Below are 287,568 nucleotides of genomic sequence, written 5' to 3'. Positions count from 1 at the left end.
AAGAAATCCGCAGGCTTCACTGGGGGTGCGCCGTGCCGCTGCCGGCCAGCGGTGTGTGCCAGGCAGCCGCCTGCTTCCGCTGGCTTGTCACGCTCACTAATTAGGGAGCGGCGCCTGATTCACCTTGTTAATTAGAGGGACCTGCGCTCGGAGCCTGCGGGCGGTGTGCGCGCGTGAGCCTCGCACCAGTGCCCCGAGAACGACGCGTCTGTGAAGTCATTCTTCTCATCTACCTTCTATTTTTCATTTGAAATGAATAAATCATTGAGATTTTTCCTTGTGGAGTGAGAATGCAAGAATTCACATCTTTGTAAGATGTAAATTACATGTGATCAATAGGGAGGGATGACTCGTGGATTGTACTTACATGATTTCCTAATTTACTTCGTGTCAGTGTCTGAGAAGTGGCCTGAAATGTGGGTGTCCTCCCCGGGAATCCGTGTCCTTCACCTGGCGAGAGAGGGTGTGGAGTGGGAGACACCCCGCTTCACCTGAGCCGTGGGAGTCTGGGCTGCTGGTTGGTTGTGCCTGGCCCGAGGGAGGGAGACCTGTGACACCCGGGCCTCAGGGGAGCTCCGTCTCCCCAGCCCCCCAACCCCCTCTCAGGGAGAAACAGGGTGCAGGGAATTTTGATTGAGACATTCTTTTGTAACAGAGACCCCCGCTTGCCGAGGTTGAGATGTATCGCGTGCCTTTGAAAAAAATCAAAACACGAAATGTATCTGGAGTTGATCAGCCTGGACCCGCCCCAGAGGCAGCACTGCCTTCAAGCAGCGTGTCGCCCCCGCCCCACCTGCGTGGGACTCTCTGGAAATGCGTTTCGGTGGCTTCCGCTCCAACCACTTAGTAAAAATTACATATTGTAGTTAAACAAGAATAAGGAAAGGCAGCGAAGTCTCACTGGTTGAAAGGAGGGTGGTCAAGGTGTAGCTTTCCCATAAAGAAAGAGGGATGGGGCTCCAACGGGGGAAATCGGGGTGTCGCTGCTGAGGAGCCTGATTCAAGAACTCCATCACCAGCCTGTGGTTAATGAATATCTTAAACAAGGTAAACCGTGCTGCTCGCCCACAGCATTTGCAATAACTATCTATACATGCTCACTTGCAGAGACTTAGGCAAAAGATTTAAAAGTGCTTCTTGAGAAAAAGGGAAGAATTTAATAACTTCTCTTCCTGGGAACAGCATGGAGCAGGGTAGCTGTCTTCTAGAATGCTCTTGCCACCATTCTGAACATCTGATTCTGTGCCCACAGGCACCCACTGAGCACTTGCTGCATGCAGAACCCTGCCCCAGCCCAGCCCTGTCCTGGGGACGCTGTGCGGATGGAGGAAAGAACCAAGAAAGCAAATCACTGGCACGCAGAGTGGCGTGTGCCCCGGAGCCTGCACAGACGAGGGGAGTCGGGACTGAGGTCACAGAGGAGGGACATGTGTGAGGGCTGCTGGGGAAAGAGCCGAGCTTGCCAGGAGGAGAAGGCCTTGCAGGCAGGAAGCACAACACACACACACACTTCCACGGAAGGCCAGAGCATGGGGGAGAGGAGAGCCAGCAGAGGCAGGTACCGTCACTCCACCTTGGACGTTACCTGGGCCCGTCTCACTGCCGTATTGCTGCCAGGAGCCTCCTGCCGGTGGAAGAGCAGAGGGGTCAATGCATAGTTGCCCCCTCCACCCCCCGGGGGGGGGGGGTCTGACTCAGCGGGAGCCTCTGCAGAACTCTACATTCGACACGCGTGCCCTCTACACAGAGGGGGAGTTATGGCAGTAGAGGGGCAGGTGATGTGGGTACTGGCCTGCCAGGAATCTCACGGGCAAAGGAAGCTGCCTCTTAAGAGCCTCCGCCTCTTTGACTGGAGACTTTTACTGAAGACCCAGCCAGGTGGCAGCCCGGGCCCCCTTGCAGGACTTCCCAAACACCTAGTTTCCGTTCTTCAATGGGACTTGAACGCCTGCCCTTGGCTGTGATCATTGCAAAAAAGCAAGAACACAGAGATGAAAAAGACAGCACCTCTTGCCTTTAAGAAGCTCACAGGGACAGGCCGATGGGATGCATGTTTGCAGAGGCGGAGAATGCGCTGTCCAGTATCAAAGCAGCAGCCGGGAGAGGGAGGCGTCACCGGGGAGGAGGTGACACTGGCACTGAGCTTTGCAGGATGAACAGGACTCGTTAGACTGAAGTGGTGGGAAGAGCTTTCTAGTCGGGGGGGCGGCCAGTGCAGAGCAGAGCAAGGAGATGTGAGTGGGCACGGCGTGTCCAGGAGCTGCAAGGATTCACTCGGTTCTCCTGCCGGGAGATGAGCCTGGAGGGTGAGCAGTGAGGGCCCAGGGGAGGAGGGTGGAAGGATTTGGGGCAGAGTGGAAACAGGGTCAGCGTTGCGTTTCTAAAGGAGGCTTTTGCCAGCCCTCCTCCTCCACCCAGTTGTGCAACACCAGGGCCGCTGTGCCATGTTGCCTAAGGTATTGTGCTAGGCGACGGCACAGGCGCTCTTACCGTCCAGGCCAGGAGGACTGAGAGGAGACCCTGAGGTCGAACGATCAGGGCTTGGGTGATGGGAGCGTGAGGGCCATCCGGGCCGAGGCCGCCAGCCTCGGGGGAATGGTGAGCTAACAGCCTTCCCTCTTTCAGAGAACCGTCTTCTTCCCGCTTCACAGCCTAGGGCTTTGCAGCCATGAAATGGAAAATGCAGCCAACATTCCCACCCACCGTCCCAGTGGTGTTAGGTATGAGGAGGAATTCACCACCACAACACACCGCTGCTTCCAAACAGCTTGTAAAATGACCGTTGCGAGCAGTAACATCCCTGCCATCTTTAATGATGTGCTCCTCTTTTTTTTTAAAAAAAAAATATATTTATTTTATTGGTTTTTTACAGAGAGGAAGGGAGAGGGATAGAGAGTTAGAAACATTGATGAGAGAGAAACATCGACCAGCTGCCTCCTGCACACCCCCCACTGGGGATGTGCCCGCAACCAAGGTACATGCCCTTGACCGGAATCGAACGGGGGACCCTTGAGTCCGCAGGCTGATGCTCTGTCCACTGAGCCAAACCGGTCAGGGCCTCTTTTTTTTTTTTTTTTAAACCAAGTCCCCCTTCCCTGTGGTGAGTGGCCAGGCACACACCAGGCAGGAGGAAGAGCCAGGGGACCCAGAGCCGGACCCCTCCTACCGCAGGAATCCCTGGGACCCTCCTCACCTCCGTGGGGTGCCGCCGCCTTCTTCTCAGACCAGCGCTGCCTGTGGAGGAGCTTTCCAGGTGGCGGAGGAGGGGCACAGCGACGTCCAAACCCTGCCGGAGCGTCCAGGGCGCCGCGCTGCTGAGCGCCTCTCCCTGCGGGAGGGCCTCCCAGGCTGCTCAGGGCGCTCACAGCTGCACCCGGCGTTGCCATCTTCAGGGTTAGGGAGACGCTAGGAGTCAGCGGGCATCAGGGATGGGTGCGAGGCCCTCGAAGACCAGTGCGCGGGGAGGAGCTTCTCAGGAAGGGCCACGGCCGGCCGGCCGGGCTCCCTCCCCAGGGCGTCGGCGCCAGGGCGAGCCGCTCCCTGCACCTACAGACCGGCTCCTGCAGCGAGTCCTTGGCTTCAGGGACACGAGTTGCAAAACAAGGAAGAGGTGGGAACACAGACACACAGGGAAACGGAGGCCGTATTAAAACAGCAACAGGAAGCCCCAGAAGGTTTCCTCCTGGGACAGGAGGTCCTCCCGAACCCCACCACCACAGGCCTCACCCTCAGGGCTGCCCACCACCCCGCCATCCGCTGGCTGCCTCCAGGCCAGCACCTCCTGCTGATGCTCTAGCTTCCCGAGTCTGCGACAAGTCCCCGGGGGGGGGGGGGGGTGGGGGGGCAAAGTACGGGCCACCTCTGCCCCCAGAGGCTCCTGGGAGCTCTGCGAACTGATGAGCAGTTTCTCCACACACTTCAACATGCCGTCCTTTGCTTGACCCTAAAGGTAATGCATGTTGACGGCCGACAGCTGGGAAAGTGCAGAGCTGCTGAACTCTGTTTCAGGAGCAACTGTTTGGCCTTAAGTCCAATGTACACCCCTACCCCCCCCCACCCCGAAACACCCCCCCACACCATGTTCTGACTGATTTTACACTTTAATTTCGGAATAGTAGCTTCCTTACTTGGCATTGGTCATTGTTAATCCTTTTAATGGACTTTTGGGGGGTGAAGGAAGCACCCTAAACTTTGTGGTACTCCTTTGCAGCAATAATTAATACAACTCCCAGCAGCTTGATTTCACTGAAGTGGTGACACCTGCCTCCTTCCTAGTAAGGGGTTGGGACGCTACAGCGCCAGGTAAGGTCACGTTGGTGTCCACACGGCAGAGGGACGTCTCCCGCACCCATAGGAATGACAGCACAGCCCGCCGTCGGGCTGGTGGGGGATACAGGGCCTGCGGGCTGTGAGGTGGAGGCAGGATCCCCGCTGCGGGAGGAGGTCGGCCTGCAACTACGAACCGACGGCTACTCCGTCTGCCTGTAACACGCAGCAGCTTCTACTTTTCCTTTGCTGGAGGGGACCAGACGATCCTTAAGTCTGAATTCTAGGACTCATTCTGGAACAACTTTAGGCCATATTTATATTTCCAAATTTGGGGATTTTGTGGCTACGTTCTGAAAATGTTTGTTTTCTTAAGGGTGAGACATAGGCCTAATTCTACAAATATCTGCTCAGCACCCCTGTGTGCCGGGTTCTCTAACAGACACCAGGGGGTTCCCTCTCATCCTTGGGGTGCTCCCTGCTGGAGGGAGCCCGATCTGCGGGCAGGCACCATCCCAGCAGGGGGGTGAGCTGGGACAGGAGGCCCATCAGAAGCAGGACCTGAGAACACAGGAGAGCTGGGGTCAGTCAGGCCAGGAGCCGGGGGGGAAGGCGGGTGGCCAGGGGCTCATCCAGCGCCCCCTCCCCTCCGGCACCCCTCCACGCCCTGCATGGGGTGAGAGCAGGCTCCGGCCTCAGGGAGCAGCCTGGCAGCTGCGGGGCAGGAGGTGGCAAAGGGCAGCTCGAAGACCGCTCTGTGTGGCCTGTGCTGTGTTACATTTTCTTCATGAATTGGCTGCCAACATTTAAATTCTGAGAGGTTTCACAGTCAGAACCAAACTAAACCAAACCTTGGATGTTGGGTTTTCTGAAAAGTATGGTATCCGCATTACCACCTGACAGCAGTCAGCTGGAGCCGCCCTCCTGCGCACGAACAGGGCTAGGAACCTTCCTGGTCCCCAAGGCATCTAAGCCTGGAGCTGCAGCGGGAGTTAGTGCTGAGGCCTCGGGTAGGCGGCGGGGGGGGGGGGGGGGGGGGGGCGGGGGCTGGGTCCTACAGAAGCAGAAAGCCATCCACGCACTGTGGGCGTGAGCTGCCTGAGCAGGTTTGCCTTTCCGAAAGGCATCTCTGGTGATAGCCTGGAGAGCGGATTTGAGGGGCCCAGACAGGAGGCCCTTCCCAATAGTTCATGGGAGGGGTGATGAGACTTGTGGTGGCTGAATAATGACCCCCCCCACCTCCCCGCCCAGATACCCGATTTTAATCCTTGGAACTTGTGAACATTACTATATGGGGGGCGGGGGGAAGGATTTTGCAGACATGATTAAGTTAATGATTTTGAGATGGGGAGATTATCCTTGCTTAATCCAGGTGATCCCTAAATGCGACCACGTATCCTTATGAGGGAGATGGTGGAGATTTGACACAGACAGAGAGGAGAAAGCAATGTGAGTGAGGACACAAAGATAGGAGTGATGCAGCCACAAGCCAAGCACTGCTGGCAGCCCCAGAAACTGGAGGAGGCACGGACAGGTTCTTCCCTGGAGCCTCTGGAAGGAGGTGGCCCTGCCGGATGCTCGGGGACACTGATTTCTAACTTCTGGCTCCAGAACTGTCAGTGAATATATTTCCGTTGTTTTAAGCCATCAAGTTTGTGGTCATTTGCTATGGCAGCCACAGGAAACCAATACAGACGGTGTCAGAGACTTTGAGGTAGAGTCCACCCGACTGGGAACCGAGTGGGTGTGTGCCGGGGCTGACCGGCAGACCCTGAGTGATGGGTGAATGACTCTGACACACGTTTCTGTGAAAGAGAAGGCTTTTATTGTAACAACAGCTTGAACTAAAATGAACTATTAGATACTATCAGCAGGGTAAGCATCCTTGAGAAGACACGGGTGTGCAGTCTCCTTTAGGCAAGGACGTCTAAAGACCAAGCATAAAGATTTCAATAAACACCCGGGGGCTCAGGCTTGTTTGGAAAAGTCAAGGTGGAGGTTGCCGCCTTCGGCCAGCTCCCCTTCGAGGCTCCCAAGTCCCGTGCTTCCCCACAGGTGGGTTCTTGGGGGGGAGTAGGAGGCATCTAGAATTCCCCAGGTTGGATCCTGCTGACAGCCAGCCTGAGCCTCAGCTATGGGTGCAGGCGTGGGCACAGGAAGCAGAGGGGAGGGCAGATGCCTGCGAAGGTGCATGGCTGAGCTGGCGATGGCACTGGACAGAGGAACCATGTGGACTGCTCTTCTGAATTGTCCCCAGAAGGACAGGGAGCTAGGCATTCCCACCGGCTCCCATCTCCCAGTGGTTGATGGTAGCCGGCACTAGCTAGGGTTCTCCAGAGAAACAGAACCGTTAGGAGATCTGTGTGTGTATGGATGTATGTATGTGTGAATTTTTTATAAGGAATTGACTCACATGGTTTTGGAGGCTAACAAGTCCCAAGATCTGCAGCCAGCAAGCTGGAGACTGAGGGTGAGCCAAATTCCAGTTCAAGTCCCAGCTCCAGGCAGCCAGGCAGGAGGAGTTTCCTCTCGCTCAGCCTTTTGGTTCTATTCCGATCTCCAACTGATTGGATGAGGCCCACCCATTGGGAGAGAAATCTGCTTTATGTAGTCTCCCAATTCCAATGTCATTCTCACCCAAAACACCCTCACAGAAACACGCAGACTAATTTTTGACCAAATATCTGGGCATTCCATGACCCAGTCAAGTTGACACGGAATTAGGTCACATTGGCCCAGTGGCTTTATCCCTCCGCCCCCTGCTCAGTGGCTGCTGGAAAGTCTGAGGGATGCTGAGGTGTGCTTTGAGGTGGCACCCAGGCTGTGTGCACAGGGCTGTTCCCAGTGCCATGCCGAAACCAGCTGTGCCAGGGACGCAGCTAGGACAGACCGCATCGGCCCAGGCTCCCGGGTGTCCAGCTCGGGCAAGTGCTGGAGTGGGGAACCAGGAAGAGGAGCAGGGGTGGAGGGCAGCACTGAGTCTCGTCACCAGTGGGGTGAGCGTACCCGGCTGTCAGGCAGGTTGGCCTGGGGCATGGCCGAGGCTCTGGAGGGCCCTGGAGTGGGTGAGGTGGCACTCGTGGCCTTGGTGGCAACAGCTGTAGCGGAACAAAGGGGCAGAGGCGACCTGGTGGTGGCGTAGATGTGGCGTGGGGAAGTGAAGCTGGTAAGCAAGGACGCGCCTTTAAGGAGGAAAACTGCAGGGCAGAGGCTGAGGGAGACCTGGAGTAAAAGGAGGACTTTTTTTTTTTTAAGATTATTCCCTCAGTCAGTCAACAAACATTGTTGAGTGTCTAATCTGTGATAGTGCCTGGGGATACAGCAGTAATCCATACACAAACCTTCTGTTGTTGGAGGGTGAACATGTGATATGAAAGAAATGATTTCATATGGTGATAGTAAGCGTCAGTACACAAATCAGGGCACTGTGGGTGAGGGACAAGGCTCCTTCAGCTGGGCCAGTTAGGGGCGGCCTCTCTGAGGAGGTGACAGCTGCCCTGACTCATGGGTGATGAGCAGAGACCTGGGGGAGGGTGTGCCAGTGCAAAGGTCCTGGGGTGAGTGCTCAGGAGGGGAGGAAGCCGTGTGTCTGGGGCCGTGGGTGAGAGGGCGGGTGGAGGAGGAGCCAGGAGGCGGCCGGGTCTCATCCCGAAGGGCATGTAAGCCATGCAGAGGTTGGAAGAGGCTAGTCGCCACGAAAAGCTGTCGAAGCAGAGGGTGACGTTACCTGCTTTCCATTTTACAAGGTCTCTGTGGCTCTCGGGGATCGATGACTTGAAGAAGTCCAGAGCGAAGGCAGGAGGTGAGGGAAGAGGCCCTGTGGTCGTCCGAGCCGGGGTGCGAGGAGATCTGAGCAAGGCCAGGCGTCGCAGGCACCGGACTCTGGAGTATCATCACTCTAGAAGGGTACACAGGAGGACAAAACACCACGTCCAAGGTTATCCTACCACAGCAGCGAGGTAGGGTGTGGCATTAGAGTGGAAACCTGATCATCGCCTAGCAACACTTCACAGGTAATGGGTTTTATCAGGTGTGTGTGGTTAACAGGTATTACAGTTGTTTAAGAGGAACCATCAGATAATGAGCTGCGGTGCCTGGGTGGTGGAAATGTACCTTGAGTAGAGGCAGATTTCTCGTAAATCCACCAGGACAGGAACGGGCTTCCAGCATGAACGCTTCCCTGGGCTGGGAGAAGACCTGTTCCTGGGACCAGTTCGTCCTGCTGCCCCGACCTCACCAAGTCCCTCCTGAGACTGACTTGAAGGGAGGAAGTAAGGTGGCTCCCCCGGGCTGCACTGAAGCTGTCAGCCTCGGGGTGCTGCAGGGAGAGGGCGGAATGTGGGGAGGGCAGTGAGCCGGTGGGTGGGCAACGGAGTTTGCTCACCTTATGCCCACGGGTGGGAGAAGGGTGGGAGGGCCGGGTGCCAGAGCAGAGCCGGGGGAAGGGGTGGGCTGGGGGCCAGCCACCTAGTGACCTCAGCAAAGCTTTTGGGGGAACGCACCATTTATTCACTGGATTTGGGGGGGGGGGTGCGTGCATAGGTGTGAGGAGGCCAGACCACAGCTCCTCACCTGAGGGGCCCACTGTCGGCAGGTCTCCCGCCGTGGGGGATGGACTCAGAGTCAAGCCCTGGAAAAACCCCTGCTCCGCCTCACGAGCCCCCGTTTCTTCGGTTGTTAAACAGGAACAACCCCGCCCGCCCTGAGTCAATGACGACTAAGTAAAGGTAAGGGCAGGGTGGCTGTGCCAACTTGGATGAACCTTGAAGATGTGATACCAAGTGAAATAAACCAGGCACGAAAGGACAAATATTGTACGATTCCACTTCTATGAAGTTCCTGGAATCGGCAAACCCATAGAGACAGAGAGTAGAATGTGACCGAGGGTGGGAGGGAGAAATGGGGAATTACTGTTTTAATGGGTACAGGGTTTCTGGTTGGGGATGATAAAAAAAGTTCTGGAAAGGAACAGTAGCAATGTTTGTACAACAATGTGGCTGTGCTAATGCCACTGAATTGTACTCTTAAAAATGGTTCCCCCGGCTGGTGTGGCTCAGTGATGGAGCATCGACCCATGAACCAGGAGGTCACGGTTCATTTCCCGTCGGGCATCCCCAATGTGGGGTGTGCAGGAGGCAGCCGATCAATGATTCTCATCATTGATGTTTCCCTCTCTCTCTCTCTCTCTCTCTCTCTCTCTCTCTCTCTTCCTCTCTCTGAAGTAAATTTTTTTAAGAAGTTTTTTTTTTTTTAAAAAGAAGTGGTTCAAACGGTACATTTTATGTTATATACATTTTACCACAGTGAAAAAAAAAAAGAATAGCACCTTCTGATGAACTGGAGTTCCTGAGGCTGCTGGGGGCATGGCTGGCCCCTGGCCCAGGCCTGGCCCCTGTCACCACCCTAAACTCACTAGAGACCAGAAGGAAGGATGATCACTAACTGGACAATTTTGAAAAGAGCCAAAGTACAGGAAAGCAGAACCACACCTGTAATCCTCATAGTAACCTCCACATTTTGTCTTTATAAAAATTTCTTTATAAAATTTTATACCTTAGTTTTTGTTGTGGTTGTTTAGACTTTCTTTAATAAACATTTCCCTATCATTAGAAACTCTTTATATGAAACACTGTAATGGCCATTCATATTCTACCCAATGCCATAGTTGACCTGACCAATCCTAAATGTTGGATATTTTTCTCCACATTTTTTTCACATAATGAACAGCACTGTGATCAACAGCTTTGGGCATCAACCTCTAGCTACACGCTGGTCATTTCCTGGGAGAGGCGTAGCATACTTGGGTGTAACCTTGAGCCCTGTGAGAGCATCCTCGTCTGGCTGACGGGTGTGCCCTGCCCTCAGTGCCCAGCGCTGCTGATTCCATAGAGAAGAGTATCTTGATTTAATGTGCACCACTCTTTTATTATTATTATTATTATTGATTTCAGAGAGGAAGGGAGAGGGAGAGAGAGATCGAAACATCAGTGATGAGGGAGAATCATTGATCGGTTGCCTCCTGCACGCCCAATCCTGGGGATCAAGCCCACAAAAAATACTGGGAATCAAACTGTGACCTCCTGGTTCACAGGTCAACTCTCAACCACTGAGCCACGCCGGCCTGGCTAATGAGCATCACACTTGAGAGAGGTGCTGCCAATTCTACTGGGACTGCCATGGAGCTCCTGGGACCCTGAGCCACCGTACGTGTCCACCTGGGCTGTGGGTTGCCGAGTTGGAGCGGATGTTAGAGGTCACCCCGAGCAGGGCTGCCAGATAGCCTCGGCCCAGAGGCGGCAGAAGGCCTCCAGCCCCTGGAGAACGTCTGCTGTCCAGCAAGACTCATCTCTGCCTAGTGCCTTGAAGGCGCCTAAGGAAGCAAAGGGAGAAAGCGATTCTTCGGAGTGTGGGAGGGGCGAGGCAGAGCTGCACGGCGGCACAGCCGGCCCTGCCCTGGGTGCAGCGTGAGGCACCGACACGTGGGTCTCCTCCTCCAGCCGGCTCTGGGCCCCGCCCTGCCATTCACCCCTCTGTGACCTCGGCCACATGTCTGAACCTCACTGTGCCTCCGTTTCCCCATTGGAAAGCGGGGACTACTAATACTGGCTGTGGTGAGGATTCAGGTTATGGATATCAAAGTGCCAGGCCCAGCCGCACAGAACGTGCCGGCCACCCGCCAGCCCGCTGCCGCCCACAGGACAAGCAGGCCTTCCTCCTCCCGGCCTGTTTCACCCCGACACCAGCTGTGTGGCCTCCAGGTGGGGTTCGAAGTGTCCATGGAAGACGCCTTGGCCATGAGGGTGGAAGCCCCGCCTCCTCTCACTTCCCCGTCACTCAGCTCGGGTTCCCTGGAACCCACCACCTCCAAATGTCAGTTCTGCAGAGTCCCCACTGCGCTTGAGGCCTTTGCTTTCTTGCTGACCACTTTTAGCAAGCAGACCCCCCCCCTCCACATATTCAGCAGACATCTGAGCATTGTGATAACCCTGATGGGTGGCGAGCAGGGCGAATTAGCTAAAAGATGATTGATTTCTTTAATGCACAATTTTATCTTCAACCTTTCCTAGCAACTTGCTCTACCAGGGTAATAATTTCTCCTCCCAGGTGTTTGCCAGGATCGGGATTGCACATCTATTTATGGTTGCCTGGAAGCCTCATAATTACAATACAGTCCAAGTGCCCATTTTCTTTCCCTGACTACAAATAGGGATCAATCGAATTTTAAATGACCGCTCCAGGGCTCGCTCCCGATCGTGACCTTTGTAAATGATTAGAGCGCACGCCGTTGCTGTCTGCCCAGAAAGAGCGAGCGGGTAGAGCTTTCTAACTGGCATTTCATCTGGACGTGGGCCAAAGATATTCCAGGTGGAAACCGGCCATGACCTGCCTGTGGAGAAGGAGCTGGTGGACTTGCTCTCCGCCGCCTGTCCTTTGTCTGAGTGCTGGCTTCTATGGATGTCTGTTGACAGAGCTGCCCTCGGCATCCTTCTGGGCTGAATACAGAACACATCTGGAAGTTTAAGCCTTGCAGATAGAAATTGTGGGTGTTTTCTGTTGTTTTTTTTCCAGAGATAAGTTTCTTTCTTCTTCTTTTTTTTTTTAATTACTGGATTTGACCCACAATGCTGGGCTTTATTTTTATTCTTTAAAATATATTTTTATTGATTCCAGAGAGGAAGGGAGAGGGAGAGAGAGATAGAAACATCAGCGATGAGAGAGACTCATTGACCATGCCCCGAAATGGGGACCAAGCCCGCAACCCAGGCATGTGCTCTGATGGGGAATCGAACCGTGACCTCTGGGTTCATAGGTCAGCGCTCACCATGCCTGCTGGGCCCAAATGCTAAGCTTTGGATTGTGAAGTCTGAGAGAGCTGCAGGGTGAAGCGTTCTTACTGAGGAGGTGGGGACCAGGCCAGCTTGGAGCCCCATTTGACGCCCACGTGGTCCTCAGAGCTGCCTCCGATTGAGCTGGAGCCAGGCAGAGCACTCAGCATCCGAGGCCTTGGCGCTGCTCGAGGGCAGACCCCGGCTGCTCGAGGGCAGACCCCGGCAGCGCAGCCGCAGAGTCCCCGGGACACCAGCCGTCAGCCTTTCAGGGGAGAAGCGTGGGGCAGGCTGCTTCCCACCGCCCACCCCCTCCCGGGGGGCAGTGAAGGGTCCCGGGAGGCGAGAAGCATCCTGTACCCGGCTGCAGCCCCACCTTAGTTCCCTGAACCGCTGCTCTTAGGATCCAGTCTGCTGCCTTCGTCTGTGGTCGGGGGGTGGATTGTGTCACTGAAATGCACTGTTGTGGGCCCTGCCTTCCCAGTTTTCCATGCAATAGCAACATGCTTCCTTCCGGGCCGTGGTCTTTGGGCTGTCTGCTGCCAACACTGGGGTTTCCTTGAGAATCCCTAAGGCCAAGCCTGGTGCCCACTGGTTCTCTCTCCCCTCCCCTCCCCTCTCCGGCCAGGCCCATCTCCCTGGGACTGGCCCTCCTAGGCTCCACAGAGCATGCCCAGAACACCCACCCTCACCCCCACACTCCCCCTTGCTCGCTGCCGCACCTCAGTGCCCTGAGGACTCTGACAGTGGGATGGCCCCTGCTTGGGACCCAGGCGGCAGCTGTCCCCGTCCCCATGCCCAGTGCCCGCTATGTCTTCCTAGACACGCGGCTCCTGGTGGTGCCACTCCCCAAGGAGGTCTGTCTCCCTCCCACTCGCCAGAGTTCTTTGGCTCCTGGACTCCCGAGGTCCCAGGAAGCGTGGAGGAAGCCTGGGGAGGGGACGGTGGAGGTGTTGTGCAAGCAAGGCAGGCCTGATCTGGGCTTGGCCTGCCCGGGCCTCTCTGGGGCGCAGCGGCTAACAGAACCCTTAGGAAAGCACCGCTGTGGCCCAGAAGTGGAGCCGTCATCAGGAGTCTAAGACCTACAATCCCGGGCGTCTCTAGCACCCGCTGCTTGGGCCTGCGGTGGGAGTCTGGAGGTGTGGGCCCCGCATCAGAGAGGATTCGGAGGACACGCTCTCTCCGCCGCAGGAGCAGGAGCAGGGGCAGGGGCAGGGGCAGGGGCAGGGGCAGGGGCAGGAGCAGGGGCAGGAGCAGGAGCAGGGGCAGGGGCAGGGGCAGGGGCAGGAGCAGGGGCAGGAGCAGGAGCAGGAGCAGGAGCAGGGGCAGGGGAAGCGCTGGCTGGGCCGAGGCAGAGGCCGAGCAGCAGCAGCATCGGGGCGATGGTCCAGCCCAGGACAACCAGGCGCTCAGCCCACCAAGCTCCTTTCTCCAGCGGCGGGTGTGCGCCCCGTGTGCACCTGCGCGGTTTCCGGTGTGGCCTTTGAAATGCAGCAAAACCACGTGCCCTTGCGTGTCCTTGTCCACCCCTGTGACCTGCAGCTCAAGAGAGGCCCTCTCCCGGGTGCGGCGGAAGTCCACGGGCCTTTCCGGCGGCCATGGCTGGGTGTGAGGATGAATTCCGGCGGGCCCCCGCGGGCGAGCACGGCGCGATTCCAGGTATTTCTGTTGCGGTGCCTTCAAGGATGGCAGTTCGAGGCAGTTGGTCAGTCTGGAGGCGGGAGATGCGTTTTGTGTCCTGGGGCTCCGCAGCAGAGCGCGCCTGGAGCCGGAATCCCCCGGGCGAGGCCCCTGCCCCTGGGTTTGCACTGCCCTTTGGTCACCCCCTAAGGAGCAGCGGCTCCGCTGACGGCGCCGGGGCTATTTCCCCAGGGTTCATGTGCACGCGGAGGCGTTCCGAAGGTGCTGGCGTCGGTGCGGGTTGTGCAGATGCCGGGGCGCAGCGGGGTCCGGGGAGCACCGCCGCGCGGCCCCCGGGGCTCCGGGTCCCGAAGGAAGAGCGTGGCGGCGAGGTGTGCCCGTCCCTCCCACCCAGGCGCCGGCGGGGTGCACCTCCTCGGGTCCACCGTCATCTGGGCGCACACAGCATTCGTAACGACCCCGATCGGAGTGACGGCCCGCCTTTTCAAGTGCGCGATGTGCACTTCAAGTCGCTGTTGAACCTGATCCTCCACGCGTGGGCGGACTCCGGAGAAACGGGGGTCAGAGCAGGCTAGCCCGGCTTCTGACCCCTCCCGGGCTCCGGCATCTGTGTCTGTAAATGCTGAATGTTTGTTGTTGTTTTTGGTGGGGGGGGGGGTCATTTCGTTTTCTAACCAATTCTCTTCTGAATCTTATGTTAAGAAAGGAAAAAGCGGTGCTTGAGTGCCCCAGGACTCTGGAATAACTGGCCTGTGTAGTCAAGTAAATACAGTGGGTCCCCGAATAACCTCATTTTATCCCAATGATAAGACAAGCCTGATCTGTCCTGAGATTCACATCCAGGCAAGGCGGGATAATGAAGCAATAAACACACACACACACACACACACACACACACACACACACAAAACAACGTCAGAGAACAATGGCTGCTTTATTTTATTTTAATATGTTTTATTGATTTTTTACAGAGAGGAAGGGAGAGGGATAGAGAGTTAGAAACATCGATGAGAGAGAAACATCGATCAGCTGCCTCCTGCACACCCCCCTACTGGGGACGTGCCCACAACCAAGGTACATGCCCTTGACCGGAATGGAACCTGGGACCTTTCAGTCCGCAGGCCAACGCTCTGTCCACTGAGTCAAACCGGTCAGGGCTATAATGGCTGCTTTAAAGAAAATAATAAATGTTAATAGTATGAAAAGTGGCGGGGGGGTGGGGGCGGGGAAGGGATAGAGTTGGTGGTCAGGAAAAGCACCTCTCACAAGGTGGTTTTGAGTTATGATCCAAATGTCGAGGAGAAGACAGACATGAACATCAGAGGGAAGAAGTTTCCAGGCAGAAAAACATCACGTGCAAAGGCCCTGAGGCAAAAAGGGCTCGAGGAGTTCCGAAGACGGGAAGAGGGCGGCGTGTCACCACCCACAGGGGCTGCAGTTATGTTGCTTTTGTACCTCAAGGCACCTGAGACCCCAAGACAAGGACCCCTGCTGAAGCTGAGGCCACAGTAATAAAGTACAAACCCCCCACGAAGGAGAATCCGCTGCCACAAACAGAACTGACAGCCCAAGAACTGGAGATAGAACAACCTGAAAGAGACTCTAAAATATGCTTGAACTACTGAGAGATAACTGAGTCTATATGGGTCACTTTACTGTTATATATGTTTGAAACCAATTAGAAAATTTTAAAAAGAGAATCAAAGGAGGACATTCAACAGATTAAATGAAAAAGTGACAGGAATTTAAATTAGGAATTAGAACATACACCTGCTAACACCCACTCCTTTCCTTCTGTCCTCCTTTCTTCTGGGTAATCCATGCTACACAAACCAGTTTGCAACCCAGGTCAGCAATCAGAGTGGCTTGTTATCATCTTTATTCAAAACTCCTGAAACAATTTGGCAGCTGTCCTATCAAACAAAAATACAAGGTTTATTTCTCATGCATGTATGGGGCAGGTATGGATTTCTGTCCTCAGTCGGAGGAACAAAATGGATATGCATGACTTCACCTTCACTTCTGCTCTCTAGCAGCTAGACCCTTAATTTCCCTGGGATGCTATCCATAAACAGAAGTTGCTTGTTGCCATGGATTTCTGCTCTCAAGTGTTGTTGTTGTTTTTTTTTTTTTTTCCTCGCCTTTTCCAAGACTTGAGCAAAAGCATTCTAGCTGAGAAATAAGTGAGTTATTTTCAGATCTTAGAATGGTTTTTCCTGAACTCTCTCCTTCCGTTGGCCCAAGGCCCACTAGACCATCAAAGGGATTTTAGTAATAAGGGTGGAAAAGGAGAGGGGTCTTTGCTGGGCTTACTCATCTCCATGCTTGCCCCTTACCAGCTAAAATCCTGGGCACCTCCAGGAAAACGGAAGCCCTTGCTCTCATTTATTGGGTCCTTAAAAGAAACACATTCCGTTCCAGATGTCCCAAAGATACTTTAGACTTGACACATTTCAACAGAGATCTGGATTCTCTTCCCCTTTGGAATGGGCTGCCCAATCCAGGAGCCCCACAGTCCTCCCTGACTCCTCCCCTCTTTCATCCTCTCCCCCCCCCCCCTCCCCCCGCCCCAGGTGCTCACCCAACTTTTCAGCTCTGCTTCTCAGTATATTCCAAATGGAGGGTGATTTTTCCCTGAGTAGGATTGGGGCTGATGTGGAAACCGGAAGACCCAGCCCCAGCCCAGGAGGTCTTGGCTCAAGCCCTACGTACTTTGCTTACGAAGCCCCAGTCTCTGTGGCCAGCCCCCGCAGCATCCCGTGCCTGGGCCCCGCCTCTGAGCAACACCGTGGTGCAGTGCCACAGCAGCGTGACCTGTATGCAGACCCCCCCTTGGAATCAGATGCAAAGAAACAACAGTGCAGCAGGAAAAATTTAACCAAAAGGTAGTACTCCCAGAATCTTGCTCACCCTCTCTGTTTCCCGAGCAGCAGGACGGATTTCCCTTCTCTTCTGTGGGGATGGGACTGACACTGAGGAGGGGGCAGAAGTGACCCTCGGCTCGCAGCAGGAATATTTCTGCCCCAGTTCTCTTCTCAATAAGAGTAAGCCCCTCGTGGCTGGAAAGGAATCTGGGAACATGGAGGAGACGTAGCATATCCTTAGGGGTATCCAAACTATTTACGCTTTTAAATCAGCAATATGAAAATAACCCCATTTAAAAAATGGATAAAAGACCTTAACAGACACATCACCAAAAAATAGCAAAGAATGATATCAAAACATGTTCACCAGGGAAATGCAAATTAAACCAACAATGTTAGCCATTCTACACACCTGTTAGAATGGCTAAAATCTAAAACACTAACAATGCCAAATGCTAGTGAGGATGTAGAGCAAGCATATCAAACTCAAAGGCTAACACGGGCAAACCCGGGTTAAGTTTTTGTGGGCCACAAAAAAACAAAAGCTTCAATTTTCATAGAACCATAGGTTTATTTCAATAGAGACATGCTGAATCCAAAGGGCTGAAGTAAATGAGTCATCATTAACATGAAATAATAGAACATTTTAATAAAAATGAATATTTTTCTTGGACATTAACTTACCAGACACTGAATAACTGCACAAATTAATAAGTGTAACGCAAATAAACCTATTTTTCTTGTTCTCCGAAAGTGAAATATTTCCTGTTGCGCACACCAAACAAGTCAGTCCAAGATTAATGACATGGCAATCCAATCGGCTGCTAAAATATTCGCTGCTAGTATTAGTGGAGAGAAATGGTGCACCTGCACGTAAGGCGTGTAAGGGAAATGAATACAACACGATTATAATAATCAGTCATTAGCGAATGTTGTAGTTTGTTATCAGTAATTATGTATTTCAGGATATTGTAAAAAGTAAGTTACAAAACTTTTATTAAAACATTTATTACATACCATTATATTGGCTGGGCCGCAAAAATATTGGTTGTCGGCTGCATGTGGCCCGTGGGCCGTGAGTTTGACATGCTTGATGTAGAGCAACAGGAGCTCTGGTGGGAATGAAAAATAGTATATCCACTTTGGAAGACAATTTGGCAGTTTCTTACAAAATAAAATAAACTTTTATATACCATATGAAGCAATTATGCTCCTTGGTATTTATCCAAATGAGTTGAAAACTTATGGCTACACAATAACTTCCACATGAATGTTTACAGCAGCTTTATTTATAATTGCCAAGGCTTGGAAGCAACCAACCTGTACTTTAGTAGGTGAATGGATAAACTGTGGTACATCTAGACAATGGAATATTACTCAACACTAAAAAGAAATAAGCTGTTGAGCCATGAGAAGACATGGAGGAATCTTAAATGCATATTTTTTAGGGAAAGAAGATAACCTAAAAAGGTTACATGTTGTATGACTCCAATTATATGACATTTTGAAAAAGGTAAAACTTTGGAGAGAGTAAAAAGATCAGCCATTTTCAGGACGAGAGGGATGAGGAGGTGGAACACAGGAGTTTTTAGGGGAGTGGAACTATTCTATATTATACTGTAACTAGAGGCCCAGTGCACGAAATTCATTCATGGGGGGTGGTCCCCTCAGCTCAGCCTGCACCCTCTTCAATCTGGGACCCTTCGGGGGACATCCGACAGTCAGACATCCCTCTCACAATCCTGGACCACTGGCTCCTAATTGCTCACCTGCCTGCCTGCCTGGTCACCCCCAACTGCCCCCTCCCTGCCAGCCTGGTCGTTCCTAACTGCCCGCCCCCCCCCCCTGCCAGCCTGGTCACCCCTAACTGCCCCCCCCCCCGCCAGCCTGGTCACCTCTTACTGCCTCCCTTGCCAGCCTGGTTGCCCCCTCTGCCGGCTGGTCACCCCTAACTGCCCCCCGCTGCCAGCCTTGTCTCCCCCAACTGCCCCCCCTGCTGGCCTGGTAGCCCCATGCAGCCTGCTGTTCAGTCATTTGGTCGTCCCTCACTAACCCCCGTGCTGGCCTGGTTGTAGGCAGCCATCTTGTGAGGGCGTGACAGTCATTTTGCATATTATCTCTTTATTATATAGGATGGTGGTTACATGTAAAAACATAGAATGTACAACACAAAGAGTGAACCTTAATGTAAATTATGTAACTATTAGTTAATAATGTATCAGTATTGGCTCATAAATTGTAACAAATGTACCACAGTGATGCAAGATGTTTAAATAAGGGGAATTGAGTGGGAGTAAAAAGTATATGAGACCTTTATACTTTCTACTCAATTTTTCGGTAAACCAAAAATTGCTCTAAGAAATGAAATTTGTTAATTAAAAAAAGAGAAAGATTCTTAAAGGCCAAGCACCTCTCAGAGTTTGCCTTATTGTAGCTGAGGTCCAAGGCAATTTTGGAACATTTCAAATGGACTCTTAGCATCAACCAAAAACAAGAGTGTATTAGCTGTTCTGGGCTGCTTGCCAAAACAACTTTAAACTCTAGTGATAAAAAGTATAAATTATCTACCATTCCACCTATCTGGAGGCTCACTTGACCAGTCTAAAAACCCGGACAGGAGAGAGCGTCACCTGTCGTGAATGCTGTCTGTAGTGTCTAACCTGAAGCCCGGGTGGATGCAGCTCACCCTGCCCTGACCTCAGACAGCAATGATCTCGAGGCCTGGGTGTCTTTGCTAGATGGCTCCTCTCAAGCCGATGCAGCATCACAGAGATGTCCAATGCAGAGCTCCTGCCCCTCTGACCCTGGGGAAGTTGTCTGCTCTCTGGAACTCAGCCTGCTCCTCTGTAAAGAGAGAGTGACATCAGCCATGGCCACCTCCCAGGAGTGCTGCTGTGAGAGTAAGGTGACTTTTCTGAGTGAACCTGAAACCACTGCAAACTTCCTACTACAACCGAGAGGCGGCCTTCCGCTGTCTGAGCGGCTGCACTGCCGAGCTTTTGGCTCGCTTCGCTGGTCTCCATTAGATTACCAACCTTCTACAGAAGGCCAGAGGACAGGAGCCGTTGCTTTTTCTTTTGTTGTTTTGACCAGTGACAATCCATAGTACCCAAGCCATGCTGGGACTGGGCAGGAGACAGGGATGGGTGTCGTAGTGTCTGCCTTGCTCAGGATTTCATCAGAACATAAACTGGCCACTTACTCCATTAAAAAAACAATTCAGAGATTATTTTATTACTTTGAAAGTCAATGGCATTGCTCCATTGTCCTAATTTGTAGATCCAAGGAGGATGACATTTTCAGAGATAACTGTGTAAAGCAGCAAGCACGTGCAAAGTGTGGGAGCGCCACTCATCCAGGCCAGCTGAGCGGCACGCCCACTGTGGGAGTGCGTGACCACCAGGGGGCAGCTCCTGCATTAGCATCTGCCCCCTGGTGGTCAGTGCGCGTCATAGTGACTAGTTGTTCTGCTGTTTGGTCACTGGGCCTTTGTTTTTTATTTATTTATTTTTATTTTTTTAAATATATTTTATTGTGTTTTTTTTTTACAGAGAGGAAAGGAGAGGGATAGAGAGTTAGAAACATCGATGAGAGAGAAACATTGATTCAGCTGCCTCTTGCACACTCCCTACTGGGGATGTGCCCGTAACCAAGGTTCATGCCCTTGACCAGAATCGAACTTGGGACCCTTGAGTCCGCAGGCTGACGCTCTATCCACTGAGCCAAACCGGTTAGGGCATGGGCTTTTATATATACTAGTATAGACTAGACGCTCGGTGCACGAATTTGTGCATGGGTGGGGGTCCCTCGGCCGGCAATTGAGGCCTATTGGGGGGCCAGCCAGGGGAAGGTACCCCAGAAGGTTGGCCAGCTGGTTGGGGGGCCGGCTGGCTGGGAGGAGAGGCTGCAGGAGGTTGGCTGGCCAAGGGGAGGGGCCATGGGAGGTTGGCTGTGGGAGCTCACTGACCATCAGGGGGCAGCTCCTGCATTGAGTGTCTGCTCCCTGGTGGTCAGTGGACGTCATAGCAACTGGTCGACCAGTTGGTCGGTCTTAACAGTCACTTAGGCTTTTATATATATAGATACTTTATTCAGGTTTCCTTATTTTTTCTGTCATAGGATCCCATTCCGGGCACCGCATTGCATTTAGTTGTCGTCTCCTTTGGCTTCCCCTGCCTGTGACAGTTTCTCTGAGGTCCCTTGTTTCTGGTGACCTTAACAGATTTGAGGTCAGGTATTCTGCGGAATGGCCCTCTGTTGGAATTTTTCTGATGTTTTTCTCCTGGTTAGATGTGGGTTGTGGGTTTTGGAGAGGGAGCCCACAGAGGTGAAGTGCCTTCTCAGTGCATCCTGTTAAGGGCACATGCTGTTCCTCTGAGCTTGGTCACCTGGCTGAGGCAGCATCTGTCAGGTTTCCCCAGGGTAAGCTTACCGCCCCCTCCATACTGCACTTTTTGGAAGGAAGTTAAGATGCTAAAGGAGTGGGCAGCTGTGCTCCACCTCAATTGGGGCAGAGTGCAGGCATGAATTATTTGGAATTCTGCATGGTATTTAATCAATAATTTACTTATATTAGTATGGACTCCTGGATATTTATATTATACTTCCAGATATAATCCAAGACTATGTTATTTATTTTGTTGATTCAATTGTTCCAGCTCTGCCATTGGGAGCTTCTGCAGTTGGTTCCTTGTCCCTTTGACACGCCTCCGTAGCTGTGCCTCTATGGACCACTCCCTGATCTACCACCATAAAGAGGCTCCAGGTGCACCTTGTATATCCCAGTCCCTGAGTCAGCCATTTCTCCAAGAAGCCCTGGTTTCTCTTCATTGGAAAATGATTTTAGAAACCAAGATCTGGGCAATAGGTGCATTCATCGCTACTGGGGTCTCATTGCTTCTAGGCCCTCTCAACTGACAGAGCAAGAAAATATGCGTGTGTACACATATCTATGAATATTTCTATATGCAGCCAGATTTATCTCTATTAAGCTAACATGAGTTCATACTGATGCCCCCAATTCTAATCTGTTACCACATCGAGTATTCTAGTCTCCCCTTGCTTATCTGTAAACTACCATTCTAATGGTGAGAGACCCAGCTCCCACCAACCACCATATATATATATATATATATATATATATATATATATATATATATATATATATGGGTTTACAATTGTTAACCCTTTTCCCGTGGGAAATACTTTATTAACTAGAATTCAGGACTTATGTACAGCTCATTTTGCCTTTTTTCTAAGTCTCCACTCGTTTGCCAAGTTCCTTAGGTCAGCACTGTTCCCTCCACCCCTTCAGTGAGGTCATTTAATACATTTGTAATACAGTTAAGTTATGTTGTCAGCGTCTGCATACCATCCTGGGATCCTCCAATCTCCTAAATAATTTTTTAAATTTACACAAATTCATTCTTTGTGCTGTAAAGTTCTATGGGTTTGATAAGTGCATAGTGTCATGTACTCCCCATTACAACACCACACGGAACAGTTTCACCGCCTTAAAAACAATTTCCTGTGCTTTGACTATTTAAGTCTCCCCCTCCGCAAAAAAACAAAAACAAAAACAAAAAAACAAAACAAAAATTCCTGGCAACCACTATATGTTTACTGTCTTTATAGTTTTGCCTTTTCTAAAATATCATACAAATGGAATCATAGAGTCTGTAGCCTTTCAGGCGGGTTTCTTTCACTTAGTAATATGTATTTAATATTCACCCATGTTTTTGCATGGCTAAATCCTTTAATCACTAACTAGTATTCCATTGAGTGAATCTATCACTGATTATCCTTTCACTTATTGATGAATATCTTGGTTGCTTCTAGGTTGTGGTGATTATGAGAAACTTATACGTAAATATTCATGTACAGATTTTTGTGGGGACATAAGTATTCAAATCAGTGAGGAGTGTGATTTCTGGGTTGTATGGTAAGATTATGTTTAGTTTTGTAAGAAATTGTCTTCCAAAGGGATTGGGCCATTTTGCATTCCCACCAGCAATATGCGTTCCTGTTCCTCCACATCCTCACCAGCGATTGGTATTGTAATTTTTTTTTAGCCATTATAATATGTGTGTGCTGGTATTGTATCTTTTTAAATTTTTAAAAATATACTTTTATTGATGTCTGAGAGGAAGGGAGAAGGGGAGAGAGAGAGAAACATCAATGATGAGAGAGAATCACTGATTGGCTGCCTCCTGCACGCCCCCTACTGGGGATCGAGCCTGCAATCTGGGCATGTGCCCCTGATCGGAATTGAACCCAGGACCCTTCAGTCCTCAGGCTGATGCTCTATCCACTGAGCCAAACGGGCTAGAGCTTGTATTATTGTTTTAATTTGCATTTCCCGAATGACAAATGATATTCAACATCTTGTCATTTGCTTACTTGCCATCTGTGTATCTTCTAAAGATATATATATATTTTTTATTTTTAAATAATGTTGAACCTACAGAAAGGTGGCCAGTACAGTACCAAGCACTTCATTATTCTTGAGCAGTATGAGAATAAGTTGCTGGCTTGATACCCTGTTACTTCCTAAAACTTGAATGTGTATTTCTTACAAACAAGTGCATTCTCCTAACTCACCACGATACATAGCTAACATTGGGAAATTGACATTGATGCATTACTGACATCTACTTGGGCCTCATTCAAGTTCACCAGTTGTTTCAATCGCATCCTTTGTAACAGAAGGATTGAGTCCAGAATCACGTGATGCATTTAATTGTCAAGTCTCCTAATCTGCAATCTGGAGCTGTTCCTCAGTCTTTGCTTGACTTTCATAATGTCGATACTTTCGCGTCCAGTTATTCTGACTGTCCCTCGGTTGGGTTGAATGATGATGTGTCCTCATGATTAGATTTAGGCTTTGGATTTTTGGCAGGAATATCACAGAAACAATGCTGTGCTTTTCTAGTTGCATTTTGTCAGTTGGTACCTGATTTCAATTTGACCCATTACCAATGCTGTTAATTTGATCAAGGGGTATCTGCCAAGCTTCTTTACTGCAAAACTACTCCTTTCACCTTCATAATTAATAAACAATTTGTGGGAAGACACTTTGCAACTAAATAAATATCTTGTTCCTCATCAAACCTCCACCCACTAGTTCTAGCATTCACTGGTAGTTCCTGGGTGAATTAATTACTGTCATGGTTGTGAGATGATTTCCTCACTCTAATTCCTTATGTACCTGGCATTGTACTATAGGGAAGTGTTCTACTGTTCTCCCCATTTACTTATTTATATCAGAATAGACACATGGGTTTCTGGGGTTTTAAAAAAAGTTTTATTGATTGATTTTAGACAGAGAGGAAAGGAGCGAGAGAAACACTGATTTGTTGTTCCACTCATTTATGCATTCATTGGTTGATTCTTATATGTGCCCTGATTGGGAATTGAACTGGCAACCTTTGCATATCAGGACGATGCTCTAACCAACTGAGCTACCCAGACAAGGTCATGGATTTCTGTTTTACTCAATGGATTATAACTGCCCCAGATTTGGCCAGTGGGAACTCCTCTGTGTCCTTTTGACATGTCCCTATCATTCTTTGAGCACACTTCTTTATTTTCTGGCACCAGATGTGCCAGGCTCATCTTATACTTCCCTGCCCAGCCTGTGTGTGTGTGTGTGTCTGTGTGTGTGTGTGTGTGTGTGTGTGTGTGTGTGTGTGTGTGTAGAATGATATTTAGAAAGCAAGGTCTGGACAGCAGGGGAGCTCATGGCTTTCAGGGTGTCACTGCTCTCAGGGATTCTCAATGAAGAGATAGGAAGTCCATGAGTGCATATGCATAAGGCAAAGATACACACACATTTACATCTACATTTATTATTATGTCTATCTTTATGTATATCGACAACCATGAATTTGCACTGGTAATTCTAATTTTCATCTAATCCTAAAGGGTTCTATATTGCTTTGCTAGGACTGCCATAACAAAATAACACAGCTGCGGTTTTAAACAACAGAAAGTTCATTTCTCACAGTTCTGGAGCTGGAAGTCCAAGGTCAAGGTGCCAGCAGGGACGGTTTCCTCCAAGGCTTTTCTCCTGGTAAAAAGACATCCATTCCCACCATGGCTGGTGTGCTCAGGGGTTAGAATGCCGGCCCAACTACTGAAGAGTCTTGGGTTTGATTCCCAGTCAAGGGCATGTACCTGGGTTGTAGGTTCAATGGCATGCGGGAGGCAACCAATCGATGTGTCTCTCTCACATCAATGTTTCTCTCTCTCTCTCTCTCTCTCTCTCTCTCTCTCTCTCTCTCTCTCTCTCTCTCATCAATGTTTCTCTCTCTCTCTCTCTCTCTCCCCCCGCCCCATCCCTTCCACAAAATCAATGAAAAAAAAAATCCTTCAGTGAGGATTAACACACAAACAACAACAAAAAAGAAATCCACTCCTGTGGAAATGTCACCTGAATTCATGGCTACAGTAATCCCAGGAGCAGAAAAATACACCCTTCTCCTGCTGAGGATACCTGGCATCACCTGGTCCTTATAGGCCCTGGGCCCCCATCAATGTCCCACCATGCACAGGTGACTGACTCTCAGATGCCTACTTGCCATTCTGATTAGTAAGACCCAAGGCATTTTAAGGTGTTCAGAAATTCTTTCAGCATTTTGTATTTGCTAAATCACCACACACTAGAAATACAACAGCTCTATTGGAGGTCAGCAATATTTTGTGCACTAAAAAGGGAATAGGGATATTACAATTTACTATAAAATTATAGTAGTCAAGGCAGCGTGGTACTGGCAAAAGGATAAAAAAATAGATCAATGATGAAAATGGATAACCCAGAAGCAGATACTCATGAATACAGTCACTTGATTTTTGACCAAGATGCTAAAGCAATCTGATGGGGGAAAGGACAGTTTTAACAAATGGTGCTGTGACAACTGGGTATCCATATGGGAAGAGACAAGGTGAACCTCAACTTCTGTAGCAGGCAGGGTTTGATCAGAGCAGGGCCACTGTGAGTGACACAGAAAGGGTTTTATTATAGGAATTCATTATTTATTACAGGTTTTTATTATTACCAATTATGAGAGCTTGTTAGACAGTCTGTGTCAAGCTGCTGTTTTGCTTAAGTGTTGGGTCTAAAAGAAGCAGGTAGGCAGGAAGAAAAGATAGATATGAGGCGAGGGACAGCCAGGGCACACTGGAACCCGCACCTGTCTCTCACCACCACCAGCTGTAATGACATGGGAACCCTACAGAAGAAGCTGGTGCCTTCCCCGTGGAGTGGCACTCCCTAGCCCAGCACTCAGGGGGTGGAAGGAGGCATTCTGGCGCAGCTGGAGGAGCTGTGTGCCTGGCTGCTGCCCGGCGTCAACGAGGTGATCCGGCAGCTAAGTGACAATGTGTCTGTCCTGTGCGGGTCATTGGAGCTTAAAGATGGTGCCTTCTTTACTTCCACCTCCCCTGTAGGATACAAATTTCTCTTGTGCTCACCCCTAACCTAGAACTATACAAGGGAAGGGCAATGAAGTTCCAGCTTAGCTAAGTGAATACTGGAAAAACCTTCCCCAACCCTTGCCTCAAACCACACTAAAAATGTAATTAAACATGGCTAATACATGTTTAGACCTAAAAAAAAAATGCTAAAACTATAAAGGTTCTAAAGAAGATATTCTAGAAGAATATCTTCCCAACTGTGAGTAGGTGGATATCTAATATATGACATAGGGAGCAATAACCATGAAGGGAAAAATTGATAAGGCAGAGTTCATCAAAATTAAAACCCTCTGCTCATCAAAAGATGCCAGTGAAAAATGAAAAGATAAGTCAAAGGTTGGGAGAAAACGTCCATAAAGCATATAATCCTTACTAACTCAATAACAAAAGTCCAAAAAATGGGCAATAGATTTGAAAAGACACTTCCCAAAGGAAGATACATTCAACAAGCATATTAAAAAGTAGTCAACATGCCCGGCCAGGAGGTCACAGTTCAATTCCGGGTCAGGGCATATGCCCGGATTGTGGGCTCAATCCCCACTGTGAGGCATGCAAGAGGTAGCCGATCAATGATTCTCTCTCATCATTGATGTTTCTATATCTCCCTCCCTCTCCGTTCTTCTCTGAAATCAATAATATATATATACTAGTGGCCCGGTGCATGAAATTCATGCATGGGGGTGAGGTATGTCCCTCAGCTTGGCCTGACCCTCTCCAATCTGGAACCCCTTGGGAGTTGTCCGACTGCTGGTTTAAACCGGCAGTCGGACATCCCTCTTGCAATCCGGGACTGCTGGCTCCTAACTGCTCACCTGCCTGCCAGCCTGATCGCTCCTAACCACTCTGCCTGCCAGCCTTCTTGCCCCCAACTGCCCCCCTGCCAGCCTGCTCGCCTCCAACTGCCCTCCCCACCTGGCTTGATCGCCCCTAACCGCCTCCTCTGCCTCTGCCCCACCACCATAGCTTTGTCCAGAAGGTTTCCTGGAAGGCCTCCTGGTCTAATTACCATATTACCCTTTTATTAGTATATATATATATACACACACACACACACACACACACACACACACACACACACACACACACACTAGAGGCCTGATGCACGAAATTCATGCAAGAGTAGGCCTTCCTTACCCTGGCTGTCGGCACCGGCTTCCCTCTGGCACCTGGGACCCGGGCTTCCCTCTAGCCGCCAGCAGGCATCCGGGGCTCAAGCTTTCCTTGTAGCCCCAGCTTCATCTGGAAGACATCCTGTCTAATTATCATATTATGCTTTTATTATTATAATTTAGAGGCCCGATGCACGAAATTTGTGCAAGGGGCTTGGCCCTCACAATCCCGGCCCTGTGGCCCCGCCCCCCACCCACTGGTCATTCCAGAAGGTCGTTCTGGAAGGTCATTCCGCCATCCGGTCTAATTAGCACATTAGCTCTTTATCATATAGGAATTTTTCAAAAGTAGTCAACATCATTAGTTAGAAATGCAAATCAATACCACAATGAGATACCACTACACACAAACCAGAATAATGAAAATATAAATGATGGGTGGTTCCAAATGTTGGTAAGGATTTGGGGCAATCTCACACATTTTGGGTGTAGGAATGTAATGGTGTCTGTAACTTATTTTTAAATGTATTGAACTATAGATAGTGAGGCAGATTGTACTTAACAGCAACATCTCCTTCCCCACCTGCTCTTGTAGAACAATAGCAACAGAGGGCGACTGTGCCACTCTCCTTTCTAGACATGAGAGTCTAATCTCCTTCTCCTTAAATCTGGTGTGCTTGTCACTGCTTCCACCAACAGAGCTCAGTGTAAATGATACTGTCTGAGTTACAAGGCTGGGTCAGAAAAGTTCAGGACACTTTCACCCTGTTCACGGGAACACTTGTGCTTAGAGCCCTGAGCCATCAGTAAGAAGTTCAACTCTCTGAGGCCACCAGGCTGTAATGAAACCAACTCAACTGAAAGGCCACATGCAGTCACTTCATCTAGTTGTTTCAGTCTTCAAGTCATCCCAGCCCAGACATGTGAATGAAAGAGCCTCCACCTATTTGCAGCAACTAGGCATCAAGTCACCCCCTCCCCCACCCTCCACCCCCCCACCCCTCGCCTAAGGAGATTTCCAAGGAGAACATTGAAAAGTATCACCTGGCTTCCTGTGGCTGTGTATCATAAAGAATAAGAGAGAGAGAGAGATGAACTAAAGAAGGAAAAGAATCAGTATCAAGAATTAAATTTAGAGGAATTTACAAGTCAGGAGTAGTTGGATTCAAAAACTATTTCTCATTCCAAATTAGAAAGAGCTCCAGGGCAAAGATAAAATCGAAGGCACTACCAGGAAAATATCGCAGGATAAAGGTGAAGGCAAGTGCCCAACATTCAAACTCTTCTAAGACATCCGGGAATTTTTAGGTGATCTCTTGTAGACCCTTTCAACCAAACAGAAAGCCTTTTAAGGATATTGACAAGCATGCCTTGTAGACCCTCTGCATTAAAAAATAGAATTTCTAATGATTTTAAAGGCCTTGTTCCACAATAACCTCATGGAGAGCCCCAAGTAGAAGAGGGCTTATTTTGAAGAGATTTGTGAGTGTGGCTTTTGTTTAATGGAAGGGGATTGCAACTGATACAGAAGAAATCCACAAAAGTTTTAAAGGAATTGAATGAGATTGGGATAAAAGTGAAAGAGGCGATTCAAAATGAAAAGAGGCCTTTGACTTTTATGGGTAGGAAGCAGGTTCAGAAAGCTACTTAGTTGCAAATGCAGGTCATTTCTTATGGGAAAGAAAGGATGACTCAGAGGGCAGGGTCAAGATCCCAAAGGGTAGAACTAAGACCCATGGAAAACAACTCCCAATGAATTGGCAACTTGTACCCAGCTAGATTTCAGAATTGTTATGGTCTAGTGCCTCCAGTTTTCTCCCTTTCTGAATAGGAGTACCTTTTGTGGTTATCTTATTTCTGTCCTGTTCTTTTATGTAAGGGGATGAGGGAGAGGGGCAGATAATGTGTCTATTTAGTTCATGGGTTTTCAAATAGAGTGCCTAAGGAACTCTATCTAAGGGACCTTATTCACACCTGGACCTGATTCATATGAAGAAATCTTGGACATTGGGCTTGAGCCTGATGCTTTAATGGAAAGAGATTTGGGGGAGCTCTTAGAGTGGACATTTTGCCAAATGGTTATGCCAAAGAAGCAAATGTGGTCCTCTCCAAAGGTGGCCACAACAAGAGCTCCTGTCCCATATTATCCTAATATATAAAAAGTCAGGGGCTGTCACGACCGAAACAACCAGACTGATGACTGAACAGCAGGCTGCGTGGGGCAACCTGGCCGGCGAGGGGGGCAGTTGGGGGCGACCAGGCTGGTGCGGGGCTGTTGGGGGTGACCAGGCCAGCAGGGGGTGCAGTAAGGGGCGACCAGGCTGGCAGGGGGGCAGTTGGGGGCGATCAGGCAGGTAGGCAGGTGAGCAGTTAGGAGCCAACAGTCCCAGATTGTGAGGGATTAGGCCTAAACCGGCAGTCTGACATCCCTTAACCTTTTGCACTTGGATGTCAAGTGTGACTCGACACGGTTAGCATTAGAATAAAGGAATCGAGAAAAAAGCAAGCGAGTGCAAAGGGTTAAGTGGTCCCAGATTGGAGAGGATGCAGGCTTGGCTGAGGGGACCCCCCCCCCCCCCCCCGCCACCCGTGCATGAATTATTTCATGCACTGGGCCTCTAGTCTATAATAATAAAAGCGTGATATGCTAATTAGACCGGACGAAGCCTCAGCAGCTAGGGGCTGAGGCAGAGGAGGCAGAGGTGGCAGAAGCTGAGCCCCTTGCACAAATTTCGTGCATCGGGCCTCTAGTCTTCTATAAAGTGACCTTGCCACTTCACTGTCAAGAAGTGGAGTCTAATTCTCCTGAAAATCTATGACTGCATCCACCAATAGGAAGTGACGTTATGTAACTTCCAAAATTGGGTTATACAGGCAATGCCCTAAGCTGTCATGTAAGAAGTTTGACTATATTAAGTCTACCATCCTGGGATTCCAGCCCCCAGCCAACAAACAGGTCTTCCCAGCTGAGGCCCCAGACATCATAGAGCAATAACAAGCCAACTCCACTATGCCCTGTCTGAATTCCTAGCTCACAGAATCCATGAGCATAACAAAATGATGGTTAAGTTTTTTTGGGGGGAGGGGGTATTATTACAATAGTAACCAGAACAGATGGGTTGCTAGATGGATAGATGAATAGGTATGTGATAAAGCAAGTATAGTAAAATGTTTGTTGTAGAATGTAGGTGGAACAAGCCTGGGTGTTCACTGTACCATTCTTTCCATTTTTCTATATATTTAAAACATTTTACAATAGAATGTTGGTAAGGGAGGAAAGAAGAGGAACCATCGTGAATAACAGAAAAGCACTAGCTAGCGTTTACTCTGTATTACAATGTGTTGGGCCCCATGCCAAGCACTTTATAGTCATTATCTCATTTCATCTTCTCAACCGGCCCATAGTTGGTGCTATTATTTTCTCCATTTTGCGGATGAAAACACTGAGGCTCAGGGAGGCTAAATCACTTATCTAAGGTGACGATGTTTTACATAGTACAGGCAGGACTCTAATTCAGGTATGTGATTCCACAATCGATGCTCTTAAGTCCCTCGGGTCTAGAGCGCCCAGCATTCCTGTCTACCCTCATCCATTTCTTTGATAGGAAAGAGAAAATTAAAACCCAATGAATGGCTTCTAAGGACTCCTTAATTTTTACATTTCCCCAGTATTGGGTTGTATTTCTATAGAAGGAAAAATAAAGTTCTTGTTGAAGTTCTCTTCCTTTGGGGATGGGAGTGTCTCCTTCCCAGCAATCCCGGCAGTTGCGCGTTCTTTACCAGGTGCTAAGAAAACTTGCCTCCTGTATGGGCTTCCCCAGGTGGCCACCAGTCGTCACGTCTCCTTTTGTTCTTCCTGCATTCTGTTCTCTTTTCAGGAATGAGAACACTGGGAGTTTCAGAGACATAAATTGACCAAGGCAGATTTCCAATTCACACTCTTGCCTGGTCTCCAGGCTGGTTTCCGACTACACCAGGCCTGGCCGGGAAGCTGCACTTGCTCAGATGCCCTTGGTTTCTGTGCGTACTTTCCAGACAGTCATACTTCCTGATCAGCGTTCCTCGCCGGGCACATCCTGGAGTTTTTGAAAGGATGAGCTGAGAGTTGAGCCAGTGGTGGACATGTCCTCTTGGCCACCTGCAAGCCGTTACAAAAAGGGCTGTTTTCATCTAGGATTCCGTTTTCACACCTTACTATCCCATCCTGTGCTTCACTGCGCCCTTAGGGAGGGGCGGAGACCTGGTGACGTAAAAACATTCAAACCTGTAAAGAATTTTTGTGAGTTTACTTGAGCCAAACTGTCAACAAATGCCAGGACGCAAAATCTCAGCGTATTGGGATAATGCTCCAGAAAATGACAGGTTTTTGTTTTTGTTGTTTTTTTTTTTTTACCTATTTTTATACAGTACAATCGAAGGAGGAGACGTAGATGGGTTACATGAAATCCATTGGTGATAGATTACAGAGATGGGAGAAAGCAAGAATGATAGACACATACTTCTTTTACTTAGGCGGGTGCAGGCTAGTTAACAGTCAACAATTAACATGATAACAATAACAATGAAGGAATTTGAGTATCTGTCCTGGCGCCCAGGGCATTTGGTTGTGCCCTGAGGGGTCAGGGGGGGAAAAAGGGAAGTTACAAGTTACCCTGACATTTCAAGGATATGTTATCCTAGATGTAAGGACAATAAGCTCAGTTAAGGTGAAGGTTGACCTCGTCAGGCAAGATACCGGCCTACGAGGTGACCACCCACCATAACTGCTTTTAGTTCAGGTTTACCTGCAGACCATCCTTTGTGGTTACGTTAGGTCTCTGAGTGTGCAAGCCCGCCTGCAGGCCTTCCCCGAGCTTGTCAGGTTAGCGTGTGGCCCCTTTCGCCCACAGACTTCATGGTGCCCATCTTCCCCAGCAGGAACGGTCCCCTGTTCTGCAGAGAGGAGGCCCCTGGAGAAGGCAGTGCCTTGGGGCAGGAGCGGGCCTCCCTCGTGCCCAGGACCGGAGATGCTGCCCGAGCCGCTGAGCCAACGGCCTGAGGCGAAACCGCAGCGACTCGGGTGGGCTCTTGCAGCCCCCAGACCCGCCCGGACCCCCGGGTCTGAGTTGGCCGCCCCGGCTCGCCTATGGGCTCAGGGCCAGGCCTGGGTCCCACCGCCCAGCAGCTAAGCAAGGCGCCCCGACGGGAGGCTGCAGCCCACCGCGGAGCGGCGCCTGGGCGGAGGCTGCTGGCGCAGGCAGCCCGGGGCCCCGCGGGGAGCGCAGCGGGGTGGCCGGCTGGCTTGCCCGTGGGCTTTCCCCATCGGAGCCGCGGGCCAGGTCCCTGTTGGCGCCGGGTGGCCTGAGCCCGGCAGCGCCCGAAGGCTTCTCTGGACGACAAGGGGGAGGGGGGCGGGGAGGCAGCTGCCCTGCGGTGCTTTGGGCCGGAGCCCGAGCCGGGATTCTCGGCACCGGATCCCGGGCTCCGGTCCGGCCTCCCTCCCCGAAGAGGCTCTGCGCCTGGAGGGCGACCTGTGGGCGGGGTGACCCCGAGCTGCCGCCGCCGCCGCCCAGGAGGACGCTTCCCCGACCCCCGTGGGGCTGCGTGGGGGTGGGGGGCCCGGAAGGACCCGAGAGGGGCGACAAGCCTGTTTCCGCCCGGCCTCCCCGGCTCCGGCTGGAACGAGTCTTTCAGGTGGGGCTGCCCCGCCGGGTGCGCCCCGCCCCGCCCCGCCCCGCCCCGCCCCGCGGAGCCCGCCCGGAGCCCGCCCCGCCGCCCGGGCCGCGGGCCAGCTGGAGAGGCGGACGCGCGTCCCGGCCCGGGCTCCCCCGGGGCTGCCAGCTTCCCGGGCCTTTTCCCGCCGCCCCCACCCCGGCCGGCTGGGTCCCCAAGGCCACCCGGACGGAGGGTGTTGGGACAAGCTTCCTGGTTGATTCAGCAAATCAAGGCCCCGGTCCAACTGGATCGCTGTCCAGCTGGGGACACTGAGGCACGAACACTGTCCCGAGGCCGCCCCGTGAGTGAGCACCGCGGGGCGCCCAGGGAAAGCCTGGGAGGAGCTGCCCGACAGAAGCCAGGATTTCTCTGGGGTCCGAGTCCGGGGGTCTGGGGTAGCCCCGAGAGTCCCCGGCCTCAAGAAATGAATGAGGAAGACAGAGATTCCATTTAACCTCTGCAGACAGTGAGACCCGGACCACGCTCCCTCCCAGCCCGGCGCCAGCCTGCACCCCTGGACATGTTAACAGGAACCAGGAGTTAGGGGCGAAGCCTCAGCGGTGGAAGTGAGGTTGCTGATGGCCAGGGTCTGGTTTTTCTACATCTAGGCATGTAAGACCCTGGGGGAGGGGGGGGGGGGTGCCCTCCCTGGAGGATTTTTGATCTGCTCAGCCTTGAGTCGGACTTGCCATCAGCCTTTGCTCAAGAAACTTGGTCCGTTTCTCAAAATGCAAAATCAATCACCGATTTTACTTCTTTACTTGGCATTTCCTTGGGATATTTTCGGTGCTGGGAATGAAAGATTATAAACTATTGTCTTAAATTTTGCCCTAATTAGCATCCTTCCTCAATTCCAGATTTCCCTGGGGCCAGATCTTTGCAGCTTCAGGATTTTTTATGAAATATATATATATATATAAATTTTGACGAGTTTTTATCTCTTCCCCAAATTAGAAACTCCCTTAATTACAGGAGAAAATGTTTTCAAAGAGAAAGGGTAGGCCTTTAGAGCAAGGCCTGGAACAATGCTTCTTAAGGAAATCCCCGGGCAAGCAGGTCCTCTGTGGATGGTGGGGAAAGAACCAAGCAAGATCTCTGCAGCCTTCAGGCCCGCCATCCTCAGTTAATTCTTGGCTAGAAAATAAAGAATAGATGAAGGTTCTAAAGTTGTTCATCCTCCTGCAGAGGTTTCTAACTTGAGAGAAAGCAAGATTAAATGGGTTTTATATGGCAGATGAGGGGAAATTTCTCCTTATAAAAGTACTAGAGGCCCAGTGCATGATTGAATCATGCACGTGTAGGGTCCCCTACTCGCTTTCGCTTTTCGCTGGGGAGCTGGGTGCCTGTCCGCTGGTTCACCAGGCCTTTCAGAAGCCTCCGGCTCGGGGGAGGCTTCTGAAAGGCCTGGTGCCGGAGCAGACAGGCACCCAGCTCCCCCACTTTTGATGGTCCGCGGCCGCTGAGGGGGGCTACCCTGCTGTTGAGAGGCGCAGGGGGTGGGAGTCCCGCCCCCTGCACCTCTCAACGGCCACTGAGGGGGGCTGCCGCAGACACCTGGCTACCCTGCCCTTGAGAGGCGCAGCTGGGTGTCCGCGGCAGGCCCCCTCAGCGGCCGCGGATTTGTGCCTCTCAATGGCCGGATAGGCCACCCCAAGTCCCGCCCCCCAGCCTCCCGCCGCCCAATCATGGGCGTAGCGGAGTGATGGTAATTTACATGTTACTCTATTATTAGATAGGATTCCCAGCTAATAAATGAAGAGTGATGGATAAAAAAATATTATCATTTTGCATCCCTAATGAATTAATGGATCTAGTCATGATCAGCAATGGCTACTAACACCACGAAAAGAGAACTGACATGATGTGCCTTCTAATGGAAAAACTCAGCACCAACTATGAAGTAGTTTTGACACTTCTCATGCCCCTGCCCCTGCACACAAATCAAACCTGACTCTGATCCAGCCTCATCGAGATCAATTATCACCTTTCAGGAAATACAAAGTGTAGGAGAACATGTTAAACAGCACTATGGGGACATAATCAAAACTATCCATCCCTGGCCAGCGTGGCTCATTAGGGCTGTTATAACAAAACTAGAGGCCCGATGCACGAAATTTGTGCACGGGAGGGGGTGTGGAGGGGATATCCCTGAGCCCAGCCTGCACCCTCTCCAATCTAGGACCCCTCCAGGGATGTCCAACCAAACGGGCAGTCAGACATCCCTCTCACAATCCAGGTCCAGGACTGCTGGCTTCCAACTGCTTGCCCCCAACTGCTTGCCTTCCTGCCTTCCTGATTGCCCTTAACCACTTCTGCCTGCCAGCCTGATTGATGCCTAACTGCTCCCCTGCCAGCCTGTTTGCCCCTAACTGCCCTCCTCTGCAGGCCTGGGTCCCTCCTCAACTGCCCTTCCCTGCAGGCCCGGTTGCCCCCAACTTCCCTCCTCTTCTGGCCTGGTCACCTCTAACTGCCCTCCCCTGCAGGCTTGATCACCCCTAACTGCCCTCCCTTGCAGGCTTGGTCCCTCCCAACTGCCCTCCCCTGCTGGCCATCTTGTGGCGGCCATCTTGTGTCCACATGAGGGCAGCCATCTTTGACATATGGGGGCAGCCATCTTGTGTGTTGGAGTGATGGTCAATCTGCATATTACTCTTTTATTAGATAGGATAGATGCCTGGTGCACAGGTGGGGGCCTGCTGGTTTGCCCTGAAGGATGTCCCGGATCAGGGTGGGGGTTCCCTTGGGGCATGGGGCGGCCTGGGTGAGGGGCCTGTGGTGGTTTGCAGACCGGCCACACACCCCGGCGACCCAAGCGGAGGCCCTGACATCTGGGGTTTATTTATCTTCTACAATTGAAACTTTGAAGCCTGGAGCAGAGCCAAGCCTTCTGCTTGCTCTGTGGCAGCAGCCATTTTTGTTGGGATTTATGTATCTTCTATAATTGAAACTTTGTAGCCTTAAGCCGAGGCCTGGGCCAGCCAGGGTGTGCAGAAAGCTTGGCTTCCTCCATCGCTGGAGGCAACCCTAGCCTCCTGCTCTTTCCAGCTCTGTGGCTGCCACCATTTCTGTTTGGATTTTTGTATGTTCTATCATTGAAACTTTGTAGCCTTGAGTGGAGGCCTAGGCCAGCAAGGGCAGGCGGAAAGCTTGGCTTCCTCCATTGCCGGGGAAACTCAAGCCTCCCTCCTGCTCTCTGTGGCCATAGCCATCTTGGCTGGGTTTATTTGCATATTCGCCCCTGATTGGCTGGTGGGCATGGCTTGTGGGTGTATCGGAGTGATGGATAATTTACATATTACTCTTTTATTAGATAGGATACTTAGACTGGGAGGCTTAAACAACAGACATTTATTTCTCACGGTTCTGGAGGCTGGAATTCTGAAATCAAGGTGTTGGCAGAGCTGGTTCTTGGTGAGAGCTCTCTCCCTGACTGGCAGATAGCCGCCTTTTCTCTGTGTTCTTACATGACACAGAGAGGAAACTTTGGTATCACTTCCTCTTCTTATAATAGCACTAATACCAGCATGAAAGCTCCACCCTCATGACCCATCTAAACTGAATTACCTCCCAAAGGCTTTATTTCCTTATACCATCATATTAGGGGGTACAGGCTTCAACATATGAATTTGGGAACACACAAACATTTCATCCATAACAGTATTATTATGGCATTTACTTCTAAGAACAGTGACTTAAAGGCTAAGAAGCTGGGCAAAGCTTTGGCAATATCAGAGAGGTCCTGGTATTATCCTAGGTTTTTGGTTAGGACCTGTGAAAGGTCACACTATCAGTAAGGGCAAATCAAAAAAAGGATCAACTGTCTCAGTGATACAACTTTGACCCAAACCAGATTAAGATGAACTGCCTCTATACTAACTGCTTTACAAAAGCAAAATATAATATCTACAAAAAACATAGCATCATCCATAGTATCACATCGGTTCCACAATTTTTCATATACAACATGTACCATTTAATCAAAATTTACTAGGCAAACCAAGAGACAAGACCAAATGACCCAAACCAAGAGAAGAAATAGATAATAGAAACTGACCCACAGGAAATCCAGTTATTCAGAATAACTTCTGATTGATACATTCAAGGAGATAAAAGACAAAGTGGAAAATTCCACAAAGAATAGAAATATATATTTTTTAAAACAATGGAAACACAGTTTAAAAATGGAAAAAGTATAATAATTAAAATTAAGAACATATTAGATGAGCTCAAAGTAGATTAGATATAGATGAAGAGAGGATTAGTGAATTGATGGACACATCAGAAGAAAATATTTGGACTGAGGCACAAGGAGACAAAAGAATACAGAAAGAATATTTTGGATATAGGGAAAGGTTTAGCACAATTGTAATTGAAGTCCCAGGAGAAGGGAGAGAGAAAGAGGGAAAAAGAGAGAGAATGGAACAGAAGCAATATTTGAATAGATAATGGCCAGGATTTTCCAAAATTGATGAAAGACATCAATTCACATATTCAAGAAGCCCTGTAGAACCCTAAATAGAAATATAAAGAAACACATCATAGTAAAACTACTGAAAACCAAAGAATAAAAGATAATCTTAAAAGTAGCCAAGTAAAATGACAGATTACCTTCACTGGAGCTACCATAGGACTTACAGCTAACTCTTTTTTAAAAATATATATACTAGTATTTTTATTGATTTTAGAGAGGGAGAGGGAAAGAGAGATAGAAACATCAGTGATGAGAGAGCATCATTGATTGGCTGCTTCCTGCACACCCCCTACTGGGGATCAAGCCAGCAACCCTGGCACGTGCCCTGACCGGGAATTGAATCATGACCTTCTGGTTCATAGGTCGATGCTTAACCACTGAGCCATACCAGCTGGGCTACAGCTAACTCTTCAACCAAAATCAAGGAAGTCAGAAATGAAATAACATCTTTACAACATTGAAAAGCCAAGCTAGAGTTCTAATAAATAAAAATACTCACCAATAATGAAGGTTTTAAAATATACAAAGAATGAGAGCATTTGTCATTAGCAAATATGCACTAAAAGAAAAACTAAAGGAAATTCAGACAGAAGGAAAATTATCACAGATAGAACTTTAGAAATGCAGAAATGAGTGAATGTAGAAATAGAGAGAGTAAATAGGTAAACCTAAGTGAATATTGACAAAAATAATGTATTGTAGGGTTTTAAATACATATAGAAAAGATTTTTTTAGAAATATGTAAGAACTAAAATGTATAACAATAATAGAAAAAAAGCGGGAGGGGGATGAATAGAGTTAAGATATGTTAAGGTCCTTGCATTGTTCTAGAATTAGTAAAATTACTCATTTATTTTAGATTTTAATAAGTTAAAATGCATGTTATAATCTATATTAGTCTACCATAACAAAATAATATAGACTTGATTCCTGCTCAGGATACATGCCCAGGGTTGCTTAAACAACAGAAATTTATTTTCTCATACTTCTGGAGGCTGGAAGTCTGAGATCAGGGTCTCAGCATGGTTGGGTTCTAGAGAAAGCTCTCTTCCTGACCTTCAGAAAGCCATTTCAAATTGGGTCCTCAGATGTCAGAGACAAAGAGAGACAGAGACAGAGGGGGGGAGGGGGAGAGAGAGAGAGAGAGAGAGAGAGAGAGAGAGAGAGAGAGAGAGAGAGAGAGAGAGAACTCTCTGGTGTCCCTTATATGGACACTAACCCTATTGAATCATTGCTCTAGCCTTATGACCTCATTTAACTTTAATTACTTCAATAAAGGCCCTATCTCCAAATACAGTAACATTGCAGGGATAGGGCTTCAACATATGAATTTGGTGGGGGAACATAATTCAACCTATAACATAATATTTAGGGTATAACCACTAAAGAAATAGAAAAAAAAATTAGCTAACGAGCTAATAAAAGAGGGGGAAATAATTATTCCAAAAGAAGGCAAAGGAGAGGCAAATAGAAAAAGAAGTAGAAACACTAATATATAAGTAATTAAATGTAAATGAATTAAACACTGCCATCAAACTACAAATATTGTCAGAGAGAATAAATAAGTGAAACCCAACTACATGTTGAGACACACCTTGGGCATAAAGATAAAAAAGGTAGAACCTGCAAAAATGGAAAAAGATATACCATGCAAACAATGATTAGAGAGATAGTTGGGAAGTAAAAAGAGAAATATTTCTAATGTGACCATACAAATTTGCCATTATCAATAGCAATAACTGGAAAATGTGTTTTTCTGACTTTTATTTCATTCAATATCTGTTCCCCCATGCCTTTGAGGCCAATCATTTTCTTAAAGCAGAGTCATCCTCTGTCTTACCCTCTATGCCATCCATACTCAAATGGTCAGACCTTCCTTCCAGCCTGGAAAATTATGCTATTGAGTGTGGCAATCCGAGGTTAGGGAGGCAACTACAAGTTTTCTTTCCATTCACCCATGTTGGCTGAGCCTTGCCAGGAGTCAGGTTCAGTGTTGGGCAGAGCCTGCCCTAGTGGAATTCACAGCTCCAGAGAGAGACAGACATGCACAGAGAGAACCCCAAACCTCTGAGCGTGCATTATAGCAAAGGCACAGGAGCCCGGCCAGAGAGTGACCCACTCTCCCCTGACAGTTCACTTGTTCCTTTCTTTCCTCAAATATTTATTGAGCATATACTATGTGCTAGGCTAGTCGATATATATATTTCTGACCTCAGACCAATGCTCTTTCTAAAATACTTTGATATCCTTAAAAAAAGAAAAAGAAAATGGGAAAGATTTTTTTTTTCTCTCCAGTTAGTGAACTTTGTGAATTACCTATAAAATTGAGAGCAAATGGGCAGCGACAGAGGCCGAGGTACGAGAAAAGAATAACAACCTTTATAAAGCTCCACTACTTGTTATCTCATTGACCCTTATAATAACCTAACACAGGAGGTATTGATACACTTTAAAAATGGAAAACTAAGGCCCGGCCAGTGTGGCTCCATGATTGAGTGTCAACCCATGAACCAAGAAGTCACTGGTTTGATTCCTGCTCAGGGTACATGCCCAGGTTTTGGACTCGATCCCCAGTAGGGGACATGCAGGAGACAGCCAATTGATGTTTCTCTCTATCCCTCTCCCTCCTTCTCTAAAAATCAATAAAAAAATTTTATTTTTTTTTAAGAAAAATTAAGGCACATAGAGGTTATGTAACTTGGCCCGAGGCCCCAGCTTACAAATTGAGGGGCTGATCTATAGATGCCAAGTCTTTTGACTCTTGATCAAGTGTTCTTCCTGGCATTTCAGGCAGCTGAGGAGTAGGTGTCCTGAAGACACATTTCCATAGTCATGGAGCCCCTGGACTTGGGGGTGGCATTTGCGAAGCAACGTGAGGGGCCCTGGGGAACACATTCAGGCTCTGTGTCTGCTATACTGATGGGTTGAGATGCCCAGATGGGGTTGGAAGTTGGTGTCTCCTCCACCCCCTGCTCGCCCCTTAGGCTCCATCTTTGGGACTTGGCATCAGCACTGGCAGGTGATACGGTTGCACTTAGGAATGTGGGTGAAGGCCTTGGTCCTTGTGGGTGATCCTCTGGTCTCAGGGTCCTAGCATTTCCTTAGCAATTTCCAGAAGGTTCCATACTCGTTAAGAACTGGTCTGTGAGATGGCTCTAGTGCAAGGGACTCACCTAGTCACTGTCACCTTGGTCAACAGTGTGGCTTCAGGACCAGGCAGGAGAAGAGAAGCCCATTTGTTGGTGTCTTAGTCAGCTCTCGCTGCCATAATAAAGTAACACAGATTGGAGGGCTTAGACAACAGAAATTTATCCTTTCAAAGCTCTGGGTGCCGGGTGCCCGCACAGCTGGGTTCTGGCAAGAGCGCTCTTCCTGGCTCGCACAAGGCCACCTCCTTGCTGTGTCCTCACAGGGCAGAGGGAACAAACTCAGGTGTCTCTTCTGATTTGGGCGTTAATCCCATTATGAGAACTCCACCCTCCTGACTTCATCTAACCCTAATTACCATCCCCCCCCCCCCCCCCCCCGCATCACATTAGGGGTTAGGGTTTCAACAGGTGAGTTGTGGGGGGGGGGGGGGCACAATTCAGTCCATAGTGGTTGGTTTTATACCTTCGGGCAAATGCCTTAATTTCTTACTAGGATAGTGAACATATTATGATTCCAAGGGGGTAGCAACTAAGCCCTGCCCTGCTGTTTGTTCTTTTTTTCCCCTCTGTCTTCTCAGAGGCAACTTTGGTGGGTTCACAGCTACAGACCAGGAGGGGCTAGTGTAAGGTGACCAGACGTCCCGCTTTTGGCGGGACAGTCCCGATTTTTAACAATTTGTCCCGCGTCCCGCGGCGTTTTAAAAAAAGTCCTGATTTTTGGAAAGAATGCATGACAAGCTGGGGAACGGCGGGAGAACGGGAAGGGAATATACGATTTTCAGCGGCCATGTGGCTATTTAGCCAGGATATGAGTTTTATATTATTTTTGTTAATTTTATAATGTTAAACTTTAATAATAACAAATAATTGTTGAGAACTGATTATCGAGAACTGCTTATCAAAGTTCGCATTGTTGATCAGTTGTTAGAATTCGACCACCATTGTTTGGACTCAATGAACAATGGCATTTTTTGGGATTGGCAACGACGAAAACATTTTGTAACTGTCTCTCAGACGATACACATCGTACTGCGTGCTAGTAAGCTAGTTAAACAAGTGATGTCATTACAAATCAGCTATTCAGATAATTTAGGTAAGTAATTTATTTATTTCATAAATACATAAATTTTCTTGAATTTAGCAGACAGTACTCGTATTATTTATATTTTATAGTGGCGGCAAAAAGTCTAGCGCTGGCCTTGAAAGTGACACTTACGACTTACATTACGGCAAATTCATGACCTTTTAAACAACGACAGCAATCTACTAAAAAAAATTCACTCAAATGAGAAATATGCCAAAGAATAAAATAATACTATACATAATTTCTTATTTATTATATTTGTAAATTGTACTTATGTTGAAATTTTAAAAAAATATATTACAATACTATTTTTGCGTTCTATGAAAATTTTTGTTGCTCCATATAGACCAAATTTTTAATCAAGAAACCCCCTCCCCTACCCCCCCCTCCCACCCCCGGTCAATGGTGTCCCGCTTTACCAATGTTAAAATCTGGTCACCGCCGAAACCGGTTTGGCTCAGTGGATAGAGCGTTGGCCTGCAGACTGAAAGGTCCCAGGTTCGATTCCGGTCAAGGGCATGTACCTTGGTTGCGGGCTCATCCCCAGTAGGGGTTGTGCAAGAGGCAGCTGATCGATGTTCCTCTATCATCGATGTTTCTAACTCTCTATCCCTCCCTCTTCCTCTCTGTAAAAAAATCAATAAAATATATTTTTTTAAAAAATCTGGTCACCTTAGGCTAGTGTCCCCACTGAGAAACATGACCCCAAATAGGCTGTGTCTTCTCCCTTGACTGAACCCCAGTCCTGGTTTCTGATTGGTGATGCCACCCCCCCCCCCATGTCCTTGTGCCCTTGAACCACTGCTGACTCTTCATGGCTTCCCAGGCCACGGCCCTGCACACACTCACCCCACTCCCTGGGTCTTCCTGGGACCTGCGTCCTCCATCCCCGCCCTGGGGAGGTGCGCCTGTGACCACACCAGCCGGGTGGCTTGTGAGGGGGCCGGGGAAGCTCGCAGGGAGAGCAGACCAGGTGGGGCAGAGCTGTGGGGTGTGGAATGCTCTCCTGTGGCCTAGAAACAAGGTTTGACACAACTGACCTGTAGTGCACACTCCCCCCGGCTCTGAGCTTCGGGGTGGGATGATGGATTCACCCATAAGTCAGAGACGAAAACCAGCACTTCCAGTTTTGAGTGCTCAGCTTTGACAAAGCAGCACCAAGGCAGCCGGGTCAAGCTGCCCCGGTCAGGGGGCTCTGGGGCGAAAACGGGGACTCTCAGTGTGCTCTTCTTGAACTTTCACAGCACCGCGGGGCACACAGTGCTGTCTCTGAAAACTGAGGCTCAGAGAGGTTGAGTAACTTGGCCACAGTACACGGCACATCGATGACAGAGTAGACTTCAAAACCAGACCTGCTGAGGCCAGGGCGTGAGGGCATCAGGCTGGCATGTGCCCTAGCCTATTGATCCACACTGGGCAGGCTCAGGGTTTGGGCGGGAACTGACATTTACAAAGATGGCTAGTCCTTTCTTCTCTGAAAAGCTGTCTCACTCAGCAGCTCTTTAAGTATGGCTGTGTTCCCAACATTGCAGAATGCACGGGACAAAGGGCGCGGGTGGGAGTGCCTGGGAGGTTAACAAACCAGCAAGCAGAGAGGGTGCTCCTCACGCTGCCTCAAAGCCTGGAGCTGCCCTGACCTCAACCCCCAGATGCCCAGTAGGGCTGTGCACCCGGGGGACTGGGTAACTGGCAAATAAACCTCCGTCTGCACCACAGTGACCATGTAACCCAAGGGAAACATTTGCTCTAAATAGCACCTTCTGAGACTCAGTGCCCCACCCTGAAGGGACTACTCCCAGTTTCAGAGAATCCGGAGGAGGGCCTGCCCCTCCGGGGACAGAGCAGAACTGTCCACTCTGCAGCCTCTGGACCTGACTCCCTCCTCCCTCCTTGACTACTCAATGGCCTTCCCTTCCCCCTACCCTACCCCCCCGCACCAGAAATGGCCCCCAATCCCAGGGCCTCTGGCTTCTGGCAGCCACATCTACACAGCCACCACTCCCAGCTTGCCGGCTGCCCCGCATCAGGCTCCCTGACAGCGGCCAGCCTGACGAGGCAGAGAGGCCTGGGGATGGCCGCCCGGGCTGATTGAAGTCCCCGGTCCCTTGTACAAAGGCAGCATAATTAATCAGGCAGTAACGAATGCAGGTACCACCGACTTGTCACCTTGAGAGAGGCTATCTGAGGGCTGGAATTCAAAAGAGGGAATCAGGTCGCTATTAGTATTTTTCCGTATTGAATGTTAATATTAAGTGGAAGGTTTATTGGAATTTGACTACAATTTGATCTGTTGACCTTCAGGAACACTCCCTCTCACTCTCTCTTTGTCTCACTTTCTCTGTCTCTTTCTGTCTCTCCCCCTTACCCCTCCCCCCACCCCAGTGGGCTCTTGGAGCAGGGGCACTGGTGGGTGACCTTCTGGCTGACTCTGGACCCCCACTGAGGCCTTCTCAGCTCAGGATGGCTCTCCCAGGTGCACCTGTTACTCAGCATCCTCTGAGGTGGGGGAAGGCGAGGGTTCTCCTCACTGAGAGTTTGCGCTCCCCAGGACTCTGCCCCCCGTGGCTCAGGTGTTGGTTGGACCTGGGTGCTTCTGCTGTGGAGAGGACACTGGGTGGGGGTCCTAGCTCTGTGACCAGCTCAGGAGTGCAACCTGAGCATGGGAGGTCAGCAGAGCATGGCTGCTGCAGGCAGGCTGATGTGAATTCAAATCCCAGTCTCCCCCTCCCAGGAGGTTTGGAGCAAGTGTGGAACTTGGTGTTGCCACCTGTCTGACAGGGGGGCTACACAAAAGGTGTGATGTGTGCCACTTTGGTTAGGACTTGTGCACAGCAGGCACTCAGCTGGGGAAGGCTCCTGCAGGGGGAGCCCACAGAACCCCAAACCTTGGGCTGAGGCCAGGGCTAGGAAGAGCTCACCAGTGCTGCACAGCTCCAGTGGGCAAAGCCCCCGCTGGATGCAAAAAGCCCATTAGGGCAGAGCTGTGGGGCCTGAGATGCAGCATGTCCTGGGGTCCCCTCCCCTGACTTCAAGGGGATCCTGGTCAATGCTAGCTCGCGGCATTGCCAGTTTTGGGATCAGCGATCCCCAAAGGCCCTGAGGACACTGAGAAAGCTTCACAGAAGAAGTGATATTTGATCGCTTTTAAAGGAATATGTCAGAGCCCAAAGCTGCTGTGTCCACCTACTAAATGAACCGGTGGCTTGAGGTCCCATGCGTCTCTGCTCCTGCTGTGTGCTCAAGCAGGGAAGCAAATGATGATGTAAAAGTGCAAACTACTCTTTTTAAATGTTATTTATTTATTTAATGGACAAAGAACATGAACAGGAAATTCACAAAGGAGGCCGGGAAACTGGGTTGTAATTTTATTATATTTTTAAAAAGATGATCAATCCTCTCAAATCTTAAGAGAAATGAAAATTAAGTGAGGTACCATTTGTCACCCATCAAATGGGCAAAAGTGTACAAGTCTGGAAGTAGCAGGTACCAGTGAGGCCACCAGTAGCAGGTACTAGTGAGGCCACCGGTAGCTGCTTGTGGATGCGGTTAGACCATGTATTGGGGTCAAGTAGAACTAGAAATGGGCATGCCCTGCAGCCCAGCAATGATCCCTCTGCTTCTCCTGCCCCGGAAACACCCATGTGCACAGAGGACCAGCGCAGCGCCTCTGTGATAGCAGAACTGACTGCCCATCGAGGGAATGCCTGAACAGGTTGCGGTATTGTTGTGGAGCAGATGCGAGTGAACGACCACTGGAGCCCAGACCAAATTAAAATTTAGGGAGCCTTTATTAGCTGGGCGGCCGGACGACCCGGCGACTGCTCTGCCATTCTCCACGCAGGGAGACCAGAGAGCAGCAGCGACCCTTTGTGTAGGACCGCTTTTAAGCACATTAACCACATCCAGTTTTTGCAGAACAAGTAACCCAAGACAAAACAGTTTTTCCCAAGCAACGTCAGGATCATACCAATGATGACCATGTTATTCACAGGGTCATCCTGTTCTCCAGAAAGCTGACAGTGTTCTATGAAAGAAGGCTACGTGCTGGGAAGGGGCCATGAGACCGTATCTCAAGGCCTGGCCTGGTGTCAGCACTGACATCTCTATCTGGGGCATAGTCCACGGCCTCAGTAGTGCTCAAAAATTCCCACTCTCCAACAGTATCTTCCCAGCGCAGTTTCTACAGCAATTTTTAAAAACTGTGTTGGACCTATATGTATGCAAATAGATCTCTAAGATGTATTGTTGAGTAAAAAAAAAAACACCAATCTACAGAACAGTATATGTATAATTCATATTTAAAAAGCCAACAAGAGAGAAACCAAGATGGCAGCATAGGTAAACACCTACACTGCTGCCTTGCACAACAATATCAAAACTACAACTAAAAGACAAAATGGACACCATCCAGAACCACAGGAAAGCTGGCTGAGTGGAAATTCTACAACTAGAAGAAAAGAAGAAAGCACATTGAGACTCAGAGGAGCTGCAAAAGGCTGAGGTATGGAGATGCGCACGCGGAGAGGACAGGTGGCTGTGTGCATGGGTGGCTGAGTGCACGTCTGGCTTTCTAAAGCAGGAGGGAGAAGGAAGCTCCCGACTGCACTGAACTCCAGTCCCGGGTGCAACACTGGGAAACCAGACTCATTTGGGGGGAATCTGGACTGTCAGGAAAAGAGAAAGCACATTGAGACTCATGGGAGCAGCGGAAGGCAGAGGCCCGGAGGCGCACGTGCACAGAGAGGACTGACTGCTGAGTGCATGGGCGGCTGAGTGTGCAGCTGACTTTCTAAAGTGGGAGGGAGATGGAAGCTCCCAACTGCACTGAACTCCAGTTCTGGGCGAGTTTCCGGGAACCCCGACTCATTCGGGGAGAAACTGGACTGTCTGGCAGCGGGCGAACCTTGAGGGCGGCTTTCTCTCAGAGGTGCCTGTAGCGATTAAGGAGGGACACTGAGACCCAGGGGCCTCATAGGGCAGGGCTGATGGGAAGCCAAGGCTGTCTGATCCGCCCTGAGACTCCACCCCATTCAAGCTAAGCACAGAGGCTTCTGCAATTTTGAAAGTCTTGTCTCATAAGAGTGTCTCCAGCACAGAAGTTCTCCCAGCATAGACACAGCTGATCCTCACAGCCAATTGGCCTGGAGGTCAATTCCTCCCAGTGATACCAACAACAATCAAGACATAACTACAACAAGGCTGAGCACACAGCCCACAAAGGGGTGCACCAAGAGTGTCCACCTCAGGTAACTGGAGAGGCTGAGCCACTGGGCCATATAAGAAACCTAGCACACAAAGCTACCCTACCAACTCAGGGAAGCAGTGAATATGTGGAGACAAAGAAACAGATCACAAATGAAAGAAATGGAGAAAAACAAACGACTGGATATAGAGTTCAAAACCACGGTTATAAGGTTTTTCAAGAATTTTCTAGAAAAGGCCAATAAATTTAGCGAGACCCTCGAGGATATGAAAAAGGACCAACTAGAAATTAAACATACACTGACTGAAATAAAAAATATCATACAGAGACCTAACAGCAGACTAGAGGACCGCAAGAATCAAGTCAAAGATTTGAAATACAAAGAAGCAAAAAACACCTAACCGGAAAAGCAAAAAGAAAAAAGAATCCCAAAATTTGAAGATAGTGTAAGGAGCCTCTGGGACAATCTCAAGCGTACCAACATCCAAATTATGGGGGTGCCAGAACAAGAGAGAGAGCAAGATATTGAAAACCTATTTGAAGAAATAATGACCGAAAACTTCCCCCACCTGGTGAAAGAAATAGACTTACAAGTCCAGGAAGCGCACAGAACCCCAAACAAAAGGAATCCAAAGAGGACCACACCAAGACACATCATAATTAAAATGCCAAGGCAAAAGACAAAGAGAGAATATTAAAAGCAGCAAGAGAAAAACCGTTGATTACCTACAAGGGAGTAACCATATGATTGTCAGCTGATTTTTTAACAGAAACTATGCAGGCCAGACGGGAGTGGCAAGAAATATTCAAAGTGATGAATAGCAAGAACCTACAACCAAGATTACTCTACCCAGCAAAGCTATCATTCAGAATTGAAGGTCAGATAAAGAGCTTCAGAGATAAGAAAGAAAAAGCTAAAGGAGTTCATCACCACCAAACCAGTATTATATGAAATGCTGAAAGGTATTGTTTAAGAAGAGGAAGAAGAAGAAAAAGGTAAAGATAAAAATTATGAACAACAAATACATGTCTATCAACAAGTGAATCTAAAAATCAAATGAATAAAAAATCTGAAGAACAGAATAAACTGGTGAATATAATAGAATCAGGGTGGAGAAGAGCTATGGGGGGGGGGAGAGGAACAATTGTAATAATCTGAACAATAAAGATTTTATTAAATTAAAAAAACATCAACAACAAACGCCAACAAAACATCAATAACAACTAATACTACATCGTTTTAATGGAGTCCCATGTACGTTGCAAAAGCATTGAAAAAGGTCAGAAAGAGTGTAGACAGATTCAGAGGTTACCTTTAGGAATGTTGAGGAGTAGCCATGGATCCCAGGAGTCCAGTGGGATTTGAGATTTCTATGTAACGCTCAAGGTTTTTGGGGAAGCAATGGGTTAATGTGCCCCATTAGAGGTTAATGTACCCCATTATAGAGATGAACTTTTTTAAAAGGTTTGGCTGGGGAAAGAGTGCAACTAGGGACCCTTGGCATAATACAAAGTGAAAAGTGAGACAATGGCTGAGAAGCACGGAGGTGAGCAACTCTGTGCAAACACCCCCTGGGGCTTGCCAAGGGGAGAAAAGGGAGGAGGAGAGAGACACAGCCAGGAAGCCTGGACACACAGAAGGCACCACCAGGGAAGGAGGGTGAAGGGCCAGGGGTGGTGATTGCCTTGTCCTTGGCCTGGCTGGGAACATGACACCCAGAGACTTTTCCTGATGCTTAAGTTTCCAGCTGTGGCAACCAAGATTCTTCCCCACGCCCGTCCTTCCCTCCTCTTCAACTGGAGCTCTGTGTATCCTGCTGTTCCGACAGGAAGTCTTCATAATTTTGCATACGGACCCAGAATTAAAAAATCAGTGCTCTTGCTGCTGACCCCTCTGAAGGCATCGTCCAGAGGAAATGGACTCTGGTCCCGGGCACACCTGTGCTGTCCAGGACCGCGCCTGCCTCTTCCCACGGCCATGTGGATGGGCTACCTGCCTCTGCCGGGTCACATCGGAGGCCCCCAGCTGCGGGTCCTGCAGCTTATGGGAGGTGGTGGAGGTGGTGGGAAGTCATGATTGCAGCTGCCAGACCACCCTTCAGCCCTGGGCTCGGCGTCCCTGCACAGAGGTAGGCCAGCTAAATGTGCAAAACATTGTCAAACCACACCTATCTCCACGGCTCCATGGCAGGCCGGTGTGAGAGTCCAATCTGACTTTATATCCTACCTTAGCCCCATGGCTGTGCAGCCTCAGATTGCTGTCAGGGTTGCTGTAACTAAGCAAACTAAAATGTGTAGAGCCCTGTTAGGGGCAAGCTCCTCAGCCAGGGACTTGGCCCTTCTGGGTGCAGGAAATTGGAAAAACACATGGGTACAAACAGGGAAGTGGGACATGCTTTATTACAAACAAAGCAGCCAACAACTGGCTGGTCAGTGGCAACGTATATTCAAGCTCAAACAAAAGAGGCTTCTTGCCAAATAGTGACATCAATATTTGGGTTATAGAAAAGTATGCCAGCGCAGTGCATACAGTAATATCACCGTGTCCTTGCTTTTGCACCTGTGTATGGCAAATTGGCCTTGAACATCTGGTGTACTCTGGACAGAGCCCCCACAAACCCTTAGCTCCATGAATGGCATCCAGCAAGTGATGGTGGTGGCTGGTAAATATGATGCTAATCACACATCTCCTCCTGTCTTTTCAAGACCTTCATCAGAACAGCAAACCTTTACTTACTATGAACGTGGTTTCTGATGGTACTTAGAATACTTTGTTCTGGTCACTAGCCTCCACTGAGGCCTTCTCACTTGGACACAGTGATGTACAAGAAAAGCTCTATTTTAATTCCGTAACTCTTTCCCAGTTTGGGTTTCTTCAAGTTGGCGTTTTATTGATTCAGAAATCTTTGTGAAGGGATGAAGCTTAAGAAGAGAGACTCCAATGAGCTTGCATTGAAAAGGGTCAGTAGAGAAATTGCCTCAGGGCCTCGCAGGGAGGGGTGCTGGGAGAATAGCTGCTGCTCTGCCATGCTGCTGATCCAGGCAGGAGCCCGCTCGGCTAGTGCACCATGCATTTCCCCACGGAAAGTCCAGGACCGCCCAGACGTGAGTGAGGCACTTCCTTAGGGGCAAAACTTACGGAGGAGCCAAAAAACTTAGTAATCAAGATGAATACTATTTGAATGCAATATTTAAAAAAATAAGAATTAATGCAAAAAAAGATCTGTGATGAACAAAACGTCATGCTTTACACCCTCGCTCCCAGCCCCACCTCACTGACCCGGTCAGCAGCTCCGTCCTTGGGCAGGTGTAGGTCTGCCCGGGTCCAGGGGAAGGAAACATCCCCGAGGTGGGCCTGCGGATTTGCCTTCCACCGCACGGAGAGGTGCAGAAAACCTTTCCAGACAATATGTGGTTATTTTTAAACTTTTATTTATTTTTTTGTGATTTGTTGAGAAAATAAGAAATTTAAACAAAACATGAAAACAAGAGATGGGAACATGAGAGTTTACGGTAGAAAAGTAGATTTGAAAACTGTTTGGAGAAAGACTTCCACTTTCTATTGTCTGATCTTTCAGAAAACACCCAAGGGTTTGCAAAACCAAGAACAATTTTTCAGTTTTAAGTGCCTTCACTTTTCCTCAACAATACTACTGTCATAAATACAGGTTCAAGTGTATGTCACGTCTGCCCCTCCAGGATCTGAGCGCGTTCCGTATACCTGGCTTGAAAGCTCAGCTGACTTGGTCTCAGGAACACCCACCTCAGTGCCCCCACCCCTGGCTGATGGGGCTGGATGCCCAGTCAGGGGGATACTCCCACCCAGGGGGAGAGAGGAAAACGACCAGAAGATGTTGGTTTGATGCGGCAACCCATTAGTTGGTTGAACACCCTCCTAAAAGATATGGAATTAGGGGGGAAAAAACAAACTATTTCTGGAAATTGGAAGTCATGTGACTAAAACTATTTTTGTTGCAATAAAATATATTGAAACTAGAGGCCCGGTGCATGAAATTTGGGGGAGGGGTGTGTGTGTGTGTGTCCCTCAGCCCAGCCTGCACCCTCTCTAATCTGGGATCCCTCTCACAATCCAGGACTGTTGGCTCCCAACTGCTTGCCTGCTTGCCTTCCTGATTGCCCCTAACCGCTTCTGCCTGCCAGCCTGATCACTCCCTAACCACTCCCCTGACAGCCTGATTGATGCCTAAATGCTCCCTGCCAGCCTGATTGCCCCTAACTGCCCTCCCTTGAAGGCCTGCTCACCCCTAACTGTCCTCCCCTGCAGGCCTGGTCCACCCAACTCCTCTCCCCTGCAGGCCTGGGTCCCCCCCAACTGCCCTTCCCTGCAGGCCCTGTCGCCCCCAACTTCCCTCCTCTGCCAGCCTGGTAACCCCTAATTGCCCTCCCCTGCAGGCTTGATCACCCCCAACTGCCCTCCCTTGCAGGCCTGGCTCCCCCACAACTGCCCTCCCCTGCTGGCCATCTTGTGGTGGCCATCTTGTGTCCACATGAGGGCAGCCATCTTTGACAACATGGGGGAAGCCATCTTGTGTGTTGGAGTGATGGGCAATTTGCATATTACTCTTTTATTAGATAGGATAAAACTAAGTGACTGATAATATAGTCATATGCACTTATTCTGCCATTCTACATATTTTTAAAAAATTAATCTGAGAATATTTGAAATAAGGTAGGCTGTTTATGCCCATTTTTGTGTGGTGTGTGTATCTAAACACACTCCTGAGGGTCCCCAGTTCTATCGAGGAGGGCAGTGGGGGGATGGGCCCAGGAGGGGTGGAGGAAAGGACCCTCTTCCAATAGAAATCTAGTGGTGCCTGGCAGATGGGTTTTGTTTCAATTTTTCAGACAAACATGGCCTTTTAAAAAAAAAATATATATATATATATATATATATATATATATATATATATATTGATTTCAGGGAGGAATGGAGACACAGAGAGAGATAGAAACATCAATGATGAGAGAGAATCATGGATTGGCTGCCTCCTGCACGCCCCCTACTAGAGATTGAGCCTGCAACCCAGGCATGTGCCCTTGACTGGAATCGAACCCGGGACACTTCAATCTGCAGGCCGATGCTCTATCCACAGAGCTAAAGCAGCCAGGGAAAACATGGCCTTTTTAAAAAAAAATCATCACCCAAGGCTATGTTTTTATTGATGTTGAGAGAGAAAGAAAGGGGAGGGATTGGGAGGGCGGGTGGTCCAGAGAGAGAGAAACACTGGTTGGTTGCCTCCCATATGGGCTCAAACCGGGTATCAAACCTGCAACCTGGGCGTGTGCCGTGACTGGGAATCCAACAGGCAACATTTTGGTTTATGGGACGATGCTCCAACCAACTGAGCCACTCGGCCAGGGTGACAAATATGGCTTTTGAAAAATGGATACTAGAATTTCTTATATTAATGATATTCTTTGAATCACTACTAAACATGCCTCACAAGTGAACATTAAGGAAGAATCCTGTTTGTCCTTCCCTTTATGTGTGGACTTCATTTTAGAATCACTATTTTCAGCACCTTGGTTTTTGTTGTTTTGCCAGAAAGTAACTTTTCTGTTCAACAGCACATTAATGCAGACTAGAAATAAAGATGCTTTAAAAAATTCTTTCAAGCACAAAAGAAGATGGTTTTCAACAGATAATTTTACATATTTACATATTTTACCTTAAGCATTTTGTAGTCTCTGCCTGGTGGTGAATGGATCAGATTTTTACACTCTTTCAAAATGAACCAGTTTGGCTTCTAAGCCACTGCAAAGGACGGAAATGAATTCTAACTTTTTTTCCACCTCATTTTCGCATCTTCGCGTTTCCTTATTTCACATGGTTTAAAATAAAAAGCCTCCGGCATTATTTTTCCTTTCTCAAGAGCAAAGTGAATGTGACTTTTCCGAGGGGTCACAGGGTGCCCGGGAGGCCCGTGGGTGTTGTTGGACCGCTGCCTGCTTTCAGCTTGACTGAAGGGCTTGTCAGACTCTTCATCTCCTAAGAAACGCGCCCCCGGCGCTGGCCAGAAGCAGGAGGAGGCAGCCGTATGAATCCCACGCTGGATCTCTCCCACTGACATCAAATCCTGAGGTTTTTAAAATTAATCCCACACAAAGATAGCCCCTTCATTGTGGTGCCTGTTTTAAATTAGACTAGCAATCATGACCTTTCTAAGATGTCTCGTTGTTACGACAGCCCCCTTCAGTTGAAACTGAAAGGCTGCCGGAGGGGACGGGGAGCCCGGGTGGGTGAGACGCCCCAGCAGCCTGGTCAAGGTGACGGCCTGGCCTGGCCAGGGGCGCAGCCCGGCAGTAGGAAGTGGTCGCTGGCCCAGATGGCCAGGCTACCTCCGGCCCCTGCAACCTGGAGCCATGTGGTTTCCCAGGGCTTGAGCTGCTTACTGTCCCCAGCTGAGAAACGCTCTTCACCTCCAGGTCAGACTCCTTGAGTTCTAACCAGTGTTTTTGTTAAAGGGAAACTGGAGACATAAAGGGACTAAAACTGAATGTTAAGAAAGAAAGCAGGCATCCCTCCCAGGACCGGAGAGGCACAGAACGGGAACCGGGCCTCCCGGGCAGAGCCCCGCAGGCCCCTGCTCGTCTGGCTCACTGTGTGGAGTTCTGCTCCCCACGCACCGGCTTCCACAGCAGACTGTCTTCCCCAGAACGTGGCCGAGTCAGGGGCAGCCGACGGGGCCAGTCCGGGCTCGGGCAGCGGACTCTGCCCTCGCCGCCGCCTCCCCTCCGGGCACTGGGCACTCATCCACAGCCTCGGCGGCACCTGTGGGCTCTCCGCGGGGCGACTAAGAAAACACTTTTCAGGGAGGACAAACACTACCAGCCCCGTCTCCGCACAGTAACAGTGACCGGGCAGTACTTAGAGCTTCTGTGATTGGAATGTGACCTTCTGACCGGGCCGGACCGGAATAACAATCTAGTTATTCTCGAGAACGGCCGTGCTTCTAGGTAATTAGATACTGCAATCCCGTCCATCGGTGACTGCATTGGAAGTCCTGCTTTAGTTAAAACGGTCATTGTGTCACCGGGGGCCTGCATGTGGCTCTTGGTCTTTAGAAACAGGAAGTGCATGGGAAGCATCTATTTCTTTGGTGTCACAAAACCCGCAAAAACGACTGCTGTGTTTTCCTGGAGTTCGCATTTGGAGAAGGATTCTGTGGCGTGGGGTTTTGAGTTCCAAGTACAATGCCCTCCGCAAAGGTGCTATCTCATTCGAGTTGCTTCTTTTAACCCTGGGCCGTGGTTCTGAAGGGAAGAGGCTGTTTGCATATTTTGTAAAGGACCAAAGCCGATTCCTCAAAAGAGCACTGATTATGGCAGAGCGGTCCCTAGTCAGAGTCCTTTCTGTGTTCTGGCGGCTGGAGAATGTGCTGGGCCTGGTCTTTGCATTTGGAAAGTGAGAAGGACGCCTCCTTCTCTGTTTTCATGTATTTCACCTCTCTGAGGCAGACTGATCAGAAGCTCACAAGGAAAACCGATGCCCTTTCCCCGCAGCGAAATTAACCAGAATCACGTGGAAAACAATCCCAGCCTTGTAGGAAAGGGGAGCCATTAAAATGTGCCCTGAGCGGTGGGCTGCACCCAGTCCTGCAGCCGGGCTCGCTTGGTGGCAGCAGACAGGAGGCCGCTCCCGGCTCGGAGGGAGCCTGGCTGTAGTGCCACAATTAAAATCAGCTCCTCTGCCAAAAAATAAAAGGGCGGAGGGAAGAAGGAGAACATCAAAGACAGATTGAAATGTGTAGTTAGTAATAAGAGTGGTCTCCTCTTGAACCAAAGCCTGCAGCGATTCACGGCCCCCTTGTTAATGAGAAATTTTGACCTCTGGTTTGTAAGTTAAACTTGTAATCCCAGCTAATGAAGTAAATCACTTCCAACTTGAGTCTGTTGTTCCCCATCTGCTCTGCACACTGGGTCTGGGAGTGAGGATCCAGGTCCACACACACACACACACACACGAATCGAGGGGAAATATAATTATTCGGTGCCCATCTCGTTTCTCGCATGTGGAAGATATGCTTGTGGCAATGCTGCAGGTATCGTGGACCGATGCACTATTTTGCTAACCCGTGTTGATGAGAGAGAGAGAAAGCCGTTACACTCTGAGTTGAATGGCAGGATTGAATGACTGGGAGGTGAGCCGGGGACCCTACACACTGCATTTCTTCATTTCTCTAGCAAATAGAAGCTCGCCTTACTCGGCTGCATGCTAAGGACTGAGCACCCAGTTCAGTGCTTGCGGTGGTGAAAGGAGATGCGTATTTTCTGAAGAAATGCTGCTGATGGAAGGAAAGACCATTTGGGTGATTTGGGGGCTTGGAGGGAAGAAAGCGTGGCTAAGGAATGTGAGTCCAAGAAAGACAGCACTGAGGAGTCAGAGGACTGGTGGGAAAAGAAAAGCCATTGTGTGAAGCTGGACACAGCTGGGACGCTAAGGGCTTTTCTTCTTATAGTGACAGCTTATAGCTGAGAGACACGGGCTAAAAAATCACCCTATTTTAATTGCGCAAGGGCCAAAATACGAGGCTATTGCTTTGTCGAAAATGAACTTCATGGAGATAGCTGCTGCCATCCCGTTGAACACTCCGAGGGCCCTGGTTTTATTCCGTTCGATGACAGATCACGTTCTGTGTCTCTCAGTTAAGTCTGAAATTTTCTCAAGATTTTTCCAGATTATTTTGTAAATCATCTCAGCGTCTGATTGGGTGATAATATTGATTTTCTGCCACGAGACAACTCAGCCACACAGCGAGGTGCCAGCGTTGGGGCAGTTACCTTTGGGGCATGAGCTGTTTAGGGGTGAACCTCATCCCTCCTCACAGTGGAGGATGCCTTTTCTGGGGCTCAGGCACCCACCACCCTCCATCGAGGCTGGCTTTTCTGTGGTGGGGAGGCGACAGCCCCTTGAACCTGCTGGGACTGCAAGGAACCAGTGGGAGTCCCAAGGGGCAGGGATGGTTGCGGCCCACCCTCTCTGCAGTCAGGATCTTTCCGATGAAACCCCACAACAGAAAAATGGTTCTTGTTCAGAAAATGTGGGGAAGCTAGCCCTTCCCCCCCCCCCCCCCTCTTATTTGGACATCTGTGTCCCTCTCAGATCCCTTGGCAGGAATCGGCCTAAAAGGTATCCGGAACGTTCAAGCTCTATGGGCATGAGGAGGGAGTTTGTGAGGGCGGATGTTTTCAAACCACCGACCTCTGTTATTTCCGTTGAAGGGCACTCCGACGTGTCTCTCTGGGTTTTCATTAGACAAAGCAAAGCATTTGGACACTTGTCCTGCTTCTATGACCTGCAGAGAGCTCTGGGGTGACTCCGGGCGGGAGGAGTCACTGGCCGGTGTTTGAAATCTGAGGACGCTGGCGGCCTGAGGCTGGACATTTAGGTCTACTACAGGCAACAGCGTATTAGACGCAAAGTGATTTGAATAATCCCATTTTTCCTCTAAATTTGAGCATGTATAAATTGTTAATTTTGTCAACAAGTGGAGAAAACGCCACAGTGAATCTGTTCTCAGACAGTATTCCTGGAACGCGGAGAAGCCTGTCGAGAGGGGGGCGTGGATATAACCGTGGTTTGTTAGCGGCACAGGCTTTCCCCTTTGTTTCTATTCATTTAATTCAAAGTGAAACAACTCAGCATGCAAAACTGAAATTAGCTGGGAAAAAGGTGTAAGTGAATAAACAGGCAGATCCATTAGAGTCGATGGGGCTATCGGATCCCTTGCCACTCCTCAGACAGCGGCCTATTAAAAGTGGTAATGTTCGCTGTGGGCAATGCCCCTGGCAAAGAACGAAGGCCAAGGCAGGCCTATTTCACATGCATCAGACACAAGAATTAAATAGACCAATGTTCCCTAAAAGACTGAAGTACATCTCTTTCTGACGTTCATCTCAGGCAAAAATTCATTGATCTCAGTATGTCCCTTGGCAATTATAAAATATTAAATCCAAGTCACACTTTTCTGGTTGGCTTAATTTTTTCTCTTTTCACAGCTTTCTATTTGATCAATTTTAACAAGTTAGGAATAGCATCTAATAATAAAAAGTGCAGAATATAAAAGTTTGTTCTTTTGACATTTTTTCCTTTTCATTTTGTTTTGGGTTTGCATTAACTTTGTGTTACAGAAAAAGATGAATGCTATTTTAACAAACAGAAAGAACATGGAAAGAACCAGAAGGTTCTTTATTGAGAATGATATTCATTAGTAGGCATCCAATGATAAGGACAGTCTGATTTAAAGATTTTTTTAAATCACATTCCCAAACAGCCTCCTTATTGTCTCGTAGTCATTAATGCTCCCCTATTCCAAAATCATTGTGTGGTTTGAGCTGGGAGTATCTAGTAGGTTTGAGTATGTTCCACTGAGATTTACATAAGATGCATATTCCTTTCCCCACTTTTATGCATATGTAATTTTTTAGTGTTTGATATTTGTTAATTCAGAATATAGCATAAATGCTAGCAAAGACACATGATAAAAATGTAGAATTTTGGGAACCCATTTTCATTAGAATACCAATATGGGAATTATTTGGGGGCAAATGTTACAAAATAGTAACATTACTCTCCAATTCTCCTTGTCATAAACTATGAAAACGCTCCTCCAAGTTTATATATTTATTTTTATAATATATAGAATCATTTTATGTGAAAGAAATTTTTATGAAACAAATCTTAGTGATTTTTCCTTACATTTAGGTTTTAGTATGAGAAAAGTTGCTTATTAGTTGTTTAATATGTACCAATCCCTTTATTAAATGCTTTATCTTTATTACTTCATTTGATTCTTACCACAAATCCAAAGAAGTCATGGTATAATCCCCACTTTTCAGATAAACGGGCCTAAGAGGCCCATGATCATCCAGCAACTTCTCTCTCTGGCCAGCCAGGCCAGTCCTCTGGGGGTTTTATATAGCAGAATCAGAAAGAAAGGGAGAAGGAGAGAAGGGCAGGTTCAAGAGAGTAAGTCGTGAATCCATAAAAATCCTAGAAGAGGACGTAGGCAGTAATCTCAGACATCTCTCATAGCAATATTTTTGTCAGTATATCTCCTCAGTCAAGGAAACAAAGGAAAAATAAACAAATGGGACTACATCAAACTAAAAAGCTTCTGCACTGCAAAAGAAACCACCAACAAAATGAAAAGTGAACCCACTGTATGGGAGAATATAGTTGCCAATGATAAATCTGATAAGGGGTTGATTTCCGAAATATATAAAGAACTTGCACAACTCAACACCAGGAAGACAAATAATGCAATTAAAAAACGAGCAAAGGCCTGGCCAGTGTGGCTCAATGGTTGAGAGGTGGCCCATGAACCAGGAGGTCACAGTTGGATTCCTGGCCCAGGTTGTAGGCTCGATCCCAAGTAGGGGGCATGCAGGAGGTAGCCGATCAATGAGTCTCTCTCATCACTGATGTTTCCTCTCTCCCTTCCTTCTCTTTCTGAAATCAATAAAATAAAATAAAATAAAATAAAATAAAATAAAATAAATAATAAAAATGGGCAAAGAACCTGAATAGACACTGCTCCAAAGAGGACATACAAATGGCCAATAAACATATGGAAAAATGTTCAGTGTCACTAATCATCATAGAGATGCAAATTAAAACCACAATGAGATATCACCTCACACCTGCCAGAATGGCTATCATCCTATATCCTATATAATAAAAGGCTAATATGCAAATCGACTGAACAGTGGAATGACTGGTCGCTATGACACACACTGACCACTAGGGGGCAGATGCCAAACGCAGGAGCTGCTCCCTGGTGGTCAGTGAGCTCCCACAGGGGGAGCACCACGAAGCCAGAAGCTGAGCTCATGGCTGGCGAGCCCAGTAGCGGTGGCGGGAGCCTCTCTCACCTCACCTCCATGGCAGCCCTAAGGACTCCTTGGGGGATGTCCATGGGGAGTGGGCCTAAGCCGGCAGTAGGACATCCCCCGAGGAGTCCCGGACTGCGAGAGGGCGAAGGCTGGGTTGAGTCCTCCCTCCCCGCCGACTGAGCTGTTCCCCCCCCCCCCCCCCCCCCATCTCATGCGCTGGGCCTCTAGTAAAAACACAAACAAACAACAAGTACTGGCGAGGCTGTGGAGAAAAGAGAACCCTGGTGCACTGTTGGTGGGAATGCAGACTGGTATAAACAGTATGGAGTTACTTCAAAAAATTAAAAATGACCCAGCAATACCGCTTCTGGGAATATATCCTAAGAATACCAAAACACCAATCAGAAGGAACATATGCATGCCTATGTTCATAGCGGTATTATGTATAATAGCTAAGATATGGAAGAAGCGCAAGTGCTGAGTGGATTAAAAAAGCTGTGGTATATTTACACAATGGAATAGTACATGGGCATAAAAAGGAAGGAACTCTTGCCTTTTGTGATAGCATGGATGGACCTAGAGATTATACTACTAAGTGAAATAAGTCAGGAAGAGAAAGATAAATACCATATGATCTCACTTATATATGGAATCTAATGAATAAAATAAACTGAAGAACAAAGTAGGACCAGAGTCATGGATACATGGTACAGACTGACAGATGTCAGGGGGCAAGTGTGTGTGTTGCGGGGGCAGAGGGGATGAAAGAAGGTGAAGAGAATAGCCAAAGAACATGCATGCATAGTCCATGGACACAGACAACAGTGTGGTTACAGCCAGAGGGAGGGGAGGGCGGGGTCTGGGTGGATGGGGACATTCGGGGCATATGGGGGCCATCTGTAATAATGTCAACAATAAAATAAAATTTTAAAGAGACAGAGAGAGACCTAGCTGGTTTGGCTCAGTGGACAGAGCATCAACCTGTGGAATGAAGGGTCCCGGGTTTGATTCCTGTCAAGGGCGCATGCCTGGGTTGTGAGTTCGATCCCCAGTGGGGGAGGGGGAGCGTGCAGGAGGCAGCTGATCAATGATTCTCACCATTGATGTTTCTATCTCTCTGTCCCTCTCCCTTCTACTCTGAAATCAATAAAAATATATTTTAAATATAGATATAGAGACAGAAGGAGTGTGGAAAAGATGGGGCAGCTGCAGTACGCCAGGGGAGAAGCAGGAGAGAAGGGATGGGTTTCAGTGCTGCGATCTATGTGTCGTCTTCAGACTGTCGGAGAAATGTCAGGATTGAACTTGGCTTACTTTGAAATCACATTTCAGTTACTTCATTGTGTTTCTTTGTCTAAGACCCTGTCCTGAGACTGAACCACACGGGTGATGGCTTTATAAGCACTGCGGTCGTTTTGAATGGCCAGTTACGCACAATGTTTCAAAGGGAATTCGAAATAGAGTTGGGGCATGGGGACAAGCCTCGTGGCTTCCGGGCTCCTCATAGGTCTTAGCCTGGTCTCTACAGGGGCCGCAGATGCAGAATTTTCTGCACAGTCTCTCTGTGGCTCCATTCTCCTCCTATTCTCGTTTTTTCTTTTATGTCCACCTCCTGTTCTCTCTCACCATGCAATGATCATGAATTGCATTTTCCTACCTGAGGGGGCAAGGATTTGACTTCCTGAGGAGATTACTAATGCCCGAGGGGCCCAAGCCATGCTGTGAGCCATCGCTCATCGTGGTCCAAGCAATGCAGGGCCTGCTTGTGGGACCCTGAGGCCAGGGCCAACCAAGTGTACAGCTGTGGTGGCTCCCCCACCTCTGGGTCTCCCCTCTCTGACCCACCAGCCCCTTTCAAGGTCTGTTCCTTCCTGTGCATGCTGGGGCCTCTTTTATCGCTCCAGCACCTAGAAGGTAGCTTGACACAGAATAGGTGTCCGGAAGGATCTGTTGAAGAGAAGGACGATGGATGGATAGATGGATGGATGGACGGATGGACGGACAGATGGACAGACAGACTGGAGGGTCGTTGAAGAGTATCTCATAAACTCATATTAGGAACTGAATATGCTGTCCCACCAAGGAGCCTGGTGTTTTTCAAAGACCTAGGAAGGTTGCTGCACACAAAGAAATGTGACCCCCAAATCAGGGTTTCTCAGGTGTGTGTCTCTGACCATCTGTTATGAGACTCACCTGAGAAGGCTGTTCCTGCGGGGGCCTGGGCCCCGCTTCAGACCTACTTAATCAGAAATGCGTCTTTTCCGTAGGCGTGCCTGCGTTTGAGAGCCCCTGCTTTTCTAATGGTAGGATTTCAGGGGTCAGGATGCTGATCTGCTGGAGGTGGAGTGGAATGCTTACCTGCTCTTACCAGCTGGAACCTCTCTGCACCACCTGCGGCTGGTGGGGCCGAGGCAGCTCTAGGATCCAGTCCGGCCTCCTGGACGCGAGGTGCGCTCCCGCCCGGCCACGGGGCAGAGGCAATGCTCCCACTGCCCCCGCCCCTCTCCCTCAGCAGCAAGCGTCCTCCTCAGGCCCTGGCTGAGGCTCAGCGTGGACCTCTTTGCAGCTTTGCCCTGATCCCCATGCTGCCCACATCAAGCTCCTTGGGCCCCAGGGACCTTGTGTGATGAGAGGCGCCTCTGGGACTGTGGATCATGCATCAGAGTTAGCTACAGGTTGTTCAGATCCCCCAAAGGAGGGCATCTAGACCTTCTTTCTCCTGGGATTTCACCCCCTCGGAGAGAGGTCCTTGAAATACAGCAGCTGTTGGTGTGGGCCAAAACAGTTGTTTCTTCATAGATGGAGCCTCAATTATATCATCTGTAAAATGGGGATGCAAATAACACCTTCCTTGCCTCATTCAGAGGGCAGCTGGGTTGCTCCAGGCACCTCATGAATGTGAAGGCCCTTTGCAAATCTTAAATATGCAAAGTCTGTGCGCACACGTGCACATTTTAGCTTTGAATCCTGAAGTACATCTGGGATGACTTCCTTCCTCCATCGCTGGGTCTGGGGCGAACCTCTGCTCCTCCCCAGATCTGAACCCTGTGTGCCTGGAGGGAAAACTGCCTCTTGGAGATGAGTGCGCAGTGAAATTTTGCACAAGCTCTGAGTTGCAGTTTAAATATGTGAGCCTCTTGTTATACTAGAAATGTGCTGTGGTTTGTGATCATTGCACCCACTCCTGTAAAATACAGCAGTGGCCTGTGTGTCTAGGAACTGGCTGGTTTTGTTGTGCATGTGCATGTGTACATGCGTGTGCACACATGTGCATGCGTGTGCGCACATGTGGGTGTGGGTGTTTAATGTGTATTTGAGGTAGGCAAAACAGTCTACATATTCCCAGCCCGTGTTAACATGATGTTCTTTACATAACATGTTTCTCAAAATTCCCAAATCCTTCCCTCTGAAACTCAACACCACTGTTATTAAAATGATTCTGTTTAAAGAACACTTTGGTGAACTTTATTTCCTTTTAATGACAGAGTCATTTGAAAGGTCATGGTGTTGAGTGGCAGGAGCAGTGACCTAAGAATAACCTTTCTCTGCTACCTGCACTTATGATCCGTGGTGTTAGCATTTGGAAATGCTCTTCCCTTTCGAGTTTCAGCAGCTAAATAAGTTGCAGCCCCTTCAGCTATACTCATAAAAATTTGCTTCCAGACAACATGGTCCGTTTATTGTGTAATAATCGAAATGGCACTAAATTGCACTGATTGCCGAACACTTAGGAATTGTGTTAACCTCTTAAGTGCTAAGAGGTTTTCTGCGGTCTCCTCGCTCAGACGTGCAGCCCAAATGTGTTTCTGTCCCTGCGCAGAGGTGGTGTTAGTCAGTGTCTCAGTCTCTGTCGGGGGGTGGGCCTGGGATGGGGGGTGGGGACTAAGTATCCTCAGGCCCAGGTCCTGCCCAGGGAGCAGGCTGGGTCCTGCTGCAGCCGCGATAACCAGGAGACTGTCCCTGCTTGGGCCTGTGGCAGAGACTTAGGCTGTCTCCAGGGGGGACGCGGAGAGGCTGGACTGGCCAGTCTTGGTCCACAGGGCCCCACTGCTGTCCCCTGGCTTCCGTGTGTTGTGTGTTTTGTAACAGGCGGCTTGAGAATAGATTCTCCAAAGAGCTGTGGGCAGCTGGCCTTTCTGCTGGGGCGAGAAGCTGCTCCTAGTTGGGTGGGTCCTGGTGCCCCTGCAGGAGGCCGGGTTGCGGGCCTTGGCATCCCTGGGCCTTGCCCCGCCAGCCTGGCCATGCTGCTCCTGCGAGCGGCAAGCCCGGGAAGGAAGAGTTAACCAGAAATGGAGCGGCACTGCTCCAGGGCAGGCAGCCTCGCTGCAGAACAGAGCAGCGTTCGTGCAAAGGCAAGTCATTTCCCGAAACACTGCAGACACACGGCCTCGGGCAGCCTAAAACCTTTGGAGACCAAAATGGCTCGCAGGGGTTGGAAGTAATAAGGTGTTTTTCCCTTCTTTCTCCTTCACTGAAATTCTGTGAGGTTGCTCTGCATTGCTGGGGAACAATGGTGCTGTTTTTGTGTGTTTTCTATGGGTATTAAGATCCATTACGCTGTGACATTTTTAAGATTGGTTATCCTGTAGTTTGGTGTTAAATTGAAGTTGTTTGTTTTGAATTTAATTCTTTCATTTTTCAAATGGAAAAAAAGGCAGCTCTGTGGTGTGGTGAGGCTGGCTTGCTGAAGTGTGCCCGGGCTCGGTCTGGAGCAGAGTCTGCCATCCCCGGACCGCGGCAGAATCAGCCGGAGCAGAACATGACCTATTTCTCCATTGGAAAGCCTTAAGAATCCCTGAAGATGACTTTCAAAACAGGGATCTGGGGTCGTCTCCATTGTATCTGGAGAGAAACAGGGCCTTAGCTGATTCTGAACAGAATGTTATAATCCAATCTGTTATGCCTAATGCAGCGCGCATATAATTATTACTACTCTCTGCTCACAACAGCAGCAAAAATCAGTTTCCACTCAACAAACGACCGAGTAGCCAGCCACCTCCAAAATGACATCTGTTAACTCTTTGTCAAATGCCCTTTCACTGTTCCTTTCTCCCAAACAGCTCTGTGGTTAATTACAATCCGAGCAAATGACACAGCCTTTGGAGTGAAGAGAACTGCTTAGGGGCAGGGAGAAATCTCGCTCCTAGAAATTCTCTTCTCTCTCCTTTAAAAAAAATAAAAATAAAAAAGCCATAGCAAATTGTCTTAAAATAAACATTCATTTGTAGCACCAGACTAGGTTGCTGGAATATGTTTTGATTGAGCCTCAAGATTACAGGGTAACTGTATAGCGTTGTGTCTTAGAGGCCCAGCTCTTCATGGAAAAAAGAATCGCATTAAATTCTTGTCAAACCATAAAAAAGTTTCCATCAGAGGAACACGGGCGGCCGCGGTGCCTGTGAGCCAGGGACCTGGCGTACGCTTGTGTTGCTGTTATCAACTTCGTTACCGGTGAAAGGCAATTTCATCACTGGGACTTGGAAAGACCCATCTGCTAAACCAAAATGTAGGCCCAGCCCCAACTCAGGAGGGAAAGTGATGTGGACATCCTGCTGCCCGAGGCTCCTGTGGGCTGGATTTCCTTCCTGGAGCTGGTGTGTAGTGGCTGGTTTCCCGGTTCTGGACCTGGGGCTGCATCTGGGGACCTCCTACCTCCACCTCCTGTGAGGTGAGCTCAAAGCTGCGGAGTCCTAGGCCTTCCCTGTGGGATCCATGCGTGGGCTCAGGGTTGCGTGTGCAAATCTAGCGTCCCGGACGTCTGCGTCCCCTGCCTGCTCACAGCTCTGGGTTCTGGCCATGTGCCTCCGCTGCGATTGCCTGGGAGCTTCTTTGCCCGGGGTTCATCAAAGGATTGGCCAAGAGCTGGGCTGAACCGTCCCCATAGAACCAGAACAGCCAGTCTGGCCTGGACACCTGTCCTCGCAAAATCCAGAATGGCCTCCCTGCATTGCCCGTATGGAAATGGCACTGAGGGGGTTGCTGCCCTGCTCCAGGAGGAAGCTCCTGATAGCTGCGTGCTGGCTGCACAGCGGAACCCCTAGACAGATGGAGGGAGCCTGGCAGCTTCCAAAGCTTTCCATATGAGCTCCAGGGAGCCCTGCTCTGCCTCTGGCAGAAAGGACGCTGAGAAGGCCACCCCGTCATAGACATGAACGGGGACTGTTCTCCAACGGTGGGCATGGAATGGGCTGACCTTCTCAGGTACTATTCTAATTTCCTTTGCTGTTTCTGAGAGAAATACATTTTAGTACAATTCAAACATCAGATTATGACCTGCCCCGACCCCTTCCTTCCAGCAGCATCCTTTGAGACACCACCCACATGGGCTCTGAGGGTTCATCCTGGCCTTTCCCCGCTGAGGGTTCTGTGAGGGTGAGAGGGGTCCCAGATTAAGCTGCTTGTGTGAATGCTGCAGGGCTGCCTCAGACATCAGTTTCCCCATGTGCAGGCACTTAAGCACCTTCGCTCAGAAATCTAGGCCAGCCCACACGGGCAGTGAGTTTTGGAGTAGAGAAAGACACTCTGGCGGTGGTGAACTTGCGGAAGGTGGAGCATCATTTCTGCATGGATTAATTCACCAAGATCTTGACTCATAAGCCAACAAAAGGGTCCTAGATCTTGAATCAAAATCAGAGATTTCGGCTCTGTCTTTTGGTGCTGTGTCTCCAGTCCCTATAGCGAATTAACACATACGAGAGAGATGGGTTTTCTAACGTTTGGCAATCAGTTACTCTATCCAACCAATGGAAGTATATTCACAATAAGTTATGTGGCAGGAAGAGAATTGGAAGAGGGTGTTGAAACAAGCACACTGGCTTTGTTCCCTGCTCGCTTTTGCCAGCAAGGCGGGGCTGTGAGACAAGTTTCTTAAACCTCACCTCCTGCGCAGCCACTCGGCTGGGCCAGATCTCATGGGGTCTTGTGCACAGTGAACAGCTCTAGCCCTGGGTTATCTGTGGCTTCGCCCCTGCAGACAGAGCCTTCCCCACTGCCTCATGCCACCCCTGCTTGCCTCAGAGTTTTGAGACCTTGATCCTGGGAAAGGTAGGAGGAGGAGCTTCGAGGAATCCGAGCCCTCATGCACCGACCCCATCCGGTACCCACTGGCCTTTTTGCGTCCCTTCAGCTGCCTGCAGTTGCAGGGAGCCGGCGTTGGAAGCCAGATGTTGAGTCTCCTTTCCCACGACACCCCCTCCTGCCAGCCCAGGACACAGTTGGGTAGGGACCCTCTTCAGGAAGGGCCCTACAATGTGCATCAGGGTCCGTCCTGAGGCCAGAGTCCTTCCTTGCCACAGCCACAGGGCCGAGGCTTTGGGTCTGGGACTCGGGACCTGAAGTTTCCTTTTAGACTCTGTCTTGGGGATGCACATGTGGATTAAATTAGAGCAATATGTTTTTCTAACAGCATCTTGGCTGAAAAGTCAAGCAGATAAATGGAAACAAACCCAGCTTTATGTGAATGAAAAAGAGCTGATGTGGGGGAGTGGGGAGTGGGGGGGCACTTCTCCAGGAAGTACCACAGGGCTGCCCTCCTGGCTTCTCCCACCCCCGCACCTCCCCCTCCAGCCCTGACCCCTCAGCCTGGCCCTGGAAGCCCGCACCACAGGCTGTGCCCTGCCATTCCATACCCCTCACCAGGTCTCCGCTCCACCCTCACTGGCCGCCTGCCCCTCCCCTGACATGCTCTGTGTTGTCCCACCCCTCAACCCATGCTGTGCCCTCTGTCGTCATAGGCAGGTCACTTACCTGTTTTCGCCTTCAGTTTCCTGTCCTGCCAGGGGAGGACTGACTGAAATAACTCAGGTGAAGCCTCAGCACACACAGCGCCTGGGACGCAGCTAACGTCTGTTGGGCAGTATCCTTATTATCACTGCCCGCCACCTCTCCAGACTCCGAGCCCATTTCTGTCACCTCCACCCCGACCGCCTCCCATGGAAGGCATCATCCTCTGTGGGTTCTCTCGGTACCTCCACCTGCTGCTGCATGCTGGCTGCAGGCCGGGAGCCCTCGGGGCAGCAGCAGGGGCAAAGATGGCAGGTGTCTAGGTAACGCGTACCGGTAAATTGGTTTGTGCTGTTGGTTCTCAGGAGGAAAATGTTGGCCGAACGCTCCCGTAGGGGCAGCCTGCACCCTTCACTCCCGGACCTGCTCACAGGTCCTCGGACGGCGCTGCTCCCAAGGCTCGCTGGGAAACAGGCCGCAGCTGCCTATCCGTAGACACCCCGCCAGACACTGATTGGTCCCCAGGTGACTCCAGAGCCCAGCAGACGTGCACCGTGTGTTTCCAACCACTCCGTTTGCAGGCGAAGAGGACTGGTACGTGAAGAGCGTGGGTGGACTCCCTCCTTCCCCAGGCCTTCTCCATCCTCCCAGTGCCCACTTCCTCACCCAAACGCCTCAGAAATCCCTCCTCATCAGACAGCCCTCCTTCCTTCTTCTCTCCCATTCCGGTCTTGAGTGGGAGAACCCCAGGGGCTGGACCTAACGGGAAGCCCAGAGGCAAAGGAGCCCATTAATGCAGTCCACACAGGCCATCCTTGGGGGCACAGAGCCAGGCGGAGAGGGTATGTGCCAGGGCAAAAGGAACATGTTTGGCAGGGAAGTGGTTCTGGCCGGTACAAAGAGGGCCTTTATTCACTTTGCCGATCCTCTCCAGCTGCGATGCTGATGCTTTTTCAATTCCCCACAGAAGACGGACGAAGACAGATTCGGGCAGGGTCGCGGTTACAGACAAACCTCAGCCGTGTCCACCTCCCCACCTTTGGACACCCAGTCTCCAGCGGGGCTCGGGGCTCAGGGCTCCAAGTCCCAGCAGGCCTCCATCCCCGGTGCTGCTGTGCGAGTCGCAGGTTAGAGTGCCTGGAAGGAGAAAGCGGATTGCTCTTTTCTCTTTTAGAAAAAAGCTTACAACCTACAGGCTACCCTATGGGCATGTCCTTTATGGGGACAAAGGGCAGGTCGAAAATTAGGAAGTAGATTTTTATGTCTTTGTGTTATTTATTTATTTATTATTTTTATAAAGGATTTGATGCTGATGCCTTAAGAATCTGGGTTTATATTTAAAAACGTGAAAGTGCCAAACCTCAAAGCAAGTCTGCGGAGCCGAAGTAAGTGGAGTGGTGGGGGAGAAGAAAAACGCAGGCGAGGCTGTGATGTGGGTAGCGCGGGAGGCCCTGCGGGCTCCCTCATCTCGCATTCTGCAGCTCAGGTTGTGTGGGATCACAACGTTTCCCAGCGCTTGTTCCTATCTTATCGCCACGGGTGAGGCGGGCGGGCAGCAGCGTCCCACACATTCAAAAGATCCGCGTGGCTGACAGAGCTCGGCTTGGTCTCTGTTGGGAAGTATTAGGGTCTCTAAGACGCCTTATCCACAGGCAGTTTCAGCAGTGCACCCCAACACTTCTGTCTCCACACAGTGGGCACCCCTTCTCAGATCCTGCTAAGCACCTCCCGTTTTGGACAGTATATCTCTTTTTGTAGCTCTCTCTCTCTCTCTCTCACACACACACACACACACACACACACACACACACACAATTTAAATTAATATAAATTTATTATAAATAAATATATATGTATATTTAGATCTTATGGTCATGTTGATAGATAAAGATTTGGGTTATTGATTTTAATTACTGAATACTGTATAATACATTATATGGCTATTTTGCATTTTATTTATTCATTGCTCAATTAATAGAAATTTGGGGCCATAAACAATGCTGTGCTGAACACCTGTTAATGTCTGCTTGTGAGCCTGGCCCCGAGGACTCGGGGTCTGTAGCTAAATGAGAGATTGTCAGGTGATAGGGAAGTCCAAAGCCAACTTTCCCAGCTCTTGCAAATTCATCTCCAAATTATTCAACAAAAACTGTTCCCGTTTCCCTGCATGCTTGCTACCAGTTGGTATTATCGGATGATCACCATTTGCCATTCTTATTTATATTACCCTGTTGATTAGTGACCTTGGCTATCTTTTCACGTGTTTGTGGACTATTTAGTTTTTCTCACTTACGATTTATTTGCCTGATGGTATCCTGACCAGTTTTCTATTAGATTATTTGTATTTTTCTTACTGATTCATAGCAGTTTGTGAAATATTCCAGATACTAAACTGTCTTGTTGTTGTATGGGCTATAAATACCTTCTCCCAGTCTTCGGACTGTTTTTATTAACATTGATGGTGGTGTCTTTTGATGTGCAGACGTTTTGAATTTTAATGCAGAACACTGCTCCTTCTTTGTGATTTACACTTTTTCTATCTTATTCAAAAAATCAGTCTATCCCAATGACATAAAAATATGTTCTCCTCTTAATTCAAGTTGATTGAGGCATAATTCACACACAATAAAATGCACCCATTTTAAGTGGAAAGTCTGATGCATGGTTACAACCATGTAACCATGCCCACACCCCTCCCCCCCAAAATAGAGGACATTTCCATTTCTACCCCGCAAGAATTTTCCCTCAGCCCACCCAAGACAATCTGACTTTGTACCCTGGCTCCACCAATGACAAGTCTGCTTTTTGCCTTTTTAAAGTTCATATAAATGGAATCATACAGCATATATTCTCCTGGCTTCTCTTGCCCCGCATAATGCTTTTGAGATTCAACCATGCTATCGCACGCACAGGAGTTCCATCTTTTTTTATAGCTGAATAGTACTCCATTGTACGGATATGCCACAATTTGTTTTTCCATTTACCTGTTGTTAGACTTTTGGGTTATTTCCAGTTTGGGGCTATGTGTGTACAAATCTTGGTTGTGGATATACATTTTCCTTTCTCTGGGGCAAATCTCTAGGTGTGGAATCTCTGGGTCACATGGTGAATGTATATCTAACATTATAACACTTGCTGAACTATTTGCAAAGTAGTTGAACCATTTACACTTCTAAAATCTAGAAGAGTTCTAGTTGCTCCTCCAAAACTTGGTATTGTCAGGTTTTTATTTTTTATTTTAGCCTATTTTTATGGGTGATTACTAGTATTGTTTTAATTTACATTTCCCTAATGACTAATAGTGTCTGTTCAAATCTTATGCCCATATTACTGAGCTCTTTGTAAGATATTATACAAGTCCTTTGAAAGATATGTGTCTCAAGAATATTTTCTCAATTCATATCTGAAATTTTAAGTGTCTCTCAGAGCAGTTTTTTTTCATTTTGATAAAGTCAAATTAATCAAAATTTTTTGTTTGTTTTTTTGTTTAATCCTCACCTGAGGACATTTCTCCATTGATTTTTTTTTTTTAAGAAAAAGTGAAAGGGAGGGGGAGAGACAGAGAGACAGAAACATGAATGTGAGAGAGACACATCGATTGGTTGCCTCCCACCCAGGCCTTGACCCAGAGCCAAGGATCGAGCCTGCAACCACGGTACATGCCCTTGACCAGAACTGAACCCGAGACCCCTCAGTCTATGGGCCGACACTCTAACCACTGAGAAAAACTGGCTAGGGCAAGAATCATGTTTTTATTTCATTGATTTTCTCAATTATTTGTCTATTTTCAATTTCATTGATTTACAATAATTTATATTATTTTCTTCCTTCTACTTTGTTTAGGTTTAATTTGCTCTTCTTTTTCTAGCTTTTTAAGGTGGGATCTTACATCATTGACTTTAGACTTTTCTTCTTTTCTAAATATATGCATTGAAAGCTCTACGTTTTCCTTTAAGCACTGTTTAGATGCACTCTACTCCACATTAGCTGTGTACCAATAATTTAGTGTGTTGCATTTCCATTACTATTCAGGTCAAGATATATTTAAATGTTCTGTGACCTTCTTAATTCATGAATTATTTAAAACCATATTATTTAATTTCCAAAAATGGGTATTTAATAGATATCTTATTGTTATTGATTATTGTATTTTATTTCATAAATGTTTATAAATTTATTGGGATAACATCATTAATAAAATTATGTAGTCTTGAGTGTATAATACATCATCTGTGTATTGCATTGTGTGTTCACCACCCAAAGTCAAGTATCTTTCTGTCACCATATATTTGACCCTCTTTACCCTTTACTACCTCCTCCCATCCCCCTTCCCCTCTGGTAACCACTATACTGTTGTCTGTGTCTATAAATATTTCTCTCTTCTCCAAGTCCAGCGCGGCTGGAGAGCAGTCCAGTTCCTGAGTAGGGGCGATGGGGGATTGAGAAAATGAAAGACACAGACACAAATACAGTAGGGAAAGCTGGGACTGGGTGGGACCACTGTCCTCTGATGGAGAGACAGGGACCCAGAGCCAATACAGCACATTTATTTTATACAGCAAAAAAACAGGAAGTTTTACTAAAGCCCAAGACAAAGGAGATTATGTGCATTCTTGTGGGTTCTTTGTAATCGTCACTTCTGAGTGGGCCCTTCTGAGTGGGCCGAGATAATCATGTTTGTTCCTGTGCTTGGCTGGATTTAGATAATGAAACCCACCCCCTGGTGCCTGAGCTGAAGGTCAGGCTGACAACACACCTGCCTCTGGCAAGGTGTGTTTCCAGGACATGGCTCTGCCAACGCCACTGGATTCAGCTGACAATAATTAAAGAAGTGCTCATGTGCCTTCCCAGGTGCTCTCCACATGTGTCATGAATTTTTGTTTGTTTGTTTTGTTTGTTGCTTTCAGTTTTATATCCCACATATGAGTGAAGTCATATGGTTCTTGACTTTTCCATCTGACTTATTTTGCCTAGCATGATACTCTCAAGATCCGTCCATGTGCAAATGGCAATATTTCATCTCTTCTGATGGCTGAGCAGTATTTCATTGAATATATGTATCACATTTCTTTTATATATTGAAAAATACTTCAGTTGTTTCCATGTCTTGGCCACTGTGAATAATGCTGCAATGAACATGGGGGTACATATATCTTTACACATAGATACTTTCAAAAATTTCAGGTAGATACCCAGAAGAAGGATTGCTGGATCATCTGGTAGCACTATTCTTAATTTTTTTGTTTAATATCTTATAATAGGAAAATGTATTCTATGATTTAGATCCTTTTGAATATGTTAAGACTTATGTTATATAACAAATAGCAAATGGTCTATTTTAGTGAATGATCCATGGGCATTTGAAAAGAATGTACATTTTACCATTGTTAAGTGTAATGTTCTATAAATGTCAGTTATATCAAGTTGGTTGATAATATTTTTCAAGTCTTCTATATTCCCACTATATTCTGTCTAGTTATTTTAGCAGTGAAAGAGAAGTGTGAAAATTTACAACTATGATTGTGATTTTATTTATTTGTGCTTTGTGTATTTTAAAGCTCTATTATTAAGTACATACAATTTTAGGTTTTTATGTCTTCTTGATGAATTGATCCTTTCATCATTATATAATGTTCTTGTTCATCTCCAATAATACTCTGTTGTAATGTCTATGTTGTATGACACTAGCTACTTCAGGTTTCTTATAAGTATTTGTATAGTATCTATTTTTCTTTTCTTTTTTATTTTTAACCAACCTGTATTTTTATATTAAAAGTTTTACTTAAATAGTATATAATTTCATCTTGCTTTTTTATCCAGACTGACAATCTCTGACTCTGAGTGTTGACACCAATTTACATTTAAAGTAATTATTACTATGGTTGGGTTTAAATCTACTATCTTGCTGAATTTTTTTCTTTTTGTTTTATCTTCATTGTTCTTTTGTTCCTCATTCCTGCCCTCTTTCAAATTAAATTTCTTTATTATTCCATCTCTATGTTGGCTGAATATTTCTTCATTTTATTTTTAGTCTTGCTTGAGTGTTTACTTTGTGCATCTTTAACTTATCACAGTCTGCCTCCAAGTAATATTATACCACTTTGTATGCAATGTACGTAATAACTACAACAGTATACTTCCTTTTACCTCCTCATGTCCTTTGAAAAATTGTTATCATGTAGTTTATTTCTATATATGGTATAAACCTCAAATGTATCTTTGCTATTTTTCTTTAAATAATCCTTGAGTTTTAAAAATACACTGTATAAGTTTAAAGTTTCTTTGTTTGATGACTCTATCATCTCTGTTATTTCTGGTATATGTATTGACTCATTTTTCTCATAGTTATAGGTTACATTTTCACATGTGTAGTAATTTTTTGTTGGATGCTAGACATTAGTGACTGGATTTTGCGGCCTTCCTTTGAAGAAATTTTTGTTTTGGCAGCCAACTAAGTTACCTATGGATCATTTGATGCATGTTTTTAAGATTTTTTAGGTGAGACTACAATAGTCTTTATGCTGTAGCTAGTTTAGCTCTAGTACTACTATGTGATTTTTCTGGGGTATTTGCTGAATGGCCTCAGTGTTCAGTGATTTTTCTCCACTCTACCTGCTAGAATTCTAACATCTCCCACCTCTTTGTAAGCTCTAGGAATTGTTCCCTTATTGCTTCTTGATAGTTGTTCTTTTTCTGGTAGTTATTTCCTATCCAGTCTCTTGGAGTCTCGTCCTATACATGCACAGCTTAGTTGCAACTAAAGACTCAAGGGGATACCTCTGCATATATCTGGAGATCTTTCTCAGCATAATTCCTTCTTCTCTTTTATCATGCCCTGCTAATTCTTGTCCCTTTAGCCTCTCTGAACTCTATCTCTATCTTCTCAATTGTTTGAATTTCTTCCCCTGGGACACAGTCTAAAAGATGCCTCCAAGCAGAAGGCCAGAGTGATTGTAGGAGTCCCTTCATTTGTTTCCATTCTCTCAAACATCATAGTCCTGCACAACCTGTTGTTCAATGACAGAAAATAGTTTATTAATATATTTTGTCCAGAAAAAGAAATTCACTTATATTATCTTTTTTAGAAGCTTTTCTATTTAGGACTTCATTCCTTCTGGAATTTATTTTTATGCATAATGTGAAAAGTGATTGTGGGGGGAAGTGAGTTTTTCCTACATGTGTACCCAGTAGTTTCAACAACACTTACTGAATAGTTTATCTTTTCCCCATCATTTTAAAGTCACCTGCCATGTCAAGTTTCTATAGTTGCATTCACCCGTTCATACTATTGTATTCATTTGGTTCTTATCTCCCCAGCATTAGTATTTCACTGGTTTAATTACCATAGCTTTATAACAAGCCTACATTTCTGGTAGGTCAAGTCCTAATTCTTTATAATGTTCTTGTCTATTTGTAACCTTTTACTTTTCCATTTGACTTCTAATAACAATGTTCAAGTTTCACACACACACAAATTACTTTGGCATTTTAATTGGAAATGCATTGTATTTATATGTTTATATGGAAAAATTCAATGTCTTCATGATATCATCTTTTTCATCAATGAATAGTGTATATCTCTCCACTTATTTGTTTCAGTATATCCTTCTGTAAAATTTTCCTCCATAATATCTTGCTTATGTCTGGTTAAATTTATCCCTTTGAAGTTTTTGTAGTGGTTGTGAATGGGATTTAATTTTTTTTTCTTTTTTCTTTCTTTTTAAAAATGTTTTGCTGGGTGACGGCCAACTTTGAGATTGTGAGCTTTCTGAGGTCTTCAGGAGGCACCCTGCACAAATGTCAAGTATCTCCTTTTGACATTCTATGCCATTCATTGTGACATCTGTAGGCAAGGATCAGATTTGATGGGACTTTTTTTAATGCTACAGATGTGTGTAAAGCATTCTATAAGAAACACAAATCAGAAGGAAGATAGAGCTTATGAAACTTCCTTCAGGCCTTTAGAGCCTACGATACACAGTTCTCTCTCTTTCTCTCTCTTTCTGAGAATAGGCACATCCCATGAACTTTTTAATTGAATTTATTGGTGTGACATCCTAATAATAAAAGCCCAGGGTTGTAACTTGTAACGACCGATCATGACCAAAGGCTGACCAACCGGAAGTCAGTGCTGGGTTGCCGTGGCGACTTTCACAGCCACTGCCACATGCTATGGGCTAGACTGGTTGGCTCCCTCCAGCCCTTAGGAGACTGGCGAGCTGCAGCTGGTGGAAATCAGTGAGCCCAGGCCAAGCCGCCCCTCGATCACGGGGAAAACAGGCCAGGCAGAGCCGCCCCACGATCACAGGGCGAAGAGCCCAGGCTGAGCCGCCCCTCAATCACGAGGCAAACAGGCGAGGCCAAGCCTGGCCAAGCTGCCCCGCAATCCCAGGTGAAGAAGCCGGTCTGCTGACCAACCTGTGCTCGGGACCTGTTTGGGCGGGTGGCGCGGAGTCCAGGGCCTCTAGCCTGCAACCACGGGAAGTCTCCCTCTCCCCAGAGTTAGGAGCACCAGCCCAGGTCTACCCAGCGGCCTGATCCTGACTGCGGGGATGAGTTCCTGCAGGCTGGGGTTTGATCCCCACGCATTAGCAGTAGGAGACCAGTGCCTTTGTTATTGCTGTGTGTCCGGCTTTTAATTGGACAAATGCCGGGCGTCTGGGGCGCCAGCTTAGCAAAATCTTTTAGGAGGAGAATTCTGTCTGGATTTCCTCAAATTCCCTCAGCCCCTACTCACATCTGTGTAAAGGTGCAGAACAAGTGAGGCCCCTTAAATAAAAGTCAGAAGTCTCCAGCAACGGTGGGCCTCTCTCATCACAGTCATTTGGACTGGATGGCATTTGGGTATTTATCTAGGCACCATGACAGAGAAACACAAGCTCAAGTCATGATCTCTGCCCTTAAAAAATTCACAATCTTATTAGAGCGAGTGGATGATAAAAGCGCAGTAATAACATACAGAGAGGAACAGAGGCAATTGCTAGGATGATTTTCCAATAATTAGTACAAAGAGTATGTGCTATGAATTAAATAAAAAAATATGTGTGGAAGTACCTGCTTCATGAGTATGGCATCCCTTCCTATTTTAAAGGAAGCTGAGTTCCATGTGAACTGTGTGTACTATGCTATGATATCTGAGGCACAGGACAAGGGAGGCCCTAAGTGTACTGTGCTTTGATATTTGAGTCATTCTTTATTGTTCAATGTGATTTATTTCTGTATGCCTCAGTTTTGTAATAGTTAAATTACAAGAATAATACATCTTGCTATAAAATATTACTAGAAGATCAAATGATCAGATGACATTTATTGTTATTTTCTATAAATGAACACAATCTCTGGTATACCAAAGTGATAGATATTATAGAAATATTCAGATAGGGAGACCTACAGGCTTGATTACAAGTGAGGCTTACTATCACAACCCAAATTTATTGCTTAAAAAAAAAAGCAGGGAGCCAACTAGAAACTGAACCAAATATAAGCCCTTGAAGGGCAAATGTAAATTGGATAAGCTTTGCTATTGCAAGAGCAAGAAGAAAAAATTCAGATGCAAGAATGAAAACCACATTGCATCCACTCTAAGTAGCTGTTAAAGAAAAAGAATGATATACTATGAAAATACTTAATACAGATTAATACAGATTGTAAAGACATTTGTTCAAAGAGGATTTCCTCAAGTAGGTGATATTTCAGTTAATTTTTTTAAATGTGAAGAGGTTAGCTAGATAAGAAAAAGGTGTAGGGGTCCCGAATTGCAGAGGGTGCAGGCTGGGCTTAGGGACCCCCCCCCCCTCCATGCACGAATTTCGTGCACCGGGCCTCTAGTTGGTTAATAAAATTATATAGGTTTCAGGTGTACAATTATATAATACATCATCTGTATATTGTATTGTGTGTTCACCACCCCCAGGCATGTCTTTTTCCATCACTACTTATCCCCTTTTACCCTCTTCTACCTCCCTCCACCCCCTTTCCCTCTGGTAATCACCGTACTGTTGTCTGTGTCTTATGAGGGTTGGTGGGGTGTTTTTTGTTTCGTTTTTGCTTTTTGCTTAAATTTTTAAAATTATTTTTTAATAGTTTGTTGCTAGTAAAGTATGTCAACTTTGTATACTGATTAGGTATATAGCAAGTTTGCTAAGCTCTCTCATTAGGTCTAACTGCTTGTTTCCAGTTTTTTTTTTTTTCTGTATGTTTTTATAACGTCTCTAATCCTTTTATTTCTTTTCTTTTTTCTTTATTGAGCTGGCAGGAACTGCCAATGTAAGATAATAGGAGCAATGATAATAACTATCTGGTTTCTCATTTCTGAATTAAAAAAAAATTGGAGGGATTTTACTATTAGGAACAATGTTGGGTGTAGGTTGTTGCTGTAATTCTTGTATCCTAATCTTTACAATGAGTGCATATAGAATTTTATTCGAATGTCCACTGAGACACGCTGCTCCCACCTGCTGAATATCTGTTTGTGCCTGTTGCTGCACACTCTAGCTCTTGTTTTGTAACTGGGAGAAGAGAGAGAAGCGGGTATATGCCATGATACGGAGGAAAGAGGAGGGAGAGAATGCAAACACAAAACAAACAAACAAAACCCGCTTCCCCTGCCAGCCCACAGACTGAGCCAGAAGGCTGCCTTCCCAGCAGATGTCATCCACAGCCCAAACCCTGAGACATGTTTGTGCCGGGGCTCCGGGTTCTCTTGTGGCCGTGTGGTGACAGACCCCCTGCACCTTCCTGCCTTCTCCCTCCAGACACCGTCACTGCCCATCAAGGCATTTCTGTGTCTTTGGCCTCACCTCTCTCTCATGCACTTCAACAGCGACAGCCTTCCCTCCACACACCCTCTAGGAAAGCAGGTAACGGACCCTCCGTGCCCACAGCACCTCAGCTCTGTGCTCCTGTCACCTGCTTGCCTTTCCCCCAAATGCCAAAGGCGCAAACAGACTCCTGTTTGGTGTCATCTGTCTGCACCAGTGGAGTCCTGTGAGGTCTCTACCACCCCTTGCTCATACTGAGAAGTGGAAAAGCACTAAGGCCAACACAGGGCACAGCAAGGGGTGGGGGCTGGGTTCCCATGTCTCTCCCCACTGCCACCCCGGGAGCCCCAATGTCCCGTTCTTTCTGTCCCTTTGTCAGCAGACATTTACTGAGCACCGCAGAGGTGTCCGGCACTGCGGGGGAGGGAGAGGGGGGCACAGGATCCAATGGAGAGAGCCCGCTCCAGGGCAGGGAACAAAGCGCAGAGCAGGCATCCAGGGTCTTAGGAGAAGCCCCACATTGTCCAGCACGGGCTCAGCGTCTCCGGTTTTCTTTTTCCTTTTAAGAAAATGTTTACTTTGAAATAATCATAGATTCAGGAAGTTGTGAAGAAATGTACAGGAAACTGTAGATGCTTCACCCAGTTTCCCCCAAGGCTGGCATCTTACATAACTACCTACGCTACCAACACAAGGAAGCTGGCATTGGTACAATCCAGGGCTGATTTAGATTTCACCAGTTACATATGCACGTGTGTGTGTGTGTGTGTGTGTGTGTGTGTGTGTGAGAGAGAGAGAGGGGGGGGGGGCACTATGCAATTTTAATCACACATGTAGCTTTGTGTAACCATCACCCCAGTCAAGATACTTAACTGGGATCATCGCCAGACTCCCTCCAACCACCCCTTTATGGACCTTCCTCCCCATCCCCTCTCATCCCTCCTGGCAATCACTAGTCTATTCTCAATCTCTATAATAACATCATTTCAAACACGTTAGATAAGTGGAATCACGTAATGTTATCCTATTGAAATTAGCTTTTTAAAAATAAACAAACGTAATTTCCTACAGGTTTCTCCAAGCTTTTGTGTGTAATAGCAACACATCATGCCTTTTTATTGCTGAGTAGTATTCCACGGGATGGATGCACATAGTTTGTTGAACTATTTACCCACGTAAGGATATTTGGGAAGTTTCCAGGTTGCATACTGTATATTACGAATATAGCTTTTACAAACATTTATGTGTAAGTTCCTACATGAAAATAAGGTTCCGTTTCTCTGAGACAAATGCCCAAATGTGCAATTGCTCGGCTGTGTGGTAAGTCAGTCCACTTCTAGTTGTAACCAGAACTGCCAAACTCTTTCCCAGAGAGGCTGACCATTGTATAGTCTCCACCAGCAAAGCATGAGTGGTCCGGTTTCTCCACGTCCTCCCCAGCATCTTCAGCTTAGCCACGTATGCAGTTAGTGTGCAATCATATCTCAAAGTCATTTTGATTTGCATTTCTCTAACAGCTGATGATGTGGAACATCTCTTCATGTGCTTACTTGCCATCTGCATACCCTCGTCAGTAAAATGTCTGTGTAGGCTTTTTGCCCATTTTCTTTCTTTTTTTTTTTTTTAATTTCTTTATTGATGAAGGTATCACATATTTGTCCTCGTCCCCCCATTCCCATCCCACACCCCTCCCCACACATGCCCCCACCCCCCTGTTGTCCTTAACCGCTGGTTAGGCTCATATGCCTGCACGCAAGTCCTTTGGTTGGTCTCCCCCTTTACCCCCACCCTTCCCTACCCTCCCCCTGAGGCCCGACAGTCTGATCCATGCCTCCTTGTTTCTGGGTCTGTTCTTGTTCATCAGTCTATGTTGTTCATTATTTCCCCTAGATGAGTGAGATCATGTGCTATTAGAAATACACTTATAAGAACCGAAAATGAGACAAGCAATAATGGTTATGGTGACAGGCAAATGAATCAGTGTGTAGTGAGTTTTTTTCTGGGCCAACAGTTCTTTTGAGACCCAATTTCAATCGACAGGAGGAATTGTATATTTTGCCCATTTTCTTATTGGATTGTTTGAGGTATTTTTACTGTTGAGTTTTGAGAGTACTTTATATATTCTAGGTACAAGTCCTTTATCAGATGAGTGATTTTTCTCCTAGTTTGTATATTTTCCCTTTCGTCCTGAGTGTTATAGCCAAACATTTTAATTTTAATTTTGATGAGGTCCAGTTTACCAAATTCTCCTTTTATAGATCATGCTTTCAATGTCTGTCGCAGAACTCTTTGTTTAGTCCTTGGTTCTGAACATTCCTTCCTATGTTTATTTCTAGACATTTTATAAGTTTACATTTTATATTCAAGTCCATAGTCCATTTTGATTTAATTTTTGTATAAGGTATGAAGCTTAGGTCAAGGTTCAATTATTTTGCCTATGAATATAAAATTGCTTCAGTACCATTTATTAAAAAGTTGTCCCCCAGCCTGGCTGGTGTAGCTCAGTGGTTAGGCATCAACCTATGAACCCGGAGGTTAGAGTTCGATTCCCAGTTAGGGTACATGCCCAGGTTGTGGGCTCGGTCCCCAGTAGGGACCATGCAGGAGGCAGCCGATCAATGATTCTCTCTCATCATTGATGTGTCTATCTCTATCTCCCTCTCCCTTTCTCTCTGAAATCAATAAAAGTCTATTTTTTAAAAAAGTTGCCCTCCTTCATTGAATTGCTTTTGCTCCTTTGTCAAATATTAATTGGGCATATTTGAATGGATATATTTTTGTGTAATCTATTCTGTTTTGCTATTTGTTTATCCCTCTGCAGGTAACCACATTGTCTTAATTACTGTATGTAATGAACCTCCCGCTTTGTATTTTTTTCCCCAAAATTGTTTTGACCAAGCTAGGGCCTGTATCTTTCTATATAAATTTTAGAACAAGCATGTCTATGTCTACAAAAAAAACTTACTGAGAATTTGGTAGGAATTGCATGAAACCTACAGGTGATTTGAGGGAGACTTGGCATCTTTACTATGTTGAGTCTTCCAATCAATGAACATAGTATATTTCTCCAAGTTCTTAGGTCTTCAGTTTCTATCATCAGCATTTTGTAATTTTTTTCATGTTTATATTGAGATATAATTGACATGTAACAGCATTTTGTAATTTTCATCATACAGATCTTGTACATGTTTTGTTAGGTTTATACCTAAGTAGTTACCTTTTTTAGAGCAATTTTAAATGGTATTTTATTTTGGTTTCCACTTGTTAGTTATCAGTATGAATAAATGCAACTGATTTTCATTTGTTGATCTTATATCTTGCAACCTTACTGAACTCACTTATTCTAGGAGGTGTATTTTTTTTTACTACCTGGGATTTTACTAGTATATCATCTGCAAATAGAGATCATTTAATTCTTCCATTCCAATTTTTATGCTTTTTATTTCTTTTCCTTGCCTTATTATAGCGGCTAAAACTACAAGTACTATATTGAATAAATATGGTCAGAATGGAAATCCTTATCTTGTTTCTGACCTTGGAGGAAAGCATTTGGTCTTTCACTATTAAGTGTGACGTAAGCTATAGGTTTTTTGTAGATGCGTTTTATGAGATTGAAGAAGTTCCCCTATGTTCCTACTGTACCAAGACTTGTCATCATAAATGGGTGTTCAATTTTGTTAAATTCTTGATTTGTATCAATTAATATCATATGATTTTTCTTTTTTAGTCTGTTGAGATGAATTACATTGATTGATTTTTCAAATTGTGAACCAATCTTACATACCTGGAATAAGCCCCACTTGATCATTGTGTGTTACTCTTTTTATACATTGCTGGATTCATTTTCTAGAATTTCATTAAGGATTATTATATCTAAGTTCATGACAGATATTGGTCTGTAGTTTGTTTTTGTTTTTTCTTTCAGGATTTGGTGTCAAGGTAATATTGGCCTCAATAAAATGAGTTGAGAAGATTCTCTCCTCTTTTGTTTTCTGAGAATATGTAGAATTGGTGTTCATGGATGATCTGAAACATTCTTTTTTGAATGTTTGGTAAAATTCTTTAATAGGAACATAAGGGCCTGGGTATTTCTTTTTCAGGTGTTTTGTAATCACAAATTTAAATTCTGTAATAGTTATAGACATATTCAGGCTATCTATTTAATTTTGCTAAGTTTTATAGTTTCAAGTAATTTAGTCCATTCTAAGTTGTTGAATTTATGAGTGCAAAGTTATCACAGTATTCCATTATTATGTATTTAATAGCTGCAGGTTCTATTGTAAAAATCCCATTTCATTCTAGTATTAGTGATGTGTGTCTTCTCCCTTTTAATCTTTGTTGATCCTGCTGGAGGTTTATCAAGTTTTAAAAATATTTTTGAAGAGCCATATTTTAGTTTAATTTTTTCTATTGTTTTTCTTGTTTTAGTTTTGTTGATTTCTGCTATGTTATTTCCTTCCATCTGATTGCTTTGGATTTATTATGCACTTCTTTTTTTTAGGTTCTTGAGATGGGAAATTAAATGATTTATTTGAGACTTTTCTTTTTTTTCTAATGTAAGCATTTAATGCTATACATTTCCCTCTCAGCCCTTCTTTAGCTGCACCTCACAAATTTTGACATGTTATGTTTTCATTTCACTCAGTGATTTGTTTTATAAGTTTCTTTTGAGATTTCCTCTTTGATCCATAGATTATTTAGATATATGTTGTTTAAAATAAACTGATAAATAAAATAGAACTTGAGGCATGATACATGGAGCAGACTGACAAATGTCAGAGGCAGGGGGTTAGGGAGGACTGGACATAACAAGGTAAAGAGATTAGCCAAAGAACATATATACATTGCCCATTGACACAGACAACAGTGTGTTGAAGGCCAGGGGCTAGATGGAGGTGGGCAAAAGGTGGGCGGGGGGGGGGGGGGCAGTGAGGGATAGCTATAATAGTGTTAACAATAAAAATCGTTAAAAAAATAAATATGTTGTTTAATTTCAAAGTATTTGGAGATTTTCTTGTTGCCTTTCTGTTATTTTTTCCTAGTTTGATTCCACTGTGATCAGATAATATACCCTGTATGATTTCAATATTTTAAAATTTGTTAAAGTTTATTTTATGACCCAAGATATGGTCAATTTTGGTGAATAATTCATGGGCTATAATGTTGAAAATAATGTTCTGCTATTGTTGGATGGGATATTCTATAAATATCAATTAGATCATGCTTGTTGATGGTTTTGTTTAGTTTTTCTATACAGTATCTTTACTGATTTTTCTGTCTAGTATGTCAATTGACTACTGAGAGTGAGGTGTAGAAGTCTGCAGATATACTTGTGACTTTTTAAAAAAATATTTTATTGATTTTTTACAGAGAGGAAGGGAGAGGGATAGAGAGTTAGAAACATCGACCAGCTGTCTCCTACACACCCCCTACTGGGGATGTGCCTGCAACCAAGGTACATGCCCTTGACTGGAATCGAACCTGGGACCTTTCAGTCCCCAGGCCAATGCTCTATCCACTAAGCCAAACCAGTTAGGGCTACTTGTGACTTTTCTATTACTCCTTTCAGCTCTACCAGTGTTTGCTTCATGTATTTTGAAACTCTGGTGTTTGGTCCGCACACATTAGGGACAGCTAGGTCATCTTGGTGAACTGATCCTTTCATCATTAAGTATGTCCCTCTTTGTGCCTAATAATTTTATTTGATCTGAAGTCTACTTTATCTGTTATTAATATTGCCACTCTTGTTTTATTTAAAAGGTGTTTGCATGATTTATTTTTCCATCCTTTACTTATTTTATTGGATATAATTGACATTTAACATTATATTAGTTTCAGGGTACAACATAATGATTCAATATTTATATATATTGTAAAATGATCATCACAATAAGTCTTACCATCCATCACCTCACATAGTTACAATTTTTTCTTGTAATGAGAACTCTTAGCAACTTTCAAATATACAATACAGTGTTATTAACAATAGTGGCCGTGCTGTATATTACAGCCCAGGACTAATTTATTTTATAATTGCAATTTGTACCTTTTGACCACATTCACCCATTTCACCCACCCCAGGAGGCTACAAAGTGATCTGCAGATGGTTGCTGCTTGTGCTGGGTTTGGAGGTACCTGGCAGAGGCAAAGCTGCAAATTGAGACTGGGCGCCACTAGTGCCAGGCTTGGGGCCACTTAGCAAGAGTTATGGGGCATGCCAAGGCCAGACACTGCTTTTTGGGGGTTTGTGAACCTTTGAGAGATTTTAGGAAAGTCCATAGCCTAAACAGAGACAGACCATTTGTATATGGCTTGGGAGGGCCACAACTTGAGTGGGGCAAGGTCTCAGGGAATCACCAAGGCAAGGTGAAGGGTATTAGTCAGGTTAATGGAGACCCAGACTTGGTAGCCACCTGCACTTTGCAGTCTGTGAGGTGGGAGAGAGAGCTCAAAAGAGAACAATGGCATCTTTCAGCACTTCTGCCTGGGAGAAAGCTGCTTCTCCAGTCCTGGCCCTGAAGCTAGGCAATTCCGTTCCTCCCCTTATGTCCCTAGCATTTTTTTTGAGCAGCTGCCCTTGCACTGGAGTTCAGAGCAAGTGAGTCCATCAGTGAGAAAATCCATGCAATGGGTCCTTTAAGAGGAATGCCTGGGACTGCAGCAGCCCTCTGTCTCACTCAGCCATAATCACCACTGGTTTTCACAGCCAGAAGTTATGGGGACTTCTCTTCCTGGCACTGGAACCCTAAGCTGGGTGGGAGCCTAGTGTGGGCCTGAGACCCCTCACTCCTTATTGATTTCAGAGAGGAAGGGAGAGGGAGAGAGAGAGAGAAACATCAATGATGAGAGAGAATCATTGATCAGCTGCCTCCTGCACACCCCCTACTGGGGATCAAGCCCACAGCCTAGGCATGTGCCCTTGACAGGAATCAAACACGGGACCCTTTAGTCTGCAGGCTTATGCCACTGAGCCAAGCCAGGTAGGGCTCTCTCCCTGTTCTTAACCAGTTCACATGGGTGTGGGCCTGGCCTGTTCAGCATCTCTACCCCTTACCAGTCTCCATGTGGGCTCTTCTATGTATCTTTAGTTATAGGACTTTTGTTCAACTAGACCAGTGATGGGCAACCTTTTGAGCTTGGTGTGTCAAACTTCGCCAAAAAAAAAACTGAGCATAACTCGGGTAGTGTGTCACTTTGAGGAAAAAACATTATTTCGCAAATGTTTCATCCTCAGGAGCAGCAAATGTTTCATCCTCGGCATGCGGCCGCCTCAGCGGCCGCGTGTCATCGGAAATGGCTACGCGTGTCAGTGCTGACACGCGTGTCATAGGTTCGCCATCACTGAACTAGACTTTAGGTGGGTTTTGTTTTGTAGTTTAGTTGTAATTTCAATGTGGCTCTGGTGGAAAGTGAGCTCAGTGCTTATGTATTCTGTCATCTTGACCAGAAACGAAAGCATTTATTTTTAAAGTACTTACTGACATTTAGAGCTTAAATCTTTCATTTTATTATTTGTTTTATGTTTGTCACCTTTGATTCTCACCTGTGTTTCTTTTTCCTTGCCTCTCTGTGGGCTAGTTGTGCAATTTGAGAGTTTTGTTTTGATTCCTTTATGATTTTTTTTCGTATATTGCTTTGTGTAGTTTTTATGGTTGTTCTAGGTATGACCATATACATATATAATGTCACAGTCCACAGGCGTCAATGTTTGACCACTTCAAGTGAAGTGTAGAAACCATACTTCCACTTAGATACTTTTCCTAACCCCCGTTTTTAAACACATTGTCTTAATGCCAAAATATTTCACTTATTTGTGAATCTAAAAAACAAAATGTTAATAAACAAAATGTAAACAAACTCATAGATACAGAGAACAAACTGATAGTCACCAGATGGGAGCGGGTGGGGAGGTGGGTAAAAACGGTGATGAGATTAAGTACAAATTTCCAGTTATAAAAATAGTCAAGGGGATGTAAAATACAGCACTGGAAATATACTCAATAATATTGTGATAACTATGGATGGTGTCAGATGGGTACTAGACATATCAGAGTGATCAGTTTGTAAGGTATATAAAAGTCTAATCATTATGTTGTACATCTAAAACTAATATAATATCATATATCAACTATAATTAAAAAAATACATTTAAAAACAATTGTCTTAAGTGTTTTCTCTTATATATTGGATGCCATGTCAGATGACATTATAAATTCTGCTTCATCCACAACATATGATTAAAGAAACTCAGGAGATAAAGGATAGTCTATTGTATTTACTTCTATTTTTACCCATTTCATTGTTTGTCTTTCCTTTCTGGATGTCCCAGACTCCTTCTGTTATTTTCTTTCTGTTTGGATAGCTTCCTCTAAGGATAGATATGCAAGCAACATATTCTCTTAGTATTTCTTTGTCTGAGAATGACTTTATTTTCCCTTTGTCCCTGAAGGTTCGTTTCACTGAAGAGAGGATTTGTAGTTGACAATTCATTTCTTTCAGCACTTGAAAAATGTTGAGCCTCCATAGTTTCAAATGAGAAATTTATTGTCATTTAAAGTTGTAAATATTTCTCTCTTTTCCACATCCAGCATGGCTAGAGAGCAGTCGGTTCCTGAGTAGGGGCAGCTGGGGATTGAGAAAATGAAAGAAAGAGACAGACACAGAGATAGAAGGAAAAAGCTGGGGCCGGGTGGGACCACTGTCCTCTGACATGGGCAGGGACAGGAACAGTGACCCCGAGCCAATACAGCGTGTTTATTTTATACAGCAAAAAACAGGAAGTTTTACTAAAAGTCAAGACAAAGGAGATTATGTGCATTCTTGGGTGGGCCCAAATTGTATTCATTCCTGGTGCTTGACTGGATTTAAATAACAAAACCCACACCCTGGCACCTGGGCTGAAGGTCAAGCTGACAACACTTCTGCCTTTTGGCAAAGCGTGTTTCCAGGACCTGGCTTTGCCAATGCCACTGGATTCAGCTGACAATAATTAAAGAAATGTCCATGTGCCTTCCCAGGCGCTCTCTACATAAAGTGATGTTCCTTCTCAGATAATGTTGTTTCTCTCTAGCTGTTTTTAAGATATTTTCTCTGTACTTAATTTTCAGACGTTTGATTATGATATAGTTTGTTGTAGATTTAGTATTTCTTCAAATACTTTTTAAGTCCCACACTCTTTCTTCTTTCCTTTTAGGACCCTGATTATAGGAATGTTTTACTTTTTGCTATTGTTCCCATGCAACTCTGAGACTGTCATTTTTCTCAGTCTGTTTTCTGTTGTTCAGATTGAGTAAATTCTATTGATCTGTCTTCAAGTTCATTGTTTCTATCCTCGATCATCTCTGTTCTATTATTGAATCTATCTTGGAAGGTGTTTTTTTTCAGTTTTGTAATTTCTATTTGATTATTTTTTTTTTACTACTATTTTTTTTTTTTTTTTTGCTAATACTTTTGATTTTTCCATTTGTTTTAAGAGAATTTGTGTTTGCTTAAGCTTTTTTTTTTTATGGCACTGCTTTACAATTCTTGTCAGGTAATTCCAACATCTGATTTATCTAGATATTAGAGTCAGTTGTCTTTTCTCATTCAGATTGTGGTTCTTCAGAATGATAAGTGATTTTCAACTGTATCCTAGACATTCTGGTTATTATGTGATGACACTCTTGACATTAAGTCTGTTTTAGTAGGCAATTGCTCTGTTTAGGTTTGGCAGATAGGTTCTGACATACATTCACTGGCATTAGTCTTGGTGATGGTTGGGTTATTAGAGCCCTTTCACTGTGATTCTTACCTTCTCGCTTCATTCTCCTACCACTGCTGGGGCTCCTGCTTAATGTCTATGCCATCTGTTGGTGTCATTGACAGGGCTACCTGGTGTTGCTGGGCCATCCTCTGTAGCTGGAGGGTAGGGGATGGGGGACAGGGCTGTTGGACCTGAATCTTCTTATACCACGAGGTGGAGGGCAGGTTGACACAGGGCTCAGGTGATGTTGTACCTGCAGGTGGACCAGGGGGAATGGGGGACAGGGCTGTTGGACCTGAATCTTTTTATACCACGAGGTGGAGGGCAGGTTGACACAGGGCTCGGGTGATGTTGTGCCTGCAGGTGGACCAGGCCACCAGCCATACTCTGATTGTACAACTGCTGCAGGTGGATTGGACTGCCTGCCAGTGCCTCTGTCTTGGAGTGGACATTGGGGCTCCTCACTAACTCTCTTTTAAGGTTTTCCTTTTCTCGTCCTTTGTCCAGAGACAGCAGGTTTTCTCTGTATTTTTTTCTTTAATTCCTGTTGACAGTTCTGGGTTGTAGGACTCTTCAGCACCTAGACCCAAGTACGAGAGAATAAAAAAAACTTGGGGGAACTCACTACATTGTTATTTCTTAAATCGTAAGGTTCTAAGCTAATCCATTTTCTTCTTTCCAGCTTTAAAAAAGCTTTTAATCATTGTCTGTCAAGTAATTTCCAGGCTATTCCATTTTACTTATTTATTTGTAATTAAACATTTCTTAATATTTATTTATTAAATTGATTGGGGTGACATTGAGCAACATGAACATATAGGCAGTCCTCGGGTTACGTTGGGCTCGACATATGTCATTTCGTGGTTACGTCGCCATCTCCCATTTATTTATAAAAAAAAATAAGTTCTGTCACTTCGACATATGTACATATGTGCTTCACGGTTTTTATTATTTATTTACCACAAGTAAAGGTCAGGAATTATTATCTTTCTTTTAATTTTTTTTTTTTTTTTTTTTTTTTTTTACTGTTTTACTGTTACGTCACACCATAGGAACAGATCTCCGATGTAACCTGAGGACCTACTGTATAGGTTTCAGGTATGGGTTTCTTTTTAAAAGATATTTTTGTTGTTTTCAGAGATGAAAAGGGAGGGAGAGAGAGAGAGAGAGAGAGATAGAAACATCACTGATGAGAGAGAATAATTGATCGGCTGCCTCCTGCACACCCCACACTGAGGATCAAGCCCACAACCCAATGCTCTGACTGGGGATCGAACCATGACCTCCTGGTTCATAGGTTGACACTCAACCACTGAGCCATCCCGGCTGGGCTCAGGGGCGGGTTTCTATGTTACAAGATCTGTGTATTGCACCATGTGCCCACTGCCTAAAGTCTCACTGTATTTAGAGGACAGTATTTTAATCACTTCCTCTTCAGCCCATGGGTGAGGAGGGGCTTCCTTCCTTAGGGTTGTTGGGATGGTTGAACACACAGCTATCAAGACTGGACAAATAAGATCGAAGGCATTTTAATAGTCACATATACTCATAGCCCAGGGGAGGACACCACATGCCAGCCAGGGTCCCAGGAAGGTTGCAGTTGGGAACAGAGTGAGCAAACAGGCTGTGGGAGGCAGGCTAGTAGTATCAAGAGGGAGGGGGGCCCTGGTTCCTGCAGGAGGATGTGATTAGCTTGTTTGAATAACTCCATGGACTGGAAGGGACTGAAACCGGATGTGCAGGGATAAACAGGAACTGTGCCTGCCTGGTCCCTTTGATAAAAGGACCTTATCCGTGGGAGCAGAGTAAGGAGGGTTACCTCTGTGTTTTACCAGATGTAAAGGCAGTATATGATATTGATCCTTACTACACAGAGAGAAGCAGGGGAAAGTATCCCTTTTCTCCAGAACTGGAACTCAAGTTTATTTTTAAGAGACCTTTGTATTCTGACCCCGAATACAAGCTCCTCTTCTCCAGATCTTCTAGTAAAATTGTGACATTTTCTTGGACCATCAGCAAGAGTCTCGAGCATGCTGTGTGCGCAGCTTGAGGTGATTTAGAAAGTGCAACTTAAGTGATGTTTTCCTTGAAAACTTCTAATTGAAAAGGAATAGAGCCATATTACAGATAATTTGGGAAATACGGAAAAGAAAAATTCTTCATAATTTCAACCCATCACCATGCCAATTATAATCTTAGTATAATTTAAATCTGTGAGTGTAGAATGTATATGGTCTGTTAACCTGCTTTTCCCATTTGATGTGTTATCACCGTCTTCTTCTCTTTCTTTCCTAAACCAGTCAGACAAAAATGTATGAGGTGAGGCTGAACCAGGGAGGGGGTTTTGGCGGTCCAGCATGGAATTTGTACCCTGAGACGTGAGGCAGACACGGCACAGGAGAGCCGTGCAGGTGAGAGTGTGTGACCCCACCGTGGGTGAGGGAGCATCCGTGCCGGCACGGCCGAGCACGTGTCTCAGGACCCACACAGAACAAGGAGGGCGTCTGAGAGTTTGGAGGGAGGGCAGTAACTGGCTATTTTATTTTATTTATTTTTTTAAAAAATATATATATTTCTTTCTTGATTTCAGAGAGGAAGGGAGAAGGAGAGAGAGATAGAAACATCAATGATGAGAGAGAATCATTGATCGGCTGCCTCCTGCACGACCCCCACTGCGGATTGAGCCCGCAACCCAGGCATGTGCCCTTGGCCGGAATTGAACCTGGGACCCTTGAGTCAGCAGGCTGACGCTCTATCCACTGAGCCGAGCCGGCCAGGGCAGTAACTGGCTATTTTAAAGCTACGGGTCATGTTTCTCACTGTTGGAAAACAGTTAAAATATGAAAAAGGAAACATTGGACTGAAACATGTGGTATTAAATTGGAATTGGAAGTATTGGTGAGAAGTCATGATTTTCTCTATATAGAAACAGAAATAATATGCACGAAAGCACGAGTACCTGTGTACATAGGCTCCTTGACACTGTCCACCGAGAAGGTCTGGGAGAAGTGGCCCCAAATCATGGTTTCTAAATACGATTCTCCTTGGAAAGAAACCTGTGTGCTTTTGCAGGAAGGACTGACTTCAGGGCTGGAGCAGGGAAAGTACAAGATGAACCTGAAATAGCTTGCTGTGCCAGGAAGCAAGGAGGTACTAAAAAATGAGGGGGGCATGCCCAAAGAACTTCGAAGTCAGCATAAAGGGGCACCCACTGGCCAAATCTGGGACAATTGGGGCACCAAAATAAATAATGGAGGCAACAGTTTATAACACACTGAATATAATAGAAACGAATGAGTAGGAAGTCACTGATGTAAACAGATAAATGAATAGATGAAAAATTTAATGAGGAACAAGGCATTACATAGTTTCAAAGTAGCCACCCACGTAGGACTTATTAATTACAAAGAGGAAAGGAGTAACTTCATGGAGGGGAAAGCTGGTAGACACCACCTTAATCTAGTGATCAAAGTGAGCATCACCTGAATGGAGCAAATGGAACTCATGTACTACCTGAGAGGATGCAGTGAGGACAGGGACGCCCTTCTGGACATTCCTGCCAGATGCGGGCCCAGCATCTTTTCTGAAAATGAAGTGAAATGCACATGGCATAAACACAGACATTTCAAGGTGAACAATCAGTGCCATTTAGTACATCCATGATGTTGGGCAGCTACCACCTCTACCTAGTTCCAGAACATTTCATTTCCCCCGCCCCCGCCACCTCAGGATCCCCTTCCCCCAGCTCCTAGCAATCACTAATATGCTTTCTGTCTCTATGGATTTTCCCACTCTATATAGCCTACATAATAAAAGCCTAATATGCTAAGTGTCCAGTTGTCCAGTCAGCCATTCACCCAATGAAAGCATAATATGCTAATGATATGCTAAGGCCACTCAACTGCTCACTATGACGTGCACTGACCACTAGGGGGCAGGCGCTCTGGTAGGTGAGCTTGCTGCTGGGGTCCAGCCAATCAGGACTGGGCGAGACGGGCAGGGCATGCCCTGGAGCTCTCCTGCGGTCCCTCCCCAGCTGGCCAACCTCTCACGTCCCTCCCTGGCCCTGATCCTGCACTGGTGGGGTCCCTCAGCATGGCCTGCACCCTCTCGCAATCCAGGACCCCTCGGGGGATGTCAGAGAGCCGGTTTCAGCCCGATAGCGGAACGACTAGTCTCTATGACGTGCACTGACCACCAGGGGGCAGACGCTCAACACAGGAGCTGCCCCCTGGCGGCCAGAGCACTCCCACAGGAGGAGTGCCGCTCAGCCAGAAGCCGGGCTCACAGCTGGAGAGTGCAGCAGTGGTGGCGGGAGCCTCTCCTACCACTGCGGCAGTGCTAAGGATGTCTGACTGACAGCTTAGGCCCGCTCCCCACAGAGGGCGCAGGCTGGGCTGAGGGAACCCTCCACCCCCCCCCCCCTGCCCGAGTGTATGAATTTTGTGCACTGGGCCTCTAGTTTCATATAAATAGAGTCATACAATGTGTGACCTTTTGTGTCTGGCTGCTTTCAGTTTAGATAATGCTTTTCAAGTTCACTCAGGTTGTAGCATATATCAGGACTTCATTCCTTTTTACGGCTGGACAGTATTTCATCGTATGGCTACCCACATTTTGTTCGTCTATTCACCCACTGACGGACACTTGGGCTGTTTCCACTTGTTGGCTAATGTGAATAGTGCTGCTGTGAATGTTTGTGTTCAAGAATGTGTTTGGTCACCTGTTTTCAATTCCTTTTGGTATGTAAGAATGGAAGTGCTGGGTCACATAACCTGGTCTTAGCATGAGAAAATATCACACAAGCCTGAATGGAGGGGCATGCTATAAAATAACTGGTATGTAATCATCAAAAATGTTAAGGACTTGAAAGTTGGGGAAAGAGTGAGCAGCTTTTCCAGAGACAGGACTAAAAGAGACAGGAATGCTAAATGCAGCACGTGATCGAATAGCAGCTTTGCTATTAAGGATGCCCCCAGAGCAATTGGTGAAACCTAATGGGTCGGAGGGGGAGGTGTTGGCTGCATATCAATGTACTTTCCTGATGTTGGTGACTGATCACGGTTACTTAGGAGAATGCCCTTGTTTATAGAAAATGCATGCTCAAGTATTTAGAAGGGGGGGCATCATGTCAACAAGTTACTGTAAAACGGTTCATCAAAAAAATAATATTGCATGGCACTTACAACTTTTATGCAAAGTTGGGATTGTTTCCAAATTAAACAATTCATTTAAAATATTTGATCAAGTTTTCCTTGAGTTGTCCATATTTGTTTCCAATTTTCTCCAGTTCTCTCTTGAATAGTCTCCATGTAGGTTCTTGCCTCCTCATTCCACTGGATAGGGCTAGTATTGAAGTCCCCGGTGAGCTCCATGCTGCTGCATCCAGCAGTCAAGCCCAGGCCTCATCGCACTTGCCTCATCATCAGCCTCATCATCACCCACAGGGCAGCCTCCTGGCCCTCCTCCCACCTTGCTGGCTGCTCCTTCTCCAATCCTCTGCTGGTCCTTCCCCCTTCCCCTGACTTCTAGACATTGGGTCTGAACCTGGGACTCTTCCCTTTTCTTTCTACACTCACTCCCTTGGTGACCGCATCCAGTCTTGGCTCTAAATACCATTCATCTACTGATGACCCTCCACCTCTTGTCTGCAGCCTGGACTCCTTCTTGAGTCCCCCACTGTGTACCTGGCCCTCTGCCTGTTCAGCATTTTCATTCATATGTCTAACAGGGGCCTCCACTAAACATGTCCTAAACCGAACCTTCTCTACCTTGCTCTCCTCCCAACAATCTTCCTCATTCCAGTAAAAGACAACTCCATCCTTTCTTTGTTCAGGCCAAGCACCTTGAAGTCACCCTAGACACCTTACTGTCTCTCACACCCCACCTCTGAACAGCCAGCACATTGCATTGGATCTTCCTTCAAAGAGTATCCAGAATCTCACCACCTCCGACCACCACCACTGCTTCTACCCTGCTCCACGCCACCTGCATCTCTCCTCCCAACTATTAGAGGAGCATCAGACTGGTCTCCCTGCTTCCCCCCTGTCCCCTTCAGTCCACGTCACGCCTCTGCTCACCACTCCTCAGTGGCTGCCCAGCTCACTCTCATAAATACCCAAGTCCTAATAATGGCTAGCAGGCTATCTTAGATTGGGAAGTTCAGAAGCTGATGCTGAAACAAGAGCTTGAGTACAAGTCATTCATGTGGGAGGTGATTCCTGGGAGCAAGGGAAGAGAAACAGGGGAGTGAGGTAGAGGGAGGAAGAAAGCCAATACAGGGTGAGTTACTGAGTTCCCTGAGTGCACAACCAGAGCTCACCCGCCCTGAGACCTCTGGGAGAGTGCCCACAGCGTGCCTCACAACTGTCAAACGCAAGAGGCAAGACAACTGGGTATTTATTGACCAACTCAACATTGGTTGAGGCTACTCCCAGGGGCATTAACTCCCTGGTCTGCCTCAGGCATGAGAGTCTGCTGCACTCCTGTGGCCAGCAAAGGCCCTCTGACAGTGAGTGGCAGGGGCAAAACGAAGCCATGGGGTCTGTGCACATCAATGGGCAGTGCTGAGGGGATATAGGCAGGGCACTAGCAGCACCTTCTTCAAAGGCCCTACCCAACCTGACTTCCATCCTACCCCTGGTAGCCCTGTGACCTCACCTCCCACCACCCCCCACTCTCACAGATCTCTCAGCCACACCAACTTCCTTCTTGCTGGCGTACCACAGAGCCTTTGAACTTCTGGCCACCTTGCCCCAAATGCTCTTCCACCAGGTACCTCCTGTCTCCCACCTTACCTTCTCTGGGGCTCTATCTACATGTCACCAGCTCAGCAAGTCCTTCCTGGGAAAACAGATGGTACTGTCCATTCAGGACAATATGAGGAGAGTCTAATAAACTACTTACAGAAGGGAAACCAGAAGGGCAGTGAGTCCCCTGAGGGCTAGTAAATGCAGCCGTAGTTACTATCCTTAGGCCTGAAGCACGAGGAAAAGGAGGCGTTTGAGAGCTGGGTGGGCTGTGTAGGAAAAGTCTCCTGGAAGGGACTGAGGCCTTTGGAGGAGGGAGGAGGGATGCTGACCTCACTTGCCTTCTGCCCTCCTGTCTCCTGAAGGTGTTTCCTATCAGCCATGTCCACGGGGAGCCCCTTCCTGCTCTTCACAAATGTTAACCACCAGACACAGGGCGAAGGGAGAGGGGTGAATGGTAGATGTCCAGCACACTGACCAAAATAGCAATACACACACATTGCCTAGTCTCTTCATTGCTTTATTTCCCCTCTTAGCACTGAGGGCCATCGAATCTATGATACACTTAGCTTACTAGTATTTTGTTTATTGTCCATTTTCCTCCACTTGTATAAACCCCACAAGGTCAGAGTTTTTTGTTTTCTTCATTCATTGCTGTATCCGCAGCAGCACCCAAACTAGTGCCTGGCATTTGGCACGTGTTCAATAAATATTTGTGAATGTCCCCCCCCCCCCCGCCCCCTCCCCGCCTCTTCCAGGCTGTGGCACTGCTACCACAGAGCCTGGGAGGCAGTAACTCCCCTCTACCTCAGCCCCCTCTTCCTGTCTCTTCCCTCCCTCTCTCTTCACTCCTCCCCGCCCTCCTCAGGTGAATGTGGCACAGCATCCTCGGCCCCTGTGGCAGCCGTGAACTCACGGCAGGCAGCCTCTGCCCGCCCCCTCCCGTAATAATTTAATATATATATATATATATATATATATATATATATATATATATTTTTTTTTTTTTGAATGGACAAAGGTGCTACCCAGCTGTGGAAGACAGAATAATGCCCCAAATAAGTCCACATCCTAAACCTAGGAATCTGTGAATGTGTTAAGTGACACGGCTAAGGGGAATTAAGGTTGCAAATGCAATTTAGGTTAATCGGCTGACGTTAAAACAGGGAGATTATCCTGGATTATTATTTGGGTGGGCCCAAGGTAATCAGGGGTCAGTCCGAGACTGGAGATGCCACACTGCTGGCTTTGAAGACGGAAGAAGGCCCAGGAGCCAAAGCCTGCGGGCAGCCCCCAGCAGCTGGGGAAGGAAGGGGACCGCCCCCCCCGCCAGCCCCCATCGAGGAAGACGGCTCTGCTGGCACCTGGGCTGAGCCGGGGGAGGCCCAGCCCGGACTTCTCACCTCTAGGACTGCACGACGATGAATCCGTGGTTTTAAGCCATTAGGTTCGTGGCAATGTGTCACCGCGGCGGGGGGAGGCTAAGTCACCGCCTTGGTTCGAATGGCAGGGGCACAGGCTGCGGAGCCCGTTGGGGCTGCTCTTCTGGCCCTGAAAGGCGAGGGACCTTCTGCCTTTCCCTTTCTGTGTGAATAAGACCATCAATTACTGCTGCAGCCGAAACCGGTGTGGCTCAGTGGATAGAGCGTCGGCCTGCGGACTCAAGGGTCCCAGGTTCGATTCCGGTCCAGGGCATGTACCTTGGTTGCGGTACACACACCAGCAGGGGGTGTGCAAGAGGCAGCTGATCGATGTTTCTCTCATCGATGTTTCTTTTTTTTTTTTTTTTAATATATTTTATTGATTTTAGAGAGAAAGGGAGAGGGAGAGATAGAACCATCAATGATGAGAGAGAATCATTGATTGGCTGCCTCCTGCATGCCCCCTACTGGGGACCGAGCCCGCAACCCAGGCATGTGCCCTTGGCCGGTATCGAACCGGGGACCCTTCAGTCCGCAGGCTGACGCTCTATTCACTGAGCCAAACCAGCTAGGGCTCATCGATGTTTCTAACTCTCTATCCCTCTCTCTTCCTCCCTGTAAAAAATCAATAAAATATATTTTAAAAAAAATTACTGCTTCATCACAGGTGTGGTCTATGGATTTGCTACACGGACGTGGGTCACGCACCTGGCGCAGGTTCTGGCCTTCCGGGACCCCTCTGCTGCCCAGGGGCCCTACAGATCTGCGTGGCAGACTGCAAACAGTACATGTTTGTGGAAGGATAAATATATCGCATCCAACCGTATGCTATATCAGACTTCATCTTTCCTCTGTTTTGGGGACAATGGGATCTCCTCCCTCCATTTTCTGAATTTAACTGTTGTCAATACAATTTGAGAATCTCTCCGTGAATACAATGTTTTTGGAGATTAGTCTTCTAATTTTTCATAATGCAAGCCCCAGTTGCCCTGCAAGACTGCTGTTCACCACATACACGTTATGCTGTGGACAGCTGCCTACAGCACAGGGTGGCTCAGCTCACCTGCAGCTGGGCAACTCCCAGGACCATGAGTCCCACTCTCCACCCCACCCCCCACCCCCCCATGTGGCCAGCTGGGGCTGGAAGGTGGGGAGGGAGGGAGGCAGACTAGAGGCTGTGCTTGAGGTGCTTTTTGAATTTTTATTTTATTGTTTAAAGCGTTACAAATAGTAGTACCTATGTTGATGAGTTCCCTTTGTCGGCCAGGCTTCCCCAGGGCTCTTCCACCAAAGCATGGGAACTGGGGGAGGCTGAGGGGAGGGAGCACCAAGAGAGGGAGTGAGGTGCGGCAGTCATCTGAGCCCAGAGCGCCTCTCCCTGAGGCAAGAGAAGTGTCAGGGGCCAGTTCGGCAGCTCGGGTGGTGCCTGCCAGGTGAGCACATCCAACCACCCTCCCTCCTGGTGCGCGTCCAGGATCCGTGTTCCTGAGGCTGCACACCCACCACCTGGCAAGGAGGTGGGGCTTTCCCCAGAGGGGTGGGGAGGCGGGAGGGCTGGGCCCTGAGCGGGCAGGGGACGCAGGAAGCAAGAAAGGAAGCGCTAGCCTTCTGCAGTGCCAAACCACTTTCCAGGCAGCATCCATTTGCCCACCTCTGGGCTACTCGCAGCCGGTGCCCCTTAAAGCCCTCAAGACCTGAGTTTGCAACCCCACGGGGAGGAAAGGGTGGTGAAGGGAAGCCAGCAGAACAAAGGCAGCATTGCAGGAGAGGGAGGCACCTTTGACTAAGGCCTCTGGGCCTGGGGAAGTGACTCACTGGGCCCCTGGATGGATCCACCCATGGGAGCTCAGGGGGGCCGAGAATGCAGCCCAGCTGCCCAAGCACAGGCCCCATGGGGTGGAGGAGGGGCTGTGAGCTCCTTGTCTTAGTTGAGTGGGGCTTCCTGTAGCAAAGTGCCCTGTGTGCATCCCTAAGGAGCTGGTGTGCGCCCAGCCTAGGGGCCTTGGGGGTGGCCCTGCGCTCACAGGGCCCTGCCAGGTGGGGCTGTAGCTGTAGGCAGGGTCCTCTCTGCCTCACACTCACTCCCACTGGCCCCACAGGGACCTGGGCTCTCGGCTCTCAGCAGAGCCACACTGCCCGCCGTCAGGCTGAGGCCATCACTGCCACCCAAAGGTGGCCAAGTTGGCGTCTGGCTCTGTCCCAAGGCACCCTGGACGCCTGTGCTGGGAGCTCCTGCGGCGCCCAGCTTCTCGGCAGGGCAAGTTGCACAACCTCCCCCAATTATGCTCCGAATACTGTGTGGCAACCGGGCGAGAATTCCAGGACCTTGTACATACTCGCACCAATCTGCCCTTCCTGCTGTTTGGCTGCAGGGCCAGGCGTGTCTCTGTGGGCCCCGGGAAATGGGGGTGTGTTAGCGTCCAGGAGGGCGTGGCCCGCGTCCAGAGTGGGAGCTGCCGCCCCACCCTGCTGGTACAGACTGTGCGCCCCAAACCGCAGCTCCCTCGGGAGTCCTGGGCCGGGTCCAGGACACAGAGGAGGAAGCTCTGGTGACAGGCTAGACACGGGCTTGGAGGAGCAGGCGTGGCTGGGAACAGCTTGAGCCAGTGGCAGGTGGCACCTCCCGCGCGTCCAGCCGGGGATGTGGGGGTCTGTGCGCTCCTGAGGGCATCCTCGAGGGGCCCCTCCGCTTGCCTCTGCACTCGAACACTTTGTCCTGGTTTGCGACGTCTGTGTGAGGTGGTCCACCTGCTACCACTCCGGAGCCATGACCCTGGGTCCAGCACGGCGGCAGGCTGAGAGGGCTGGCAGGACCGGCTGCTCTGTGTAATGGAAATAAAGGCAAGAATGCAGGGTAGCTGACCTCCACCCCTCACGCTTGTGCCTGCCTGTTCCTTGGGTGTCTCACTGGGCTTTCAGAGAGCCTGGTTCACCGTGGAGATGTCTGACAGGTTGATAGGCCCGTGTTCAAGCCAAGGAACTTGGGGGTAATCCATGTTCGATGTTGCATGGAAATTTCTCTTCCAGGTTACTTTATAGCGCCTCAAGTAAACAATTCTTGCAGATAAACAAGTGTCTCCTCTCAGTCTCACGGGCGGTCTTGTCACCCACATGCCTGCCATCAATCCATGCCCTCACTGGGTGGTTGGGAGGACAGGGATCTTGCAGTAAGCAGGGACCCTTTTGATAACGGACGTCCAAAGCCTCCATAGCCACATCAGGTCCAAGTCACATGACCCTAACATCACACACACTCCGTACGAGACATCCTTCCACTGAGAGGAGGGTGGGATTGGAAACAGCCTTTCCCTGTGGACAAACACCAACCGGCGGGCAGCAGTGCTTGGATACACATCTGCAGGAGGCCCTGCCCCGAGGGACCCCGCGCTGCCTGCGGCTCTAAGGTTTGGAGAGCTTATCAAGGGTCAGGCAGGTGCCTTGATTGTCCAGCTGGGGGAAGAAAGCCGCCATCTAGTGTCCCAAACAAGACCACTGGGGAGCGAGGGGTAGGGGCTGCCCAAAGGCTGGGCTCTCCTTTCCAGAGAAATGCCCTGGGCTTACCGAGATGTGAGGACAGGGACTGAAGCAGGAGCTGTGAGTCCAGGGCAAGCCCCTGGTCAGCCCTCCTTTCTGACCTCAGCGGGGCTGCATTCCATTTAGGTCCCTTCACAAAGACCGTGGTCAGCAAACTGCGGCTCACGAGCCACAGGCGGCTCTTTGGCCCCTTGAGTGTGGCTCTTCCACAACATACCACGGCCTGGGCGAGTCTATTTTGAAGAAGTGGCGTTAGAAGACGTTTAAGTTTAAAAAATTTGGCTCTCAAGAGAAATTTCAATCGTTGTACTGTTGATATGTGGCTCTGTTGACTAATGAGTTTGCCGACCACTGTTCTAAGAGAACATCACTGTTAGTCTTGCCCCTGACAGGAAGCTCCCACCAATACCTTCTTCTTTCTCTTGGTCCCCAAAGGGCTACCTTATAGGCCCCCATCTCCATCACACTGTGACATCACAACACCGCACCACAGCCTAGGTGTCAGCCCAAGGCCCGCAGCTGCCCTCTCTCTGGCCAACTCTTGTCCCTCCAGCTCTGTCTAGAGGCCCCCTTGGGTTGAACCAAGCACCCTGCCTAGAAGTAAAAATTCTCTGGCAACCCCCATTTTTGTCTGTTTTACCCTATCAGCTACTTCAGAGCAACTCCCATCTTGTACATCCTAGAGTGTCCTCCGGGGACACTGCAGCTGCTTTCGTCTCTGGAGGATCAGGAGAGCAGGCCCAGTTGGCCTGGCCATACGAGTCTTCCCTTGGTCAGGGGCTCAATGGAAACCACATCCCCGTTTTCTTACATCCATCCTCCTGTGCTCCTTTTTCAAATGCAGTAGTGGTTTACACACACACACACACACACACACACACACTCCATCGTGCAAAAGGCCCAACCCACCCTGATCCCAGGAATCCAGGTTGGGGGTTCAGGAGGGGTGAAGGCAGTCAGGAAGCCTGTGTCTGCATGGCCTCCACTCCCGGCAGGGTGCATGCTAGGACCCTGGGGACCGGGCAGCTGCTCAGGGGCGAGCCCTTCACAGCAGCTCCTCAGATCAGGAAGGTTCAGTATTGGGAACCTGAGCTACGCAAGGTCCTATCCAGTGGCCAAGCCAAGCGGGAGGACGGGTGGCTCAAGAAGGCCAGAGAACCTTCTTGTGGCTGCCTCAGAAACAAAGTGCTAGATCTGCACGTGTAACTTACAAAATATCCTTTATTTATTCTAAGAAACATGGTCAAGTGGTCTTTTTTTTAAAAAAAAAAAAAAAAACACCTTTTAAAAGATATTATTGATGCTGTGACCTGGCTTCGAGCCCCATGGGAGCCGGGCAGCGGCAGAAGCTACCTGCTGCAAAGGCCTCGCCGCACGGGCACAGGTTCTGCGGGAACCGGGAGGCGTCGGAACAGCTCTGTCCAGTTGCTTATAATAAAAAATAATTACTTTAGAGGTTTACAAAGAGCAGAAGTTAACGTTTGTACTGCTGGTACTTGACCAAAAGGCTACAATATATTCATTCCAGGAAGTATGTAAACGTTTTTAAAGGAACTGAAAATTGGTACGTATTGTGTAGGGGACAACGTATATTAGAATTTTAAGCATTACTATGGGAGCACAGGGTTTCTCTACAAATTCAGGAATTCCCAGGTTTATGTAAAATCGTACTTCCTGATTTTACTTAGTAAAGAAGAAATAAATTAAGAGCAACTTCAGTAAGGTACTTTTTTTTTTTTTAAGCACTATGGTTTACTCAAAAAAAATCTAGTTTGCTTAGAAACGTTAGGGCATCGCCATCCATCAGTAACCATGCTATCACACCAGAAAAATCCACGAACATACGTCGCAATGCGCTGTTTTCACAGGACTTCCTCTCTAATAAACACAACACTTTCTCCTCCTCTCAGATGCGAACCCCAGATGCCAAAGTGCCGATGTGCCAACTGGAGGCGTGTTGCTAAGCAAAGGAGAAGGCTAGCGAGTCTGTCCAGCAAATTAGATTGTACAGTGGGATGGCGCCGGCTCTGCAGCCCAGACAGGAAGCAGCCGTGCTCTCGTCCTCCGGGGGGGGGGGGGGGGGGTTGAGGCTGGTGGCCTTTACCTGGCATGTAAAAGGGTCCTCATGGGTTAGAACACGAGAGCTCTGAGGAAAAATACAAAAAGGCTCCTTTAAAGGGGAGGCCTCTGTGAATGCCTTCCAACCCCTCCGCTTGGTAACAGAGGCACCCAGGCTTGAGCTGCGCTGGGACAACGGACCCTCCTCAGCCAGGGGCCGCACCGCCCCCGCTGGCCCGAGCTGTGGACTGTCCCCTTCTCCTGCCATATTCTGTGGGGCTCTAAAGAGGATGTCAACCTGAACCAAAAGCCAGAGAGAACGAAAAATCTCAAGCCTTTGACTGGGTTCCAAAGCCCCGGACACCTCCCGTCGGCCTCCCCGTGGCACCTGGTTAGGGGCTGTGGGTGAGAACGCGGACTGTGCTGCCCACCGGGGACAGGCAGAGCGAGGAAACACCCACACGCCATCGTAACTACCGGCCAGCTTGGGACCTGGCCCCTCCCCCGAGCCCGCTGGCGGATCTTCCCCGACCTGAACTGAAGGAACAGAGGGAGGACCCCCCCCCTGACCCCCCCCCCCCCCCCGCCCCCGTACAACATCCAGCACGGGAATCCACTACGGCTTCTGCACAGGACGGAGCCTCAGTCTTTTGCTTTAACAGCATCGTTTATGGCATGAACGAGGAACAGCGTGTGTCCACACAAACACGACAATGGTACATCATCATCTTTACAATATTAAAGGAGTCATATACAAGTCTACAGGCATTGGAAGCAGGATGGCTGGGCGCCCCACCCACCGAGCAGTGGTCTGCGGTCTCTCCACCCGGGGAAGAGCCCGCTCGGCCACGTGTGACAAGGCGGGGGTGTCCATCGATGGGCCTGTCGTCTAAGAGGCAGCAGGTCTGTGAGGACCCCTCGGGGCAAGAGTCCCAGGTTTGCCCATGTCCAGGTCTTACTGGCGAGCTAGTGTAACAAAGTTCATTAAAATTCAGTGTGCCTATTCGTGTGGGAGACCAGAGCTGGGGACGGCTTCCTGAGGTGGGGGACCCGGAGGAGCTACGGACAGGTGGGCCCTTCACCGAGGGGCCCATTCCTGAGGTAAGGATGCCAGGTGGCTGGTCTGGATGGGAAGAGACGCCCCCAACACCCCAGCAGGGAGGAACACAACCGACTGGAAGCCCCTGGGCTCAGGTCAGGTGATCTACCAAGTGTGGCCCCAGGTCACAGCAAAGGTGAGGGTCTCGGGTGGTTCCACAGCCATCCATCCCCCCACACCCAAACCACCCTCCTTCCCAGCAGCCCTGCTCCCTGGGGGCCCCCCTGCTTCAGCTCCTACGGCACTGCCCTCCCTGCATGCCCCTGGAGCAGGGACCAGAGCTCTCCACGCCCCACTCCCGGGCACGTGGGCCGGAGCGCCAGGCCCCTCTCCCACCATGAGGGCGGGCATGCGTAGGTCTGACTGAGAACGAAGCACCAGATAAAGAAGTGTTGGTCCTGGTCGGCCTCTCTGGCTTGTGCAGTTAGTTGCTTCTGTTTTTAAATACTGTAGAAAAATAAGCCATCTCTGATGCAGAGACCCACTGGAGTCTGCCACATGTGGAGAAGGACGAACAGCTCCTCTGCCGTGGGCTGGGGAGGCCAGGGCCGACTCCCGCCAGGGCCGCCCCAGGGCCCTGGAGGACGCTGCGCCAGGCTGGGGAGCCGGGGGGCACCGGGACACTGGCGGCGGAGTTCTCACCGAGGCTTCTGTGGGTCGCCCCAATCCTTCGGAAAGCATGCCTCCAGCACTCCGTTCTGTTGCAAGACACCTGGGCCCCAGGGCTCCCTGGGCGGGCCCCGGGCCCCCCAGCCCCACCCTCAGTCTCACGAAGAAGATCGAGAAGCAGGCAGAGGCAGCACCCCCCGGCACCGTCCGCAGGTCCCTGGCCGTCCCCAGGGCCAGGGGCCTCAGGTGGGCACGGAGGCAGGGCCTAGTCCAGGGGCTCCTGCTTTATCCGGACAGCGGTGGGGGTGGGCTGTGGTCGCCGCTCCTCCCGGCAAAGCACATACTCGCTGAACTGGGAGGAGTCCACGCCACCCCCGCAGGACGCAGCCACGCTGAAACCCCTCTGGAACAGCCTCTCCAGGACCTGCCGGGAAGAAACAGGGGTCAGCCATGCCCAGCTGCAAATCTGCCTTGGCTGGCCTGGTGGGCAGCCGGGCCCTGGCCTGGGCAGCTACCGTCTCCTGGTAACACCCCACGTCTCACAACCGAGGTCCAGAACCACCAATTGGGCAAAAACAGGCGGGACAGAAGCGGCCAGGCTCCGGGGCCCCTCAGTGACCAAGTCTGAGTGCGCTGCAGCCTGCAGGGTCCACCGCCTGGCTCAGGGCGGGAGAAAGAGCCTCAGGGCTCCCCCTGCCTCTTCTCGGGGTGTGACCTGCCGGTCCCAGGGCCCCTCCTCACTGAGACCTGCCCCTGGCCTCTGGGCAGCCACCTGCTTCCCTGAGCTTCAAGTCCCAGATGGTGTGAGGCCCGGGGGCTCATCAGCTCAGGGGAGCTGGGGTGGAGAGGAGGCGGCGTCCTCTCTGTGTCTGCATCTCTTGCAGGCCTCAGAGTCCACGTGGGTTTGTGCCTCTGTGCGGGGTGGGTCAGTCCCTGCCTGACACCTGTGTCCTGAAACCAGCAAGTTCTGAATGGCAGCCTGTGGGATGTGCGCATGGGGGGGGGGGGGGGGGCACTTTCCCTACCAAGTCCACTCTGCCCCACCCCTGAAACAGGGGTGTGCTCTTGGGTCTGGAAGGGCTGGTGGACAATGGTCCCCTCTCCACCTTGGGCTTTAAGACCCATCCAGGGAAAGCCAGTCCGGAATCGCTCTGGGCAGCCAATCAGACGCCGGTGGCCCGGTCGGCAGGGAGAGGAAGGGGCTCCAGGCCACCTCCACGCTCCGCCTCTGACCCGCCGCTCCCGTTGTCGGGGTTTAATCTGAACCCAAACTCAGACTCTGGGTGTCACATGAAGCACTCTTTGTTGAAAGTACTTTGGACATTTTTTACAGAACATCCTTTTGGAATAAAAAAAAAAAAAAAAGAGTACAGATCAATTTTTTTAAGTCCATCCCCCAGGCGCCATCATTTAATTATGAGCAGGCCATAAATTATGCATCCATACATTGTTGCCTTTTCTGCGAGATGGCAGGGAGGGAGGGATTCGCCATCCCAGGGGCCGCGCCTCCCTCCACCTCCCCCTGCTGCCGGAGGGTTTGGGGGAGACGGGGGTGAGGCCCGGCGGGGGCAGACGCAGCCCTCACCTGCACCGAGTTGAGCCGGCAGTAGCCGTTGAGCGGGAAGCGGATGACGTGCGTGGGGTCCTGGTTCCAGCCGGCGTTGACGGAGTTGCACATGACATCCCCCGTCTCCGGGAAGACCTCCTCGATGAGGGCCTTCTCGCCGCTGAGAGCGATGCGCTCACCCAGGTCCGGCGTGACCCGCACCACCAGGCAGTCACAGGCCCTGCTGCGGCGCCGCTGCTCCTGCTCCTGCTGCCAGCGCTCCAGCTCCCGCACCATGGGCTGCAGCTGGTAGTAGCGTGCCTCCTCATACAGCAGGCTGAAGTCCTGGGGAACAGCAGGCAGGGTGGGGGGAGGTGGGCGCCAGGAGGGCCTCCTCTCACCGTTCCGCAGAACTGTGACCCCCCCTCCCCACCCCGGGGCACAATGTGAACTGGGATGACTGTGCCCATTGCACAGATGGAGAAAATGAGGCTCAGCTGAACGCGTGCAAGGAGTCTAGCCTTGCCCCCAGGGCAGCGGCTGGTGTCCACCTGTGCCAGACCCCCTGAGCCCTTCCGTCTGGCCCAAGCACTCAGGGAGGCTTCACTCCTCCCCCACCCCCTGAAGTAGAGAGAAGCCTCTGGAAAGACCAGGAGGCTAGACTAGAGGAGCCCGAGGCTGTCTCGGCCTGGGACCTGCTGCCCTCTCAGATTCCCAGAGGGGAGGAGCTCACTTGCCCTGAAAGAGCACACAGCTCCGCAGGGAGGCCACACGGATCTGCCGCGGCTGGATTTTCGGCATCCTCACCTGCTAGCCCTGAAGCCCCCATCACCTGTAACTGAGCTCCTCGGAGCCCGTTTTCTCTTCTATAAAATGCATGTGGACACCCAGTTCAGAGAAGGGGGTGAGCATTTTAAAGGACAAGAGCTGCCAAGGGCCTGGCCGGCCCCTGAACTAGCAGGCTGTGAGGAGGGCTGGGGTGGGGCGCCCATCTCTCACCAGGCAGGCAGGCAGCCCCCTCCCAGGAATGACGGGCTCACACAAACTATCCCTCAAACACCTGTCACCCACACCTGCCCCAGCCTTGTGTAGCCGAGAGTACCCATGACTCATGCCCCTCTATGGGGCTCAGATCAAGGTCAACTGGCGAACCTGAGGATCCCTGGGGGAGAGGCAAGGAAGCCGGACACAAAGCAGGGCCTACCTGGGATTTGCTGGCTCCAGCCTTTGTAACCACCCCGAAGGGAGGCCTGTCGGGGAACCCCTTCTATCCCTCCACAGGGGTTCCTCAGCCCCACCCTGGGCTTCTACTCGCATCTGCTCCTTAAGCGATATCTGCACAGCAAACAACTCCCACACCTTCCCCCAGCCCAGAACGCCTTCGCCCAACGTCCCACCAGCAATTCCGTGCAGGAGTTGGGTGCCACACTTCCCCCCGGCCTCTCCCACTGCTGGGCCCTCCACAATCCACTCAGACAGAAGCTGCAGGCCGGGAGGCACCCTCAAGAGCCCCTGACCTCCAACCCCCCAACCCCCACCCATAGCCTTTCTTAAATATGTCTAACCTGCCACTGGGCTCCCTCTTCACGGCCTCCGCCCTGGTCCAAAGCCTTCAAATAACCCCTCTTGGCCTCTTGCTCCCACCCGCCCTCCCTACATCCTTCTCCCCACCGCAGCCAGGGCAATCGGTTTGCAAACCTGATGGTCATTCCCCCAGCCACCCCTCCTCAGGACCCTTCCCCTGCATTCAGGGTGAAATGCCAAGTGCTGAACCAGCCACCCAGGTCCTGACATCAACCAGCACCCTCCCTTCCCGCCCTCCCCGCTCACACAGCCCCAGGCTAACACCTTCTCTCCCGGTCAGGCGGTCCTGCTCCTTGCCACCTTGCCTCCTCACACCTGTTTGTCCCCTTCCCCCTCCACCTCCCAGAGAAACTTCCTCCCCGACTGCTTCTCTGAGTTGGAATTCTGTGGCATTCAAGTGTTTTTTGTTCAACGTCTATCTTCCCACCGCATCTTAAGTGCCATGGGGACAGGGACCTACGTCTGCCTTGTTTCACTGTCTTTTCAGCCTAAGTTTGGTGGTTGGGACCCAGGAACCAAGTTGGATGGAGGACAAAACAGCCCCAGGGTCACCGGTCCTCTGGGTGCCAGGAGGAAGAAAGGCCACTTGCTGCTGAAGGGGGTCGCCCCGGCCTGAGTCTCCTTCCTCCAGGTCCCCGGGGCCACGAAGGGGACCAGCACCGAGGCAGGATTCTCGAGAGACCTGGACGGGTCACCTTTCGTTTGCAGGGTGTTTGCTTTGGACCTGGGTTTCCTCCCTGCCAACGGCCACCAAGAAACAGATCTAGGAACCGCTGACTCCTGCAACTCCCACACACAAGTCTTCAACACGACAAATGTGAAACCAGGGTAAGTGCCACTGCTTAACTGTTGTCACACCCTGATAAATAAGCTAAAAATGTGAGAAAACAAAATTAGTTTAGAAAAACTGATCTAGCCCTTGGCTCCATCGCTTAACTTTTTATGGTTGCTATGACGACCGTGGGTCCACTTATTAAGTCACAGCGTCCCCTGGGTAATGCCACCGTACAGGCAGCAGGGTTGCCACCGGCTACAGACTTACCTTGAAGTCATCTGGTAGCAGCAGTTTTGACGTCCGCAGGAAGCTCAGGACATAGCGGAAAATCTCCCCATCCCGGTCAATGAAATAGTGTTGCTTCAAACTGTCCAGGACGATGGGCTCAGTGCCATTGAAGAGGCGGCTTATTCTGGGAGAGATGGAGGGGGGGATGTCTGATGGAAGGCCCAGTCCGCCTACCCCAGCCCCACTCCTTAGGGCCGGCCCTGCTGGAGGGATGAGGGGCCTCACGTGGGTGACTGAAACTGGACCAAGCCTGACGGATGTCTGTATACACCAGAGGCAGCCAGGCCACCAGCACAGCAAGCATCACAAGCCACAGCCGGGGAGACACACCCACTACATACACCCGCCTGCTGACATGTGTTACAGGCCTGGAAAATGACAGCAAGACATAGACACAGCCTCCTTGGCCCGCCCCCCTACCCCCACAAACCCTAGCCAGACAGACCCACCCAAAAACTCCCACCAACCATCAGACACCCTAGCCCACAGCCACACACGCAGTGAACACATGTAAAGCAGCCAAGACAGTCTTGGGTCCCACACATCCATGTCATCCACCCCACAGGAACGAGCATCAGATGTGACACATCTGGGTAACAAGCACAGGGTCACATGGTCCCTCCCTCACAACACACAAATCGCAGGCGGACCTAGACACATCTGGGCAAAGGACACACCAGCCAGCACAGGTCAACCGGGGACACGGCTATGTACATGAGCAAACTCACAGATAAACCAACAACAGCCACTTGTCCAGGGAGCCCTAGGGGAGATCCCAGGGAGGCAGGAGGTTCTGCACGCGTGCTTGCATGCTACAGGGCACACAGGTACACACACGCCACTATGTATGCACATACACCATAGTGCACAAAGGTGTGCACACCTGGGAGGGGAGACAGGACCCAGCACCCTGTCCTCTGAAGGGCAGTGGTTCTGACAGAAACTCAAGGAGCCCTTGAGGCTGGTCTGCATCCACTCCAGGGAGGAGGAAGCAGGCCTAAGAGCCAAGGCTTTGGCCCCCCTAATGCCCAGGGCAGCAGGCTTTGGTTTGGCTAACTTCCCCTGCAGACCCCAGGCCCAGCAACGGACAATTAGGAGCCACAAAGAGGGGTGTTGACAGCCAAGAGCTTGACTCAGAAATAGGGGGAAGGCTGGCAGGGTCTTCCCAGTGACAGCACCTCTAGACATCCTTCCGCAGGCAGGGCGCGCACTTGCCCACTAGACCCGCCCAAGGCTGCAGCTCCTCTGTACCGCCTGGGAGAAGGGTGGCCCTGGCCCGAGAGCCACGCCTTCCAGTCCGGCCTGTACAATCTGATCCCCAAGCCCCGTCCCTCTGCCTGGCATGGACCTTCCAGGGACATGCCTCTCCCCCCTAGCAGCCTAGCCCTCTGTCCATTCAGGTCATTATGCCTGAGGCCCTGCCCTGCCCCTGCCATTGTGCACCAGGGCACATGAGCTGGGCAGAAGCTGAGGGGTTAGCGCCCCAAAGCCTCTTTCAGGGCCTCCCACATGCACCGTCCTCCACTCTGGTGGCCTGGCATATTCAGGCATCAGCTATGAGGGTCTGCCCCGGTGTGTAGCCCAGCCCCTGTCCAAGTGGGACTATATAGAACAGTGATGGGCAACCTTTTGAGCTTGGTGTGTCAAACTTCGCCAAAAAACTGAGCAGAACTCGGGGAGTGTGTCACTTTGAGGAAAAAACTAACTCCAAGACTCTAGTCGCAAATGTTTCATCCTCGGCATGCGGCCGCGTGTCATCAGAAATGGCTACGCGTGTCAGTGCTGACACGTGTGTCATAGGTTCGCCATCACCGATATAGAAGAACAAGGCTGCCCAGCTGGCATGGCTCAGTGGATGAGCGTCGACCTATGAACTCCAGAGGGGGAGGTCACGGTTAAGATTCCCAGTCAGGGGCACATGCCTTGGTTGTGGGGCTCAACCCCCAGTAGGGGGCGTGCAGGAGGCAGCCAATCAATGGTTCGCACTCATCATGGATGTTTCTCTCCCTCTCTCCCTCTACCTTCCACTCTGAAATCAATAAAAATATATCTTAAGAAAATAAAAGAGCAAGGCTGCCTCATGGATGGGCACAAGCAGGTCAGAGCCTGCGGTGAGGTGCAGTCACCCAGACAGAACTCATCTCAGGGCTCCACAGGCCATCGAGCCCTATCCACCCCCCTAGGCCTGGTGACCACAGTCCTGAGGGGCACAGCCCCACTGGAAAGCCTTGAGGGCTCCATGGCCTGTCCCAACTGTCAAAGCCCCCATGACCTGGCCTCAGCAGAGCTTGGGTGTTCCACTGTCAGACTGAGACTGGAGACAGATGGGACCGCCAAGGGCCTCCACATGGCATCAGCAGACAGATGAGCAGCCATTCCTACGCCCCGTGGAACTCACTCCTCCCTTCCTGGCGGAGCTCAAACCCTCGGTGCAGCCAGCAACGTTCTAGGTTTGGCTGCGTTGCCGGTCCCTCTGGTGTCAGGGCGGCTGGGGCTCCAGACCGTCCCGTCCGTCCACAGGGCTCGGAATCCACCCACATCCTGGGGCTGACTGGGTTCCAGGTTGCTCATTGGTCCACGACTAGAAGGTGTTCGGTCTGTCTTATTTCAGGACTGGCTGGTTCTAGATCTTTCCATGATTCCCCGTATCTTCACAGGACCAAGGCTTTCATGCCCTTGGGGTCTGAGGCTACTAAGAATGTGAGTAGGTTGAGGGAAGGTTAGGTCAGTCACCACAAAGGAGCAGCAGACACACACAGGGGCTTAAAGTCAGCTCCTGCCCCGGGCCACCCTCCGAGGGTTTGGGTGCCAACTTCAGAAGCTCTCCAGGGAATGGGCTGGTCATTCTGACCCAGCGGACAGGGATCTTCTCTTTATTTTTTTAAGCTTTGGTTCCGATTTCCTCGATGTTTCAGGGGAAGGTTTGATTAGTTCTGAAGCTCCTGGACATCTCAGTTTGTTGCTTCCCACAGACAGGAGGGCTGGGGGAGTCAGGTTGTGATGGCAGCAGCTAAACAATGCCCAGCAGGCAGGCAGGCATGAGCGGGGTGTCAGCCCCAGGGAGTCTCTGTCCCGCTGCCTCTGAGCAAGGACTGACTGACAGCTGTTCTGGGGCCAACCAGTGGCGGCACCTGTTCCTTGTGTCAGAACCACCCCCACCAGCCAAGACTCAGAAGCCCAGGCGTCGTTCTGTAGGCCCTGGGACCTGAGGGTCTGGGCCACGGGTCCCTGGTCCTCCCGCAATGCCCAGGACGGGACTCTAGCACTTTTACACTGAAACTCCCCAGGGGACCTTAACACGTTGAGTGCTCCATTTCCAGGTGACTCACAAAGCGATAACTGGGTAAGGGACTACTCTTGGTTTCCAGAAATGGATGAAAAACAGTTTTTCATTTCAATGATTCGCTCAAAGAGGGATGAGAGGGATCTGAGGGGCCCTTGCCAGCACAGCTGCCTGACCCACTGTCCCCCTGGCTGTCCTACAGGTCCCCCCGGCCTCCGCGCCAAAGCTTCAGGCTAGGGAAGCAGGTCGCCTGTCCGCCAGAAACCATCAGACCGAACAGCAGATTCACCGTGAGCCCGGCCTCAGGAAAGAATGCGACTGCCACCTCCGCTGGGTACATCCAGCAGCCCAGGAGCCGCAGGGACCTCAGCTCCTCAGCCCGTGGGTCCACCCCACCTCACAGCAGGACCACAGGGCCAGGACACGCTGCACTGTGGGCCTAGTGTGTGTGTGTGTGTGGGGGGGGGGGTGTAGAACCCCTGCCCTCACGGCTCCCAGGTAGCAGCCTGGACACAAGAACGAGGAGGCCACTCCCTGTGGGCCTGGGCTGTGATCACTCTAGAAGGGCAAGTGTCTGATTTCAGGAAACTCTCTTCAGAGAGGCTGTGGGCAAGGGTTTTATGAATTTCACTCACAAACGTCGTCAACCAATTAAGGGGTGATCTATCTCAAACAGCTCAGGAATGCCACAGAGGGAAAAACTGAAATTAAATAAACCGAATCCATCTCCTGTCCTAGACCAGGGCCCTGCACGCCAGCGCACAGGCCAACGCGGCTGACGCGGCCTCGGGGCGGACGCCTGCCCCCACCCCCATGGCCCAAGTGCCCCAGGCCTAGCCTCTTTCGGGGCAAAGCAAATGAAGCCTCAGCCACCATCTGCCCCCAGAATCCCCAGATTCTGAACTAGACCCTGCCTCCGCCTCAGCGTGCCCTCCTCGAGTGAGCACCCCAGCTCCACGGAGGGCTCCACCCTGGCCCCACACCAGCCCCCCTAACCGCCACCTCCGCACACTAGGCGTCCTCTGTGCTCTGAGCCACCGCACGGACGACAGGCAGCCTGACTAGAAAGCTTCCCAGAGATGATCCCTCGGTGTCTGGGGGATTAATTAACTCCTCTCGCTATTTTAACCGTATGAAACGGGCGGTGCCCGTAGAGTTGGCCCTCCTGCTGCTCAGCCCTCAGCAGCGACGGCCTTCACTGCGCCGGGAGCAAGCAGTTGGGGGCTCAGCAAGCAGCGCTCCACACCATCTCCCGGACAGCCTCAAGGGACCCACCCCAGCTCGGCTCAGCCCTGCTGCCCCTGGGAGGGAGATGCCCAAGAGGCAAAAGCAGGAGTGGGCAGCGCCCAGCGCCCTCTCACAGATGGGCCCACAAGGCAGGAGTGCCAGGGAGCTCTGCGGAGTGTGAGGCGGCAGGTTGGGAGGGTCCCGGTCAGAGAGGGTCCAGGGCCCATTTGCTGATGGAGCATGAGGCTTCTGCTTCTCCACAGCGGTTACTGCACCACCCCCACCCCCTCCCCGCCACAGGGAGCCTGCTGCTAGCCCTCAGGGCCCAGCGGTAGCCACACCAACCAAGATGGCCAATTGTAGCTTCCTCTCCTCCCCTGCCGATGCGATTTCCCAAGGGTTAGAATCAGAAGCAGGATTAAATACATGACCCCAAGAGGTACACAGCATTGCTCACGGATGATCCCCTGCAAAGGCCAGGCCTACGTCCCACTCAAAAGGAACCTAAAGGCATGTCAGATTCCCCAGCCAGCTGCTGGCCAGCTTCAGGTAGGACTGGCTCTGAATAAGTGGCTTCTGCCAGTGGGTCAGAAGCTCCTGCTAGCATTACCAATGCAGCCTGCTAAGGGTCACAAGTCCCCATGCAAACCACCAAGCAGACTCGGCCTCCCAAACCCTAGTTCCCTGGGGGGGGAGGGGGGGAGGGTTTGGAGGGGAGGCTGCAGGGCCCTGCCGGTGGGCTGGCAGAGCAGACAGACATCACTGGTAGCAGGCTGCAGATGCTGCCAGTCACCATGATAAACCTGGTCATACAAGGGGCTCGGCTCTTACCTGGAGTCGGGGTACTTGGTGAGCGTGGCCAGGCTGCTGGTGTACATGTGGCCGCCCACGTCAATGTGCACGGGTGCATTGGACTTGGTGAGCTGGGCTGGCAGTGGGATCCCCTGGGCAGCCAGGGGAGACACGGGTGACCGGGTGAGAGACAACCGGGACATACTTCCTCCCTCCTGCAGACGGAATCGAGGCAGAAACAAGGGTTTCCTCACCACAGAGCTGTGTGCTCCCTTTATTACCAATGTGATCACAGATCTAATCAGATCCCTTCGCCGGTGCCTGATCACACATTCGGCTGACAAATTACGGCCACCACTGTAATTAAGTGTATTTGCATCATTCTCTTCAAAGGACCAGAGGGGAAAAGAAAGATGCTTATTAGCAATAAGAAATCAAGGAAAAAAAAAATTTCAAGGTGTCAGCCTCCAGGGGCATAAAACAAACTGCAAAATTCTAATTAAAGGTCGTGGGCTCATGTGTTAGATGTGAAATATCCCCTGACAAACGAATCACCGATTTGTGAATTGGGATTCAGGGGTTTTTGCAAGTTTGTCTCAGTAACGAGACACCTCTAAATTAGTGACTTCCTCAGCACCTAAGGCGTTGAGTTCTATACGTGTAGTAAATTTCACATCAAATTAAGAGCATTTTTGTTTCAAAAAAAATAAATGCATAATCGTATAGTCAGTCAACAGCCATCTCTTGAATGCCGCGGCTACGAGGAAGGGCAGCCAGGCCGGCCAGGGAGCAGGCACTCGGGAAGAGGGCAAAGAGGCGACCACCATGCTGACCAGTCCACCCTCTGGCTCTCACCTCGGTTCCGGCGCTGCCTTGGGCGTGAAGCGAGGACCCGCTCGGTCGCTCCTTGCGGTGAGGCATCTAGGCTTCCATCACTGCCCGGAGTATCTGGGAAGCACCGACAAACCAGACGGTTTACTCCTCAAAGGTCATGGGCACCGTGTCTTCCATGGAGTCCAAGACGCTTCGAGTCGTCCTTTCTCACATGCTCTCCTGGACCCCATGCCTACTGCATGGCGTTCTCCAGATTCCGCCCACCGCTATCCTATCCGCACACCCTAAAGAATGCATTCGGGCCATAGCAAATCACTTCTCTCTCTCTCTCTCTCTCTCTCTCTCTCTCTCTCTCTCTCTCTCTCTCTCTCACACACACACACACACACTCTCACATGTGTTTTCTGAGAGCTCCATGTCTGCTAACTCAGCTAATGACAATACTGAAACATATGCTCACCGTAATTGCCCAAAATGTTTCAGAACAAATCTGATTTTCCCGGTATTTTGGTTTAGAGCCATGTTACCAAGCGTGTCTCCTCTTGCATCAACAGAGAACCCTGTGGACCACTGTGCAGGGAGGATCCCCCACCCTCTATGAGATGGGGAGCTCGGGACCTCTCAGACCCCCAGATGGTCTTGTCTGTGCCCTCAGGCCCTGTGGGATGATTTCCCCCCCACCCCTGCCCCGCTCCCCTAGGCATCAGAGAGCTGGCCAGAAAAATCCAGTGGCTCAGCAAATGGACCCCATCTCCTGCTCCTCCCCACGGTCACTCAGCACCTTTCCTCTGCTCCACAGTCACCTGAGAAGAATGTGTTCCTCAGCAGAAGCCACTCCAGGGCTCTGTACGGAGCCTGTGAGGAGGGTGGAGAAGAGCAGGCTTATGCGGCCCTTTCCAATCTCATGGGGCTGGGAGGAGGGCATGCACAGTTACTATATCACCCTCCCCACCGGCCTCCACAAGCCTCACCCGGACTTGTCTCTTGCTGGTTTAAATGAGGGTGCCATCTCCCCCTAAGGGTTGACTTTGTGCCTTGAAATTCAACATCCAATTCTGAAATATGGACCAAGGTCCCACGAGCACCAAATCATGCAAATGTTAAGTAAGGTTACTCTGTCCTGGTCCTGGCAAGTTCCTTGACAGGAACCAGGGTGGGGGGTGGAGGTGCTATTAGGGAACAGAGACGTTTCGTTTATATCCTCACTGGGGGTGCTGCTCAGGGTGGCTGCTGCTTTTGGCATTCTTGAGTTCCAGTCAGCTTTTTAAAAAGCAGGTCACTTATCTCAAGGAAGTTCTGAGAAACCAAAACAGATCTCCAGGATGGGCTGTCCTGCTGTAGGAGGCTCTGCCGGGGTGAGGAGTCAGAAGGAAAGCCACGCTGAGGACAAACTGTGCTGGAAGGAAATTCTGATGGGTCTTCCTTCTATCAAAGCAACTGCACACAGTTTTCCCTACTGCCAGGACACTACTCAAAAGTGACATTGGACACCACGCACCCATCACCAAAAGCTGCTCCCTGCCATTCCCACCCGGCCTCTTCCCCATTGCAAGCACAACCTGCTGTTCACAGCAAACCGGAAACTCACCATTGGAAGCCCCAGGCTTTACGCCTTGACCAGAACCTCCAGTGCCCCCTCTGACCGACGCATCTGTGCTGGACAACGACCCTTTCTCCGAGACCACTGCTGAGGTCAGAAGCAGAAAGTGAGTGCAGGGAGACACAAGCTCATTCCGCCAACATCGGCATCAAACCCATGACCCAGCGCCAACACCCGGCCCTCCCCAGGCTGGCCAAACAGCCTGTTGCAGGGCCCACGGGTTTCCAAACGGGCTAGGTATTGACCTGCTTCTCGGGAGCTGCGGCGGGAGCCCCAGACCCGCGCCCGCCCACCACTGCCGAGCCCCGCCCGCCCGAGCAGAGGGAAGCGAGCAGAATGCCACGCTCATTTACACACAAAATGATTTTGTGTCCCATTGTGCTCGCAGTTGTTCAGCTCTCTGGGGGTGATTAAACTGGCTGAGCTGCGGCAGCTTGAGACGATTTCACTAAATCGCTTCTTCGTGAAGTCGCTTCTTTGCTAAGCTGTTATTTTAGCCATAAAAGGTAAACAGAAGGCGCCTCCCTACTTCTCTTCAGCTCTGCACCCTGGGCGCCAGCCCGGGGCGAGATTGGCCTGGGGGGTGGGCCCGGAGCGAGGCCCGCGAGCCACCTGGTGCGCGCCAGCCCCGCCGCGAAGCCCGCCGGCCGGTGTGAACTTCAGGGAGCCTGGAGCCGGCTGGGCCCAGGCCCGCAGCGCCGCGGGGCGGGGGTGGCCACGGAACCCGAAGAGCCTGGCAGGGTGGGGAGGGGTGTGTGGCGGGGGCGGAGGACAAAGTTAAATCAAGAAGCAGACACTTGGGAGACCACAGATGGGAAGCTTGCCTAATTAAGGACGTAAAAGCGCTTTTGTTCTCAAAGTTTATTGTTGGCGGGATTAAAAAAAATTAATTGAAACTAATGCTGTTATTCAATGCAGTTAAATTCCTTCATGCACATTTGAGGGAGTGAAAACTTGAAGCTTATTCTGCAGTCGGGGTGGGGGGGGGGGGGGGGCGCGGGAAGACCTAAAGGCGCTTCGGAGACGGAAGAAGGGATGTTTGGGAGTGTGTGGCCGGTGCGCGCGTCCAGGCGGGCAGCAGAGACCCGGAGGCGGCGATCGCGTACCCGCGCGGCCGCCCCGGAGCCTCAAACCCTGCGCGCCTGGGACGACCAGCAGCGCGCCGACCCCTCCCGCCCCATTTCGCACTCACGGGGTAGGCGTCAGAGGACGCACATCTGTCCCGTTAGAGACTTTTTCTCGCTCTGATTTGAGCGCCAAGCCGAGCCCCGTCTGCCCCAAAGCCTCAGCTGCAGGAGCCCAGTTTTGACCCCGGAAACTCACCGCCCTGCAACTGGGGCTCCAGTGCTGGGGCCTGAACCCGCCTCCCCCCACCCCCACCTCCACCCCCGCGCTGCAGGAAGCGCCGAGCCCGCCCGCGTGGGGAGGGTCTACCCTGGGCCAGGACCAGCCCACGTGGGCAATCACCCCTCCCGCGCCAGGCCTTTGTGCTGGGTGCCCCCGCCGCCCAGCACTGGGACAAAGCAGCCACCCCCGCCCAAGTATGAACCCCGACTTTCTCAGTATCGCAGCCACTTTGGGGACAGAGGTGCGTGGCGCAGAGCGGTGGCCGCCCTCGCGGGGCTTACCTCGGAGCCGGAGCGGGGGATCGGGCTTGGGCACAGCCCCCGCCCCCCGCAGCCGCTGGTCTCGAGCGCCTGGCGCAGCCTCGCCGCCTGTGCTCGCTGCGCGGGTCGCTCCGGTCTCGTCCTGGAGTTACTTTCTCTCTCGCCCCCAACCCTCCCCCCCACCCACCCCTCCCGCCCCGGCCCCCGCTTCGCGCGGCCCCTCGCGGCGCGGCGCGCCGGGGCCTCCCCACCCCGCCCTCCCCTCGCCTCCTCCCCTCCTCGCCGCCGCCGCCGCCGCCTCCTCCTCTTCGCGCCGCTCTCCGGCTGCCCTCCCGCCGCTCCCCCCTCCTTTCCTCTCTCCTCTCCAGCGGCCTTCCCTCGAATGCTGGCGAGAAAACCAGCCCCACGCCCCAGCCCGTGGCCCGAGCCCCGTGGCGGCCGAGCCTGGACGCAAAGGGCAACGATTCGGGCCCAAATTACCCAGCGCGGCGAGCGCGAGCGGGAGCGCGCGGCGACTCCTGGCTCGGGGCTCGGCTGCGCCGCGGGGCAGAGGATTAGAGTCGCAATTAGCTCCGCGCGCCCGCGCCTGCCGCGCTCGGCGACAGAGATGCACTGTTTCCCCTCCTTTCGTCGGGCGATTCCCACCCGCCTCCCAGAGCCCGGGCGGTCCCGCCGGGGCCCCCGCCAGGACCCTCCCGGGAGCAGTGCACCCAGGCCCCCGCGCCCTCCGCTGCCCAGGCCCCCGCCCCCCGCCAACCGGCCACGCGGCGCCCGGGCCTCCTCTGGGCTCAGAAGGGGGCGGGGGAGAAGCTGATTTTAATCATTGTCATTTCATCTGATGTAATATTTCCCCGGGCGCTTTCAGCTGGGCATAAATTTTCGGCTCCCAAATAAGTAACACAGGGCACGTTTCTCACATTTCTTGACTCCTCGGTTACAAAGAGGAGAGAGCTGCCGCCGCCACGGCGCCCGGGGCCAGGGGCGGGACTTGGGGAAAAACTGGGCTGCGAGTCGGCCAGGGCTGGAGCGGAGCCGGGGGCCAAGTCCACCCCTCCCCCTCCCCGGCCTTCCTCTCCCGGGCTCAGCCCGGACCGCCCCTCTCCCGTGGAGCAGAGCCGCCCGTGACGTCTACGGACACGCGGTTGGCCACCGCGGGGGAGGGGCGCGCGGGGGGCGCCCGGCCCGGCCGCCCCGGGCCAGACGCGCCATTTCCTCTCCGCGCGCGGCGTGTAGGAGACGTCTGCAGTCAGGACACCCCACGGCGCTCAGACCAGCGCCCGGGGCGTCCCTCCCAGGCCCCCGCGCCGGCTGCCCCTTCTTCCTCCCTTCCTACCTCCTCTTTCCCTTCCTCCGTTTTCCCTGGCGCCCCGCCCGTCCCCCACACCCTTGGACCATTTCCCGGCTCCTAGGAAACCGGAGCGCGGGGCCGCGGGTGCGCTGGGCCTGCACTGCGCTCCGCGTCTGGCTCCCGGGACGCCGCGGCCTGAGCAGGCTGGTGCTGGAGGGAGGGGGGGTGCGCTGGTCCGGGAGCGGCGCTGGGGCCCCCACCCCGAGTTCCAGCCGTACCTGGGCGCCCTCTAGCGGCCTCACTCAACTGGGGGCACGAGGGGTTGGCAGTGTGTGTAGGGGGGCGGGGGGCGCGTTTGTACGAGGTGGACGAAGTGGGAGGCCTGCTTCTCTAGACTAGAGAATCTCGCGCGTGGAAAGAGCGCCCGGACCGCGCTTCTGTAACTTCTCCACGCGGGAATAAGCAGAAACTTTCCTCCGAGGGGGAAGACGTTATTTATTTATTTATTTACTTATTTTAGAGCTTGAACTACAAGGAGAAGGGGGAAATTTTCTCATTAAAGTTACATCCCCGCAGTTAGTTCAATTACTTGATATATGCAGACGATGTTGTAAATTTATAGATTTAAATAGCTTATAAGGATGCCGCAGGCCCCATCAGTTAATATCCTTAATTTATGGATTTTTAGCTGCTCCTAGAACCGAAAGGGGCGGTGGAAGTAGGTCAGGGATCTGTGCAGCGGCTCCAGCCGACCCTACCCGACGGACTGGCGCTGCCCCCCTCGCACTCGCTCCCCTCGCACTGGCGCTGCTGGCTTTGGGCTCCCAGCTCCTGCCTGACAGCACCCCTCTTCTGCTCTCCGCACCCCAGCCAGGCCAGGCAGGTCTGCTCTGCGCCGTGGCTGACACCCCTAGTCGCTTCAGCACTGCACAAGGCCAAGGGACAGCAGAGCCCCCATTTGCACACACCCCACCCGCCATTGAAGAAATGGGCCCCAATAAGAAGTGAAGCAATACTTTGACCTCCGGAATCCTCCCTTAAAAGATGGCTAGGATCACAAATGAAGGAGGACATCGTAGGTAACCCAAACTTTTGAAGAGACGGAACCTTGCCCCTTCCCAGGCCTTTAACTGCTTGTGGGGGGAGGAAGGAGCAGATGGAAAAACACACCACGCTTCTGTCTGAGACGCACAGACCCCCCTGAAAACCTGCTTGTCCTGGCCCTTCTGGCCCCCAGCACCCCTCACTCCTCCCTCCCTCTCTAGGTGCTGCTAGAGCTTTTTTGTTTTGTATTCAATATGGATGAATATATACATATAAATTAATACTTAAAAGATTGGTATGAACTAAACTATTTTAGGAAGCCACATGGCAATGTGATTAGTATTGGTATTCATGATTTAACATTTCTTTTCCCACTAGATGAAGTTTCTAAGATTTGCAAGGTACATGTCAAGGACGGGTGTATAAATGGATTTTTATTTATTCACAACTCCAAGACTAATTGCTTCTCTTTGCCTCAAGGCCACGAGATTGGTTTTAATATGACACTTCAAAAGTATTCATGGAACTACACAGATACCAAGTGTCATTGTTCAAGAGACAGATCTCACCATGGTACTGGTGACCCTGAAAATAGGATATTCCACTTTATTTTAAATTCCTACGTGGTGTTTTTTTTTTAAGAGTTTCATTTTATACCAACTATATCAAAAATGCACAATTTAATCAAAACAAGAAATGACTATTTTGAGGGACCTTTATTTTCCTAATATTGCTGGAAACTGTGTTCATATTCCTGAATTCTTTTATTAAAGAGCTGAACTTTATGCATGTCATTAAGAAGAGTAAATTTGGGTCATAATTTATTCCCCGTGTTTTCAAAGTTCCTGGCCAAATGTCAACCATCGTTTACACTGAGAGACTTGGACATGGACTGTGAGAGGCATTTAAAGATCCCTAGTATATAAGGCAATGGTGAGGCTATTTTTTACATTGAAGATGCATAATTAGGGCTGAGAACATATTGAAACAGCTTGTGAAATACATCTGGGTCCAAGAGACGAAATTTGATGTGAGTCTAATCAGAATGTAACTTGCTTTATCAGTAGATTTGACTTGCATGTAAGCCGTTGCAATTCATGTTTTTAAAGTGGGGTCAAACCTGCTCTGCTTTGAGGTGCTCGGTCAGTGCTTGTGTGAAGCACACCAGGTCAGACCCTGCACCCAGGTGCTGCTGACAAGCCCTCAGTCTCCAGACGTTTCACAGTGGCTTCCAGGGTGACTTACACTTTGTTGTTGTTGCTGCTTGTGCAGACTTGGGTTTAAAAATGAGGACCTTGCCTGGCAGGTGTGGCTCAGTGGTTGAGCATCGATCTGTGAACCAGGAGGTCACAGCTTGATTCCTGGTCAGGGCACATGCCCGGGTTTCAGGCTCGATCCCCTGTTGGGGTTGTGCAGGAGGCAGCCGATTGATGGTTCTCATCATTGATGTTTCTATCTCTCTCCCTCTCCCTTCCTCTCTGAAATCAATAAAAACATTTTTTAAAAGAATTTTTTTAAAATGAGGACCATAATAAGGAAAGTAAAATGAACCCAGAATGAGATCCCAGAGTCTGCTGAACTCAACCTGCCCAGAACCAGACAGCAGACGAACAGGCTGAGACACACAGTTGGTACCTGCTGGGGGTGGGGTTGGGGGGCTGGGGTTTAAGGCCCGGCTGGCTCCACCTTCATCCCTAGGCCCCCTCGAGTGAAAGCCAGATCCTCCGAGATCGGTCCCCATCTCAAGGCTCAGAGATGGCCCCTGACCAGGCTAGGATAGAGCCAGCCACAGTCTGACACCCACTTGGCCTCTGCCTTTGTTCCAGAATCCTCTCAATCTTTTTTCCTGGTTAGGACCCCAGGGAATCTGGAGAATAGAGGGAGTGATAACACGTGGGACTGCTAGTGCTGCCACATTGGCGCCCACCACATTCCGCCAACCAGACCTGTCAGCCAGCAGACCCACGCCCTGGAGAGCAGAGATCCAAACCTGCCTGAGGGGTGGGGCGGGTGCAGATTGCCCCTGCCTGTCCTTGAAGGAAATGAAACAAGACCAGCCAGCTCTCACCGCCCAGTCCCCACTCTGTGCTCACTGGGCACTTGTAGTTGCTGATGGGAGAGAAAGCAGGGCTGTCTCCAGGGGCTACAGACCACCCACCCCCCATTCTGCCTTCTGCCTGCAGCTGGGTGTGCTGCTCAGAACCAAACCAACCTGCCCTCTGCAGGACCCAGCGTCGCAGAGACAGGATGAGACCAGGCGCTCTAACCAGGAGTCCCAATGTGTGGTGGCTAGGAATGCCCTAAATTGATCACTACTCTGAATTTCAGCCTTTCTCCCAAGAGAAGTTTCAGCGTTTTTACCAGGTTCTCCAAGGGTCTATGTGTATTTGGGTACAAGTAACAAACCTAAGGATGGCTTCATGATGAAGAAAGCTGATTCACGCAAGGACAAAGTGGGAGTCAGCAAGGACTCGGGTTCTCTCCACTGTCCTCCGCCGTCCTGCTCACATGGACCTCCTTCACCTGCTTCTCTCCGATCGCAAGATGGAGGCATCTCAAAGCTCCACACCTTCCTGTACACGCGTGGGAGCAAGGAGAGGATCCCAGTGGCCCCCCCAGCCCTCGACACATCCCATTGACCAACTTGCAAGCCATCGCAGGGGAAGGGATTAGCCTGGACCACCAGGTCTAGCCCGGCCTGCACGGGGCGGAGTTGCTGCCCTGACCCCTGGGGAAGAAGGTGGACCCTGGTCACAATCAGGCTCTGCCTGGGGGAAGGATGGACTTTGTGTTGCGGGCTGTTGCCCCCCAAAGGCGAAGAGTTATTGGCCAACGCCCTGAGCTAGAAGGAAGGTAAGAGCTCAGCAGTGGAGAGAGGCCCCAAACCCCAATGGGCACCTCCAAGGAAGCGTGAGGCAGCGATGCTGCTCCAGGCCCTTCTGGGGTCCCAGGAGACACAAGACTCCAACGTGGAGGTGGCCTGACAGAGCAGGGCTGCGTCCAGGCTGTCGAGCTGGCTGCTGGCCGCCGGCCCGCTGACCCCTCGCCTGTGGGTTCCTCTCAGGGCTCATTCTTCTCTCCAGCTGCAGCCCTCCCAGCTGTCCCTCAGGGCTGTTGCCTGTCAGCAGCGCCCGGTCCCGCAGGGCAGTGGCTCTCCACACAGGCCTGGTGCCCCACGGGAGGAGGAAGCAGCAAAGCAGCCCGGGACTGCTTCCGCTACTCAGCACATGAGACCATCTCCAGGAAGGTGAAGCTGCTGCTGTCCAGGGGGACAGTGAGCCCCTCTCTGGGGTCCTCCAGGTCTCGCAGTCCATGGAAGCCTCCTCTGGATCCCGGGGAGAACAGCCTTAAGCACCAAGTCCCGCCCCCAAATGACGGTGGCTGCCACTCTGGTTTGAAGTGGCCCTGGGGACACAGGACAAGGGGCCTGGCAGATGCATTGGCACAGGTCTGAGGGGAAAAGCGGGGAGACAGGAAGGAAAGCGGCCTTGGGTCCAGCAGAAACCAGCCCTGGCCTGATGGCTCCGTTGGTTGGAGCATCGTCCCCACCCAAAAGGTGCTGGGTTCGATTCTGGGGTCAGAATGAGTACGGGAGGCAACAGAAAATAAAAAACAAAAACACAAAAAATCCTCACAAACCTGCCCAGGTCTCCTTCCTGGGGCCAAAGCTTGGTATGCTGACCCTCTTCATTTTCACACCCAGGCAATTCCTTCTCCTTGGGCCTGTACTATAGGGAGGCAGTCTGTGGACAGCATGAACTCGGAAGTCTGAATCCAACTGGGTGGCCTTGGGCTTAATTTCTTGAAGCCTCAGTATCTCCCCTGTGATGTGAGAACAATAGTTCCAAGCTGGAAGGGCTGGCTGGGAGAATCGGTGTGGCAGCTTACGCAGAGAACTTGGCGCAGCCTCCTGTACGTGCTCTGGAAATGCGATGCTTGGCTCCCTCTTCCAACGGACCTTCCAAGGGCCTCCTCTGGGGCTGTGGTTGCACACTCAGCCCTATTTCAGGCGCTGCTGACCCAGCACCCGCCACAGGAGGCCAACAAGCTGGGGAAGTGAGAGGGAGTCCCCTTGAGTGGCCCCTGGACTCAAGATTTGGGGCTTAACACCAAGATAAACATGTACACACACATGGAGGGGGGGAGAATGTGAAGTTGCCTAACGTTTAAAGATAAAACACAGGACTTCAGAGAAATCCCAGGCTTGCTTCGGTCCATGCCCCTGGGCTGGGGCGGGGCGTGTCCTCGGGCGCCTCTGTCCTCAGGGCGCATGGGGGCGGATGCAATCACAGGCCGGGGCCCTGGGGCAGAGAGGAGCCCCCGAGGGCATCGAGGGTCTGCTGGTAAATTCTTTTTTTTTAAATTGTGAAACTCTACTATGTCTTTAAAGTATTTTCAAATTTTAATAAATAATACATGATCACTGTTAAACACACACACAGTGACATGTAAGAAGGGGAAACAAAATTCCTGTCTTCCCTTCCCAGAGAGAAATGTGTCCATGATTTAGTGTTTGTCCAGTCTTCTTCCTACTCATGAACACATAGGTGCACAGCACACACAGACACTCAAGGCACAGACTCACACAGGTGTGCGCACACACACACACACACACACACACAACCTCAGACACAATTGCACATACAGGCACATAGACACACCCAGCCATAGATGTGCATACAGATGCACAGATCCAGGCACTTAGATGTACAGATACACATATGTTCCCACACAAGTGGCAGACACAAAGGGACGTGAGGACACACACTTAATGTTGCACAGAGTTGCACAGACACGTGGCCACACACACCTGAGCACAGACATGCAAACATGCACATGTGCACATAGGTTTTAAACAATGGCATCAAATTATTGATACTAATCCACGGGCTGATTTCCCCCTCCCACGTGTTTCAAAATATAGAAAATAATCTAACAGACACCCACCTACCCACTGCCAGGATATACCAAATATTAATATTTTGAAATAAAATGAAATTATATAGATCAGTTTAAAACCCTTCCTTCTTCCCCCTGTAATTGCTAACCAGAAGCTATAACATTCCTGAGCACATTTTTATACTTTTGCAACATATGAATGTATTTAAACAATGATAACATTTGTGTATGTTTTAAACTTTCACAAAGATGCTGTCCAATGCGTGTGTCCTCTTGCACTTTGTTTTTACCGCTTGCTTTTCTTGCATCACTGGACATCCCTTGTCACTCCTTCGATCCACCCCAGGCCTCTGTCTCCTTCCCCGGCGCCCCTCCCCCAGCCAGATCTTCTGCGTATTATAGGCCAAGGGCCCCAAAGCGGCTCTCAGGGTGGAATTGGGTCTTTGATGCATTTGCTGAAAGCAGTGGTTTCTGACCACCGCTGTCAGAAGGAAGGAAAAGGCTCCACCTCCCACCTCCCCGACTCCCACCTCCCTCCGCTGCTTTTGGGAGAGGGCATTGCCTGGCAGGTGTTTGGGTAGGTGGTGGCTACTCTTCCCCTCCTCCCTTCCTCTTCCTCCCTCTTCCTGCCCTCTCTCAATTCCCCTCCTCCCCTCCTCCTTGCCCTTCTCCCTACCTCCTTTCCCCCTCCTCTCTTTCCTCCCTCTCTCCTCTCTCTTCTCCTCCTCTCTCCCTCCTCCTCTCTCTCCCTCCTCCTTCCCCTCCCTCCATCCCCCTCCACCTCTAGGCAATGTAAGCCTCTGGCTGAGGCGCTGGAAGGTCACCCAAGGAAGTACAGAAAGAAAAGACATCTTGATGTATTTCAAAATACTGTCTCCCTACGATTTCTTATAGTTCTATTTTTACATTAGGCTCCGTATCCTTTTAGAATTAATTTTTGTTTATGGTTTGAGGTCAGGATCTAAAAAACAATTTGTTTTTTGGTGTGTTTTTTTTTTTTTTAAGATGGCTAGCCAGTCTTCCAGGTGAATCAACTAGTAAAAATCTTATATTAGGATTTTGATTGGAATTGGAGAAAATTGAGGTCTTTTTTTTTTTTTTTGCTTTATCACAGAAGGAGTATGGGAATACATGTAAATTATACAAATTAAAACCTCTATTCTTTTAGTAATTAGAATTAATTACAAATTAGCCTCCCCCCGGGGGGGGCGGGGAATCTCACTTTTCTAGGTTTGGTATGTGATAGGCTAAATTATTCATTCGATTTCCCCCGCCCTCTAGTAGCTTTAGACATCTACACCCTTGCAGCGGCTTCGTGCTCGGCAGAATGCACCTCTCCACTCCCTGACCCTGGTCTTCACGAAGGCAGTGAGGAGCCTGTGGCACAAACAGAGTCTTGAGGTCCACGCCTGTGCTGAGCTGGCCTCAGGACTCCTGCTGTCCAGGGAGGAAGAAAATGCCCAGGCGGCTGCTGACCCTCCAGGCTGAGCCCAGAGCGAGACACCAGCCACCAGCCACCACAGACATAGAGAAATAAATGCCTATTGTTTAGGCCACTGAAATGTTGTGTTTGTCACACAGCAAGCGCTGACTGATACAAACTGTATCCTTGTGTCTGTGTGTATATCCCCACACAAATTACATGGGGATTATGTGAAAGATTTTATTCTAAAATTAGAATTCTATCATGTATAGATATTATATGAAATCATATGTGTGTTTGTTTATTTATTACACACCGTGGCCCACCCCTGACATTGAAAGGGCTCAGAACGAAAGGAAAATCGGAAATCTACATATCTAAGTCTAAATGTTTAAAAGGTATACCTTAAGCTAAGAGCTGTTAAATAAAATACATTTTATCCTCCAACCTTGACAGCTATGCCCTCATAAAGGCCGGCAAGGCCCGTTCAGTTGGAATTCTCGGTTCCTTGGAGTGAGAGGCTGAATCTGGTGGTGTGGGAAGAGCTGCCCCCTTCTCTCAATTTCCTGGCTCCATTCCCCGCGGTGGGGCGGGGGGCTTCCTGTGTACTATGTGCACCCTCTAGTCTGCCCTGCCAGGCTGTGTCCACACACCCCACAAATGGCTGTCCCCTGGTGACCCCTCAGGCCTGGGGGTGCCTACATTGGTGGATGCTGTCCACCCTCTGGACAATGGCCCAGCGGAAGAGGCCCCTGCAGGCCCTGGTCCTAAGCTTAGGGCTGTTTGGCAGGAAATCCTAGGGCCCCAGGTGTGTCAGGACGTGCAGACCTGTATGTCTTCTATTGCTTATCCTGGCTTCCTCTCGCACCGTTCATCTCCCTCTCGGTGGGTCCTTCCCATTGCTCCTCTTTATTTTATTTTTTTACTAAATTGATCAACATGAACATATAGGTTTAGGTGTAGGTTTCTGTGATACAAGATCTGTATTGCACCGTGTACCTAAAGTCAAATCTCCTCCTGTCACGTTGTATCGGGACCCCGCTCCCTTCCCTCTGGCAGCCACCACACTGCTGCTTGTGTTCAGTTTTATCTCCCACATAGGAGCGAAATCATGTTGTTCTTAGCTTTTCCTGACTGACGTATTTCCCTTAGCACAATGTTCCTGGAGTCCATCTAGTTGTTGCAAATGTCTCTATTTCATCCTTTCTAATGGGGCTGAGTAGTATTCCATGGTGTATACTGTGTACCACATCTTCTTTGTCCAGTCCTTTACCATGGGACACGTTGGTTGTTTCCATGTCTTGGCCAGCGGTAAGAATGCTGCAGTGAACATAGGGGGTGCATATATCTTTGTGAATACGTGATTCTGAGGAAAGGGATTGCTGGGGGGTATGGTAGCTCTATTCTCAATGTTTTGAGGAATTGCCAGACTGCTTTCCATAGTGGCTGTAGCAGTCTACATTCCCACCAGCAGTGAATGAGGGTTCCTTTTTTTTCCCCACAGCCTCTCCCACATTTGTTATTGCTTGTTTGTTGATAATGGCCACTCTAACAGGTGTGAGGTGGTATCTCATGGTAGTGTTGATTTGCATTTTTGTAATGGCCAGTGAGGTCAAACATATTTTCAAATATCTATTGGCTGTTTGTATGTCTTCTTTGGAGAGGTATATTTTTAGGTTCTTTGGCCACTTTTTGATTGGGTTGTTTGTTGGGTGTTGAGTTTTACGAGTTCTTTATATATTTTGGAAATTAAACCTTTGTCGGAGCTACTGTTTGCAAATATCATCTCCCATCTGGTTGACTGCCTCTTTGTTTTGTTGTCATTTCTTTTGCTGTGCAGAAGCTTTTTAGTTTGATATAGTCCCATTCACTTATTTTTGCCTTTACTTCCCTTGCCTTTGGGGTCAAGTTCATCAAATCTTCTCTATGACCAAGGTCCATAAGTTTGGTACCTATATTTTCTTCTATGTAACTTATTATTTGGGTCTTATATTTAGGTCTTTGATCCATACCAAAACCTGGCAAAGATAAGACAAAAAAAAAGAAAACTACAGACCAATATCTCTAATGAATGCAGATGCAAAAATCCTAAATAAATTACTAGCAAATCAAATATAACAGTACATCAAAAAATTATACATCACAATCAAAGTGGGGTTTATTACAGGGGCACAAGGATGATTCAACATATACAAATCATTCAACATAATACACCACATTAATAAAAGGAAGTATAAAAGTCATATGATCTTATCAATAGACGCAGAAAAAGCATTTGATAAGATTCAACAACCATTTATGGTTAAAACACTCAATCAAATAGGAATAGAAGGAAAGTACCTCAACATAATAAAGCCCATCTATGATAAACCTTCAGCCAATATCATACTTAATGGTGAAAAACTGAAAGCTTTTCCCCTAAGATCAGGAACAAGACAAGGTTGTCCACTTTCACCTCTCTTATTCAACATAGTGAGGGAAGCCCTAGCCAGAACAATAAGGCAAGAGAAAGAAATAAAAGGCATCAAAATAGGGAAGGAAGAAATCAAACTGTCACTTTTTGCAGACAACATGATTCTGTATATAGATAACCCTAAAGACTCCATCAAAAAAAACTACTAAAAACAATAAACAAATACCATCAACTTGCAGAATACAAAATCAATGTGCAAAAATCCATTGCCTTTCTGTATACTAACAACAAAACTTCAAGAAAAGAAATGAAAAAAACAACAACAAACAATTCATTTTGCAATTGCAACCAAGAGAATAAAATACCTAGGAATAAACTTAACAAAGAATGTGAAAGATCTATATATTGAAAATTTCCAGGTATAATGAAAAGAGATTGAAAAAGTCACAACAAAATGGAAAAATATCCCATGTTCATGGATGGGAAGAATCAACATAGTTAAAATGGCCATATTACCCAAAGCAATATACAGATTTAATGCAATCCCCATCAAAATCCCAATGTCATTTTTAAAAGAAATTATCAGATTTTTATGGAACCACAAAAGACCCTGAATACCCATAGCAATCCTGAGGAAAAGAACGAAGCTAGAGGTATCATGCTACCTGCCTTCAAATTATACTACAGAGCTACGATAATCAAAACAGCATAGTATTGACAGAGAACCAGACACACAGATGAATGGAATAGAATAGAGCCCAGCTATAAATCCACATGTATATGGACAGGTAATTTTCCACAAAGGAGCCAGAAACATACAATGGAGTAAAGAGAGTCTCGTCAATAAACAGTGCTGGGAAAACTGGAAAGCCACATGCAAACGAATGAAACTGGATTACAGTTTGTATCCATAGGTCTTTTATACACATTCAAGTTATCTCCCACTAACAACAACAAACAAGACTTTATTTCCGGATATGCCCTTCCAGCCCCTTTCCTACCTCCCTCCACCTGTCCCAGCTGACATAGTGGAAAGTGGTCCAGACTTCTCATGTCCTTCTTGCCTTCCATTCCTCCCTAGCCAATTCCAGTCACCTTCTGGCCTCGAGTCCCTTAAGGTCCCCAAACACCTCTCTCTCAGGTCAGCAAGGACCCATATCACCTCATCCAGAGGCGTCTCCCGGCCCCCATGTTACTGGGCCCCTCAGCGGCCTTGGGCTCAGCCGGGCTCTCCTCTTTCCTCAGCTCCCGGATCTCTTCCTCGGGCTCCATGGCAGCACTGTCCTTTCATGCCACCTTTGAAGTTAGCAAGGCCATGCTACTTGCTTTGCCAGCAACATGTGAGACCGCATCTGAGAAGCCAGCGTGCCATTCCCAGCCTGGGCAACTGTCGAAGCGGTTTTTGAGGTGGAGCCTCCATCAACCGGGTTCCCAAGGGACCATGGGCGGGGACCCACGCGGGACTTGTACAGTGAGGGTAACGTTTGTCTTTTTGGGACTTGGACATTTAGGGCTATCAGTTTCTGCAGAGGGCCCTTGCCTGCACGGGCTGCTGCACTCCGCATCTCCAGAGCAGAACTCACACCCATTGCTTCCCCTCCTACTCAGCCCACTGCGTTTTGGCTTTGTCAGCTGGCTCATCCCGCTCTCTGACCATCCCCAGGCTTCCTTCTGTTCTCTTCTCACACTTTCTCAGACAGCAGTCTCATGCAGCTGTGTAGTGTTAGTGACTCACAGATTTACCCCTCCTTCCACCTCCAGATCCCACCTCCCACTTGATGCCTCCCCTAGGATGCCTCAGAGATTCCTCAGACTCAACATGTCATGACTCAGACTCAGGATCTTGCCCCTCCTAACCTGGCCTCCTCCAGTGTCCCCATCTCACCCTGCCACTCAGTTGTGCAAACTGGAACCTGGGAGTCATCCAGGAATTGCCTCCTTCCTGATCCTCTTCTTCTTTTCCCATCTCCAGTCCATCACCAAGACCTGTCAATTTCTCCTCAGACGCGCCCACACTTCTCCATCATCACGGCCACTCTGGTCCAGCTACCATCATCTCTCACCTGGATGGCTGCAGCAGCTGTCCTTCCGATCTCACCACTGTCAGTCTTGCTCTTACAATATACACTGAATGGCCAGATTATTATGATCTCTGAACGCATACTAATCTGGCCACTCAGTGTATATCCTATATAATAAAAGGCTAATATGAAAATTGTCCCCTTGACCAGGAGTTCGACCAGCAGGTAGGCTGGCCACCGCCCATGTCCTCTCCCCCTATCCAGGCAGACCAGACCCCACCCATGCACGAATTCATGCACCAGGCCTCTAATACACACACACACACACACACACACACACACACACACACACACACACTGAGTGGCCAGATTATTTTGCGTTCAGAGATCATAATTATCTGGCCACTCAGTGTATTTCCCCCATGGCAGCCAGGGGCATCTTTTCCCAGGAGTATGTGACGGCTTGCTGAAAGCCTTGCTCTAAGATAACGCTGTTCCATGTGGTGCATGTGGACTGGCCCACCTCTGTCCTAGCTCCCCTCACACCTCCTTCCTTCTCTACTGCAGGTTGGGCTCCTGGGAAGCTGGCTCTGAGGTGGAGATTATTGCAGGAGCTTTGTTTAGGAGGTGCTTTTTTGCATCCACATTTGCAGAGGGGAGGAGTGGAGAGGGAGAAGCTGAGCTCTCATGCAATCTCAACAGAGGCCTCAGCGACCCATTGCAGGCACACATGCTGCGCCTCTGTGCGACCAGACGGATGGCTGGATGTGCCATTGGATGCAGGGTGTGGCCTTGGGCGAGACATCACTCCTCACCTGAGGCATTTGTGAAGGGGGTGATGGAAGCTGGGGGGTACGCCCTCCATTACTGAAGGGGATCTGGGTGGGGCATCCCCTTAGCATGGACCCACTTCTCTTATACATTCAGAGAGCAGCTCCTTGGGGTTCTGGTGTGCCGTGGGGGAATTTAGAAGAGGGTGGTTGGTGGGGTAAACTATAGCGCCCCTGCTGCAGTTTACCTAGCTGTGCTAGAGCCATGATCTTGGACTTCCTAGCCTTGAAAACTGTGAGAAATAAATATTTGTTGTGAATAAACTACTCAGTTTATGGTATTTTGTTATGGCAGCCAGAAAGGACTAAGAGAGGCAATTAATGGTTGCATTTGCACTTGGTGTCCCATGGTCATGGTCAGGTACTCTCTCTAGACCAGGGCTTGTAGCGTGCCAGGAACTGCTTGTCAAAAGATTGATCATTTTCCACATGGCATGGCCTGTGACAGAACCTTAAGAGTCTTGCCAAAAACTCTACATGGTGTCTTTCTCCAATACCCAGACATCCCATTGGAACGGTCAGGGTGTCACTTTCTCCACCAGAGCATGACCTTGGCTCAGCTGACCTGCACAGGCTGAGTTTGACTTTCTTTGGAACTTGGTTGCTCCCGGGTCCTAGCTTTGTCCGCCTTCTTGCTACAGGATGCGGGGGAACCTCCATCTGTGTACCACAGGCCCCCCTGGCTTTCACCCAGCTCTGCACTGCTCTCAGCCTTTTGTTCCCTTTTCTCAAAGGGTCCTCAAGGTCGCATAGCCCAAGTTAGCACCTTGCACCACAGCCTGGACCTGCTGCAGCGCCCTCTCCATCTCTGGACTGGCTCAAAGCTGGGAGCTTTCCGCGTCCCCTGGTAAGTGGTTTGGAGTATTCCTACGTGAGCACGATGCCTCCAGACCCAAAGAGGCCTCCAGCCACGGCTTCCCTCTACAAGGCGGGAGGTGCGAGATGCCAGGATTTGTCCTTTACTGTAGTTGCTCCAGGCCGCTGCAGCTCCTCAGCGTTTTCCTGACATGACGGGCTCCTGAAACGCCACTGGCTTGCCCTCCACGCTCTGCAGTGCCCGGGTCTTCCGAAGGCCCACTTCTTGCTCATTCATTCTGGTTAGCGTGAGGTTATTGAAACATGACCGATATGATATTCTGCAGGGTATCCAGCCAGTCCAGGTCTCCTTGGTCAACTACTAAGTATGTCTATTCGAATCACATGTGCGTTTGGGTTTCAGGTTCATCTTGGGAGCTTACCTCTCCTTCAGCCACTGGGTTCCTGGCCTGAAAATGGGCTCAAAGTTCATTCAGTAAACCGGGCAAGGAATCACAAATATTTTTTTATGGGGAGGACTGCCCTCACATCTGCCAGGAGAGTCTCTTCTGCCTTAGCTCTGACCTACAGAAGCGAGCTGGCACCTACCCTCTTAGTGACGCTGGGTTTGATAACCGGTGTGTCTGCCAGACCCTCCGGAAGACCATGCTCCTCTTCCGTTCTTCCCGGCCTTCCGTGCACACTCAGTTCAGCACGTCCACTTCGCAGAGCATGTCTACCATCTAACACAGAAACCCCAGCATTTCTAACAGCACGGGCCATTCCTTTCCCCATGCTTCTAGAACCCATCCTAGCAGCACTTTTGCACCATCTCCTAGCAGTAGTCTTTGCCAGCATACTGAACCCCTTACCCCAGGAAAGTGCTCTCATGTCAATAAGCTCACCAACCCATTTCAACCTTACGTGCCTACCCAACACAGTCCCTGCCTGACCTGCGACCAAGCACCTTCCGAATCCAGTCCCACCTGTGCTCACCTGGCCCTGCCGGTACCTGAGGGCTGTAGGTGCTGTGGCTCCTCTGGGCTGGAGTCCCTTTCTTGTCCTACCAGGTGCAGCTCTTCCTTCCCCAGCGGTGCTGTGGTCCAGGGGCCAGAGGGGAGGTGGGGGCAGATCCTGGAGGGGCTGCACACTGTCTCACAGAGCAGAGACCTCCCACTTCTTCAAGGAATGGGGGCCATTAACCCTTCATAGGGGAGAAGGGCCACCTCGGTAGGCTCAGAGGGTTCAAGGCATTCTAGGGATTTACAGCTTGGGGTGCATCAACCCAGACATCCCATTGGAACGGTCAGGGTGTCACTCTCTCCACCAGAGCATGACCTTGGCTCAGCTGACCTGCACAGGCTGAGTTTGACTTTCTTTGGAACTTGGTTGCTCCCGGGTCCTAGCTTTGTCCGCCTTCTTGCTACAGGACGGGGGGAGACCTCCATCTGTGTACCACAGGCCCCCCTGGCTTTCACCCAGCTCTGCACTGCTCTCAGCCTTTTGTTCCCTTTTCTCAAAGTGTTAGTCAGTAGCAGTGGCCATCTAATGCTGCCGATGTGTTGTCCCTGGTAGTTCTCAAGGACCTCAGCACTGCATCTCCTTGCCTGGGCACACCATCCCAGGCCACCAAAGGTGCACGTGTGAGCAGCTGCGGGTCACCTGTGACAGGGGCGGCCTGTGCCCCACCTGCAGCCGTGGCTGGCAGAGTAGGTGGGTGAACCTGCTCCTCGGCCCTGCCCCTGCACCTGCCTCCTCAGACTCCCTGGCGCACAGGGCTGTACGTGCGGCTCCCGGGGGGAGCAGAACTCATTACCGTGCAACAGGTTGCTAGGGAGGCTCCCAGGACCTACACTTGTGGAATGGAAGGGAGGAACGCAGGATGAGGCAGGGGAAGAAGCTGGGCTCTGATGGTGTATCAGTTTCCAGCCACAACACAAAGCAACACAAATTCACTATCTTGCTCTCCTGGAGTTCAGAAGTCTACAATGGGCTGCATTCCCTCTGGAGGCCTAGGAAGACAGGTTTCCCCGCCTCTTCCAGTTCCTAAGGCTTCCTTCTTTCCTTGGTTCGCAGATCCTTCCGTCCATCACTCTGACCTCCGTGTCCATGGTCCCATCTCTCTCTGACTGACCCTCTCCTTTCATAAGCACTCCCGTGATTACAGATGCCCATCTGGATACGCCAGGATAATCGCCCCGTCTGAAGATCCTTAAGCATATGGGGAAAAATCCCCGCTGGCATGTAAACTAACATATTCATACATTCTTAGAATTAAGAGGAGGGCATCTTCAGGGGCCATTGTTCTTTCTACCACATGCAGCTCTGAAGCCGGGTGGCCCTTCAGAACTGGTGGGAGAGGACACTGGCTGTGCTGTGACGGCGAGTGAGCCAGGGCAATCCCCGAAGGGGGCGGCGGCAGAGACCTGCACCAGCAGCACTCCAGCCTGCAAGTCCCTCATTCCTGAAGGGGGTCTGGGTGGTGCATCACGGCACCCACTGCATCCCCTCTGCTGCAGCCCCGGCGACCTTCCTCCGCCCCTCACCTGGCCACCCAACCTTTCACCGCAGGACATTTGCACATGCTCTTCCCTCAGCCTCATTGTCCTCCTGATGCTGAGCCCTGGTTCGGGCTGGACACACACACACACACACACACACACACACACACACACGTGCCATCACCACAGGTCCTCAGTGCCTAGCACAACACCTGCCACATATGGCCACTCAGAAAATGTGAAGTGGATGCAAGCTCTGGCCTCCCTGCCTCGATGTGGACCCTTTTAGGTATGGAGCTGTGATCACTACTCCCCTCGCTTTTAGCACCAGATCCAAGCTCCTTAGCGTGGCCTGTGAGGCCCTACTTGACCCGGCATCTGTTGTCCCAGCAGCCTGCACATATGTGCCGCCGGTCCACACCGTGTCTGCGCCCATTGCCCTGGGCTCCAGCCTGTTCCGACGCAGGGATGGTCCTGAGTCGTGAGCTGGGAGCCAGCCTTACAAAGTCACATGCCCTGGGGCCCTCAAATACCCAGTTGGGGTCTGTGCTCCCCAGGCCAGGTCCCTCAGCCCCACCCTGAGCCCCACCCAGTTCCCATCCCCCTCGGTTAGCTTAGGACCCCATTAGGGAACCACGCTGACTGCAATTCCACGGAGAGCCCAGCCCCCGGAAAATGATGGTGGGCCCCTGTCCCACGTCATTAATTCTCCTGTGGCTGAGGCCTTTCCCCCAGGGTGGGCATCGGGCCAGGGTGACTGATGGCACCTGTTCCGCCTGCGAGGACTTTGGCCAGTGGGAGGCTTGGGCGACAGTTCCCCAGTGCAATGCTGCATGGAGATTAATGACCCCTGAGCCGGGGGCTCTGAGTGCGAGAGGCCTGCGCGGAGGCGGCCTGAGCCCGCGGGGCCTGAGCCCCCTGCCCCCGCCTGCTCTGCCCAGCCCCTCCGAGGAGCAGAGCGGCGGGTTCTGCACCTGGGCCCAGGTTCCCTGGATCTCCCAGAATTGGTTGCCTCAGCCTCACGCCTGAAACCTCAAACACAAATAATTTTCAATTTGCCTGGGAGTTTCAATCGCACAATCCAATGTTAAATAATAGATTAAATGCCTCGGGGAGAGAAACAGGATTTAAGAAGCAGAAATAAATAAAAGGAAAAGTAAAATTCAGCACATCGGCTTGGTGAGTAAGAATGTAGCTTTCCTTCCTGGCCTGCATTCGCCCACCCTGCCCCATCCTGCCCAGCTGGGTTCTCTCCCCTAGGCCTGTGGGAATTACCCTTTGGGCACCTGGGTCTCCCAGGAGCAGGTTCCAGGCCTCAGCAGCCCTGGGCTCCACCCCCACCCTCCTGCTCCAGCCTCTGCACCACAGGGAGAGGCCTGGCTTGTAGCCCTGGCAACCACCACCCACCCAGGTTGACAGGCTGACCCAGACACAGGCAGATACAGAGGACAGTCACAGAACACAGTCAGGCTGTGCCAGGTGACAGGCAGGTTAGCGGGCAGGCAACAGGCATGATCTGATGGGGTTGGGGGCAGACACGGGTGTAGGATGATGGTGTCTTTGAATCCAACAGAAGGCTGAAGAGGACGTGTCTATGGGACATGACTTGCCTGTAAGGTCTGGAACGAGGTCATCTCTGAGAAGCAGAATAGCACGGTGGACACCAGGGCCAAACTACCAGGGTTTGAATCTTGGAACATCTTTTTTCTTTTAACATTTGTCAGTTTCTTTTATAACTTTTTAAAATTTTATTGTTGACAGTATTACAGATGTCCCCTTCCTCCCAGTCCCTGCCCCACCCCAGGCCTTCACCACACTATTGTCTGTATCCACTGGTTATGCATATATGCATCTAAATTCTTTGGTTAACCTCTTCCCATCGCCCAGCCCTCCTGGAGATATGTCAGTTGGAACAACTTCTTTTAATTTTTAATTTAAAATAATTTTTGTATTGATTTCAGAGAGGAAGGGAGAGGGAGAGAGACATAGAAACATCAATGAAGAGAGATAATCATTGATCGGCTGCCTCCTGCACGCCCCCCCCCCCCCCCCACTGGGGATCGAGCTCACAACCCCGGGCATGTGCCCTTGACTGGAATCGAACCTGGCTGACGCTCTATCCACTGAGCCACACCAGCCAGGGCAGAGCATCTTCTTAATAGCTATGTGAGTTTGGGCAAATCACTTCACCTGTGTATCAGTTTCCTCGTGTGCATGGAATGGAGATGCATAATTATATCTACCTTACGGGGCTGCGATGAGGATTTCTATGCATGAAATGCTTAGAACAGTACCTGGTAAACCGGTAAATGCCATCCTTCTTATGATTGCTTTGGGAGCCTAGGCCGGAGACGAAGTGGCTTGGGTGAAGAGGTGGGCACTGGAGAGGGACAAAAGGATTCACTGAGGGGCAGGGAGAATGACATGTGCAAGAAGGGGGCAAGCGATGGAGGGGATGGGGCTAACGCTTTTTCTTTTTGAAGAGGGGTCCTGCTGGGGAAGTCTGACGACCGAGCAGTGCGTGAGTGATGTTCCTGAGGAGGAGACGTGGGGCTGGGGATCCAAGAGGGAGCGGAGGGCTGACCTCCGAAAGGGCAGCGAGGAGACCCGGGGACGGGAGGTGCAGAAGGCGCGTGCCTTTCACACGCAGTGAGGGGCTTTCCGGCCCTCCCCGTGTACTTCACCGCAGTCAGAAACACACCACTCGCTGCGCACCTTGCTGGGGACGTCTGTGTGAGTGTGCGGGTGTGTGTCTCATGAGTGTGCGCATGTATCTGCACGTATGTTTGTATCTGTATCCGTGGATGTGTCTCTGGGTCTGGATGTGTATTTGTGAGGGTGGGTATGTGTGCATCGGTGTGTGCCTGTGTGTGTGTGTGGGGGGGGGGGGGGCATGTCTTGTGTGTCTGTGCCTGTGTCAGCGTGTGCGTATTGTGGCTGAGGTCACAGAAGGCCTATGTCCCCCTCATGGAGAGTGGAGGCTGCTGATGGCCCTGTGAGGTTTGCGAGCATGAGGTGACCCCGTGGCTGGGAGGAGCCCGTGCCTCCTGCAGCGTGGGGAGCGGGCCGGAGGGGTCTGCCCCCTAGGGGTTTGCCTTGGGAGAGAGAAGGAAGGAGCAGTGTGCAAGGTGGAAAGGTGGGTCAGGATGCACCCCGGTCTAGCTTGCGGAAGAGGGTGGTGAAGCCAGCACGGGCGATGGCAGCTCCCCACACACCCCTGGGGGACACTGTGTCCTCCCTGCTAACCAGTCTGTGCAGGGGAGACCTTCCTGGGGCGTTCTGGCTCCCCCGGGGCCCAGGTGAGGGTGAGGGCTGCTGGGTGAGGGCAGGTGGCTTTTCTGGAGCTGGTTCCAGAATGACTTCTGGATTTTGCCCGGAGACAGCTGGAGAGGTACCGTGCGGGTGACCCCGTGGCTGGGAGGGAGAGAGGGTCTTCAGTCACAGTGTCTCCTCCTTGCCTTACACAGTCCGGGTGTTGCTGCCACCTCGTGGGGTGGCCGGGGATACCCAGGCCGCTGCTAAGGAGTGAGGTCTTAGCACCCCCTGGTGGCCAGCGGTGATTCTGCCGGTGGAGGCCTGCTTCCGCCTCCCCCCTCCCTTGGATCGCCCAGATGCCCAGGGGATGAGGCCTTGGGCAGCCACCAGAGGGAAGGGGTCACAGCCCGACCGCTGGGTGGATCCCAGCTCCAGGTGCTATCCTGTGCATCTCTGTCCCCTCGCCTGTGGAGCAGGACAAGGCAGGCACAATCAGAGCTGCTGGGAGAGGTCTACCAGGTAGTGCATGGGCGAGGCCAACACAGCACCCACTGTCCTGAGCGCTTGGTTTAGGCTGGTACACTCTAGGCCTCCTCGGTTTGAAATGACTCACTTCTGACCCCTGACCTCTGACCTCTGACCCTTGTCCTAGGCTTCAAGTGTTCTGGGGAGCAGCCCCCAGCTGAACTTTTGGAGTCTTCTCCCCCACCCCTCCACAGCAGTGGGGGAGGGGCAGAAGCATCTCCTCCTAGGTGGTCCCAGCCCCACCGGAGCCCTGGCCACCCTCGGCTCCTGGCCACCATATCACAGCTGAGACTGCTGTGCAAAGGGCAGGGTGAAGAGTCTGGGAGCAACGTGGACCTCATCGCTAGGCCAGGCCAGACTAGGCCACCCAGAGGGACCAGAGCTCAGGGCTCTCACTCGCCCTTACTTTCCCCTCCAGCATGGGTGAGTGGGCCATGGAGCCCACTTCTCTAAGAGGGCGGCCATGGCCAACTCCCTCCCTCCTCTCCCCACACTAGGGCAAGCCCACAGCTCCCCAAGGGTGCCAGTTTATTCCTCATCCAGGTCATTGTACCCATCAACACAGGGTCCCCAACAAGAGGACGACAGATCATTTCAGCCCCGCTCAGCCCCAGACTGCCTGCCCCCAGCTCCTGGGAACCTTCCTGGTCCATTCCTGTGCCCATGGGTCAGACGAAGTTCCCTGTGCCCAGCTCCAGGTCCTGCTGCACTGGGTGGAGTGGGGAGGAGACACCAGGAGGAAAGTCCCTTGATGAGCCACAGGTGCCCCCAGAGATGATAAGCTAAGGATGGGGGTGGGGGGAGCGAGGGGAGACCGCCTGCCAGCCCCAGGCCTCTCCTGAGGCTCCAGGGCCCCACTCCCCAGCCAGGGGGCACAACTCCAAGGTTGAAATGGGCACATGGGAGGGGAGGGGTGCTGAAGGACTGTCCTTCCATCCACTGCCTGCCTACCTCTGTCCTGGGCCCCTCGCTGTGTGGGAGGCCAAGCCCACACAGTGGGGAGTAGGAGGGTTTGTCTGTGTCTTGGAGGCCCAAGGCGCCTGAATGTCACACCTGACTACCTGGGGGATCTCAGATCTCATCTCCCCGGAGGACTTCAGGTCTCCTAGAGCCCACAGGCGCCAGGAGGACCCTCGTCTGTCCTCTTCATCACTCAGAGAGCAAGGCTCATGTCTGAGGAGGACTGAGCTGCTCTGAGGCAAAGGCCCGGCAGGGACGCCACTGTGGGCTGCCCCAGAGAGGCAGGGGAAGGGCACTGGGGGTTCAGTGGTTATTGTCCCCACGTGGTCGGCCGCTTGACCTCTGGGAGGACCCTGACCCAGACAGCCCTCCCTCCAGACTATACCCACAAAGTGGGAAGCAGATGAAATAGGGCAGGGATGGGCAGCACAAGATGGTCCCAGAGAGGAGGGTGAGGACTGTCCAAGTCCCCCCCAACCCTGACACATTATACAGGCTCACACACATACACACTCCCTCACCCCAGACAGATACCCATAAGACAGACACTTACCACACCTCACCCTAACCCTCGCCACACACATATACACATAGAGACTCACATGCTCAACCCCACACCCAGACACTTACACAGACACACACACACACATACCCTCACAGACACACCCACACAGACATACAGATGCACACATAGAGACACACACATGGAGACACAGACACACAGACATATACATAGACTCACATACTCACCCATCCACTCTTCTAGCCCAGGTACCCACAAAACACACACACACACACACACACACACACACACACACACACACCACACACTTTCCTGTATTGGTAGTTAACTCCACTGCCCCTGAGCCCTAGGGCTATACAAGGCTTGAGGCTGGGGTTAGAGGCTGGAGTTGGGTCCAAAACCACCTCAGTGGATTCAGGGTGAGGTCTCAGGACTGGGCCTCTGGCGGTCATGCTGGGAGCCAGGTCTGTGTCCCCTGTTATCACCCAGAAGGAAAACCCCCTCTTTGATGGATGTGTTGTGTGTGTATATCTGCCCAACGCAGGTCTGGTTGTGTCTGAGAGATGACACAAGTAAAGATGTCTTTTCCTACCCCCCAACACACACACACACACACACACACACACACACACACACACACTCACACACTCACACACTCACACATGCTCACACTGTGGGAGGATGGTCTCAGGGCAATCCTGGTTGTCTCTAAGCTGCAGACAGCCCCACTGGGCTTCCAGGTGTCCCCGCGCTGAGCTGATGGCCAGTGACACTGCTTCAGGCTTGGCCAATGCACCCGTGACCAGAGACCCTGTTTCTGCATCGTGAATTCTGTCTGACTTTGCAGGCACACAGCCCGGGGACAGCTGTTTCTGGGCCCTCGTTAGCCCTCCCCGCCTCCTCTTACACTGCTCTGGCCCTGGCCAAGGTACCGGTGGGTCAGTCTCTTGGGCTCTCAGCATCTACCTTCCTGCCTCCCACACCCTCAGGTCCTGACCACAGCCTCCTCCCTGGCGCTCTGGGTTCCTTCTGTCAGATGGCCCAGGCCCGTGGTCGGCAAACTGCGGCTCGCGAGCCACAGGCGGCTCTTTGGCCCCTGGAGTGTGGCTCTTCCACAAAATACCACGGCCTGGGCGAGTCTATTTTGAAGAAGTGGCGTTAGAAGAAGTTTACGTTTTAAAAAACTTGGCTCCCAATAGAAATTTCAATCGTTGTCCTGTTGATATTTGGCTCTGTTGACTAATGAGGTTGCCGACCACTGGCCCAGGCCATTCCAGCTGGAACCTGAGGGGAAGCCTCACCCTGCTCAGGGTTCTTGGATGCATGTGGCCTGAACAGGCAGGTGGCAGCCTCAACTCCTTGTTCCGCCTTTGTAAGTTTCCAGAGCCCATGTTGGAGGCAGAAAGGGAGATGGAGCGGCTCACGCCAGTGTGAGCCTTGCAGTCCAGGGTGGGATCCAGCAGGGTGTCCCACCGTGGGGACCTCAGGGTCTCCTTCTTAGGGTCCAGCAGCATCTCCCCTAGCCAGTGGGAAGAGATTGAGAGCAGACTCCTGGGGAGATCCACAGAGACCACAGGGGGGCCAGGAAGGGCAAGCAGCATACTCCTGAGAGACAGGAATGAGACCCAAAGGTAGGCAGACGGACAGACCCACCGATGCCTAGAAAGAGTCAGGCAGCACTTCCCATTACAAACAAGACCCACAGCAGCCACAGGCACGCCCAACTCAAAGCTCCAGCAAACACGTTCTCCAAGACCTTCCAGGAGTCACCCTGGCTCCTGACAAGTTCGGAACCATTCCTGTGTGTGAAAAGGTATGCTTTTGGATAGGTTTTCTCTACAGCCTCTCCTCCCCCTTCCCCAGACCTGGTTCACCCAGGGGAAGACGATCCTGACAACTCTGAGGTGGTCTTGTCAGGTGAATGGAGCCAGGGATCAAGGCCAGGGTCAAGGTTCTGCCGATGGCAGCTTGGGTCCAAAGCTCTGCTTTAGCCCAGAGGTTCGGAAAGCCAGGGATGGCATTACTCCCTGCCCGGCCATGCCACACCCACCGGGACCCAGGTGCACTGCCACAAGCCCAGGGGCAGCCCCGAATGGCAGCGTGCCCAAAGAGCTCGTCACTGCCCTGGCGGTCCTCAGGGGGCCCCCACAAAGTGCACCGACAAGAAGAGACAGTGGGCCTCCGTGGGAACAGGTCTATCTTTTTACAGACGAGGGTGCTGGTACTGAGCCAGGAGGACCCAGTTAACCGAGTGCTGGCCTCGGAGGCCTGCGTGTGAGGAGCTGGTCCTGAGTGGAAGCTGCTGCGAGCGCCTCCTGTCACACACACACACACACACACACACACACACACACACACACACGGGCCACTCCTGCCCTGGACTTCCGTGCAACCGGGCCTGCGGGCGCGTGGCTCTGGCTGCTCTGAGGAGGGGGAAAGGGCCCCCGACAGCCCGGGGAAGGGGCTCGTGCTCCCACGCCAACGCACAGCGCGTAGACACTGCTGCTCTGGAAACCATGTGCTTTATTTGGAACCTCCTCCTGGGTCATAGAAAAGCGGCAAACCATGTGGTTTGGTACAAGGCAATGGCGAAGGGACTGCAGGAGATCCTTTACCACCGGGCCCTCATCCTCGGGCCTCAGGCTTCCTGGTCATCCTGACTCCTGGCTGAGCTGGGGTGCGGGCAGCTGGGACTCCTGGGTGTCCAGCTCGCACCCCTCCACATCTTCCTCCTTTCAGCCAAGAAGGAAGGAACCGGCTATGAGACTTGGGCCAGGGTCCTCACCCACAGCCTGGGCCTCTGTCCCCACCAGGGCCTGCAGCAGCCACAGGTCCTCGCGTCCTCGGAGCCCCGTTGTTCTGGGTACATCGCGGCTCCTGGCTCAGGAACCATGCCCCTCGGACATGGGTGAGTGGTGGGCAGGGTGCCCACGGGCAGCCGCCAGGCCCTCAGTACAGGTCAGCGAAGGGCTTGGAGTAGTTGAACATCAGGTAGTCCATGTAGTAGAAGTCGTAGGCGCGCTGCCGCTGCGGGGCCGAGAGCTGCGCGAAGTACCGGCGGGTGATCCCCGCGGTCGTCCGCGCCTCCTGCGAGTGCCGGTCCTTGAACTGGGGGAAGGTCAGGTTGCGCGGCGCGCGGATGAGGCTCAGGAAGAAGTTGGCGTCGTCCTCCATGCTCTCAAACTTGCCCACGAAGTCGTAGTCGATGAGGCAGGGGCTGCAGAGCCTGCTGACGTGGTCCCAGTGGATGTCCATGCCCACCGGCCGGTGCACGTCCAGCAGGTACTGGACGAACTCGGGGAAGCGCACGCCGGAGCCCGTCCGCAGCGCTTCCCCGGAGGCGTTGGCCCGGTACCGGGCCAGGATGGCCTTGCCGAAGACAGGGTGGTAGTAGCTGTTGGGGTGCTCGAACTTGTCGCGGAAGGCGGAGACCAGGCGCTCGAAGGGCTCGCGGACGAAGAGCATCTTGGTGTAGGTGCGGAGGCGGTGCAGGATGCCCTGGCGGTCGAAGGCGTCCAGCCGCTTGAGGGCGCCGCCGTAGTGCACGGTGTGGTGCTGGAGGTGGGCGGTGGACGAGGCCAGCCCGGCCAGCACCATGAGCACCCGCTTCCAGTTGGAGCAGCCCGCCTTGGGGACCTCGCAGTACAGCACGCGGTGCCGGTCCTCCACGAAGATGCGGGACACGTGGCGGGGCGTGACGGCCCTGCGGCTGCTGCTGGCGCGGTACTTGGCGCACGCCTCCCCCATCACCCGCTTGCGCTCCTGCTGCCTCTGGTGCAGGCGGACCCAGCGGCCGTCCAGGGCCCGCGGGGCCGGCCGGACAGCGGGGCCGGCCGAGCTGTTGGCCGGGATGGCTGCCGCCGCCGCCGCCGCCGCGGGCATTTTCTTGATCAGCAGCCGGCGGCGGCGCTGCCGGGGCCGCAGACGGGCCCCCGCGTTCAGGTGGCCTGGAGGTGGGTCGGGCCCCAGGAGGCGGAGGCCTCTGGGCGCCTGGCTGGACACGTCCCTGGCGACCCTCTCGGTGGGGGCCTTAGCAACGCCATCCTGGGGACTGCCCGGCGGGAAGTCCTGCAGCAAGAAGAGAAATGGTTACCAGGGTGGGACAGGACAGCTGGGCCCTGAGGGTCACCCAGGCCGGCCCTCGCCATGCCCGGCCCCCGCCCGCTCTGTGACAGGGGCGTGTCTAAGATGAGGGAGAGGGAGATGGCTGACCCTGCAGGATGTGACCTCTCTGTGGTCCTCCTCTCAGCTGGCCGTGGCCTGAGGTGCAAGTGTCATTTTGGCCACCAGATGGCGCAGGCCTCCCAGGAACCCGGCCTAGCGAGGCGGGAGGGGCTGGGGAGCCGGTGGCTGAAGGAGGCCGGCTCAGATTTACTGAGTCAATTAGCACACTCCACAGCGGCCATCCAATGGGAAAGGGAAATTCATGGCCCAAAGCCCCGGGCTTTGTTCCCAGGGCTCCCGGGAAGGACCGGACACATTTTTCTTTCCAAGAATGGGTTTCATGTGAGCTCCAAATTTCCCTCCCGGCCCTCGCCAACTTTCCCCAAGCAGCCCGTGCCGAGATTTATCAGGACTCACGTCGCGCGGCTGCTGTAGCCTGATGTTGAACTTGACTCCTGAAAAGCAAGCAGAGAGCACAGTGTTAGCGGGTGGAAGAACCCCGTGGTTCCCAGGGGCCTGCTTATGGGCTCCTGACTGTGGGTGCCCCGAAGGGAGGGCACGTGGGGTAGGCTCCATAAACAGGCAGTGCAGGGGGGGTGCAGGAGGGGCCCCTCTCCCCTAGCCACTTGGAAAATGGGGGCGCAGGGAAGACTTGGTCCCCCTGGCTGCCACCTCCTAATGTGGCCTGGAAGGTCTGGACAAGCGCCCTGCCCAAGCGTGCCGCACACCTGCCCAGTGGAGCATCCAGAAACCTCACAGCCCACTTCCCCCGTCACCCTGTCCCCACATCGGAGGGAAAAGGGCCCCTCAGAAAGGCCGTCCATGTTCTATGTCCTGCTGGCTCTGCCCGGCTGTAGTCCACGTGGACGTTCCGTACTTGGAATACCACACACCTGCACCCACACCTTTGCACACACCTGGCCCGGGACTGGAACACACTCGTTCTCCTTGGACTGGGGTCTCCCCGCTTCCCTCTGGGAAGGCCCCTAACTGAGCCGTCCACTTTGCGATGTTGGCCTCGCAGCTGGCCCTGGGGCCCTGGGGGTGAGCTGACCACATACCGCTCTCCTCCAAAGGGCCGAGCAGCGCCCAGGCACAGTGTCCAGCAAGCACTCACTGGTGGCTGGGGGAGATGGAGGGAGAGCAGCGTATCCCTGGCCACACTCCAGGTGTCCCCTCTGCTCACCAGGGAGGCCCTTTGCCGGGGCTGAGGCTGGGCTCACCCAGGATAACAAGCACTGGGGAGGCGAGCCTTTGGCCGGAGGAGACGATTCTGCCTCGTAGCAGGCCTGGTCTGTTTTGGGGAATGTCCCAGAAGGACAAGAGGACTCCTTCGGGGGAACTTATTTAGGAGTCTGGGCTTCCTTCGCCCATCCCTGCTGGCCAGGGAGACTTCAGCGGCCCCTCCCGCTCTGAGGCTCTGCCAGAGCCAGTCACAATCAGAACCACCGCCCCTCACGCACGTGGGCCGAGTCTGGCGGCTGCCTGGGGTGGGTGCTCTGGAGGCCCAAGCACCTCCCCTACGTCTCTGAGGATTTCGCAGAGGTCCAGTGGCGGGAGCCCAGCTAGTGAGAGGACGCCCAGGTCCTCTGTCCCTGACCCCCAAACTGCACTCGCGTCTCTGAGGTTGCTGTACAGGTTCAGCCACTGCAATGGCCATGGCCTCCTACTGGTCAGGCTGAGGATGTGCCCACGTGTCTCCTTCACTTATCAGCAATCGGGGGTCCCCGAGGTCGCCCTGGACTGAAAGCCTGACATCCTTGAGCCTGCTGGGGCCTTTCTCAAGTCCCAAGAGAGGTGGGAACGAAGGTGGAACTTGGCACGCTGCATCCTTCTTCTGCTGCAGTATTTCTCTTTGATCCCTTTGGGCTCAGAACAGGGGCGTGCCCTTCCCTGGGCAAAGGGCGGAGTGTCCGCCTTCCTGAGCATTGCCAAGGCTAGGTGCGTAGGTGTGTGGAGGTGGGCGAGCTCTGCAACAGGCCTTCCGGACTCTTCCACGAGGCTGGGGAGCAGCTCCAAGCAGAAGTGGTTGCACCCCTGAGGGTACGGGGTATGATCAGGGGGTGCCTGACTGTGAGATGGGAGCCTTTAGAATCGAGCCCCTTGCCGGGGGCCCCTTCTCAGCCCAGATCCTGCTTCCCTTCGCTGCCCCCTCCACCCTCCTCGTGGCAGCCACCCCCAGCGTGAGCCTCCCGGGCTCAGTTTTTCTGGCACACGCTGCTTCTTCTGGCAGCCGATGATCACAGAGCCCTTCTCCAGAAGGGGCCCGCCGCACACTCGGTTCCCCTCCACACTGCCGGGTTTCCTTAATTATTTTCTTCTGGTGATGGCAGCTGGCTCTGCTAAACCACCTCTCCTGCTCAGTTTCAGACACAGGAATTTACTCTGCTTGTCAGCCCTGTCAACTTGTCAAGGTACGATGGCGCTTATTTATGTTCCTTTTCTGGAGCAAATGAGTCATGCCAGGCTTGGCCAAGAGTGGGGCTGAGGAGCCACGGACAAAAGGCATCCTGCCAGCTGGTGGACTCGATGACAACGTGTTTATTGAGGTTGCAGCCCCTATGGCTGTGGCCTCCCACCTGCACTGTCCCCACAGCCCGGAGGGAGGTGGGCTGTGGGGCCTGTCCCATTTTATCTGTGCAGACTGGACAGGTGTGTCCAAGCCTGGCCCACTCGGAGGCTGGTAGGGCCAGAGCCCTGGGCATAGGCTGGAGAAAACATTCTAGCCGGACAGAGCCTAGCTCTGGGCGAGTCTCCGGACCTTTGGCCACTTTGGTTTAACAAAGCCCACCCGGCTGCAATGGCCTCCTTTGTAAAGAAAAACTGTCTGCGGAAAAGCCAACAACAGGTCCTAGGGGAGACTGTATGTGCCACAAGCTCTATGCTCCAAACCCTTCGACTCAGGGCAACGTGCTGGACAAAGACTGGCCCTTTGGGATAAAGTGGCCCCTTTGGGATCAAGGCCGAATTTTAACAAAGGAAATGTAATGGGCTCTCCCCTAGCAGAGGCCCCGTGCTCCTTACCCAGGGAGGACCTGCTCTTCCACGCACCGATTGCATAAAGGCTGAAGCAAAGACCACCCAGCTCTCAAGGAGGGAAGGCCAGGACCTTGGGCATCTTGACACTGGGGGTCTGCACTTCAGCACCCCGGACAGCTCCACGGAGAGCGAGCCCAGGGAAGGCGGGATTGCCTTTGCAGCACCCACAAGGAAGGAACAGTATCGTCACCAAGAGCCAGCAGAATTGGTGCCAGGGGGACTTACAGAATGGGGGCGGGGGGGGGGGGGAGGGAGGGGGCTGACCCCAATATAATCACGATCAGCCCCCCCCAAACCCCCAAATAAGCATGCAACCCAGGTATAAAACTGGGTTTTCTGAGCAACACAAGCCGTGACCCTTCGCCCCCTTGTCCACCCAATGCCAATGCTGCCACGCTCACTTCCCATCCCCCCACCTCCACCCTAGGACAGGGGAATCCCAAGGCCAGACATGTACACTCCACTTGCAATATCTGAGTTACCCGTCCCCTCTTTTCAACGTAACATTAACCATCCCCCTGCACTTGGGCAAAAAATAAATAAATAAATAAACAACCACTCTCTCTTTCTGGATAGATGACCTACGTAGAGCAGTTAGAATATGCACAATACAATAAGAGTTAGCATCAGTGAGGACAAACAAGGTGTGAGTGATGGGGACCGTCAAGTGGCTTCCACATGGTGAACTCTTCACGGGTTTTCTTCCGAGTGTTTGGCTGAAAAGCTTCCTGGTTACCTGCCTAGGGGAGGCACGGGCTGACGAGGGTGTGCAGAGCCAGTGCTTGGAATTAGACGGTGCAGCCTGGGCCTGGAGCAGAGCTGGGAGAGGGCCTCACTGGCAGGCGAGCAGTGGGAGAGGAGGGTCCCTTGCCCTGCGAGTCACAGGAGGGAGGGCTCGCTGGGTTCAACTCAAAAACTCCAACTCCTTGGTGCCAGTGTGTGTAGACACGTGACACGGACAGGGGTCCACACAGGGACCGAGTGCCTAGAGAGGGCTCGGCGTGTCTCTGGAGCCCGGGAACCTGTTTAAGGGGGAATGACTGCTATTCTGGTCGCTCAAATCCCAGCTCCAGGCCCTGGCAGGCCGTGGGGAGAGGGTCCTGCCACTCTGAACACTGTGCCCTGGGGAAAGGCAGGGCCATCCTGAGGAGCCAGGCCCACAGGGAGGGACAGAGAGGGGAGAACTGAAGGCCCAGGAGGCGCACCTGGGTGTGGGTAGAAGTCTGAATCCCTGCCCTGGGCGGAACCTCAGACTCCTGCTCCTTGGATCCCCGGGGTTTCCTGGACCGAGCTGCGTTTCCCTGGCTCCTGCTCCATGTCCACATCTTCTCAGGGGTGAGCCCGTGTGGCCACACCCACCTGTGAGCACACTCGCCTGTCCACTTAGGCTGCCCATCAGGCCAGGAAGCTTCAGGAGTTTCAGGCCGGCCTGAGCCGGGGGAGACACTTGGAAGTGAGGCACCCGCTGCGTCTTGGTGCCCCCCGTGTGTGAGATCCCGAGTCCAAGCTTCGGTCCCACCCCGGATGCCCTGGCAGTTGGTGGGATGAAGGCTGTTGCCGTGCTCTGCACCGTCCACATGCCAGTCAGAGCGCGGCTGCTCCTGTGCCTCACGTGCGTGCCACAGAGAGGCCTCCTGCGCAGCGGGTCCGCGGAGGGGACATACAGCAGGGGTGAGCCACAAGGTGCGATGCAGGGGTGCTGGCGGGAGAAAGCGCAGCCAGGGCGGGTGTGCTGCCCACAGGGGTCAGGGGAGAAAGCCTGAGGGAACCGCCAGGCCCACTCGGTAGGAAGTACGGAAGGTTTCTGAATAATGGACTGGATTAGTCAGGTCCTCCAGAGAAACAACCAATAGGATATATACATGGAAGGGTATGTATCTTAAGGAATTGGTTCATGCAATTAGGAGGTTTGCAAGTCCAACATCTGCAGGGCGGGCCGAGGCTGGAGACCCAGGGAAGAGCTGATGCGACAGCTTGAGTCTGGGGACAGTATGGAGGCAGAATTCTTTCTCCCTTGGTGACCCCAGTCCTTTCTCCAAAGGCCTTCAAATGATTGAATGAGGCTGACCCACATGATGAAGGGTAGTCTGCTCTACTCAAAGGCTACTGATTGAAATGTTAACCACACCTAAAAAAAATACGTTCCCAGCAACATCTGTATTGGTGTTTAACCAAACATCTGGCACCATGGCTGCACATACAAATAACCATCACAGGGGCGTATTGGTTTCCTAGGGCTGCTCTAACAAACTCCCACAAAACTGGCAGCTTAAAAGAACAAAAACGTATTCTCTCTGGAGGCCAGGTGTCTGCAGTCAAGATGTCAGCAGGCCTCTCCCTCTGAAGCCCCTTCTAGCTTCTGGCAGCCCCAGATGTTCCTGGGTTCGCGGCAATTTAAGCCCCACTTCACCTGGTTGTCTTCCCCAGTGACCTCATCTTAACTTGATGACATCTGCAAAGACCCCATAAGGTCACATTCACAGGTGCCAGGGGTTGGGACTTCAATGGGGACACAATTCAACTCATGACAGGGGAAATGTGACCTCAGGGGCTTTACGAGCGCTCGACTGGCTGGAGGAAGTGAGGAACATTTCCCCTGCAGGGTTGGTTCGGCTCATCAGGAACAAGATTGTGTTAGTTCTCCATGTTCCTGGGGGAGGGACCGTGTGGGTCCATCTGTGTCAGACAGAGCCTGGCACAATGCCTGGCACACAGCCGGAGCGCAACAAATGCTTGTAGAAAAGCCACTGCTGCCTGGACTGGGAGCTGGCCCTGGAGGTGGGGATGGGCATTGGGCTCCTCCCTGCAGAAGCCCACCAACCTGGGCAGTGACGTCTCCAGCTCAGCCTGGCAGCCTGGGGAGGGTCTGCGTGTCTGGGTGGCAGCTGCCAACCAAGGAGCCGGATGCAGACAGGAGCTGCCCTGGCTGAAGGTCCGTCCACCCCACCCGGACTGTGTGAGGTCTGTGGGGTCAGAACGCTGACACACCCAGCTGGTGGCCCTACTACCATCGGTGGGGCACAGGCCCGAGCCTGCTCCTGGGGCCTGGGGCCTCGAAGTGGCCACACCTCCTCTGGCTCTTTCTTCTCCCAGCAGTTCAGGCTGTGCCCTTTGGAGGGGCACCCCCCTCCCCCCCCAACATCAGCCTCTGCCTCATTGTAAGCAGCTCCCTTCATCTGGGCAGATTGTTAATTTATGCAGATTAGATGCACAACTAAAGTTTAAACACACTCAGCAATTAGAGGGCAGCCTGGACTCAAAGCACAGAATTCAGATGGAAGAAGCCTCACCAAAGGGCCTTAAATTCTCGCTCGTGTTCACAGGAAAATACAACTCATTAAATCCTTTGCTAGGGCCTCAGTCACAGCCTGGAGACCAGACTCAGCCACCGCCTGCCCACCTCTGCTGCCCAGGGTGCAGGGCAGGGAGATGGTGTTCCGGGCAGTGGGGCTCCTGGAACCCGAAGGTGGCTCCGTGGACCTTGGGGAAGGCAGGAGTCAGGCCAGACCCTCTCCTCTTGCCTCAGCCTCTGCGGATGGGCTTCCCCCAGTTGCTCTGAGAAAACTGAACTCATGGAGGCGTTTGGCCTCTCCCTTTGCCTGGAGACTCCATAGCTTTTAACAAGGGGTCCATATTTTTTAAACAAGGTGGGGGGGGGGGAGAGAGAGAGAGAGACCCCTTGGGCAAATCCCTTGACTGCACCGAACCTTAGTTTCCTCATCTATAAAATAGGATAAAAAATACCCATCCTACAGGTCGGCAAATATGCAAATGAAACGATGCACAGTGCTGGCACAGGGAGGCCCTCGGGTGGAAGCTACCAGGTCACCTACCCCCTGGCCACCTTCGGAGCAGCTGAGATTCCCTGCGCCACCTCCTCACCAGCGCAGTGTGGGAGGGACGGGGGGGATCTTGCCGTTCCGGCTGACGTGCCCCTGACAGGTCTGACCGCTACTTGTTTTGTTTAGCGATTCCATTCCCTCACCTCCGTGATTAGGATCCACGATTCAACTGGGTAGTTCCCTGTCAGCTCAGCCTGGACTGCGAGTCCCCTTGGAGCTGTCAGAGTGGAGCCGTGGCGCTTGCCTGTCAGTCAACCAGCCAGCCAGTTAGCTGCTCTTCGAACCCAACAGCTGTCCTGCCACTCCCCGCCCACTCATCTGCCCATCACATGCTGGGGGCGGGGTGTCCCTGAGCATCCTCCATGTGCACACCTGTCCACAAGGGAGGGTCCTCAGTTCCGACTGTGAAGCTGTCCTCTGTTAGAAGCTGGGGGGGACTCCCACCATGTTCGGTGTGTGGCCCCAGCACACGTGTGCCATGCATTGCAACCCACATGTGCACGCTGCATGGAGCAGGGCCCATGCCAAGGGGATGAGTCCCACCGCCTCTCTGTGCCACACGTGTGCACGCTTCCAGCTGTTGCTGTGGCATGTGCTGGGTGCGTTCATGTCCGTGGACGGTTTCTGAGAGTACGTGGCACATGGCTTCCAGAAGGTCATGCCTTTTCTTCCCCTTTGTGTATTCTTTCACACACGTGGGCCTGGAAGGATAGGCAGGAGCTAGTGAATGCGGCTGCAGAGAGCAAGCTGCTCACTCACCAGCAAGGCCACCGTGCCCCTGCAGCCCTGTCTCTCCCCTGGCGGCCCCATCTCTGCTTCCCTCCGGCACCTTGGCAGCAAGGATATCAGGGGGCAGAACAATTGTACGTCCTACACCACTTGCCCATTCACTCCTGAGTACCCGTGTGTGCCAGGCAGTGTCCTAGGCGCTGGTGATGGTGCCTTGGCCACGAATGAGACAGTCATGGTCCCTGCCCTTGTGGAGTTTAGTCCAGCAAGGATGGGAGGCACTGAACAGCGATTCCAAGTCAGTGGCAGCAACGGAGGACAGGGCCGGCAGCGTGTGACGGGGGAATGTCCGCAAGCCCGGGCATCAGGTGAGGGCTCCCGAAGGGGGAGAGAATTCCTTGGCACCTGACAGCGACGATGGCCTTCTCGGCAGAGCTGGGCGGCCTTGCACCAGGAATGCAGGGCTCCTGTGATGAAGAGATGTAGAGGCTGAAGGGTCACGAAATGGCAGGGCCACAGGGGCCAGCGGGGACCAGCATGCTAAGAGCTTTGTGGTCCTGGAAAAGGCATCCATCTTATCCCCTCAGCTCCAAGGGCGTCTCCAAGGGCTCTAAGCAGGGAGTTATTTTGAGTTTAAGCCCCATTCTGAGATGAAGAGCTGGAGACAGAAGCAGACGCCGGGTCAGTGCATGCTGCGTGGCCTGGGCAGGACATGCAAGGCCTCGACTCCGGGGCTGATGGCAGGAGGTGGAGGAGGACATGGCGAATGCTTCAGGAGGACTAGCTGGCAGGGTGGTGTGCTGGCAAGTGTTTACCAGCTGGCTCCCTGGGTGATGGGCTAATGGGCAGTGTGTGCGGATCCCTGTGGTGGATGCTCCCATCACGGCAGATTTCAGGCTGCTCCTGCGAACGGGGCGTTGGCCCTGTGGGCTGGCGCTAGCCAGCTCCTGGCGCACTGCATCGGCGGTCCGGGGCTGCCACGAGCAGCCCTGGGAGACTCTGGGTTCGACTGGAACGGTGGGAGGGCACTGGTGCCATGTCCTGCAAAGCAGGGCAGGCCTGGCTGAGCAGGAGATGCTGCGGGTCTCCCAAATGTAGACGCCCTGAGGGCAGTCGGAGGGCGGGACGCATCGCGTGCGCAGGAACAGGTCCTACGGGCCCGCGGTCCTCCAGTGCCTGTGAGAGCGTGGGACCAGCACTTCCCAGAGGAGCGGGCGCAGCTCGGAGGCAGCCGCCGACTCCCTGAAGCCCCAGCGGTGTCCTTCCTGCCTTTGCCCAGAAGCTGCAGGGAGTCTAAGGCCGGCTCCGAGCAGCTGTGGCCTGCCAAATGGGAGGGGCATAGTGACTCCTGTTTGGCTGTCAGGGCACCTAGTGACCGCTCTGCAGCCAGCTCTGTAGGAAGGGGTCTAATTTGGCTTAAATACTGGTGAGTCCCCGCTGGAGGGGTGGGGGGGGGGGGGTACCAGGAAATAAAAATGAGTGAGTCACGCTGGAGGCAGAGTGGCCCCGCCGAAGGGCGGCCTGCTCGCAGGAACAGTGCCAGCGGCGCAGACTGGCCGGCCTGTGACAGGCACCCCTTTCCTGGAAGCGTCGGGCCATCGGGGGCTGCCAGCGGGGCAGCCTCATTACTGAGATGGCCGGGCCACAAGATAATGATCAGCCCAGCTCTGGCCGGGCTCCGGGATGTGCCGTTCCGGCTGCGGCGTCAATTACTGAGCTGGCCTGTGGCTGTGAGATGGTCGCAGCTGCCGCCTGAGACCCTGAAGAGCCACAAAAGCAAATCCGTCCGAGCTGATGCTTTCTTGGCACGCCCCACCCCCAGCCTGCTGCAGGGGCCTCTCTCTCTCCCCGGAGGTGGCTCTCCAAGCCGCCCCCCCCCCCTGGGGAGCCAGGCCCCTGTGAAGGGCTGCCTAGGGGCTCAGGGGTGGATGCGCTGATCCTCATAAGACAGCCCCAAACGGCCGTGCACCAGTGGCCACCACTGTTCATCGACTGCATCCCCATTCTGGGCAGCTGCAGCTCAGGGGGCAACTGCATTTCAGGGGTCATCCTGGGTGCCCCCGAGCAGAACAGGGCCTCCGACAACTCAGATCCCGAAGGGGCAAGGCTGGAGAGGGCTGCACGCCTGGGAGCCGGGCAGCCAGCCTGGACGCTCTCCGCCACGGGTCTGGGTAGCTGCAACGCACCTGAGAGGAGAGGTCAGAAGCCTCAGCCCTGGAGCTGGGGCCGCCAGCAGCGCAGGAAGCCTCTGGCCTGAGGATTTTCCCGGCTTCTCTGAGGGGTGAGGCCCAGAATACAGACATCGGTCCTGGCCTTTCAGCGGCTGGCTGTGTGACATCTGGCCAAAACCCACTTCTTCTCCTTTCTGGCTGGTCAGCCCTTGGCTCTGCTCTGCCCAGCCCCCCTGGGTCGGTCTAGCAGTGAACTCTACTGGGCTTATCCTGGAAGGCCCAGGTCATCCTGGGGAGCAGACATACTATTGTCCCATCGCCCCATCACCACGTACGGTGGCTGCCCTCCACACGCACATCGCATGTGCACACAGAGACCCCCAGGCCCTGTGCACCCAGCCCCAGGCTCATGAAAGGTGGCCAGACCCGGGGTGCCAACCACATGGCTGAGACAGGGTGGAGCGGGGAGGAACCTGCGGCTGCACATGCCACGTCTTTCTGGAGGTGACTGGGGAACGGCCTGGAAAAGGGTAAGGCCTAAGGCAGGTGAGGAATGGTGGGGCGTGAACTCAAGCAGGGCAGGGAGATGAGGAGGGAGGGCAGATTCTGGAGAACAACCGTGTACCGGGCTGGAGGGCTTGTGGAGTCAGAGGTCTGAGGGGTGGGGTGAGGTCTGAGGGGCAAGCTGGCCCCCACCCTTACATCTGCCCGAGGGAGGAGCTGACGGGGGAGAAGGCTGGGTTAGGCCATGTTGAACAGAGACACAAGACCTGCAGGTTGAAGCTCTCAGGAGACAGTGCCGAGTGCGGGGAAAACAGCGTCCACGCACAAACGCGCAACCCAGCCCTTCGACTTCCACCACCTGTAACCCGTGCAGCCGGCATAACGCTGCTGACAGCACCCTCATTAACTCTGAGCACGAGAAGTAGAACCAGACACTGGAAATGTCGTCCAGAATTTTCACAATTATCATGTGGGCTTAGGATTTGCCGGAGTTTAAGGTGGTCCTTCAGCCGAGACCCCCCCCAATCCCTCCCCTCCCCATGACCGATGCAGGCGTCTCCTGAACTACGAGAGGCCCCAAAGGCAGGGAACTCGTGTGGTGTGGTGTTTGCCTGGTGGGATGGGGGCTGCTGGGTTCCCGGGAGGTACCGTCCTGTCCGCGGTCCCTGAATTCCCCTCCAGGCTCAGCGTCAGCCTGCACGTCTGCAGCAAAGCCTAGGAATTAGACCCGTGGCTTCGCAAACAGAACATGGCCTCCGCATAATGGCAGCTCGAAGGATGGCAGGGTCACCGTGGGAGGAGAGCGGGAGATGTTCTGAGCTCTTCTCTTGCTGCCTTTGAAGTCCGGCCCGCGGCGGCGGCTCTCAGGCCGAGAGAGACATCAGGCGCAGAGGCGGCCCCTCCCGGCTGCGTGCATTTCCTGCGGAATGAGGACTCCAGTCTCGATGACTGGGCTTGCGTTTCGGGCACCTCTTTGCAGTCAGGAGCGTGCTATTTCAAGACACAAAGCAGCCTGGCCCGTGCCGCTGGCCTTCCACACCCGTGTGTGTGTGTGGCGGAGAAGAGGAGCCGCCGGTGGAGGTGTGTACGGGGCCATCCTCTCCAGAATGAATGATTCGAAAGCTGGGCGAGAGCTGCTCAGCCCACCGAGGCCTCTTCTGCAGGATTAAACGTCATTCCTTCTAATGACTTGATTTATGTCTGGAGGTTTACAGCCCCAAACAAAATATTGTGATGATGGCCATAAATCACACCGGGGACGCTTACCATGGCGACCAGCATGCTCCTGTTTGTAGGGAGGTGACGCCGAAGGAGGGGCTTGCTGTAATGCCCAGGCGGGGCAGGGGGAGCAGGACAGACACGCTGGCAGGCCCGGGGAGCTTTGGGCAGGGGCATCAGGCTTTGAATGTCTGAGGTTTCGGTGCGAATTCGTGCCTGGAGCTGGCAGGGATTTCAGAAGAGCTGGAAATTCCCCTGGGCGCTGGGGGCAGCGCATGGGTGGTGGACATCCTGAGAATGTCATTTGCAGCTTTCTACTCCTGTCTGTCCTGCTGCCTCAACTGAGGACACGAGCTGGCTGAGGTAGGGGCCCCGGGACCCACACGTGCCTCCTGAGGGCTACGCCTCTCTTGTGTGCTCAGGACAGCTTCTGGAACACATGGGGGCCGTTTTCCAGTCTGCAGCTCTGTCCTGGGTGGGGAGAGACCTGGGCGGGGCCAGGCTAGGATTACTCTGCAGGGCTGAGCTCCTCGAAAGCACGAGGGCCAGCGGGCTGCAGAGAGGCACCCCGGGGCCGGCATCTCTCACTCAGTGACCAGCGGAGTCCGCCCTTTCCTCCGAGACCTCGCCCTGCAGAAAAGAGCTCAGCGGAACGGAAGTCAGCGTCAAGGTTCACCTCCAAACGGGCTTAGGTAAGGCCCAGCCTGGGCCCAGGAAGAAACGGGCAGCCCCACTCCCCCAGCCCCCGTCCCCATCCTCGTCCTTGGCTAAGGTCTTCTGCCAGGGAGGCTGTCACCCAGGCCCCCAACATCTGGGACTGGCTGTCCCCCCCGGAGGCAGGGCAGAGGCTGGAGATGGCATGCAGGGTGGGCAAACGCTGAGGGGCCGCCACAGAGCAATCTGACCGTCCCCACTAGACCAGCTAAACCTCCGTCTGCCCAGAAGTCTGTGAGAGCAGGGGCCTCCTCCCTGGTAAGATTAACCCTGCCCCTGGCATCCACGCAGAGGACAGGAGGAGGTGGACTCGGGTCACCTTTCAGGGGAAGCCCCCTCATCCCAGGAGACATAGTCTGGCCCACGTGCTCTCTTCCTGAGGCACAGAGATGTGTTCTCAGAAGAGCCCCTAACATGCCACACCAGAGGTCATGATGCAGGGTGACTCAGGATGCTGGGCACTGGGGGGAGGTGACCCATTACCAGGCATGTGGCCCTGGCCCGGTTCCAGGCACATTTAACGGGCGCTGTGGGTAGGGGAATCAGGGTGGGGAGAGGTTCACGTGTTGTGCAAGGGGTGTCTTCCATGTCAGATGTGTGGAGCACAGGCGATGGGGGGGGACGTGGGATGGATGGTGGCAGAGCATGGAATGAGGGTGGCGGGTGGCTGAATGATGGTGGGTGGGTGAACGGTAGTGGACGGGTGGTAGGTTGATGGTTTGAGGTCGAGAGGAGAGGATTTGAGATGGGGACCAGGCAAGGGCTGGGGCTGGACTGGTAGGTAAGCTAGAGGGGAGACGGCGGCTGGGGAAGCGACCCGGCCACCGTCCAGCTCTATTGGCCACAGGTGCAGCCTCTGGTTTGCCTCCCCTGCGTGCAAGAGGAGCAGGACGCTGGGCAGGCCTGGCTGTTTTGGCTTCCCCGAGGCTCAGGTGACGGTGGTGGTGGCGTCTCCAAATCAAAGGTAAGCCAGGGCCCACTGACCCCCTGGAGCCCTGGGGGTTCATCTGGCTGCAGCCAAACATGGCTCTTCCCTTCCCCCCAGCGCTGAAAGCACTCTCCGCTTCAGAAAGCAAAGCTTCTATCATTCTCCCATTAACACAAGGGCAGACGAAATGCTGTTTGTTTTATCAAGTCGGGCAAATTTTGATAATGAAACCTGAACATATAAGGCCGCAACCTCTCTAATTCCAGGCAGATAAGGAATAAGGGTAATGCATTTCAACTTCAGAAGCGAGAAATAGCCTTTATCGTGTAATTTAACAACATTACTGGGAAAAATAGGTTAGGAGAATGTAAAATGTAGTTTAAATGATAAAATACGCTGTCTTGGATGCAAGGATTTTAATTGCCACAATCAGAGTCCAAGACACACTTCCCGGCCAGCGCTGACAGACGCCGCGGCGGCAGCACACGGCGGCCTGGGAGCGAGGTGGAGGGGTCAGCCTGGGCTCCTGCCGTCCCCGGGGACCCGCCAGCCCCACCGCTGTCTGGGCTCCCCGGCGCTCATCAACATCGTCGCCTTGTGAAGTATGAATTGGTTCAGATATTAATATTCATCGGCCAACACATTAATATTAATCAGGTAATATACACTTCCCATGACAACAAGAGATAAAGGAACCTTATTATGTGGCGATCGGGGAACACAGAATACCTAAGTGGATTTCCGTAGGACGCGCGACACAAAGAAGCCTAAGCTTCTTAGGTTGGTCCTCTCTGCCGAGAGCTGGGCTGGGGCGTGCCTGCGGACAAGGTCACAGCAAGCAAAGCCTCAGGGAGTGCCTTCCTCTCCGGGGAAAGAGAGATGTCCCCCAGTTTGTGAGCAGGTTCGTGGGTGCGGGCAACCCCCACACTCGGTCCGCTCAGGGCTCAGGTGGCAGCTGCAGAGCCTCCCCCCCCCCCCCCCCCCCCCCCCGGGGCAGGCCGTCTGCACAGAATGGGCCCTTCACTGCCCCGGAGCGGGCGCTGAGGACACAGGGCGGGTAAAGAGATGCTCTGAGTCAGGGGTCCTCAAACTTTGTAAACAGGGGGCCAGTTCACTGTCCCTCGGGAGGGCCGGACTATAGTTTAAAAAAAAAAAAACAACTATGAACAAATTCCTATGCACACTGCACATATCTTATTTTGAAGTAAAAAAAAAAAAAAAAAAAAAAAAAAAAACGGCAAAAACACCCGCGTGTGGCCCGCGGGCCGTAGTTTGAGGACGCCTGATCTAAGTGCTTCGGCACGATGGATTTTGCTACCCATGTTTTGCATGAGGGCAGTGAACCTCAGAGGGGACGCACCGTGCCCTGGTCCACATCGCTGGCCCAGTGGGCGTCAGAGCTGGGGGGTCTAGGCCAAACCTGCCAGACTCCGTATGCCCTTGTTCTAACCATTGCACAGCACTGCCTGCCGGTGCCTGGGCCAGAGGGCTGGCCGAGCGGAGGGCCACCGCAGTCTGAAATGGCATCAGGGATGTCACAGTCTTGGCCTGGGGCTGTCCCTCCGGGGACCCTGGGGGCCAGCCTGCTCCTCTCCACAGAGGACTACCTTCCTACGTGCTCGCTTGCAGGCAGCCGCCACAGGCAAAGGCACATCTGAGCACAATTAGCATTCGAAGCACTAATTATTTCACTTGGGTGTCTACGTCTGAGGATCCTTCAATTTCAGCTTAATTGGAGAAAAGTGGTCATAAGTTACTAAACAGCGGGAGGGCGCTCCGTGCTTTCCCGGCATCGGGAGCGCCAAGAATCATGTGAACACGTGTGTTCCCGCCGCAGCAGCGGGCGGCCGAGCCAGGCGAGAGAGCGGTAGGCGGGCCGTGGGCACCCGGCCCCGCAGTCCCTGGCATCTGCTGGGAAGGCTTCTGCGCCGAGTGAATTGCTCCCCCTTTTTGTCTTGTCCATTCTGTTCCGTTTTCTGCAACAGCATCTGTTGCAAGAAAACCAGCTGAAAGAGGAAATGGGATTCCCTATTAAAAAGGAGAGCTCGTAGCGTCCCCTTCACTCCCTCTTGTACTTGATACAAACCTGAGCTCATCATTGAGTCCTCAGGCCCGCCTGGGCGTGGCAGGGTGGGTGAGGGGCTGGCGTGGGCATTGCCCTGCTGCTGAGGGACACGGGCGCTGACCGCAGAGGAGGCTCGGTCTGAGGGTCTGAGGGTCTGGTGTCCAGGGCCTCATGTGAGAACCACGAGACTTTGGTGCCCACACTTCGTGGAAAACTAAAAAGAATGTTTTATCTTGCTTTGTCCATTTTTGTCTTTGGTCTCCGACAGACAACTACTTAGGAGCCCATCCTAGAGTGAGGGTCAGGGAGGCTGCGAGGGGGCTCTAGGAGCGGGGCTGCTGGCGGAGCGGGGTGTGGCTCTCTGCGGGCAGTCTCTGCAACCGATGGCCTGGCCCCAGGAGGTGCCAACTCCGTGGCTTTTCCTCCGGGACAGGCCCACGGGCCCAGGTGGTCCCAGAGAGGAGTGAGCAGAAAGAGCTTGTCCCTGTGTGTGGCCTCACGGGGGACCGGAGCCCCCTGCCAGGGCATCTAGCTTTCCATGAGGCCGAAAACACTGATTCAGCTGTGACCCTCCCTGGACACGTGACAGGTCCCTGCTCAAGAACGCATCCTGCGCCCCGGCAGGGTGGCTCAGTTGGTTGGAGTGTTGTCCTGTACACCCAAAAGGTTGTGGGTTCGATCCCCAGTTGAGGTGCCTACAGGAGGCAACCGGTCAATGTTTCTCTCTCCCCCTTCCTCTCTCTCTCAAATCATGAGAACAAACAAACACACACACAAAAAAAAAAACAACCCATAAACATACCCTGGGGTGAGGATTAAAAGAAAGAACGCATGCTCCAACCCTCACTGACCCCGTAACCCTCCTCTAGTCACACCCCTGGTGACCCCTAACATCCTCACTCACTGACCCCATCAGGGTCTCCTAAGTGACCCTTGCTGTCACCACCCGCCTCAGGACGTCCTTCTCAGGCCCCATTTATCTCGTAGGTTCCCCACTGCCTTGCCTCTCCTCCCCTGTGAGGGTCCCCACGTCTCAGGCAGGCCCGGTGCCGAGCACCCTGGTGCAGCGCCTGGGTCCTCCCCCACCCCCATCCCTCTGGTCTGTCTCTGGGTGCTGTGGCCACTCATTCACATCAGCTGTCTGGGAGCACCCCTGGCCCAGGCAGCAGGCTTCACAGAGGCCCTGGGCCGCTGCGGGACTCAACGTGCCGCTGGTGGACAGTTGAAGGGCAAGAACCCCGGAGACCGGTGCACCTGCCAGTGGCCCTTGCCGGCTGCATCCACGGACCCCATTTCTTTTATGAAGCCGACTCTGTGAGCCCGCTGGCGCTGTGCCCTCCCTCTGCCAGGGCTCCTGCCTCTCTCCCCTGGAGTCTGGTCCTGCCCTAGAAAGCGGGGTCTCCCATCTCAGCAGCCTGGGGTCTGAGAGGTGGACCCCCATAGCACCCAGAGACTGCCAGCAGGGGCCACCCAGGCAGAACCCCCCTGCCTCACTCGTGCACGACCCCCTGCCCTCGCCAGTGAGGGTATTTATTGATTCTAGGTTCCCACTCGCTGTGAAGCCCACGCAACATGACACAGGAAGGGGCTGAGATGCCCACATGTTGAGCTGGTACGTGGCTGAGCACGAACTTGAACCTGGCTGTCCTTGGCCCCAGGGTCTGCTCTCCTCTCCACCTACTGCTTTCCTGTACAGTTTTGCTCGTGGCTCCTCTCCTCAGCACTGAACCGCCCCGCCACCCCGCAGGGCCTCTCTGGGGCCGGCTCAGGGTGGGGTCTCTCCTTGAAGCTGGCCTTCGAAACAGCTTCCGAAACTTCTCGGATGCCCTCAGGTGAGTGGGTGCACCTGTGGGACGTCAGCTTCCCGATCTCATGTCCTTCTTTCGTCTCTCCTGGGCTCCCCGTCTTCAGTCCTGGCTGCCTTCCGAGCTGTGGTCCCTCCTCCCTCGCGGCACTGGCTTCCAGGTCAGCGATGAGGGCCTGAGCCGGGCGACCCCTGCAGGCCCGTTCCTCTGCCTGCAGCCTGGGCCCGTCACCTCGGTCAAGGGAAGTCAGTGGCTTTGTGCCCAAAGGTGAAGGTGTCTCTGGGAGGAAAGGACGTGTGAACAACCTGGCTCGCGGGCTCCCAGGAGCCCCCAGTCGTGTTCAGACAGTAAGCTCCCGGGTGCCCAGGTCAGGACCCGACCCTCTGTCTCCCTGTCCCAGCTGCTGCCCCAGGCTAGGCTGCACGCAGAAGCAGAACCTCAGGGGTAGGGGGGCTCTGGTGACGGGGAACCTGGGCTGCTGGAGGGGACAGGCCACAGCTGCTCAGGGGCGCTGGCACCAGACTTCAGGTGGCACCGGGTGGCTACAGGAGCAATCCGTCCTGTGGAAGTCGGAGCCCCACGTCCCGCCAGCTGTGGGGCCTTGGCCAGTTCCAGGGCTGCTCCAGTCCTGCACCTCCTCATGCGGAAGTGGGGAGGGGTGATGGCGGGGACTGTGGAGAGGGCTGCCCAAGCTCACCCACAGGAGGAGGGAGCTGGTAAGTAGTACCTGGCATATTTAGATGTTCGAGGTCCGAATGCTGAGTACCAGGCAGTGGGAAGACTTGGCTCTAGCAGCCAGCTAGGTCTAAAAAAGAACTACACTGGGCGCGCAGGGATCGGCATTCCCCTCGGTCCTCAGTGGGAGGGGGCGCGGGACAGGGCAGGCTGCCCACCACCCTCGCTCACCTCCTCCTGCTGCCCACCCTGAGGGAAATGGCAGTCACCATGCATGGGGCCACCTTCTCCTGCACAGAACTCATGAGGAAGGTGAGTTTGGTGCACCCAGCAGGCAGATGCAGGAGGCCGAGACGAGTCTTCAAGCTGCGTGCTTGAAAGGCTTCCCTAGAGTTATTCTGTTGTGAAGTGTTCATTCACACCAAAGAAAATATATGACAATACATACAGTATCCTCCTATATAAGCAAATTGACCAAACAGCCGACAACCGGTTGCTATGACGTGCACTGACCACCAGGGGGCAGGCACTCAACACAGGAGCTGCCCCCTGGTGGTCAGTGCACTCCCACAGCCAACCTCCTGCGGTCCCTCCCCCGCCCCCCACCCTCAGCCGGGGGGGACCCCAACCGTGCACGAATTCATGCACCAGGCCTCTCGTAAAGGATAAGAACACACACCTGTATTCAGCACCCAGCTTACGAAACCGTTTTATCAGTATCATCGAAGCTCCCTCTGCCCCTCAGACATCACATCCCACCCCAGCCACCACACTGAAGTCTGTGTTTATCATTCCTTTGTCTTTTAAAATGTCTTTGTGTGTGTGTGTGTGTGTGTATGTGTGTGCGTATACCCTTAAGCAACTTATCTTTTATTTTTGCAAGGTAGCTTGGAATTGGCCACAGTGGGAGTATTTACAGCACAGAAACTGACAAATGTTACAAACCTGGGCTTTGCTTGCTGGTTGGTCCCTTGCCCCGGAGCATACATACTGGCATGTGATTGGTTGCAGGCCACCTCTCAGGGGAGGCATCACCTTCGGGGAGAAGAGGTCAAATCTCTGGCGAAGGCGCAGCTGTGAGCTGTGCACAGCCCACTGGGAACGCAGATCTGGGCGGGGCGCCCACAGCCTCTGATACAGCGCCTTGTAGTGAGGTCCAGATGAGAAGTGAGCCCACAAATCTGTCCCCTCACTTTTTTGTTCTGTGGCTCATAGTATTTATAGACCACTCCCTGAAGTCAAGCATATGCTTAGCAGAGCTCTTCCCAACCTGAAATTATTTATGAGCTGGCATTCAGGGAGGAAAAGCAATTTTCTCAGAATGGCTGATGTCATGATATATAGTCCGTTCGACATGCACGTGCCCAAACAGATTGCTCTGTAGGTCTGCCCCACCATGACGATTACCCTGAATTGAGAAAGGATGTTAACTCAAGTAGCATCCCAAAAAAAAAAAAAAAAGCCTAGAGAATCTTCTGGAAAAATACCAGCCATTGGGCCAGACCATGGTTTTCTAGGTTCTGCAGTTAAGTGACGGAGTGAGTCCGGCCTCTAGGCTCATGGAGCCCCCTCCCAGCACTCCTGGCTGCACGGCGATGGACAGGCCACACCTCCTGCCTGAACGCCTCTAAGGACCATGCTGCCTGCGTCCACGTCTGCGGTGACAACTGCACAGAGCATGCCCATCGACAGGGGCGGAGATAAACACACCCAGCCTCGCCACACAACGGGTGCTGCGGGCCTTAAAGAGACCAACGACCAATACACACGACAGCACGGACGGAGCTCACAGACACCGGGCTGAACAAAGTTAGCCAAACTGTACTTCCTGTGGGGTCTCTCTCATGTAAGTTCCACAACAAGCATCACTGATCTCTGGCCCCAAGGAATGGGACCTGTGGTTGCCTGGGGGCCGTGGAGAAGGGCTTTGGGTGAGCGGGGACATGAGGGAATGTTCCAGGCGAGGGAAATGGTGTGTGATCTGGATTGGGCTGATGGTATGCATTTGTCCAAACTCACAATGAATGTGTTTTTCTGTATATAAATTAGACCTCAATTAATTTGATAAAAAGTTGTATGAACAGCCCTAGCCAGTTTGGCTCAGTGGATAGAGCGTCGGCTGGCAGACTGAAGGGTCCCAGGTTCGTTTCCGGTCAGGGACATGTACCTTGGTTGCGGGCACATCCCCTGTGGGGGGTGTGCAGGAGGCAGCTGATCGATGTTTCTCTCTCATCGATGTTTCTAGCTCTCTGTCCCTCTCCCTTCCTCTCTGTGAAAAATCAATATATTTTTAAAAAAGTTGCGTGAACATATTCTATAACTCTCAAGTGGCATGTTAAAAAAAATTGCTATTTCTGCTTTGCCAAGATCTTGCTTGTATCTCAGAAACAAAATGGCAACACCTGGAAGGAAGAAGCTTTCATAAAACTGACAGAAAGAAGTGAATCCCGTAACATCAGCTACCATCAATTTTCAATGATCCCGAGGAAGCCAAGCAATTTGGGAAAACTGACCCCGCACAAAGCGAGCCTTACGCACTCCTTGTCCTTGTCCATGGGGTAAGGGGCCAGGTGCTGGGAGCCAGAGGTGAAGGCTGCGGGGAGGCTGGGGTCAGACAGAATTGTGGGATGACGGGGTGCAGCGGCCTCTGTGGAAGCTTGCAGCCGAGCTTCCCTCCACGCCTCACTCTTGGCCGCAGACAGTCGCCGCCCACCTTGCTCCCAGGGGCGGCCTGCACCCAGCGACGGGGTGCTGAGTATAAAGGTTCAGGCCCTTGCGTCCATCCAGGGCCACTCAGCAGGGCCATCCCAGCTCCTGAGCTCCACATGGGACGGGCTGACGACATCAAGCTGGACCCGCCCTTTGTCACTCTTGCTGCCCTCCCTTCCCCACCGGTGTCCCCACTGTCTCAGACTCCCCTTCCCAGGGACCTGCCCGTTGGTGCCAGTGGTCTGAGAAGGTGGGTGCTAAGATGGAATGTGAGGGTCGAAGGGCCTGGTGACCAGCTAGCAACAGGGACCCCAGAATTGGTGGCAGGTGGGGCACAGGTAGCCCCTGGCAAGAGACAGTGATGCCAACTGCTGACACGTTTCCCGGCGGTGAAGTGGGATGGCCTGGCAGGGGACAGCATGTCCTGGTGTGCGGAAGGCTGTGCGATCTGGGGCAAGCCGTCGTTTAGTGACAACGGAACTGGTCGGTTATGGCTTCTCTGGCAGCCTATAAAGAGACTCCCAGGGGCAGAGGTTAATTCTCAGCAAGGCCAGGCACCAGACTGAGAAGGAAGGGGGCCCTGAGAGATGGGATGGGGAACCCCTGGATTGACACACGTGAAGAGGAGGGGCCAGACCCCAAGAGGTGACCCCCAGAAACAGGTCCTGGCAGGAGCCAGGCGTGCACGTAGAACTGGTCTCGAGGGTGTGGGCTGAGAGAGCGGAACGCAGAGTTGGGTGAGGGAGAGAAACCCACAGGGGCGCACCCTGCCCGACGCTGCCAGGCTGCCAGGACGGCTCTTGGCCGCGCAGAGAGGGCCGTGGCCCACACCTGTGAGGCAGACCTACGGGAACTGTGTGCAGGGCGTGGAGGCTCTCCGGGGTGACCGTGCTGGGGACCCAGGAAAGGCTGGGCGCCACCACAGCCGTGCTTTGTGGGAGGGCGCTGATGGGAAGGGAGGGAGAAAAGTCTTCCTGCTCCCAGGGCTCCTGGGGAGGGGCTAACCTTTCTCTGCTTGTCTACCCCATCGTGTAAGAGGCGTGCCTGGGGGTGAGCTGGGAAAGGAGCAGGCGGGGGAGCCCCGTTAAGACGAGACCAAATCTCCGTGCACTGACATTTTCTTGACCCCTCTCTCTGCAGATGGCAACGGAGCGAGGAGAGTCAGGCAGACGCTGCAACTGTAAGTGATAAGGGGGTTTCTGAAGAGGGGCAGGACTGGGGTGGGGGGAGCTGGGCCTGGTCTCCTTGGATACTGCCCATAGCGGGGAGCCCTTCTAGAAGGCAGAGGCAGAATTCTAATCCTAGCCATTTCCTCTCCTCCCACCGTCTCCCTCTCCTGCCAGGGGACCGTCTGCGCACATTGCTCAAGGATTTGCACTCCGTCCCTCCAGACGCCAAAGAGAACCGATAGCTACATCAGAATAGTAGCACAAGGCTCCTCACCGGCTTGCTGATTCCCTGGGAGTCCTCCGTGCTTTGCTTCCGAGAGACTGCAGCTTTGAAGTCCTACGGGAATGAGCTGAACTAATCCTGCTCTCCCACAGCCAGCTGGGTTGTGGCCTTTTGCTGGGAGCCAGGGCTGGGAGCCCGGAGTGACCACAGACTCTTTGCCAAGGTTGACAGGGTTCTCCAGCTCCTGGGAAAATGCGGTTCCATTTTTCCAACTGGTGACTCGGAAAAGGCAGAGGCCACATGCTGCAAACGTATTCTAAACGTATGTTTTCAGGGCCTTTTAACGTGGCCGGTCCATGACCCCACCCTCCCGCACAGGCGGCGGTGGCCAGGGACACGGGGCCCACCCCTGGGAGTTCTGAGCAGCCAGAGAATAGGATGTATCTATCTAGCAGGATGTTCTGTAGCTGCGTGTCATATCCTCATCAAGAATGGGAAAGGGTAATTGGATTTAAATGTCAAGATGTCCCCCGTGTAAGGTGGAAGTCACATTCCTCTTTTCTCAGCTACAGGTTTTTGGGTGTGTTTTTTTTTTTAAGTCTCACATTGAAAACGGCAACCACTTGTTGCAGAAGATGACAGGAGAAAATTCTCCGGGACGTGGAGATATATGTCACCGCCTTGGGGACAGGTGCGGGGCTAGTCAAACGGAGAGGTCGGCAACAAGTGGTCGGGACTTGTGAGAAGCCCCGGATGAGGCAAGAGGAGTTTGCTGGGCAGAGAACACACTGGGAAGGCCCCGAGGGAGCCCAAGGGGAGAGCTGGCTACACACCTGTCCTGCGGCCGTACTTCAGAGGAGAGTGTGACAACCCAGCGCTCCTTGGGGACCTTTCCCTTGAATTCTGTCCTGTGGCCCATTTCAGCCACATAACAGCATGGGGAGCGGAACTGTCTCCCCCATTTGCCTCAGCTCTAATCACAGCCACAGGGAACCTTTATTTCTGGTCAATTCCCAGTGCTGGGGGCAGCCCCAAGCGCACACCCCACGGCCCTGACAATGACCCAGCACACATACAGGTATGTTGGGGACCGGGCTGTGGGTGCTATCCTCCAGGGCCACAGCCCACAACCTCTTCGGTGTGAGGCAGGGGGTGGCCAGTGGGTCTGCTGGTGCCAGTGCAGCTCTTCGAGAATGAGAAGGGAGTCTGGACGGGATACTTTCCACAGACCCAAGGACATGAGGCTCCCTACAGTGCCCCGGGTCCCCAAAGCTGCCCCGCACTCATCAGGCGGGTACGCTGTCCCGCCAGGAACTGGACTACACAGCCAGTCTGCGCCCCAGCAAACTCCCCGGTGCCTCGGAGGGCCCTCAGAGGGATCCCTTCTCTGTAAAAGCGAGGTCTGCTCTCTGGAGATGGCAGGGCCAGGTTCAAGGCACAGCCAGGTGCAAATTATAGACGGGCAGGGGGAGGCAGAGGCAGAGGCAGGCTGGTGAGCGGTTAGACCAGAATGTCCTGGGGAGCCTTTCTCAATGCCCTTGGGATGGGGACCCCACTCTGATTAGAAGGGTCTGGGAGAGTCCAGTGTGATCCTGACCTGTGTCCAAGGTGAGAGCCCCTGGCTAGACGAAGGCCTCCTCCCCACCCAGACATGCTCAGAGTTGACGAGAGGCAGGGGCCCAGGAGCTGGGGTGCAGTGGGGAAGCCGGGAATGGCGTCCGGAGGCACCAGGGAAGGCGTGCGGGCCCCAGGTCAGTACTGAGCTCCTGGCCAGTTCCTCACTCCCGACTTCCAGACGCACCTGGACTTGGGTGCTCTCTCGTCAGTCCTCCAGCCTCCTCCCCGGCCCTCCTGGGCCCAATTCCCAGTTCAGTGGGCACAGTAGGGACAAGACGTAAGCCCGTCACGCAGCCGGAGGGTAGTTCGGGTGCTGCTAGGCTCCCCACACCCAGCGGAGCGCTGGCTCTGGAAGGAATCCCATGGGCAGCTTCTACCCAGACGACCTCCAAGACTGTCCCCAGGCTGAGGGTCCATGCCAGGAGTGAGGCGAGAGGTGGAGGGCTGGGGGCCCCACCCTCTGGTATCTGTCTGTCATGGACCCGTGGCTTTGTTGGGCCGAGGCCACCGTGGCCCCTCAACAGGGAACAGTCCTCTCTGTAGGTGGCGGGATGGTACCTGTGAAAGCAGGGGACCTTAACGAGAAACAGGCGGAGGGGACGCTCTGCTCCTTTCACAGGTGTGAGCAGTCTTTCCGGAAGATGGCAGAGTGTGAGCTTCTGTGACTGCTGTGGAGAGCTCTGTGTGTGTGTGGGGGGGGGGGGGGGGGAAGGGGGGGGCAGGGGGTGCACTGGGACAGACCCTCTGGCTGCGATGGGCGGGGGGTCAGGAGGAGGGAAGTGTGTGGCTGCCGGCAGGCAGGTCCCCTCTCACATCCAGTTCTCACGCGCCAGGGGCATCTGCAGCCTCTCCCTATCATCCTTAAAGGGCAACCCTGAGCCTCAGGGCCGGCTTTTCAGACCCTGGGGGGGGTGGGGGGGGGAGAGGCAGCGCCATGGAGCACATCAGCTCTCAGCTGAACTCACGAGCCGCTCGGTGTGGTGGCAGGCCTGCTGTCCCAGCGTGTGGGTAAGGGACCCCTGCGCCTGCACCCCAATCTCTGCCCTGCGGTCGAGCTGCTGAGGCGGCTCTCCCATTTTCCTGAAGCTGCTTCCGGTGGAAACGGGCAGGGTCTTAGGTAGCCCACAAGGATGAATGGCGCATCCTCACGCCTCCCCCCCTCTGCCCCGGCTCTTCTTGGGCAAACCAGAGCATCCATCGGCTGCCCCCTCCCGCACAGGCCCCGGGGCTCCAAGGGAAGAACTGGAACCTTGTTTCCCATCGTTGTTCACACACTTGTGGACACACAAAGACACGTCCAGAGAACTAATGGGGGCGGCAGCAAATGCCAGGCCCAAGGGTGTGTCCAGAGGAAAAACACCACATGTCATGCCCAGCAAGATTCCCATATTATCTCATTTAATTTTCATGATGCCTCTGAGGAAGCTCTGTTATTAACGTTATACCCACCCAACCATGTCAGTGAAGGGATTTCTCCCAAAAGGTCTCCCTGCTTCATCCTTGCCCACCCACCTGTTTCTCCACAGCAGCCCGTGTTGCTTTTACACAGTACATGTCCTCATGAAAGCACCACAGACACACACACACTCACACACACTCACACCCCCCCACACACATACACATACACACACTCACACACCCCCCCACACATACACATACACACACACACACACACACACTCACACCCGTGGCAGGCAGCCTCCGAGATGGCGCCCAATGGCCCACTGCTTGGTAACTTGTCCCTGCCCTGCACTCCCGTCTCCCTAATGAGGGCTGAACCCAGAGGCCAGCTTCACACACAAAGAACACAGCTAACACGGTGGATGCCATTGCTGAGACTCCTTTGTTTGCCCTCTCTCTCACGTGCTCTACAGGAAGCCGGCTGGGCTGTGAGCTGTCCCCGTGGAAAGGACAGGCACTGAGGGGGTTCTCTGGCCAATAGCCCGAGAGGAATGAATCCTGCCAAGAGCCATGTGGCCGAGCTTGAACACAGTCCCGCCCTCAGTCGAACCTTCAGATGATTGTGGCCTGTTTCCCGCTGAGCTTCTGCTGGATCTCCCTCTAGGTACCACTGGCGACTGAGGCCTGCAGCTCTTGGCGTGCCCCGATGGGGTACAAAATGGGGTGGGCCCATCTTCCCTCCGGGACGCCAGCAGAGCAGCCCCCTGTGCCAGATGCTCTGCAGCAGCTGGTAAGATGCTCTTGTCTGCACCCGGCCCTTCTCACAGGACTCGGATGTGGTCCACAGAGGCCGGGGCCAGAAGTTGGACTGGAGCAGCTAACACCATGCACATGTGAGCTTTGCCTCCATCCTGAGGCTCAAGGCTCCCTCACTGGGTCGACTGCCTTATGGTGCAGTCCCTCTGTGGGGGGTCCCCAGCTCACACTTTCCCAGAGAGCTGGAAGGGGTGGGGTCAGCCTCTGTTCCTCCTTCCATCCCCTGCACCTCTTTTTTTTAAAAATATTTTTTTTATTGATTTTTTACAGAGAGGAAGGGAGAGGGATAGAAAGCTAGAAACATCGATGAGAGAGAAACATCGACCAGCTGCCTCCTGCACGCCCCCTACCGGGGATGTGCCCGCAACCAATGTACATGCCCTTGACTGGACTCGAACCTGGGACCTTTCAGTCCGCAGGCCGACGCTCTATCCACTGAGCCAAACCGGTTTAGGCTCCCCTGCACCTCTTTTCCCAGTGGGCTGTGAGCCTCAGAGTGCAGGTGCACGTCTGGTGCCACAACCAGCTCAGGGATGGCAGGGGAGAGGCTAGGAGCTCTCTCCCAGGACTGCCTGAGGCCATGGGCATGGTGGTGTGAGGTTCGGCTCAAATATGTTCCTTCTTTGCCGGGCACCATGCCCCACTCCTTCTTTGGACCTGCAGCTACCCTGAAGGACGTCCCTCGCTGAGGGGTGTGACTGTAGTCCTGGGAAAGCCAGGGGGAGAAGCAGTTGTGACCTAGGAAGCCAAAGGGCACCACCCTTGCCACAGGAGCCTCCCCCAAGGCAGTCTCTACATGCCACCAGATGGAGGACACGGATGCCACCCCGGGGCCAGGCCCGAGCCTGGAGAGAATTCTGAACTACGTGGGAATGTGCCAATTATCCCGAATTTGTCCAGGAAATCCTGGGTTGAACTGAATCTACCCTAAAGAGTAGCCAAGTCATCTGACACAAGACAGGCCGGAGGTCCAGAAAACAACGGAAATCTCTTCTGGAAATAAAGACAGTTCTGCCTGTTAGGCCAGACTCTGTGTGCCGCTGCCACAGGGGTGGCCACGACCCTGCCGTGGGCTAAGGCGCTTGCTGGAACCCCCCTGCTTAGGCAGTCCCACACTGGTGCTCGGCCCCACGGCCCTGCCCTGCCCTGGGCCCTTGGGGAGAGCACCCTCTGCAGGCACCCACCTGTGCCCCACGCACAGGCAGTGTGGCCTGGCTGGGCTCTGGGCTCAGCAAGGCAGGGGGGCCCAGGACAGAGGGACTCCAGGTTTGTGCAAACAGCGCACACCGGCCGGCCTGGAATGCAGCCATCCGCCCGCTGCAGAGGGGGCTTCCCCCGGGGAGCAGCTGCACTTGGCACCTGGTAATTACTGCTGAACTTTAAAGACCAACGCAGCAAAACTGCAAATATTTAACATGTGTTCCTCCTCCCGGGGGGCACGGAGGAAACGGGAGCAAATGGCCAGATTCACAACATGAACTCCTGAGTCTGCTCACAAATGCATTAATAAAGACCCAGCCACGGCGAGATGCACAGCCCACAGCCAGCAGCAGCCCGGGCCCCAGCTCTGCCCAGTGCCGCTCCTCCGTGGAGCAGGGGACCCGCCAGCCACAGACACTCAGCTCCCTCGAGGCCCACTCAGGACGACATGGCACACACATGTGCACAGACACTCGTGCGTGTGAATGCACATGTCCACAGGCTTGCAGAAGCCTGGGCACACATACCGCACACACAGGCTCAGGCTCGGCCCCAGTCCCGGGCCCCACAGGGAGGGCCAGCGCGAGGTTGTGGTTGGAGCCTGCCTTTCCACCCCAAGCTCTACAGATGGAGGACTTCCGGGAGGGGAGGCCCATGGAAACAGGATGTTCCGAAGGAGGGGAGGGAGTGGGAGAGGGTCAGGACTGAGGGGCGCGTCTGGGGGGGGGGGGGGGGGGCTGGTCACAGGACCATCAGTGCTCCCGAAAGATTCTGGGTGAAGCACATCATCCTGTACCTGCATGTGCTGGGAGGGGCCTGTGAGGCCAGGCGCAGTCAGGGGCCCTTGGCCAGGCTGGGGTGCTGGTGGGCCGGGAGATGGGAGGCCCTGAGAGCCAGGCCTGTCACATTTCCCTCCCACTGCCTTTGCTCACAACCCTCGCCCAAGTCCCCCTCGCCCATGCCACTCGGTGAAGAAGCAAACCCAGACCTGCCCTTGCCAATTCTGGGCTTGGCACTGCTATCGAGAGGCACAGGCTTGGCGGCCCTCTGCTCCTGGGACGTGGACCTAGCCTGTTTCCCACCTAGAAGGGAGCTCATGCCCCCCCCCCACCCCGCCCGTCCCCCACGCCCCCAGCTGAGGCCTCACATTTAAGTGGTCCAACGCCAGTGCCCAGTGTGGCCAGTCACATGTGCCCACCGCCCCATCTTGCATTCCAGGCAGGCAGCACGTCCATCTGAGGAGACCAGGGCCCCAGGCCCCGCTCAGGTCCGTGGAGGCCTCAGGGCAGAGCTGGGTTAACTCCAGCTCCTGGCCACCCTTGCAGGTGAGAGGGAGAGGGAAAGTGAAGGGAGACCCCCGGTGAGCAAGGACCCTGATGCCCCATCCTGAGTGCAGCCCTCTGCTCACAGGGACAAGACCTGCAGGCAACGGCCCTCCCTGGTCCCATTCTCAGGGTCCCGAGTTAGCAAGTCCAGCTGGGCCAGGCCGCCCTGACCTGAATTCCCAAAGCGGCTACCAGGACTGGATGAAGGGACACAAAGGGACAGGGAATGCCGGGGCCAGAGGGGAGGGGTCACCCAGATGAATGCCCCGGCCTGGCTCTTCCAGCTCCCTTCACACCCCAACCCCGTTCCTCCTCGCGCCTCTCTCCTGAGACCCCTGAAGTCCCGGTGCGGGGGAGAGCCGAGGGAGAAATGCCATGTCCACGCATGTGACTTTGGAACGGATGAGGAAGCCACCCCTTTCTACTAAGGAGGAAGCCAAGGCTCCTGCAGGCGAGCGGCGCTCTCAGGAGGAGGGCGGCTCGGCCTCCCGGCCCCTCCCAGGGCCCAGCAGGAAGCCAGGCCGGCACAGGGACCACGGATATGGCAGCTGGTTTTTAATTTTCACCTTTTGCAAACCTCATTACCAGGAATTTCTTCAGGTTTGAAGTATTAAGACTTGAGGCTCAGCTCTCCGAATGAGGGTCTGGAAGGAGCCCAGATGGTGGCGGGCAGACGAGCTCGGGAATAGGAGGTGCCCGGGGGGCTGTGTGTGGGGCTCAGCCTGGCGTCAAAGGAGGTGACCTTCCAGGCCGGGACCTCGGCGCTCCAGTCAGTCTCTCTGACACAGACATGCAGACCCGGGGTGTCCCCTAATCACACAGGGCCACACAGCTCCCCAGTGCACCCACACGGTGGGAATACCTGCACACGCACTCGTGGCCCTGCCCCCGCACCCCTCGTGCACAGCACAGCTGAGTCCATGGCTCCCTGGAACTCTGGGCAATCGCTACCTGCCCGGTCTCCCCATTGCTTACCTGGTCCCCCCTCCAGGGACCTGCCTTAAAGCAGCACAGGCTGGCTCTGCTCCTCCTGACCCCTTGCTGGGGTCCGGCCAGGGGTGGTGTGTCCCTCTGGGCCCCTTGGAATGGCTGCAGAGAGGAGGGGCTGCTGGGATGGCCCAAGTCAGTCCTCCCAGCCCCACCACTGCCCTGACCCAAAAGCGAGCCTCTTTGCAACCTGGCCCATGAGTCCTTGCGAGCTTGCTGGGCTGCAGTCGGCCCTCCTGGCTGACCCTTCTGTGACATGGGGGCTCCGAGGGTGGGGGAGGAGACAGGGTCGGGCAGGGAATGGGGAGGGGGGATAAGCCCAGGATGGGCAAGCCTGGACCTGGCCTCCACCTCCCTCCAGAGGCCTCCCTGGCAGATGGGGCCCACCCAGGGCATTGTCTGGGCTTGCTCCTGCACACAGCGGGGGCGGGGCTGCCTCCCAACCGAAGGCACGCATTTTAAGGCCTCTTCAATTATTCATGGGGACTTGGAAGAGCTGCGTGCCTGCCCAGAGCAACCCTGCAGCCACACTTTGCAGAAGCTGCTTGGGGCTCCTCTGGCTGTGCCCCCAAGGGGCCACGTGTGTCCTCATCTAGGAGGGAAGGACCCCTGGGAAAGGCGAGCGCCCCCTCACCCCTGCACTGTACCTGACCTCATGCATGGGGGGCTGGCCCAGCACCTTCCCCTCTTCTGAGAGGCTACAGGGCAAGGGCCCCACACCCGAGGTGAAGATACTGCCTGTGGTCTAGCCGGGGAATCTGGTGTAGGGTTTGGGTTTGAGGGGCAGGAATGAGCTCGGGGCCTGGGTGGCTGGTAATCAGTAGAGTCTGGTCGAGGGCACGTGGCCAGAGACCAGGATCATTGAAAGCCCAAAGCAAGCAAGAGCAGCGGGCCTCACCCAGGGCCTGTATAGTGACAGTTGTGAGCCCCGGGGGGGCTAAGGACACTAAGGAGGCAGGCCCAGCACCCCTTAGGATGCACCTGTCAGTACCTGGGACATGAGACCTATGCCCGGGAGCAAAGCACACATAGGCTACCCCTGCCCACTCCTCCCCCTCCGCCCCCAGCACCTGCTTTGCACCCCCCTCCCCCGCCCTCGCCCCTGCGCTTTGGAGGAGGTGGCACCACAAACACCAGGAGGGGCATGGCGTCAGCTGGACCAGCCAGCTCCGTCCATTTTCCAGCCCCAGGAACGGGCTCATGGAGGGTCAGGTGACAAAGCTGGGCTGACAATGGAGGCCTGGGGATACCAGGGCCGCCCCAGAGGAAAGGCTGCCTGGGAGGGAAGCCCTTCGGGGAAAGCAGAGGCGAGGAATGAAGCTGAGTTTGATGACACTGAGACCGCCCGAGTACAGCCCTGTCTGATGCCATCCCTTTCCTCTGAAATGTCCCTGTCACCCGGGACCCTTCTCTCGGGAAGAGGACAGCGGGGAAGACAGGGTTCCAGCCAGCACGCCTCCCTGCCAGGCACTGGCCAAAGGGGAGTGAGAGAGCTGGCCCAGGTAGGGCATCCCGCAGGCACCCCTCTCCTGGAGAGAACTCAGGAGGTGCAGGGGCTGCAGCCTCTGGCTTGTACAGCAACACCCTGATGACGAACACAGGCACCCAACACACACCTTCATGTAGACACACACGTACCCACCCAGAGAGGCACATGTTCACAAAGACACCTGCACAGCTGTGTGTTCACACTCACGTGGATACTCAGAAATAGGCACCCACGTGCACACGGTCATGAACACACAGACAGACATGCACATTCTTAAAAAAAAAAACACAGTCATATACACACACTGGCAATGAGCCCCAAAGGCCCGGCATTCACCCTCCAGCTCCCCTCCAGCAGCTCCACTCACCCTCACAGGCACGCACGTTCTCCTGAGCCCAGGGCGTGCACACGTTCCCACTAAACCGCATACGCATTTAGAGGGTGTTTGGAGTGGAGACGTGGCCTGGGCGCACACCCTCAGCCTGCAGGGGAGGGGCAGAGTCTGGCACTGCCTCTTGGTCTCCGGCAGGCCTCGGAGCTCAGCCCGAGGGTCTTTGGCAGGGTGAACACTAGGTGAAAATGATTAGCTGTCACTCAGCACTTGATTGATTCGGTTTGCTCTTGGCAAAGGGCTGACACGTTATTGATCCACTTAGTGTACTCGGACCAGCAACCCCCGAGCCTGAGCCAGGACTAGCTAAAGCACGTAAGAAGTGGGGGAGGGAAGGACCATGCCAGTGTGAGGGGTGGGTGCTGCGGGGAACAGCCGCTTCCCCTCAGAAACCTCATTGGTGCAGTCACGCCCCTTCCCGGCTTGTGTTCCTGGCCGTGAAGGCCCAGCTCAGGGTGGAGAGGAGAAGGAGCGTGACCAGGGGACAGGGAGGACAGAGGGAACGTGATGACAAGACCACAGGAACACTGGTCGTGAGAGCTACCCAGAAATCAGCACTTGGGCCCTTTCCTTGGAGATGTTATTAAGCTTTCTCTCTGTTTCCGGACAGAATTTAGTCCACAGCAGGGGCTATGGCTTTAGTTTATCAATAAACCTTTACTGACCTCCTTCTCACTTCCTTCTTATAGTATATTTGCTTATCTATCCATTGTCTGTCTGTCTGTCCATCCATCTGCCCACTCCATCATCCGTCCATCCATCTATCTGTTCATCCATCCAGCCAGCCACCCATCCATTCATCCACTGACCCACCCATCTGCCCACCGACCCACCCCATCTATCCAACCATCTTCCCGTCCCTACCTTCCTGTCTTCCACCCAGCAGACATTTATTAAGCACCTCGCAGTGCTTGATCCTGGCTTCCATTATGCTTACGGGAGGTGGGAAGGTGGCTGGAGGTAAACAGAGACAGGAACAGATCTGGGCCCTGTCATGAGGGGTGGCCAGTCTCAGAGGACCAGAAGGACAGAGAAGGACTGGGGACAGATTAGTACAGCGGTCACCGACCACTGGTGGTCCTTGAGGTCCGAAAGGTTGGCGACCGCTGGATTAGTACATCGTGAGCTGGCTCATGGCGCTCTCTGCTGGTGGCAAAGCAAATGCACACCTCTAAAGTCAACTGGCTCTACAGCAGCGGTTCTCAACCTGTGGGTCGCGACCCACAGGTTGAGAACCGCTAGCAGGGTCACCTAAGACCATCGGAAAACACAGATATTTACGTTACGATTCATAACAGTAGCAAAATTACAGTTATGAAGTAGCAACGAAAATAATTTTATGGTTGGGGGTCACCACAACATGAGGAACTGTATTAAAGGGTCGCGGCATTAGAAAGGTTGAGAACCACTGATCTAGAGGCTTTGGAACTGGGCTTCCAAGGGTAGCCATGGGGTTCCAAGAGACCATCAGCCTTCCTGTCAGGCTCTACCACCTCCTGCAAAGGGTTCATTCATGGGTATGTGGACTTTGGATTTCCTGTTGCTGCAGATCGGGATAAATGGGCAGAGCACTTTGGTCAGACGAGCTTTGGCCACCCTAGTTTGGGCCAGGTCTGACCACCATTCATCTCTGCATCCAGGTTGGGCCAGCGCACAGTGCTGGCCACTGATGCTTTCAGCAATGACGGGCATGGCCACCTTTGATGGAGACTCCCCAAGTCCTGGCCCCGGCTCCCAGGCGCGAATGGCCCCTGCAGGGAGAAAGGAGCCCATGGTGACATTTAGAATAGGCGAGCAGGGCCTTGCTTCTGGAAGCGCCGGCACTGCACGCCAGCTCCCTGTCTCCTGCATCCTTTTGGGTCTGGAGTGGAGAAGGTACCCGTCTCTCTTCAGTGTGAGGTGCTGGGGTCACCGTGGGAGCCCCGAGGGTAAAGCAGGGGAAAGAGCTGCCCCTCTGCAGTGAGTAGATGCCAGGTTTGGCGCAGGAGCTTTGGCTGGCGAAGAGTGGCCAATAGGATGGAGTGGTGTGGGTGTGTGCACGGGGTGTGTGGTATGTGTGTATATGGTGAGTGTGTGGTATATGTGTGCGGTGAGTGTGACATGTATGTGGTCCAGGTAGAGTGCATGTGTGTATAGAGTATGATGTATGTGGGTGTAGTGTGTGGTGTGTGATTGTGTGGCATGTGGTATGTGATGTTCCTATGTATAGTCACTATAGTGTGTGGTGTGTGCAATGTATGTGGTATGTGATTATGTATGCATGTGGTATGTGGTGTTCATGTGTGTGTGTGCTGTGTGTATGTGTGAATGTCTGTGTGAAGTGTGGTGTGTGTGATATGTGGTATATGTGTGTGGTGTGTGAAATGTGGTGTGTGAGGTATGTGGTATATGTGTGTGGTGTGTGAGGTATGTGGTACATGTATGTGGTGTGAAGTGTGGTGTGTGAGGTATGTGGTGTGTGTGGTGTGTGAAGTGTGGTGTGTGAGGTATGTGGTGTGTGGTGTGTGTGCTGGGTGTGTGGGTGGTGTGGACCACAGGGCCTAGACAGACCCTCTCTAAGGAACCAGGAACTTTGGGTCCTCCTCCCTCCTCTGACGGCAGGTTCTCTGATGGGGAAGGCCTGGCGGGGTTCTGCGGCTCAGGGACCTGGGCAGGAGGGAGGCAGGGAGGCCTGAGGAGCAAACAAGCAGAGCGGGAGCCCTACAATGGGGCAGCCAGAGCCCAGGCGTCTCCTCTGTGGCCTCTGCCTTCCTACCCCGCCCAGCAGCGGACACAGTGAGCGAGTGGCCGCAGCAGTGGCCCTGTCACTCCCGGGCTGGCTGGGAGCTGCTGAAAGTCCGGGCTTGCTTGTGAACAGTGCAGGCCCCCTGCACAAGTGTATTTATTTCCTGTCACTCAAAATAAATTGACCAAAGGCAGAGCCCCTTCCCTACACCCAGGCTCTCTGGGGGCTTCGCAGGGGCCTGGAGAGGGGGAGGAGCCCACAGTGGGCTGAGCCTGGCCCTCCCCTCAGCACATGGGAGATGCCCTCCGCTGGAACTGCAATGGGCAAAGGACCGGGCACTCGGGCTGGGAGGAGAGCAGGGCAGCGTGGAAATAAGAGGATTACCGGGAAGCCTTCAGATGGACGGAGGCCAGCGCCCCAGGCCCCCAAGCCAGCCTGCACACACCAGAGACCCTCGCTGGAGACTGCAGGTCTCTCGGTTATGGACTGAGTTGTGTCCTCCCCAAATTTAAATGTTGAAGTCCGAACCCCCAGGACTTCATGATCAAGCCTTTAAAGGGGGTAATTAAGTTAAAATGGGTCCCTAGGGTGAGCCCTAATTTAACATGACTGGCGGACTTATAGGAAGAGGAAACTCACACACAGACACAGGGAAGACCATACGAAGTCACAGGAGAAGACCGTCGATAAGCCAAGGAGAGAGGCCTCAGAAGAAACCGTTTCCGCTAACACCTCAGTCTTGGGCTTCTAACCTCCAGAGCTGACAGAATAAATTCCCACTGGTCAAGCCCTCCAGTCTGCGTGGCAGCCCTAGCACACTGACGCACTCTTCCTTGGAGCACTCCCCCAAGATGCCGACCCCTCATCACACGCTGTGAACAGAGCCCGTCCCCCATGTACATCAGCCAGGCGTTCGGTGTCTCGCTCTCAACAACGAATGGGTAACTAAAGGTCACCAGGCATCTGGGGACAGCCTCCGACACAAGAAAGACCAAAAGAAGTAGAAAAAGGTGACCCCAGAGGAGACAAAAATAACTCAGGAACTAGTCAAAACTGCAAACAGCTTAAACATAAATCAGTAGGGAGCCGGTAAAATGAACCAATGCTACATCTTTACAATGAACACCGTTCAGCTGCTAAAAGGGGTTCACTCCTTTCACACTCTGTATGTATCAATGTGAAAGCAGGTATACCACATAGCATTAGGTGAAAGGATTCCAGTAGAGACAGGTGATTGTGTGTATGCAAATTGCAAGTATAGAAGAAAGGTCTGGCACAGGGTGGTAGGCAGGTTCGCCGTGGGGATGTGTTGAGAACATCTGCTATGGGCCTACACATGGGCCAGGTAAAAAAGTCACCATGGACTTTCTGATCTCCCTGCTTGCTCAGATATCTTTGGACCCACAGAGGCAGGCCTGTTTGACCTGGAGGGTCAGGAACTCATATGCCTGCCTGAGGAAGCTGCATGAGGGGAGGCACACGGCAGGTGTCCAATGATTGCTTACTAGACAAAAAGATGGATGGATGAATGCATGGATGGATGGATAGATGGATGGATGGATGGACGGATGGGAGGATGGGTGGCCGGTTGGACATGATCACATAGTCATGAGGTAGCAAGGTGACAACCAGGGACAGCTAACCCAGCAAGGAAGTGAAAGCCATCCTGAGCACCGAGTGTCTGCTCCCTGAAGACCTGCACACTCCCTGGGCCCTGTCACTTCCTGCCAGAATAGACACGAATGCCCAGAAAAGAAGTTGAACCTGTTGAGTTGCCAAGGCAACCAGGAGTGAGCTGGGATGCAGAGCCGAAGGGAAGTCCTGTCTTCATTTCCTGAATCACAGTCCTGTCAGTGCTCCCTCAAGGCCTGTCACTGTCAGTGCGGAAACCGGCCCTCCGCGTCTCCTGTCTCTCCCTGACCCAGCCCGGCCAAGATCCCCATGTTATTCACCCCTGGGAATGGGGGCTTGGCTCCAAGCTCCCAGAGGGCTCAGATCATGCCAGGGACAAGACAAGGGATGGCATGGCCAGACAATAGATTGTGAGCTCCAGGCTAGTCACAGCACACCCATGGCCTTGACCAAACAGCAGCCCCAGTGGGTGGGGAAGGGGTGGGTGTGTAAGGTGTGAGGCAGTGACTTGTTTCAAGGGCAGGGCTGGAGGGGGGGGGGGCAGCTCAGAGGGCCACAGGGCAAACATGAAAACAGAGCAGATGAGTTTTGAGGAGGTGACAGGACCTTGGCATGAGGGTCAGGGCCGAGGGAGGGAGAGGTAGGCTGGCCTGTCAGGGTAAGGTGTGGGGCAGATGCTGTGTAGAAGAGAGCACTGTGCCAGTAAGCTTTGCCAGAGCCTGAGTGGAATTCTGAGGACTGGGTAGTGTGGGGCAAGCCTGGAGTCAGGAACCCATCCCAGGAAAGAAGGGGAAGGAGGAGCTGAAGCAGGGGTTGGGGTGGGAAGGGCAAAGAGAGAGCCTCCCAGAGTAGACAACCAGTAGGAGAAGAGCTGTCCAGCTGGAAGGACCAGGCCTGCCTGGGCTTTTTCATTCTGATGACAAAGATATTTGCCTATGACTCCTAATGAGACCTGAAAGCATCCTCCATCTCTCAGACTCCCTGGGCCATTCAAGTCCCCTGAACTAGCACTTCTCAGCCTCCCATCATGTTCAGACCACCTGGGAATCATGCTAAAATGCAGATTCTAGTCTAGTAGGTCTGGGTCAGGCCCGAGAGTCTGTGTAGCAAGCTCCCACATGTTGCCGATGCTCGTGGTCTATAGTCACACCTTAGGTGTCATGATTCTAAGTATAAACCCTGCTGTTAGAAATGCAGGATCAGACCTACTGGGTCATTATCTGCATTTACCGGGTCATCCAAGTGGCCTGTAGTGATGTTAAAAGTCTGAGAAGCACTATTCTGAGCCAATGGCTTTCAATGTTCCTCACACAGTGGACTCGCCTGGGCAGCTTTGAAAGCTGCTGCCTGGGTGCCTCCCCTAAAGATGTGGATTTGATTGGATGGGTCTGGGGTGCAGCTTGGACATCAGGCTCAGCACTTGGGCCAGAGTCCTCATCTCCTGTTTGTGTCGACACAGGATCTCAGTCCTGGAGGGAAGGCCTCCGGAATGGCTGAGTGAGGATCTAGCAAATTCCTTCCCCCACAGAAATGACAGGACAGAAAAAAACACAGAAATGAACAGCAACCAACTGAAGAACTCTGGAATCTGACCAAAGGTATACAACATCTTAAGAAGCAATTTTTTTTTTTTTTGTAAAAAAAATCTACTGAACCTCAGAACGTCCCTGATGGCTGAAGTTCTAACAAGGTGGAGCAGGCCACAGAGACTGACTGAGCAATTCCATGCCCAGGAATGTTGTTGAAAATCGTAATTCTAAAATATCAGCTAGCCCACGTTTATGATATAGGTTGGGGAAAGCAATAAATCACCAGACCAGACAGAAATTTAAAGGGAGATCTGGGAAATGAGATACTGAAGTGGACAACAGATAAAACAGTTTTAAAAGGGAAATTCATAACTGCAATATCTATATTAGGAAAGAAGGATCTCAAATCAATAACCCAAGCTTCTACCTTAAGAAACTAGAAAAAGATGAATAAACTAAACTTAAAGCAAGCAAAAAGAAGGAAATAATAAATATTAGAGTAGAAGTCAATGAAATGGAAAACAATAAAAGAGAAAAAGCAATGAAACTAAAAGTTATTTGGAAAGATCAACCAAGTTGATAAACTTTTTGCTAGACTTCACAAAGAAAAAAGAGAGAATATACAAACTACTAAATCAGGAGTGAAAGAGAAAGCATCACTAACAACTATAAGAGAATACTATTAACATCTTTATGCTAAAAAATGAGACAATTTAAATGGAATGAATAAAGCCCTACTAAGCTGACTCAAGAAGAAATAGAAAATCTGAATGGACTTATAGTAAAGAAATTGAATTAGTCCTTTAAAAAAAATCTTCCTACTGCCTGGCTGGTTGGTTGAGTGTCGGCCTGTGCACTGAAAGGATTGCTGGTTCAATTCCCAGTCAGGGCACATACCTGGGGGTTTGGGTTTGATTCCCCAGTCAGGGCATATATGGAAGGCAACCAATCAATGTTTCCCTTTCACATTTCTGTCTCTCTCTGTCCTCAGGCAAGGATTAAAAAAGAAAAATCTTCCCACAAGCTCTTCCTGTCCAGGTGGCAGCATAGGTAAATGTGGCTTGTATCTTCCCACAACCATATCAAAACTACAACTAAACTACGGAACAACCATCATTCAGAACAGCCTGAAATCTAGCTGAATAGAAGTCCTACAAGTAAAGATTTAAAGAAGAAGCCTGATCGAGACTGGTAGGAGGGGTGGAGAGGCAGAATGCGCTGGTCCCACACCCATCCTACCTAATAAAATAGTAATATGCAAATTGACCGCACCTTTCGCTATGCCCAAGCCACGCCCACCAGCCAAAACCACGCTCACCAGCCAATCAGGGCGAGTATGCAAATTACCCAACAAAGATGGCAGTTAATTTGCATATGCTGAGGGAGGGAGGAGTGAAGACTGAAGACAACTTAGAAGGAAGAGGGAGGAAAAGCGGAAAGCAAGGTGGCTGCCAGAGGGAAAGCCTGGGCGGGGCGGGGCGGGGCGGAGCGGCGCGGAGCAGGGCAGAGCAGGGCGGGCAGCAGCGGCGTGCGGGAGCAGGGGCAGCGGCCGAAATGGCAGCGGCCGCTTGCAGGATTCTTCCTGCAAATGGGCTACTAGTATGGTAGATAAAAATCAGGAAGGATATCTTGGCTACAGTGGTCCCCTCTAAGGAGTGAAGGGTCCCAGCCACACACCAGGCCCCCAAGCCCAGGTTTCCGTGCTCAAAGGAGAAGTTCCCCTAACTTACGGCTATAAAAACCAGTGGGAATTGAGTCTGAGTGAGACAGAGGACTGCTGGAGTCCCAGATAGTTCCTCTTAAAGGGCCTGCACATGGACGTACTCAGACTCACTTCCTCTGAGCTCCAGCTCTGGGACAGCAGCTCAAAAGGCACCAGGGACATACTGGGAGGAACTGAATTGTCTCACATCAGGGTGAGAGCTGTGGGAGTCAGCTTTCTCCATGACAAAAGTGCTGGCAGAGGCCATTATTCCTTTGATGAGCTCTCCCCGCAACAGAGCGGGTAGGCAGATACCATATCTGAGTCCCCATTAACCTGGTTCACACGGTTCACCCTACCCTGGTGATTTCCTAAGACAGTGCACCACCAAACTTTTGGGCCCACACAAACTGTTTCCAGTTGCTTTTCCATATGAATGGCCTGACTTGACTCATGCTTCATAATTTTCTAAAATCTCTCAAACAAGCAGCATCTAGCCTTAGTGTGTCCTGTACCTCTCACTGTGTACCTCTGGTTTACAGCTTGGCCTCTCCTGGGCACCTGTAGAGGTTGGCCCTGGGCAGAACACAGGTGGCAGCTGACCTTGGCCTGTACCTTTTGGGAGGCCCCTGAGCCAGTGTACCTGGTGGACAGTTTTAGACTGTGTCAAAGTACCACCATACCACCTCCACAACACACTCAAGAGGAGGACTCAGTGGGCACCAGAGCACCGCTGAAACAAATCCTGCTCTGTGTGGTTGGCCTCTGCACAGCAGATCCTCTGCTGTGGTCACTGTAGTCTTACAGTAGATTGGCCTGAGGTTAAATCCTTCCCATTGATAGCGATCAAAACTCAACTACAATAGGAGGGTGTTCACAGCCCATGCATTGGTGGGGGAGGCGAAGGCGGGGGGTGCACCTGGAGTGCCCAGCTTGGGTGATCTGGGAGGCTGTGCTACTGGACCCTTAGAACACCTGCTACATCAGGCCACTCTACCAAGCCCAGGAGAGTAGCAGCTCTACCTAATACACAGAAACAAACACAGGGAGACTGCCAAAATGAGGAGACAAAGAAACATATCCTAAATGAAAGAACAGAACAAAACTCCAGAAAAAGAACTAAACAAAATGGAGACAAGCAATCTACTAGATGCAGAGTTCAAAACACTGATTATAAGGATGCTCAATGAACTTATGATAAGAGTAGTTGAATTTGGAGAGAACTTCAACAACATAAAAACAAAACAAAACATGGAAACCATAGAAAAGAACCAGGTAGAATTGAAGGATACACTAACTAAAATGAAGAATAATTTACAAGGAATCAATAGTGAAGAGGATGAAGCAGAGAATCAAATCAGTGGTTTGGAATACAAGGAAACAAACAAACAAACAAAAAAAAACCACACTCAATCAAAATAGCAAAAAAATAAAATAATAAATGAACCCCCGCAAATGAGGATAGTGTAAAGAGCCTCTGAGACAACTTCAAGTGTACCAACATTTGCATCATGGGGGTGCCAAAGGAGAAGAAAGAGAGCAAGAAATTGGAAACCTATTTGAAAAAATGATGACGGAAAGCTTCTCTAATCTGGTGAAGGAAATAAATATAAAAGTCCAGGAAGTGCAGAGACCCCAAACAAGATGAACCCCAAGAGCCCATAGTAAGAAACATCATAATTAAAATGCCAAAGGTTAAAGGCAAAGATAGATTCATAAAAGCAGCAAGACAAAAGCAGTAAATTACCTATAAGGGAGGTCCCATAAGAATGTTAGCTGATTTCTCAACAAGAACTTTGCAGGCCAGAAGGAGTGGTAAGAAATATTCAAAGTGATGAAAAGCAACGACCTACAACCAAGATTACTCTACCCAGCAAAGCTATCATTTAGAATCAAAGGACATATAAAGAACTTCTCAGACAAGGAAAAGCTAAAGGAGTTCATCTCTATCAAACCAGTATTACATGAAATGTTAAAGGGTCTTCTTTAATAAGTAGGAAAAAAACCAGGACCGGTTTGGCTCAATGGATAGAGCGTCGGCCTGCAGACTGAAAGGTCCCAGGTTCGATTCTGGTCAAGGGCATGTACCTTGGTTGCGGGCACATCCCCAGTAGGGGGTGTGCAAGAGGCAGCTGATCGATGTTTCTAACTATCCCTCTCCCTTCCTCTCTGTAAAAAATCAATAAAATATATTTTAAAAAAAAGAAGAAGTAGGGAAAAGTGCTTGGCTGAGGAGCCAATGGGGCGAAGATACCATCTGTGGGATTATGACTGAACACCTCTAAGTCAGAATCCCGCCCAGGCGGAACGATACGGCAGCGCTGCGGAACCTTGGTTGGCCTCGGATAGCCGGTCCCCCGCCGTCCCCGAGGGGTGCTCCGCACAACGGGACCTGGGTTCGGTGCAGAGAGCCCTTTGTCCTGGGAAATGGGGTGCGGCCAGAAAGGGGGCCGCCCCCACGCCCTTCACACAATGCACGTTCGTGGGGAACCAGGCGCTAAACCATTCGTAGACGACCTGCTTCTGGGTTGGGGTTTCGTACATAGCAGAGCAGCTCCCTCACTGCAATCTATTGAAAGTCAGCCCTCGACACAAGGGTTTGTGAAAATAAACAAAAAGAAAAAAGAAAAAAGAAAAAAAGAAAAATAAATTTTAAAAAAGAAGTAGGAAAAAAATGTGAACAACAAAATGGTAATCAATATATGTCTATCAACAAATGATTCTAAAAAATAAAATAAACAAACAAGCAGAACAGAAAGAGACATTTTGACGGTTTGATAGGAGGGGCACTGGGGGGATGGGTGAAAAAGATAAAGGGATTAGAAAGTACAAATTGCTTGTTCCAGAATAGCCAGGGGAATGTAAAGTATAACATAGGGAATATAGTCAATAATATTCCAATAACTATGTATGGTGTCAGATGGGAACAAGATTTATCAGGATGATCACTTAGTAAGTTATATGATGTCTAATTACTGGGGTATATACCTGAAACTAATAATATTGTATGTCAGCTATAATTAAAGAATAAAAAATGATTTAAAAATAATAAAAAATATAAATATAAAATCTTCCCCGCCACACACACACACACACACACACACACACACACACACACACACACATCCAGCTCTAGATGGCTTCACGAAAGAATTCTACCAAACATTTGAGAAATAATGCTAATCTTTCACAAACTCTTCTAGAAATAAAGAGGAGGAGGAGGAGGAAACACTTCCCACTCATTCTAAGATCTACTAGTATATTACTCTGATACCAAGGCCAGACAAAAACATCTCAACAATAGGAAACTACATACAATTTTCTCTCAAAATATCCCCAACACAATCCAAGCAAACGAAATCCACAACATATAAAAAGGATCACACACCATGACCAAGTGGGATTTATCTAAAGAATGCAAGATTGATGTGTTAATGTAATACACCATATTTACAGAATAAAGGATAAAACCACCAAAAAGACTCAGTAGATGTAGAACAAGTATTTGAGAAAACCCACCACCCATTCATGATAAGAAATATCTTTTTTCAACAAAGTAGCCGTAGAAGGAAACTTCCGCAGATTGTACAGGTCATCTCTATCTATCCTACTCGAGGCCCGGTGCATGAATTCATGCATGGGTGGGGTCCTCGACCTGGCGGGGGATCGGGGCTGATTGGGGCCGTGGGAGGTTGGCTGGAGGGAGGGGCCACAGGAGGTTGGCCAGCCAGGGGGAGGGGCCATGGGAGGTTCTGATTGGGGCCATTGGGGCCAGCTGGTGGGAGGAGGGACCATGGGAGGTTGGCTGGCCATGAGAGGTTGGCTGTGGGAGTGCACTGACCACCAGGGGGCATCTCTTGCATTGAGTGTCTGCCCCCTGGTGGTCAGTGCACATCATAGCAACCAGTTGTTCAGTCATTCGGTCATTCAGTCATTTGGTTGCTTAGGCTTTTACATATATAGATAGGTACCATTATACTTACTGGTGAAAGACTGAATGTTCTCCCTACTAAGATCAGAATTTACCACTTTTAGTTCATATTGTACTAGCCAATGCAATTAGGAAAGAAAAAAAATCATTCTGATTGGAAGGAAAGTAAAAATCTATTTAAGGACATGATGACTCTGCTGTCTTCAAGTAAACCTAGGGAATTCACAAAAAGAACTACTAGGATTAACTGACAAATTGAAGGGTACAAGACTGATACAGAAAAATCAACCACATTTCTCTATACTAGCAACAATCAATCTATTTATATAAAAGGCTAATATGCTAAGTGTCCAGGTAATGACGTCATGTAGCAACGCTGGCTTCCTCTCCCTAGCAACTAGCCTCCTTGCAGTTTCTTCAGCCCCGGAACACGACTTGCTTTATAGCTAGGTGGAAACATTTTACACTTTAACCAAATGTCTGTGAAGCATTTTCCCGTGCCTCATCTCATTTGATCCTCACAGAAGTCCTGCAGTAGGTAGATAGGAGATTCGGTGGAATCATATTTTCTTTTCATTAGCTGGAAAATGGAGATTTAGAAAGCTTAGAAATTTGACCCAACTGAAAAGAAGTAAGAAATGGTGGACCTTGAAAATGACTTCAGGTTTTCTCACTGCGCAGAATATAGTCAAACACTGCTGCAGTTCAATATTTTACCCTTTGTTCTCCCTGCATGATCCTATCTAATAAAAGGGTAATATGCAAATTAACCATCACTCCATCACAAAGATGGCAGTGCCCATAGCCACAAGATGGCAGTGCCTAGTTCCCTCAGCCTCGCCGGAATTCCCCAGTCCGAGGGGGGCTGCCACTGAGAGTGGGCAGTGTGAGCGCCTGGCGGAATGCTTGCTTCATCGCCGCGGCAATGGAGGGCCTCTGGGCAGTGGGCACAGAGTGGCCGGGACGAGACGCTTGCTTTGTTGCCATGGTGATGCCCGGCCACAGAGGGTCTCTGGGGGGTGGGGGGCCACCCTGCAGCCAAGCACAGGCCCAGAGAGGAGACGGAGGGCCCACCTCCTGTGGAAGCAGTGTGGCTCCCGGAGGCGCGCTGTGGTTTCCACCAGCTCCCGGGGAAGCGGCGAGCGGCCTACTGTGCGCGATATCACGCGATGGGCTACTAGTCTATAATAATAATCTGCTTCATGTTGACATTTACTGCTGTGTTGCTGACAATTACCTGAAAGAGAAGTTGGGATGCTTCACTGGGCTGGAAAAAGTTTAGCTAAATCAGAAAGCAGGTGCAATTAAGCAAGTTTATTCTCTCTATATAAAAGGCTAAGTTGACTCACGCATGCACGTTACATATAAAGCTCTCGCTGGCACCAATCATAGGTATGTATTTCGATCTGTCATTGTTGATCATGAATTTGGTTGACACTTCTATTATAGAGAAAGGGCAAATAGTGATATTAAAATATTTCTTCTAATTAATTTCCTTCCAATGTGCATGAATTTGTGCACTGGGCCACTAGTCCAGAAATAAAATTAAGAAAGCAATCTCATTTACAAACATCAAAAAGAATAAAATACTTACCATAAGGATAAATTTAACTAAAGAAGGATAAGACTTTTATACTAAAAACTATAAAATATTGCTAAGAGGAATTAAATGAGATTTAAATAAATGGAGAGGCAGTCTATGTTCATGGATTGGAGGACTCAATATTGTTAAGAGAATAATTCTTCTCAAGTTGATTGTTGGATTTGATGTAATGCCTATCAAAATCCCAGAAGGCCTTTTGTTGGCAGAAATTGACTAATTCTAAAATTTACATGGAACTTTACATGGCTTTACTAAGGCCTCAGTGGCCAAAATGATCTTGGAAAAGAACAAAACTGGAGGACTTATACTTCCTGATTTCATGATGTATGATCCTTTTTATTAACTTACTAGGGGCCCGATGGATGAAATTCATGCAAGAGTAGACCTTTGAAGCCGGGATGGCTGCCTCGATCCCTCCCTCGAAGCCGCAGGAAACTGCCTGGATCCCTCCCTGGCAGCCAGGGGCAGCTGCTGTCTGGATCCCTCCCTGGCAGCCAGGGGCAGCTGCTGCCTGGATCCCTCCCTGGCAGCCAGGAGTGGCTGCCTGGATCCCACAGCTGCAGCCCCGACTTCGTCCCAGAAGGACGTCTGGTCTAATTAGCATATTACGCTTTTATTATTATAGATAGTAATTAAGACATTGTACTATTGGAGTAAGGATTGACATACAGGTCAATGGACTAGAATTGAGACACCACAATAAAACCCTTATATTTGTGGCCAATTTATTTTTAATCAAAGTACGAAAGCAATTCAATGGGGGAAAAGATAGTCTTCAATAAGTGGTGCTGGGCAACTGGATAACCACACTCAAAAAGATGAAGTTAGACCATTATCTCACACAAAGCAAAAATTAACTCAAAATAGACCACAGACATAGATGAAAGAGCTAAAGCTATAAAAACTTTGAGAAAAACATAGGAGAAAATCTTTATGACCTTAGGTTAGGCAAAGATTTCATAAATTCACCACCAAAAGCATGACCCATAAAAAAAAAAAAGGATGAACTGTACTTTCTCAAATTTAAAAACTTTTGCACTTTGAAGACACCATTAAGAAAATGAAAAGACAAGTCACAGATGGAAGACATTATTTGCAAATCCAATAAGTACTTATATCTAGAAAATAAAGAATAACAACTCAATAAAAAGACAAATAATTTAAAACATGAGCAGGAGGTTATTTCACTAAAGAAGATATTTGAGTGGCTAATAAGCACATGAAAATATATCATTAGTCATTAGAGAAATGCAAATTAAAATCACAATAATACCACTGCATGCCCACTAGAAGGGCTATAATTAAAAAGACAAATAATAACAAGTGTTGATGAGAATTGCTGGTGGGAATGTAAATGGTGCAGCCATTTTGTCAACAGTTTTTCAGTTTCTTTAAATTTGCAATGCAACCTAAATATTTCCCCAAGAGAAATAAAAACTTGTTCACACAAAGACTTGCATGTGAATGTTCATAGCAGTGTTAGTCATAATAGCCAAAAAGTATAAACAATCCACATGCTCATCAACTGGGGAACGAATAAACCGAAATTCCATGTACTGGGATACTATTCAGCAATAAAGAGGAGTGAACTGCTAGTACAGGCTGCATCATGACAAATTTCAAGACATTATGCTAAGTGAAAGGAGCCAGATGTAAAAGGCTACATACTGTATGATCACACTTATGTGAAATGTTCAAAAAACAAATCTATAAAGACAGAAATCAGGTGAGTGGTTGCCTGGGAGTGGCTGCAATGGGAATGAGAGATTTGGGGGGGGCCATGGAAATATCCTAAAACTGGATTGCGGTGGGGGGTTGTACAGCTCTGTAAACGTATTAAAAGTCATTGAAGTGCACACTTAAAATACAGGGTGTCTCCCCCAAATTTATACACTCTTTGAATAATTATTAATTCCAGTGGGTTAAACCTGAAAAGAAAGAAACACTCCTTGAGCTACCAGCTGTTAAAGCATGTATACATTTTTGGGGACTCCCTGTAGATGAATGTTATATCGTGTAAATTTTACCTGAATAAAGCTTTTTAAAAAAGGCCCTAGCCCCAGACCCCGTGGGCTGGCGTTCCCTGGAGTTCACCACTTCCCTCTAATCCCTCTCCTTTTTTGGCTCCTGGGATTTCTCCTTCCTGAGGTTTAAACAAGTTTTAGGTCCCATTTTACTCAGGGCAGGCGGGCACATGGGCTCAGTCAGGGGACACTGCCGAGGCTGGCCACACGGTTGGTATTTGCTTTCATGAGATCCTGGCATTTTCTGCTCCCTGAGAAGGGCTGTGTGTTCCCCTCGGTGAAGCAAATAGAAGAAATGAAAAACAGGCTTGGTGGAGGGATGGCCCGGCTTGGGTGTGACTCCTGCTGCGGGCCTGGCTCCCTCACTCTCTCTAGGACACAGGAATGGTCAGACAGGGGTCAAGCCACGCTAATGCCTTCCCTTCCTCCTCCTCTGCTCCGTGGCAAGTCCCAGCCTGGTCTCAGCCTCAGACCCTAAGCTACACTGCAGAATGGAGGAGGAGGCAGCTGCAGACATCAAGAGCTCCTGTTAACAGTGCTGAAACGCCTGCTTGGGCAGGAGTGAGGGACACCAGGGATCCCTACCACCCTGGTCATGATTTCCAGTAGAACAGGGGCCTTGGGGTCCCATTCTCTGCAGAATCCCAGCACCCAGCCAGGTTGGGGCTCAGAGACACCCCTGAAATGAGTGCAACTGGGAAAGTGCCCCAGCGGTAAGAACCGACTCCTCCTGGCTGCGTCTTCCTGCTCTCACCGACTGCCCTCCTTCCCCAGGAAGGGACAAGGCCACACACATTTTGCAAGCCCTTGTATATTGTACCTGCTTGGCGAGCAGACTTGGTTTAAGCCCATAAAACCCTTTAATTGCTGCTGCTACTTCTGGCTGGGTTCTGGGAAGGAACTAATTTGAGCAGCGATCCCTTTGGCCTGAAATATGATGAATGTAATTTCATCATTTGGTCTTCCCAGGTCTCAGGCAGGGGTTACAATAACTGGTTTTGCCAACTTTGTGCTGAAATGGCAATCCTTCGCCCACTTCTGTGGCCGACAGCTGCCCCTGTGGTGCCGAAGGCACCTGCTCCAGCCCGGGCCCTGACTGCGTCCCGTGCCTGCTCATGGCGGGTTAAAATGTCAGTGCGCGCCCAGAGCAACCAAACCCAGACTTTGGTGGGAAATGTTTCCCACACAAGCTGTGAGCCCAAAGCACGCACACATCTTGTGGTTGCGCGCACACACACACTCGTTCACACGATTGTGAATGAGAGCCAGAAACGCATGCCCATTCATAGAGGTCCCCGTCGCTTCACCAGCACACACATGTGCACAGATCAGACCATGTCTGCACAGGAACGAAGCACACCCCAGACACCAGCGTGGCGGTGCCGTGCAGGCCCCAGGCTTGCCCTCCAACACCGTGTGCCTCACAGTGAGGCGTTTATTGCTCTGAGTGGCTGTCAGTCACTAATAAGGCCCTGTGTGTCTGGGATCTGAAGACCTGGGGTCTGGTATAGGCACTGACACTTGCTGCCTGTGTAATCTTTGGCAAGTGTCTTTGCCTTTCTGAGCCTCAGTGTCCCCATCTGTAAAATGGAGACAGGGTGCTGTGATGCTTCTGTGGGAGGATATTTGTAAGGCAGGTAAAGTGCAGTGCCTGGTACCCAGTAGGCACTCGGTACTCACGATCTCATCACTGCTCAGACCACACCCTGGGTGCCGCCTCCTGGATGCCTGGGGGACTCTGTGGTCCCACTCAGAGCCTCTGTGGCATGGCCCCTGCCTGATGGGAGGCAGCAGCGAAGGAATTGTCTGCAAAGCGCCCCTCTCCCGCCCCAGACAGTGTCCCGTGGGGAAGAAAGAAGGCCAGCGCAGCTGCCCTGCCATTCCCCATCGCCGTGGGAACAAGAAATCACTTTCCGTTAAACCCAAGTGCACTCACAGGGCACCCAGAGCCCGCTCCCCAGCTCGGAGGTGAAGGGCCCACCTTTGCGGGAAGGTTTTCCAGAAACGACTTGTTCTTTATTCACAGCAACAAAAGCTTGCTCCAGGTGCAAATATTTGCATAAGCATAACTGCATGTAAATAAAGGGAGGTTTTCATTGCGTGCCCTGCCCAGGCCCCCACCTGTCCCTTGCCCCTCCCCATACCTCTGCTGACCAGTCACCTTCCAGGTCCCCCAGGTCTCATGCCTGAGTGGAGAACAGGTATCTGCAGGGCCCCTGACCCTCTGAACCAGACTGAGGCCATGCTGGCCAGCAGGCACCTGGAGAAGCTCTCCCTGGGACTCTCCTGGGGTCTGGCATGATTCCAGTCCTGAGGACGCTGTCAAGTTAATGAGTCCCCTCCCCACCAGGGGGACCCACCACCTCTCTGTCCTGGGGTGAAGGAGAGATGCCCCGGAGGTGTGGGAGGGGGCAGGTCTCAGCCCGAGGGAGGCTGGGCTGTTGGACAGACCCTCTCCTTCCAGCCCATCCAACCAAGAGCAGGTGCCAAGATGGTTTATTGTCAGACTCTGAAAACACCTTCTAAATTTTGAGCTGCCACTTAAAAATCAGGAGAATCCATATAAATATATGTTACAGACTCCTAGTTTCTTTGGGAAAAAAAAAAAGGAAAAGGAAGCTCTGGCCACCTTGGGCCTGCATCCCACACAGATCTCTTGGTTGGAGCCACACAGCCGCCGCGGGCTGTCTGTCCACTCCCTCCACCCTCGGCGCAGCGCGCATTTTCTAATGGACTGGAGACTGCACACGGTTTTCACTGACATCCCTCCTCCTCCTCCTTCCTTTTCCTATCACCCTCCCTCCAGGGCTGGCCCAGACTCTGAGGGCAAAGGTCGCATGCATTCACACATGGTAGCTTTTGGTGGGGGGTGGGTAGGAGTCCCAGACTCCCTTCAGGCTGCCTTTCCCAGGACAAGCACATTCCTCACACAACCAGAATGCAGCAAGGGGTTCAGTCCAACCCAGGTTGGGAAACACCTGGGCTGAGAACCACTGGCCAGGGACTAGACCCTTGACCTATTTGGGGACAAGCAAGCTGGGGAGAAGAGAGCTTGGATGGGGACCAATCTCTTCTATAGGTGGTCTTCAGGACTTCCGGGGGCTAGAAAATGACATGGCCAGGCCCCAGGGCTCAGGGAGAGGCAGCCCCAACTTCCTGCCTGGGCCCCAGACAGTGAGAATGGGGAGACCCCCAGGTGCTCCTTACCCTCTGTCAGAAGCCAGCTAGCTGTTGTCCCCAAGCAGTGGCTGCTGGGGGCAACGGGACCCATTTAAGTTCAGCTGTTTCTCCCACATAAGAAAAAAAAATTTTGAATGAAAGAATTGTCCACTGAATTTCACCATGATTCAAATTAATTCTGCAGAACCCACAATCTGGGGAAATAAGGTTTATAATGAAAATATCAGCAGATATGTCACTGTGAGCTCCTGGCTTAGGTGGGATCTGCCATCGCCCCACTCGCCAATGCTGACCCTAAAGCCACAAGAAAGGTGTCACCAGGAACAGGAGGGGCTGGCAGTTGAGGCCTGTGGGCTCAGCCACACCCAGGGCGTCCCTGAGGGGCCCACCGCCCCCGGATGTGCATTAGCCTCCGGAGCCAGCCCTTTATTGCCTCCAATGGCATAACTACCGCCATGATCTTTCCAGGGCTTAAGAAGCCACAAACCATCCAGGGGCCATGGAGAGGGATAGCCACCATGGCAACAGCCCTGTCCTTGGGCCCTGTCACAGCACCATTTCTCTGCTGCCCACGTTAGCGATGTACGACGCCAGGAAGTTTGGCGGGGCCTAGAAGCATGTGTTGGGCTCCACAGACCCTTCCCCCCGCCACAGGGATTCCCTGTCCTGAGCCCACCCCCACCCTCCTTCCACAGCCCTGAGACTACAGGTCAAGTGAGGCTGAGCAGGGAGGCCAGCCAGGCAGAAGGCCGCCCCTTCCCCCACCCCCGAACCCTTGCCACTTTGGGGCTGCAGCCTCGCCCCACTCTTCCTGGCAGATCTCCTGGGCTGACTGGGGGCTTGGCGCTGATGTCAGGTGACTCCCACTGAAGATACCCAGGCAGTGAGTGGGGAGAGACGTGGGGAAGGTGTGGGCACGGGTGGAGGGAGAGAAAGTTCAGGCCCCGTCTGGGTTGCCTCCCAGCACCACCCCAACATTGGGCTCAACGCCAGACTAGCTGCGGTCCCGGCGCCCCAAACCAGATGTAATTCTGGGGCATCTCACGCACAGATCTTTACCCACCCCCCTCCTCACTGGGTCCCTCCAATTCACTCTGGGCCTGGCCCAGTGGGAAAGGGGTCAGCCCACACCTGAGCGCCGCTCTGGGCCCGCTGAGTCACGACTTGTCGCAGGTGAACAGAGCCCGATTCACCCCCGAGAGAGGCCTGGGGGAGCAGTCGCTGCTGTGCAGACACTGCCTGAACCGGGTCTTCCGGGCATCCGGGCAAGCATTGAGCCGCCAGCCCTGCTCGGCCCCACCCGGGCCCGGACACAATGGCAGACCCAGTTTTCCAGCTGGACTGTAATTTCAGAAGGGGTCTTTGTGTGGCTCGATTAACCAGACACCACAGGAGCCTTGGGGCTGGGTCCGGGAGTTGGGCTGCTGCTGAAATCTGCTGGGTGTCGGCAAGAAAGCCCCTTGAGGAAATGGTAGAAAAACAGAAAATACAGGAAACGCAGACCATGACATTAGCTAGTAGCAACGGGCAAGGGCGGAGTGTGCCGGGCAAAGCTGGGCTGGCGTCCTGCCTTGGGCCACGCTGGCTGCAGGACTTGGGCATCTGTCGTAACCTCTCTCTCTGAGTCTCAGCGGAGGGCAGGGATGCCTGCCTCGCAGGGCGAAGGGAGATGAAATGCAGGCGCCGGCACAGTGCCAGGCGCCAGCCAACGACACTGGCACTACGTTTCGTGCACGCGGAAGCGAATTACATCGTTTCGCTTTAAAAATTATCATCACACACGTGTGTGGAGCTCTACGGCTTTCAAAGCCATTTTTGTCCATCCCTTCATTAGAGCCGCACGACGATCCTGTCTTCTATTTTTAGCATTTTACTTTAGCTCCTTTAAAACGTTAAGTCCTGCTCTTATTGGATATAATTGTCCCAATATTCCGTTCTGCTATCCTTTTTAATTTGCCCACCCCCTAGGAACCTTTAGCAGAACAATTCTGGGACCATTTTCTATTAATATGAATTTTTCAGATTATGGCAATATGATGTCTGTTTCCTAATTTAATTAGGTGATTCCTGTTATTAGTTCCTACATGCTCATTATTTCTCATTTAGCATATTTAATGCACCAAAGGAAAGAGAGGCTCTGGCTGGAGACCCCCGGGCGTCTTCTGCAGGGAGAAGGGAAATGTCCCCCCACGTACAGGATGGTGGAGGAACCAGAAAACAGAGACCCCGCCCGGGAAGCAGATGCTGGGAGCTGGGGCGGGGCGAGCTGCCACTCGGTGTTAACAGCCCAGTCTCAGGTGAGACAGGGTTGTGGCAGGTCAACTCCACGGCAGAGAGAGGGCCCCCGGTGGGCGCCCTGAGGTCAGGGCCGTAGTGAGGATCCTTCATGAAGCCTTGCCCCGAAAAACACAATCAGAGAAGGCCCAAAGCCAGTATCCCTGGTCTCCCCAAACCCCCTGGACTCCGGCGCCCACACCTGAGGGTTGCGTATCTGACCCCAGCTTCCTTTTTGGCGCTCGCTGGCTGACTGCCATGCCGAGGCCCCAAGTCTGCCCATGCACCAGTGCTGCCCGCTGCACAACTCCAGGGGCCCCCTTCACGGTGCAGTTTAAGTCAACACTACCCTGGAATCGGCACAGAACACGGCGCAAGTGTTCCTCCAAAAGTGCAGGCCCTGCCTCCAGGCACCGACACCATCGAGGCGACCTCAGCCATCCGTGCTCCTGGGCTCTGGCCAACCCCGGTCCCCTCTCCGTCTCCAGCCCTCCCATCGGCCAGGGCTCCGCTCCCTGGCCACTCCGCGGCACCAGAAGAACCCCCACAGAGCTGTTCTGGAGTTTGCAAGGAAGAGGGTGTGCGGAAGGCCAAGGCCATGCTCGGGAGGGGCACAGTTACAAGCATCCCGCCCCACAGCCCTGACTTTGAGAGGCCGGTGCATGCCGTGAGGAGGAGCGGGTACTCCGGAGAACGCAAGTCAGCGGGTGGTTTTGCCCAGAGCACACTTCCTTTGCTGTGGCCGCAGACAGGGAGCGGAGGGAGGGCAGGCCGGCCTCGTGAGCCCAGCAGCACCGGGGAGAGCTTGGACACGCTGCAGGTGCATTGCTCAGAAGCACCAGGTTCCGAGAGTCCCAGCCCTGCTGATTTTGCAATGATAGATTGCCAGCTACTTAACAGGATGGATCACTGCAATTACATGTCACTTCTGATATTCACAGTCACAACAAGGATGTGTCAGCCTCGCAAGGTTTGTAGGAAATATGTATGATGTTCCGCAATGCCGTTAGAAAATGGTTTTAGGGAACAGACGCGAGAGGATTCCAATAAAACCCACCTGTCCGGAGAGGATTCCAATAAAGCCCAGCTGGCTGGGGAAAGCAGATGGCTCTACGGAAATGCGAGAGGGGCTGGCTCCCCTGGCCCGAAGGAGTGTGGGTTTGGACACCCCGACCCAGCAGGCCGCCCCTCCGCCGACAGCCAAGGAGGGACGGCCACCACACTTCCATCTTCTGCACCCCGCACTCGGGCGGTGTTAGAGCTGTCAGAGCCTCGCAGCAGTTCCGCCCGTGGCCCTGGCCCACCCGGGGCTTTTGGCCTGGTGGTGTGCGCTCAGAGCTCCCCGGGGACACACCTGGACAGACATGGTCGCTGTAGGAACAAGACAAACCCTCTGACATTGCAGTGCAGCCTCATCATGGCTCAGACAGGGCTGTGTGTCCCTGGTCACCGTGGGACCGAGAGCGAGGGCCACACTTCCTCCGGCCAGCACAGCCCTGCCTCCAGGGGCTCAGAGCAGGACCCCGGAGGTGGCCAGGCCCATGGCACTGGAATTCTGGCTCTGTCGATTTCTAGCTGTGAGATACTGTGCGAGACACCCAGCAGCGTGTGCTCTGGCGAGACACCCAGACCCCAGTCTCATCCGAGCCCACTCCACCGCTGCTGCTGGCGGCCAGCACCTGTCAGCCTCTTGTGAGGTCGAGAAGGCAAACAAGAAACTCACCCCTCCCCTCCTCTAGGAAGCCCTCCCGACCCCGCCGGCCAGGACTCTGCCTCAGGTGTGTGCCAGGGCAGGAGCGGGTGTACACCTGAGTGAAGATGCAGGTGGAGGCAAGGCGGGGGCTTTCCGCTTCTCTCGTCTGGTTCTGAGGTCTGTGGGGCTGGAGCCCTGGGTGGAGGCGTTATAGGGCAACTCCATACACCCTGCCATGCATCTCAGATGCCATCTGCTTAAAACAGAAGGTGTGGCCTCCAGCCTCTCCCCCAGACCACTCCCGTCTTGGGTGTCTGCCTCAGTGTGGCACACCTGAGCCCCAGCTTCCAGAGCCAGAAACCCCGAGCCAAAGCCACCCTGAACGGAGATGGCTGCCCCCTCACCTCCACATCCTCCCACACACGTGGCCCTATCCGAACCTGACCCCCTGACGCCCTGAATCCACCCCACCCTGTCCCCGCCGGCCCTGGGCCTTGCCATCCCTCTGGCCTCACTCAACCCCTCCCAGCTGGTCCCTTCTCCGGCTCCTGTGTACAGCACCACAACATGCAGCCACTAGGATGGGCCTTTTAATGGCCGCTCCCCCCTCAGAATCCCAGAGCGCCCCATGGCCCGTGGCAAAGGCTCGCTCTCTGCAATGCTCCAAGGGCTCCCGGGGCCGCAGCCTGGCTGTGTCTTCAGCCACAAGTCTAGATCCGCAGGTCGCAATCCAGCCCCGAAGCCACTGGGAGTCCCTGCCATGCCACGGCCTCTCATGCCTCCAAACCTTGACCCACACTCTTCCCTCTGCCCAGGCCCTGCTCTGGGCCCAGACCAGGCAATACCAAGCATCACAGCTGTTGGGAAGGCAGTAGGTGCAGTGGGCAACAGCCAGCTCTAAAGCTGGCTCTGAAGCCCAACGGCACAGCTTTTAACCTCTCTCACCTCAGCAAGCTCCTCTGTCGAATGGTGTCACAGGACTTAGTTCACGGGGTTCTGAAAGGATTAAATGCATTGCAGACACATGGAAAGACCCGTGACAGTGCCCATCACGAGCGAATGCCGAGAGTGTGCAACATCAGTGGTGTCGCTGTTGGCGTGTCCACCGTAGGGAGAGCGGGGAACCTCAATTGCCAACAGGTATAATCACTGCTTATAAGAATTATATGCATGGAAACATGTAGTGTTAGCACAAGACCTGGCAAGCGGCTGTTTGTTCTTGTGATTATCCTTGAACGCCCTGTGCCCTGGAGGGAGTGCCCTGGGGCAGGCTGTAGACCAAGACATCCCCTGAGCTGTCCAGTCCCTTTGTCTGCACTCCCGACCCCTGAGCAGAACCTCTGCTGTGACCGTGGCCGCCTCCCCGCCCCGACTCCCCAGCACCAGCCCCAGTCCCCAGCACCACCACCCACAACTCCACAGCTTTGGGGAAGCAGTTACATCACTGAAACATGGGGTGGCCCCGCTTTCGGAAAACTCATTCTGCAAAAACCAAACATTAAGAACAACTATGTATAGCAGGCGTCCTCAAACTACGGCCCGCGGGCCACATGCGGGTGTTTTTGCCGTTTTGTTTTTTTCACTTCAAAATAAGATAGGTGCAGTGTGCATAGGAATGTGTTCATAGTTTTTTTTTTAAACTATAGTCCGGCCCTCCAGCGGTCTGAGGGACAGTGAGCTGGCCCCCTGTTTAAAAAGTTTGAGGACCCCTGATCGTATAGTGTGCGAGCAACACAATTTGTATCATAAAGTCAATTTCTTTAATGTATCAATGAATAACCCAATCAATCCACCGGTCACTTTGGTTTCACGGGTCACTGACCACTCGCATTTTGTCCCATTAGAACAAAATCCATCCCACTGAAAAGGATGGAGGGATGATAAACCAGGAGAGTGCGTTGTGCAGCCCCAGTGAACGGCTGGGTCTAGGCTACCGACTTCACAAAAGTGAGCCCGGCAGATGTGCGCCTCCTGAGGGAAGAACCTGGTGCCACACGTGAATTCTGGCCGAAGAAAGAAGGAAAAACTACATTTTTTTCCCCTTCGTTTGATCGAACTGCTAATTTACTTAACGGATAGGGACTCCAAAGGACAGAAGACAATATTGAACTACACCCAGTGGACTCAATCAGCCAAAATCCCAACTGTGGAAAACTCTGCAGGCCTTGTGACCCAGTTTCCTCCACCAAATAGCAAGAGAGAAATAAAGATGGAGAGGGAATTTTACCGATGGAGGAGATTTAGTGACTTGCCCATCAACTGCAATGTGTGGGCCTGACCTGGGTACTGAATACAAGAAATGGGAACTAAAGGTATTTATAATATTTGTGAGACAACAAGATATTTGAACACTGGCTGAATAGTTGATGATATTAAAAATGTTGCATGTTAACAAAGAGTTCTTATCTTCTAAACTGAGAAAAACATTGAAATATTTATGGCTGCATTCATATTCCACATGGTACATGCTTTAAAATCATATAGCAGGAGAGAGGTGGGTGGGGATATGGATGGGCCAGCTTGGCCAGGGTGGGGGTGCTGGGTGCATGGGGTCCATTGTACTGTTCTAATCTACTTCTCTGTGTGTTCCAAACTCTCCATATGAAAAGTTCATAAAGAAAAGCAGCTCATAAAAATTCAGTATGCCTGTCTTCTGCCTCCTCAGGGCCAGCATGTTGGGATGTGTCATTCCTGGTTCTGGCATGCTCTCCGAGGCTTCCATTTAGGAAAGGGGTAAGTCTATTCTCCTGGGTCAAGAAGTGATTCAGGGCCTGGCAATATTGGAGAATAAAATGTTGGATAGGTGAATTCTCTGATCCCAAGAAAATCTAATCTTAGACTGAAGGTAGGTTAACTGGAAGTGATTCACATTTCAAAAGATTTGGCTTAAATATAGCAAACATTGCCCTAGCCAGTTTGGCTCACTGGATAGACCATCAGCCTGCGGACCTAAGGGTCCTGGGTTCGATTCTGGTCAAGGGCACGTACCTCGGGTGCAGGCTCCTCGCCGGCCCAGTCCCTGGTTGGGCTCGTGCAGGGGGGCAACCAATCGATGTGTTTCTCTCACATCTATATTTCTCTGTCTTTCCCTCTCTCTTCCACTCTCTCTAAAAATCAATGGAAAAATATCCTCAGGTGAGGGTTAACAACAAAAATAAATAAATATAGCAAACATTTTTGAAAATACGACTCGATTTACAACCGTTGGCAATTCCGTAAGATTACTTCTAATGCACTAGCCAGGTGATGTTTGCTGACTGGTCCCGAGAAATTCGGCAGCTGTTCACCTGGTAACTGCATGGGAGAAACCTCAATGGCACCCCAACGCTGAGAACACAAGTAACTAAGAGCTCCCACCTGCCCTCTTAGCTTGTTTCCAAGTTGTCACCTGCCCACCCTCCCCTTCCCCATTGGTCAGTGCCGCCCAGAGCAGATCCGCCCAGAGCAGTGACTGGTTCCCAAGTTCCCAAGAAACTCTCTGCCACTGTGAGAGACAGAGCAGCCCAGTGGAATTTCCCCTGGAGACCCCCTCAGCCTTGCCCGATCCGGGTGGCAGGGCAGCCGCCTGGGTCTGCAGCTCCCACCGGCAGGAATCCACCCAGAGACGGCTTGTCCAGGGCCCTGGGGGCCACCCACCCACGCAACTGGATACATACACTTTGTAAGCACTGGTTTCCAACAGATAAGTGTAATCAAGGTTTATATGCTCAGAGAAGCCAACAGGATGGGATTGTTTCACTTGAAAGATCAGAAGAAAATTGTAACTAATGTTGTGGAAAATTACTTTGATATTGCTTTCTTGGTACCGAATCACAATTAGGCTGCTGTGAGAAGTACAGGGAAAGAATAAATGAATAGTAACAAATCAGCACAAACAGCCTGTGTCAGGAGCACTTTGCTCAGGGAAAGTAATGTAAGCATTATTTAAAGTTTTACGACTGTGTTTGATGTGCTTTACGTGGAGTGTCAAGGCTGTCCGTCACCTGGCACGTGGCAAGGGTGGCTCAGTTCCATTTACAGTCAGAATAACACGGCCCAGGACCCAAGAGTGCTCTTTGCCTGCATCTGCCAGGCCCACGTGGTCCCTGGCTACAGCTTCCTTCCATCCTTCACACCCAACCAGCCTGAGCCTTCGAGATCCTTCCCCACACCCCACACCCCACTCATCACTTCACCCTAGAAATCCCAGCCACCACACATAACTCCACCCAGGAATGTAGCACCTGCCCCTAGTGTGTACCATGGATGGGTGCATGGCCCTGTCCCAGCTGGACACCAACCATGAGAACCCTATGCCCATGTGTGCGGCCCCACCACATACAAACACACACACACACACACACACACACACACACACACACACACTCAGCGGGGATGTGCGGTGCTTCACCCCAGGCTGTGTGTTGGGGGCCTATCCTCAGGAGCTCACTTCCTCCCAGATAATACATCCCACGGGGCCAACTCTGTCCGTCCTGACGGCGTGGGGCCTGACTTGGCTGACAGAGCCGCTACCCCATGAGGCTGCAAAGTCCCCGCAGAGGAGCCAGCTTGGTCACATGTCCTTGCTGGGGAGCAGCCAGACCCACTTGTGACAGCCACCATCTGCGAGGGGCCGGCCAGGCGTGAGTCAGCACCAGTGACTGGCTGCCGTCTCCTGGGACACACTGGCCTTGGCTGCCTCTCGCTGCCTCTCTGTGATGAGAGAATCAGCTCCTAGGCATCCCCTGCCAGGGCCTCTGGTAGCAGCTGCCAAGCCCAGGGCCCTCACTCTGGCCTGCTCGTGCTCCTCTTGCCTGCCCACCTCCTGCCTACAGGCCCACAGTACCCTGAGAGTGCGAGCCAGCCAGGGCTGAGGGCGGCTGGGGAGGAGGCTGCCCGCCTGGGGGCCAGGTGCTGCCCGTGTCCTAGAGCACACAGCACAGGGTGTCGTCATGGCCCTCCCCTACCAGGGCCCAGGACCACTGCTGAGAGACGCCAGTGCTCTGGGCCTGGCAGCGGTGCTTGCCTCGCATTCCAAAGCAGAGCGACCCTGGCCTGGGCCCTGTGCCTGCTGCCCTCCGACCCTGCCGTGTTCTCTGGGGCGGGGGCTGTGTCCCACAGGCAGGCACCTCGCCTGAGCCCCTCTCTCCACATCCCATCTGCCCAAGACTCCAGAACCATGTGTCCTGCTCTCCCTCCCTGACTCTGCTAGTCAGTGAGGTTTGCCCCTCCTGTGGGTCACCAGGGACAGGTGGGATAGAGGCCGCAGGTGGGACACCAGCAGGAGCAGTCTCAGCCTCAGAAAGCTGGGAGGTACCCCTATCCCTCTGCCCAGGCCAGAGGGGCTAGATTCATGGGGTCCCAGGGTTGGACAGAGAGAGTCCCATTTGGGCACATGAGTTCAAGGAGAAATCATGCGCCCTCTGATGCCCCAGATCCTGGAAGAGGTCCTGAGAGGTGGGGAGAATCCTCCTTAAATCTGAGTTTCACCAAAGGCAACAACCAGCTGAGAGATGGGGAGCCTGGCCATCATTCCCAAAAGGAGTGCAGAGGCCAGAGGTCAGAGGTGAGAAGCCAGGGCCTTAAGGCTAGTAGTCTGACATCAGACAAAGTGTTCCCATGTTGAGGAGGAGGCTAGGGGGGTCTCAGCACAGATTTGGCCCCAGGGCAGCCTTGGAGGGCAAGCGGGTGGCGGGGGCCAAATGCGAGGGCTCACCTGGCACCTGCTGGGGGGTGAGCTCCGTGGAGTCCTGCAGGCTGATGAAGAGGAGGAGGCCCGCGGCTCCGAACAGCAGGATGGATGAAAACATGCAGGCCAGCCGCATCGTTCCGGCACGTAGGGTCATCTGGGCCTTGCTCCGGGGTCACCTCTTGGGTGTGGGAGGCGAGTTCTTCCCTCATTGTCTACACCAGGTGTCCATCAGGCCACAGTCTACAGGGCAGAAGGGGAGAAAGAGGGTCCATCACCACGGCACAGGGCCTCGTGGGCAGCTGGGGCCCCAGTCACCGCACGTGACCGAGTGTAACCCCTGAAGCCTGCAGCCCTTCGCAGCTCAGATTGTGTCCCTTCCACCTTTCAAGCCCAAGGAGTGACCACCTGAAGCTGGAACACCAGCTCCCCTCCAGGGGTTCCTGTATTGGCACCCCCAGGAAAACCAGGGAGAGAGACACACTCTGGCCTCTGCCTGGGACAGCCCAGAGTGAGGCCCCAAGACCCAGAGCCAGGCACAGTGGCCACCCACCTGCACTGTCCAGCCTCTCTGAGCCTCTAGACAAGCACGCTTGCATGCCATGGTGAGTTCTAGGTGCACCTAGCAATCCAGGTCCTGGTCCCTTGCAACAGACCCGGCGGGCAGGGAAGGCCTCAGCCCTCCTCTGCCCTGGCCCCTCTTCTGTGAGATGTTCGGGACAAGGTGTCCACAGGGCAGGAGGCTTTGAGAAGGTGCCTCCCAGGCCCAGAGGATGTCAGGGAAAGACTGACGCCCCCACCTGGCCATTCCCCACCAGCCAGAGCTGCCCCCCCCCCCCCCCCCCCCGTGACGGACTTGCTGGATGGGCTGGTGGGACTGGCCAGAGTGTGGTTGTCTCCGAACTTGAGGCCCTCAGACCTGGGGCTGAGGCAGGGCAGCCAGACCCGAGTCTGACTGACCCCCCGGCTCAGTCTGGGCCACTGCAGACCCAGAGCCTGCATGTAACTTGCCCCTGACCTTGGCTCCTCCTGAAGGGTAAGAAATTCCATTATCAACCAGTGACCCCAGTTGGGCCAGGCTATGGGTCAACGATGGGGCAACGCAAGGCCATCTGCCTAAAGGCGGGATGCCCGTTCCCGCAGTGGGGAGGTGTGGGTGCTGAAGAGGAGTCCGCACAGGAGGCTGTGGCAGACGGGCAGGTATCCCAGGACCTCCCCTTTGAAAGGGTGTCACTCTGTCCCCCAACTTTCTCCAGTTCTTACCAGCCCGGGCCCAGGGACACCACTCTCTTTCCACCCAAGGAGCCCTGGCTTCCCCCATCCTGGAACAGGGCAGTGCCTGAGGAGGGCTGAGCCAGGTGGGCAGCTCCCCATGGCCTCTGAAACCACAGGTGAGTGGCTGGCTGGGCCCCAGCCCAGACGTGGCTCAGCACAAGGACCTTCCCCTGCTCACAGCCGGAAACCCATTCCTGACTGGACACCCAAGCGCTCCGGCAGGAAGTCCCAGCTATTGTCCCCTCCGCATCCAGCCTGTGGGGCATGAGTCAGGAAGTGATAAGAAGAGAAGCCCTCCCTCCCCCTGCCCGGATCAGAGAGGCCTGGGCTGTTCCGGGAAAGCTCTGGGGCTGAGGAGTGTTAAATTGCAGGTTTGGATTTCTCCACACTGCAGTCTCTGTAATTATTTTTTCACTCAGTTAACTTTAATTAACCTGCCCCAGGCCTCTACGCATGAGGAACGCGCCTGATCTTGGGCTCCCTGGGCTGAGCTGAGCAGGTGGTTCCCACGACCTCCCAGCTTTTTATGTTTGGGAGGAAGCGTGAAGCTCTGCTCCGTTTCTGGAGCTGGCTCTGGGGTTTCAGGCTGGCCCCAGCCTCAGGGGAAGACTGCTGCTTCCTGCCATCCCCGGGGACACCCTGCCCAGGCTTGCAGGGGGTGAAAATGGGCAGCCACAGCCCCTGTCCCCAAGGCTCAGGCCCCACAGTACTTCATGTGGGGCCATGGCCTCCCCCTCCGTGGCTGCCCTGGATCTGACTGTCCTGGGGACCAGGGCAGACCCCAGGCTGAGCTGAAGAACAAGGCCATGCTTAGTGCTGCCCACAGCATGCTCATTCCCTGCGGACTCCCAGGCCCTGCTTGCAGGGCCCACTGGGGCCAGCCCTGAGGTCCAGGGCAAGTGTGAGCCACTGATGGGGGAGGTGGAGCTATTTTCTCCCACCCTTGCTCTGCTCCTTACCTCCAGCAGTTGGATTAACCCCTTGAAATTGCCAGGCATCACAGAAAAGAATCGAAGCAGTGGGGATGCAGTGGAGACAGGACACATGCACTAACACGTATGTATATACACACACACCTGCACGCACACTGGCGAGCACCTGTACACCTACATCGTTGACGGTCCCCAGCAAGACCCCAGCTGTGAGGAAATTGCCACAAAGCCCCGACGATGCTGGTCATGGTGTTGGCACACATTCTGCGGCCACACGGGCCTCCTGAGTCTGACATGAGGCCAGGAGGCCAATCTGATCTAGGGTGACCTCTGACATCAGGACGTTTTGTAAGGAAGGAGAGAGAAGGACAACGGGGGCGGGGGGGGGGGGGGGCGGGCCCTGGGAAGGATGGCAAGTTTATGGCTAAAAGTGCTTGGAAAACAACTGAGAAAGTGCCATGCAACCTCAGCCCAAACACTCCGTTAGACGAAAAAGGGGGACTCGGATGCCCCAGGGGTCATCACCGCATTGTTTGGACAGTGGCTGGAGCTGCAGAAGTGACTACAGAACTGGTCAGTCCCCTCTTCTCTGCAATCTGTCACATTGACTTCCCCTGTCCTGCAGCCATGACCCGCCCTCATTTGTTTCTGAGCTTGCCCACATCAGCCCACCACATGGAGCTGTGCTCGGGCAGCCCATCATGAGCCTGGGAGCCTGAATGAAGACCACATCCCAGTCCCGCAATCTGGGGGAGAAGAGGACGAAGCCTCAGGATCTACACCTTCACTGTGGCAAGAGCATCAACCATTCAGATTTCTCTTTTCAGAGACCCTTCCCTTTGTTGGCCCCTGAGAGACTACAGGCACCTTCTCCATGCCCAGGGAGCTGGAGTTAGAGCCGAGCATGGCTTCCCCTGCCCAGCCCCTAAGCACCAGACTCTCCTGTCAGTGTTTGCTCTCACTGGAGACCATCTGGCCAGCTAACTACCTGCCATGCAAACGGGAACCAAAAGGTTAGCACGCCTCCCCTCCCCGGTGACTGTTCAAAGTCTGCTGGGTCTCAGTGCCCCAGGAGGGGGCCAGCATCACAGAATCAGTAAGATTCTTTCTTTAAAGGTGGGGGTAGAGGGGAGGTCATCAACACACCACCAGACACTCCAGAGAGTATGCACAACTGGTCTCCTATTGTTCCCCTGAGGGTCCTGGTCTTCCAAGTCACAGGTTATTTTCAAGGCAACAGGGAGATGCTGGTCCAAAGGCTGTTTGTGTCCTCCTGGGAGTTGAGCCGCTGCCTGGATTGTGGACGCTAGGATCTGTCACAGGCATGGCCAGGTTGCCCAGGCCCCATAAACACGTTTGCAGGCCCACCTGGGTCTGCGGCCTCCTCACCATGCACCACATCAGCCTCAGTTCCAATGACAGATAGAAAACCCTCCTCTATCTCCCTGCCTCCCTTCCACAACCAACAGACAATAAGAAAACTCAAATAACTGGGGGCAGAGTGGGGAGGAGTAAGGCAAGGAAAATACACAGCCCATTGAGTTTCTAGAAGGTCCTGCCCTCATCACAATTCCTAGAACTCCCAGTGGCTCCTCTCCCTGACACCTGAATGGCGTCGCCAATTTTTACTGTAAGAAAAAAAAAATCCAATTAATCTTGTAAACACCTCCTGGGACACAGGGCAGGGCCAAGGATTCCTCCCATTTCCTTATTTATCTGATTTAAAAATTGTCTCTTCAAAAAAATTCACTTCAAGGCACAAGCAAGTACTTGGGAATTCAGCCAAAAAACACACACACACACACAAAAACGCACCTCCAGTGGCGATGGCCCGGCAGGCGACGAACGGACGGCTCCAAGGACACGCTTGGCTGCGGCAGCTACAAGGCCTGGATACTTCCCCCGGTCACCCAGAGGACCCCTCCTGGCTGTGGGGACCCACCCCACACCCCAGTGGAAGCAGCAAGAGGCATCCGAGCACATGCCCATGGGTGCACCCACTTGGCGTGCAGACCCCGGGCTGGGAAAGTTCTCTGTCCAGTGGGTCTCCTCCTCGAACGGGCAGGAGCGAACAGTGACGTCCCTCCCTCCCAGCTGAGGGCTCCAGGAGAAGCTCTCATTGAGAGAGAGAGAGAGGCTGCTATGGCAACTTGAGGAGAATGGAGCCAGGCACTGCCGTCACCTTGAATCCGGCACCAAGCATTAGCCCTGGCGGCTGAGGGGCCAACCCTTGGCTCTGCCCCTGCCGGGCGCCGGCCAGGGCGACACTGGGACTGACCTCTGCTTCCCTCCCCAGCCTTCCGGCCTCGGGAACTCATTTGCCGCTTGCTGAAAAGGAGCACACAGCCAGTCCCCTGAGAACACCACCTCCATCTGTTTCGTCAGACAAGTTCTTCCATGTGTGCAGCTCCTGCTTTACTTCTGAGATGGGGCTCTTCTTGATTTCAGATCATTAAAATCCTGAGCTAATTAAAACCGCTCTAATGGCAGCGGCGGCGGCAGCAAACTCCAGGACGAATCCCTCCAGTTTTTATGCATAGGCATAAAGTTGCAAGGCTCTGCGAAGATGACTAATGGCTGGAAGGGCTGGGACTCTAGGGTGGGGCTGCAGGCTGGAAATAGCTCAGGCCCTTCCCCGTGAAGTGGGGCACAGAGGGGGCGCTGACCAGGGTCCTGACATACCCAGCGCGCAGCTCAGTCGGGATGCCTCTTGGGGCGGGAAATACTCCCGCCATCCACCTCCCTATTACAAGGCAAGGGATTACCTTCAATCCCTGCTTCCTGCAGTGGGGAGAAGGGAGTCCTAAGGGGGTCCTAAGGCAGAGGCAGAGGTGTTAATCAGGCTCAAACAGCCCCAAAGTCTTGTCCCACGTCCCAGCTCCCCACAGTTGCTTAAACAAAGAGGCTGAGGGGAAGCCTGAAAACACACAGCTGTGTCAAGGGGGTCCCTGAGACGCTGCCAAGGTGCCTCAGGCTGCAAGGCCCTTGACAGCTGTCATGGGGAGAAACACACACCGTATATACCACCTCTGCCCAGGACTTCTTACATTTTCACGGCATTTTATGCCAAGGGGGCAGGGTAGGGGATAGTAATTCTGCAGGTAGAGAAACCGAGTCCCTCCCCACCCCACCCTGCAAAGTCTGGAATGGTCAGTGCCCCAAATTGGGTCCCTCAATGACAGCCCTTCCCTCATAGCACGGAGAGCATTTACTCGCTTGTCTCAGAGCCTGGGGAGCGGCGTTGGGGGGCTCCCCTCGTGTTTGCATTGCCAGCATCGCTGCACAGTGCCTGGCACGGGAAGGTGATCAATAACCTCTGCTGCACGCTGAACGAGCATGAGTTAATAGATGGAGGTGTTTGGACCATGTGGAGAGAGGGACTCCATGGACCTGGAATTTTAAAAAGGTCATTTATGTCTCAGGGTTTGTTTTGAGCAGGTCTGGGTTAGAATCAGGTCTGAACTGTAGCCCAGTCTTATGAGAGAAGAAGAGGCAAGGAAGAGAGCTCCACGAGGGAGCCCAACAGAACCTGACAGCTCCGAAATGCTGAACGCACACTCCCTGCGAGGCAGCACTGTGTGCCCTCACGGGGCTTCAAGACTAATTTAATGTACTTGCTGGGGTAAATGTCGACTATACATACATGTACAGTGACACATGTGATATATGCACAAACAAATACACAAGACATTTAAATGTCATAAAATGGATTATCCCCAAATGTACGGTATTACGTTAGGAAATACCCAAACAAAATTACAGTTTGAATATATTGACCAAAAGTCAACGAGAGCAACACATGCATGCTTTGAGGATATGATGCTGTGTGAAACTAGCCAGTCACAATACTGCATGACTCCATGTGGTCAGATTCAGAGACAGAAAATAGAATAGTGGTTACCAAAGGCTTCAGGGAGGGAGGAATAGGGAATTATTAATTAATGGGTCCAGAGGTTCCTCTGGGGAAGATAAGAAAAGTTCTGGAGATGGATTGTGGTGATGGTTGCACGACAATGTGAATGTACTTAATGCCTCTGGGCTTAAATATTATCAAAATGGAAAAATTTACATATATATTTTATCACAATAAAAAATAATCAATGAAAGCAAATGGAAGACTGATACTGAGCAGAAACCACTCTCTATTGTTAGCTTCACTCATCCCACAGGTGGTTGGGTGTGGGCCCAGGAGCTGAGGAGGGCCAGAGTGGCCAAGTTCATGACCGTGTGAAACATGACCAGGACATGGGGAGCTGAGTTTGTGGCCCAGGAAGCCAGAACAAGCGGCAGGATGTCATGAGATGGAAATGTGCTAAGAGTGGGGAGTGCCTGACTGCCCTTCCAGTCTCCTGTGTAACCCTCCAGGTTTGATTTTCCTAATCTCAGAATCAGTCAGCATCCAAAATATCCACTGTAGATGAGTTCCTAAGTTCCCTGCACTTCTGGTGTGAGACACATGTCTTGGAGAACAGAAAGGCACCTTGTCAATTTCATTTGCATGAGGCCACTTTCAGGCAGAGCAGGTGGCCCTCTGGTGAGGATATCCTTCACCGACACCCCTGTCACAGATCTGGGTCACTGCTGGGCCCCTGTGGATCAAAGCTGCCACCTGTCTCTCTGTGAGACAACTTTGTCTTTGTGGAGGGAGCAAAGGCTCATAACGCAAGTGTCAAACTGTAAATTGTGTTCTCAGGTTCTTTCTGATCCACAAAGCCATGCTCCCCTGAGGCCTGCCTGGCTGAGGCAAGTCTGGCTGAGGCCACTCCCTACTGAGGTGACCGCTGCTCTGCTTGAATCCCTACACGGGACCCAGCTGGGAGAGTGCCTCACTTATTGATAGAAATCATTTTGAGACAGAAATCCAAACAGGGCTAATGATGGAGATCCCACTGTATTTGTAGTCACCTCTGTCATTTAAAAATAATTAATTTTTAAAGAATTTAAAAGGGCAACACAAGGAGTCCTTAGGGTGGTGAAAATGTGCTCTATCCTGACCATTTCGACATCAATATCATCATTGTGATACTATAGTTGTATAAGACGTTACTATTGGGGAAAATGGGATAAAGAGTACACACGATTTCTCTGTGTAATTTTTTTACAACTGTAGGTGAATCTAAAATTATCTCAAAATAAAAAGTGTAACTTTAAAAAATCAAGAACTTAGAAATAAAAGTTACTGGCCTTTCAGCTCATGCATAATGGAAGCAAATTCTAATGTTGTGCACGTAAATAATAAATAACCATTTTCATGGATCAGCGCCATCCTCCGTTGTATAAGAAACATTTTAAAGTGAAGGTACTATGCCTTTAATAGGAAAATTTGATGTGTTAGCATCTACTGGTTGATCTTTGTGCATTTTTCAATTGCAAAGTGCACTTTAAAATGCAAACAATTATTAATATTGATTTGGACTAAAACAATATTGAATTTCAATATATTTCCAGCACTTTTATGAATTACCCTGTGGATACGTGGAGATTATGATAAAAGAGTATTTGCATGCTCAATTTCTTTTCCATGAGGAACCTTGAAGAGGGCCAGTGTGATCCAGGCACAATGAACTTCACAGGACAAGACTGGCTCCAGACGCCTTGGCTAGGCCCTCCAACCCAGCAGCCCGCACAGACCTGCAGGGCCTCTTTCCTCCCTGGGCTTTATCCAATCCGATATTACAGAGCCCAGTAAGAACACTTGCTCAAGGCCTGGAATGGGATTTAGTGTCACCATGTCCAGGGAAGGAACGGGAAAGAATTAGATATCTGTCATGCTTTGTCAACATTCCAGGCAGTATTAGATACATATAAACATCCCGTGTAGCCTTCACACAATAACCCCTTGAAGTGAAAAATCGTTATCCTTATTTGTCAGGATCTACATAGGTTTGGTTCTCTTTAAGGAGATGCTGAGATAGAGCGTGGGGTGCAAGATGTTTATTAACGACCAACACCTGTGAAGGGAAAAGGGAAGACTCCAAAGTGGGCAGAAGTCAAAGGCACACGGCCCCAGCCAGGCCTGGATGGGGAGGCCTGGAGCAGGTGTAGCCACACCGTCCAGGCTCCCTTACTCAGTAGCTGGATGTCGGTTGCTCAGGGAAGGGCATGACCTCGGATGCGGCAGTTTGTTGCTGCCGAGGCAGATCCTGAAGAAGCTGACAGCTGGGAGCTGGCTGCTGACCACACATCTTGTGGGTGATCAGTGAGTCCTTCCTGGAAGGGGATCTGGCAGCATATTTCCAAGCCCACCCCTCTGTTCTACAGATGATAAAATTAAGACCCAGATAGACTAAATACGGCCAAGGTTACACAGCAAATAAGCCATCCCAGATCTGTCTGACTCACTTCTCCCAAACAAAAGCATACACGAGACTGTCCTGACCTTCGACAGTCACCAAAGGAAAACGCAGAAAGCTGGACTGCATAAGCAGATAACCCTCAGTTCCCCTCTATTAACATCCCTGCAGCACACACACATGCACGTGTGCACACACATGCTCACTTCTTGGCAATTATCTCATTGCTAATGGAAGGTGAAGACACAGATGATTGGGGTTAAAGTTCCCCTGATAGTTCAGCCTGGAGAGCATCTCCCCCAACAGAACCTCTGGATCTAGCCACGAGCAGCGCGCGATGCATGATGCTCAATGGCCTCCTTTTACTTTTAGAAAGCACTGAGCTATTCACATTCTCCAGCTGCTCTGACATCCACAGCCACAGCAGGGAAAATTACAGGGAGGGAAAAAATTGCATATTTACTTCTCAAAATTGAAAGTTGGGGTATAATATGGACAGAAAGGAATGTATGAGTAAACCCAGAATGCCCTGGCCCTTGGCAGGGTGCAACTGCCTCCAAGCTGCTAACAGCAATCCTCAGACTCCAGAGGAGGAGAGAATGGCAAGGAGGTTTGGCTTCCTTCCAGGGAATCCCTCTCGCTGTGGCTGGCACAGGAGGCCCCAGCAGACTTGCCTTTGGGGACCCTGCTGCCAACCATGTCCGGCACAGAGTAGGTACACTTGGGCGATGTGTGGGAAGCAAAAAGAGCTAGTCAGAGGAGGGAGGAGGAGAAGGGATGCTTGCACACTAGAACCTGCTGGGTCCTCTGGACTGAGGTCACGTGGAGTCCAGCAGGTGTGGCTTACCTGTCCCCACAGTGTGCATGCACAGCCATCCTCTTTGAGGGCAGGCTGGCCTCTCTAAGCTGGCTCCAAGGCTGACCACCATATTCTTAACCACCCGTAGTTTGGCATGATTCTCCCTGGCCCTCTCCTCAAAACTAGTTGGTTTCTTCCAATCTGAGGGCTCAAAGACTAAGAATGTGGCAGAACAATCAAGTTGGTTGGCCTTATCCTGGTTGCTCTGTGGATAATTGGATCTCTCACAGGCAACCAGGATGGGGTAGGTCTGTTAGTGACCTGGAAGTTCTAAGGAGTGGTTATGCACGAGATAGGAGCCTGCCTTCTCTGTGAGTCTCTGCCTCCTGTCTCCAGCTGACATCCTGTGCTTCAAGTCTCCTCCACCACACTGACCCCCAGTGCCATCCCTTTCTTTCACCACAGGGTGCTGAAAAGCCAGAAATGTAGGCCCACTCTGACTCTCCCTCCTCTGTTCCCCCGCGTCCAACTGAGGACTCTGCCTCCTGCACGTGTCTTGTCTGTCTTTTCCAGCCCCTCGGCGGAATGGATTCAGCACTAGTGGTCTGGACAGCTCCCTGCATCCACAACCGTGCCTAGAGAACATGCGCTGTCACTCTCCTATTCAAAACTGTCTGAAGGCCCCAGTTGCCCAATGGTCCAAGTTTAAATGTTTCAGCATGCCCCACAAGGCCCGTGAGTAACCAGTCTCCGCCGACCTCCCACCTCCAGTCTCATCTCTCACAATTCCCTGACAACCCTCAGGCCAGGTGTGGTACCCCCATGTGTATCCCAGGAGCCCCGGGGCTTTCCTCCAACACAGGTAACAGTGGCTGGTGCAGAGAAAGGAGCACTGGGCTCTGAGTGTCTGCTACTCGGCATTAAATTTTCTCCCTGGGAGACTTCGGGCACCACCATTTTACACCTCTGAGCTTCAGTTTTTCCAACCAGTCAGTCAGTCCCTGGTAAACTGATACCACGGGGCTATCTGTGAAGATTCCTGCTGTGGTGGGACACTGTCCTGGGGTGGAGGGAAGAGGCTCCAGGCAGGTGGGGTGGATGCTGCGTCCCAGTCCTCTCCCCGAAGGGCACATGCTCCTCTATGGTCAGTCTTGCCCTTCTTGCTGTGCAGCTTTGCTGACCTCTTTGCCTGTCTTGAACAGTAGAGAAGGGGGTCTGGTTTTGCTCTCCCCGAGCCTGCAGCTTCTTTCTGCTGGCCCAAATGTCCTTCTCTCTCAGCTCCAATGACACAGAAAAGGTGCCAAACCTTTATGATCCCTGGACAGGGCACTCAATGGCATGTTTGCTGGGCTGGAGTGATGGGCCAAGGATGCAGGCAGCACGCAGCTGACTGGGAGCACCTGAAAGCAGAACGGCAAACACAGGCTCCACGCTTGTGCCCTGCGCCACTCTGTCATCCAAAGGGTCACGTGAGCCCTGACTTCTTACATGGTTGATAAGGTAAAGAGGATGACTCAGGTGGAAATACACATTTTTATGATGAGACCCGAAGTGGCCAATTATTGGTCTTCAGTGAACACTTGTGTGAAGCAGCCCATTTCCCCTAATAACCGTAGACACTTTTATGATGAAAATTGTTTTTAAAATGACATATCCAGTGACCCTCAGTCGTAGACCCAGACTTTCAGATCTTCCAATTTGGAAACGTGTATTTTAATTTGAAATTTCCTGATTCTCAAATTGGCAAGCAATGTCCATTAAAAAAACAAAAACAAAAAAACAAAAAACACACCTACCGGAGTGAATAAAAATTCAGGTCCCAGCTGGATTTGGCCTGGGGTCCGCCTGTTGCCACCCCTGCCATAAAAAGAATAGCCTTGGCTGGGGAAGGGCACCTGGCCACTGGATTAAAATGATGCTAACAGTTCAAGGAATTTTGTGCAAAATCAGCTGAGGGGAGAAAAAGCCTGTGAGCCAGCTGGTGTGGAGAGAGGCCGCAGCAGCCACTGGCCAGGAGCTGCTTCCAATAGCTCCGTAGGAACGGCCCTCAGGCAGAAACATGCGCGTCCAGCACAGGGCATCTGCCTTTGCCTGCAGGACGCTCACTGTGGTGGGACAGGGGAACAGTGGCACAGGATCCCTGCCCAGCAGTGGCACACACGTGTATACACACACACATTCATATACACTGCTGTGTACTGAATTGTGTCCCCCCCCCCCAAAAAAAAAAAACACAAAAACTTCGTATGTTGAAGTCCTAGCCCCAGTACTTTAGAAGGTGACTTAACTTGGAGATAGGGTCATTGAAGTTGGTTAGGGTGAGGTCATGCTGGAATAGAGTGGAGCCTAATCTAATATGACTGATGTTCTTATAAAAAGAGGAAATCTGGCCACAGACATGCACAGAGACCCCCATGTGAGGATAAAAGCAGAACTCTACCAGCCAAGAGACACCAAAGATGGCCAGCAGACCCCAGAGGCCAGGGGTGCAGCCTGGGCAGATTCTCCCTCACACCCTCAGAAGAAATACACTGAGTGGCCAGATTATTATGATCTTTATATATATGAGGCCCGGTGCATGAATTTGTGCATGGGTGGAGTCTGGCCAGCCTGGCCAGGGGGAGGGGACATGGGCGGTTGGCCGGCCTGCCTGCTGGTCAAACTCCTGGTCGAGGGGACAATTTTCATATTAGCCTTTTATTATATAGGACATACACTGAGTGGCCAGACTATTATGCATTCAGAGATCATAATAATCTGGCCACTCCGTGTAAATCTTGCTGACACCTTAACCTCAGACCTCTACCTCCAGAATGGTGGGACAATAAATGATGGCCATTTAAGCCCCCCAGTACGTGATCTTCGTTATGGCAGCCCAGCATGATGCACAGGGGCAGTTCTCAGAAGGGGCTTGGGGTGTTTCCAGGAGACTAGCTCTTCCTCTTTCTACGGTTGCCATCAACTGTATACAGAGAGTGTCAGGCCCAGCATCTGGCGTGAACCCTGTGACAACCGGGATGACTAATAGAAAACCCGGCTCGGTGGGAGCCCTGCGGCTCCAAGGTGTCACCAGGACACGAGTCCTTCCTGTGGCCCTGCTCGTCTGTCCCTGGGGCAGATTTTGTCTTCCGGTGGCTCCTGCATGACTGCGTGATGGTTGTAGCCACAGTCCTACACGCATCCTCATTACATCCAGCAGGAGAGAGGGAGCCCTATCCCCAGGCCTGGAATAAAACTCCTGGACCTGAGCCCATGGCCCCTCCCTGACCCAATGCCAGGGGCAGGGGGAATACCCTGTTCTGATGGGAGCAGACCTAGCTTACTGGAACCAGGGGGATAGAGCCGCCCTCCCCGACCTAGCCATGGGTTCAGCCCCTCCAAGGGAGAGGGGTGGCACGCAGTTGGCCACAGAGTCCACTATGCATTCTTTTCTTTGTTCCATGCAAAAGCCACATGAACAATTATAACCCCCATTTTACAGGTGAGGAAACAGGCTCAGAGAGGCTGAGCAACTTACCCACAGCGACACTGCGAGTAAGTTGAGGCAGATATGAATTCTGGTCTTATTCAGCACTCCTAGCATTAACACTGCCTCTGTGACGGAGGAAGCCACATCCTGGACACAGGCCAGCACAGACCTGTGTCGGTCAGCCGGGAGGCGGTCACTCCGCTGCTCTCAGTAGCCCTCCCAGCCGAGCCACACCCTGGGCAGCACCAGCCCACTGACCAAGCGAATGCTGGCCTCGGTGAGAGGGCCAGTGAGAGCCAGGGAGGCCCGGAGGCCTTTGGCTCACACGTAAACACTGCTGTGACTTTGCGTGTGCACACGTGATTCCATCCTGTGGATGAGTGGGTGAAGGCCCGTATATTGTGTGTCTGGGTGAATGGACCTTAGTGCACCCATATGTGGGTATTTCAGAACCTCCCATCCTCTGCCCAATGGCCACCACCTGAAAACAGTCCAGTGCAGCCCAGGCCATTCCCAGCTCCTGGACACCAAGAGAATGACCATGACCAGGCCTCACGCCCAGCGTAACGGTGCTCCCCCACAGCCGCTGCCCGGGGCCAGGCCTCCTTCTTGGCAAAGGACAGCAAAGCTCCCTTTTCCACCAGGGCCTGGAGGGCAGCTGGGGAGGGTGGGCTGGAGGGGGGCTCGGGAGGGCCACCCAGCGGGGCCATCAGCCATCTGTGTCTCTGCTCCACTCCCCCCTCCATCCCCTCTCAGCCTCAGGGTGCGTCACTCTGGTGACCCCTGGGAATTGGAAGCTAATTTTCCACGATCATTAGTGATGGAAAGACCTCAGGTTCTGCCTTTAATTAAAGTCAAATGTGGGGCTGAGGAGAAGCGCGGCATGCAGGCATCCTCTTCTCACTTGCAAAAGCCATATGCAAATAATTAAGCCAGGCATGGAAGCCATAATTAAAAATTTCACAAACCCCCTCATTAGCTGAGCAGTCTGCACAGAGAAGAGGAGGCAAGTCCCTCCCCGTGCCAATGGCAGCTCTTGCAGATGGTTAATTGGGCCTTGGGGGAGAAGGGGGCTGTGTCGAGGTGACAGTGCACCTGGCAATGAGCTGGCCGGGTTTCTGGCCTCCCAGGCCAGCAGGGATGACCTCCCACCTCTGTTTAGGAAGCTTCTAGCCAGAGAACAGGGCTCCAGGGTAGAGGTAAACCCAAACATCCACCTGTCCACCCACCCACCCACCCACGCACCCACCCATCCCTCCCAGGGCGAGGAGGCACCACAATACAGGACCCTGGTCCCAAACCTCACAGCCTTCCCTGGCCCTCGCCCTCCTGTGAGCAGAGCTGGGATGAAGGTGGCGAGAAGGGCCTCAGCTAGAGACTAGAGATTGCTAAAGACCCCCCCGCCCCCCGCCCCCGGTGTGCAGGAGGGAGGTGGGGACCTCAGACCAAGACAGGCTCAGGAGACCAGCAGCTGTGTCCTGAGGTCCTGCAACCCGTTCCGGGCACACAGACGCCCCCAGGCCTGGTGGCCACTGTGTAGTGAGTGACTCACCTAAAGCCAAAGGCCCTGGACAGGATGGCTACCCGCACCCCATAAACACACTGTCAGCCCCAGCCTTAATCAGCACCTCAAGAACTGGGAGGAGGGCTGGATGGCCGGGAAATGTCTGACCTTACCGTTCCACGCACTCTCTGGCCCCTCCCCCCGCCCTCCCCAGGGTCCCTGGCCTGAGCCCTCAGCCTCTGTAAACATCTGGTTCACCTCATGTCCAGAATCGATCCTGCCGGCCAGGTCACCGAAGGCATCATCCCACTTGCTCACTGACATTTCCAAATGAATATTCACTCGTCCCAATATCTGCCACTTGTTTTCCGTCTGGCCTGATCAATGGCGCTCCTCTGAAGAAATCACGCTCACCAGAGGCATTGATCGAGGTCTGGGACGCTGCCTGGTGTGTGGGAGGAGGAGATGTGTCCTCCCAGACATGAGGCCGGGACACTGACCAGCTCCCCTCACCGCACACCCCCGGCCCTGGCTGGGCCAGAGCTTCACCTGCCGGGACTCACTCCTCCAGGGCCATACATATAAACTGAGCGTGATTAAAACAAACCCAGAAGCTGGCTCTTTCGAGCACTTGGGGATCTTACGGGGCTGCAGGAAGTCACAGAGCTGAGTCGTGACTTCTGTCCCATGCCGTCAAGCCTCCATCTCATGCACCGGACAGGTTCCTGACGCAGCCCTTGCAGCTCCCGCAGAAAACATTTCCCTTGCAGTCTCTCCTCTGACAAAGAGAGGGGACACAAGCCCTCCTGCCAAGGTCGAAAGACACCCGCCCCCAGGCATCCTGGTCTCAGGAGCTGACCCTGGGCAGTCTGAGCTGGCGGACGCTGTCTTGTTTCTCAGCTGTGCCCCAACATGCTTTGCCAGTCAGCTCGGGCTCCCTTCGTTTTGTTCCCCTTCCAAACCCCGCTGCCCTGATGGTCAGGCCCCGGCTCAGTTTTTCTTTTTAATCCCTCCACATCGCCCCCGTTACAAACACAGCTGCCTAAGCACCTGCCCTTGCAGCCACCGACACAGGACAATACACAAAAACGAGGCAAGATGCATGGATGGGGGGGAGGGGACTACCCCCACTTATACACACCATCTATAAATTGTACTTTTTGGCCCTGTTTGATTCTTAAACATTCATTAGAAAATATTTCATATGTACATGAACAGTCAGTGCACTTTCCCTCAGCTTCAAGGATAAAACAATTGCCAATATTCTTAGTCCCCGTTGTATCCCTTCCTCTTGCTCCTCTCTTGCTCCCCTCTAAGGAAATTACGCATGTAGTAAATATTTAATGAGCACCTACTCTGTGCCGGTCACTCTTCTAGGCAATCAGGATCCATCAGTGAACAAAACAAAGATCCTGCCCTCATAGAATTACATTGAAACCAGGAGACAGACATAGTTCTAGAAACATAATAAATTAGTAAATTATGAATAACATTAGAGGGTGATAAATGCCAGGGAGAAAAGAAAAGCAGGACAGAGTGAAGGGGGTTGGGAGGGCTGGAGGCTGGAAGAAGGTCTCAAAACCAAGCATGTGGGGTGGGGGCCTCGCTGAGAAGGTGACAGTTGGACCATGGGGCTATCTAGGGAGCCGCCTGTGCAAAGACACCCGTGTGTTTGGAGATAAATGAACATAAAGAAGAGTGAACGGATACAGGATCAGGGACGTAACATGGGGGGCCGGTCACGCGGGCCGTTGAAAGGATGCTGCTTTCCTCTGAGTGGGGTGGGGTGGAGGAAGGACATTGGATTTCAGCAGGCCTCTTCTGGCCACGTAGGTAGGCAATGGAAGAAGCAGGGAGTCCAGGGAAGAGGCCACCTTAGCAGTCCTGGTGAGACGTTTCAGGACATGAACACCCACGTCTGCCATTCCCATGAGACTTGACACTTTTAGAGGACACTTGATTGGATGTTGAAAAATTACATTTTTGTGTTGATGCTCCGATATAATCATGCCTTAGGGTCACTTGCTGGCCACCAGGTTTTTCTGATGTGAGTATTCTGGATCCTGAAAAACTACGTTCCTCTTCACGTGAAGCCGGCCCTCCCTGCTTGTTTTCCCATCCAGACGTGCAGGAAACTCAGTCCGCAGCGTGGCATCCGTGAATGAAATAGACATGGGATAAGGAGACCGTGAACGCTGGCCGGGCCCGGGAGCGGCCAGGCTGCCTGGGCCCAGCTCCTGGCTGCATCCAACGATGTCGCTCTGAGTAAGCTGCTTCAGCTGTCTGTGCCTTGGTTTTCTCACCTGCAGAGTGGGTGTGATCACAGCTACCTCGCCAGGTTGGAATAAGGGCTGAATGGCAATAAGGGTGCCCATCTTGGAGGAGTACCTGGTGCACGGGGAGCGCTCGATCATGTACGTGACTGCTTCGGGGAAGAGGAACAGAGCTCCCCAGAGCCTTCTCTCTCAGGCCAGTCCACCAGCCTGGAGCTGGAGAAGCAATCCTCTCCTGCTATCATCTAGCAAAGCCTGAATGCCAGCAAGAAACAGGAGCTGTGAAGCTTCCTGCTGGGGTCTCTCCAAAAATTGCTCCAGGAGCTCAGGCTGCGGGCAAACCCACAGAGAAATGTGACACTCTTGGAGGGGCTTCCGTGAGACGGGCCCTCAAGCACCTCATCAAGAAGGGAAAGTGACCAGCAGTTCTGGGCCCTGCAGCCAGCGCTGGACTCGGTCCACCACCATGGGTGTGTGTCTCGACGCGCAATGGGGTTGGCATTCATACTGAAGTTCTGTGTTTGCAAAACTATTTCCATCACATCTGCTGAGCACGCCACGTACAGCAGAATGATTGATTTTGAAAGTTTAATGCAGTTGGTTTTTCCCTGATGATTAAAAATATGGTAACATCTACCTTCAGCCCATTTACTCACCAAGAACCTTTGACAATTTCAGTTTGGATCAAAAGAACCCAGTAGGCAATCTGATTTCACTGGCATTCAGATCTTCAAAGAACTAGGAAAACAGGATCGCATACAATGCATTGGGTTTAGGGTGTTTGGGGTTGTTGTTGGGTTTTTATATAATTAATTCTGTTGTTAGCAAGGTTGAAGTCTTCCAAAAAAAAAATAGGCAAAATGTTAGAAGCTGAAGCTTGGCAGGGAATGATGGAGTATGTTCTGAAAACATTTGTGAGGTTTTCCCTTGTATTCACACACATAGACACACACACACACACAGTCCTTGTCTTGAATTTGGCATTGCAAGAACACCCATAATGCAAGTCTAATATTATTTTCCAGCTCAGCTCATTTACTTCCAAGAAATTTGACTCCGGTTCAGAGACATAATCAAACCTATTGGTGGTCTCCAAGGCTCAGGGACACAGCATTCCTCTCTAATCATCTCCTTAGCAGCGTGTCACACATACCTAGCGAGTTGTGCATCGTTTCACTTATCCATTCATCACCACTAATAGCCAAATAATAGATTTGACCTTTGGCAAACTTTTAGCCTGCCAACCTCCACAGTTTGGCCTTCACCATGAATTCATGGGGGCCGCGTTCTCAGTTTCTTCACCAAGGCAAGGTCTGACTGACCTCAATACTGGTTTCATCAGAATTTCCAATAAGGCAAGGATCTGTATCCTTTCGGATTGGAAGGGTTTCATACGGATAGACAGGTGACAAACCTTTCAGATCCCGCTGATGTCCGCCACTGCTAGTTTTTTTTCATGTGAAGCAGAGAAGGACATTTTATGAGAAAAAAATAAATAAAACCCACAGGTTTTGCCGAAACCGGTTTGGCTCAGTGGATAGAGCATCAGTCTGCGGACTGAAAGGTCTCAGGTTTGATTCTGGTCAAGGGCATGTACCTTGGTTGCGGGCACATCCCCGGTAGGAGGTGTGCAGGAGGCAGCTGGTCGATGTTTCTCTCTCATTGATGTTTCTAGCTCTCTATCCCTCTCCCTTCCTCTCTGTAAAAAAATCAATAAAATATATTTTTAAAAATACAAAAAAACAAAAACAAAAAAACTCACAGGTTTTCGAATGAATTTCATGTGATCTTGGTCCAGCATGACTTAAGGTATAAAGGTGGTTTAGCATCACTGCCCAGAATTTGCCAGCACCTCAAGGAAGGTGCACCCCATCTTTGCAAATGACACACATCAACCCTTGATATGAGCCTCACACATTGTCAGCTCCCCTAAAAGGGACAAAGGAAGCAAAAACCAAGAGTCCTGAGGCTCCAATGTGGCTTGTAGATGGCAGTGTGACCTCCACAGCCAGCAGCCAGAGGGTGGGCCGGCCTGGGCGCCGAGAGGCAGGAGTGTGGCCGTGGGTTTGTTCAGCCCAGAACGTCACGAGCACGGTGACTGCACCTGTGGCGATGGAAATGTCCCTACTTTGATTTCTAGCTAGTAGAGTTAGGACCAACTCTTGGGAAGGAGGAAACGGAAGCTGTAACAGGCTCCCAGTCCCTTTCCTGTGCTCGTCTGCAGCAAATACAAAAACCAAACGTTTCCTCAAAGCACATCTTCTCCTTTTATTAAAGCAGAAAACACTCTGTGTATGACATGCAATGGGGACTGCAGTCCACACGACAACATAAACACACAGTGACAATCCACACCTATGAAACACACCTGTCACAAAGGAAAACCTCCGAATCGCTTTCATTCTAATTTTCTGACCAGGAGAATTGTGAAAAGCTTTACTCTCTATAGCTTATCCTGTATAATAAAACCCTAATACGCAAATCGACCAAACGGCGGAATGACCGGTCACTATGACGCACACTGACCACCAGGGGGCAGATGCTCAACGCAGGAGCTGCCCCCTGGTGGTCAGTGTGCTCCTTCAGGGGGAGTGCCGCTCAGCCAGAGGCCGGCTGACGGCTGGGAAGCGCAGCGGTGGTGGCGGGAGCCTCTCCTAAGGACCCCTCTTGGGGGATGTCCACTTGCCAGCAGGCTGGGCGGAGGGACCCCGCCACCCACCCGCCAACCCCCCCTCCAGTGCATGAATGCTGTGCACTGGGCCTCTAGTGAAAATATAACTTTAGACTTCAAACCCTCCTCCCAAAATATTACAAAATATTCTTTCTCAAACCTTGCATATCCTCCTCCCCCTCCCCCTCCCCAGAAATAAGACATCTGCCTGAGGCTCACCTGGTCCCTGCCTCCCCCAGCTCCCTGGAGAAGTGCACTGTTGGCCCCACCTCTGGGAAAGGAGGTGAAACGATGCCACCAGTTTTCCCAAACCTCATGGCTCAGAGACGCTCCTCCCCTCCGCACAGGGCCGCAGCACCTCCTCCCATTTTAGACACCTTAGTGTGAAAGCCCCGCGTCCAACAGGGCGGAGGATGGAGTTCCGGAGCCTCGGCCTCTTCCCAGGCCTGGACGAAGAAGGCCAGAGAAAGCTCTCGAAAGGAGGCCGGGTTTTAAGCAGCTCGCCTGGCATGGAAAACCCAGGGTCCCTGAGCTGTAAGCCTCCATCCCCTGGCAACACCCACTCAGAGGCAATTTAGTTAATTCCCTTCCACACCATCGCAGCATTCAACGCGCTGCATGCAACAGCAGGATGGCAGCGTCATGGGCACGAAGGGACCTTAGAATCACCGTTTCTGAGTAGAGACAGTAAAACACCGAGGGTCGGATTTGCTCTCTGACCCGTGCAGGGTGATGGCCGCTCTCACTCTGTCCTCGGGGCCCCGTTGTTTTAGGATGATACGAAGGGACTCTCAAAATGGCCAATATTTCTCCCCTGACACGAGAGCATAAATCACTACATCTTCGGCGCTTTCTTTGTGGTATCGATTCTTCTGAGCGTGAAGGCAGATGGTTCCGATATGGCATCATCTAATATTCCCCCAGCTTGATTTATAGATTTCTTTGTGCATTACCTGAACCTAAACGAGTCTTGCATTATTTCTTGCACACTTGTCAAATTAAGGTAAGGCGTTCTTGTTGACCTTTACACTTAAAAAATTAAATGTGTCTGAGACATTTTCCGACAAGCATTAAACGGAGCGGGGCCCTCAGATGCCAATTAGGAGGATGCAGTCACGAAGGGGAGTGCCGTCTGTGCTGTGGGTAATGATTTTTAATTTTAATGCGCTCATTCAATGGGAGGAAAAAAGAAGCTGGTTACGAATAATCTTGTGAAAGAGATGAGAACAATTTGGCACCATTTGTTCCTAAATTTACCAAAACGGGAAGGAGCCGGGGGAGCTGGCACCCTGGCCTCCCAGAAGGAAGGAACACGCTTGAAAGGCGAGGAGAAGCGGCAGTGGCCAGAACCAAAATAGAGACGAGGCGCCGCCGCTCGCGGCGATGTTACCAAACAGCCAGCGCCAGCCTCCGGGCCGTGCCAGGGTGCGAACTGGCCGACTTCCAGCCGGGGAGGAAGTTCCTGTGGGCGCTGCACTGAGGCTTTCTCCTCCATTGTTCCTCCCGCTGCCCTGCCCACGGCCAGGCCCAGAGCCAGGAGAAGGCCTCGGGGTGACACTGTCTGCCAGGACACAGACCAAAGGAACCCCCCTGTGAACCCCATTCTTCAAGGCGAAATGGTGCTGGCTGCGCCCATTAGGGCTAGCCCTGGGTATCCTCACTAGGATGACAAAACCCCACTGGTCACACCCAGCTGCCTGTTCGAGCCCCCTCTCCCTCCCCATCTGAGATCTCACACGTATGCATAGCAGCCATCCAATCCCCCTCCTCCCTCTCCCCAAACACCCAGTCTCTTCTCCCCTCCCACCCAGCCGCAGGGCTCGGCCCCCTGGCCTCTCACACTTCCCACTCCCTTCTTTCCTCAGCGGTGACAACTTGCTCTTCCCAGGGGAGCCGTGCGCCCTCTTCCCTCCAGGACGGGACTGCCTTGCTTCTCACTACCCTGACCACACGCAGGCCCAGGAGCGTCAGGCAGGCGCAATTCTCCCCGTGAGGCTGGAAGGAGGACTCTCTGTCCTCACCTCTTAGTGACTATTCTCCGCCACGCCCAGCTGCCAGTGTGTGTACGCTCACGAGCACTCTCAGGCACCCCCCACACCCCACTGCGCTTCAGCATGGAGGGCTGCAGCTGGTGGGGGTGGAGGAGAGAAAACGCACACACACACGCTAGAGGTCCCTGACCCTCCTGCCAAGATGGAGCACGAGGTGCTCAGTCCCAGACACGAGTGTTCCCCCTGCAGCCATGAGACTAATCCATATGGCCTACATAGCTGGGGCTCACGGGTCCTGCCTGTCCTGCAGCCCCTGGTGCTTAATCTCAGCCCCTAACCCTGAGAATCAGAGTTGGAAGTTCTGACACCCCCACCCAGGAGGGCCAGGGCTGGCCCCGGGGGAGGCCTGGCTCTCAGCATCTAGCCACAGGGACGCCACTCGTCTCTTCCCAAACCTGAGGGGTCGCTCGTCGGCCCCAAGTCTGACCCTGTCCTCTGTCTCGCTGGGCAGGTCACTCGGAGCCCTGTTCACATCATCCAAGTGCCAACCGTGTGCAAGTTCAGGCCCCTCCCAGACTCGCACAGGATCCGGCAGGCCAGCTCCCCCAGAGCACAGGGGACACCCCCTCACAGCCTTTCTCCTGGGTTCCCACAGCCCAGCCTCGCCCGGGTCCGGCTGGAAGAGGCTACAGCTCAGTGCTTGAGAAAAGCAATGCTTTTTGTTTTTTTCCAATTTTGCAGATCCTCAACATGATAGTTCTGATTAAATTCCTAACACATTTCCGTTTGCTGTTTTTCTCCAATTCATATCGGTCTGTGCCTTAAGGATCAATAAATCCTTAGGGGTCAGCCAACTGCAGCCCACAGGTCAAATCCTACAGGCCACCCGTTTCTGTAAATAAAGTTTTATTGGGACACAGCCATGCCCATTCATTTTCATATCATCTATGGCTGCTTCACATTACGGTGGCAGCGTTTAACAGTTTCAGCAGAGATCGTTTGGGGCACAAAACCTAAAATATTGACTATGTTGGTTTTTAAGTAGACGTTTTCTACCTCTGACCTAAACTACAAATATAATTTACATATAAAGTATCAGTCAGAAAACTTTTTAGAATGTCCAATTAACATTGCATAAGCCATTCAACATCTTCACTCAAAGAAAGAAAGATGGCCAAAACCAGTTTGGCTCAGTGGATAGAGCGTCGGCCTGAGGACTGAAGGGTCCCAGGTTCGATTCTGGTCAAGGGCATGTACCTTGGTTTGGGGCACATCCCCAGTAGGGGGTGTGCAGGAGGCAGCTGATCGATGTTTCTCTCTCATCGATGTTTCTAACTCTCTATCCCTCTCCCTTCCTCTCTGTAAAAAATCAATAAAATATATTTTTTTAAAAAGAAAGATGAAAAACCCAGAAGCTCAGGATAAGTGATGTAGATTCCCAATTCTAAATCCATACAGCTCTTTAAGTTACACACATACACAGAAATACATTCTCATTGGGGAAAACTTCAAACAATACAATTAAAGACTATTTCAATGCTACCCTAATCTAGTCCAGACTTCTTTCTAGATGCAAGTTTGTACTTATACATATGTAAACAGTGAATATATAGCTGTGGCTTTTTTTTTTTTTTGCATGTATGTGTTTTTTAGCCAGAAATGGTATATATGTACATATTGCTCAGTTTGCTTTTTCATTAACTACACGTTTTGGACATGTTTCCCAGGCAGTATATACAGATCTACCTCTTACTTTTTAATTGTCCAGAATATCCCAAGGTGTGGGTGTTGCAACATCTAATCTCAGTGCAAACATCTGGAGTGGCCGCTGAGCCAGCTCTCTCCTTCCCAGGAGAGCAGATCCAATGTGCGCAGGTCACCTCGGGAAGCGAGATGGACTGCAGCCCGACGCCTTCCCCCCTTATTTGAAGCTGGCCCCACCCTGGGAGCCCCCACCCTGGGAGCCCCCCGTCACGGACAGCGCGCACCCGTCAAGGTGTCTCTGCATGGCCTGCATGTCTCCTGGCAGAGTCCCTGAGAACCACAGCTCCGAACGCCCCGTTCAGAGCAGCTATTTTAGAGAAGAATCATTGTGAATTTAAATGACTGTTTCAGAAGCTTGACTTTTAAAAAAGGAAGATGAATCTGGCCCTTGCAAATACAAAACAGATTGAGAAGCTGAGCTTCGTGGAGTGACTTAAACAGGCATTCAGAGCTGGCACCCGCTGGGAACAGTGCAGCAAAGGAGGGCATTCGGAACAAGCAGAGCTTGGAGCTTGGCTCAGGCGCACCCCCACCCTTCTATCTCCTGCTCTTTCCCCAGCCTTCTCCATCTCCCTCCGCCTTCACCATCTCCCCTCCTTGCTGAGCACTGCACCTACTACGTGCCAGCCTCTACATACCACCCTCGCAGAGTTCCCAGTGAGGCAGACAGTCCTGCAGCAAGGGTATTGGGCACTGGCCTGGGCAAAAGAAGGCCCCTGTGTAGGACGGGAGATGAGAACTGAAGGGGGGCGGGGCAGGTAAGGGATGGGCGGCATTCTGGGCGAAGGTCTGGTGGGACGAGCATAAACCTCTCCCTTTTGGACGTAGGCAATTTCCTGTTTAAAATGACCCACTCTGGCTGCTAGTGAACAGATCTGTGGGAGGCAGCTGTTCTACCCACCCACTCTACCCAGCCAGAGGCACTGGACAAACATCAGCCAAAGGAGCTGGGGTCCCACACGAGGCTGAGCCAGGGGCGGGGCAGGCTGCAGGGCAGAATGCGGCTGGGCAGTGGACATTGCCTCTCTCCTGATGGTCCAGCGTGGGAAGCAAGACTGTCCCTTGAGCAATGAGCCCAGATAACCTCCCTTGGGGAAAAGGAGAGGGCTTCCGGGGGATGCTGAGCTCTGTGCCACAGCTGAAATTCACCAAGAGGCCAGGAATAGTCAAAAATCCCACTGGGCCACTGGCCGACTGGATGTCCATGCACACGGTGCATAACCTGAGGTTCCTCCTCATCAGCAGCTCTCAGGGATCCATGTGGAACTTGATGGGATCACAGAGTCATGCACCCAATCCAGGGCTGGGCTGTTTGCAGGTGTGCAGCACACGCCCACTGTTGGCCATTCGCTACCATCCACCTGCAGAGACAGCTCCTGACAAGCAGGAAGCCGAGGAGCCTCCTCCCGGGAGGAGCCCAGGCTGCTAGCCCCACAGGGCTTGTGTCCCCACAGAGCGACCAGAGGTGCTAGAAATGATCCTTCCTGCCGTGAACTCATGCACATGGGGAGACTGGAGCGAGGAAAGGAGACCAAGCTGAGTAAGAGAAAGAGCTTGCGTGCTTGGAAAAGCAGCTGGCAGAAGGAAAGGGACTTCTGTGTTAAGAATGGCAACGAGCACCATTTGTCTAATTTCTCTCCCTGCCAATTTCCATTGAAAGGATCAAACAAATGTAAAAATGGAGGGGATGGGTGGAGCCTGAATCCACGAGCGGAGGTGGGATGGGGGGGTGGGGGGGACCACAAACCAGGCACAGCCAAGAATTCCTGCAAGCCCAGTGCAGAGGGCACAGGACAGGCGACAGGGCAGCCACTCAGGGGTCAGGGCACAGGGAGAGCCCAAGGGCCCACAAAGGTGTCCATGAGGCTTCCGGGGGATGCCAGGGGTCAGCCCTGCAGAGCGACCTCTAGGACAGGCACCAATATGCCTCAGGACGCTGCTTCAGAGTCTAGAAAGCAAACGATTAGGGCAAAAGGACGTGACAAACCCCCAGTCATAAAGGTGTCAACACTTCTTAAATGAACAAATTACACAAACAAAATTAAGTGAGAATATTAAAGATTTCAGTAATAAAAATCTGACGCTCCCTCTCACACCTTTGCTCTCAGCAAACAGAATCGTTTTCTCAATCTCTCATAGACTATTTAGAAAAACGGGCTTACATTAGACCAGAGGAAAAAAATCCCAATAGAAGGCATTACCTAACTATAATGCAATAAAAATAAAATCTAAGAAAAAAGAGAGAGGTTAAAATGTTGACTACAGCATTGTTTTTAATAGGGAAAAAAGATGGAAAAAATATAAATCGCCATTAGTAGAAAAATGTTCAATTAATTTTTGGTCCATTCAAACTCTGGAAACCTATGCAATTGTTAAAAATTATCACCCCATTCATCTAAAACAAAATTCCAGAAGAAAAGAAGGGGGTACTGGTAGAAAAAGCAATACATTGAGGGGATACAGCTAAGAATGTTCCAGAATCGAAGTAACACATAATTTCTTAGAATATACATAGAGTGCTAAGCAGAATAATAAAAAAAATTAAAAAATTCACCCATCTTAGTAAAACTCTGGAATACCAAAAGCAAAAAGAAACATCTTAAAATTCACCAGAAAGAAAAGACATTGCCCAACAACAGTTAGACCAACAGCAGACACCCTCGCTTCAGGAGCTGCCCAGAAGACAGTGGAGGAGTCCTGTTTTGGTAAGCACTGTAGGAAAATGAAGGTCCTTTATTCAATTATTCAAGAATGTAGGCAAAATAAAGACCTTTTGCCACCCAAAATGAAAGAATACTAAAGGATACATTTCTGCAAGAAAAACCCAGACAGAAGGAGCAGGATTTAAAAACCATGAACACTGGTAAAATTTGTTAGCAAATTTAATGAACTATTGACTCTACTTATTAATAATGCATTTTTTGGTATTAAGATAGAAAAAAAAATCCTTAGTCTAAGTAGAAAGATGGAGGGAGAGTGTGCAGCATACAAAGACCCTTGATTATTTCAAAGGCTGAAAGAGATAACTTTAGACTTGCTAAAAAATGTATAGTTAAATATGTACGTTAACATTTTAAGAGTACTCAATTAAATGATAGGGGAAAATCTATAATTTTCAAATCAACTGCAGAAAAATATATTGATTGGACTGAGCACAAGAAAGGTGAGTAAACAGAAGCCATAAGTAAGGTAATGGAAATAAATCTAAAATATTAGTGAGGAATAAATATTAAGGGATTAAGCCCATCTAACATTTAGTGATGTTCCCTAAATGTCCAAATGCATCAGTCCAAGCATTTTACATGTGTTGGCTTATTTAATCCGCAAAATAAGCACATAGCTAGGTACCATTATCACCCCATTTTATAGATGGGGTAACTGAGGCCCCAGGAGGGTAAGCAATGTGTGCAGTGCCCACCGTTGGTAGAGGGCAGTGCAGGGTTTCAGACCCAAGCGTGGGGGTTCCCCCGCCCTCTTTCCTCATGTTTTCTGCCACCTTCACGAACAGCTGCTTACACACATAGAGAGCCTACTGCTTGCCAGAGGAAGACCATCAATCTTGGTGGGGGCAAAACACGCCTTTTAAAAGCAACACCAAGGCTGGGAATAAGGGACTGGAGAGTGGGATGCCAGTAAGTGTTAACCAAAGGAAAGCGGACATGGTGATACTGATTTCAAGGCAAAAAGGAATGAATAGGGGTAAGGAGCAGTGCCATATAATGAGAAAAAGAGCAATATAAAAAAATTTTTTATAACAATTAGGAACTCGTAGGGATCTACCAACGAAACCTCAGAATATATAAAGCAAAAAGTGGCAATCGTGAGGAAAATTCACCAGTCCACCATTAAAGTGGAAGATTTTAACAGGTCTCACTCAGAAATGGAAAGATCAAGCTGATAAAAAATGAACAACCATAGAGAAAATTTGAACAACAGTTTCAAGACTAATTTTATATTTGCATGCATGTGTGCGCATATATGGAATGTGTATCTTACAGTTGATGGGATATTGGAGTTTAACTAGCAGTGCCTTTTCCCACCTTTCTTAGTTATACAAAAAATAATGGTGTGCATTACAATCAGCATCATTTTAGATTTCATGAAAATATGGGAGTTTTAAACAATGTATGGGATACAATAATATCTGACTAGAATTAATAACAAAAGAAAAAATAAAAAGCTTTAAAATACTCTCCTAAACACCTCTCTTATATAAAAAAGGAAATCAAAAAAGCAATTTTACAGTATGAAAAATTATGATGACAACTTATGTACACGAAAACTTATGGAATGTGGCCAGAACTGTGCTCAGAGGAAACTTTATTGCTTTAAGTGTTTTATTCTTAAGGAAAAAAATAATAATTAATGACTTGGACATTCAACTTAAACATTAGAAAAAGAGCAAGACAATAAACCTTAAAAAGGATTTAAAGATGAAAGGGGGAAGTAGAGATTTTTAAGAGTTTAATAGTAGGGTGAATAAATAAATTTAACAGTGGTGTCTTAGAAAACACCAATAAAATATACAACTGCCTGGTAAAGTCTACTCATAAAAACAAAAGAGAGAGAAACGCAACATTAATGAAAAAGATATAACCAGAGAAGATATAACTTATTAAAATATAAGAATGCCACGTGGAATTCTGTGCTAATAAATTTAAAAATCTTGATAGAATGTATGATAGTCTAAGGAAGCAGAAGTTATACAAACAGTTAAGAAGTAGAAAAAGCTGAACAGAAACAAGCAGAAAACCCTCATTCTCCCCCAGAGGCGGTGTCCTCAGACAGATTGCACTGGGAAATTTCAAACCTTCAAGGTACAGAAGTTTTCTATGCTACTTAAAACGCTCCAGAGGATAAAGAAAGGAGAAAAACTTCCTAATTAATGTGATGAATAACACATAACCCTGGTCCCCAAACCTGCCAAAGATGAAACAAAAATAAAAATCACCGACTAATCTTGTTTGCCACTCTAGATGTAAAAATCCTAAATAAAAGATCATGGCAGCCCTAACCGGTTTGGCTCAGTGGATAGAGCGTCGGCCTGCGGACTGAAGGGTCCCGGGTTCGATTCCGGTCAAGGGCATGTACCTTGGTTTCGGGCACATCCACAGTGGGAGGTGTGCAGGAGGCAGCTGATCGATGTTTCTCTCTCATCAATGTTTCTAGCTCTCTATCCCTCTCCCTTCCTCTCTGTAGAAAATCAATAAAGTATATTTAAAAAAAAAAAAAAAAGATCATGGCAGACACACACAGAACCCACCACCACCACCCCTACCTCCAAATGCATGGAAATGCTGGATGCAATATGAAATAATTAAAAATACATAATTGAGCTTGAAGGAGAGAAAAGGAAATCCTTAGGTGTCAAAAATGAAGCGATATGAGAGCTGTAGCAATAAACTGTCAGCCGGTGCCCAGAGATGCTGAACAGCAGCGGGCAGACCACAGAGGCCAGCACCGGGCATTGGTGTCCGCAAGCGCAGAAGACGCAGCCTGGTCTGAGCTCCGGCACCAAGGTCAGGCTCCGCCAGGGCCCCCACTCATTGGAATGGCGCTGGAAAACTCCACCGGTCTGGGGAAATACAAAACAATCTTGGGGTGGGTGGGTGGGGGGCGGATTTCCAGAAAGAATGGCAATCCCAGGCCAGCACCATAGCCGTGGGGTCCAAGTTCACCCTTCCGATGTGGTGGTGTAAATCCCAACACTTTCACAGCCCAGGAAGCACAGGGCTACTGTGTAAAGTATCACCCATCTTAAATGAGTTTGGATCACTTCTGCTTTCCTAGAATATCACATAGGAATTCTAATCTGCTCAAAGAAATGGTTCACGGTGAGGCAAAATCAGCTGATAAGCAAACAGAAGAACGAATACTCCATGAGCCTGCCATAAGAAAAAGCCTGAAAAGGCAATATAACTATGTTTTAGATTATTAAGTGCATAAAGAAAGACGAAAAATAACAAAAGAATGGGAAACTACAAAAACAGGTATGGAGATTTAAAAGATCTCCACAGAATTTCTACAAATAAAAAATATAGTGATTGAAATTAAAAACACAGTGCGGGAGTTTAACAACAGATTAATCAGTAAACCAGCAGATGCAGAGACCCAGGAGATAAATCTGACATAGTCACCCAGAACGCATACATGAAAAATAGGAGACCGAGGTTACAAGGAAGAGAGTAGAATGAGAAGGTCCAAAATAGTACGAACCACCATGGAGACGCTGGCAGAAATGCATCCCTAGGGACTGAGATGAAGTCAGGTCCTTCTCGTAAACTTGTAATAATGATCTTGAGGCAAACATGTTGGTGTCAGTGCGGGGACTCTGGGGCATCCAGGAACTGATAACTAGGACTTACATAGGGATGGCCATGTGCCAGCAACTGTCTTAAGCACTTTACATACAGGGTGTCCAAAAACAATGTATACACACTTTAACAGCAGACAGCTCAGTTTTGAAAATGAAATGTATTTTAATCAACACTGCCTTTATCATTATACAAAGTGTATGTATACCGGATATATTAACTCATTTAATTATCATAACAACCTAAGTATATAGTAATAGTACGCCCAATTTATGGGTGAGAAAACTAAGAATAGAGTTTAAGTCATTTTCCTCAGCTATTAATTTAAGCATAGAGGTAAAGTCAAATCCATGTAGCAATCTGCAGAGTTCATATTCTGTCTTTTTTTTTTTTTTTTAATCCTGACCTGAGGATATCTTTTTCCCATTGATTTTTAGAAAGAGTGGAAGGGAGGGGGAGAGACACAGAGAGAAAAACATCTATGTGAGGGAGACACATTGATTGGTTGCCTCCTGAAGCGCCCCAGCCAGGGGCAGGGATTGAGCCTGCAACCAAGATACGCACCTTTGACTGGAATGGAACCCGGGACCCTTCAGTCCGCAGGCTGACACTCTACCTCAAACCAGCCAGGGTGCAGACTTCATATTCTTTTTTTATTATTATTATAAATCTTTATTGTTCAGATTATTACAGGTGTTCCTCTCCCCCCCCCCCCATAGCTCCCCTCCACCTGATTCCCCACCCCACCCCATACCCTTACCCCCAGCCACTGTCTTCATCCATAGGTGTAAGATTTTTGTCCAATCTCTTCCTGCACCCGTCAGACCGCCTTCCCCCTGAGAATTGTCTGTCGCCTCCCTTTCTATGTCCCTGATTCTATTATATTCACCAGTCCATTCTGTTCTTCAGATTTTTTTATTCACTTGATTTTAAGATTCACTTGTTGGTAGGTATGTATTTGATGTCTTTTTGTTGTTCATAATTTTTACCTTTACCTTTTTTTTCTTCTTCCTCTTCTTAAAGAATACCCTTCAGCATTTCATGTAATCCTGGTTTGGTGGTGATGAACTCCTTTAGCTTTTTCTTGTCTGTGAAGCTCTTCATCTGACCTTCAATTCTGAATGATAGCTTTGCTGGGTAGAGTAATCTTGGTTGTAGGTTCTTGCTGTTCATCACTTTGAATATTTCTTGCCACTCCTGTCTGGCCTGCATAGTTTCTGTTGAGAAATCAGCTGACAGTCGTATGGGTACTCCCTTGTAGGTAACTAACTGTTTTTCTCTTGCTGCTTTCAAGATTCTCTCTTTGTCTTTTGCCCTTGGCATTTTAATTATGATGTGTCTTGGTGTGGTCCTCTTTGGATTCCTCTTGTTTGGGGTTCTCTGCGCTTCCTGGACTTGTAAGTCTATTTCTTTCACCAGGTGGGGGAAGTTTTCTGTCATTATTTCTTCAAATAGGTTTTCAGTATCTTGCTCTCTCTCTTCTTCTGGCACCCCAAAAATTCAGATTTTGGTACACTTAAAGCCGTCCCAGAGGCTCCTTACACTATCCTCACACTTTTGAAATCTTCTTACTTTCCGCCTCTCTGGTTGGGTGTTTTTTGCTTCCTCATGTTCCAGATCTTTGGTTTGACTCTTGGGGTACGGTGATCTACAGTTGAGTTTCTGTATATTCTTTATTTCAGACAGTGTATGCATAATTTCTGACTGGTCCTTTTCCATTTTTTTGGTATTCTCATTAAGGTCCTTGAAGGTCTCTTCAAGTTTATCAGCAGTTTTTAGAAGATTCTTGAGTAACCTTATAAATGTGGTTCTGAACACTGTGTCGTCCATTAGTTTACTTTCCTCCATCTCTTCTATTTGTGACCTGCTTCGGTGTCTCCACATTTTGGCTGCCTCCCTGTGTTGATGGAGTGGCTTTGTGTGGTCAGTGACCTATAGGGACCGGTAGTTCAGCTTCCCCAATCTCCCTAGGTGGTCGCTCTTGGTACCCCCCCTTTGTAGGCTGAGTGCAAAGTCTTGGTGTTGTTAAGCCTTGATTGCTGTTGGTACACTGGGAGGATTTGACCTCCAGGACAATTGGCTGTGAGGATCAGCTGTGTCTATGCCGGGAGACAGCCTTATTCAACTAGACTTGCAGAATTGTAAAAGCCTCTGTGCTCAGCTTGGATGGGGCGGAGTTTCAGGGTGGAGCCTACAGCCTTGGCTTCCCATCAGCCCCGCCCTATGAGGTTCCTGGGTCTCAGTGTCCCTCAGTGTCCCTCTGTACTCCCTGCAAGCACCTCTGAGAGAAAGGCACCCTGGAGTTTCACCCGCTGCCAAACAGTCTAGTCTCTCCCCCAATAAATCTGGATTCCCAGATTCTCGCCCGGAACTGGGTTTCAGTGCAGTCGGAACTGGGGCTCAGCGCAGTCCGGAGCTTTTGTCTCCTTCCCGCTAAGGCAATTCAGCGGCACAGTCAACAGTCCGTCCTCTGCGCACATTCACGTGTGCGCCTCAGGAATTGAAAGGCTCTGCCTTTCACCGCTCCCCTGAGTTTCCGCCTTACAGCCCAGATTCCCCCAGTATGAGCCTGGCTTCCCAGGGTCTCGCCCGGAACTGGGGTTCAGTGCAGTCGGAGCTGGGGTTCAGCGCAATCTGGAGCTTTTATCTCCTTCCCGCTAGAGAACGCCGGCCAGGCACTCAGCTGCCCCATCCTCTCTGGCTCCGTCCTCCCCACACGCGCGCGCGCACGCCCGTGTCTCCGCCCGTGTCTCCATACCTCAGGCTTTTACGGCTCCTCTGATTCTCCTTGTGGTTTTCTCTTTCCTTCTAGTTGTGGGCATTTCAGTCCGCCAGCTTTCCTGTGGTTCTGGATGATGTCTGTTTTGACTTTTAGTTGTATTTTTGAAATTGTTGTGCGAGGCTGCAGTTTAGGTGTTTACCTATGCCGCCATCTTGGTTTTCCTCCCAGAGTTCATATTCTTAATATATACACTGTCCCTTATACGTGTGACTGGCAATTCAAAGGCTAATATTGAGAATAAAGGAAAGGCTAATGTTGAGAATAAAGGAAGAGATGATGACTGAAAGTTTTTCAGAACTTAATAAAGCCATAAGGTTGAATAAATAAGTGCTTCAACTTCCAAGCAAGAGGGAGAGACAGAAACATCAATGATGAGAGCGAATCATTGATCGGCTGCCTCCTGCACGCCCCACATGAGCCTGCAACACAGGCATGAGCCCTGACTGGGAATCGAACCATGACCTCCTGGTTCATAGGTCCATGCTCAACTACTGAGCCACAGTGGCCAGCCTGCTTGGCTTTTCAAAGAACTACCATGTTGGCTTCATGGGGGCTGGGATCTTCTGCTGCTTTGTTTCTTGAATATCCCCCAGTGCCTAGGACAGTGCCTGGCATACAGCTAGTTCTCAATAGATATTTGTTGAATAAATTGATCAGAAGATGCAATACAGTAAAACATAAAGTAAAAGACCAATTTATCTGTAGATTTGTCTTAAATTTACCTATAAATGAAACACAATTCCAATACAAACTTCCATTGGATATTTGAAACTTGGACCAACTATTTATATAGAGTGCATGTAAAATAATAAAAATGTGATGTCACACAAGAATAATAAGAGGAGACGTATCTTCTAAGATAGTAAAAATATGTTCATAAGCTGAAGTCACTAAAATAGTGGGTTCTGGTACAAGATTAGACACAGTAAAGTCAAATAGTCCCAACGCAGCCCCAGTAAATATAAGAATTAAGCAAATGATGAAGCCGGCACTTTAAAAGAGTAAGGCAAAGAGTGAGTGTTCAATAAATGATGCTGGGACAACTGGTTGTCCATTTCACACCTGCGGGACATGCATGTTATGTAGAACTACAGAGGCAGTCATACATGCAGGGGAAACAGCCCAGAGTTTTAGGGGGTTGCCTCCGGGAAGAGGCTGGGAGGGCAGTAAGGAATGAAGCAGAGAATGCTGGGTTTATTATAAACCTTTTATTAGCTGTGCTTTTTAAATTACATATAGGTGTTATTTTGATGAGAATAGAAGTTATTTTTTAAAAAAGCAATAAGCATGCCTCCCTTTAACCTATCACATTGACAAAAATCTAAGAAACGAAGACTTGCTGGTGTGCAAACAGGCACCGCTGGGTCTTCGTGGAAGGTGTTTGTCGGGAATTATTCAAAGTCTTAAAACCATGCATATCCCTTGAGCCAACAATTCCACTGCTAGGGATTTATTCTGAAATGACACAAAGGAATACAGCAAGAACGTTCACCCCGACATTCTTTAAAATTGAAAAACAAAAATGAAAACCACCAACACGTCCAAGGGGGAACTGTTTACACAAGCTCATCCGAAGGAACTCCGTGCAGGTGTCCAAAGTAGGATGGGAACAGATCCGTGACCATGAAGAGATGTTTGTGGTATACAAACTGATTAAACAGGTTACATGCGGCAGGTATAAAAATTAATAAAATGAAGATGACTTCTGAGTTTATGTATACAGAATTATTTAAAACATAAAACACTCCCTCTCTGTGACAAGGTATAGGAACCCTGGATCCAGAGATGGGCTGGGTAGACTTCCATTTTCCTCTCTTGCTCCTCGAAAGCATTCCTGCAAGGAATTGCTGAGGCTCGTAAAGGTGGAGGCAGGGATGCTGAGGTGAGGTCCCTCAGATGTGGGACAGGGGTCTGCTACCCAGTCATCCATTGAGTCCCAAAACGAGTGGCCCAAGTGGCCAGGGATGGGCTTGCCCGCATCTAGCCATATTTGGGGCCCAAACAGCTTCCCAGATGCTCACACTCTCAGGGCAAGGACCCCCCCTTCCAGCAGATGGGGGGGTCTCAAGAGGCCACAATTGGTCAGGCCTCAGTTATCTGCAGCCAACAGCTCTGCAGCCGTGGCCTGCAGTCTTGGCAATCACCGTTCCCTCCCAGGGCTCTGGCTGTCACTTTCCAGGTGGGAAAGTGTCCACTTAGCCAGGGAAGCCCTGGGCCCCTAAGTCCCCCAGCCCAGAAGCCAAATGCAGTTCACGGGCATACTGTTTGGTCAGTCAGGACTTTGGTTTTGAATTTTGAATTAGTCTCCGGACTTCAGAAGGGAAGAGATTTCATGTAATAGTCACCATCTGGTCACGCGGAACCCCATCCCTTCCTGCGATAGCAGCGAACCAAGTTCCACTGCCCCCTTCCGAAGACCTCAGTGTCCCAGGCATCCCAGACCGCACACCTCCTTTCCATGAGGCCCTGCTGCACCGGGCTGCATTTCCCGCCTGGGCTGATCCGTGTCTAGGCTCACCGGCCCCTTTTCTCTCCCACATCAGCTGGGAGACAGTGCCCACGCCCCAGTGCCCGTCCCTCCCTGTTCTGCCCTGTCCTTTGGGACACTGGGATTTCTGTCTCAGCAAAGCCCTTCAAGTCCACCCCCACCCACAGCTGGTGGTGTGGCCACTGGGATCCAGAAAAGCCCTCTGGCCCTGTTGCTGCTTCAACCCTGCGCAGGGGGCCTGGACCTGGTCAGTGCCTCACCCCACTCCTGGGCTCACGAAGGGGACACAAAGCAGAAGGAACAATCCTGGTCTTTGGGGATTCTGATCCCAGCAGGGGACACTCACCTGGCAGTCCGTTTAGGAAAAACCATCCTCGCTAGGAGCTGCTGCATGGGCTGAGTTTCCTGGAAATCTGGGGTTTATTGGGAAGGGCTCTCTGGGGAGGGCAGAGGGAGAAGTCAGGATGCCTCCCAACTGAGAACAGGGCACTCTGGGTCTGAAGGTCCCATTAGCCAGTCACTGGATGCAGGATAGGGTGTGGCCTTGGGCAAGGAGCTCAACCCCGCCCCAAGATGAGAACAGTTCTTGCAGGGGGTGCCGCTGGGAGCATCAGCCACACGTTTTCCCAGCAGCCTCCATGGACAGTGAGGGCAGAGCACCCCAGGGTCATCAGGGAGGAGTCCTGGGGGACGGGCCAGGTGAGTGACAGAGGGCTGCCTCAGTGGAAGGGGAAGGTCTGCGAAGAGAGACCCCCTCTCAGGCGAGGCCCTCTGGGAAGGACGAAAGACGGGAAATGAGGAGAATGCACTGAAAATTCAGTCACATCCCTGGCATTTATTTGAAACAGAACATTAATTCTGACTGTCATTAGAGTCCATTTCAATTTTGTAATAACATAAAAAGTTAAGAGTCTAATTTATTCATACAAATCTTGTTAGCATCCAATTTCCACATAATGTAACATATCCCTTAAAAAGCTGACAAAGCAGGAGAAATTAAAAACGTGGAGGAAGACGCCCATGGGCACTCACTGCCACGGAGCCAAAGGTGAGGAGGGGAGAGCAGGGTGGCCCACGGAGGGCTGGCAGCTGGGAACAAGAGCCGGGGCACTGGCGAGGCAGGCTGCGCGACCTGACAGGGCTGGGGCTCCCATCACACCCCAGGCTGCCCCCCCGCCGCCCCCCGCGCTGTGGGGCTCCTCCTCCCCAGCTCCCACCACCACGCTGTCCCCTCACCTGTCCCTGTCCAGCTCCACAGACATCTCCCCAGCGCTTTCCTCAGCGAATTCACCCTCGAGAGCCTGTAACGCCTCTTAATTACACGTCTGCGGTGTTTGCATTAGATAGCTGTCACCCTGTAATTTACCCATACACAGCTTTTAATTGTACATTAATCTTTCCTACACGCCACTCCTCTGCTAGAATCTGTAACAGCAGCAGTTGGGCCATTTTGTTTATTCCTCGACCAAAAATAGCTGGCGAATGTAATTGCAGATGGTCCCTCCCCTTCTTTTCCGGGGTGATCTGATGTGCTGGGGCGGGAGAGGCTCCTGTCACCTGCGGGCTGCCTTCATCCACAATATTGGACTGTTTGGTGGCTGACGTCAATTCCAGAGGGCAGGTCAGCAGCCACAAGCAATCTCCCAGCCACCTGCCACAGGCTCCCTGGGCGCCCCGGCTCCCCTCCTTTCTCTCAGGCTGCAGCCTGAGGGGCGCTGAGAGCTCTCGCTTGGGGACCATTCTCACAAGACGTTGAAGGGCAACATGTAAACCTAAGGAATCCTCCAGGTTGGAAGTTCCAAGGTCACTGGGAAAACCACAAAAGAGAACTATAAATTACAAAGCTCTGGACGGCTGCCAGGGCCCCCGGGAAGCTACATTTAGCATATCATTCTCCCAGCAGCAGGAGGAAACCTTAACTCCCTTTCCGGGGGAATTTGAATGGAATTTGTTACAAGAACATTGTGATTGAAATATCACCAATTGGCTTTTCATGACAACCCTGCACTAGATTGCAGTTGCAGTGGGGTGCCTGCGTGTGTGCGTGTGTGTGTGTGTGTGTGTGTGTGTGTGTGTGTGTGTGTGTGTTGGGGGTGGCTATTGTGTTCTCCAGCTGGCCGAGGTGGTTATAAGAGAGCCCCATACAATATTTATGAAATCCAAATGAAGCCCTACACTGGCAATGAGCTGATATCATAACACAGATTTCAAAAATGCCTTGACATTTGCCCAGGATCAAATTTCCCCTGACGGAAACCCGCGAGGCTTTGTGCTGATACCGGTCTGCACACTCTACCCTCTCCAGCAACCTTCTTCATTAAGCCCCGGTAATTAACACTGGGATGGGAGGAAGCAAAGGATCCGTGTGGTGCTGAGGAGACTAATACCGTGGAAGTCCACTTTTCCTCGGTGGAAAATATGAGCAGTGGTTTTCAGTGGTGAAAGACGGGAGTTCTGATAATTTTTATTGTTAAACCCTTTCTGACGTGCAAAACAAAGCTTGATGATTTGCTCACTGAAGGCACTCTGACAGCGTGTATTTGGACGCAAAGAGACGTGCTGCGATGATCCATCACACATCAGCCCAGGGGGGAAAACGAGAGCAGGAAATGGATTTACTTGGCGCTAAGGATCTCGGATCTTGTTTAGGGGCAACCTCTGATTCCTTCTAGGAAGGGCGTCACTGGCTTCCCCTATCCTGGGTTACAAGCTATTTCCAAAGTGGTCCCTGTGGGCATCCTCCATGCCAAAGGGCTCCTCCTTTTCTCTCTACCACAGCTTTTGGAGACAAAAGCTCCCCATACCAGGACCCAAAGTGGTGAAATATTGCATGGGAGCCCCAGAGATTGTTTACCAGCAAAAGGCAAGGGCGATTTAGTTGCTTTTTGCTAAACACTTCATATAGCACATCCTAAGAGAAGCAGAATACTTGTCAAGCATGCATCTTTATGAGCTATCCGCCTATAAACCTTGCACGAAAGGTCGGTGCTTAATGTTGCTTTGGCAGTAAATTGGCGTGATGCACGCAAGGGTCTGCTGCATCAAATTAGCATCGACCCATAAAATGCTACTGAATGATTCCTCAAATCTGCCAAGTCTTCAAATCAATTTTGGAGAAAGTGTCAAGGTTTTTTTTTAAACTTTGATAAACCTTTCATATTAGTTATCACAGAAGAGCATAAACCTTTCTAATCTGTCTTTCCTCACACACAAAAAAAAGGTGTTGTTTTTCCCAAACTGCTTTTAGCTCTTCCATCTTTCCACACCCGCCTCCACATCGCATAAACAATGTGTACCGGGCGTTCTCTGTCGCCCTGTTTTAGAGCAACTGGTCCTTGGCTCACCTGTCCATTGCCCATGATCCGCCAGTTTGGAGAGAACTTCTAGGGGCACCAGGATAAAGTTCTCACCCCTGGCCCTGAATATGCATGCAGTCCCAAGCTTGCCTCCTCCCGGCAGCCTTCCATAACTCACCAATGAACTCTGATTATTGCTCTACGCCCCTTCGTGTTGGGTCAACGAGACCATAGTCTCCTGGGGGCTCTGAGGACTTCACACTGCCGATGTCCTCACTCCCCCCTTCCCATCTCTAAGGACCAGCCCTGGCCTCCCTCTTCAGGGGAGCCCCCAGCAGATGCCCCAGCCAGAATCCTTTGTCCTCACTCCTCAACCTCCGAGATCTCAGTCACCCCTACTTGTTGCATCAGAGTTGACTGTGAATCTGCCTCTGTCCCCTGGGGGTAATGGCTGGGTCTTGAAACCCAACAAGAGCAGAACCTCAATTTGAACCTGAGGGTCTGACCCAGAGCTCTCATCCTCCAGGCTGTGCTGCGTTCCAGATAACGAAGTCAGACTTGGGAGAAAGTGAACAAGCTACAGCCAGAGAAAGGAGGCTGCACCACCGTCCCCATTAAACGTGATGGGCAGGCGTGGATGCATGGCCACAGACATGCCCTTGGGCCTGCACTTGACCTGAGGGCATGCCGTCCATGAAAAGGTTGTGTCGAAAGGCGGAGGAGGCCAAACGGAGCAGGCTGCTTTCAGGCTTCTCCAGAGGGACCCAGTGACAGATAAGCCCACCGGGAATGAGGTCACCCAAGGGATGCTCCTCAACAGCCAGTGCCTGGAGCTCTGGGGGTGAGCACAGAGCCTGGAGCCTGGAACCACGGCCTTGGTCAGAAGCTGGCTCTGGAGCAGGGGGATGTCATTAGAGGAACAGAGCCCCAGGACAGGACACCCCGTAGGGTGTGAGAGCCCAGCTTCCAGAACCCTCCCATAGCAGCTCAGGCTCCCAACAAATCCCCGTCAGGTCAGCGGGGGTGAGAGAGGACAGAGGCCCACAGGCAGCACTTTGTCTTCTGGTCCTTCGTTCCGTGGGTATTTACGGGATTGCACTCTGTGCCAGGACCCAGCAGTGGACACACAGGCAAGGTGGTCTCAATGCTCATGGAATCTGTAAAGGGAAAGAAAGGCGAGCCCCAGAGAGACTGGTGGATCATGGGGGTCCATCTGGCGATTGGGGGCTGGGATAGGTAGCGCCAGCAACTGCTGCTCTGACAAGCTCCCCAGGTGGTTCTGGGGCAGGTGGTGGGGTTCCCAGTCTCATCCAGAGAAACACCTGCCTAGTCCACCCACTGCCTTCCAGATTCAAACCTGCCCAGCAGAGGCAATCACCAGCACCCGCAACATTTAAGACATCTATCTATAATTTGGATATAAAGTGAATTTTTAAATTTGTTGAATAATGTCTTCAAATTCAACATATCCCTGGCAAAAAATAAACTGTATTAATCATCTGAGGAAATAAAATTAAAACCACAGTGTGATACCTCTACATACTCATAGAATGGCCAAAACATAAAAGACCAGCAACACAAAGTGTTAGAAAGGATGTGGAGCAACTGGAACTCTCAGGGGAGGGGTGGGGATTAGTATAACCTTTAGAGAAAATTGTTTGACAACACCTGCAAAAGATGAACACATGCATGCAAAAGATGAACCCAGCCCCTCTCTTGTAGGGGCACACTTATTAAAGTGTGTGCATATGTCCAAGGGACACAGGCGAAATGAACATGCATGCAGTCCCAAGCTTGCTTCCTTCTGGCAGCCTTCCATAACTCACCAATGAACTCTGATTATTGCCTTATGCCCTCTCTTGTTGGGTCAATGAGACCATAGTCCCCTGGGGGCTCAGTGCACTTCCTTCTCTATGAGCAACACTGTTCATAATAGCCCAGAACTCGGAACAACCCAAATGTCAATCAAGAGGAGAATGGATAAATAAATTGGGTATATTCACACAATGGAATCTTACCCAGTAATAACTATGAACAAACTACAATGACTCCCAGCAATGTGGATGAATTTCACAAATGAAGGTAAGCCGGACACAAAAGTGTACAGATTTATGAATCTACTTATATAAAGTTTAAAAATAAGGAAAACCAAGCAATGTCATTACAAGTAAGGAGAACAATTGCTGTGGGGAGGGAGGTGCCTGGAAGGAGGCACAGGGGCCTCTGGGATGCTGGTCACGTTCTGATTTCTGCTTTGGTGCTGGCACACAGGCCTGTTCTGTTTGCGGATGTTCACTGCATTGTGCACACAATCTGTGCACTTTTTGGGGTGTGCATAATGTGTTTGGAATAAAAATTTTTAAATGTACCGAATGTGGAAAACAAAAAAGGCATTGATAGGAAACTGCTTAGAACAGGTGGGACTTGAGGGGACACTAGCCAGTTAGCTCACATGCCCCCTAAGCCTTTGTCACATCACCAGGCAAGGCCACTGACCAACATACTTCCTTGCACCTGAGATGAAGAGGGACTGAGCCTCAGCTGAGAGACCAAATACAGGAGATTAATAATAATAGTAATAATAAAAATAATACAACAACAATAATAATAGAGGTAGCTGCCTTTGATTTGGGGCTGGCTAGCTGCTAGGCACAATGGCTCTTAGGCAGTTTCTATTGTCATCCCCATTTTCTAGATGAGGAAACTGAGTCCCTAGTCCACACAGTGACTAAGTGGTGAAGCTGGGATTTGAACCCAGGCAGTCTGACTCCAGGTACTAGCTTCTGTCACAACCTCTAAGTGGCTGCATGAAGTGGAGCTGGTTGCCATGGTTGTTGGTTGACACTTCAATTCATGGCAGAGGGAATTGAGAAGAGTTAAATAATAGGCATAGATTGTTCTTTCACAGGGATGAAGCTAAATTTGTAGATAAGGCCAACCCTCAGGAGGTAAAATAACAACAATGCAGATAGAGGCCCCAAAGCTAAGCAGGAGACAGCCAGATGGACTCAGTCTGGAGAAGCGTGTAGTTTTCCATGTGCATGGAGGCAGAGCTCCCGCCCAGATGACTTCCGGAGAAAAAGGCCTGTGCGTGGCTGCCGTAAGGGATGGCAAGGTGGCCATGACCACTGACAGCAGGCAGCCTCTGTATCTGTTGGTGGCAGCAGGCTCAGCCCCCAGGCCCAATGTGGGAGGGGGCATCCAGGTGAGATCACGATGCCCCACATCCACACCACTCCCAGCTCTGAGCCAGCAGAGACTGGAGCCAGACATGGGAAAGCTGAGGGACCACCAAGACAAGTTCCTTGGAAGCAGGAGTTAAATTGGACCCAGAGGTGTATACGGGAGGGGAGAAAAGAGTATTCCTGGTGAGGGTATCAGAAGAAGTCCAGAATACAGGCCTCAGCCAGCCGCAGGCTGGACGCATCACCCACTGGCTCCACCAGTACACAGAGCACCTGCTTTGAGCATTGGCTCAGACAGTTTCGACAGCTTGCGTTATGCATGACTCAACCAGTGTAGACTGCCTGAGTCATATTCTGAGCTCAACCAGTGTAAACAGACAGCCCTCAGCCAGAACCGGGCTCAATCAGTGTAGACAGTGCCTGCTCTGGGCACTGGCTCAACCAGTGTAGACATGGCACATTGGGCTCAACACCCTCAGCTCTGGGAGGTAGACCTGATGGACCAAGCCACTGTCGGACCGGAAGCCGGGGTCTGTCTGGGCTGAGCTCAGCCACAGGGAAATTCACTGAAGACAGAGAGAGTCTGAGAGCTCTGAACCTGTGCAAAGATCCCAGCAGGAGTGGGGCAGGCACTGACTACATGGAAGGTGCTCACACCCTAGACTCAACAGTATAGACAGAGTGCCTGCATCACACAGTGGCTCCACCAGTGTAGACAGACTGCACAGTTTGGCTCCCTCTGCCTGCCAGCAGCAATCACCGAGAACCTTCTCCGTGCTGAGCTCAACCTGGCCAAGACTGCCGGAGAGAGCAGTAGTTGCACCAGCGCTGTGACCTGCCTGGGTTTGCTCAGCCTCCTCTGGGACCGGGCAGGAGGCCCTGCGCATGGAAGGACCACTGTCAGTATTTGCTGGGTGCCTGGCTGCTCCCCTTATGAGCAAAGGAAGCAGACCCCTGCTTTTTAGATCTCAGGGATGGAGGAGGGTTTCAGAGCTCACAGGCTTGGGCAGATGGGTCTTGTCCCAGGAGATAAATCGGTCCCCACGAAGAGGCAGCTCTGAAGGTGGGGAGGACTTGCCTGCCAAGTATGCGTCAACCTGTGCCCGGTCTAGGAGCTGCGGGCAGAGGGGCTCTCCTGTGTCGCTTTTCCACTGATAGGCACCAGGGCATGGCCACTGGTCCATGGCGGTGAGGGCAGTGGCCAGAATAGGAAGGAAGACTAGTCTGATGAGTCCACTCTCCAGGCAGAGAGCCCAAGGGTGGTAGGAATCAGCCCCCAGAGAGGCCTGGGGCCCAAGGAGCACATCTGCACCTCCTAGTTTCCTTTTCTTGGCTCTCATCCCTCCTGTCCCCGAGTCTGGCCCAGCCAGGGAGGAGCTGGCTCAGGCCCAGGCAAGAGTGAGAACAAGGTGACAGCGGCCTGGACTGTTGCCTGCAGCTCAGTGACCACTCAAAACAGGGCCTACAGCCAGCAGTGTGGGCACCATGGGAAGTGGGGTGACTCATAGACCTGCTGCCCCACCCCAGCTATGGAAGAGCTGCATGGACCAGGTGGTGTCTGCAGGGACGCTGGGGCCTGAGCTGAGCTGCAGACAGCCATCAGAGGGAGTTGGGGATCTCTGAGCCATGGGCAGAGCCCCTTGAAGGAGTAGGTACAGGCTGACTCCCACAGGTATGAGGGAAAGGAGAGAGGGCTGGCAATGAGAGGAGGGCACAGGAGCGGAGCTGCCAGGTCAGATACAAGTGGGTGGCAGGTAATGGACCTACCAGATCACCAGGGAGCTAAGTGGACGACATGCAGGCCAAGAGAAAGGTGGGCATCATAACAGCTTGTCCTCACCAGAGAACACTGGGCACAGGGTACTGGACTGTAACTTACTGAGTGCGCACACAAGCTAGGGTTAAATGGTGACCACATGGGGGAACATAGCAGAAGGCCCAAGGGCTTAGAGGAAAGCTGGAAGGTGGGCCAAGTGAGCACGGGCACAGGGGCAGAGCCACACGAGCAGCTGCCTGACATCCCCAGCCCTGAAGAACACACGCCAGCCAGAGGGGACAGGTGCTTGGTCCAGGGTGCCCTGCCTCAGACAGAGCATTCAGAGCTCCCAATCGTGATCCAGGAGTCATGGTCCAACCACCCTCACCCTCTCCCTGGTGGATTCATGTCCATCACTCCTCTTTAGGACCATGGTCACCTTCCTCCAGGATTACTGCAGCTCCCTCCTCACTGGACTCCCTCCTCTACAGGGGCTGTACACTCAAGTCCCAAGTCTACACACACACACACACACACACACACACACAAAACCTTCAAGGCCCTATAGGGCCGGACAGAGCTCCACTTATCTCCAACCACATCCCCCTCCTCCATTCTGCTGGCCACATGGGCCTTCCCACAGCTCCTGGACGTGCTCCATGCTCCCTCTCCCTCACTTCCCCCCAGCCCTCCCTGCTTAGTTTCAGCTCCTCCTTCAGATCTCAGCTGAGTGTCACCTCCTCAGGGAAGTCTTCCCGGCCCCTAAGTCTAGGCCAGATATCTCTACTGTAGATCTCATACTCACCCAGCCGAGTCCTTCATAGGTTCATTGTAGCCCTAGACTCACACAGGCACTGTGTGTTTGTTTAGTAATAGTGTTGCAGGCAAAGCCTGAATCGGTGAGGGATGAATGTGAGGGAGTTTCTGTCCCACAAAACTACAAAACCCACGAGGGCAAGGACCACTCTTAGTTCTGCTCATCTTGTGTCCCCAGAGCCTGGCACGATGACAGACACCTAGTCCATGCTCAGTAAATGTTCGCGGATGGCAGCATGAAGAAGATGGACAGCGGGTCTGACACTGGGAGTGTGGGACGGAGGGTCATTTGGCTTCAGGTTTCAGTGCTGACCACTCTCATTTAGTTCAAGTCAATGTCATTGCCGGGGGCAGCTCTGACCGTGTCTTGGCAGAGACAGGGTGACGTGTCCTCAGTCACTAGCAGCCAGAAGCACTGATCGCCCAGCAATGCGTGGCATTCAAGGTGGGAAGTGGGAATGCTGAGACCCAGGTCACTGGCCTGGGAGGGCAGCTGGGTCTGCCAGCCCCAGCACCTTGCCTACATACAGACACTCAGACTTCCCTGAAAGATGGCTTTTGAGGTGGAATCAGGGCTGCTTGTGGGTGTCAACCCCACCTGAACGCAGGCCTCCTCATGCTGTCAGTGGCAGAGGCTGCATTTACGGCCAGCAGGTGCCGGCAAGCTCCAGATCACCAATGACAGGTAGTTATGTACAGGGTTAAAGTCACAACTTTTTCCCACGACCAATTTGTAGGTCTCATCTCCTGCCACGGTGATTCGCTGACGGGTCACACAGCCTGCAGCCAGGAAAGAATGAGATGGTGTCTCCTGTGTCCTTTGCCCCCTGCGCGAATGCAGCTCTGGCCCCTGGCTGTCTGAACCCAGGGGTCTCCTTTCCCCAGGAGGGAAGGAACACAGCTGCTCTGAAGCCAGGCAAGTCCTGGCTAGGACTCCAAAGAGAGTGCCAGGGAGCCTACCGTCACCACACTGTCACCACACAGGCTGCCTTTCCCAGCAACTTCCTGGGGCTCGAGGACACCATTGCCATATACACATCCAGAGAACCATCCTCACCCTTTAAAAAAAAAAAAATTCTTGCTGTCCCTCCACACTGCTCTCCCTGGGCCAGCACCTCATAAACCTTCTGTTTGTAACTCAGTACCTTCTGACTGGCTAAAAGGCTAGGCGCTTGTTTCCCCACAGCGTTTACGGACTCTAATTGCCACGGTTGTTCACTAAAAAGATGCCATATAAAATAAAAATAAAAAGATGCCATAAACTTGTGTCCACTTTCCTGCCCACTGGTTCCCTCCCCGCTCCACGTGTCTCCGACGTGGCTGCTACACGATGGAGAAATCAGGGAAGGGCAGCCGGTGAGGGGAGACACGCTTCCCAGACTCCAGGCCGGGCAGGAAACGGGGCACCACACCCTCCCCTGCCAGCCCCACAAGACTCCAGAGCTCACCTCCCGCGGCTCCAACCAGACTCATCAGCAAACAACGATAAAAGCTCTAAGTGACCATCTCTTCGATCCAAAAAACCACAAAAAGCCTATGAGGCCCCCGCTGGCTCAGACTTGGGAGTGAAGAGCAGAGAAGCAACCTGCATGACGCTTTCAATCAAGAGAACCTGACTCTTCTCCTTTCAACTGAACCGAGAGTAGATTCTGAGACGAGCCCACCAGGCATACTTTCCCAACGACCATGCAGCAAACACATCTTTGCCGAACTTTCCCAGACTTATTAGCTTACATAAACAGAGCTTTGAATAAATGTTTAAGAAATGAAAATTCCCTTGATACTCTGTAATCAGTAAATGTTCATTACGGAAACACAGCAAATATGCCTGAAATTTCCCAAGTGGGATTCAGGCTACGAGATTAAAAAGGCATCTCTGACAGCAGGCTGAGTTACAGAGCGACTTCCTCCCGCCACAGTCCAGGAAACCTCGGCCAAACCCAGGAGGTCAGACAGGCCCCTCCTCTCCCAGCCGGAGCCAGAATCAGAAGATGCTCCTTTTGCCCATGCAGGCAATTTATAGATGAGCCCCCACACTGGCTGACGGATGTCTCTCTATAAATAATTAATCCTTGACCTTGCTTTAAGAAAGCCTGGCCTTTTTAATTTGGGGTCTTTTGAGAAATCAATACCTGGGGAACATAATTCACTCTTCTGGAGTCTGAATCCAGGTAAATAGATCAATCAGCGGTGCCATCTGTATGTCCCAGAGCGAACAGGCCAGGCGATGGGGTGGGGTCAGACTTTTGAGGTTTTCTGTGCTCAAATGCTATGGAATTATTGATCACCCTGTGAAGCTCCATCTCTTCAGATCTGAATTTTCTCTCTCCTGTGGGTCACTTCACAGAGGCAAATGTGATGAAGGCTCTGCCATGTGCTTCCATTCCCGCCCTCCCCCCCGGCCCCGCCCCCAGGGCTCCCAGACCCTCTCCCGGCCCTATACCGTGGGCTGTGGATTAAAAGAGGGAGGTATCCTTCAAGGACCAGAGTGTCACCCGTTCCTGTGGCCCGTCTGCCTGGCCTTGTTGACAGGGATAGAGGGTGAGCAGGCGAGGCCACGAGGCCGGGAAATGTTAAAGAGAACCCCGCCACTCCCGCTGTTGGTTGCAGCGCAGGGCTTAGAAAAAGTTTTCCAGCCCAGAGCAAGGGTCAAGGTGAACCCAGATGTGAAAGTTTACCCAAAGAAAGGGGCTTGGGCGTGCAGCTGGTAAGCACCCCAGGGATGCGGAAGGGGGGTAGTCTGCCCTTTAACCCTCTGCCGCTGCCCCTCCCCCGGGGTTCACTCCGGAGAGGCTGTGGTCCCTCTATTCAACCGCTTCCGCTCTGCTGCTGGGGGGTAAATCCCGGCCCAGCAGACAAAGAGGGCTTCGGTGCCCACCCCCCTTAAGATAGCCAGTCTCGGCTCAAGGAAGGGGGTGCACTGGGGAACCAGATCCTTCCTCAGGACAGGGAGTCTTCTCGGTGAGACCACCGGGCAGCCAGGATCCACAGCCGAGGGCGCTGTGCGGCTGCTGCATCAGCTCTGGGTCAGGGTCGCAGGGCCCGGACACCAGCCGTGCTGCCCAAGTTGGCACGGGGGCAGTCCGGCGCCGGGGGAACGAGAGGGGTCACTTCCCACCCGAGCGCCAGCCCTGGCCCCGCCGACACCCGCAAAGGCGCCTTCGCCTGGCCCGGCCGGCCTGCGCGAGGCCAGGGCTGGGGTGCAGAGCTGGAAGCCAGCAGCTGGAGTTGCAGCCGCAGCCGGAGCTCGGCTGGGTCCCGCGGCAAGACGGATTTTTCGCCGCCCGCCCAAGCCGCCCGAGACTCCGACTCCCGCACTCCCGCACGCACACACCTTCGCCGATCACGGACGCGCACACACACTCGTCTCGAGTACAAAACAGGCCGGTGCCCAGGAGAGTCGCGGGGTTTGGGGCGCGCGGGGTGGGGATGCGCGCGATGGGCCGGCGGGGCACCTTCCGCCGCTGGGTAGGAAGCGAGGCAGCCTCTAACTCCTCCCACGCCCCGCACGCCACAACCCGCCCCCAGAGTCCCAGTCCCCAGCGCGCGGGAAAGCCCGGGGCGCTCCCGCCGGGCCCTTTCGAAGTCAGACGCTGCCTCCCCGCGCCCAGCACCCAGGGTTGGGACGAGGAGCAGAGGATCCGTAGGGACCCGGGGAGCCTAAGAGGCGCGGCCGCAAGTGAAAGCCAAGAAGCAAAAGTCTAATTAAAGTTCCCACTACCGGAGCGGGTTCCCACTACTGGAGCGGGTCCCCAAAGTGCTGCCAGACCAGAACCCAGCGCGCACCCTATTTCCGCCCAAGGCTTCGGACTCACATTCGCGGGGGGGGGGGGGGGGGGGGCTCGCGGGACCGGGTCGCAGTGCAGTTCTGGGCCCTCTCGGGACCCTTCGGGGCACCCCTCCCTGCCAGGAGCCTGCACAGGGCGGGGAAAGGGGTGGCGCAGGGACGCAGCGCACTTACCTGTCGCAGCCGGCACTCGCGGGGCCGCGGGCGCTTCCAGCCCCGGCGCGGTCCTCCACGGCGAATCCTCGGCTCTGGGGCGCCGGGGGAGCAAGGAGGACCTCCGCCCCAGCTCGGTTAGGGCCCTGCACCTCCTCCAGCTCGCGGCGGAACTGCGTGCGGTGGGCGAAGCGAGCGACGTGGGGCCGGCGACCGGAGCGCACAGGAGAGGGAGAGGGCGCGGTGGCGTGTGCTTCCACCGCCCTGGTCCGGGTCTGTCCCCCGCCTCCCGTCTCCTGCCTCCCGCCGCCCGCCGCCGCCTTCTCCTCTCTCCTCCCTAACAGCAGCGCGGGATGCGGCTCGCGCGCCGGGAAGGCTCCCAGCGAAGTGCTAGCGAAGCCTTCGGCAAGGCTGGAAATAGCGCCGCGCCCGCCCGGCGCCCCACCCCCGGCCTGGGCCCCGCCCCGAAGTGGTGGCGGCAGCGGCGGTGGCCCCGCCGGGAGGGGATCCCTCCTGGGATCCGCTGGCCGCTCCCGGGAGCTCACCGGTGCCGCACCCACGCGCGCTCTGCGGCTCCCGCGGCCCCACAGGCTGAGCGCTGCGAAGGAGCCGCCGCTGGGCGCGGCCCGGCGGCCGCGGGGGTGAAGGGAGTCGTGGGCCGCCCGCGTCTCCTGGGTTTCCCGAGAGGTGGACTCCCGGCTGTCACTTGGCTCCAGACCGCGGCCAGCGTGCTGCCACCGCCTCTGTGGATCGCACGCTGGCGCCGACTCGGGAGGAGAGCCAGGCGGCACCAGAGCAGGCCGTGACACCGCTGGGCAGGGGTGCGCGCCCAGGACCCACGCTTCGGGGGGCGCGGGGGCTAGCAAAACGCAGAGGATGGCACCGAGGAAGATCCTGAGAAATCCAGCTGCGGTGCAATTCGGCCACGGTCTTGGGCGGCCCGCCGCTCGGTGTCACACCGATGCCCAAATTCCTGGGGCCCTGATTCAACTGCAAGTGCCCCCGGACCCAGACTCTACCTTGAGGGCTACCTCCTTGAAGCCCTTGTTTGGTCAGGGGCCTGAGAGCTGGGAGGGTCGTGAGTGAGTTCCACCGGGCTCAAGCGACTCCTCCCCATACACCACCCCCCACCACAGAGTGGGGACGTGCCAGATCCACAGCCACTCAGCACGAGCGCGAGGCAGGGGTGTGAAGGGGGCCTTGGGGCTCTGCTTCCAGGTTTCGTTCTTCCTGTGAAGAGGTCGCCCCACCTGCAGGGAGCAAGCCGGTCCCAGGAAGGAGGCTGGGCAGGCTGCTCCCAGGAACTACACAAAGCTGTGTAAACCAGTCTTGAAGGGACACCTGGTATTTTTAAAAACCTGCAGAGAAACCTGTAATCAAATAAGGTAAAGGATGCCCTCCCCCTCCTCTCATTTTATCTGCTGCTGGTTTGGCCTGGCGACTCCATCCAGCTGACCCTGAGTGTAGGATGAAGTTGGGGACTGGGGTGGACGCATAGAGCTTGAGAAGCCAGAGAAGATGGGGCTGGGGCCGCCCCGACAGGCAGCAGAGCCCCTCCTGAAGAAGGCTCAGGCGCTCCAGCCCTAGGGCTCTGGTAGGCACCCAGCCTCTGCCCCCGGCAGCTCCGAGGCCTCCTGCTTGCCCCGGAGAAGCCCAGAGCACTCAGAGATAGAGCAGGAAAGGCGAGCTAGCAAACCGAAGTATACCCATGATATCATGGCTCTTCCTTAATTCCTGCAGCAACGCAGTCGGCATTGTCAGTACTGTTTTACAGATGAGGAAAGCGAGGTATGAAAATGCAGAGCCGGGATTGGGCTGCTGATTCCAAAGCGACATAGTTTCAGTGCTGGGGTGTCTCTCCAAGACCCTGAGCTCAGAAACTATGCCAGACCCAGGACACACCGGCCCAGCCACACGCCACTGGCTGTGTGTTACTCGTGTGTAGGGTTCGGGGGGGGGGGCGGGCGGAGGGGGCGCATGTATATGGCTGAAATCACTACTCCACCTCAGTCAGGTGCAGATTGGGTGAGCAGAATGTAAGGGACAAGGACTCAAATGTCAGGAACGACACCATAATGGAATCCTTATCCAACTCACATCCCCAAACTGCCAAAGCAAAGGTGGGAGGTGTGCGTTAAAGTGAGCAGAAAGCTACTTGCCGACTGCGCTGTCCCTGCTCCTGTCCTTGCTCCTGCCCCTGTGTCCTCTTGTCCCCACACCTGTAGCCTCCTCCCCATCTGGGGCCAGAGCCACTGGTTGGCTGGGCAGCTCTTCTGTACCATGCACACTGCCTTGGGCCAATCCCCCCCCCTCTCTCTCCCTATTCCCTGGGGCCAGCCCTGAGCCAGGAGGAAGCTCTGCACCACAAGTGCTTCCACAGGACGAGTCTACACAGGCTTCACCCCGACCACCACCTCTGCTGCCTGTGCATCTGCATGCAGCGATCCTCCTGGGAAGGACGGTTTTCCATTAGCTTCTCCAACTGTACTTATTAGCACCTATTTGCATCTAATATTCCGGCAGAGGCCTCTAGGAATCAACAATGATGCATTCCTTCAACATCTGCTGTTTTTCGTTTTTCACTCGGACTGCTTCTTGTTTTGGTAGTTCCCCCCCCCCCGCCCCCCGAAAATCCCCAAAGAGGGACCCAAGGCCGATGACACCGCCCTTCACTGAGTTTCCTTCTCAGGATCTGCCCAGGGCTGCACGCCCTTCTTTTGAAAGTCAGGCCCCGCCTCTGCAGCAGGGGAGGCGGAGAAATGCTGCAAATCCTGGCCGAGAAGCCCCGGTGCCCACTTGCAGGTTTTTGTATGTGCGCTCCCACTGAAAGGTTAGTGGCACGCTTGTCCCTTTGCATCCCAACTAAGGTGAAAAGATATTTGCATTGGCTTGGCCTCATCAGTTCACCACCCATGCCGCAGCAGAGCTCACAGAGATGGTCAGAAGGCACTCTGTCTGCTGCCAAAGGGGTGGGCCTGGGAGGAGAGGGCCTGACCAGGTTTGGAGGTGGGCAGCAGGCAAACATCCTCCTCCCCTGGCTCTGGGCCCCTGACGTTTCTTGAAACAAAGGTTCCCACTCGCTGTTGGGCAGGGAGCTGAAGGCAGCCAGTGGGGAAGCACCTTGTTTGATGAAGGGCAGGTAAAGCAGGTGCAGGACCGAGGCCTGAGTCCTAGCCTCTTCCATTCTGTTGCCGTGAGAAGAACCAGCACAGTGTTCTCGGGAGGAAGTGGGAGCCATCTGTGGCAGGTCTGGGAACACCTGTCTTCCTGTGTCCCGTGGGAGAAAGAGAAGAGTAGGCTGGACCAGGGGGTCTGTTTCAGCTCTTCTAGCTGTGGGATGGGCAATCTTCAGCATGTCTCCTAACTCTTCCCACCCTGCTTTCCTTATTTGGAAAACGAGGGCAACAGACTCTGTCCTGCTCATGCAGTGGGGACACTCAGATAAGGTGAAGGGTGTGAAAGCATTCTGGAAAGAGGAATCCCCACCTCCACCTGGGTTCTAGATCAGCCACCTCAGCGTAGGTGTCAAGCATCTGGCCCTGTGCGGGCTCTGAAATATTATGCCCAGAAGTCTTCCCCAGTCAGTTCAATACACTGTGATGTGCTGACCAGGGGCACTTTTCAGATGGGAGACTCTTCCTGGGAATGTTGTGGGGTCGAACCCTGGAGTCAAAAATAAGACCACCGGAGGCTGCTGATTGATTAAAAAAAAAACAGGCAAGGATTTATTGAACTGGCCAGGACGGCCGCGAGGGCACCACACGCAGGTGGCCACCCTCACGACCGCCCCGTTTCAGGTGTAGGCAGTCCTTTTAAAGGTCCAAACCACAAAAATTTTCCTTTGTTCTAAATTCTAAAGTCTGGGAACAGCCTGCAGGGGGGTTCCCAGCCCCTGCTGGACATTATTGGAATGTGGCCCTATCTTGGGAAAGCAGGTTTTTACAGAAGCAGACCCAAGCGGAGTCAGTAATCTCTAAAGGTTATCTACAGTTTCTACTCCTGGAGCTACTGAGTCAGTGGGAATCAATCTCCTGTAGTCCTGGTCCACAGGCACAGGAAAATTACCTCTGTGAGTCTCCAGGTCTCAGTCTGGAAGCTGAGGTAACCCCCCTATTGCCCAAGCAAGCAAGTGCGTACAGAAGCCAGCATAGCAGGGTTAAAATTCAAACAGCCGTTTTTACCTAAGTATGGTTGCTACCATACTTCAGGGAACAGAGCTACCTTCCCCAGCCGCCTCCGCTGTGGCCCTGGTGTGGGACGGTGGGCAGGTAGGGGAGTGCGGCCCAGGCTCTCAGGCTCCCTCCAGGCCTGAATTGTGATTCCATGGTTCCTAAAAAGTCCTCGCCTTGAAAGAAGGCCCAGGCTTTGTTGGAAGCTGCCCATTGCCTTCACTAGCAGAAAGAGGTGGACAAGGAGTCCGGAGGGCTGGTCAACCTTGAAGGCTCTGGCAAGGGTCAGAGCCTTACACCCACTGTCTGGTGGAGACAAAGGGAGCTGAAGCAACTTCCACCTTTCAGTCTCATGTAAATCCTTGCTGATGGGCCGTCATGGAGCTGTTACTGGAAGTTGCCTGCCTAAGGGCGATAGGTGGATCCCAAACCTGAATAAAAGGGATGGCAAGGCCAGAGCAAAGCGGAGTCCTTCCTCTTGAGCTGGGATCCCGCCTGGCCCCCAATATTTCCAAATTAATATTTTCTTGTCTAGTCTCTTTCATTTGTGTGTGGCCTCCTTCAGAGCCCGAACCCTGAACCTGAACCCTGAACCACACGGGACATGGGGGTGGGGGTTGGGGAGGAACACTCACAGGGCTTCCCTTGGTCACCTGGGACTTAATGAATGAACGTCCCTTCCATGCCCTTTTCCTATTCTCTTTAAGACCCTTCTCCTTTTTTGTTACCCCTTGGTTTCCAAGGAGCTGGAGAAGATGGGTTGCTTTGTGTTTTTTTTTCTGTGTTGAGTTGCCTGAAATGTCCTGGAGTCAGCATGCCCATGTGAGAGTCCTTATATTAGTAATACTGCTGGGGGTTCCCGGCACCCCCACACCCCATACACTTGTTATAATTTCTGAAATTCCACCATCATCCCTCAGGGCATAAGAATAGTTCCTGTTTGAAGAGCAGGTCTCCAGGCAGGCTACAGTAACGCCAGTGTCTGTCCTTAGCACAGGTGAGAGTTGGTGAACAGATTCGGTTTTCTGGGTAACACATAGAAAGCGACCATGGCTAACTTTAGCAAAAAGGGAGAGACTTCTTGAAAAGACACTGGGGGGACCTCACAGGGCAGAGGGGAGCTGAGCATCCAGGAGGACAGAGGGCTAGAAGACCCTTGGGGTCTCCAGGAGGGTTACCTTCTCCCCCAACCAAGATGAGCAGGTCTGCAGATGGGCCTTTGTTGACCCTAGAGTCCCAAAGGAGCCAGGCCCAAGTCCAAGTTCAGCCCATCCATGTAAATTGGGCTCAGAGCCAGCCTGGTTTCTCTGTTGGGGTCTTGCCAAGCTCAAGTTCATTTGGTGCTTCTTAATTAAAAAAAAAAAATCACTCTGGGCTGGTCGCTCCTTCAGTTCCCATGAATCCTTGAACCTGACCACCTCCAGCGGCCTGCCCATGTAGGGAGAGGACATTGTGCAAGGACCCTGAGCAGAAACAACATTTTTCTTTTTACTTTGGGCTTAAAGAGTTTCAAATTCTAGAATATTTATATATCACAATGCAGTAAATGTCATTTAATTTGGACCAAACCCATTCAGCATTCATGTCATGCAGGGCCAGGCTGAAGTTTACTCTTCGCTGTCAGTCAAAGATAGTGAGAAATGGGCTGCGGGGTCGTGCTTTCCGCCTCGGAGAGTAAATGGGGTTTGACTCCTCTCGCCTTTGTGCTGTTTCTGTGCGTCTGTCTGCATCCAGATACAAAGTGAGCTCATTAGCAACAGTTCTCTCTGGTCCATCAGATTTGCTTGGCTGACCTTCTTTTGTGGCTATATGTTGTTAGTCATTAACTGAGGTGACCATTAAAATGAGGAAATTACTGTATGACATAAATAAATGGCACTTCTTTTTAAATGCGCCCTAATTAGGAGAGCTTGCTGATTCTCTAGGAGTCGCTCTGGCTTGACAGGACTCAGCCTTTTTTCATGTGCCTGCCAGCCGGTGGCTCCCAGAGCAGAGTGCATAGGTATGTCAGCGTCGCCCAGGACTCTGCGGGGTCCGAGAGGGACAGTGGGGTCTCTGAGAGCAGGATCTCTCCGGCACCAGTAGCCCAGCATGCATTTTCAGAACTCCTCCGCCCTTACCAAGGGCTATAAAGCAGTTCATCGCTTTCCATCCTGTGGTTGGAAAGCGGGGTTTAAGTGTCTTGTGAGTTCCTGAGATAGCTAAAAGCATTTTTAAAAAGCAAACTTGAATGCTATTCTACATGTAATGCTTAGTATGAAGAATCAGGTTTGGAGATTTGGGAAGGAAAGAAAGGATCGCTTTAAACTGAATAAAATATTTCTAGAGGAACACTCGAGAAACATTTATCAGATGCCCCCGGAGCATGCCATTGAGTAAGGATGTGCACCCTGCGACTTCCCGGACTGGAAAGGTTTATAATCAGATGGGCTTAGAAATGTGACTCAGAGATGGAGGACGCACAAGTAGCAATTTCATAGCCAGGCTGGAGCCTCAGAGCTGGAAAGCAAAGGGGTCACTAAGCTCGGTAGCAATTGTTGCCAAGGACAGACTAAAAATCTCCCGAATGCAGTTCGGTTAGTCTCAAGGTTTTCTCAGACCCTGTTAGCACAGGCAAACTGTGCCGTAAACCACGTGGGCGGCCACAGTGGAGATGGGAAAACAATGGCAGGTACTGCCCTTATCGGGCAGCCCTGAGCGAGTGGTATTTTCACATTGTGCGGGCAGCGCGAGTCTCTCCACCAGGACTGAAAACGACAGCCTGGTGGCTGATGTGTCCAAGGACACGAGATCCGGAGGAGCCCATCCGTCAGACAGCATTCCCGTCAGAGGGGCATCCGAGGAAGCAGGTGAGGAATGCCTGCCCTGGTCCAGCGCCCACAGCCTCGGTGGGAGGATGCTTCACCAGGACACGCCCAGCTGAGCCTTGGAGGAAACCTTGTCCTACAGATTCCCTGTGAAGGACGAACTGGAGAAGCCTCAGAGGGTTTGTTCCCTCAGACCTTCCAAAGGTTTTCCAGGTTGGAAGTAGGTGATGCTAAAGTTTGCCATCAGCTCCTCACCCGTGCCCAGGATGTCTCCCCCCCAGCCTTGCTAAGCCATCCTCCAGGGCTGAGAAGACACCAAAGTCACCGGGGTTTGGAAGCAGATGACGTGACCTGCAGAAGGTTTAAGGGGAAGGGAGATCTCCAGCTTCCCAGGATTCCTGGGGGCAGCAGTTTCTGCAGGGAAACCCTTGGACACCGGGAGAAATTAAACACTGTACTCTGAAAATAGAAAGCAGTTTGGGCAGAAACGAAGATAAGCAACTTCCACGTTGTTGCTGAGTTCTCCCAGAGCCCAGAAACTTCATCCTGCAGGCAGAGCCCAAGATGCTCTGGAGTTCAGAGCGCTGCCCAATGGCGTCCAGTCGGTAGCTATGGAAACAGTGAGTCTTTGCCTCCCTGTCGGCTTTCGGCTTTCATGCCAGAGACATCTTGCTGTCAGTAGTGTTTAAAGTTAGCTTTAAAAAACCAAGACAACCCAAATCTCCTCTTTTGACACCATGTGAAGGGCCCCGTGGCATTAAGGCAGCCCTGCAGTTCCCAGCCAGGAGCCTGTCACACTCTGTTCCCCATCCCTGTCCTCAAACAGAGCTTCCTGTCTGCTTGCTCTTGGCAGTGATGTCTTGAGCTCAAATGAGTCCGCCTTTTGTGTCTGTCTAGTCTCAGTACCTTGTCCAAGATTCAGGGGTGTGGAGCATGGGCCCTGCTTAGAGGTGTGCTGAGGTGATACACTGGCTGCAGCCTCCAGGGTGAAGCCCAGGCCCTTTTTCAAGGGTCTGTGTCACTTGCCTTTAGGCAGACTGCCCAGACAAATCTTTGTTGAAGGACTGCTAGGGACAGGATAGGGAGATGCAAAGGGGAAAGCAGCTCACAGTCAAGGAAGAAGACAGATAGACAGATTAGAATACAAGTCAGATTATAATGCAGCCACGAGAGAGATGGCTGAGGTATCTTCCCAGGAGATCAGAGAGGGCTTTAATGGAAGAGGTGGCATTTGACTTGATCTAATCTCACCTGGCCTGTTCTTACTCATAAGACTCACAGTCACAAAGAACCAGGGGACAGTAATTCAATACATATTTCGTTAAATACAAAAGATACTCTGGTGCGTATAGATAAAGGACTCTCATTTCAATGCCCTGGAAAGACAATGTCTAGGGGAAACAGCTACTCAACCAGGGCCTTTTGAGGGAATAAAGAGGGTGTAGACAAAGAAGGGCAAGCATTTTATTTGTGTATAATAAAAATAAGTCTCACCAAATGCTATTAAAAATATTAAGCTAACATCAATCCACTTTTGAAAATCATAAGCAGCTTTCACTACTTGAGAGATGTTTGAAATAGGCAAAGTTACTGGAACACAGCTTAGTATCTGTCTTGGGTTGTGTTCCCCGCAAAAGCAGACCCAAGACAGGCATTTGGGTTCAGGTAGTTTAATTGAGAGTGATCTCAGGAAGCACAGCACAGGCCAACAAGCTTTTGTGCTATCAGAGAAAGCTCTAGAGAGAGGAGAGAGATGCAAGAGCTTAAGGTTAGAACTGTCCCCTGGGTTGAACTTGGATGGGCTGAGGGGATCCAGAGGGTCTGCTATAATCTCATAATCAGTATAAGACACTCTACACAAATGACTGCTTACACAATTTTTCACCTCTGGTTTGGTTGTCACAAAGCATTTCCTGGTGGTATTAAAGTGTCAAGGTTAAAAGTTCTCCCTGGGGTGTTTTTGAGGTAATGGTAACAGTGTTAGAGGTATAATTTTGAATATCTTTGAATTACCTAATAAAAACAGACAAACTAGAGAAACCAAGATGGTGGCATAGGTAAACACCTGAACTTGCTGCCTCGCACAACCACTTCAAAACAACAACTAAAAGACAAAACGGGTATCATCCAGAACCACGGGAAGGCTGGCTGAGTGGAAATTATACAACTAGAAGGAAAGAGAAAAGCACACTGAGACTGGGAGGAGGTGCGAAAGTGAAGTGCGGAGGTACAGAGGCGCGCAAAAAGGGCTGGCAACTGAGTATGCTGTTGTCTTTTTCAATCAGGAGGGAGATACAAGCTCCCGACTGCTCTGAACTCCAGTCCCAGGAGAGACTCTGGGGACCCAGACTCATACGGAGAGAAACTGGACTATCTGGCATCAGGCAGAACTTGAGGGTGGCTTTCTCTCAGAGGTGCTTGCAGCGATACTGAAAACCTATTTGAAGAAATAATGACAGAAAAATTCCCCCACCTGGTGAAAGAAATAGACTTACAAGACCAGGAAGCACAGGGAACCCCAAACAAAAGGAATCCAAAGAGGACCACACCAAGACACATCATAATTAAAATGCCAAGGGCAAAAGACAAAGAGAGAATCTTGAAAGCAGCAAGAGAAAAACAGTTAGTTACCTACAAGGGAGTACATATGATTGTCAGCTGATGTCTCAACAGAAACTATGCAGGCCAGACGTGAGTGGCAAGAAATATTCAAAGTGATGAATAGCAAAAACCTACAACCAAGATTACTCTACCCAGCAAAGCTATCATGCAGAATTGAAGGTCAGATAAAGAGCTTCACAGATAAGAAAAAGCTAAAGGAGTTCATCACTGCCAAACCAATATTATACGAAATGCTGAAGGGTATTCTTTAAGAAGAGGAGGAAGAAGAAAAAGGTAAGGATAAAAATTATGAACAACAAAGTGACAACAAATACATATCAACAAGTGAGTCTAAAAATCAAGTGAATAAAAAGTCTGATGAACAGAATAAACTGGTGAATATAATAGGATCAGGGGCATAGAAAGGGAGTAGACTTTTTTTTTTTTGTATAGTCTATCGATTTGACAAATGTATAGCAACATGTGTCTACTATTATAATATCATACAGAATAGTTTCACTGCCCTAAAATTGCCCTGGACTCTACCTATTCATTCCTCCTTCCTCTCCTTCTTCCCCAACCTCTAACAACCACTGATCTTTTTTATGATTTCTATAGTTTTGTCTTACCCAGAATGTCATATAGTCAGAATCATACAGATGTAGCCTTTTCAAATTGGTTTAATTCACTTGGCAATATACATTTATGTTTTTCATGTCTTTTTTTTTTTCCTTGATAGCTATTCTTTTTATTTCTTTGTATATTTTGGATAATATTCTTTTATGAGATATGTATTTTACAATATTTTCTCCCAGTCTGTGGCTTATTTTCTCATTATCTTGACACTTCATTTTTTTAAAAAAATAGATAGGTTCCCCTATCTACCTATAGCTATCAAGGAGTCTAGACAAGGATGCTAGCAGAGACTAAAAGATTATGCCAATAGGACACCGGAACCATCTGCAAGAGGCTCCCAGTGGCCAAATATGGGACCATTTGAGCTTCAATAAAGATTAAAATTGTAATGCATTAAAACTCATCAAATACATTTAAAACTTTAATTTATAAAGCTACTTAAAACATGGTTACCTTCAAAGGCTAAGGAACAAATTCATTCTCTCAAAAACTGGTGAATAAAAGAGAGGAATCAAACATTTATCCTGCCATTAATATGTGAATGGCAGTGGTGCCAAGTGGCAGATGAGTGGACGCATCTCTTTATAGAAGTACTCAAGTTCACATACGAAAAATAAAGGATAGAATTAGAATATCACCGTTTTGAAACCCTCAGTGAATGAACAGAGCTAGGTATTGTGTAGCAACAGCTGTTAGCCTCACAAAAAGAGAGGCAAACAGACATCCCGTTCCTCCTGACCAGTGAACACAATACCACCGATAATCTTGCCAAAAGGACTGAACCTCAGTCTGCTTCTACCTCTGGATCCAGTTGCCGATTTGTAGGAAACTCAGAAGGATGTCTTGAGCTGCACCAAGAGTATCACTCCGCAGAATCCGGCCGGTGGGAAACCGTAGGTCAAAGGCTCAGCTCCTTTAACAGAGACATTGCAAAGGCAAGAAAAGGATGGAGGGGGAAACCTGTGGGTTTAAAAAGATTCAAAAGATAAGTCAGATTTTTTAAAAATGGCAACACTGCAACAGCTGTCAGGAAGGCACATGCAGGTGATAAAAAATGTAAGGAAAGAAATAGATGAGCATCAAAGTCAGGAGAGGTCACTTGTGCAGGGAGGCAGGCCACTGAGATGGAGAGGATTGGAGGCATTGGGATTGGAGTTATAATAACATCCACCTGTCTGGTGGATGTTATTATAACTCCCTAAGCCAGTGATGGGCAACCTTTTGAGCGTGGTGTGTCAAACTTCACCAAAAAACTGAGCATAACTCGGGTAGTGTGTCACTTTGAGGAAAAAACATTATTTCGCAAATGTTTCATCCTCAGGAGCAGCAAATGTTTCATCCTCGGCATGCGGCCACCCCAGCGGCCACGTGTCATCAGAAATGGCTACGCGTGTCAGTGCTGACACGCGTGTCATAGGTTCGCCATCACTGCCCTAAGCTATACATTTGTTTGGCTTATTTTTTTATGTCTTGTTTATTCTACAATGAAAAGATTTCTTTTAAAAAGTTTCCCAAGCAGGATTCAGACTACAATATAGCTGTTAAGTGCTGTGTTGTCGTTCCCCCTGCTCAAAATAAAGTTGTTTCTTAACTATACCTGTCTGCTAGACTCCTGTAGCAGCCAGGGACGCTTGGTCTCATACATAATAAAAAATAAAAATAAAATAAATAAATAAATAAATAAAAAGTTTCCCAATCCATAGTTTCTTCCTCCTTCTCGCCATGCACAGCGGCCATGGCGGTGGCTGTGACAGGTTTCTCAACGTGATGCCTGAGGGCTCTAGCTCTGGAGTAAGGACACCGAGCATCTAATGAGAAAGACCCCCGGGCCACTGGCATAAACGCTCCAGTTCACTGCTGTATTCCCAGCTGCACCTGACATGAAGCAAGTCCTCAATGAACATTGGTTGGACAAATGTATGACAGAGGCTGGACCGAGAGGGTTCACTTTGTCATGTGAACGATCAGTCGTATTAAAGTACAGCAACCAGACCACAAAGGCCTGGCGCCTTCCTCTCTCTGAGTCAGTCATATCAGCATCTCTGAGGTCACTTCCTGGACGACCTTTGATTCCATTCCTCCCACCTTTTGAACGAGGTGACTGAGCAGCCATGGGAACCTCCTGGGTGAACCATAGCTGTGAAGGATGCTTTGCTGCTTCCAGAGAAAGAGAAGGGAGGAGCTGGCCGGGCAGGGGAGGAGCTGGATCGTCCTTTCGCCTCTATTTTGAACCAGAGACTGGCGATGCTTCAGAGAAGCAAGGACTGTGCACACCTCCCCATTCCTCCGACCTGGGAAGCATTCGCCGTGGTGGCTGCTCAGGAGAAGCGGGGACATCTGTGGGCTCTGGGGCTCAAATAGGTTCATCCCGAAACCCTCAGGGCAAGACAATGCAGGCTGATGCTCGTGTGTGCAGCCTTCTGCGGTGTCTGCTTCCCATCCAGGCTCCCAACTCCAGCGCCCAGGGCCCCCAAGAACACAGGAGTTCAGGTGCACCTATGTACCAACACGAGGCACCGAGAGGGTTCACTTTGTATCATTTTATCCTTAGAGATTCAAATTCAGGGCACGTTTGGAAGGAAGGTAGCATCATTTAAGGTGACTTAGATAAAATGAGGTTTACACAAATGGCTGAGAATTATTTGCTGCCCATCATGGTTTCTACCCATTTAACACCTGGAATAGTAGAGGCCAAAAGGTTAGTCGTTAATCCCGCTGGGGATCCATTAGGGCTCTGAGGGTGATGCCTCTGTTTTTCATTTAACAAACGTGTGCTGAGCCCGTCAGGGGCAGGGATGGGCCCTCTCCCACCCCGCACCTCTAGGGCCCTCGGGGGCAGGGAGGAGCAGGTGGTCATGGCCAGGAGGCAGTTTTGTCACTGGCATTCATTTGCCAGTCTCTTCTCAGACCACCCAGGCTGCCCAGCCCTCCGCACCCACCTCCAGCCCCCTTCCCAAGGGACAGTTACAAAATCCCCAGGGCCTCCGGTGCCCTGCACTCGGATCTCCGCACCCTGTTCCCGAGCGTCACTTGCTGTGGATGCTTCCTTCACCATCATCCTCCACGTCAGGCGCAGAGCGAGCAAGACACGCTAACCGCCCTCCTCCCCCCGCCCCACAGCTTATGGCGGCCAGACCAGCACACAGAAATGTCTGCACCTCGCAATTTACAAAAGTGGATAGAGGTTCCCTGGGTTTTTAAAAAAAAAAAAAAAAAAAAGAGGAAGAAAAATGGACTACATCATATTTATCTCAGGCAACCCTCTTTACCGCCACTTTAAGCACAGTAAACCCATTTTGGGAGTATGCTCAGAAGCATAAACTTTATTTCACAGCATCATGTAATCCCCAGTAATAGAAAAACAGTAATGAGGATGCTAGCAGCAGGTGCAAAAGGCAGTTTTACATCAATAGAAAATTCAATTCTAATTAATCTTTCCACAAGCAACATAACTGAGTCTTCACGGGGACCACCGGACTTACCCCCACCCCCACCTCACTGTTCCCATCATTGAGCATGTCTTGTCCACTGCTGTGCTGGAATTTGTCTGGAAACAAAAGGAAAAACAGTGCTGATACCATCTCAGGCGAGGTGGGTTTGCAGCCGAGTCTCTTTATTTCCATCACCAAGTTATTACTGACATCCAAGGCGCTGAGCGAAGTCTCCAAGGCCTTGCCTGGGTATGTAAATAGCATCCTGCTTTGTTATTTATTTCCTAGCTCTTCTCTTTCCTCCCTTGCCCGCAGGGTTTCTGTTGTGTGTGTGTGTTGCTGTTTTTTTTTTTTCCCCCAAGACTTCACAAGGGTCACATCTCTCTTTGCTATCACAGTGCTCTCCACTTCCGCAGCGTGAGGAAGAATTATGAGCCGGGCAAGTGCCCGTGTCCTCCGCGTGGGTGTTTGTCTTGTCGGCGTCCCCTCCTCCCAGGTTGAGGTGATTTTTCATGCCTGGGTGACAGCCAGTTTAAAAATCAATCACGGTGAAGCCACAGAAAATGCACAGGATTCATAAACTCCCAATATTGCCTCCTCTGATCTATTTCCTTCATCGCTTTCTTCTCCGACATTAAACTGTGATCATCCTTAATGTTGAGCAAAGTTGCATCAGCCGAATGTTTCAGTCCAGCTCCGTTCATTAAAATGCTCGCTCCGTGCAGATTTCCACTAGGCTCTCCTCCCAGCAAGTATAAGCCCACAAACACGCGGCCACAGGAAGACTTGGGTTCTCTCTTCGCACCCACCATGAACGACAAGCCAAACAGAGAAGGGGGGGGGGGCGGGGGCACTGCCCACACGCCAGAGAGAGGAACCTGCCACCTGAGCCTCCTTGTAGCAGGGCTCGCGATCCCATCACCAGAATGAGCACGGGGTGAGCGGGCGGCCGCCTGCTTCGGAGTTTGAGGTCTGCCTTGGATGCTTTGGAAAACTCTGGGCCTTGTATTGCCAGCAGTGGGTCCGAGCCCTGGCTGGGTAGCTCAGTAGGTTAGGCCAAGGTTCCGGGTTTGATCCCTGGTCAGGACACATACAAGAATCAACAAATGAATGCATAAATAAGTGGAATAACAAACCTCTCTCTCTCTCTCTCTCTCTCTCATCAATAGATAAATAATTTTATTTTTTAAGAAAGAAGTAGATCTGGTTTCTGCCCTGCTCAGGTGAAGCCACGAGCAATGCCGGTGAGGCTCTGGGCATCGTCAGGGGTGGTAGGAGCAGTCCTACCCATCCAACAGCCCATCACCTGTATCACCTCCAGATACCCTCTCGCCAACTACCAAATCAAGGAATCCAGGGCTGGGCTTGGGCAGAAATCCAGGGTTTGTCTCCTGTCTGCCGTTGTGCTTGGCCTCAGTGTCCCAGAGCCACGGGCACTTGGGATGCCTCCATGGTGAGTGAAGATGATGAGGGGCACAGAAGCCCAGCAGAACCAGAGTGGGGCTCAGGAGTGGGGTCCAGAGAGGCTCCTCACCACGAGGGCCCGGACTCCTGGTGGAGGTTGGGCTCTCAGATGCAGAGGGCTCTCTGCTAGGGCCTCTCCTCCCCTGGGGTTGCTTTCCCTTGAGAGCTTTGAGGTGTTCCTGATTCCCCAGTTAAGCCCCCATTTTTAAAACCCAGCCCCCACTCCCCAAACTCCTCAGCGGGGCCCTGCCGGCCCCCATCCACCTGCTTCCCCTCTGCCACACAGACTGGCCCTCCTCTTCTGGCCCGTTGGCTGCCCGCCCACTCCTGTCGCCCCCGTTTCTCTGGGCTTCTCCTCTCTAGTCTCTATATTTGAGCTCAACATCTGGCCACCTCTTGCTCCTCTGCTGCTATAATGGCTGGTTAGGGAGGGTAGGAAGGAAGTCTGAATGGCCACTTGGGGGATGCTGGTGAGGACTGGGGAGGCACTGGGTCGCCATCTCCCGGGACTGCTTCCCATTCTCACACCACCCCCCAAAGTCCAGCCATCCCCACTCACTTGGAGATGGCCACCGTGGTCCCAGACTTGTAGGTGGCTTAGACGAGGACGGTCAGACAACAGAGGAGGCGAGTGTGAGGACCTTGACCACCAAAGGAGATAGTGCAACCTCAGAGTGTAACCCACAGATGGGTTACACTAAAGGCGGAGGCCACAGCCACAGGCCCGAAATCTTGAGTTTTTATGGATTGCTATGTATGTTGCATCCAACAACCAATAACAAAACAAAACCCTGGCCCCACTTGGAAGTGTAACTGAGAGTGGAGACGATCTATGGAGGGTGAGACAGGAAGGGCAGACTGCCCTCAGGCCAGCGGTCACCCGGTGCTGCTGCACTACAACCTCTTTGGGAGAAGCATGAGCCTTTGTTCCTGGGTGTGCTCCCCACCTGCACAGGCCCAGGGTTTTAAGACCTTCTCAATGACAGACCTGTGTTGCTCATCACAGAGGGCATCAGCAGACACTCCCATGGGGCTCCCCGTCCTCATTACCTCCCATTTGATGACTCACAAGGACTTAACTGGTCATCCTGTCTGGGTCTCACCTCCCTGTGATCTGTCCTCCACTGAGGTCTGAGCTGAGTTTCCAGAACACAACCTGACCACCCCAGTCTGATGTCCACCACCTACCAAGTCTAGTCCATAACCCTCACCCCAGATTTAAGACCAACTTCTTCTCTCTGTGGACCATTTTCTAGACACTTCACTGCTTTCCTCCTGCAAACTTCCTTTCCCGCCGTTCTGCTGGAATGCTGCCCCTTCTACTCCTCAATACCTTCTCACACCTGCTACTGCCTGTTATCCAATGTTGTTCTAAGAGTCTTAGCCTGTGCAATAAATCAAGAAAAAGTATATATATAATGATGGAAAAGGTAGAAAAAGGGTAATTATTTGAAGGTTATATGCTTTGCAAAAAAATAAAATAAAACCTGCCCTGGCTGGGTGGCTAAGTTGATTGGAGTATCATCCCATACCTCAAAGGGTTGTGGGTTTGATTCCCAGTCAGGGCACATACCTAGGTTGTGGGTTTGATCCCCAGTTGGGGCGTGTACTGGAGGCAACCAATCGATGTTTCTCTCTCACATTGATGTTTCTCTCTCTCTCTCTCCCTTTCAATTAAATAAAAACATATCCTCAGGTGAGGATTAAAAATAAAAGATAAAAGCCATTAGAACATCATCAACAACAAAAGAACTAATAGCCATAGTTTTCCTATATACAAACAGTAACTTAAACACAATGAAAAAGAATCCCATTTACCTTGGCAACTAAAAATATAAAATATCCAGGGATAAACTAAAAGAAATCTGCAATACCTATAAGAAAAAAAAACACCTATAAAACTGTACAGTGAGACACAAAATAAGAGCTTAATAAATGAAGAAATATGTTGTGGCATTGGAAGACTTAGTAATAACAATATTTCAATTCTCCCTAAATTAATCTATAAATGTAACTCCAATAAAAACCCCAGCAGGATTTAGGGAGAAGAACCTGATAAAATTCAATTGGAAGAATTCCAAATGATCAGGATGAACTAAGAACCTTTTTTAATAAGAACAATGAAGGTAGTCTTGGTTTACTGGAGATTAAAAGAGAATATAAAGGATGCTCATTAAAAATAGAAATAGACCAATAAAACAACAGAACAAAAAAGAGCCCCAAATGGATCCTTGCATATATAGATATTTGGGATTACCAGGAACAATAATGATACTTATTGAGCACTTCCCACGTGCCAGTGCCCTGGTCAGACACTTGACATATGTTAAGTCATTTCATCCTGACAATAACCCTGTGAGGTAGGGTACTCTTAACATCCCAAGTTACAGATGAGGAAACTAGAGCACGGAGGGGTTAACTAACTTACCCAAGAGCAAACACCAATACATGATAGTGACAGATACGTTTGGTGTAAGAAGAATAGCCTATAAATACTGTACATTGGGATACAGGGAAGAAAATGGAGTTAGATTTCCCATCTCAAACCATGCACAAGTTGAATCCCAGATATGGGAAAGATTTCAAAGTAAGAAGAATCAAGAGTACTAGATGCTCATAGCAGCAGTATTCACAACAGTCAAAAGGTGAAAACAACCCAAATGTCTACCAGTTGATAAATGGGTAAACAAAATGTGGCTTGCCCATATCATGGAATATTATTCAGCCATAAAAAGGAATGAGGCAAAAATAGTAAAAAGGAAAAAAAAAAAAAAAAGGAATGAGGCCCTGACTGATTTGGCTTAGTGGATAGAGTGTCGGTCTGAAGACTAAAAGGTTGCGGGTTCGATTCTGGTTAAGGGTACATGCCTCGGTTGTAGGCTCGATTCCTGGCCCTGGCCAGGGCGCATGCAGGAGGCAACCAATCGATGTCTCTCTCACATTGATGCTGTTCTCTCTTGGTCTTTCCCACCCCACCCCCACCCCCCACTCCCTTCCACTCTCTCTAAAAATCAATGGAAAAATATCCTCTGGCAAGGATTAACAACAACAAAAGGAATGAAGCACTGATACTGATACCTGCTGTGATGCCGCTGAACCTGGGAAAAGTCATGCTGAGTGACAGAAGCCAGATGCAAACACCACATGTTGAATAATTCCATGTATATGAAGTGTCCCAAATAGGCAATCCATAGAAATAAAAAGTAGTGGTCTCCAGGGCTGAAAGCAGGGAGTTTGGGAGTGACTGCTCAGTGGATCTGGGTTTTATTTGGGGATTATGAAAATGTCTTTGACCCAGATAGAGATGAAGGTTTCCCAACATTGTGAATATGCTAAATGGCATTGACTCGTACATTTCCAAAAAGAACTGAAAGACACTGCAGAGGAATTTTAACATCTTGTGGTCGATTATTACAATAATGGCCTCCGATGGATTGCATCTTCCTGTGCCTGGGCCCCTGTGCGGTGTGACTGGTGTTCTTTCCATCAAGAGGTGGAGTCCATCTCCCCACCCCTTGTAACTGGCTTTGGCCAGTGTAGTGCAGGGAAGTGACACTGGCCTGTCCTGGAGCCTCTGCTATAAGAGATGTTGCAGCTTCCACTTTGCCCTCTTATAGCCCTAAGACCATCATGCCACGGCGGGGAGGGGGGGCAGTCTAGCTTCTGGGGGGATGAGCATGTATGTGGTGGAGAACTGAGACATCCCAGCCAAAAGCCAGGACCAGCTGCCAGCTTTAGCTGCATGAGTGATCCCAGGTGAGACCAGCAGAAAAACCACCCAGAGAATCATCAAACATAATAGTGGTTGATGTTTTAAGTCACTATGCTTTGGAGTGGAGTGTTGTGCAGCAAAAATAAATGATATATTTGGGCTAAAGAAAACTTTTTTTTCTGAATGCAATACTGAAGAAAACATAGATGGAAATAAGACAAATTTGCCTGCGTAAAATGTAAAGCTTCTCTAAGGCAAAACACAAACAAGTACAACACTAACAACTGGTGTTCACCCGAGGGTATACAAACCTGCCTGGGGAGCTTTATCCAAACGTGTATGCCCGCCACATCCCAAGGAAATACTCCAAGCTCTCCAGGGTTTAGAGTAAATACATAAGTCATCAGGTCATGGGTAGAGCAAGGACTGTGTAGACAGGCAATGGGCTTGACTCCCACTTACGGATTGTGTGCCACTGGGCAAGATAATTAACTTCTCTATTCCTGTCTCTGCATCTGTAAAATCAGTACAATAACAGCACGTACCGCATAGGGTTATTGTGGTATGGATTAGATGAGTTAATACATGTGAAACAATTAGAACAGTGCCTGGCATATAGGAAATACTTAATAAATGTAGCTAGCATGTGTATACTGAAAATTTTCCAAGTGATTTCCACATATTTCCATAAAACCAGAAAACAAAATTTGATGGGGTATGCATGGGGGAAGTGATTTGTAGCATATTATGATGAGCAAAAGGTTATTGTCCTCAACATATAAAGAACCCTTAATAATCAACAAGAAGAAGATGAGAAACCAACTGCAATCAACTCCAAAAGAAATGCAAATTCACAACAAACATTAAAAGACATTCAACTTTAATGATCATCAGAAATATATATTCAAACAATATGCTTCCGATCTTTTATATTTGCAAAGAGTAAAACAGGAGAACTACTAATGCTGATGGGCAGGTGGACACTGGAACTTCATACCTTGTTAGGCAGATTCTGAGTTGTTATCGTTCTGAGACGAATGTAGCAGTATGCATACACTATTATAACATGATTCAGATTTTGGAATTTATCATAAGGAAATCATCAAACAGCTTTATACAGTATGTGAAGAAGGATGTTCATAATAGGCCCATGATTCATCCTAAAAAACAATTCATCTTCAAAAAATTAAAAACGGAACTTTCATTTGACCCAGCAATCCCATTTCTGGGACTATATCCTAAAAACCCCAAAACACCAATCAGAAAGAATATATGCCCCCTATGTTCATAGCAGCATTATTTACAATAGCTAAGATTTGGAAACAGCCCATGTGCCCATCAGTAGATGAATGGACAAAAAAAGCTGTTGGACATTTACACTATGGAATACTATAGAAAAGAGGGACCTCTTACCCTTTGGGACAGCATGGATGGACCTGGAAAATATTATGCTAAGTGAAATAAGCCAAACTAAGAAAAACAAATATCACATGATCTCACTTATTTGTAGAATCTAATAAACAAAATGAATTGACCAACAAAATAAGATCCCAAGCATGGAGGCATGAAACAGTCTGACATACCTCAATGTGGCGGGGGTGGGGGGGGACAAGAAGAGATAAACCAAAGAACTTATATACTTATGAGAGGCCCGGTGCATGAAATTCATGCATGGGGGGGGGGTTGTCCCTCAGCCCAGCCTGCACCCTCTCCAATCTGGGACCCCTCGGGGGATGTCTGACTGCCGGTTTACGCTGAGGGATCAGGCCTAAACCGGCAGTCTGACATCCCTCTCACAATCCAGAACTGCTGGCTCCTAACCGCTCGCCTGCCTGCCTGATGGCCCCTAACCACTTCTGCCTTCCAGCCTGATCACCCCCTAACCGCTCCCTTAATGGCTTGATTAACACCTAACTGCTCCCCTGCTGGCCCGATTGCCCCCAACTGCCCTCCCCTGCCAGCCTGGTCACCCCCGACTGTCCTCCCCTGCCAGCCTGATCTCACCCCCAATTGCCCTCCCCTGCCAGCTTGATCTTGCCTCCAACTGCCCTCCCCTGCAGGCCTGATCTTGCCCCCAACTGCCCTCCTCTGCCAGCCAATTTGGTTCTGATTGGTTGGTTTCTATGACAATCAGCGTCAAAAGCTCCGCCTCCTAGGCAGCCATTGGCTCCTCACAGTTGACTCAGATTTGGTTCTGATTGGTCAGTTTCTATGCCAGTCAGTGTCAAAAGTTCTGCCTCCTAGGCAGCCATTGGCTCCTCACAGTTGACCCAGATTTGGTTCTGATTGGTCAGTTTCTATGCCAGTCAGCATCTCTCGGCCTATCAATGGGGTCTGATCAGAAAGGCAGGGCTGATCAGCAGCCCCGGTAGAGGCCTGGAGAGAAATGGAGGCACGGCTGCTGGCCAGGCCCAGAAAGAAAGAGAGAGGCAAATGCTGATCAACAGCTGCCACAGAGGCTACAGATCAGACCCTGCTTCTCTCTTCAGGCCTCTCTCTGGGCCTGATTTGCAGCCCCCTTAGCAGTCAGTGCTGGATCACCTTGCCTGCAGCCATAGCAGTCAGTGCTGGGTTGCCATGGCAACCCAGGGCTGACTACAGGACTGACTTCCCATTGGTTGAGCCTCAGTCATTGTGGCTGTGATGGACCCAGGGTTTTTATATATTAGAATATGCAAAGCCTGTGAACATGGGCAATAGGGTGGTGAAAACCTGGGTGTGGGTGGGTAGGGGATGGGAGGCGAGGGGAAATGGGGGAAAATAGAAGATATCTATAATACTATCAACAATAAAAGTATATTTAAAAGTTAAATAAGTAAATATATAAAGATAAAAAAAACAATTCAGATGGCAATTAATGGAGATTCATAAAGCAAAGGATATTGATAAGGGACAAAGCAGGTTGCAGAGCAAAGTGCACATAGTATGATCCATTTTTGTAAATACATATGCAGGGGAGTGTTGCTAACCACTGTCCCAGCTGAGGGGGAGGGGCTCGGTTGTGGGGTGTGAATTAGGAAGCTCAACGGGGGCTGCAGATCCCAGGGATCTCCACACCAGCCTCATCCGATCCCAAGCTGATGGTTTCACCCTCATCTGCCTGATTACTGAATTTTATTTTTAAGTTGGCTCAGAACTTGATGAGGAGAGAAGGGGATTGTTTATTGCTCACCTCAAATGCCAACAAGCCGCTCATCTTCCCTCATTCTCTCACAATAGGCCTGATTTGATGAGCCATTAAGCCCATCACTTAGTAACCAAAAACCTGGTTACCCTTTCTTTTCTCAAGGCCAGGAAGGGCTTCATATGCAAACCTTCCCAGAGGAGAGATGGAATATTTGCATTCTGTCTCTCTAAGGCAACAACGACAACAAAAAAGGAAAGGAAAGGAAAAGAGATCAAATAATTTAGATTCTCCAATAAAGTAGGCTGAGCATTTATATTCTGCTCTCACATATATGTAAAACTTACTATAAATACAGAGAAAAAGAGACTGAACCTGAAACCAGACAACCAATGGGTCCGGGTTGCCTGTCACTACTTGAGCCACTTAGCAGAGACAGGGCTGGATCATGCATGAGCGTTTATTCCAATTCTGCCGCAGCATGGGAGAGCAGCAGGCCAGCCACGGAAATCTGCCCGGCCTCTGCCCATAAGCCAGCTGCTTACAAGGGGTAGAGGGACAACTATTACGTGGGAGAGTAAGAATACTCCAGCAGGTTCTTTTTTCCCCCCTTTATCGATTAAGGTGTTACAAATGTGTTCTTATCCCCCCATCGCCCCCCACCCCCCGACTCTTTCCCTCACCCCCCTGGTGTCTGTGTCCACTGGTTAGGCTTATATGCATGCATACAAGTCCTTTGGTTGATCTCTCCCCCTTACCCTCCCCCTCCCCTACCTTCCCTCTGAGGTTTGAGCATCTGATGGATGCTTCTCTGTCTCTGAATCTGTTTTTGTTCATCCATTTATGTTGTTCATTATAATTCACAAATGAGTGAGATCATGTGATGTTTATCTTTCTCTGACAGGCTTACTTCACTTAGCACACTCTCGCCGGTTATTAACGCGTCCCCTCTTCAGGCAAACTCACCACTGTCCATGGGATGTGTTATCACTCAGCCTTCAGGTGGCACCACCGGAGTCAGGTCCAGGTGGACTCTAAGGAGAGGGGATGCGGGAGAAGCCGGGGAGCACAGAGCTGAGGCCATCGGGACACCCACCTCCAGGGAGTGGGGGCTCTGAGGACTGTGTTCCCCCGCAGAGCTGCCTGGAGAGATATCGGAGAAGGAGCCGCTCCCAGAAGCCCTGCGGGGGGCACACTAAAGGTCAAAGAGAAGCCCTTGGGCAGGGGCACTGCAGCCTGTGGCTTGTTCCCCCGGAGCTTTGCTGTGGGAGGAGGCGGTTTGAGGGGGCGGTCAGCAGGCCTGAGCGAGGCGGACTTCGGTGAGTGACCGTGCCTCTCTGGGCTGCGCAGGCCTCGGGCAGCTTCACCCTCTTGAGAAGGTTCCCCACGGAGGGCGGGAGGGCCTGGGCCAAGCAGCAGGCCCCTTCCCTTCCAGCTCCTGGGTCTGTGGAGCAGAGAGGGGTGCCCAGGAAGGCCGGCCTGGTGGGGGCTTGGAGAGGAGGGCTGTTCGGAGGGGTTCTGGCAGGAGGTCTGCAGGAACCACACTCCCATCCCAGTCAGCTCAACTGCAGTTGCTTTTAAACGAATTGTCCAGGGAATGGGAAGTGGCAGAGCGGTGTGGGTAGCTGTGGACCGCGGGGCCCACCGGGAGAGGAATAGTGCGCCCCCACCCCTTTGCAGATGAGGTTACGCGGCTCAGGACAGCCCTGCAGCCCAGACAGGCAGTGGTGGGAAAAGCAGGCTAGCCCAGGGCAGGGTGTGGCTGCCAGGGAGGGCCACACCTCCTGCACCGCTGCGGTCCAGCCGGGGGAGGGGGTGGGCAGCCAGGGCTGTCCTGCGCGGCCACCATTCTCCCCTCTGCCCAGCACCGGGCTGAGCTTTGGTGTCTCAGGAGGACGTGAGACCTGGGTCTGGTTGCCAGGATACGGCACAGCCCTGCCTAAGCATCCCCAGAAAGCCTGTTTCCCTGGAATACCCCTGACCGGGGCCAGAGTGATGGGCCGCGCTTCCCGGTAAGCTGAGCGGACAGTTTTTAACAAATTGTCCTCAGCAAGATCGACAGCTTGGCCACACGAGGAGGTCTGGGGAGGGTCCAGGCACCTGGTGCTGGGGGCAGAGGGGTGCAGATGCGCCTCCCCCTACCCACCTCCCTCCAGATCAGTGCAGCCAGACTCCCCGCTGGAGAGGCTTCAGCCAGCCCAGCCCTCATGCTCCTCATTGTCCTCTCAGAACAGCCCCAGGACACAGCCCTGCCTCAGAAAGGATGTGCCGCCCCACAGCACCCCCAGGCCTGCGGGAGCTGGGTGGCAGGAGCAAGCATTATGGATTGCGTCCCAAGGCGGGAAGGACAACTAACAACGGAGCTCTGCTCACACGGGTATTGATCCTGACCCTGCAGACAGACACTCTTGTGGGAGGAGAGTGTTTCCTGCCGCAGAGACACTGAAGGTTTCAGTGGCGAAGAGCGTCTCAGAACAGCGTGCGCTCCCCCACCGCCCTGTCCTTCCGCTGGGCACGGGGTGGCTACTCAGCAGTCAAAGCTGGTGTGTTTGGGGTTCGGGCCCAGGTCCCACGCAAAAGGGGTTCCATAGAGGGTGTGGGAGCCAGGGCAGGGGTTTAGGTCCCACAAGAGAGCTCCAGTGACCCAGCCCAGGGGTGCCAGCCCATGGGTCCTGCCTCGGAGGGGGGAGGGAAGGACAGGACACCAGCTGTGTGGCTGGGTTTCTGATGACGGCTGCAAGGCTGACTCGCTCAAGGGAGAATATTCCGGACGTGGCCGTGATTCCGCTGTCAGTGACTCCTGGCTCCCCTGCACCTGACTAGGGGCAGCTGTGCCTTCTGGAAGGGAGTCCTGGGGAGGCAAGGGCAGGGGTGGGTGTGCAGAGGCTCCGCCTAAAGAGAAAACTGTTTCCAGTGACCTTCAGGGCTCCATGCAGGGAAGCTTGCGCACACAGAGGAGGCCGAGTCTGCCCAGGCGGGCGGGCGTGGGGAGAAGGGGCAGGTAGATTCTAAAGAAGGCAAAGCCCTGAGCTGCGGCCTCCAGAGGACGGGCCCAAGAGGATGATTCAGATGGAGGTGGACCCGGAGCCGGGAGAAAAGCAAAGCGCACCAGGTCCAAGAAGGAGCCCCAGCTGCCGGTGTGTGCTGGCCTTTGTCTGCTTTTGTGGTCCAGGACTTCGTCGTCCGGAGCCCTAAGGGGAAGGCCCTGTGTCCAGACTTGGGCTGGAGTGGGAGCCGGTGTGGCCAGGCCAGTGGTCCCTGGGTGAAGCCTCAGGGCAGCGCTCCCTTCGGTGCCAGCGCTGGAGGTCTGCGCTCCTCACGGAGGCTGGACATTTCCCTGGAGCCTCCACGGCCCTCTCCCGGCAGCCTCCCCGCCTCCGTCCCCCACCCCCCGGGCAGCGTGAAGACCACTCCAATATGGGGCCCATGAATGTGCCGCCCAAAGATACAGGAGCTGGCCAGGGGCGCTGAGCCTTCCCCGCAGGCTGCTCTGTCCGCGGACCAGCCCGCTGGGAGGCAGCACCTCACCGAACAGCTGTGTAGACAGAGGCTTCAGGGAGGCCGAGGGGAACAAAGCTGGGGCCCTGGCCACCCCAGAGAGAGGGATCAGATCCCAGATGCCCACCGAGGGCTGCGGTACGTGCTGCGGAGGACATGGGAGAAAAACGCAAAAATGCTGCTCTCCACACCACCAGCTTAGCCTACGGCTGCAGGGACAGGACGAGCTGCTTCCAACTGCGATGCTTGGCCCACGTGGGAACGAGACCCTCTTCAGGGGCTGCAAGTCCTTTGCCCACTGTTCTTGGTGAATGAGACACAACTCCTTACTCCTGACGCTTCTGAGCAAGGGCTTCCACCAGGAACCGACCCAGGAACCATGGGGGACTGTGGAGGTTTAAGTCGGCGCACTCGCGCAGTAATCGTTAATCTTAGTGTTCAGCCGGCCACACTGCATGGCTCCCGTGTATAGACACGCCGGCCTGGGGATGGCCGCGGTCAGGACAGAGCTCTGCCGCCATCGCATCCTGGGACCACCCGAGTCTGAGTGCGCAGGCGCCGTCATTCCTGGCCTTATCCAGGTCGGGGGAGGAATGCGCAGTAGAGCAGAAAACGCTGCTTCAAACCTCTGCTCTCCTCTGGGAGGATGGAGCCTGGTGAAGGGAAGGTGATCGTTCCAGGGTCTCTACTGTGTGTTTCTCAGAGGGTCTCTCTGTTCTGTCCCAGCTGACCTTCCCAAGAGCATGCACGTGCACACACACATGCACACACACACACATGTAAACATATGTGCACACACGTGCACACATACTTGACCATGGTGGGCCTGGAACCAGCTCTGGGGGTGAGAGCTGGGACTCCTAGGGGCATCCACCTCTGGGACGGGGTAGGGGCCCGAAAACCAGGCCAGAACGGGGAGCCCAGGCCTGATGTGAAGAACAGCAGGTCTAATAAGCGGCCCCCTCCTCAGAGGTCCACAAATGCCCAGGCTTTGACTTTGTTTGCCTAGAGGACATGGAGAGGCTGGGAAGGTGGGTTGTGGTAGTAAATCACAGAGGCATGCTGGAGAGCAGGGAACAAGAATTCAGCAGAGGCAGCAGCCAGAGCCCGAAGCGCCATGAGAATATAATTCATCGCCCCTCTCACACGCTCGGATTTGCAGAAATTGCGGGAGAATTATTAGATGTTCTGTTGAATGTGAAATATTATCTAGATCATAAGGAGCATTTGTTAGGTTTTAATATGGCTTTGTTTCATTTTTAAATGTTGTTATCAAAGCAATGTATGTACATAGTTCAAAAAGTCAGATGTTACCAAAAAATTTTTAATAAGACGTAGTTCAACTTCCCTACTTCCCAATCTTTCTCTCAGAGACACTTTTAGCTCCTGTGCCTGCTCTCACCGCTGACCATGTTTCCAGTCTACATTCACAACCACTGCCCTTTCTTCACTCATCACTTCTGCCATTCGATATTGATACCACACCATACGAACGACTTCCTGGCTTTCCTAGGACACCCCCTGCCTACTTCTTTTCTACCATCCCCCACCACACTTCTGGGAGATGGGACCTGGTGAAGGAGAGATGATCATTCCAGGGTCTTATAGTTCTCAGAGGGTCTGCTTTGTTCTGTCCCAGCTGACCCTCCTGTGTGTGCATACAGTCAGTGTTTATGTTGTTGTGACTATGAAAATGTCGTTCATTGTTGAGTCAAGAAGCGTAACATCTCTCATCTGCTTTCTTGGTCAACCTTGTTTTTTCCCCTCTAAAGTAGTAATTGCTTCACTTTTTCTTTACCTGGTTTTCAATATTCCTTTCAATTATTTTTTCCAAATCTTTTAAAATTTCTGCCACAAGAACTCATATATATACTTGAGGCCTGGCGCATGAAAATTCATGCACTGGAGGGGGAGTCCCTCAGCCCAGCCTGCTCCCTTTCACAGTCTAGGAGCCCTCAGGGGCAACCTGGTGATCAGGGGAAGGCAAGGCCCCATCACATCTCTGCTGCTGCCACTGTCGGCAGTGTAAGCCTTGGCCGGCCCTGATTACCTGTGCCTCGGGCGGCCCTGGATGGCTGGGGGGCTGAGGGAACTGGGGGACTCTGGAGGCAGGTGTGCACAGCAGCCGGGTCCGCCTGGGGGTGGGCCTGACCTTGCCGCGCCTGCCGCCACAGCGGGGCTGAGGGTCCTGGGCACCACCATCTTGTGGCTGTGGGTGCCTCCATCTTTGAGGGTGTGGCAGTCAATTAGCATATTCCCTCCTTATTGGCTGTGGGCACTGCCATCTTTGAGGGCACGACAGTCAATTAGCATATTCCCTCCTTATTGGCTGTGGGAGCCACCATCTTTGAGGGTGGGGCAGTCAATTAGCATATTCCCTCCTTATTGACTATGGGCGCTGCCATCTTTGAGGGCAGGGCAGTCAATTAGCATATTCCCTCCTTATTGGCTGTGGGCACTGCCATCTTTGAGAAGGCATGAGGGTCAATTAGCATATTCCCTCTTTATTAGATTAGATAGATAGATAGATAGATAGATAGATAGATATATCCTACCTAATAAAAGGGAAGTATGCAAATAACCATCACTCCGCTACACCCACGATTGGGCGGGCGGCAGGCTGGGGCGGGACTTGGGGTGGCCAATTGGGCTGACAGGATGAGCGGGTTCCCGCCCCCCACCCCCGTTCCTCCCGCTGGCCCCAATGGCCAGCACTGCGGGAGGACAGATGGAGCTGGCGGAAGCAGAACTCGGGGTGGCCGATTGCGTGGCTGCCAGCACCAGTTTTCCGCCAGCAGCAGTTTTCCTCTGGCCACCCGCTGATTGGAGCCCCTCCTGATCGGAGTTCCTCTCGGGGTGGCCAATCGCGCTGGCGGGAGGCGCTCCGCTGGGCGGGTGGCCAGAGGAAAACTGCTGCTGGCGGAAAACTGGTGCCGGCAGTCAGGTGAAGGAAGGTCTATTGCACGAAACTTCGTGCAATGGGCTTTTAATATATATATATATATATATATATATATATATATATATATATATCACCTGAAAATATGCTTATTGATTTTAGAGAGGAGGGGGAGGGATATACAGGATGATGCTCCAACCAACCGAGCCACACTGGTCGGGTAACCGTATTTTTTGATAGACTCTACTTCACAATTCCCAAACTGCACCAAGGCATTGTCGTGAACACATGGAAGCAACATGGGGTATTTTAAATTTTTGAGGGAAACAGTGATAGTTGACCAGTTGCTTTTCTCTTACTGCTTTCAAATTTTTCTCTTTGTCTTTGGGTTTTAGCAATCCGAGTATGCCTCAGTGTGGATCTCTTTGCATTTACCTTGCTTAGAATTAGTTGAGCTTCCTAGATGCTTATATTATGTCTTTAATCAGATTTGGAAGTTTTCACCATTATTTCTTCAGATTATTTCTTTTCTTCTTCTTATTTTGTGATTTCTGTGATTTATATATTGTCATATTGATGGTGTCCCATAGGTCCCTCAGGTTCTATTCATTTTGCTTTATTATTTTTTTTCTTTTGCTTCTCAGGTTGGATCATTTCAATGGTCTTATCTTTAAGTTTGTTGATCCTTTTTTCTGCCTACTCACGTCTGCTGCTGATCCCCTCCTGTGAGTTTTTGTTTCAGTTATTGTTTTCCAGCTCCAAAATTTTTGTTTGGTTTCTTTTTATCATTTTTCTTTATTGATATTCTAGTTTTTTAGACACCATTTTCCTGATTTTCTTTAGCTCTTTCCCATGATTTCCTTCGGCTCATTGATTACATTAAAGACAGTTGGTTTAGAGTCTCTGATAAAGAATTGTCTGCTCTTCCTCAGGGATGGTCTCTGTCAAGCTTTTTTCTTTGAATAGGCCACACTTCCTGTTTTGTTTTGTTGTTCTGTATGTTTTGTATTTTTTTGTTGTTTTTGTTAAGAACAGTTCCTTCTGAGTATTATGTTGTGATGACAGTGGAAGTCTATTTCTCCCACTTTTCCAGTATTATTATTTTTGTGTGTTGAGGGAAGGGACCATCTATTTGTGACTTTTCTAAACTATTTTCTTCAAAGCGTGTATTCCTTGTTGCATGTGGTTACTGACGTTTCTGTTCCTTTGTCTCTATGGTCAGTGAGTGACCTTAAAAAGATTCCCTTAAATACCTGGGGGAGGGGAGTACTGTCTCTTTAAATTCCCTCATGGTGGGGAAGCTGCTTCAGTGCATGGGATTTCAAGCAGTGACTGGCCTCTATGCCAGCCCCTCAGTGATCAACAACAGCGATCAGCAATCAAAACACACCATCTTGGTTTTTGCAGTACAAGGTCTTTGTTGCCTACCCTGGCACCAGCAAGCCACACCAGGAACGTGGGCTGCCATCCCCATCACTGCCTGCCACGGGCTGGTGGCTGGAGGGTGGTAGCCCCTATGCAAACCATGAGATTTTACCAAAATGTGTCAGCCTCTTCATCAAGCTTCTCCTTGGATGCTGCCAGCTTGCAGCTACACCCAGAGTTCTAAGATCGTTATTGCTTTAGGCAGCTCCTGCCAGCTCTATAGTAGTTTGGATGGAGGGACAGATTTCTGTAGCTTCCTACTCTGCATTTTTCTGTGACATCACCCTGTTTTTAATTGCCCTACGTCCTCACTCCCAGCCCCGGCTACAACTGAGCCTGCGCGGTCTGCGCTCAGTGGACTCACGGGAAGCAGCGTCTCCCTACAAGGCACCCAGTGTTATTTCCCCTGCTGTGCCAGTCTGATTGCACGCTTCCCTCACTTTCTGCCTTCCAGAACTCATTGAAATTCTTCACTGCATTATTCCTTCATTTATCTTTGTTGGTTTATACCTCTCGCAAGTGCTTCCCTTCCACCGTGGCAGAGTTGGGATGGGGAAGAGAAAATGCCCCAGGGCAGGCCACTGGTTGTCACAGAACCCCCAGGCTTAGCTACTGTTAGACATCAGGTTTCAGCGCCAGGCAGCCCTGGGACCACCTGACTGTCCTGTTGTTCCCCCTGCGTGTTGGTTAGCACGGTCAGGAGAAATGATGGGGCAGAAAATTGCAAGGTTTTCCCCACCGGTGTGGCTAAGCAGTGGCTGAGTAATGTTCACCCTGGGCTCAATCGAGGGGAAGATGAGTCAGAGCGGGATGTCTGGGGGCTCCTGGGCCCAGCAAGGAACACTGAGTCCTGAGCATTTCATAACCCGTTCCTGCTGAATTACAGAGCGGCCTGCTGCTGCAGCTCTGTGGAGTCCAACCCTCCTTAAACTGAACGCATGAGTAACAGACACCTCTGATGCCGGGAGGGAGCCTGAGCCGTCAGGGTTCAAGGTGGGCCACTCCCCCGAGCTGGGCTCGGGCCCCCACGTGCTTCCCCATGTCTCATGGCAAATGGGTGTCAATAAGACGCGCAAGCTGAGGAGATGGAACTCCTTTTTCTGTTCTTTGGTGTTTAATATTGAGTTCCAGCTCGCGATTGCAGCTGCTGTCAAAGGACCTACAGGAAAATCCGCTTTTATTGAAGCTGAAAAGGTCAGTTTTCTTGGACGTCTCCATGGTGAAAATAATAAATGCAGCACATTCATACGCCGTATGATATTTAGGCTCGCCAGCTGGAATGACCCTTGGGAAAAGGTGCCTGAGATTTTGATTATATTTCTCATCCTTCTGGGCCACAGTTGCCACAGAGGACACTGGCTGGCAGGCGATTTCCCAGATCATAGGCTAGGTAGGTGGTCAGGGTCTGGGCAACCCTGCCAGGCCGCATCGGGGTGAGTTCCCAGTGGTTGCCAGCTCAGGAGAGCAGGCGACTCATTGGGTCTAAAATGTGATCCAACAGCTGTTGAAGGGTTTGTCTCGTTGATTGGCCTGCATTTGCAGAGGATGGGTCTCTCTCCTCTGGCTCCCCAAGCCCCAGTGGCAGAGAAGGACCCCGTCTGGGAAGCCTGAATGCTGAGCTTCTGGGCACTGCCAGCCTCTGCTTCCTGAGGACTAGCCTCCTTTCCGGGCAGCTGAGCAGCCCAAGGGAAGGGCAAGTATATCTCACGTGAGATTAACCAAGGATGCAGGGCAGGGACAGGAGGGATCATCTAGAAGGCGGAGACTGAGACCGAAATGGCAAGATAAGACTCCACCCAAGGGTAGGACGATAGGGATGCGGGGAGAAAAATCCAAGGTCTCTGTTGGTGCAAGCCACAGCTCCGGTCGGGCCTGCTGAGTGGCCGCAGGCAGCTGTACACCCTGAGCCTTGGTTTGCTGGCCTGTGGAATGGGCTCACAACACCGGTGTGAGGGCACCTGTGGAGAGAAGTGCTCTGCAGATGGACCAGCTCTGTTAGTCCTGCCCAGTGGGCTACCTCCCCCTTTGCCTCTGGCCCAGCAGCTCAGTGAGATGTCTACACTCGCGTCCTCACTTACTCCCCTCCCAGCACTCCTTGGCCCGCTAGGTCAGGCTGCAGTGTCACAGCCACACCCCGGCCGGCCGTTGTCACCAGGACTGGCAGCTTCCACTCACCTAATCACCAAGTCCCTTGGCTAGCCCCCAGTTCCCAGCCCCCTCCACCTCCCCCAGCATTGAGGAAGGAAGAGGAGACAGAGTTTAAGTGACTTGGCTGCCCAAGAAAGATCCCTTAAACCAGTGATGGGCAACCTTTGGAGCTTGGTGTGTCAAACTTCGCCAAAAAACTGAGCATAACTCGGGTAGTGTGTCACTTTGAGGAAAAAACATTATTTCGCAAATGTTTCATCCTCAGGAGCAGCAAATGTTTTATCCTCGGCATGCGGCCGCCTCAGCGGCCGCGTGTCATCAGAGATGGCTACGCGTGTCAGTGCTGACACGCGTGTCATAGGTTCGCCATCACTGCCTTAAACCCAATAATAGCCTGAAACTGCAGGCCCTCCCCTCAGCGAAACTCCAACAGGCCATTAAAAATGGAGCAGGTGTCCAGTGTGGGCCGTGAGTTCCTGTGCCACTGTGGTGGGCTGCAGAGTGCCTAGGCTGCGTCCTCTACCCAGTGGGCAATCTCTCCAGCCCTTAGCGTGGTCTGTTTCTGGGACAGCTGTGATGTCAGCGGATCAGAGGGCCAGCATCGGGGAGGCAGGTTAGGCATGTGCCCTGCCCTCTCTCCTCTGTCATCCACAGGGAAGAATGTGACTTTGGGTAACTGCGTGGTCAATGAGGTAGTTGTTCCTGGATCAGGAAACAGGTCACATGCATGCACATATACAAACACTAACTCACACACACACACACACTTGTGTACACACACCTGCACAGATATACGCATGTGCACACTTACATGAATGTACACACAGGCGCCATACAGACTTCCACAGACACATGGGCCTTGGGTCGCCTTCTCTGTCTGCAGGGTCCCTGAGGCTGCCCTGGGCCTGCCTGGCCCTTCCTATTGTCTCTGGGGGACTCTGCGGAGGAACCCACCTGGAGATCCTTAGATGCCCTCTCACCCCCACCAGAGCCCTCCAAACCTAGCCCAGGCTGCCCCAGGGGCAGTGCTGTTATTTCGTTTTTCATTTCCTTCCCTTCACCACAGGGACCTCAGCACCCTGAGCCACCCGAGGGTACGCGCTCTGTGCGTGGCCTATGGGATTCATTTGCGTGGCTCTAGTGGTCATCTCTGACTATCGATTCCACAGTGTCAGACTTTATTTAAAAACTCAGTCTGGTCTAGGCATGGATGCTCTGGTGAGTGCACACACACACACACACACACACACACACTCACACACAAGTCCTCCAATGCATGAAGAGCACACATTCACACAAGTATGCACGCCCATGCACAAGACAGACACACACCGACACATGTACACGTGCTCACACAGACATAAACGTGCCATACACATTTTCACTCAAGTACACCAAGCACCCACAGCATATACAGTCATGCACGTGCACACGGAAGCACACTCAAAGTGCACACACATACACACACAAACTCGTGAGGCACGTCCTTGCATAACATGTTGTTCAACGCCGTTTCATTCTAACATTGATGAGATGCTGTGGGAACTTAACGCTTGCTGATATCAGTTACCTAGGGTAAAACTGGTCTTGCTGTACGTCGTTTCACCGCAGTTCCAAGACCTATCGATGACGTGACGTGAGGACATGCACGTTGGTAAACTCGTGCACAGAGAGCAGCCTGCGTGCACATGGGTGCAGTGGGGCAGGCCGCCGGGAGAGACTTGGGATTCCTGCCCCACCTTCTTTTGCCTCCTCGTTCCTTGGGGATGGGGCGTCGGCTGAATGGACAGGAGGCACTGGGCTTGGCTGACCTCCAAGAGAAGAGGAGCAGAAAACACGGATTCCGCCTCTATTTTTACATGCCTTCCCACTGGGCTCCTCTCTGACCCCTTCAGAGCTGCCTCCGTGACTAAACCCCAGCCCAGAGCTGCAGAGGTGCCCCCGGGGACCAGTGCAGTGGCCTGACGCTCCACCTCACTCACCCCGACGGCCTGCCTCCTAGACAACAGCATGTGTTCCAGTCGCTCAAAGACCCGCTTCCTCTTACAGACCTCGAGGTGGGGGGTGCCTGCTCCAAACTCCTAAGCACCCTTCCAGGCTGGAATGGGTGATGCCTTCTCTGATGTCCCCGCCCTGGCCAGGCAGGGCCAACCCCATCCTCTGCTGTCCCTGAGTTGGGTGACCATTGTCCTTGTCACACTGTCATCCAATGGGGCCCGGTTGTCTCTGCCATACTCGTTAAGTCACTCTTGGAGGCACAGGCAATATCCTCCTGGTCTGGACGTGCCAGGAGCCCGGCTCACAGCGATCCCTCCATAAATACATGCAGGTGGAAGGAAGAACAAACGAGGCACCAATGGTGCCACATCAAGTCAGTTCTGTTCCGTGTGGAGACGAGGACCTCGGCCAGCGGGAGAACTCTCCCTCTCAGCTCAGCTGTGCCCCAGAGGGAAAGGGCTGCAGGGGGCCCGTGAGGGACATGCCATCTCTCAGGCCCACCCATCAGCAAAGGACGCCTTCCCAGGGAAATCCATTTCCTAAGTGACAGGGGATGTCAAACCAGAGGCACTGTATTCAAATCTATATGGATTCAGGTCATTGCATCCAAACTTTGTATTCTCACCCAGCTGTGGCTCAAGTGACATTGCTAATCACCCAGAGCAGACACATTGCTCTGAAGGGAAACGTTTAGTGACCACAGAGAAGAAATGCCGTATTTCCCGGCATATAAGACGACTTTTTAACCCAGGAAAATCTTCTATACGCCCAGTCGTCTTATACGCCGGAAAATACGGTAAGTTCCCCAGTGGCCGCTCTGGCAGGAGGATGTATGTTTCGGTTTCCATGTCCATAGGGGAGCCTGTGTCCAGTGGTCACCTGCCAATGCAAATGTCCCTAATTTATTCTTATCCCCTGCGCCCTGCTGAGGTCAAGCTCCCTTCCCCCACCCCCTTTCCCTAAGGAAGACCAACTCAACCCAGTCTTAGCTGAGGCTTTTGCCTTTTAAAGACACTTCGGATATTTTGGTTCTTGACTTTCCACATTTATCATTAAAACAATTATCAGCTAAAAATGCCCCGCTCCCTAAAACAATGCAATCAGACGACAGGAGCATACTCGAGGTTATAAATAACTTCCTCTCTCCCCGCCACTGTTTGCAGTGCTATATAAATCTTTAGGTGTGCGAGTTTCATCATTACTAATGTGCTCTAAAATGTAATAAAACTTTTCTCATTAAAAAAGCCAGCCAATCAAAATAAACACCTCACAGACCCTCAGACGGAGCTTCAGTATTTGCATTGCAGAACAACTGTAATTTTATTCATGGGCTGGCATAGCCGCAGCCCATCAGTAATTAAACACGGAACAGCTGTCACTCTGCGGCATCCGAAGCAGACCGGGTGGGATAATGAGCCCCTTCCCTGGGCTCCATGCAGGGTTCTGTCGCCGGAGGAGGGGGCTGCCACAGGGAGGGGCCGGTGCGGGCAGGGCTGCCACGCGTGTAGTAGAACGGCTGGGCCGGGGCTCAGGGCTGTCCCCGATCGCCCGCTCCAGACTGCCCTCCTTAATTCTGCGGGAAGAGGGTTTGCTCATATTTGCTGGACCCCATGGCACCTGGTGGAGACGGGCCGGGGTGGGGCACTTCCACCTTCTCTCTTCTGTGCTGTTTGAAATAGCTTAACAAGCCAGCGGGTGTTATTTTTGTCATCGAGGGAGTTAATTTGCAAAAAGGGTCTGGTGCTGAATGCTCCTGCTAGACTCCCAAAGGCTTGGAGGGAGGAACCCTGAATCTCTAGATAACCAGGCCAGAAGAGGCATCTGCAACCTCTGGCCCCTATCCCCATTCTGCAGATGAGGACAGTTGAGAGGTGGAAAGGCAGTGCGGCTGGGGACAGTCATTGTGAGAACCCAGTGTTGACTGGGAGCTCAAAGATCTGGGCTTGGACCCCCACAACCCACAGTGTGACCTGGGGCAGCTGTAGCCACCTCTGGGCCTCAGTTTCCTCTTCTGAATAGGGAGTGGGGGGTTGGGGGGGGTCTTTAGGGCTGCCAGCACAGATGTCCTGGGAGCAGAACCTTCCTGGGGCATGATCTGGGGTGGACCTATTTCTCTCCTGTGGAGCCCAGATGGGGAGCCAGGCAGTGTTCCTGTCTGTTGTCTGTCTGTTCTGCTAGCAGCCCCACCTGGACTCCCCTTGCACCCCTCTAACCCACAGTCTGACGACAGATTCTCTGGACACCTCTGAGGGTCTCTCCCTGCCCTCCTCCCTCTCATACTCACTCCCTCCCTCTGTCTTCTATGCATTTCCAGGTTGTCTGTGCCACCCCCTACCACCAGGGGACAAAGACTTGTCCCCTGCTCTACTCAGGAAGGGAGGCCTGTGAGCCAGACCCAGAGGCAGAGGTGCCTCCGTCCCCGGCACACTGAGCCCCAGGAGCTCGGCTCTGCCAGAGGCGCCCCCCCCGGGTCCGCTCGTCTCCCTGTGACTGGGAGGATTTTGTGTCGTGTCGGACCTGGGGTCCTCTGCACCTTCATGTCTGAGCCACGAGGGTGGCTGGATGTTCACAGTCATCTGTGGCACATAAGGGTTGACGACAGGAAAGAATGTTTGAAATCAGGGACCTTGGTGAGGCCCCTGGGCCGGTGGAGAGAATGTCCCACGGGGTAGGTGTGCCCACTATTCACAAGGACCAGGATGCTGGATAGGACCTACCTGCCAGGCTGAGGACCCTGAGGACCGGGGAGGACAAGGATGCTCAGGAGCAGGCGGCCTCCTGGCTGATGCTGCACAGTTGCTGGGAGGTGCAGCTGCAGTGTGGGCACCTGGGGGCACGTGTGCGCGTGTGCCTGTGCGTGTGTCCACTGAACGGTGCAGTCAGAAGGGCCGGGACCTCCGGGACCCAGTGCTTCTGCTCCCTTCTCCAAGCAGCGGGCCCTCAGGATAAGCGGGGAGTGGAGGGGTCACTCCCAGCAGGTAGACAGTGGGATCTCCTCGCGGCTCTCACTGCTATTTAAGCCCAAGATGCTTTGAGTTCAGCAAAGAGAAGGCTTTCTTTTTTTTTTAAATATATTTTATTGATTTTTTACAGAGAGGAAGGGAGAGGGATAGAGAGTCAGAAACATCGAAGAGAGAGAAACATCGATCAGCTGCCTCCTGCACACCCCCCACTGGGGATGTGCCCACAACCAAGGTACATGCCCTTGACCGGAATCGAACCTGGGACCCTTGAGTCTGCAGGCCGACGCTCTATCCACTGAGCCAAACCGGTTTTGGCGAGAAGGCTTTCTTGGAGAAGGGAGGCCAGGCTCCAGCAGCGTTGACAGGTGTGGCGTCCCGGGGGGAACGGCTGCTGTGGGAGGGAAACCTGCCCGGAGAGGGTGGGAGCTGCGGGTTGCTTCTGGCCCACGCTGCCTGGTGGTGTTGTGGGCTGGCGGGTGCGAAGACCGAGATGCTGCTTGACTCCAGAGGCAGGGCCCAGGGGCTTGGCCGTGCGGTGGGAACGCAAGGCATCCGTCCGTCCCACGGGGGGCGGGGAGACGCTGAGAAGGAAGGGGGCCAGGTCGGTGTCTCCGGGGACCCCGGGCCCGGGGTTAAGCACAGCAGTCATGTTCGGCCCACGCAGGAGAGGCCTGGTGGAGAAGGCAAGGGGCACTGCCCAGCCAGCAGAAAACCCTGCCGCGAGGAAGCCCTGCCCCTGCCACCTGTGCGTTCATGTCCTCCTGGGCTGCACTGTCCCCTCCTCGCTTCTCCCCGTCTCCTCACACGGGGGACCAGCATCCACGCCCCAGGACGCCGCCGCCGCCAGCCATGCTGACTGCTCACGGGGCCTGTGCTCAGTGCTGTGCCCGGCTCATCTCTGCGTCCCTGTAACAAACCCGTGAGGCGGGAGCTGTCCTCGTCTTTCTGTACGGAAGGGATGTCTGTTAGAACACTGGTCACCAGGACAGAGCCCGCCTCAAACAGACGTACGCAAAAACGGGGCCACTGGTTTGCGTATCCAAAAACTCTGGGGATCGGGGCGGGTGTTAGTTTTGGGTCACGTGCTTAGCCCTGAACCCATCCCCACGGCCGGGGGTGCGGTGCTCCGATTGGCCCTCCCCAGAGCAGGTGGGCAGTCGGCTGCTCAAGAAACAGGAGAACAAAGAGTGTGTGTGTGTGTGTGGGGGGGGGACGGTCCCAGAGAAAATGGGGGTGACCACAAGGCAGATGACTCGTTGGGGGGCAATGCAGGCTCCAGGGAGCGCCTCTTCTGTGCTTCCCTACGGTGCTCGAGGGCAAGGGCAGCTATGCCTGTCCCCAGACCTTCACTCGGGGAGCCCCTGACTGTCCTGGAGGCCCTGATGTGGTCCAGGCCTTGGGGGCCTGTTTCTGTCAGCATTGCAGCTTGCCCTGCTCTCAGTTCTGAGGAGGTGCAGGGTGGGGTCCTCTAGCACAGGCCCTCTGAGCTCGGGCCCTGGGGACCCCCTCATCAGATGGCCACTGCACTTACATAACTTAAATATATGGAATGTAATTATTTTTTTTTAAATATACCAATAAAATTGTCTCTGATTATTTTAGTCACAATACAAATAGCTTCAATTAAAGCAGAAATAGGGCATGGGTTTAGAGCTACCA

General features: G+C 51.5%; 2 protein-coding genes across 2 annotated transcripts; both read right to left on the bottom strand.

Annotated features, from left to right (window-relative positions):
• Positions 1-101,253: 101,253 nt before the first annotated feature.
• Positions 101,254-116,032, bottom strand: KCTD15 (potassium channel tetramerization domain containing 15). The gene is made up of 7 exons (XM_079800176.1): positions 115,889-116,032; positions 114,249-114,347; positions 112,682-112,774; positions 111,866-112,041; positions 106,504-106,648; positions 103,917-104,222; positions 101,254-102,755 (listed from the first exon to the last, which is right to left on the bottom strand). Exons 3-7 carry the CDS (start codon positions 112,745-112,747, stop codon positions 102,597-102,599), a joined length of 852 nt encoding a protein of 283 aa, XP_079656302.1. The 5' UTR covers positions 112,748-112,774; positions 114,249-114,347; positions 115,889-116,032; the 3' UTR covers positions 101,254-102,596.
• A 25,261-nt stretch (positions 116,033-141,293) lies between these two features.
• Positions 141,294-249,169, bottom strand: CHST8 (carbohydrate sulfotransferase 8; the record flags this gene model as incomplete). The annotated part of the gene is made up of 4 exons (XM_079759509.1): positions 249,056-249,169; positions 201,514-201,729; positions 142,926-142,963; positions 141,294-142,412 (listed from the first exon to the last, which is right to left on the bottom strand). Exons 2-4 carry the CDS (start codon positions 201,641-201,643, stop codon positions 141,294-141,296), a joined length of 1,287 nt encoding a protein of 428 aa, XP_079615635.1. The 5' UTR covers positions 201,644-201,729; positions 249,056-249,169.
• Between the last annotated feature and the right edge of the window lie 38,399 nt (positions 249,170-287,568).

This window comes from Cnephaeus nilssonii (assembly GCF_951640355.1).
Source record: "Cnephaeus nilssonii genome assembly, chromosome: 20".
Taxonomy (NCBI): Eukaryota; Metazoa; Chordata; class Mammalia; order Chiroptera; family Vespertilionidae; genus Cnephaeus; species Cnephaeus nilssonii.
This window is presented reverse-complemented; position numbering and strand designations above follow the sequence as displayed.

Bases quoted from the DNA above. Each gene is read 5' to 3' on its own strand.
- KCTD15 (XM_079800176.1), bottom strand. From the start codon at position 112,747: ATGCCTCACCGCAAGGAGCGACCGAGCGGGTCCTCGCTTCACGCCCAA. The intron at 112,042-112,681 runs GTGAGAGCCAGA...TTCCGTCTGCAG, and splicing joins AAGGCAGCGCCGGAACCGAG to GAGGGAGGAAGTATGTCCCG. The intron at 104,223-106,503 runs GTAAGTCTGTAG...GCTGTTCCCCAG, and splicing joins TGCTACCAGATGACTTCAAG to GACTTCAGCCTGCTGTATGA.